The sequence below is a fragment of the Pelodiscus sinensis genome, chromosome 13 (genome assembly GCF_052426305.1).
Source record: "Pelodiscus sinensis isolate ZL-2025 chromosome 13, ASM5242630v1, whole genome shotgun sequence".
NCBI lineage: Eukaryota > Metazoa > Chordata > Testudines > Trionychidae > Pelodiscus > Pelodiscus sinensis.
The window spans coordinates 33,127,289-33,415,646 of NC_143064.1; the positions used below are offsets into that span (position 1 = coordinate 33,127,289).

The window sequence follows — 288,358 nt, forward strand, 5'->3', positions numbered from 1 at the left end:
TAGTGTTCCCACAATCTCTTTCAAATCTCACCAAACTATTTCCTTCACTGATTGGTATGATAGTGACTTCTATTGATTAATTATATGTTGGGTAGAAAAGTATTTCCTGTTTTAAATAAGTTACCTTTGTATTTCAATGGGTATCCTGAGCTGACTGGTGTTTTTCTGAGGGCCAATGAAATTTTTTCCCTTGCCAAATTTAACCTGTTTCAGTCATGCTCAGAAAACCTTGATTTCTCTTTTAGACACAACACTTATTCTGCTAAAACAGGTTTAATCAATAACATCCCTATATGGCTGCCCAGCCCTCCTCCTCCCCAAACAAAAACAATAATGCCACTGTATTACCCATCCATTCCCCCCTTTCATTGACACCTAAGGGGACTCCAGAAAGTCTACTAGGGACTTTGCTATTGGTTATTGATTTACATACAAGGTGATCAGATACTACAGTAAAAGGCAGCAGTATAAAACTATAATACAAATGAAAGATAGATGCCCAGAAACTCAGCAAAGGAGGCAGCTTATGTGCAAGCAGCTGGCTATGAGACAGGAAGGAGCTCGCTGTGGTCCAAATGCCATGAGAAGCCATTAGCATTCGTACCTGCTTTGAATAGCTTTGTGTGCTCTAAAAACAGAGCCACACCCCCAGTCATGCACTGAATGAGCCCCAGAGGTTAAAGGTGACATAGTGGTTTCACCAGAGGTGCCACAGAGCTAACCCATCATTTTTGAAAGAGAAAAATAAAAACCGATATGACTCTTGATAATTCGTAGAAATTAAAAATCAGAGATAATTGCAAGTTTTGTGGGTGAGGCTTTTGTTCTTGTATTAATAAAACAGGATAAGTATGCAGAAAGTTGACCTTTTCTACAATATTTTACATACTTCTTTAACATTTCCTCTTAGTCCTTTACAAACTGAACAGCTTTAGATATGTTGAAACAAACCCATTTGCATCCTTATCGCTCAGCATTTTTAATATCCTTCTCTGAAAATATGGATTATTTTGTTTCTAAAACTAGTTGTTGAACTGCTTCTACCTTAATAGACATGCAAGTACAGAAATTAAACTACTCCTTTTGAGAACCATCACTGACCTAGATGTATTTCCTCATCAGATTAACTAATTTCAGAGATTTGGAAGGGTAGACGTGTTAGTCTGTAACTTTAAAAAACAATGAGTAGTCCTGTGGCACCTTAGGGACTAATAGAAATGCATATAGTATCATGAGGTTTTGTGGGCAAAACCCACTTCATCAGATGAGCAAACGGAACTGACAGGAACCCAGAATTTACCACAGAATTTGCTAGGTACCTATTTTTTCCCCCTTCTTTTTCTGTAATAAAATCTGATGAAATGGGTTTTGCCAACAAAAGCTCATGATACTATGTGTATTTTTGTTAGCCTCTAAGGTACCACAGGACTAGTCGTTAATTTCAGAGAGTTAGTCTGATTCAGAAAAAACAACAAGGAGTCCTGTGGCACCTTAGAGTCTATCACATTTATTAGGTCATAAGCTTTCATGGGCTGGAGCTCACTTTGTCAGTTGCAACTGACAAAGAGGTAGCAAAGGTGATTGAGACTTGCACAAAGTACCAATGGAGTGTCAAAGAGGACCGGGGGGTGGCATTAGTCCATTCTAAAGTGGACAGTACCAGTATCCCAAAGAAGCATGACAATTGTGGGAAAATCAGGGAGCATGGGGGAAAGGTGTCAGGGCTGAAAATGATGAGAAGAGCCAGAAAGTTCATTAGAAATGGACAGGTGAGAAGATGGGAAGTTGGCAAGATAGTGAGAGGACCAGGAAGAGAACTCTAGGGTGGCACAAGGAACAGGTTGGAGAGCCAGGAAAGAATCACCATGGCCTATGTGCATGCATGAAGCAGCACTGGAAAGGATCGGTATAGACTGGGTGTTAGCAAGAGGTCACTGGGGCGTTACTGTGCCAAAACCCCTTGAATTGTAAAGTGTTACTCATAGCTAAGGGGTGTGGTGGTGGTGGGGGGGGGGAATAAAAAACCTTTATCCTCATCCCTTCCTTTCCCAAGCAAAGGCAGAAAACATCTCAATATCATACAGAGTGAACATCTAACAGCAAGGGCAAAGGATACACTACACCAAGATTTAGATTTAAATCACCAAAACATAGAATTTACACAAGTCAATTTACTCAGAGAACATTGGCTGTCAGCTAAGAAGTGGCTCTAACAGACCAGTGCTCCATCTATTGTTTACAATAGTTCCCAAAACCAGATGGTTCAGAAGATGGTACGAGAATGACCTTCTATGAAGAATGTGTCTTTCTAGCCCATTTCATATTTGGCTTATCCCTTCAAGCATGAAGTGTTTTATCCATGTATTTATTTGAAGTGTGTGTCTGACTCTTGTCTTTGAGTCATGTTGGATCCATTGCTGCTTCTGGATTCTCTGGTGACAGTGTGGCACACAAGGCCTTTTTTCCACATATAATTGGCTAGGAGCCTCCAAACATCCCTCTCTGATACAGAACTCACTATAGTTGGCCATTCCTTCTTAACTTGAAGACTGGATTATTGCAGTGTAGTGTAGGGCTACTGTATGCAGATTATGCACTAGTGTTCATCATTTAAATTGGGCAAGCTGTTACGAACATACAATAATAGCTCTCCATTATCTGCAGGGGCTACCTACTCATTTCCTAGTGCTGTTCAATGTGTTAATTACAATCTCTAATGCACTACCTGATCTGGAATCCAGTTACTTAATTGTCTCACTCTGTCTCTCTCACTGTGGATGTTAAGATTTACTGAGACCAGTTGTCAGGGTTTAAACTTTCCAAGTTCAGTGGAAGGGCATGCACATACGGAAGCTGCTTTTTTCCAGAACAAGGGGCTGAAAGAGAATTTGATCTGCTTTCTTATTATCATATTTTGAATTATTTTTATATTTCTGTTTTATTACAAAGAGAGCAAAACTTTGCTTCCCAAACAGCTAGAGTCTCCAGTCAGCTGTAGACTGAGTTCCAAATATTATCTTTCCTACATCTGCAGTATTCATTTTTAACCAAAGAGCCAACATTCATTCTCTGAAGGTCCTTTAACCTTGCAGTTTCAGATTCTATGGAGCAATAACGTTGAAAAAATGTACAGAATATACAATATTAAGAAAAAAGTCAACAATAAGTGATATCTAGTGCTTTTTTTTCTGATTACTCTGCAGAGAAAAAAAATCCTAAAATGCACTAAATGTCATAGTTCTGATCCTCTGAGACAAAAGTGAGTGAAATATTGTAACAGTGTGCATAAACACTCATTAGATTAAAAGCACAAATTTTCTTCAGCAAAACCCATAACCCTTTTTATTTGTTTATCTCAAATATTCACATGAGTGAGTTTTGTTCACAAGAATGTTTGCATAAATTAAATTATCATGAATACTCATCTGAATGTGTTTGCATGGAAACTGACACTCTAAGTAAGCATGTTGTAACTCTCCTAAAATCAATTGGATTTCCCTTCTCTTTATGAAAGTTGAAATCTTTCAATGAACTAGTGGAAATAACCACCATGTGATTTGTGTGATCACTCATATCCACTACAAATAACTTAAGAAACAACTGAAGCAAATGGTTCACCTACAAGTTATTGGCTAAAATATTTTCACAAAAATATTCTTTGAACAATTCCTAACAAATTCCTCCACAAACTTTCAGTTCACAGAAAATTTGCAAAACAGGAAAAAAGGTCAACATTAAAATAAATTATATATTTATCAAATAACTAGAAAATTACTCAATTTTTATTTTTACAACTACTTATGGTCTGACAACTTTTTAGTCTTGTAAAGAGGGCATAATTTAAAATGGCAGATATAAACCACTGAAAACTTCATGTTATTATAGAAACATTGATAGAAATTTATATTTATTATATTAGCATGAACTCATATTTGTTTCTACAGAGTATAAAGAACCATATGCATCACATATTATACTTGTCAAAAGATTAAAAGATGTAACATAGCCATGAAAAGAAAATCAATTCTGCTTATCTTTAAAACTATATATTGAAATTTAAATACTATGCTGTATCCAGATGGGACTAAGTGAGACATCTAGTCACTGAAAAACAACAGGACAGAAAGGATTATTTAATTAAATAAGAAGAGTGAAATGTCTTAAATAGGCCACTGGAGAAGCTGTGTATTTCATTTCACAAACATGTTATGAAAAGCAGACTTTTACAAATAAAGCACTACAAAATTTAAAAGGAAAGTTAACCTCATCACTCTCATACACCCTATATATTGTTGTGATTCCTCAAGCTGTGCTGAAGTACTGAGAAACAAATTAAATGCAGGTCTCCTCAGCATTGGACCCAAGTTCTGTGTGTCTCGGCTCTACGTGTGACATTTCACATCCAAGATGATCTCTCCCAGAGACCCCTACAACAATGGAACCTGGGGTGGGACAGGCAGACAATAATGCCGTGCACCTCTCACAGGGAACATCTACACAGCAGGGCTTAACTCAAAATAAGCTACGCAAATTGAGCTACGTCAGTTGCGTAGAGTATTTCGAAATAGCTTATTTCAAGTTTTGGTGCTGTCTACAGAGCATTTATCTCAAAATAGAGCACTCTTCCTTCGACTTCCCTTACTCCTCATACAAGCGTTACAGGAGTCAGAGTAAGAAGTCCTCCAGCTTGACAGTATTTCGACATTATGTCAAAATAACTGCCAACTGCATAAATGCAGACTATGTTATTTCGAAATAACCTACTTACTGCGAAATAATGTTGCTGTGTAGACATAGCCAGAATGGGGGAGAAGGCTTGAAGGGGTTAGGGGAATATAATGGGGGTGATTTCTCAGTAGGAGGGGCCACATGGAATTTAGCAGAGCCAGGTGAAAGTGTAGCTGGAAGGTGCGTGTTAGGTTTGGGTAAAAGACTTAGGGTGCATCTACACAGAACTCTACACGCATAAGATACTCAATTTGCTCTATGCAAATTGCGTATCTAATATAAAATCTATTTTGAAAGAGCTTATTTTGAAATTTTGCACATCTACACAGCACAAAGTTTCAAAATAACGCACTATTTCGAGCCATCCCTTAACCCTCATGCAATAAGGTTTATCGGGATGGCGAAATAGTGTGCCCATTATTTTGAAAAATATTTTGAAATAACGGGCAGCTTGTGTAGATGTGGGGTAGCTATTTCGGGATAGCTGTGCAATGTAGACATACCCTTGGGGATCTTACGTGAGCCTCCCTAGTGCTGCCAATGATGGTGTCCCTGTGCCTCCCTTCCCCTGCCACCAGCCTCTCTCCTTCCCCTGTCCAATCTTGTCCCACCCTTCAGACTATTCCCATTCATTCCTCACCTTTTCCAATCATCTGGACACAGCAACTGAGGAAAGTGGGCACCCTCTGCCTCCTCCTTTTTCTTCTGCCAGCTTCAAGCCACCTGGAGGGAAGGTAGAGAAGACACTGTAGTTATCTTCCATTCTGGCCCTATAGTAGCCCCTGAGCATCTGAAAGGGAAATTGCAGAAAATGGTACACAGTCCTTGCAGCCCTGCTAGAGATGTGAGATTACACCAGGGCTGCTGGCTTAGGGGGAAAGAAAAAGGGCTGAAGCAGCTCTGATTGGCTGCTCTGTCCAAGGAGGCAGGCAACTGGGACAAACAGGTGCATCAGTGTTTTTTGGTCTGACTCATGAGAGGTGAACTCCCCCTGCCCATTTCCCAGCACAGAGAGTCGCACTGAGCATTGCCCACTCCCACACACGCATGTACTGGTCGTGGTGATTGTGCATCCTCTGCAGAAGCTCTCACCCCACGGTTGCCTGTTCCCTGCCCAGCCATTCATTCTGGCCTCTAGCCTCCTAACTACGCTGTCATACCAGTTCTGCCACCCTGCCCCTTCTTCAGTTATGGCCCTCTCCCACTCCTCAGTGGTTTTGCTCTGCCTTGCCCTTCCCCACTGTAGTTCCACACCCATGCAGCCTCACCTCTGCTACTCTTGAAATTCCTTACCCTGTCTCCCAGGCCTGGGGTGGGAAAAAGGCTTGCACCAGGGTCCATAACCCCTTCACAAGCTGGGGGAGAACAGTGGCTCCAGAGCCTCTTCACCTCTCCCTGCCCTTCCTGGTGTTGCAAGGGAGAGGGGAAAGAGCAGATTTGACATCCTCTCCATATTGCTCAAGAGGGGAGGGAACAGAGACATCCTGAGTTGCGCCAGGAGGGAGGTGATAGGGGAAGACAAACAAAGAACTGAAATACTTAAGAGGGTTGGTGCTTCTGGCCATGTTGCCAGAGCAGACTCCAGCACCAGCCAGAATTGCCAGAGCTGGCAATGCTGAGGTGCAAAGAGTCAAACTCAGCACCTGACAGATTTGCTTCTGCTGAAGCACTGCTGGCTCTATGGTGCAGCTGGAGTTAAAAGCAGCAAATGATGTCTGGTTGGTTTTTTGGTCTCTTACACCAGATATGGCACCAAATAAACCCCCTAAACTGATCTGCTGAGTAAGACAGTGTCAGTATCACACACTAACTTCTCAGAATAATAGTTTTCTGCCTTCAGAAGCACACACAGGTTCCCGTTTTACAGGCCTTTGGTTTCCCATACTATCAACCCAGCAAATCCATCATCACTGAATTCACTTTCTGAAATGTAATTACTTCCTCGTTATAGACAAACCATCTTCTAAAATTTCATTAAGGTATATTTTTAAATAGAAACAAACTCTTCAAGCAGGAATACTTTTCAGTTCTTGTTAAAGGAAAGTACAATCTCTCCCTCCCCCCAAAAAAGCAACTGTTCTTGGTTTCAGATTTGGAGTTGAATTGACCACTGACTTGTATCATTCTGTTTGGAGATTATTGCTCTAATGTAAAACAATACTGACTTGCTGTGAGATGGTATTATAAAGCAGTATGATAAAGAGCATGCAATGTGATATTAACATGCAGGTGTCAGTTTGACTGGACAAGATTATGGTGAGGGGAAGGTACTTCCCTAATAGCATTTAACATCTATGCAATGTTTGTTAATAATATATTTGTGCAAATACCTGGTGTTTCAGTGGGAAAGTGTATCAAGGGAAAATATGATTGAATATATCAAGTCTCATAGATCTTCCATGTGAAATGCCTGGTTCCACAGCAAGTTCACATATTACTGCTCGCTCTCGCTGCTGATCTATTGATTTTGAGCTGCTCCAATTCCCCCAGTGTCTGACTGTGGATGCAGAAGAGATGAAGCAACTGGGAAATCTGCAAAGCAGCAAGCAGAGCAGTACAAATTGGCAAAAATTATTTAATACTGGGAAACTGATCTATTCCCCCCTCGGTAATACTGGTAATTAAATGTCTGAAATGAATATTAATTATGAATGATAAATTGTTTGTGGGTGAAATGACTATAAATATATCAGGCAAGACACAGGCAACATTTGTATAGTGTAAATATATTGTATTTGAAATATTTCTTATCTGGTGTATTGGAAATCAGATGCTCAACAGAGAGCTTTATTTATATTTACAATAGTTGTAAAATCAACTTACTCAGTTAATAAAGAAGAATAAATGCTCCAAAGACAAACATATTCTCCATAAGTAATATTTGATTCAAAAGTCTTTTAATATTTTTTTAAAAAAAGGAAAAAAACAGAAAAGGAACAATTCAGCTTTGTAAAGATGCAGTCAGCGAAAGCAACCACCTTTGAAATGGGTAAATCAGTGGCGAGATGCCAAGAAGAAAGAAATATCATGCAGCAAACAATCAGTTATAAATGTGCACTTGGCTGGAGATATTATCCTTAAGAAGCAAAGGAGCAAAGATGGGTGTGTGCAGCATATATTTTTAGGTATGGGAATAGGGAGAGGCAAAAGGCAGTGTTATACTACTTTGTCTCGTCCCATATTTGAGTCAGATGGGCTTCCAGTTAGAGCAACCAGAGAACATTCTTAAACCAATGCATTCTAGTCATATCTTGGACCATTCTCTGCCCTCCACCTCCATGATCCCTGTCTCCTTCCCGTCCTGTCCCACACACAGAGGGCTGAGTGCAGACATAGCATAGAGCCCTGATGCCGGTTATAAACTAATGGGAGACATGAGGAGATGGACACATTCACTCAATGATCCTTTATGCTGCCAAAGTGGCATAAAGAAGCCTAGTACAAGGCATCAGGTCCTTTGAACATAGACTGCAGTGTCATTTGCAATGGTTGGAGAATTCTTTGTTTTCTCCCAGGACAAGTTTGGAAAATACTCACCTGACAGTTTTTAATGGGTTGGATTGCACTAAGGCAAACAAAAAAGATTCAAAAAAATTGCACAAACCCAAAAATAAGACCTATCCAGCAGGGGAAATTTGGCAGCATTTTGAGAGACTAGGAGTTTAGACTTCCCTGGGGCAGAGTAATCAGCCAAACCCTTCTTTCAGTTTGGCAACACAGTTTTAATTGGGAGACTCCAGGTGTCTGAGACTTCCCTCCAGCACATCTCTAGGGGAACTGTTTAAATGGCCAAGTTTAGCTAGTCAACAAGACATAATTAGAGGTAACATGGCTGTAGTCCTTGGGCTCATCAATAAATATGTGGGAGCTCTAAATTGGAAGGGAGTGTTAATATGTCTATTTAAATAGCTCACTAAGCATTTCTAGCATGGTTGCAAGTGAGATGTTTTAGAGCAGGTTCTTGCTTTGCTTTAAAAAAATTATAAGAATTAATTTAGAGTAGCACAGATGGAAAATCATTCCCTGCTTAACTGGACATGAACATTTCTCTTGCATGCTTGTTTACAGGACCAGTCTGTAAGCAGACAATTGAAGCAGCAAGAAGACAGGGACAAGCTTAGGGTGAAACTCCAGACTGAGTGAATGTGGGAGAAGTAGGAAGCTGAAAGGAGACAGGGCCATGTGGGAGAAAGAACAGCAGCAGGGCAGAAGAGAAGCTGTATTGTTTTTTATCCAGGTGAGATAGGCATGGAGGAAGGGTGGCAAGGAATGGAGACTGTCTTAAATTCAGGAGCAGAAGTTGAAGGACAAGATATTTGGGAAGCTACTAGGCATTTTCTTTGTGCTAGCTAGTGACTGATTTTTTTTAAATCAGCCTTAAAATAAGTTGAACTTACAGCAGGTAGAATACAAAATAGGAAATTTCTCTATTAAGCTACAGTCTTTGATCACTACATGTGGAAATTCAGAGGTGTTATTTTAATCATTCAAGGGCTGTGCAGATTTGTGCTCATACTAGCTTTTGCTAAAGGAATTCAGTGTTAAGGCTGGGGTCAGGTAGATGAAACAGTTTTCAGTTAGATCAGGTCAGCAATATAAACAATCTCAAAGCCATGTAAACTCATGAAAAATCAGAATTAATTAATATGAGAGATTATTTATCCTGTCCAAAGCAGGACTGAGACACTATTTTACTAGGCGCTGCACAAATACACAGTCCTTGCTCTGAAGAACTTATGGTTAAGTTTACAAAACATAAGAATTGTAGTTAAGATTATCCCTTTTAATAAATTTTGCTCTTATTTATAGCTCAAGCAACGCCATGGTAGACAAGGGATAGAGGTTTGTGGCAATTCTTCTTGTTTAGGACCATTATGGGGTGGAGTTTTATTATAATATAGTTTACATACTGTACTGTATCTTGAACACACAGAGCAATGATTTAATTTCACTGCTTTATCACAAGCTGCACAGGCAGCAGTGTTCCATGTAAGGATTAACACAAACCTGAGCATGGAACTGTTGGGAGATATAGAATGGGTATCTGAAGCACATAGCAAAGGGTGACACCAAAGACCCTCTGTCTCCAGCGCTCACCCAGGGCATACATCTCCCAGCAACTGCGGGCTCTTGTGCATGCAACAGCCCTTCCAGACTTTGAAAGCAGTGCATTACACGGTGAATTGATTAGCTTAGTTTAGGTGTATACATATCATTGAGCAAAGTAGTAATGGTTAGTTTCCAGCAGAACCTGAATCAAAACTCCAGGCCCAGGCACACCAATTTTACACCTGGAAGCTCTTTGCATAATAGACCACACCTAGAAGCTGGATTCTCAGCCCTGATTTCGAAGGAAGTTTAAATCTGTTTCTGCAACTTGGGCCCCTCTCTAATTCAGGCATGTATGAAATCACGAAAGACCTAGATTCCAGACATTTTTTAAACTTTTGGTGCAGAGGCGAGTGTAGGGAGGGCACATGAGATCACACATGCCCCCGCCTCATATTTCTGTCTTCCACTGAGAGACAGCTAAAGGTTGGGGAGGGGCCCGTCCAGAGAGGCTGCTGCAGACTCTGCCCCATACGGCAGTAAGGGTGGGCAAGGTCTCAGGTAACAGTAAGGAGGCAGTGACTCCTCCTGGCAGCAGCATTCATCTTTTGTCCATGAAGCACAGGGAGGGAGGAAGAAGCAGGTCAGCCTGCTGGAGGCTGAGCCCCCTGCCTCTGCCCCACTGCTATATGGGTTGCTTCTCCACCTAACTCCAGTCCCAGTGCTTCCTGCTGCCTGCTTTGCAGATCACCCTGTGCCTATTCCCACCCAGGGGCCAGTCTGCTCTCCCATTCCTGTAGCAGGGCTCTCTCCAGGGGAAACTGCTCCCTGCACACTGCAGAAGGGCTTTCCCTGCTTTCCATTTAGCAATAGTATCCAAGCCAGTGAGTCAGGGGTGGAAGTGGAGCTTTTGCCCTGATCTCCACCCTGCGGGGGTGGCCCTTGCCAGCTGGCATCACTCCTCCACACCCTCTAGGGGCGCCACAGTTTATAAACCTCTGGTTTAGATCCAGAGGTAATGCACGGGGCAGTCACATGTCCCCTCCCAATCAATAGTTACGTTTTGCTGCCTTCACTGTAATTGGCAGGATTAATTGGAGTCATTCGACATCTGCTAAGTCAGCCTTTGTGGTTGGCACAGTTTAGGAGGAAGCTGCTACTCAAAAAACAAAACCATAGAAAAAATTCTCCTCACTCAGAGCAGTATAAAGGATGAATTGGTCCGAAAAGAGAGACAGCACCTCTTTATTCTTTAAGCAGTTGATTGAAATGAATCAAATTACCTAAAGCCTGACAGGATTTGGGAAATTCTTTCTGCCCCCCACCCACAAGTTTATAATGCCAGAGGTACGTCTGTGATTATTTGCCATTTTAAAAACTAACACAAGCGCTTCTGGTAAATGTAAAACCTGGATTGGCTGCTACTCGTAGCACATCCCTTCCTGTACACTGCCTGTTGTCAATCAAGAAAGACAATCCCACAGATGAACAGCAGCAAGCAGTTTCTGTCCCTTCACTTGGACAATCACAATTCTCTCCCTGTCTGTGACACCAGCTGGCATTACAGCCAGCACTGCAGACACAGGAGCATTTCTCTCCACACCTGGCAGAGGCAGTGTAATGCAGTTGCTAGGCTTGCGAGTACAGAGATGTGGGTTCTAAGCCTGGTCCTGCCACTGAGCTGCACTGAATGACGATTAGCAAATGAGCCAACCAGCTCGTGCTTCTCTTTCCCTTCCTGTAGATGAGAGAAACTTGTCAGAGCCCCTGCTTATGTAATAGCTGCCATCTTGGCCGCCACTGGTGATTGAACCAGGGACTTCTATAACTAAAACCATGCAGTTTGAGCTCCAGGCCCAAGCTCTCAAGCTGAGAGCTTTAATAGACTCTCCCATCTTCTGTGTATTGAGCTTACAGCTATTTATTAATTATTTATTATTATTATTTTCTAGCCATCTGCAGCATAGGTCAAATGCTTCATGAGCCAGCTAATTTAAGGACAATGGGAGGAGAATCTAGGAAAAGAAAAAGGCTATGAATCAAAACTGTTCAAAGCCATATTTGTGTTTAGTACAGATAAAACAGATATTTTATAAAGAAATGCAGGCACCTACTGCTTTCATTTTGCTACTGGTGACTTCAGACACAACAAATATATGAAATAATATTATTTTACATTTATTATTTAGCAACTTTCTTCCCAAAGTCCTTTGCAAACTTTTATATAAATCATTCCATCTTCTATTGAAATTCAGCTCTAATTGGATTAGAACATATCAGCTATTTGAAAAGCCAAAGCAACACTACTTAGCTTCCTGTCCTAAACTGTCAGGCTACGTCTATATTGGCAAGATTTTGAGCAAAACCGGCTGCTTTTGTGCAAAATCTTGCCTCTTGTCTACACTGGCTGCGAGTACTTGCGCAAGAATACTGACGTTTTAATGTATAAAATCAGGGCTTCTTGTGCAAATACTCCGACGCTCCCGCTCAGGGATAAGCCCTCTTGTGCAACTGTTCTTGCGCAAGAGGCCAGTGTAGACCGGCAACATCAATTTCTTGCGCAAGAAAGCCCAATGTTTAAAATGGCCATCTGAGCTTTCTTGCGCAAGAGACCGTATACACTGGCACGGACACTCTTGTGCAAAAGCACATCTTTTGTGCAAAGGTACATGCCAGTGTAGACGCTCTCTTACTCTCATACTCTAATGCAAAAACTCTTGCGTTAAAGAGTATTTGCGCAAAATCTTGCCACTATAGAGGCAGCCTTAAAGTAAATGCCATCTCCAGTTTACACTGCAAAGATAAACAGAATGCCATGCTGAAATTTGGCTAGGATACTTGGGGAAACACTTCTATTGTGAAAAGTATCACAGGATTTTTAATGACAAGTGGTCAAAGCCTCTATTTTATTACTCACCCTTCTGGCAGGATAGTGACCTCTAGCATTATGCTGGGTCATTGAATCAGTACTAGCAGAGGCAAGCATGCTACCTACTGAATTCCAGATGACGACTTGCAGCATCTTAGGCAGTCTCCTGGGTCGTCTGCCCCTCTGTATGCTGACCAGGTCTGACGTCCTCAGACTGCAAGTTGTGGTGAAATCACAGGAAATAGGGATATAACCAAGACAGAACCAAACCTTTCCCAGAAGTAGGACTCAGTCACAGGTAAGAGGTTTTTGCCTTTGTCTTTTCCCTTCATTTTCAGTCAACTTGTTTCATTCCTCTCCCCACTCTGCATCAGCTCCACATTTCTCTGTTTTCCCCCTTGGGGGACTATGGTCCAAAATGCTGATGTGATCCTACACATTGCAAGCACAAACAGCTATGGGATTTTTTTTTAATACTTATAACTTATCCTGAACTTTTTCCCATGCATACCACAACTGATTAGACTTGGCTCTTTTCTAATCATAGCTATTTCCAAATTAGAGTTACTGCAGGGGAGAATTTGGACATTCTACCAGTTGCTTTATATATTGTTGGAAAGGAATGCTATTAACGTGTATTTAGAATTCAACTTTTATTACTCACAATGCAAACAACAAAATGCAAGTGCTAATATAAAAACAGAAGAACTGTTTTGATTTCCTTATGCAATAGGTAGAAGCGTCAAGGAAGAGCTCACACACAATATTCCAATAGCACCCCCTACTGGCCATACAAGGGAAATAGGACAGAATTGGGAAATGCTAAAAAGAACAATAATCATTTCCACCCACCAGACAAGTACTAGCTTCACAGATATATAATGTGACAGCAGGTTTTGTTCATTATTTACTGAAAAATGTCAGCATTTAAAAATAAGAGCATTTGTATGAAAAATGTTAATCTGGGCTGAAAAATTAGGAATTCAATGCATTCTGAATGCATACACTTTTATTTTAATAGTCAGTTTTTACAGAATCCACACATTTCAAATAATCAGAAATCCTCTCAACAAATCCAGGTCACTGAGCCAGGTAACACTCACACTCCCTAGACATTTACACAAGGGAAAGGGAAAGAAATTCCAGATAATTTTGCCATTTTGACTTGCTTACAATAGATTCATTAAACTTTTTCATGGTTTGTTTTACAGCCATACAGGACATTTTTGACAGTTTGTACCCTGTGAAAAGAAAAACCGGGCAGATCGTCAGTTACCGGATGAAAAGAACAACTGCTTTTCTTTAAGGACAGGGGACGCCAGACTCTCAGACACAACTCGCCTCTTTTTTCTTGTTAAACAAATAACAGGATCACACTCCTGCTGTAGCTTGGAAGGGGAGAACCTTTGTCATAGGCTGTAAGATAAGGAGATCCCTTTCAAGGCTTGTGCTTGAAAAGGTGACTGAAGAGATGTTTAGATAAGGAAAAATCTCTCTGCCAGAATCCTCCACAATTCCAAGCTCTACCATAATGCTGACCTCACTGATCCACACCTAGAAAGGAGTGCAAATGAAAGATTAATTAACTTTGGCTTTGTCTACACTATGACTTCTTCTGCAAGAGGCAATGCAAATGAAGCATGGATTAGCATTTTCTCATGCTTCATTTGCATACTCTCTTTCGTTCCATTTTTGCTCTAGGGGTTTTTGCGCTAAAACAGGCAGTGTGGACGTGGCCGTTTTGTGCAAAACCCCCTTTTTCCACAAGATCCTTATACCTCTCTGGGACAGGCATAAGGATCTTGAGGAAAAAGGGTTTTTTATGCAAAACGGCCTCGGCCACGGCCACACTGCCTGTTTTAGTGCAAAAACCCCTAGAGCAAAAATGGAACGAAAGAGAGTATGCAAATGAAGCATGAGAAAATGCTAATCCATGCTTCATTTGCATTGCCTCTTGCGGAAAAAGTCATAGTGTAGACATAGCCCAAGTGTTATTCATTTAACAAGTGTGTCAACACTGCATGGTGAAGGGAAAACTGAAGAGAATCTATTTTTGTTTGTTCAATTTGTGTGAAAATTCATTTAACTAATGGGAGTGTCTATTGTTGTCTCATAGAGACCAATTATATAAAAGAAAAAACTAAAACTGGTATTCAAAGGCCTGTATAGTTGAGGGTCCTAGTTATAAGCAATCGGGCCTAATAATGATTGCACTTGCAGCAGGGGACAGAAGAAGCACTTTGATCTAAAAGAAGTACATAAAATGGGGGCACATAAATAAGAACTACAAATGCTTCTACAGCAGTGAGGGGAAGCTAAATGTTGGGATGCTGGGTGCTGCAAAGAGATCTAGGTATCTTCAGAGACTGTGGGATGAACATTGGTAGCATCCCACATAATTCTTTCCAGGCATGAGAAAGATAAGTTAGGTTGCAGGAACTGAGCACAAAAAAAAATAAAATTAAAAAAAGATACTAGCACTTTTTCTTTCTTCTGTATCTGGCCATTGTCTTACTCTGTGGGTCAGGGAATGTCTCCACTTCTCTGTGTCAATATCCCCAGTGGAATCTGGGAAATATTAAATGCTCCTGCCTTTCCCATAAAGCTGTTGTGAGGAGTCATTTTTTACTCAAAATAAATCCTAGCTCTTCTGTACCATTGTGCATCTGTAGATCTTGAAGCACTATGGAAAGGTGTAGTCAGCAAGAGTAAGTCTCAGGTCCGACACTGGGTTCCCAAAGTACAAAGGATGCCACACAGGTATCTGTCAAACACAAGTAGTTTACTTCTTGACAGCTAACAGATGTGCCCCATAAATGGAAGAACATAACAAAAGAAGTGGCATATCTTGCATCCCTTCCCACAAACCTGGGACTCTGGGTAGGCTGTGGACGAAGTGGGAGGTTGTCTCAGCTTCCAAGGCACCAGTACCCAAAGCCCATCAGTGAAGTCTGATTTGTTAGGCTCTGAGGCAGCCTTAAATACAGTTTTCCTGCCTTGTTTGGCAGTTTGGAAATTTCCAGGGCTTACTCATTACATGCTGATTGATGTAGGGCTTAGCTGTTAGTTATCGATCTGGTTCTGATCTGGATCTTCTTATTCTTTGGCCCTGTTTACGTGATCAGTACGTTAGGGTAAACAGAATTGTTTATGCGCTCTTGCCCTTTACCCTTATCTCATACTTGTTCTTACTATACTGGCAACAATGCTTCATATTAAGTGGCGTATGTTCCCAAAGACTTGCTTCTGGCTCACCAGATATAGGGAAAAGGGAAAAGAAGGGAAAGAATGCAGGCCTCACCACCCCTAAACTAACACGTACAAAGTAGTTGACCACTGCAAACGGATACAGTAATGAAACATTATCCTCATTTACAGATAGAAACAGACAGAAGTTAAACAAGTCAGAGCCAGAGACATGCATAGAGTCCATGGAACTCTTCTCTCCGGACTATCAGTCCACTGGACCAACTTTTCCAATAGTTAGCACTAATTCTTAAATATTTGTAAATTAATTAGTACATTTTTATACTGTGCTTTGACAATGTAAAATCACAATATCAGCAATAAGCCATCTACATGAGAGAGGGGAGTACTATCCCAAAAGGTGTGCTGCAGACTGTCTCTGGAGAACATCTCTGTTGAAGCTCTCTACCAAGCAAAATCCAGGTGGATGAAATCCCCACTCTGTACATAGACAACAACATAACAATGAGGTTGAAGCACCAAGCCTCCAGATCAGAACAATGGTGGCAAATGCAGACAATTGAGACTCACCTGGGAGGCGAAAAAAAGCTACTAGAACTGTACAATCATCACAGGTGATTTCAGTTAAACAAAAACTGGCAGGTCTTTTATATAACATTTCCACATGCCTGGCAGAAACAAATTCTTGATCCCAGAAGCAATTGTATGTTAAGACAGCTCACTCTGGAATACACAAGAGGAGAGGATATAGAGAGCTATAAGAATAGCCATTATAAAACTTGCTCAAAATTAGCCTTGGTTTAGGTTTCCTTCCTTCAACGCAAATGTAGCTGAGATGTGTGAAAAAAGTCCATCAACCCAAGTGATGTTTTAGGCCAGTTCCTCCTGCTGAGAGCCTCCCATCTCCCCATGAGCAAATCAATATTCCACCTCTAAAAAAGCCTCAAAGTTTCACCTCTTTTTCCTTTGGCATCAACTTGGTGTTGGCCAGCTGTTCATGCTCTTCTCACCATAATTTTCTTTTGGGTGTCATAGAATCATAGAGCTGGAAGAGACCTCAGAAGGTCATCAAGTCCAGTCCCCTGTCAAAGGCAGGACCAATCCCAACTAAATCAACCCAGCCAAGGATTTGTCAAGTTGAGAATTAAAAACCTCTAGGGATGGAAATTCTACCACCTCCCTAGGTAACCCATTCCAGTGCTTCACCACCCTCCTAGTGAAATAGTTTTTTTTAATATCCAACCTAGACCTCCCCCACCGTAACTTGAGACCATTGCTCCTTGTTCTGCAATCTGTCACTACTGTTAACAGCCTTTCTCCATCCTCTTTGTATGTTTGTATGGGATGAACATAGGTGGCATCCCATATAATTCTCTCTTTGGAATCTCCCTTCAGGAAGTTGAAGGCTGCTATCAAATCCCCCCTCACTCTTCGCTTCTGCAGACTAAAACCCAAATCCCTCACCCTCTCCTTGTAGGTCATATGCTCCAGCCCCCTAATCATTTTGGTCGCACTCCACTGGACCCTCTCCAATGTGTCCACATCCTTCCTGTAGTTGGGGACCAAGAATTGGGCACAATACTCCAGATGTGGCCTCACCAGAGCTGAATAAAGGGGAATAATCACATCACTGGATCTGCTGGCAATGCTCCTCTTAATGCAACCTAATATGCCATTAGCCTTCTTGGCAACAAGGGCACACTGTTGACTCATATCCAGCTTCTTGTCCACTGTAATCCCCGGATACTTTTCTGTTGAACTGCTACTTAGCCATTTGGTCCCCAGCCTGTAACAATGCTTGGGATTCTTCCATCTCAAATGCAAGACTCTACACTTGTCCTTCTTGAACCTCATCAGATTTCAGTTGGCCCAATCCTCCAATTTGTCTAAGTCACTCTGGACCCTATCCCTGCCCTCCAGCGTATCTACCTTTCTCCCTAACTTAGTGGAGCTAAGCTTCTCTCCTTCAGGACCCCTCGCAACTGGGTTTTACCTAGCAACTATTGGAAAAGCCTCTTATGCCTCAGTCACTAATATTTCTATCACAGAGTAATCAAAACGCCAAACTTTGCTCCAGGTTTCTTGCTATACAGGTATGACAAGGAAAGAGCAAGATGCATCTCTTACCTCAACCGCCTCCAAGAGTTGGAGGTGGTGGGAGGCAGAAAACAACATCCACTTGGCCCATTTTCCCACCATAACATCCCTGGAGGGGAATAATAATGAAGTAAAGTAGACGAGGTTGTTATGGCAAGGGACTTCAAGGGGATATTGATATTGGCGATGGAGGGTTCTTCTTGAATTTTTGAGCTGAAATTTAACCTGAAATTTCTTGCAAACCTGCAGGGGGTGGACAAAGTCAATGGAAATGAACCCTGCAGATTTAGAACAGCACCACTATGAAGAACACACAAGAGCTGGGTCTGAAAGCACAGGCAAGCTGTAACCATAGCTAAGTGTGACAGTCTCCCTGGGATGGGTGGATCAGGCCTAGAGGTAATGACAGATATTATATTTCAAGGAGGGAACTCTAACAACAATTAGGAAATTAAATAATGTAACTTACTAAGAACCGTAGTATAGTTAAATGACAGGGAACAAGAGACTATTCAAGCCCAAAATCTGAGCAATGGTAAATAAATATTTTGCTTTAAGAAGGTGATAGAAAAATAATACAGAAATATTGTCATAATTACCAGCCCAGTTTCACCACTGTTCCTTCTCAGGGTCTCCCTATGGGCATGTCTGCACCGCAATAGGCCCCCGTGGTCAGCCCAGGCTTGCAGGGATGGGGCTACTGGGCTGTTTAACTATGGTGGAGACAAGTTTCAGCCTGAACTCTGGAATCCCTCCTATCTAACAGGGTCCTAGAGCCTGGGCTCCAGGCCAAGCTCAACATCTACACCACAATGAAACAGCCCCTTAGCCCAGGCCCTGTGAGCTTGAGCCAGCTGGCTTGGGTGAGCCTTTGGCTACATCTACACAGCTTCCCTCTTCCACAAAAGCATATGCAAATGAAGCATATTGCTGCGCTTCATTTGCATAATTAATTAAGGGCCATTTTTGCGCAAAATCCCCTCTTGCACAAGAATCATTCTTCCTGAAAAAATGAGGAAGAACGACTCTTGCACAAGAGGGAGGTTTTGTGCATAAAGGTGCTATGTAAACTGTGCCTTTTTGCGCAAAAACCTCTTGCACAAAAATGGCTCCTAATTAATTATGCAAATAAATGAGGCAATATACTAATCTGCACTTCATTGGAATAGGCTTTTGCAGAACAGGGAAGCTGTGTAAATATAACCATAGTGTCTAATTGCAGTGGAGCCATACTCAAGTGTATGTACCCCGCACCGGACTTTCATTTCTCCTGGGGTGCAATTCCACAAGTCCCCCACTCATTCCTGGACATGGGTGACAGCCCCTGGATACTAACTCTGATACCAATCCAGCACATCCAAGTGACGCTGGATCCTGCTAGAGCTCCTGTTGGGGAGCCTGTAACAGTATATGCTTCCAGTAATAGAGAAACTGACTTCTGAATAAAGCCTGATTTATTTTGTCCAAGAGATTACACAGCACTTCGAGAAGTCAATGAATAGAACAGAATTCTACACCTGTATTTCCTGACCTAAGTTTAAACTTTCTATCCACAGCTCAGGGACTCTGGCTTATTCCCCGTCTTAGAGTTGGGAGAACTGCTTGCTGTCTTCTTCCTCTGTCTCAGTGTCGTTATGAGATGGTCAGCCTTTTCACTGACACAGCCTGGCCAGCAACTCTCAGTTCAACCCAAATACCCTTCCTTTCCGTCTGCAGCTATTCAGGAGAGATTCAAATGCTGCCCAATCAATTAGCAGAGAGCTCAGCTAGATTTTTTGTTTCTACTGGTGGTGCACATTTGCACATGCCTTGGTGCATATAAAATGTATTCTGCACATGGATGGAAAAGATTGGAGGGAACATTGCTGCCAGACCAACTTTTTTTAAATTAGTCAGCAGCCTTTTGATCTCCAGGTTAATTATGGGAAGAGTAAAACATATTAGTCTGGATAGATCTAGGTAAGTAAGCCCTGGGCTACACTAGGGAGTTATTTCAAAATAACTCTCCTAATTTTGAAATAACAAGCAGGGCACCCACACTACCAAAGTTATTTTGAAATAAGGGGCTGGTTATTTCGAAATAATTACTCCTGCTTTCCATGAGGAATAATGCTAATTTCAAAATAGTTATTTTGAAATAGTGGCAGTGTGGATGCTCCACTGCTGCTATTTCAAAATAAGTACTCCCCAGAATCATTCCAAGTAATTACTCCCCAGTACTTCCTGAGGCTCTAAGTTGAGGTAGCGCATTCATGTTCAGAGAGCCTACCTTGGACTAATTTTGAGGCTTCCCTGTAATGTGGACATGCTATTTCGGAATAGTTATTTTGGGAGTTATTTCAAAATATTTTGAAATAATTTCCTAGTGTAGACATGCCCTAAATTCTCCTCCCAGTTACCTGACTCTGAGAGTTGCAAGTAGCAGATGTTTCAGAGAAAAAGTCCAGAAATAGGCACAGTGGACATACAAGAAATAACCTGCTCATGAGGGAAGTTTCCTTCCTCCAGCCTCTATTAGGAAGTAAATAGCATATGCCCAGAAATCAGAGGGCTACTTAAAAACTAGCTTACCTAGTGTAACTGAGAATGTTCTCATGACATAGCACATAAATGTCCAATTCTATTGTGAATCCATTGCAGCAGTGAGCCCCACAGGTTAATGATCTATCATTTAAGGGTTTTCTTTTGTCACTTTAATATGTATCGTCTTTCAGCGTCATTGAATGCCCTTTTGTTGCTAAATCAGGAGAAAGGGTAAACATAAGTCCTAGTCATTATTTTGTATTTCAGCACCTAGCTAGTCTGATTTTTGGATGTGCTAATGAAGATGCAAGTGCTCAGAGCAAAAATCAGGTGACTAACGTAGTAGCAAAAATTCAGATTTAGGAACTTAAGTTTGAAATGGAATGGATCAGTTTTGTATTTTTGTGATGCCTTATTGAACACCCTTTGAATACGAGGTTTTGTTTTACCAAAAACAATGAGGAGTCCTGTGGTAACTAAAAGACTAACAAATTTATTTGGGAATAAGCTTCTGTGAGCTGGAACCCACTTTGTCAGATGTAAGATAGCTCACTACAAAAGTAATTTTCCCACTTATATTATTCACACTTTCTGATCCAATGTTGGGAGTGGATCACATCCACCTTGATTGAACTGGTCCACTGCTTAGCAGTGTATCACTAAAACCTTTGCATGCGTATATGTACCTTCCAATCTGAAGTTTCCACTCCATGCATCTGATAAAGTAGATTCCAGCCCACAAAAGTTTATGCCCAAATAAACTTAGGAGCCCCAAATTATATAACTAATTTGTTAGTCTTTAAGGTGCCAAGGACTCCTAATTGTTTCTCCTGAAACAGACAAACATGGCTACCCCTCTGTTGTTTGGTCAGTTGCTCCTGTTGCCCTTGGCACAAATTACTAGTGATTACATTTTAGCACAAATTTATAATTTACTAGTGCTGCTCACAGCCATAACACTGTCACACTCAGAACATGGGCTTTTTCCAGGCTTCCAGGGAAATGAATATTTAAGTGAACTGCACAGATTGGAGAAAAGATAGAAATAAATGCCCTTATTCTGAGTTTTGTTTATGTTCTGCTTAATACTGGAACAACGTGGGTGGGTCAAAGGTAGCTTTTAGCCACTTTATGCTTTTGTACATTCTTGGCCTGATTGGCCCCCTAGTTTAATGTAGAGCAGGCTCAAAACTGGTCTAATATATGCTTGGCTACAATAACCCCATCGGAACTGTTGTGACCTCCAAGAATAGCCGTGGTAAAGCAATGATCAGGGCATGCTACCCCTCCCTGGAATTTGACTCTAAACTGGCACTACAAAGTGGAAGAGGAAGGTAGCAGAGAGTCACTCTGCCAAGTCTGCACTACATGGGAAACTCTCCCCAATTAAATTGAGATCCCGTCCCCCCAGGATTCAGTTCTATTGGAGATATGTAAAGGGGGTGAAATGAAACTGGAAATTGGGCACTGAGTAGGAGATTGTGGTCCCCAAAGAGAAACTGGAGTAGGACTGTGCTAAATGTGAAGTGGCTAAGGTTTACAAAGACTCACCTTACAAAGAGTCCACAGCTACTTCTGTCTTTCTTTTCTTGTTTAAGTATTTCAAGAAGTTTAACATTAATGAAAGTGAAAGATTGGTCAATTTAGCTGGTGGCTATGAGTCAGGAAGTCAAAAGGAGTTCTGTAGGATTATGTTCCTGTCTCAGTGCACAAGTGTTTATGGTGGGGAAAATCTCCCAAATATACGTAGTATTAATAACATAAATATGCATCTAGCCAGGCACCACAGACCAATATTTTCCAAGATTTTCCATCATACATAATAATAGAAATTACAGATGGAAAAAACCTCACTTGGTCATTTAGTCCAATCCCTTGGCAATGCATGACTGAGCCCCCACAGTGTGTGTGTTCTAATTCTCACTTGGGCTGAAATTCATGCTGATACAGAGGCCCTGCACAATATCTGGACATAACTTAAGCCTCATTTATAGAATCATAGAACCATAGAGCTGGAAGAGACCTCAGAAGGTCATCAAGTCCAGTCCCCTGCCAAAGGCAGGACCAATCCCAACTAAATCAACCCAGCCAGGGCTTTGTCAAGCTGAGAATTAAAAACCTCTAGGGATGGAGATTCTACCACCTCCCTAGATAACCCATTCCAGTACTTCACCACCCTTCTAGTGAAATAGTTTTTCTTAATATCCAACCTAGAACGCCCCCACTATAACTTGAGACCATTGTTCCTTGTTCTGCCATCTGTCACTACTATGAACAGCCTTTCCCCAGCCTCTTTGGAACCTCCCTTCAAGAAGTTGAAGGCTGCTATCAAATCCCCCCTCACTCTTCACTTCTCCAGACTAAACAGACCCAATTCCCTCAGCCTCTTCTCGTAGGTCATATGCTCCAGCCCCCTAATCATTTTGGTTGCCTTCCACTGGACCCTCTCCAATGCGCCCACATCCTTTTTGTAGTGGGGGGCCCAGAACTGGACACAATACTCCAGATGTGGCCTCACCAGAGCTGAATAAAGGGGAATAATCACATCACTGGATCTGCTAGCAATGCTCCTCCTAATGCACCCTAATATGACATTAACCTTCTTGGCTACAAGGGCACATTGTTGACTCATAACTAGCTTGTCATCCACTGTAATCCCCAGGCCCTTTTCTGTAGAACTACTACTTAGCCATTTGGTCCCCAGCCTGTAACAATGCTTGGGATTCTTCCGTCCCAAGTGCACGACTCTGCACTTGTCTTTGTTGAACGTCATCAGATTTCTTGTGGCCCAATCCTCCAATTTGTCTAAGTCACTCTGGACCCTATCTCTGCCCTCAAGTGTATCTACCTCTCCCCTAGCTTAGTGTCATCTGCAAACTTGCTGAGGGTGCAATCCATCCCCTCACCCTGGTCATTAACAAAGATATTGAACCTAACCGGTCCTAGAACCAAACCTTGGGGCACTCTGCTAGAAACCAACTGCCATCCTGACATCGAGCCGTTGATCACTACCTGCTAGGCCCGGCCTTCTAGCCACCTTTCTATCCATCTTACCATCCATTTATCCAATCCACATTCCCGTAACTTGCTGGCAAAAATATTGTGGGAGACCGTATCAAAAGCCTTGCTAAAGTCAAGGTATATCACATCCACTGACTTGCCCATATCCACAGAGCCAGTTACCTCATCATAGAAGCTAATCAAATTGGTCAGGCACAACTTGCCCTTTGTGAATCCATGTTGACTATTCCTGATCACTTTCCCTTCTTCCAAGTGCTTCAAAATGGATTCCTTGAGGATCCCCTCCATGATTTTTCCAGGGACTGAGGTAAGGCTGACTGGTCTGTAGTTCCCTGGATTGTCCTTCTTCCCTTTTTTAAAGATGGGCATTACATTTTCCTTTTTCAAATCATCCGGGATATCTCCCGATCTCCAAAAGTTTTCAAAGATAATGGCCAAAGGCTCCGCAAAGACATTTGACAGCTCCCTCAGTACCTTCAGATACATTAAATCCAGGCCCATGGATTTGTGAATGTTTAGCTTTTCTAAATAGTTCCTAACTTGTTCTTTCCCCACCAAGGACTGTCCACCTCCTTCCCATACTGCGTTGCCTAGTGCATTAGTCTGGGACCTGACCTTGTCCGTGAAGACAGGCAAAGAAAGCATTGAGTACTTCAGCTTTCCCCACATCATCTGTCACTAGGTTACCTCCTTCATCCATTAGGGGCCGCACAGCCTCTCTGATCACCTTCTTCTTGTTAACATTCCTGTAGAAACCTTTCTTGCTATCCTTCACATCCTTAGCCAGTCGCAATTCCATTTGCGCTTTCGTCTTCCTGATAATCCCCCGGCATTCTCGAGCTATACATTTATAGCTCTCCCTAGTCATTTGTCCAAGTTTCCACTTTTTGTAAGCTCCCCTTTTATGCTTAAGTTCACCAAGGATTTTCCCTGTAAGCCAATCTGGTCTCCTACCATGTTTGCTTCTCTTGCTACACATCGGGATGATTTCTTTCTGTGCCTTCAATAAGGCTTCTTTAAAATACCACCAGCTCTCCTGGACTCTTTTCCCCTTCATGTAAACATCCCAGGGGATTCTGCCCATCAGGTCTCTGAGTCTGCTTTTCTGAAGTCCAGGGTGTGTATTTTACTACTCTCCTTTCTTCCTTTGGTCAGGATCCTGAAATCTACCATCTCACAATCACTGTTTCCGAGGTTGTCACCCACCTCAGCTTCCCCTATTAATTCCTCCCTGTTTGTGAGCAGAAGGTCAAGCTGTGCACAGCCCCCGGTCAGATCCTTCAGCACTTGTACCAAGAAGTTATCCCCAACATTTTCCAAAAACTTCCTGGATTGCCTGTGTACTGCTGTATTGGTCCCCCAACAGATGTCAAGGTGATTAAAGTCCCTCACAAGAACCAGGGTCTGCAATCTGGAAGCTTCTCTCAGTTGTCCGAAGAAAGCCTCGTCTACCTCATCCACCTGATTCGGTGGCCTGTAGTAGACATCAACCACAACATCACTGCTGCTGTTTGCACCTCTAAACTTAACCCATAGACTCTCAGCAGGCTTTTCTCCCCCTATATACTGGAGTTCCAAGCAATCATAGTGCTCTCCTACATATAGTGCAACTCCTCCTCCTTTTCTCCCCCACCTGTTCTTCCTGAACTGTTTATACCCTTCCATGACAGTGCTCCAGTCATGCGAGTCATCCCACCAAGTCTCTGTTATCCCAATTAAATCATATTTCTTGGACTAGGCCAGGGCCTCCAATTCTTCCTGTTTGTTGCCCAGGCTTCTTGCGTTGGTGTACAAACACCTCAGATAACCAGTTAATCGCCCTACCTTCTCCATTCGAATCAGGGATCCTCCTTTGTTGCTTGTTCCTCTTTGCATTTCTTCCTGGTATCTGACTTTCCCACTCGCCTCAGGGTTTTGGTCACCGTCCCCCAACAAATCTAGTTTAAAGCCCTCCTCACTAGGTTTGCAAGCCTGCCCGCGAAAATGCTCCTTCCTCTCTTTGTTAGGTGGATCCCATCTCTTCCTAACAATCCTTGTGCCCAGAACAGAATCCCATGGTCAAAGAAACCAAAGCCCTCTCTCCGACACCACCTACGCAACCACACGTTTACTTCCCCAATTCGATGATCCATGCTCAGTCCTTTCCCTTCAACAGGGAGGTTGGATGAGAAGACCACTTGAGCTCCAAATACTTTGATCCTTCTTCCCAGTGCTACATAATCTGCAGTAATCTGCTCAAGGTCATTCTTGGCTGTATCGTTAGTTCCCACATGGAGAAACAAGAAGGGGTAGTGATCGGATGGTTTGATCAGTTTTGTAAGCCTGTCAGTCACATCCTGAATTCAAGCTCCCAGTAAGCAGCACACCTCTCAAGATTCCAGGTCCAGTCAGCAGATGGATGGTTCAGTCCCTCTTAGGAGGGAGTCCCCGACCACCACCAGCCATTGTCTTCTTTTGAGTTATTTATGTCTCATCTGGAAGGCTTGCATGAGATTTCTGTGATGTATATGCATTGTGCCTGTCCTCTGCATAAGGATGAATTTTATACATAACATTTACTCATATACAATGTTTTACTCATTGACATTAAGATGTTCAATCAAACTAACCCAAATTATAAGTAGAAAGCTTGCTAAGTTTTGTCTGAGTTCTGAAAAAGAAAAAAACCCATATAATATGCAAATGTGGTCATGAGAAAAGCTTATATATTACTGATATTTCTCTGCAAAGGGTTATTATTGTTTGTGGATTTATGCAGAAATTTCTCATCCTCAGAATACTGAAAGTGATATGCTTGTATTGTTCATATGCAGAATTTTAATTTCCTGGATGTTTTCTGTGACATAAAATTTATTCTCCATTGTTTCACACCCCTGAAAATAGGCAAAAAGTGTGTCATTACAAATTAGATCCCATCAACAAAGGTTATGCACAACATTGTTTGGAAATAATGTCCAACCAGCAGCACAGTAGCTGGAATTTTCTCATTTTTAGTAATCCTAATTCCTCTGGAATTAACATCTTCCATTTACAGTGAGTTGGCACAAAGTGGAGTTTTTATTCACGTACTGTGTCACGGTGGAAAGGACAAGTGTCTGTGTGTGTGTGTGTGCGCGCGCGTGCGTGCACGCATAGGTTGAAAATTAGTTATGACACAACTTCTCTGTTTGAATAGCATTGTCTAAGCCCTTTTTTGGACTAAAGTAGCTGCCGTAGTGATATCTTCATTTCTTGGAGACAGTTGATCAGTCTCTTTTCTATACTGTATGTTCCACATTAAGTCATTATCTATGCTGTTCACTCCATTAATTCTGCTAGTTTTATTAGCAAAGTTCTGCTGCCTGGTCCTGTAGTAGTGACAAGCATTTCTAAAAGCTAATCTGACAGATAATGACTCCATTAAGTGTTGAATACTAATTGGTTTACATCAGGGGCCTGAAATTAATTGATGTAAATAAATTAGCACCTGAGCATGCATCACCCCAGCTTTGGATTTTCCTAAATACCAATGATTTTTAAAGCTTGTATCTTCAGCAGAATGCAATGGAATATAAACAGACAGGATGAGTAATTAAAATGTGGCAACAAAGTAAGACTATCAAGACGAGCTTAACAAAGATTGTTTACCAATTGGTATAAAAGGTAGCGCCTGCCTGTGCATTCTGTTTATATTGCGATGACTTGTACAAAAGATGCTTTTTATTTGACAGCCTCTAAGAGACACAATTATTATTGTTGCTGTTAATAGTGAAACCAACCTGTATACCTTTGTTAAGATTTAGTAAAGTTATGTGAATAAATGTGATTAATCATTACAAACTCCTTTATATGTGGAGTTCCCCTAAATGCCATGTCAAATATGCATGAAATTATAAAAGTTATTGTGTTTCCAAAAGGACAAAATCTTTTCACAAAGGAGTTTTGCTACTGTCATGGTGAAGATAAAGGCTTGTTTCTGAAGCTCAAAAATGCTAAAAGGTAAGTGTTTTTTCGGGGGTTTCAAAAGCAGTTGTTAGGTTAAAGATTGAACACCAGTATGTTGTGTTCTTATTTGTAGAGCTATTACTTTTCACTCATTTATTTTTATAAAGAAATTACAACCTGGAAAAATTGTATAATGACTTCAATAAAAAGCTATTCAAATGCTATACACACACTCAATCGGCTTGAAGTTAACTTGAGAAGGGATTGATCAGCCTCTAGGAAGAAAAAGAAGGCTTATTTAAGATCATTTGAAATGGAAACAATGGACTTCTCCCTAGAGGCACAGAACTTTGCCCTCTCAAAGATAATTTGTGATATGGTAAAATTAAGCTATAGACTAATTTTATGGCTATGGTTTTTTTCAGTTTACAAAGTGTATCAGGTGCATATCATATACTATTATTTTACTAGATCTGGCTATCAATACAGTAATCCACATAATCTCCCCAAGGCAAATAGATGGCAGGTCTACAAATCTAGCAAAGAACTCCCCATCTCTCAAATCATTGAAGTCAAATGGGATTAGAAGCAGCTGCCATTTGAATCTTTGAAAATCTCCCACACACAGGTGATGCCTGTTCAGATATTTCTTTTGAGGGAGAGGAATCCCAGTCCCTGTGTCCCCCCTACCCATGGCAGGGATCCTGTTCCAGTTTCTTCCCATCCCTCCATTATCTCCATCCTATTGTATGGACTCTGGGTCTCTCAACTGGGGAGTCTCCTCTGTCCTTAATCCACATGCATGAACCAATACTGCCAGGAGTCAATTTCTCAGCAGACACCCCTGCACGCCATTATTCCAGAATGGCAAGTTCATGGAGAAGAAAGTGGGTAGGAGAGTTTTCTGCCAACTTTACTGGAGATTGTAGGCTCCTCAGGGCAGAAAGAGTCATCAAGTTTAAGGCCAGAAAAGGCCAACAGATCATCTAAAATGTCAAATCTCATTATGTGTCTACAGTGCCAGGCCCACATGTGAGACTGACTAAAACTCCTAAGTCTTTGGCTACTCTTCTAAAATCATAGTGCTGCCATGGCAGTGCTGCTGCCGTGGTGCATTAAAGTGGAAGTGTGACCATGGCAGGAGTGCTAGGAACGAGATCGTCCAGCACTTCATGTAAACCATCTCTATGAATAGCTAACAGCCCCTTTACACTGGCGCTTTAACTTGCTGTGCTTGGGAGGGTGCTTTTTTACAACCCTGAGCCAGAATGATGCAGTATAGTCAAGTGGCACTGTAGACATAGCCCAAGTAAAATTTTTACATTAGAGAATAAATAGACACTCATTTTTGCTTTATAGTGTATAATAAAAATGGACTGTCCCAGAATACCTAATTCATATAATTCCCGAACTATGGTTGTGGTTAATATCCACCCCTGAAATTTGGTACAGGCAGTCCCCGGGTTATGTACAAGATAGGGACTGTAGGTTTGTTCTTAAGTTGAATTTGTATGTAAGTCGGAACTGGTACATATTGTAGGGGAAACTCTAGCCAAACATTTCTCCAGAGCTCAGTTTTATTCTCCCACACCTCACTTCCTTCAGTCCTTTATTCTCAAGATGAGGTGTCTGCTGAGAAAAGCCGCTCCGCGTCTCCCTGGTCTGCTGGGGGGGGGGGGGGGGCTAGCTTCGCGTCTCCCTGGTCTGCTGGGGGGGCGCAGCTAGTGCGTGGTTGCCTCACTCCGTTTGTAAGTAGGGATCCGATGTAAGTCGGATCCGTGTAACCCGGGGACTGCCTGTATCTGATTTTCCCCAAAAAATCCAGACCAAACCCAAACAATTTAATGTGGAGCCTAATTCTAATTTCTACTTCTTTATTCAGGGTTCAGTTTATATATAGCTGTTTACTATAGGCCTAGACATAGATACATTGGGTCTCTCTGTATACAGCCAATGAGAGTTTGATAATATCCAATGCTATTTTTTTAGGGCAGACAGGACTTTCGATCAGTCCAATGGAGGTTGACAGAAACATAGCATGACAAGAAGCTAAACTACTTGGTAGACAGAAAAACTGTAGAAAAACTTAAAGCTACAGATCCAGAGACTTTGCTGTAAGTTGCATCTCCACAGAATCTGTTACAATCAAAGGAAGTTTATCTGATTGTCTCATCTCATGCTGCCAAATACATGTGTAAGATGGTTAAAAAAAAAGACTTCCAGCAAGAAGACTTAAGTAGAGTTAAATGGTTTTTGATTGTAAGTCACAAAAATACCTTGTATTTTATGTATTGTAACTATTAAGTAATTTGACTGCTTATTTACATTAATTATAGCTAAATTATTATCAAGTGCAAAGTACTGCCTTTTCAGAAGGAAAATCCCTTTTGATGTGTATATCAACGTGATGTCCAAAATACAGCAGTGAGTGATTAGACAGTTTTTACAAGCATTTCCTATAAGCTAAAGGACAAGTCAGTAGCATTTAATAATACATGGCCTCATTCCACTGCTGCTGCTGACTGAAAAATTCCTTTAAGAATAATCTAGCCAGAAAGATAAAAGACAACACAAAGCATAACCTGTTGGACAGACTGAACTTCATCCCCCAGCATTCAATTCTCACATCACTGTGAAGAATAGTCACAAGATCATTAACGTTGCTTAGTTTTAAAACATGGTGGGTCAGATCCTTACTTTGTGTAAGCCATCACAGTGCCTTTGAAGTCAATATAGTTTTGTACTAGTTGCTCTATGTAGGTTTAATTAGAATTCAAAAAATGCAATTAATTAAAACTCTCTCACTGCATGCTTCTATATTAAATTCTAATGAAATGGCAAACAGTCTTGAGTATCTAGTTTGTTCATACTTATGTATATTGTCCTCTTCTTTTACTTCTGTTAGGGCACGTCTACCCTGTAATGCTAATTCGGGATACCAGAGGTATCTTTTGAACACGTCCACTATTGCGAAATATAGTGGACATGCTATTTCGGCATCCCTATAAACCTCATAGCACAAAGGATAAGGGATGTCTTGAAACAGTGTTTTATTTTGAAATTTGGTGCTGGGTAGATGCGCCAAATTTTAAAATAGCCTATTTTAAAAAAGAATCAAAATAAGATACGCAATTTGCATAGTGCAAATTGCGTATCTTATTTTGAGCTAAGGGTGCATCTACAATGCACTCTTAGAGACCAGCTTACAATGTTCTCCAAATTTTTACAATAAGGAATAACAAAACTATGCAGCAATAGTGTGTGTTTTTTTGGAACTGATGTATAAGCTATGCAAGAGTGCGACGCAAACTATATAAAATATGTGTTACCTTTGAAAGAGCAAGTGACTGTATTAAGGAACATACAGAACATACTGCCAGAGTGCAGTGTTGCTGCACTACAGTTGTTCCGTTTTGTTCTCAAGAAGTTGTGGAATGTGGGTGCAAAATGCAGAAGTGTATTTTATGAAAAGCAGAAAACAGCAGTAAGGGTACATCTAAACTACATCCCTTTTTCGATAAACGGATATAAATTAGACATATCGAAATTGTAAATGAAGCTGGGATTTGAATTTCCTGTGCTTCATTTACATAATGGCAGCCACAGCTTTTTTTTCGAAAAGCCACTTTACGGAAAAAAACGCAGTCAAGACAGGGATTGCTCGACGCATTACCTGGGTACAGGATTTAAAAAGAGCTGATGTGTTCATGCATTACCATGTGCTAATTAGCTCTGTCTGGGAAGAGGGACTCAGTGGGCGCATCTGAGGGTACCAGAGTTATCTCAAAATAGCTACCATGCATCCACACAAGCCACCTGTTATTTAAAAATATTTTTTGAAATAATAGGTGCACTATTTCACCATCCCAGTAAACCTCGTTGCACAAGGGACATGGGATGGCTCAAAATAGCACATTATTTCATAATTTGGCACTGTGTAGATGCGCAAAATTTCAAAATAAGCTATTCTGAAAGATTTGAGATAAGATACTCAATTTGCATAGTGCAAATTGCGTATCTTATTTCAAGTTTAAGGTATTGTATAGACACATCCTAATAGAGAAAGTTCCACTCTGTGCCTGTGTAACCCACACACATATTAGGTGTGGCTCACTGTCCCACGCAGTGACACTTAAACCACTTTCAGAGAGAAAGAATTACTTTACGGCTTTAGCTGAGAAGTCAGCTGGTTTTTAGCTCAAGCTTTAGAGGCTCACGCACTAAGCTCCAGAGGTCCCAGGTTCAGTTCCACCTGTTGATGTTACACCTGCCTTTGTATGGCTGTTTTTCTAAGGTGGGCCCAAAAGGTACAGAGGAAAAGACACTCATGTCATATTGGGAACTAGTTTTATTGTGATTCTAATGGGAGAGAGACCCCTAAAAAACTCCAAGGATCTGGGCTCTGGTTACTCAGCAATGGTGGGAAGGTGTTATGATGGGAAGAAATGAAGCAGTTATAAAAATCCTTTGTAGGTGTTAATTCATATGCCAATTGTTTCATAAAGGAGATAATTAGAGGAGGGAATTGTTCAGAGAAGAATGTGTACATAGCACCAAGGCAAAGGAGGAATATCTATTTATACACTAAATGCCATGGAAAATGCACTTTAATAGCAAGTGGCATAGAGATTGATAGGGGTTCTATAACCTACCAGCAAAATCACAGAAGAGTAACTGGAGAACCAATTCCGATCCCATTGAAATTAATGGCAAAACCCCTGAGGCTATGTCTACACTACCAGGATATTCCAAAATAAGTTATCATGAAATAATAACTCCCAAAATAACCATTTTGAAATAGTTCATCCACACTACAGGAAAGCCTCTAAATTAGTCCAAAGCAGGATCCCTACCTCAACTTAGAGCCCCAGGAAGCAATAGGGAGTAACTAGTCTGAATTACTCTGGGTGCAGTTATTTTGAAATAACAGCTGAGCATCCACACTAATCCTATTTCGAAATAGCAGTTTCAAAATAGTGTAGTGGGTTCACTCACTTTCCGCACGGCTTCTTCCCTCAGGGTGGCTTGTGGGGAAGTAACTGGCTGCTCCGACGCCAACGCACCCCCTTTGGGTGAGGTGTTCTCTTCTGGTCACTGCCCTCCGGCAGTGACCACCCCGGACTTGGTCCACTCCCCCTTCCGGGGGTGGGGGAAGGGGAAATCATTGTTGTTCTTCCGCTCCTCCTCCAGGGTCCTTCCTACTCCCTAGGACCCCCAGTTCTTCTCCCACTCTGCCTGCCCGGTTGCCTCCTGCAACCCTGCCTTGTGGACTTATGGTCCGGGTCTTCCCTGGCTCAAACTCCCCTAGCCTACCGCAGCTGCTTCCTTGCAAACTGTGGCTGCCTCCTTGCAGCCCGGCCTTTTAGGGCTGCTTCCATGCGAGCCCCGCCCTCCATGACTGCCTCTTTGCAGCCCCTAGAGCCTCAGGCTGGGTAGTCTGGGTTTACTAAACCAAAGCATCTCTCATTGCAGGTAGGTAGCTCCCACTCCTCCTCCCAGGAGCTGCTCTATATGGCCTCCTGCTGGGCCTTCATTAGCTGCCTCAGCTGGGCTTCCTTCTGACTCCAAGTCTCAGCCCCTTAAAGGGCCAGTACAGGGCAATGCCCTCCCACAATAGGTATTATCCCTCATAGAATGAGGGGTTAATATTTTGAAACAACAAGTCCGTTATTTTGAAATAATTAAAAAATAACGGACTTGGTGGTATGGATGCTCACTTTGTTGTTTCAAAATAAGAGGAGTTATTTTAAATAACTCCCTAGTGTAGACATGCCCTCCGTGGGAGAAGGGTAACACTCTACACCACACTGAGATGCAAAGCCATGATCCCTACCCAGTCTGTGAGCAATGAAGTCCTCAAAGCACCAGTTTTAAAATAAAATACAAACTCTCAGTTCTTGGGACTAGGCCACAGACCAGGAGATAGTCAAATATTTTTCATCAATGTCAAAATTTTTTGGTCAAGATATAGTCATGATCCAGACACTAAAAATAATAACTCCTCCTCCCCCTATAACAATCACAGGCATATAAAATGGTGTCAGGGTCTGTTCAAAAACCTCTGGTGCTCCCGATTTGGGCTGTGATCAGCGTGTCGCCAATAGCAGAGAAGAAACAGGGTACATTTGTAAGAAAAAGAAAAAGAATTGTTTATTGAAGCTGCTCGACAATGAAAGATTCTGTAGCTCCAAGACTAATTAACCACAATTTATGCTGCCTGTTGTCCCCATACTCAAGGGCCTACTTCTCATCTCACTCACACTGGTGTAAATTAGGCTACATCTACATTGTATCCCTCTTGCGCAAAAGCCTATGCAAATGAAGCGCAGATTAGCATATTGCACTTCATTTGCCTAATTAGGGGTTGTTTTTGCTCAAAAGGCTTTTGCGCAAAAAGGAGCCGTCTACACAGCTCCTTTCTGTGCAAAAAACGGCTCTTGCACGAGCCATTCTTCCTCATTTTTTCAGGAAGAATGGCTCTTGCGCAAGAGGGGTTTTTTTGTGCAAAAAGGAGCTGTGTAGACCGCTCCTTTTGGTGCAAAAGCCTCTTGTGCAAAAACGGCCCCTAATTTATTATGCAGATGAAGCCTGGTAATATGCTAATCCGAGCTTCATTTGCATAGGCTTTTGCACAAGAGGGATGCCATGTAGACATAGCCTTACAATAGTCACACAAGTCAGCAGAGTTACAGTGGAATAAAGCTAATGTAAATCAGAGGGGATTTAAGACAGGGTGACCAACTCATGGCCTGGCCTCAGTATTTTTATCTTGAAATGCATGCTCTTAGGCTCTTAGGCCATGTCTACACTTGGAAATTATTTCGAAATTACTAAATTTGACTTAATTCCTAATTTAACAAATTTGAAACAGCATGTCCACACTACAGGGAAGCCTCAAAATTAGTCTGAGGAAGGCTCCATTAATGTGGATCTGCTACCTTGGACTTCGAGCCCCAGGAAGCACAGGGAAGTAATTAGTTCAAATTACTGTGGCATTGGAGCATCCAAACTACTGTTATTTTGAAATAACTATTCTGGAATTACCATTACTCCTGATGAAAAACAGGAGTACAGAGTTCGAATTCCATGGCCCATTTTTTCAAAATAATAGGCTTGGTAGAGTGGATGCACCACTTTAAATTTGACCTTGGAAGGAGGTTATTTTGATATAAAGTCCTAGTGTGGACCAGGGCTTATAGCCCTGCCATGGTGACATTGACATGGAACCGAATACTCAGGCAAGGAATAACATATGCACCATATATGCATCACATAGAACCACCTTTTATTGTTCACTCTGATTTTTTCTCAACAAACTGTGGAAAGTTGAAATGATTGAAGAGTTGCTCCTGTAGGGTTTTTTAAGTAATGCTTTTCTGAGCTATTAGGGCTTCTCCCCTCCACAATTTAGCTAAAGGCCTGAGCAAAAAATAGTTTCAAAATGTAGGCTGAGCTATTTTAAGGTGACCCAGCACTTCCTTTCAGGCCCACTAGTGGGGGAAGGGAGACGCAGAAATTCAAGGTTTTTAGCTGCCACTGCAGCAGCCACAGCAGCTAGAGCCCCAGGCCCTTTAAATCACCACTAGAGCACTGCACAGCACATTGTGGGGGGTGCTGAGGGCTGCCTGGGAGGGGGCAGCACACTCTGGGCAGCGCTGAGATCTAGTTGCCCCCAGTCCCACCCATTCTGCCTAAGGCTTGCCCTTTCCAGGTGCACAGAACTGGGACCCCACACACATCTTGCCCAGTGGATCAGCAAGTCTGTCAACCCCCATTTCTTATTATAAGACCTTGTTTGCCATTGCTTATAAACTATGCCAAATGATAAGTTTTAGAGCTGAAATTTTCCATGCTGGGAATCTCCTCAAGATGAATTGTTCTGAAAAATGTCAGGGAAAAAAACTCCAACAATCATAACAACAACAACAAACAGTTAAGTCATTTTAAAGAACGTGACTGAAATATTTTTTTTTTTTTTGCCCATGTTAAAAAAATGGGTAATCATTTCTTTGAAAAACTCTATTGCTCCTGTGCTTTGGGACAGGCAGTTGGAATTCAGGAAGGGGTGAACTTTGTGTCTCAGGAATGTGCTTTTTGTTATCCTTGTGATGTGTGAAAATCTGTGGGAAATCAGTGGGAGTTTGTCATTGAAATATAGTTGAGGATCCAGTCCTGAGACCCATTCCCAGTGACTATCACAATAAAAGGCACAATCATCTGCAGAGTCCAGCTAGCACAATGCATTGCCGGATGAGTGAAGACTTCATTAGATGTACCAAATGTAAGACCAGAAATATTCTCTAAAACTCTTTCCCCCTTAAATTAAAAAAACAAAACCTTTTGTTGTGTTCATGCCCCTTTTCTTGAGTCAGTCTATGTCCTTTCCAAATTTGCAAAGGTTTGGTGGTATTGGCATGTTTACATTTGTCAAAAGACTGAGGGTACGTCTACACTGCATGGCTAATTCAGGATACCAAAGGTATCCCGAAATAGCTACACTGCATCTACACAAGCCACCCGTTATTTCAAAATATGTTTCAAAATAACTGCCGTGCTATTTCACCATCCCGGTAAACCTCGTTGCACGAGGTTAAGGGATAGCTCAAAATAGCATGTTATTTCAACATTGGCACTGTGTAGACATGCCAAATTTCAAAATAAGCTATTTGAAATAGATTCGAAATTAGCAAATTGAGTATCTTATTTCAAGCTTAGGATGATGTGTAGATACTCCCTGACTAATTCTAAAACATTTGAAACTGATATTATACTTGAAGTCAACATTTTGTTTTACTGTTTATTTCTACCTACTTCAGTTTTTACTCCTTCAGCAATATATTAAGATTGCTCTCCACAACTCTATGGCCATGTCTAGGAAACCTTTTCAAAATTAGTAAATACGACTTAACTCCTGATTTAAAAAAGTTTGAACTATCATTTCCACACTACAGGGAAGCCTCAAAATTAGTCCGAGGCAGCCCCAGGAAGCACTGGGGAGTACTTTGAATTACTTGGGGGAGTAATTATTTCAAAATGGCAGCACTGGAGCATCCACATTACCTTTTTTTTATATACCATTTTGAAATTAGCATTACTTCTGAGGAAAAGCAGGAGTCCAGATTTTGAATTCTGTGGCCCTTTATTTCAAATTAACAGGCTTGCTAACATAGATGCTCCACTTACAAAATCAACGTTGGAGGGACTTATTTCAAAATAAAGTCCTGGTGTAGACCTGGTCTTGAGAGCTCACAGCTAATCTATTTCCAACTAAAGTTAATCTGACAGTGCTGAGAAATAATTACTGAATACATAACTAGTCCTTGGTGCTCCTTTAGTTTGTGAAAAAAGATTTTTCCCAAATCATTTGCATCTTTCAATCACTAAGCAGCGTATAAATGTAGATAATACACAGAAGCATGCCTGTGACTCTTAAGAAATACTCTCTCTCTCTCTGCATCCTGCCTCTTGGCTGCTGCTTACTAATGACTTTTATTATATATGAATCTAGACCAGTCATCAAGATTTACTAAGAATTATGGTAATGTGTTAAGGAATAAACATCTAGATAAATTAGATTAGATAAAATAAAATAAAAAAATCAGACTGCTTTACACCTATAGCTATTCAGATATGCTGTATTGTCAGGAACAGATTAGGAGAAAATAGGAGAGGGGAAAATGGATGATGCAATGAAAATACATTGTCTTCGAATTACGTAATAGAACACTAGATTGTATTCATATGATACATTGAACAACAGAGGAAAGGAACAGAACTGGAGATAAGAGAGCTCATTCCCCAATACTTTTCTTATGTGCCCTTTATATTTTCCAAGCTCCTTTTTTAAATTAAAAAAATCAGTTTCCTATATTAAGGAACAGGCCTCTGTCTTTAAGCATTGAGAGTGATGGGAACCTGCAATGTGGTGCTGCTTCACTCTGCCAGATGAGCCACAGGGATCAAAATCACAGTCCACCTTTTATGGGCTAGTTAAAAATTAAAGATTAAAAAACAAGGGGTAAGGCAGAGTGAAATTTGGCATTTGTGTCTCAGCTGGGGCTCAATTAACTGGTTTTCGGTTTTGCTTCATAGTGTCGCACCTCTTTTCCACCGAGGGGTTGTCCAGCAAATCCTACTCAAAGTAATGCACAATCTGCAAGCTGTTCCCTCCCCAGTAGGCCAGCAATGGGACTGAGAAATGCTCCCTTTTGATCTGCTGCCATAGGCTGACAATAGCCCATACTCCATCAGAGACAGGGTTTGTCCTTAGCCAGTCTGGAACATTTATTTGCTTCATTTGGCAGTGTCTGTGGCTGCATTCATCACCTCAACTCAGCTGCCCATCTGCAGATGTCTCTGGTCTGCCCTTAGCTGCTCCTGTATAAAGACAGCCATCCAAGAGGGGAGAAGAGGAGAAAGTAAAATCTGGGCCTAAGATGACTAGTTGGCAAGGAAACCTACCCAACCCATCTAACTATATTGTGATGTTGGCTGTACAAACCCCAGCACCTCCTAAGATGTCATTACAAGTCATCACTTCCCACCTGCAATCAAAAGGATTGTAACATCCCATGTACTCGTTGGCTGCTAGTTGAATGAGGGGGACATTGGGTTACTATGTCAATTTTAGGGAGTGTAGAGAGAATAGCTGTCTATTAACTGGTTTACATTTATTTTGTTAATATTATTGCATTTGTTCAAATTCCTTTCTTGTTTAGATTTGTCTCTCTCTTCTTGCTTTACCCTTTTTAATTTCTGAACTGGATAAAATTCCCAAATAGGCGACTAATAATATTAAAAAGGGAGAAGGAAGCCTTTTGTGTGTTCAACATTCCACTTCATGACAATCTGTTACTGGAAAGATGGATTCTGAAGTGAGTCCTAAATACTCCTACAGAACAAAGAGCATCTGCAGAGAAGTATAGCACAGACTAACTGAGTGCAAACATTCTTCACCAGGGACCTGGAATAAGCACCTGTAGCTGGTCAGAAGGTATTTCAGGTTTCTGCCAGCAAGAGCCTTAATTAGTTCAACATGAGGACAGCTTTTATTATGTTGACCATTATCTAGTACAAATTGGACTGAACACCAGCTCCTTTTACATAGGCTACTGAACAGCCTTCAGATAGTAATGATTTATCCTCTCCTACCTGAAAGTTTATCCAGTTTGGGAAGAGAGTTGTAAACAGTTGACAAACTAGAGAATAATTAGATGATTTTTGCTCTGAATCTATATTGTGATATTTCCAAAACAAAATACAGTTTTTATACAATGATTAGCTAGCAAATGGGAATCTTCACAAATAGGCAATTTTGAAGAATTATTTTTCAGAGGCTAGGAAGGATAACATTTTTCTTTGTGAACACTGGCCAATTTTTTTAACTGCACATTAGGAATACTAATAATATTTTACAATCATTTAAGATTGAAGCATATTTAGTTTGTATATTTGCCAACATTTTGCAGTATCCGTCCCAAGCTCCTGTCCCTTTTTAAAGAGTCTCACGAGACTCCTTTGATGATCCACCCCCAAGAATGCAAGATATTGTCTGATTTGGAGATGTGCCCAGAGCAGGAAAGCTTGTTGAAGTGGGCTATTTAGGAGGAAATATAGTCTGGTCCACAGGATCCTACCTTGAGTAGCTTTTTCAAAAAATAATGTGCTAAGATCAATATTAAGCCTGTAGAATGAATCATGCCCCTTGTTCTTGTCAATAACATTCCTTTTGTAGCTCAGTAAACCTCTGCCTCATCTGTAGGTATGTGATGTTCCAGATTTTAACTGGGAACTAAAAATGTCTCAAAGCCAATAATACTACAAACACACCATCATGTACTAATGTTTTCCTTCAGCCCAGTAAGCTAATCATACATGTGCCCCCTTTTTGCTTTATTGCTTCCTGATCGTAAGCATGGAAAGTAAGAAGATGTAGGTGGGGGTGGGGTGGGGAGAGTGCTGCAGCATTCCAAGGTTTTGCACCTGGCTTCCCCACGCCCAGAGGCCAGCCCCACAGCTGATCTATCACCCTCTGGGGTCCCACTGCCTGCTGTCACCAGGGTCTAGGGCACTCAGGGTCCCACCACCAGCCCACACAGCTGTGGCTAGGTTGCCAGCTCACTCAGACCAGATGGACAGACAGATGCCATTTGTGGCAGGGGTCTCCTGACCAGGAGAGTTGACAATTCTAGATTTGACCCCAGCCTGGGGTGGTGAGGGGCAGACATCCTGTTGGGTTTTCCACCCAGGGCCCTGCACTTTAGGAGGGCAAATGACAACTGCTCCAATCATCTTGGGAACTCACAGGGCAGAGAGTGGCCTGGGAGATTTCTGGGGTGATAGCCGGTGTGGGACAGTAGTAGGGGCCAGGCCTCCCAGTACTCACTGCAACGCAACAGTGGGAGCCCACAAAGTGGAGAAACACATGAAGCAGCCTCTCTCGCTCTGCTTGCCATCTCCCAGCTGAGTCACTCTGCTTCACCTCCTTCCCCAGCCCCAGCCTGCTCCCCTCTTGTTCCCCCAAGCCCTGCATTATCCAAGGGATCCTACCCCCGTTCTGCTTCCCACTACCACAGTCAAGAGGAGAGACCCCTTTAGGAAATGGCTAGTGGAGTGCTGCAGGATGCTGTGTCCATTGCTTCACTTCCCCTGCCTCGAGGACTGTAGAACCCCAGAATGTGACTGAGGTGCTACAGGAGCATTCCAGGAAGACAAAGCCATTATGGAGAAGCTAAATGAACTCTCTGCAGAAGCGAGATTCCCAAACCTGAGCCATTATTTTTAGGTAACAAATCTGAGGACCTCTCCCCAGTTGAGGTGTTAACAAAAGTGGTTTGGGGACAAATCAATAAATTAAACTGTAGAAAGTCACCAGGACCAAATGGAATTCACCCAAGAGACCCAAAGGAACAGAAATAGGAATTTGCCAAACTACTGACCGTGAGATGTAACCTATTGTTCATAGAAACTTCTGTACCAGATAACAGGAGGATAGTTAATGTGATACCAATTATTTTAAAAGACTTCAGATCAGAAAGCTTCCCTGGCAATTACAGACCAGAAAGCCTATCTTCAGTATACAGGCAGTCCCCGAGTTACGCGGATCCGACTTACGAACGGGGCCCTTCCTCTCCCTGGTCTCCAGCAGACCAGGGAGAGGAAGCAAAGCGGCGGAACACGCGGGCAGCGGACAGGGCTGTCCGCTGCCCACGTGCTCCGCGGCTTGGCTCTGCTTTGCTCTGCCCCCCTCCCCGTCCCCCTGGTCTGCAGACTGGGGGGACGGGGCAAAGCAGAGCCAAGCCGCGGAGCACGTGGGCAGCGGACAGCCCAGACGCGTCTGGGCTGGCCGCTGCTCCGCAGCTTGGCTCTGCTTTGCCCCCCCCCCCATCCCCCTGGTCTGCAGACCAGGGGGACGGGGAGCAAAGCAGAGCAAAGCCACGGAGCCCGAGGGGAGCAGGACAGCCACGGCGTGTCTGGGCTGTCCCGCTGCCCCCGTGCTCCGCGGCTTTGCTCCTGACACCTGTGGTACAGCAGCTGGGGCGCTGCTAGTTGGTCCCGTAGCGCCGCTCTGGGCGCTACTGGACCAACCGGGCAGCACCCCAGCTGCTCTGCCCCAGGCGTCCTGATTCAGCCACTGCTGGTCAGTTTCAGCAGCGGCTGAATCAGGATGCCTGGGGCAGAGCAGCTTGGGTGCTGCTGGGTTGGTCCAGTAGCGCCGAGGAGCGGCGGCGCTACTGGACCAACCCAGCAGCACCCCAGCTGCTCTGCCCCAGGCGTCCCCAAGTCAGCCGCTGCTGAAACTGACCAGTGGCTGACTACAGGAAGCCCCTGCCCTGGGCTTCCTGGAATCAGCCGCTGATCAGTTTCAGCAGCAGCTGACTTGGGGATGCCTGGGGTTCTTAAGTTGAATCTGTATGTAGAGAACTGGCGTCCAGATTCAGCCGCTGTTGAAACTGATCAGTTTCAGCAGCGGCTGAATCTGGACCCAGTTCCGACTTACATACAGATTCAACTTAAGAACAAACCTACAATCTTGTACGTAACCCGGGGACTGCCTGTAGTAAAGAACAGAATTATCAGGCACATGAACATGATATGCTGGGGAAGAATCAAGATGGCTTTTGTGAAAGGAAACCATGCCTCACCAATGTACAATTATTTGAAGGAGTCAGGGGTGATCTTGTGAATAAAGTGTATTTGAACTTTCAGAAAGTCTTTGACCAAAGTAAGTGGTCATGGGTTCATAGGGAACATCCTCTCATGGATCAATAACTAGTTAAAAGACAGGAAACAAAGGTTAGTAATAGCTGGCCAGTTTTCTGACTGGTGAGAGAAATAGCAGTGCCACCCCAAAGTCTGTACTGGGACTACTTGTGATCAAATATGATTAATATATGATCTGGGAAAAGGGGTAAGAATGAGGCAGCAAAACTTCCAGACAATACAAAATTACTGAAGATTGTTAAGTCCAAAGCACACTGTGAAGAATTACAAATGGATCTCACAAAACTGAGCAGATGGGCAAAAAATGGCAGATTTAATTCAATGGTAAGCACTCTTCCATGATATTAATGGAGGAGATGAATAGTGTGGGACAGAAGTTGGGTGCAGAAGGGAGTTCAGGTAGAGCACCAAAGAATTCAGCACAATACATCACTCCAACTTCACACCAGTGCGACAAACCAGAATTTGCTCAATGATATCATATTTAATTTATAAGCAATTAGCGGTTGTGCCATTAGTAATGAAATGAATACACCAGAAGCAAAAGAAGCAATGATAATGTGATGTTTAGACATATTCCTTCCAGAATGATTATGATTTTACCATTAATACAAGAGGCTCCTTTTGAGTTCTGATTTTCAGTGATACTGTCTAATGCTGAGTGGCAAAAGCAGTGTAAGACTGCCATCTGCAGCACCCAAAGCAACACTACAGGATAAACATTTGGGGCCTGCTTCATCATTACTTTCCCCCTTGCTTAGTTATTTGCATCAGTAAAAGACAGAAGTAAAAGGAAAGCATTTGAGATTCACATTTGCACTGATGCAAGGCTATGTCTAGACTACATGCCTTTTTGAAAGAGGTTTTTTCGAAAGAATTTTTTGAAAAAGTCTCTTTCGAAAGAGAGCATCTTAACTGCAACCACTTCTTTCGAAAAAGCGGGCCGCTTTTTCAAAAGAGAGCACCCAGGCAGTCTGGATGCTCTCTTTCGAAAAAGCCCTGTTTGCATTCAAGAATGCCTTTTTCGAAAGAGCACTTTCGGAAAAAGGTGTTCTTCCTCGTAAAATGAGGTTTACCATAGTCGAAAAAACCACCACTTTTTTCAATTTAATTTTAAAAGAACGTGGCAGCAGTCTAGACTCAGGGACTTTTTTTTTTTTTTTAAAAAAAGGTCACTTTTTTCGGAAAAAACCCTGTAGTCTAGACACACCTTAAATGAATACACAAGGTACAGAACAATCTTAAGACAGATCCTTGACTTTATTTAAAGAGAAGAAAAAACATTGAGGTCAGATTTTGAGGATCATACTTGGTTTTCACTTGGTTCTTGCTCAGGCAACATTCCTCATTGTCCTAATTTTTCCTTGTCTCAGAGGGATAGCCACGTTAGTCTAACTGAAAAAAAAAATGTAAAAAACAAAAAGAGTGGTCCTATAGCACCTTAGAGACTAACAAAAAATACATATATATAGTATTGTGAGCTTTTCTGGGCACAACCCACTTTTTCAGATGAGTGGAACAAAATTGAATTAGAACCCAGGTTGTTGGGATTTTATTTGCTTTGGTTCAGGGTTTTTTGTTTTGTTTTGATTTGATTTGTTTGCTTAGTTAACTGCTGTTTCACACAAATCTGAAGAACATGTCAGAAAATTCTGCTGAGATTTTCACTCCATTCTTCGGAATATTGCAGATCATTAACTTTCCTTCAATCATTAAAGAGCTAGTGAATCAGCTTTTAAATTTCTTTTGAATGTGTACTTGGAAATGGGGACCTACTGTAACATTGCATGCTTGTGGGTCTAATATAAATGGCCAGAGACCAAAATGAGAGAACAAAGTTTGGTTCTTGACTCTAGTCTGAACTTGAATGTTTTTTCTACATTGGAGCTACTACTATGTCACTCTAACCAGTTTTAAATAGTTTCAAACTGGATCAAAATAAAAAACAAAAAAATTTGCTGGCCAAACTGTTTTAACCCAACCTTAGCCTGAACCAATTTTAAAACCTGGCTGGGGGTCACAGACCTGATTCTGCTCATATAAAATGGGTTTTACTTCATTGGCTTTAACAGAGTTAACCCAAGTCACATAGATATAATATTGGTTCAACCAATGGACAATCAAGTCTAGTATCCTGTCCCTAACAAGTACCAGGACCATCTCTTAGAAAAACAAATATCAAATATATGAGACATCAAAATCAGGCCCAATAGATAGATATTCAGCACCTAAAAACCACGAGAACTCCCTTGAAGTCAATGGAGGTATGACAATTTACAGCTAGCAAGGACCTGCCCCTATGTCTTTTGTGGCCAGTAAAGAGAAGTCTAAGAACCTGATCTACAATAATACATACATGTTGAGACAGTCAGACCAGAGGACTACAGAAGTGAAATATATTAGACCCAGATTAAATAGGTCTCTGTTCCCAGGGTAAACTAAGAAAGGCTAATCCATAACCAACCTGCAAGAATCTGAGAGCACTCTGGCCAATTAAAACACCAGGGGCCAATTAGGAGGCTTTGAGTCTCAAGTGAACCAGACTAACCAGAACACCTGGAGGCCAATTAAGAACCAGTCCAGACTGGTTTAAAAAGGCTCCCCTTGGGCTAGCTCAGTGTGCGAGGAAGGAGCGGAGAAGAGAAAGTGTGTGGAAAGTCTGGGAGGAGAAAGTGCATGTGGGTAACAGGAGGAAGAACCTGTGGTAGTAGGGAAGGTGCTTGGGAAAGCCATGGGGAAATGGCCCAGGGGAATGTAGCTGTCACACTACTGTTATTGGAGACATTTGTACATAACTGTTTTCACAGGGTCCCTGGGTTGGAACTTGGGATAGAGGGTGGGTCTGAGTCTGCCCTCCTCACTTCAGCATTAGAAAAGAACTGGCTTTGCAAAAGGGGTTTGTCAAGATGTGTAGCATTTAAAGGGGCCACAGTTCTAATATGGAGTTTAGTTCCCCCTCTTTTCCCCATGCTGGCCAATGATGAGAGCAGCTCAACAAATGGAAAGCTGGTGCCCTAGAGAAAGTGCCCAAACTGACAGCTGTTGTGAGCCTTCAAGGCAAACGTTTCACCTGAAAGCATGGGACCTAACCAAGGCTGAGGAGGAGCTTCATCACAATATATAAAAATGTGTTATCTCTTGCTTGTCTCATAGATTTGATTGTTGCCTATAAAGAGGTCTGAAGTCCCAGGCTGACAGACACCATAGAATGTAAAAGTCATTTGGAATCACACGAGCAACTTAGTTAATACTAATGGTCTTGAAATTATTTGAAAATACAAAGTTCTCTGTATGTTATTTCCAATACTATTCCCCAAAGGTGAGAAAACAAATGTTAATTCCACCCTTACTGCACTATATGTTGTCATCATAGGGTGATTAATACAAATGATTTTTAATGTCCTGTCAGGACATTGAGGGGAAAAGGTGAGCATTTTCCTTAATATATTGAACCTGAGTATTTTTATAGCTCAAAACATTCATAAGAGACAGTAGTGATCTGTCAAATGTTACCAAAGCGGAAGTCATCATCAAGAGCTAGTTTAGTGCCAAAAAACTACAACAACATGGAACCTTGTTTTATTGATGGATAAATATCATTTTTCATTCTTTTGACTCAAATTAGGTGTGGTATCACTGCCACTGATTGTGACATTCTATTATCTATGGGTGGCGTATCCAAGAGGACTTATTCACTGATATTTAGCTCACCTACCTTAAGCTGGAACAATGCTGCTTATGTATGTTATGTAACTGGGGAACTGTTTAAACCAATATTTGTAACTTCTCATAATCCAATCTTGATGCCAAATGTCTAGTGCCTTCCTTTTAAACTTGTATTGTGTGAATGTTTGTTTGAAACAGCAACTAATTTTTTTAAAAATCAGTATAATAGAGGATACATCTTCTAATATTGTACTATAGTTTGCCCTTGTATAAGGATAATCTATCTAGCACGTCTTTATTGTCTTTTGTGTCTTCATTTCTAAGGGATATTTTTAATTGGCAAGAACAATATTTCATAATTTTTTGCTTTTAAGTCACTGGAAACATTTTTTACATATCCCTTTAGACACGTAACTATATTATATTTTCCTTGGGGAATAAAAGTTTAGGAACACACAAATATGAAAGCTGCCTTGCATTAACAAGTTTTCAACATATTGTTTTACCTGATTGAGCATCTGAATGCATTAGAAAGTTGATGAAAACAGCCAGCAGGTTGCTGGAAGTTTTCCTCTAGAAAAACAAAAGCTATGAACAAGAAAAGTTACAGGGACAGCAATGTGAGAGGAGTTCCTTCTTAAGTCAGCCACTGGAGTCATCTGTATCCTTCACTGTATCCTACACCAAAGTTGGTACTGTAATACTGGAAGACTTTAGTGTCTCAATAGCAAAAATGAATTTGACCATTATGATCCCCACATGTAAGTCGCCATAGAGTTGGCTTTTATTCACATTAAGTAACTGTTTCATACTTCATAGTTAATACCATGTATTTATAGGTCACTAAACTCAACATTAAAAAATTATTCTTCGCATTTATAGCAATTAAATACAGTTTAATAATTAATAACTGAGAAATTGAGCTTCCCAATGTGAGAGACTGCTGCTGTAGAGCCAGTCTCTTGAGGAATTCCCCCAGCAAAAAAAAAAAAAAAAAATCCGACTTTTTATTGCTTTCTTTATTGCTAATAAAGTATGAAATCAGAATACAATAAGATTTCCATATCACATTAATAACCTTCAGAATGCAACCAGACGGTGCTCTTTGAACAATTTGCTAACATAATATAAAATTGTTAATAATGGTATGAAGGTCACTAACATGGTGTTAAAGTTGGTGTAATGACAGCGACAAGCCTCGTTCCTTCAGCAAGAGGACTGATTAACTCACTAAATTTCAGAAGAGTAGTCGAGTTAGTCTTGCAGCACCTTAAAGACTATTTGTTTAAGTTTTTACATTCCTTAGTATTTGCAACCTGGGTATCATGCACCTGTGTCAAGCATACCACCGCCATGCAAGTGACGCAGTGCCATTACAGATGGGGGAGCATGTCAAAATAAGTCTTGAGCTCTACCAGCTTCATGGACTGAAGAACTCAATGTTTCGAAAGTTCCCTCTTCTCATAACTCATCTCCTCTTAATGTTACTGAAGTGCTGAGATCCTACAAGTCAAAGTCTCAGGACAAAAAGGAAGGGGAATGGAGTGGGTGGAAGGAAGTGTTTGAAGCAAAGAACTCTAGAACGAAAGAAAAGCCGGGACTGGATGGGAGACAGAGGAAGACACAAGGCCTGGAAGCAGAAGGTTGATATCACAGGAACCAACAGGAGAAGACAAAAGAACTAATGGAGCCCTGGCAATTGATGGGAATATTTCTACTCATTAAAAGATGGAAATAGCAGCGAGAAATGACTGTGGCCATGTCTACGATAGCAGATGGAAAGCACTGGCAGTTACAGTGCTGCTCAAGGGGCTCAGCAGCAAAAATTTTGTTGGATGTCCACACTGTCAGCCACCAGCACAGTAGTGTGAGCACACTTGTGGCACTTGCTGCTGCTTTTAGAACAGTGCATTCTGGGCAGTTCTCTCAGAGAGCACTTCTTCCTTTTCTGCTGCTGAGGTTTATGAGAAGGCAGAGGGTAGGCATCCAGCATCCTGGGTCCTGTCCCAACACCCATCATGCATTGCTTTACATCCCTACAGCCCCTGAGCTTCTGTCCATATTTGGCACCATCTTTCAATAGCTTCTGTGATGCATGCTCTGCATCAGTTGAGCTACTCCTGAAGCTGCAAAGCGATGATGATGAGTCCATGCAGCATTCATATGACACAAGATTACTAGTGGCATTTTCATAGGTGCTGACCACAGTGGAACACCACTTTTGGGCTCAGGAAACAAGCACTGGATGATGGAATCCCATTATCACGCAAGCCTGGGATGACAAGCAGTGACTGCAGAACTTTCAGATGACAGCCACTTCTATGGGACACTGCAGAGCTTATCCCCACCCTGCAGTGCAAGGACACATGAATGAGAGCTGCCCTGCCAGCGAAGATGCACATGGTGATTGCACTATGGAAGCTGGCTACTCCAAACAGCTTTTGCTAAGTCATCAATCAGGTTGGAGTGGGAAAGTTGACCATTGTACTTGTGCTGATGGAAATGTGCTAGACCATCAATCACATCCTGCTCTGAAAGACCACGACTAAGCAACATGCATGAAATTGTGGATAGCTTTGCTTGGAGGGGCTTCCCCACTTGTGGTGGGGCAGTAGATGGTACACACATTCTAATTCTGGCACCAGCCCACCTAGCCTCTGAATACATTAACCAAAAGGGGCATTGCTCCATGGTTCTGCAGGTACTTGTGGATCACTGTGAGCATTTCATGGCCATTAACACTGGCTGGTCCAGAAAGGTGCATGGTGCACACATCTTTTGACAGACCTCTTCAGGAACCTGCAAATTGGGACTTTCTTCCTGGAGCAGAAGTATAGAGGAAGGGGAAATACCCAGTGTGATTCTTGGAGTCCATCATCATCAACTATGGGCTCAACTCCCATTGATGTCCAATGCCTCCCTCACTATTTCCTTCTATCTTTCCCTGTCCAGCGTGGAGTGGCTTAGTTTCTGTAGACTAGCTCTGCACCAATCTACTATATCATCTATCCATTCTCTGTGGGGTCCGCCTCTCCTTTTCGGACTATCCATTATGCCAAATACCAGGGTCTTAACTTTTCGCTCATTGTTCATTCTGCAGATATACCCGAATAGCTGTAACTTCCGTTGTATAACCTTCTTCAGTAGGTTCTCTTTTGTCTGTATCTTCCTCTATAAGTCCTAGTTGGTGACCTTCTGCATTCATCCTATTATCAGGATCTTTCTATAACAACTCCTATCAAATGCCAATATCCTACTCTTTGAATATTTTCTTATCACCCATGTCTCACATCTGTATAACATGCTACTAAATACACGTTTTCAAGACGCGCAGCTTCATTCCTAAGCTACTCGCTTTACTTTTCCAGATCTTATCCATTGCCTCACTCTTGCTTTCACTGTTCTAGTAGCTATTTCCTTCTTAGTCTAGATCATACCTCCTGTTGCTCCCCAAATACATGAACTTCTCTACATTCTCTAGTTCGATCCCATCTACACTGATCTTCCTTCCTATTTCCTTATCCTGAAATATCATTGTCTTCGTTTTATCAATATTCATAATCAGTTCATACCGCTTCCCTTTCTCATTTAGTACATGCACAGTTCTTGCTAGCGTCTCTTCATCTTCCTCTATAATAACTATATCATCCGCAAACCTCAGGTTGTGAATTCTTATCCCATGCACCGATATCCCTTCTACCTCTTCCTTGATCTTGTCCATCGCTCTCTAGGTGTGTGAAGAAGATACTCAGCGATATCGGATCTCCTTGTCTCATACCTCTATTTATTCTAAACCAACTTCCCAACTCTCCACACGTTCTCACCACTGCCTCCGCATTATCATTGATATCCTTTAACAACCGTATCAGTCCCTGCCTACCCCTTAATGCCATATCTAATGAAGCCATACACAAGGAGCCTTGACAGCAGCAACGAGTGATTCAATAACAGACTGAACAGGTGCAGAATGACTGACACTGCTTTTGGCTGTTGGAAAGCCCGCTGGTGGTGTTTATGCAGGAAGCTGGATATGACTGATAACATCCCTATGGTTATTGCTTTGTGCTTTACCCTCTATAATGTGTGACGGGGTGGTGAAAGTTTCACTCAGGGTTGGACCGCTGAGGCTCAGCGCCTGGAAGTTGAGTTTAAACAGCTCAAGACCCGGGGTATAAGAGGAGCATAGGGCAGGTATGCTTTGAAGCAGCAATTTGATGCTAAAAGTCAGTAAAACTTCTTGTCATGCATGGTTGCTGAGGGGGGAGGGGAGATGCATGGAAAAGAGTTGTGACACGGAGTGCAGTGGGGAGGGCGGGTGCACAGGAGCACCTGCAGTGTGTCTGTTTACTGCTCCATAGTGTTTAGGAGCTGCTCCATGCTCTCCTTACATTTCCTACAGTTGCTGACCCTCCACGCCTTCAATTTTTTGTGTTCAGCAGCAAGATGACTCAGGATGTGTCTCAAATTCCTCTCTAGGCTTTCTTGGGCACTTCCTGTTCCTTTTCAGAGGCTCAGCAGGTGTTAGGACTTCAGACCAGCATTCCAACGTTGGCTCTATTAAGGCACAATTCCAACATGCCACACAGGGTCCATTGTTAACATTAGACATAGCGCGGTCCGAACCCCTTTGGACCACTTCATTTTACATACTTAGCACTGCCTGACTGTCCCAGAGCAATTGTACATAACGTACAGGAACTTCACCCTGTGGGAAGGGGAAAGATTTGAGGGAGATTACCAAGATGTAAAAGATTGCATCAATGGTCTAACTGCCCCTGTGCTAGTAGTAGCATCACACAGAACCAAAAAGCCTCCTTTCTGTAACTTACCTGCTCCTAGGAAGTTGCTTGAGCACATCCTGGGATCCAACCCTCTTACCAGGCACATCATCCACCACCTCCATGTGCTGTGAGTGGCTTGCCACATCCGAGGGACAAAACAGCTCCTGACTACAAGCATCTGAGGGTGCTGTATCCTCCTCTGGCTCCTGATCCCCCTACCCCTCAACACACTCAACCACAACTCCCTCCTCCTGCCTTGGTCCACTAGTGGATGCCCCCTGAGATATCCATGGGGGAATTCAGAGTGGAGGTGGGGGACACTTCCAAGTACATCACCTAGCTCTTTGTAGAACCTGCAGGTCATGGATGCAACACCAGAGTGGTGATTTGCTTCCTGCGCCTTGTGCTAGGCATTTCACAGCTCCTTCACTTCGACATGTACTGCAGTGCATCCCTGTCATGGCCCCTTTTGGTCATACATCTTGATGTGCCTGTGGGCATCATAATTCCTATGGCTGGAGTGTAACTGGAACTGGACAGCCTCCTCTCCCCAAACACTGAGGTACAGCACGTCGGCATGTCTTGAAGCAGGGGGTCTTCTGGTGTGTAGAGCAAGCATGGCCAGCTGGAGAGATGCACCAAATAAACAGGAAGGGGACTTTCACATTTCATAAAGAACGCAAAGGGGGCCTTTGAGGGTTAGTCACCTGAGAACAGGGCAATAGAGTTTCAGATGACCAGAGCTGCCAGATCAGGCATTGTGGGAAGGATGCTGGTGGCCAGTCATGATGGAATACTATGCCACTGTGTCCATACTGGCACTCCAGCTCTGTATCTAGAGTGCAGCAAGCTCTATACTTCCCACCAAAGTGGTGTACCTAGAGCGCACTGAGGAGCTACCTTGCCAGTGTGGACACCTCAAAAGTTAGTGCCAGGGGCTAGACGTAGCCTGTTTGTGTGTAATCCTGACTCTAGCAATGACCTGCTGCAGGATCTGGAACAAGCTTCTTTGTCTTTTGGGCTTCACTTTGTCATCTGTAAAACTGAAATAATATGTATGTATTTCCCAGGGGTGGAGAGAGTCTAAAGTTAATTAATACTAGTGAAATACTTTGAAATATTTTGATTGAAGGTGCTGAAGAAATGCAAACTATCATTCTAAAGAGGAAGCTATCAAGCTTTGAAAGATCTGCATAGCCAGGGAAACTAATTTCCAAGGGTTTCTATTTTATGGAATAAGAAATTATATAAGCTCTTTAAGATAGAGCCCATCTTGTTGTTCTATGTATAGGAGTAGAGCATAGTGGGGACTTTTTCCATGCCCAGAGTGCTATCACAATATTAAAAAAAACCCACTAATACAGTTCATTTTTAAAAACTTTTAAAGTTGTATTAGGAATTATCTTGTATACTAGAATGATGCTTTCCAATTTTTAGAACATTAGCTTTATTTTGTAAAATATGAGAACTTCTGGAAGTTCCAGAGAACTTAAAATCTAGGCCATTCTAAAATGCGTCATTGCTCATAGTAAGATAAATTTGATTGTCCTCATCTTTGTTAAGGCGCTAGATAAAAGTGTCAAGTGACCAACTCAAAAAATACTTAGAAAAGTCTGTGAGAATGGGTCTCGTTAAAGTGAGTCTGCCAGTAGATTCATTATGACATGATAGAGACCTACATTTTCAAAACTGCCCATTAAGAGCTGTCAAGCTGGACACTTAAAATAGACACATGCCAAATAAGCAGCTACACCTGAATTTCAGCATTCGACTCTTAGCACCTTTAGTTTCACCATGTGTAAAATGGGGCTTATCATACTCATTGCTCACTTTTGCAAATGCTTTTAGATCTTTTGCTGAATGGTGCTAAGGACAAAGTATTGTTTTTAATATTCTGCTTTTGTATTAGCAAAGTCTGTCGGGATTTCAGAGGTTAATTCATTCTTTTTTCAAGAAGTCCCAATACTACCAAACAGCTTAATAGCGCCAAGTTAAAGAGTGATGTGTTATTCAGTTATTAATGTGTTTTAATTATGAAATGGCTATTTGTTCTATTTGGCCATTGGCCTAAACAACCAAATGGCTAGATAATCTATAGGAAGTAGTGTGTTCTTTCCCACCAAATATAGCATTTTAAATATACTTTTTCAATGTAAAATGCTGGAATTATCCAAGGATTATTTTCACATTCCCCATACAAGGAGGTTATTGATAATATGGGCAAAAAACCCAAGTCCCTTCAGTATGTGCAGCCGGATGACCTGAATTTAAAACAAGCTAAAGGACTTGGATTTTCAGCAGTTAAGACAAACGATTTCTTACCTATGTGGATGTGTTTCCTTAACTGTACAATTTGTAATACCTGTAAACTAGTTGCTTTGTTGGTTCCATCAAAATCCCTTAATATGTTTTGTATATAACAATCAATTGGTATTTAATTCCCCACAATTTCTGCCATAGCCAATCTTAATTACATACTTAAACATAAAATTTGAAGTGCCACCAGAATTACTGTAAGTGTACAAGGCAGTTTTGTGTTTTCCTTATTAATGACAACAAGCAATGAAGCAGATAAATGCTTGAAAGGGAAAATCTGTGGTTATTTGATGGGGACATCCCCTAACTACAGGAGATTTGAGAAGATATCCCTTCAGATATACACATTTTCTGAAGAGCAGATGTGAAAGTAAGGGGGTACAACCTCAGTGCACAGCTCTGGCCAGAGCCAGCTGCACTCCAGTAAGAACCACCCAGAGCACACTCTTTAAAAAGCCAGAGGGTGGGCTGTTTAAAGAGCCAGCTACAGGGGACTGGAGTGTGCTCTTTAAAAAGCCATCTGGGACTTCCAGGGTGCACTCTTTAAAAAGCACTGTGTGAAGAGTGGCAGGGATGTGCCATTCTCCCCGCTGGGCTCCTGCAGGCTGGTGATGGCGATGCGCACAGTCTGGTGAGTCAGCAGCACTGCAGGCAGATTGAAGAGGCTGGCTGCTGGGCACTGTAGGAGAGCTGTGCTCTGGGCAGTGTATGTGCAGTCCCTGGCGTGCACTGTTGCCAGAGGCCCCTGGGAAAAAGCCAGAGGGTGTCACACTGCTGCCAGTTTCCCTGCAGCAGTGCCCACACAGACAGACCACATTCCCTTGTGGCAGTAAGTAAGGTAGTTAACCCAACTGCAGGGCTCCCTCCATACCACCAGCCTCCCTCACCTCCAGCCCCTTGCCCTGACTCCTGGGACTTTGCCCACATATCCCCTGCCTCCTGCCCTTCCCCCACATTCCCATCTCCCACTCCTGCCACTCACCCACACCCTCAGCCATCTGCTCTTCCCCCACCCTCCCTAGCTCCCAGCCCTCCTTGACTCTTGCAGCTCACCACTCACTACCAGCCCTCTGCCCTATGCCTTCCCACACCACACCCACTCCAAAGGGAATAAATCTGCATTGATAACAGAAAATCAGAGTTACTGCTTTCATTACATATATTTTACATTACATTACAAATCCTTCAGGGTTCAGTTTTTACTTCTTGTCAGGTGGAAAAGGTTCACTTCTAGTCTGATGCGAAGTAACCGTACTGCCTGGGCCTCACTCAAATGGATGGTAAATGTGGATCTTCTTGTTGAAGCAAAGCATGTTTATACATGGAATAGAAAACTATTAGGACAACCTCTCCCACCCTTACTAAATTAGTCTGTGTCAGGTGCACAATTTACAGTAGAAAGTAATTGAAAAAAATGCCTCCTAAGATACACGCCCTCCCCCTAAGGAGTTAAAATAGTACGGTAGCTGTAAGAAATTTAAGTTACTTTCACCACTGCTGAAGAGTGAACTCTTGAGCGGTGCAAACTCTTTGAAGGAAGGAAAGTCTCTAACTCACATGATCTCTTTGAAACCCTCAAGGTGAAGAGTGGGTCTTTGAAGCAAGAACTCCAACAAGGAAGACCAAATGTGCATTATCAAAATCTTACTAATTTAAAGGAAAATTGCAGTGATTTACTCTAATGCCTTAATTAGCTAAATAAATATTTACCATACAAGTATACATTCCAAGAGGGGAAAAAATCTTCATTGGAATGAGTTGACTGTGAAAGACTATTTCAATGAAGCCACCTAATATCCCCAAGAAAAACATATTACACTCAAACAGAAACTTCACCACTTTGTAGAAAAACCCCAAACATTAAAAAGTATAAAATTAACAAGTAAGAAATTTCAGCTATTTCCCACTGCCATATAATCCTCATCACATGATCACACCACTTCATTTACACTGCCTAAGTCATCCTGAACTTTGCTCCCTGAAATACTTGCAACGGTCAAAATAACAAAAGCCAGAAACAAATCAGTAAACCTGAAAAGGGGGAGGGGGAACTTCAGCCCCATCACACAAATATCTGTCCACATCATGCACGTATCACACCATGGTCAGATTAGCAGTCTGGAACTTGGTTTAGCTCAGTGGCCTCTCCACAGTCTTGTGTTGTATAACATCAAGGAGGAGATCTGAGATCACTTCTCAGTCCCACCCTCATTTCTGACACAGGTTGCCAACAACATCTAGTCCACATTACCACCTCAGCTAGACAAGTAGTGGCTCCAGTGTTCTGTGAGTAGGAGAGGGAGTTATGTGATGCCAAAGGGTTCCAGCTGGGAGCAGCAGAACCTTGAGCTATCTACTCAGCATTTCCATGGCAACATAGCAATTATTTTTTTCTAGTGAGTGACAGCTCCCTAGTTTCTTTTCAGAGCTGGAAGCTAGACCAGGAGGTTTGAACTCACTGGGGAGGTATCGCCAGTGTTGCCAACTGTCATGCCTATATATGACACATCTCAAGGTATTGTTTATTTTCAAGCCCCAACTCTTGGAATCCTGTGATTAAATGATAATTCCAGTTTTCATTTTAACAAATCTAGTCCTCATGGTTGTGAAGAAAAGCATGAAAACATGGGCTGTCTGCAACCTAAAGGCTCAGAAAGCAGAAGGCACACTAAAACCTCTAATTTAAAAAAAATCTTATGATTTTTCAAGTCCGTCTCATGACTTAAGGGAGGCCCAACTCTTGATTTTTTTTAAAAGAAAAACTAAGTAGGGTTACATTGGAATTTTCCCACAGCCCAGTTCAGAGTTTTCACTTAAATCTCTCCACTTAAAACTTCATATGGAGAGACAATAAAGCAATGGCTATTGGACGTTCCCTCAAAAGTCTCATGAGATATCATGAGGTGGTCCCCTGCGTGATCTGATTCCTTGTGAGAGGAAAATATTGATGGGTTTGGATCTAAACATATGTATATGGTTAATCTCCTATATTATAACTCTAACCAATGTTTCTTGAATATTCTTAATTATACAAATGTATCTATTGTGAATTATACTAACCATGTACCCAGTGCTCCCCTTTTGCTCCCTGGAATACTAATGACAACTATTATTATCAATGGACTCTGATTATGATAATCACTTAATGATTTTAAATCAAATGTTCAAATTCCCATAGACTTAATGGATAATTTATAGCCTCAAGCAATTGCATACAAAATTTAATGGGACACATACAGTTTAAAATTGTATATTTAAAATGTATTTGCATTCCTATGTTACTAATATTTAAGATTTAACAAAATATTCAAATCTAATTTATTTTTCAAGGATAATGTTAGTTTATTGCATTGTACAATGAAAATCAGCTAATTAGTGTGTTAGCATAGTCTGGGATTGTAGTATTTAAAATATTATTTCCTTTAGAGGTCTCTTCTTGTTTTATTGTAAACATCTCTATTTGTTTTACAGCAGGGTTATTAAAATTGTTTTTACAATTATTCAGAGCACCAACTCTGAGCTGACAGCATCCTTCACCAGATATACTGTCTACATGTACAAAGCCTTATCACTGTTGCCCACTTAGATGCTAAATGAAAAAAGGCATCCTAGAAAACAACCAGAACTGCACAGTTATGGTCCTTTATCATAAAACTCAGAATAAAAAAAGGCCTATTAAGTTATCAGATCCACACATGCAGTCAGTCGTGGTACACATGACAAAGATACTGATAAAAAGTGAACCACAGAGACAGGTGGAAGTTTCCATTCATGCTCAGCATTCTATAACCACTTTGTATTCACCAGGTATAAAGTTTACAATAAAAGCAAAACAATCAGGGAAGGTACAGTACGCAACAGAATAATGTTATTTTACACGATTGTTTCCAAGAGCTCTCAGTATTTTTGCCTTGCTGATGCAGGGTTACAAAGCCTTTATGGAAAAGTTTGTCATAAAATACTGTTTCTATTGGTCAGCGGCACAAAAAATGAGAGTAAACAGGCTTTGCACAGATGAACAGAAGGGCTGCTAGACTAAAGGGAAAGACTCCCTCCAGATCAGTGAGGAGCAGCTCAGTAGTCATTCCACTGTCACACAGTTGCTAGCAGCAGTATTCGCTGCCTCTAAATTAAGCACATATAGAGGAACAGCAATTAGCCAATGGATCTGCAAAGTGGCAGGCTCACTGTACACTCCCAGCCTGCTTTGCCAAAAGTCCTAGAGCCCCTTCCATAATGCTATGTAGGGCTCACAGAAGAGGAGAAGAGCAACATAGAATGCAAAGGATATGGCAGCGGTCCCCAACCACTGGGCCATGGACCAGTGCCGGGCCACAGCACAATACTAGGCCACGCCTATGCCTTGATGATTGGCTCACCAAGAATGTCGTCACTTAGCCAATGACTGTGCTATTAGCACTTTAAATTGGACAGCGGTAACTGTGTCTAGTCACTTCCATTGAATACAACAGCTAAGAGTTGATCAAGCAAACTTCCATGGATGACTTTTTTAGAAAGAGTGTTTCTGCAAAAAAGACAATGACACTCCGAAGGATAAAGAGGAGAACATTGTAGACTGTGTACAATGTAGAGGATATACAATGCCATGAAAATGAGAAAAAACAAAGAAAAGAAACATTCAATCACAAGTATGGTTTTATTTCATGTGGCAATTCACAGGCTCCAAAAGCGTTGAGTGTTATATGTGCTCAAACACTGTTCAATGAAGCAATGAAACTTTCAAAGCTAATTTGGCACTAGGCTATGTCTAGACTATGCTGAAGTTTTGAAAGAGGACTTCCAATCTCACTTTTGAAAGCGGGATGAGGTTTACATGGCTTTTTGAAAAAGGGGGGCTTGCCGAAAAAACTGAGATAGGAAGAAGATATGCAAATTCCCTCTTTCAAAACTTCAGCATAGTCTAGACAAACCCTTAGAGTCTAAGCATCCTGCTCTCAAAGAAAAACTTTCTTTGAACAGAAAAAAGCTAATCTGAAGGACAAAAACAATTATTTTGCAATACCATGTTTGTGCCCTCAAAAATGGCTGCTTTGAAGGTGTCATTTCTAGTAATTCACTGAATTGCCAAAGCTAAAAAGCCTTTTACAATTGGTGAAGAGCTGATTCTTCCTGCTGCACAAGATATCTGCCATGAGCTGTTTGAGGGAAAACAGCAGCTTGAAAAGTAGGACAAGTTCCTCTTTCCAAAAACACTGTTGCCAGGAGGATTGACGAAATAGCTGAGGATATCGAGGAGAAGTAGCCGGAGAGGATGAATGGATCTCCGTGGTTTTCAATTCAGATGGATGAGTCAACAGATATTGAAAACAAGGCAATGCTGTTAGTGTATGTACATTATATTTTTAAGATGACTTGCAAGAAGATTTACTGTGTGCACTTCCCTGGCCTACCACCACAACAGGAGCAGAAATCTTCAGTGTTTTGGACAGTTACTTTTCAGGCAGGCTCAACTCAATTGTGTTAGAGTTTGTACTGATGGCACTATCTTGATTACTGGATGGCTTTCTGATTTCACAACCAGGGTAAAAAGTGAATGTGAGTCTACCCACTGGGTAAATTCATTGTGACATTACATACATTACATTGTGACATGTTTTGCATGACATGATCCGTACCATTAATTATATCAAAATGCAACTAACTCAGTATAACTAGCTTGTGGCAGGCAAAAAACCTGAATGATCCCACTGATGTGATCCCACTGATGTGATCTTATCAGTAAGTCATACATTTTCATGCTGTTTAGCTAGACTAGTAGCTAGTGATACCTTGTGCATGATTTTTAACAGTGGTGGAAAGAAAATACTTTGGGTTGCGAGGGATGTGTTATGTATGAATTTTTAAGGTGGAAAGTGAATACTTTGTGAGGGAATAATAGTTTAAAAAAATCTGTTACAATGACATGTATTGTGCATACAGATGCAATGTAAATCAATATGTAACCTCTTAAAATTAATTACCATGATGCATATACAAATAAAATGTTTCTATATTGGTCCACCAAAAGTTTTTGAATAAGTTTGCCAGTCTACGGTATAAAAAAGGTTGGAAATCACTGGGATATGGATTATCTCTGGACTCTCTCTCTATGCATTAGCTCACACCCCACACCTGTCACAATGGAATTATAGCACTTTGATTTTGCTCAGGTTCTTCTTCTGTGCCCAGAGAGATGGTAGGCAGCATCTCAATCATCATAAGCCGCCATCTCAAATTGGGGGAAAAAATGTTATCAGAAAAGTTGCTCATAACATCATAAAAAAGCACTGTGTCATCATATGGTGATGTAATAATGTTGCACGTGTCAGATAAACTGCCTACATTTTTTAAAACTTGACATGTATGTCACTAGATACTAGGCTATCGGCCAGGAAGAAACATATGAATAAATGGAGAACCCAGAAAAGTAAGTACGAACAAGAAATATTTTCCTTTTTCATATTAAATTAAGAAACACTTTATTTATTAGTGTTTTCATTTGCAGATTAAAGTTTCACTCTTTGCTACTAGGGAACATGGCAAAAGATAACGTGCACATGATGTATTCATTATCTCTGAAGAAGTTATGAATATTTCAATAGAAAAATATATGGTGTGTATTCATTAGAAGTACATATGCTTACAAACAGCCCATTATGTGAGTGCTGCACAAGGTTAATTAAAACATAGATTAGAACCATGAAATGTCCCTAATCAGATAGACCCATAAATTCCATTCTACTATTTCAAATTCCATTGAAGTCAATGGGAAAGGTAGGGTTAGAGCAGGATATATCTCACCAAAATTTAATGAAATTCCATGGTGCATTCTCAAGGAAAATTTCTAGAAGTATATATTCAAATACAAAAAAACCTCACGTCAGAGCCGAGGTTTCTCAAGTGTATTTCCCTTATAACTATGCACATACTAAAAAGCAAGGAAATTGCAAGTTAAGGCAACATTCCCACCCCACACAATACCATTTGCCAAGAATTAGCTCATTCCCACCTATACACTAACTCCCTTATCTAACAGACTCACTTTCAATTCTCCAATGTTACCACGCTCAACACTTCCCCTCGTTCCCCCGCAAAGAACTGGAAACCCCACTGTGATGAACCATCTTATTATTTAATCATTTAGGGCTCATCTGTGCCATTTAAGCATAGTCACACAAAGCTATCCCATCCCAGTGAAACCACCAGTAGGCATGTAATCTTAAGCAGGCAGACTTCTTCCTATCACTCCCAGGCTGGCAGTGGTTGCACAGTCATTAATACAACCCTTTGTAAGGAACAGCTTACTCTCCCCCTGCACACAGCCAGCCAACTGCACTAACAGGTGGATTCAGTGCTCAGAGCATTAGTGCCATTCTCTTCCCAAGCATTTAAGGGAGTCTGGAGGGTCAGATTCTGCCCATACAAGAGGGTGGAAGTGGAGGCCCTGTACACCTTCTCTTTTATTATGCACCTGCACATAGACCAGGAAGTCTCAGACCCCTAATGGCAATTTTAATATTGAAATTATAAGCCAAGCATCGTTATGTACTTCCATGGCCTTTGGATCAGGCCCTAAAATGTTCCCACTTCTTCTCTTGGTTTCTATAATGAACTTCTGTGATAAAAATTCCTAAGCAGACTCAATTTCATTCCGTCAGATACTATATGCATTTCAAATCAGAACCATGCCAGTGTTTAGCGAATCAACTGAAAAGGGAAGTATTCGAAATTTTTCAGTAATAAGGCCTTTTCTAAGAAAATGTAACAATCATTTCAAACTAAAGACTTTAGTCACACACTGTTCTTTTCCAGACACAATGATGAACTGTATGAAACTGACTTGGATGAAGAAATCCTTCCTGAAGGAATGATGTTAAAAATGAATGAAGACAGTGATTCTGGTGAAAGAGATAAATGTTTTGATAGATCTGATACTGCACATTCTGCAACCAAGTTTGATCCTTCTGAAAAGCCATCTGTTCACCAAGAAATGGCTGAGAAAGCATGTATGAAATCTATTAAGCTGTTCACTTATCACAGTCTAAGCTAAAATGTAATGTTAGAAAAAGGAAATGCTAGCAAATAAACTGAATTTTCCAAGTATTCACTATTCTGCTGTAAATTTCCCCATGAAATCAAAGAAGGTTTTGCTTGTGTGAAGACAGCAGGATAGAACACTATAGTCTGTATCCTAAGTAGTTAAGATTAGATGTTCTATAAAACATGCAAGTACAAACCTTGTAAATGTTGTTCATTGACATCTTTGGTCCACCTGGATCCCATTTATGATGCAGCCGCACATCTTGTATAAGAGTTCAGAAGTTCTTGCATAAGAGTTCAGCTAAGAGTCAATTTGAACATGGACTGCCGACTTGATCTTCTAAGTTTGGCATCTACTCTAGATGTCACACTAGTGGTAAATGGTTGCTCAATGTGCATACTGAGGACCACATGGACATTTTGTGGAGCACCAATGATTGGACTCTGCTGAAGCATGCTGCCAAAGTAGCTTGGGCCCTGGTAGGAGTAAAGAGTTACCTAGCTTGGTGGCAGAAATTATTGATGTAAGAAATCTTTATATACTCATTTTTTTGAGAAAAAATGGCTCTTGCTCAAAAAGGGTTTTTTGTACAAAAAGGAGCCATCTACACAGCTCTTTTTTTGCAAAAGGGATCCGAAGAGGAAAGGCAAATGAGTGTGACATATGCAAATGAGCATTATTTGCATTTCTGCTTGCAGAAGACGCTTGTAGTATAGACTCAGCCTATATGCTAAAGTGTGTGGCATCAGAAATGCCACTAATTGATAAATGAGGGAGGGAGCAAGAAGCCAGAGGTTCAAAAGGAGGCTCCATAAGTGAAGAAAGTCCCAAGAAGGTGGTATTTGTGGTATTTCCCTAATCCATGGATATGTACCTTTAAGAAATGAGTTGCATGAGAAATTCCAAAGAAGCTTGGAAAGGAGGATGAAAGGCTGAGATCACAGCTGAAGAGTTGTCTGAGTAGCCTTGATTCGGAGAGCAGCAGGAGTGCCTGACTACTCCAACAGTTGAGCTTGGAAGGTTTTGTTCTTCTTAGGGGAGTAAAGAGCTCTGCGTCACAAGAGCTCCCAACATTAGGTCAGGTAGGTCAGAGTCTGACTTGGGTCTTCTAGAGAGGACAAGGTAAGTGAGGTGATATCTTTGATGGACAAATGTCTATTGATGAGAAGGACAAGCTTTTGAACTACACAGAGCTCTTCCTCAGATCTAGGACAGGTACTTAGAGCATTAGAGCTAAATGCAGATTGTTTAGCACAGAGATGTGCAATAATTTTTGATTGGGGAGGGGTGGGTATTAAAAGTGTTTGGTAAGTGGTCAGGGGCTGCATTTTTCCATATTATTAATGAAGGCAGCGTGGGGTCTGGGAGGGAGGTTGGGTGTGAAGGGAGTTTGTGGTAGGGGACTGGAGTGGAAGAAATGGGTGCAAGAGATGATTGTGACCTGGAGAAGGGATGCAGGAGTGGGTGCAGGATCTGGGAGGGGATTGAGACCTGGGGTAGTAGTGCAGGGATTTGGGTTGTCGTTAGGAGAAGGGGATTGAGAGGGAGTATCGGTGCAGGAACAGAGGTGGAGAGAAGTTGGGCTGTGACCTGGGACAGAGATGCAGGAGGAAGGGGTTGAGGTTCCAGGTGCAGACTCTGGCCAGGAGATGCTTACTTCAGGCAGCTCCCAGCCAGCAGCCCAGTGGAACCCTGAAGCAGGCTCCCTGCTTTCCATACCCCTGCATACCAAACAAAGCAGCCAGCTCTGGGGATGAGGTGCCCAGAGGGGTTCTTTGCATGGTGCCTGCAGCACTGCAAACTTGGGCTGGGCAGCTCCCATTGGCCAGTTTCTTGTGGCTTTGTGGGAAAGATCCAGCCCGTTGGGCCATATTTTGCCCACCACTGGTTTAGCATAAGGTTAAGTAGCCTGTTAACACTCTTCAGTCATAGGACAAAAAAAAGAGATTAGCGGGCTACAGCTTGTTCACATGAGTCATAAATCCAATAAGTGCATTAAAACGATGATTTGTAGTATGTATAAAGTTAAGGGTGTAAGTTCCCCAAGGTCATCTTTTGAAGAAGTTGTCCAGGTTTCCTTTGAGGATGAGCACCATGCAGCTATAAAGTGATAATTTTATGAAGAACGTTCACCATCAAGTGATGTGCTGATTTTGTCTTTAAGCATTTTTCCATGTGAGCTCTCTCAAGAGTATAATTGCGGGTTTCACAAGACAGTTGTTAAGAAACTGGCTTCTGATTATGAGGTTGCTGAGTTTGGGAAATGCAGGTAAGATTTCTTTCAGGACATGGTCTATATTAAGCATAGTTTGTAATTGTTTAAGGATATCCCATATTGGTTCCAATGTGAAGAGGCAGTTGACAACTAAGATTGTGGAACTGAAATGTATTTATTTTCTGTATTGAAAAAGGTTCTCCTGAGTGTATTTGGATGGCTCATTCCAAAATGTGATCTCTCTGTATGGTGATGTGTCCTGGTTTGGTGAAGGCAGTTCTAAATATGTTAAGGTTTGTACCCTGAACATTTTCTTATGGTCATTTTCAATGGTGGCTGAATGCCTGGTGGTAGATAACAGATTTCTTGGAGTGTTTGAGGGGATTACTGGATCTATGAAGGTAGGTGTGGTGATCCATGGGTTTCTTGTATTTAGTTATAGAGATCCATTGCTGAAGCTGACCCTGATGCTCAGGAAATTGAGGTTGCTGTGGGAGTGTTCGAGAGTTTGGTGAATTGGGTGTTCAAGTTGTGGTGGAAGTGTAGGAGGGAGTTCAAGTTTCAGAGATTTTTCCATTAAAAAGAGTTAGTCTACGTCCTCTGGATCTGAGTGTACTTCTTAAAAGCACTGCAGACGGCACACTTTGAGACCACACGAGAATCCCTGAAACAAAAAAGCCAAGGATCGTATCCATCGGTAAAGGGAATGACTTTCCTGCAGGATGGTAACTGACTAGCCTCACTGAAGAAAGAAAAGGAAGGAAAAGAAATGAACATTTTGTTGCTTTTTAATTTCTTTATTTTTATTTTAAACTACGTATCTAAACTAAATAACCAAATAACAAGACTAATAATCAATAGCCAACCTCAATGACTGACTAAATGGGACACAATGTTCCACTGTCAAATTGTGTTAGAAGGGATTGAGGATGAAATAGGCCATATAGCAACCCGTTTATGCCAAATAGGCAGGTCTGCAGGCATAAAGAGTGCATGCACGACCCTTATTAGTTCACACTTTTGAACTCTTGTGCCAAGATGCTGCCACACCATGATTGGGTGCCTCAAATAGGAATGGAACTAAGGAGAAAAGTTGTTTGGTTGGTTACTTTTAAACAGATTTTAAAAAATTGCACCTCTTGCCTCCTCACTCCACAGTGAGACTTACCCCACTCATCAGTTCAATAATCTTCTGAAGCACAAACCTGGCAATGTTTTCAGAAACTGCCAATATAATTATAGGTTTCTCAGTCTCTTCATTTCAACAACACTGCACGACCATTTCTCCTGTGGTGATCACCTTGAGCTGAAAACTTGGTTGTAAGTTCTGTCTGATGGTAACAGAAACATTAATTTGTTAATTGCCTAATGAATTTGTTACTGGCTTTTAGTCCTAGATTCAGTTTTTGGTGAACTGCCTCCAAAATCACTCATCAAGACCAATCTTCTCTTCACAAAGCCTACACGTCCTAAACAAAGACCACAAACAAAGTGGTACCCATTTTTTATCAGCAAAAAGGTAAGCATCTGACAACTAAACTATGGAGTAAGTATAGGGAAAGAAATTTTGTTGGTTGTTTTTCCTTTATTTCTATAGCAAATTAGAAACCCAATGAAATGCAGACACAATTGTGGCCATTTTAAGCGACATTGTAAGCTTTTAAAATTGAAGATCAAACTTCTGGTTTTCAGAGAGCATTTCTTCCTGAAAAATCATACTCCTTTCAGGTGTCAAACTGGACTGTTAAGATTTAAAACCTTTGAAAATCTGAGTCTTTGAATGTAAATACAGCCCATGGGCCAGATCCAGTCTGCAGCCGAGCAGGAGCCTTGAGCAGGCTTCCTGCTTTCTGGGCTGTGCTTGTAGCACAAGCAGCGTGTGCAGGACACACACTTCCTCCTGCTCCCGGTGCCCATGGCACATAGAGAACACATGAGCCCCATAGAAGCTAAGAAACACCAAAAATGCCTTGTAGAATGTGTAACTTTGTAGAAGACTTAGTAGTTATTTGAAAGCCATTATATTTCATTACAAATATGCAGAAATGCTGTTAAGTGTTCTCACCGATGGAAAAAACGATGTCAATAACAGTAAAAATTGTCTTAAACAACTGAAGAGGTCAACAGAAGATGATTTCTTAGAACACGTCAGGTTTAACCTAACAGTGAACAAAAGCATACAGGAAATCCTAGAGATGTTTGAAAATGGTTGTCTAAGTTCAGACATTGGGGTTATCAACAGGTTCTTACTGCAGTTGTACATGTATATACTAATTGTAATTCAGCTGCTTTTGTTGTAGCCTTGCAAAACTCTACCTATCTTGTAGCAATTAACCCTTTTTGACTGACTAAACTATGGCATTTTTTTCAATTCGCATTAAAAGTGTGTGATTCTTTTGTGCCTGGTAAATAATCATAACAATTTTGCAAGAGCTAGGTCAGGTGCACTAACTACTTTTATAATTCCCAGCTAAGTCTTAGAACTACCCATTCAAGCTGGCACAGTAAAACCCTTGAAACTAGCTAATGCTGATCAGATATTTCACATAAAGGTCAATGAAACCCTGCTGTATGGCATTTCTACTGTAATCACAGGGTTCAGGTTAATATATATATAGTCCTTAACATAAATAAATAAATAAAGACAGCATACGAAGGACTTCCAAGAGCGCATGTAGGTATCGTCATATGCATTCAATTCTGGGTATATTTTGATATTTCTTTGCCCATGGGGGTGTGTGTGTGTGTGTGTGGTGGGATTAACCACTTGTATATTAAGCCTGTGATTTATGCCTATGATTATTGAATTAACAACAGTGGGTGCCTCTCAAGTGTGATTATATGTACTATATTCCTAATAGGCTTTTCTCTCTGGTAATTTAAGCCTGTTGCAACTGATGGAGGGACACATCAAGAAGTGAATGCTGATGACCTGGAAAAGAATGATCAACATAAAAATGTGAGAAAACGTTTTATGCGAATTGGTGGGCTGCTGGCAATGCCTGTGCCTGTGCCAGGCCCACTCTTCACCAATGAGGAACAGTTACTGTGAGCAAGACTCTCAGCAGTGCAGGCACACTTCACTCATTTAGGCTGCATTGGACTCTGCTTCAGCGTGGACAATAAACCCAAAATCCAAGTGGTGACTCTGAGGAACATTAACTTCATTGTGCGCCCTGCTTGGTTGCTATTTTCTAAGCACTGTTCTTCTGCAATGTTACCTGCTGTGGAACTCTGACAAGACCCCATTTAGTTGTGATATAAAGAAGCTGACAAATTCTTTTCCTTGTGGTAGTTTTATGTCACATTATTTGTTAAGCACTAGCATTGTATAGGAAGCTGTACAAGCCACAGAAGAGGACACAGAGTCCTTGTTCCCAAAAGATCTTATACTCTAAATAGACAAACAAAAACTCACTGGGAGATAACAGTATTTCTATCTCAAAAGATATTTTGTGTGGAAGACATCATTGTTACTAGCATGAGTTAGTTATTATTTAATGCCTTCATTTCACCTCCGCTGAAGAAATGTGTTATTGGAGCCCAATTTCCATAGGTGGACACGACAGGATGTCCAAATCCAATGTTTGGATGTTAAAACCAGCACATAGGTGCATAAATTCCTGTTTACAACCTCAGTGGTTATAGAACTAGGACAGGTTTGAGATTTGCACTCCCTTGTAAATGTACATATACTTGACAATGGGAATTTTGGGAACACAACACTAGAGGAAAATGGATCTCAAATATCCCTTCATTAATAGTAAGATTCGTTGAATAGAAGAATTTTAGTGTAAATCTAATATAACTATCTCCCTGAACACAATTTGTGGTGGACTGCATGTAGTATGTTTTCCCACTTCAGTATTAGACTTCATTCAACAGAACATTGGAAATTGTGACTTTCATTATGATCTCACATAGAAACTAGTTGCAAGAGGGGTAGATTGTCTTTGAAGAAAATGAGAAGATAAACCTTTTGGAGTCAGATTATATGGAGCTGGGGGTAGAAAAAGAAGTGAACTAAAAAGTAAATACAGTAGAACCTCAGCGTTACAAAACTGACTGGTCAACCATACACCTCATTTGGAACCACTATTATGTGGTTCATTATCAAAAAGTGTAACATTTTAATGCATGAATGATATAAGAACATCCCCAGATTTCTGCAAAAGACAAATTATGATGTTGTCAGTTGTTAACATTTGTAACAAACATTGAAATGAAAAATGCTGTTACCAGCCATCTTTCAGAATCATTGCAGCCTCCTTCAGGAGGTTCAGAAATGACTGACCTTATTAGTCCTATTTTAACTGTCTACACTGGGAGTTTTGTATGTAGAGGAGTTGGAGGACTACAACCATAGATTGTGTCTGATCCACAGTGGATGGAAAGGGACTTTTTTCCTTAACTATCAGCAAACTGAGCAGCACAAAATTCATTCACTTTGCTTTAATTAAGCAGTGACAGTTGAATGTCTCATGAAATCTCAAGCTTTCATGAAAGAAAATCTAACCTTGAATTGCTATACGGTAAAACAGCTCCATAGATTACATTTTCTCTTTTGAAATCATTATTCTTTCAATCCTGTAAGAGTCACTAGGTGTTTTCTATTCTCCCCCATACACACACCCTTTATCTGTATCCTGAAAAGATTACCTGCAATGGAAAAAACTTGTTAGTACTTTTTTTCTTCATTATGATGTCAAAAGAAAGGTCTTTTCAGAAGGGCTTTTAGGTGCATTTTTGCTTGGTTTTTACATTATAAATTGGATGAGCTTGAATTCATTATTTAGACAATGGTGGTGTTCAAATTATGCTAGGTTCTTCCCCAACTGGAGCAAGTCAGGAACTGGCATTTCTGTCCAGCAGAGCACTCCAATATTTTTATCATTTTTCATTCTGATCTGGAATGAAAAGTCAGCATTTTCAAATTACCCACACAATGAAAATTAAAAAAAAAATCAATTCAGGACCATTAGACATTCTACAATGCAATTAAAAAGTTCAAATGAAATTGACTTTTACCCCACCTTCACATGTTTTGTTAAAATCAGCGTACCACAAAATGCTTTGATTTCAACAAAAGTGCACTTTTCAGTGGAAAGCTGTTCCACTTACATTGCTTGACCAGCTGTAACCAAACACAGCTGAAGGCAGGCCCAAATCCAAAGAGCTTTCAGTTTAAAACTGGAGCCAGCAGGGCAAGGGGAGGACTGAGTGTGTGGGAGCTAGTAAGCCCCAGGCCTGCATGCAGGGTTTCCCCTGAGAACTGGCCTCTAGGGACCCTGACGGCAGGATCCCTTAGCTGGGTTTTATGTATCCACTGTTGATTCCCAGTTTGTGGAGTTTGCTGGGAGGCTTCCCCAGCCAGGCTGAGTTGGCTCTCCAGCTCCCTGGGTGAGACCAGTCACAGCATGGTCAGCTCTGCTCTAATGGCGAGTTCAGGGCTGCTGCCTGCTGTGTGGGTCTGAATGCTGGGCTAGGAGATTATAGTTTGAATTTTGGTGCAGTTGTGTGGCCTGCAACTTGAGCCCTGCACCCCTTCGCAGTGAGGGGAAATTCTGGGACTGAAGCAGCCTGGTTCCTGCCTGAAGAGGATCCCTGCCAGAAGAGACCAGCCCCTCTGCAGTGACTGAGTCATCTCTCAACCTGAGGCTCATTCATGGATTTATTTGGCGGTGCCTCCACCAGGGTTAAACTGGAATTACCTTCAAGGCAATGGTTGCAGACTGTACGTTTAGATTTTGCCTTCTTTATCTTTCCTTGGTGACTCATTGGAGCTCTTGCCTGATAAGATACAAGTGAATGGAGCCTGAGCAACAGGAGAAAGGGCTTGGGTCAGACTTAAACCTCTGAAAGTAGCTCATTTTTGTTCCCTACTAAAACACCTGACAAAACACTTTGAAAAAATACTTGAGGGAAAAGATATTCACAACCTCTAAAACTGAGAGCAGAGAAAGCTCCTTTTCTAGCTCTCTTGACAAGGGAAGGGGAAAAAACTGTCCTTCATTACAATTCTGTAATTAAAAAACCCTAAATCCTTTCAAGATTTCCTCTAGATTGTGAAATAAACTAAAAAGGGCACAATACCATTTGTTTGTTTTGCAGGCCGCCTTACTAAACCAAAGGAGTAACTACAGGTTTTGTGCAGTTAATTAACTAATAAATTATCTTAAAACTGTCACCTCTCATTTTTAACACATTCATTTTCAGAAAGTGTAATTTGCTGATGCATGAATAAATTATATCATTCCCCACAAATCTATGAATGGCACACCTTAACTAAACTTGGCCTTTTCTGAAATTTGGGACCAATGTCTTGACAGAAAAAAGACTTATGTACTTGCAGTAGATTTTCACTATTGCATATGTTCATTCAAAAACATTTCTCAGCTGTCTGTTGGGCAACTATTCAACACTTCTGATGATTTCAGTCCAGTGTACAAAGAAAATCAATATCAGGGTACACACTGTCAGTATGGAGAGCTGTTTAATCTATCCCATGGCAAAGAGATTCTAGTATCATGCCATTCTTAATAGAAATAATTACAATGAGATGTTCTCCATTGCCCATTTAGTTTCTCCAAATTAATGAAAACCTCTGGGATCTTCCATTAAGACAGTTGGACAGAAATTAATAGTCTATTTCATAATCTGTGCTTTTAAAAAATCTAAATAAAATATTTCACACTCATAAAGTGCCATATTTTAAAAAAAACCTTCATTTTAATATACTTTGAATACAATAATTCAAATTCCATAATGAAGTGAAAGTTACGGAGCAAAGAGTGCAGTATTTTCAAGGATACATGAATACAAACTGGAATTCATTTAGAAAAGTTCATCTATCAGTTATTTACTTCTAACTAACTCTCCGAATTGGACTACTCATTGCATGAATGATTTGTCTGCATTTCCCTTTAATAATATTCTCACTCTCTTTATGATGTCATCTACCAAGCTTTAACAGTCTAACACCATAAGATCCAGCTACAGGGGATATGGCCACAGCACGAGAGTAAGTTCTTGTGAATATTAGGTTGAGACAAAAATGTCCGAGTGATGAAACTTGTCTTGATTCAGGATTAATGTCTGGGATTTTTGAGGTGTTTTTCCTCACATAAAGTCAGAGATTTTAGATAAAACACATTTAAAACGTGTGTTGAAAATGGCAAGAAGAAATTACTCTGATGTTACTTACCCCTTTTGATCCAAGCAGTTAACCATTATTTGGGGTCTTCTAAGTTGTTCCATTTAGAAAAAGAAATTGATGATTGAGTCAAGTATTTTCTGGTACTAAGTACCTTTTAATTCATGACTGAAGGACAGTTAGAGTCCAATATTTTGATATATTCTGCAATTCACATCCCCATAGTCCTCATGATGATGCAGTGTAGACAGATCCTCAGTCTGTTTTGCCTCTTCCACACCCACCTCCAACCCAAAAAACAATGTCCAGGAAGAATGTCTGTCCAGGTCATTCACATTTCTGAGTAATATTTGTTTTGGCCATGGAGACAAGCCTGTGTTTTATGTTTGGAGACTGCTGATATTTCAGTTTCTTCTTTATATTCATCCTAAATGAAAGGCAACAGTTACACCCAACCCACAACAAGAAGATTAGACTTGCCTCACAACGATACTAATCTATACAGGCTTTCCTGATTTTGACAAACAAGTCAGTGCAGGTTCATATGATTTTTAGGTACATATTGAGATACTAAAAGCAAACCAAAAGGGTCGGGGTGCTTAAGCCAACCAGCCATTCAGAGTGGGGATTGCCAGCTTTATGACTGGCACCACACTACCCTTGCTAGGCCAGATACTTTATGATACCTAAACCTTGAGCTGGCCCCGGGCATGAATGTCACCAAGAGTGAGCAGGGATTAAGTCGAGCCAGTTAGCATGTGTTAACGCTAGCCACATACAGTATGTCAGCAGTACTGTAATCAAAGACTCTTGGCCTAGGTCACGTGACTTGAGTTTGGGCTCACATGGCCAAGAATTGCAGTGTAGACATTCATGCTCAGACTGTAGCCCAGGCTCTGAAACTCCATTTACGGAGGAGTAGGTCTCAGATGTCTGCCTGAGTTCAAATGTCTGCACTGCTATTTTTGGCCCCACAAGCCACAGTCAGTTGATCCAGGCTCTGAGACTTGGCAATGCAGGTTTTTTATTATAATATAGATGCATCCCATATATTCTAACTAGCTAAGGGGCTAGAAAATCCCTTCTTCAAGGTACAGTAACTATGCCTTACTCCCCCAGCCTCTCTAATGCAGACCAGTAGGAAGGTTTGGATCTTTTGTATTAAAAATACACTGACATGAGTACTACAGAAATATAGCAAGCAACTGTACTCACCTCCATCTCTCCCCTTGCATCGGGAAAAACTACATTGACTGTTTTGTTTATCACAAGTTAATTGGAATATCTAGCCAATATACTCTCCATATTATACTCTCTAAGGCAAGGGTGGGCAATACTTTTTGACCAGAAGCCACATCAAAAATTTCTGAAGTGGCCCCGGGCTGTCTTGGAAGGGACAGGGCCTCAGGTGGAAGGGGCAGGGCCAGGACACTTCTGCACTTCCCTTCCCACAGGTCCTGATTGGTCTGTGGAAGAAGGAGCATGTGAAGGCTTTGCCCCCCACCCCCACCCAAGAGAACCACCAGCTGTTCTGAATAGCTGGCAGTTTCCTCTAGGCGCCCATGCCCCTGGCAATGGGAGGAGACTTCGTGCACTCCTCCCTTGCCCCCAGGTCAATCAGAACCTGGGGGCAGAAAGATCACACAAAGTCTGCCCCCACCCTGAAAGCGAGCACCGCGCTTAGAGTCACCCGTCAGCTGAGAGGCAGCTGGTGGTTGACTCAGAGCCCCTTGCATGGTAGGAGGAGACTTCATGTACTTCAGGGTCTGGGGGCAGGGGGAGCACGAAGTCTTTCACTCCCTGCCCTCCAGTGCTCAGCACTTAGGGTCAACCACCAGAGTTGCTTCTAAGTGCCTCATGCTCCCCTGTCCCTAGGCCCTGATTGGCCTTGGGGTAAGGGAGTGGCAGAACCCCCTCAAGCTGGACCTGTGGAGGCCATTTTGCCCACCCCACTCTAAGATGTAAGAAACACAGCAAAAAAGGCTGCTAAAAGCCTAATAATTATAGTGATATGTTGAATTTTTTCCCATGAGGAAAAACATCTCACATACAATTCTTTCATTTCAAAGCCTGGCACACCTCTCCATTATCTGTGTTGGACAAAGATGGACAGTCTTTAGCCAAATCAGCTCATCCTGCTGTGGCTGTAGCTGTGAAGAGCTATAAAAATTATGTCACCATGCAGATCTGTGACGGGTCCATGATTTTCCTAGGCTTGGACAACACTACAGAGTTAGGTCGACGGAAGGCAGATAAAATAATAGTCTATTCTAAAATTTTGTTCCTGTTGATGCAACTGTCCTGCTACATCAGCTTAATAACTCCATCTCCATGGTAGTTGTAGAGCCAATGTTTACATAATTAGGTCAATACAGTATCAATGTAGACCAGGAGTGGGCAATAAGATGGAAGCCGTTTACCAGGGTTAGCTTCCCACAGCTCCCATTGGTGAGGAACTGTGATCCCACAGCCAAAAGGAGCTGCAAACATCTGTATCTGTAGATGTGCAGGTAAATAAAGCACCAGCAGAGCACCAGCGGTTAACCTTGGAGAACTGCATCTGGCCCAGGTCCGCTTTTGGCGTAGACACGGTATTGCTTACATCAACAGCTACTGGCATTAAGAAGATGTCCCACAATGTGCCACTCTGACAGAACAATTGATACAAGTGCACCTGGTGAAGATGTGCACATCCCACAAAAAGAATAAAGTGTAGACATGTACAAGTGATGTCACTATTATGGTAGCTGTATGCCGACCTAAGTTAGGTTGACTTAATTTTCTCTTTTTTTAAAAGAGTAGAAAAACTGCTGTCTAACCCAGCTATGTTCTGCACTCAGAACAAGGCTAATTTATATTTCCATATCAGCTTTTTGCTTCTTAGCAAGAAGGCATGCCAGTGAAGGAGGGAGTAACAGAAAGCATGAAGAATTAAATCAGAACAACAAAATGACAGCATGCCTGTCCATTATATTATCCAGAGGCCAGTAAAGATAACAACATACTGCAGAGGAAGAAACTGAAGGGCAAGTTGTTTAAAATGACCCAATACACACAGAACCAAAAATCCCACTAAACTCAATTGGACTTTAGGTATGCAAGAAATGTAGGATCAGCACACAAAATTCAAACTTCAGTGAACATACTCAAACTCTGGCAAACTCTGTGCACATTCAAAGGGCATGGGGTCCACACCTCTTCCCAGTAGTCAGTGGAAATGTTGCCATTGACCACAGTCAAAAGTGTGTCCGATAACAAGGTCATGCAGCTCTCACCCACTGTCTTGCCTAGGTATGGACTTCAGAATTTATGGACATTGTCATATCTGAGCATCTAACAATTATCTCCCCAAGTGTCCCGATTTTAAGAGGGTGAACTATGAGAAAGAAACTTTAGTAAGTGGCCTGCTCAAAGTCACACAGGAAGCCTGTGACTGGTTAGGAAACTGAACCTGGATCTCCCAACTCCCATGCTAGCATCCTAACTCCTGGATCACTCTGACTCCCCCACTATAGATGCTGCTGCTCACATACTTAATATTTTGGATCCTACAGTGGCTTTGGCCACTGTTGGAAGACAGGACCCTGGGCTAGATGGACCTCTGGTCTGAGCCAATTACAGCTGTTTATGTTTTTACTACATTTTTAACCTCTCTAGTTCAGCACCCTGGGGACCTAACCACTGCCAAACCAAAGAATTTGCCCAACCATGAGAGGTCATTATTGTCTATCAGTATTACCAACATTTCCATGGCTTACCAGGCTCTTAGAAGACATGTAGGGGGTAAATTAGAGCTAAATAATAGCACAGAACACAGTGCCAGGACTGGTAGCTGTAAACAAACTTTATGGGACAACGAGAAACTTGGCCACACCCAAGATAAGCAGACTAAAATCATGCCAGACCACATATGTTGCTGAACCAGATAGTGCCAGACTATAGAGGCTCCACTTGTAGTCCAGTACGACTATACACATTGTAAAAACAAACACTGTGGCCTGGTTTTTATTTACATTTGATGAGGGTGCTGTAACCTAGCAAACATAATATTCATACCATGGCTTAAAAAAAGCACAAATACAAACATTGATCCTCAACCAAATGAGCACTTCTCCTTTTTTCCTCTATTCTGCTTGCCTTAAGCCCAGCAGCACTAAAACAAGGATCATTTTCACCCCAAATAGCTTTCTCCAAGCTCTAGATTAAACTCCATCTGGCCTATATTCTGGTTACTGCCATCAGTGGTGAACTGAAATATAATTTAAAGGGGAAAAATTCAGCAGAAGCTAGATAAAACTGTACTTGTGGATGCAATTGTAATAGTCTAGTCATATAGCCATAGTTTCCATTTCCAACTGCATGTGGCTCAGACTGCTAGACATTAAGGAAGTAGACATAGTGCAGGGAGAACATTTTTCCAGCTCAGTTTTTCCTTTCTTTTTCAGACAAAATGCAAGACTGGCACTGTATGAAAAGTATGTTCCAGGTAAGAGTGTGGCTGAGGGTGGGGTGGTTTACACTCATTTCATCTGCAGTCGGTTGCCAGAGGAAATGGCTTGGTGACCTAAATACCTACTCCTGCTAGTTGCTGAATGTCTGTCTCAGAGGAGACATTCAGCAACATGTAGTGCTGGGTCTGAGGATTGCAATATTCTGAGTCTGAAGCACAGGTTCTCGTTCCAGCAGGCTGATCGTAGCCCTTCATGAATCCAAAGTAAATAGATGGAGTATGAGGTTTTAACTTCCACATGAGACCTACAAAGAGCTCTGTCCCACTCCCTGAGAATAGTCCATGAAGCTAATCTGAGACTGAGGCCAGACCTACACTAGAGGACAATGTCAAAACTAACATACTCAACTCCAGTTACCTGAATAGCGCAGCTGGAGCCAACATACCTTAGTTTGACTTACCACAGCATCCCCTTATTCTTCTCACTCTGGTGGTGCACCAGAGCCAATATGAGTGCAAATCAGCAGTCGATTTAATAGGTCGCTACTACACCTACTAAATTGACCCCCTGGGAGATTGAGTCTCACAGTTATAAGTAAGTATACACAAGGCCTGAGCCAATAAATGGACTTATGAACAGAGGAGACTAATACAAGAAGCAGAAGCAGTGCAGAAGGTTATGTTGAGGTTGGCAATGTTGTAATCAGCATGGTCAGTAATTAAAACTACTTGCCATGATGAGTACTTTTCTAATTTGATTTTTTAAAAATGAATGAGAGAGATAGAGAGAACTAACTTTTAACAAAAGATAGACGAATAATCCATTATTCACCAGTAGGAATAAAACTTGTGGGAAGGAAATGTTATTGCCCAGAATTTAAAAATTATCACATGAGCGTGGATTGAACAAGATCTGACTTGCATAAATTCCTAGTGATCAGTTAGCCTCTTCCATCCTAGGCACACACTAGTCCATCAAAATACTATAGTACCAAATTGTTCCCACAGATATTGTTTTAATCTGAGCATCTGGAAAATATGGTGAAAGTATGTGAGAAGAGTTAGCAGAAAATCAATTGAATGGAGGAAGGATTAAAGTGAGGAAATTACCAGAGGAAAACAAAAGGACACCCAGAGCTCTGCTGCTATTACTGGAAAACATGTTCTTGCCAGCCTCAGAGATGACAGTGCAGTTGAGCTCTGACAGACCAGTGCAGGAAATGGCTGTCACCAATCCAGTGCATGAGATACAAAGGAAACAAACCATCCGTAAAAGACAAATTGATGGCACACAGAAAGCTGTGGAACATACAAGTAAACAAGTTAATCAATAGAAATAAACAATTCTTTCCCACTAACTTTTAGATGTTGTCTATGTATTTTACCAATATAAAGCTTTTTTACGTAGAGGTTTGGGCGGTTTTATTCATATACAATCTCAATATACAATGAATGCAGTATATTGATATAAAGATACCTTATAGCCATATACAACTTATTCTCCTTTCTGTATGGAAATACACTGGGTAAGCACTTTTATACTGGCATAACTATGTCCACATGAAGGACATAAGATACTGTATTATACTGCTTTCTATCTGGATAGGTGAAGTAGTGTAACTTGTGTGTGTAGACAAGTTGTTCCTTGTATTAGGCATGGCAAAGCCCTGCTAGACAAAAATGTGACCATCAAGTTAATTGTATTTCATTAAAGGCTTTTATATTTATTATTTTTATTTATATTATATTTCAATTACATTTATTATTTATATTTACATTTATAAAAATTGATATTTACTCGTGATTAACTCAAAAATTAATCATGATTTTAAAAAATGCATTATGATTAATCAGTTTTAATCACTCTATTAAACAACAGAAAACCAATTGAAATTTATGAATTAGTTTTGGGTGTTTTTCTATATTTTCAAGTATATTGATTTCAATTCATCACAGAATGTGAAGGGTATAATGCTCTCTTTTTTAAAGTTTTTTTTTATTACAAATACTTGCAATTTTAAAATGATAAAAGAAATAGTATTTGAGTTCATGTCATACAAGTAGGGCAATCTCTTTATCCTGAAAGTGCAACAAGGGTAGATTTTTTGTTACATAACTGCACTCAAAACAAGACAATGTAAAACTTTAGAACCTAATTCTTGTTCAGCCAGTTGCCAAGACAAGTAGATTTGTTTACATTTATGGGAGATGATGCTGCCTGCTTCTTGTTCACATTGTCGCCTGAAAGTGACATTTGGAAGGCACTTTTGTAGCTGGCATTGTAAGGTATTTATGTGCCAGATATGCTAAACATTCGTATGCCTCTTCATGCTTCAGCCTCCATTCTAGAGGACATGCTTCCATGCCAGCAATGCTTGTTAAAAAAAATGCATTAATTAAATTTGTAACTGAACTCCTTGGGAGAGAATTGTATATCCGCTCTGTTTTGCCTACATTCTGCCATGACCCAACACATGTTCATTTTAATAACACAAAGTGTTTTTTTAAGATTGAAGATTTGACAAAACACAAAGAAAGTACCAGTGTGAAATTTCTGATAAACCTTGGGTCAAGTGCTATAGTTAAGAATCTGAAGTGCCTTCCAAAATTTGAGAGGGACAAAATGTGGAAATTACTTTTATCTTAAAAGCTCTTTTTCTTAAAAGAGCAATATTGTGATGCAGATACTACAGAACTGAACTATGAAAAAAGAGTATCAGCCTTCTTCTGGTGCCATCTGACACAGATGACGAACATGAACATGCTCTGCTTTGGATGATTATTGAGCAGAAGCCATCATCCACATGGCCACATGTCCTCTGGCAGGGTGATTGAAGAATTAAGGGACATATGAATCTTTAGCCTATTTGGCATGTAAATACCTTGTGACTGGCAACAGCTGTGCCATGTGAATGCCTGTTGTCAATTTCTGGTAAGGCTCTAAACAGGAAGTGGGCAATATCTCCTGCAAATATAAACAAACGTATTTGCCTGAGCAATTGCCTGAACGAGAAGTGTAACATAGTGGATTTGTAGACTCTAGAGTTTTACATTGCTTTATTTTTGATTTTTAGTACGTAATTCTACATTTTCAAGATCAGCTTTCATGAGAATGAGATTGAACTACAGTACTTGTATGAGAGAAATTTAAAAAATGCTATTTCTCTGGAGGGGTTGCACTGCAAATATTTGTGACCCCCAAAAAAGTGAGCACTCGACACTTTGTATTCTGTGTTGTGATATTTATCAATATATTTGAAATGTAGAAAACATCTAAAAATATTTAATTAAATGTTATTCCATTATTAAACCATGTGCTTAATTACATGGTTAATCACAACAATATTTGCTTAACATCTCTAATATTTATTTATAATATTGCCATATGTGCAATACATTAACTAATACAAAGGATTTAGCAAATACAAAAGGTGAATTTTTGTGAAGCTATTTTCTCTTAGTAGGTAGCATTTGAATTGTCTTCTTTTCTTTTCTTTTTTTTAAACACTGGTGTTTTTAAAATACTTTTTAAATTCATATGCATGGAATTTCTACTTCTTTCTTGACCAATTTATATTTTTCTTCCATCTAAATTTCAGATGTTGGAAGTTATAACTTAATACAAAGCTCATGGAATACACTTAGTTTTTCTCTGGACTTTCCAAAACCACCACGACCAGGTATAAAGGCAAGGTCAAAGCCTTCAGATTTACAAAGAAACAAAGTTACTGTAAGTGTTTAAAATTGCCATATAATTCTCCTGATTTAAATGCAGTGTCTTATATTATACATGGAACCAAATGATATAATTATAATCATATGTTCCAATTACACCTCCTGCTGATATCAGGTATCTGACAGTCACCCTATAAATCATTCTATAGCAGACTCTCCCACCTACTGCTGGTTAATTTGTATGAAGCCATAGAAGAAGTACCCTGAACTAGGCCTATATAACCTATCCATGAGAGTTAAGGAAGGCCCTTCTAAAGTCTACATTTCTATGACTTTACGATTGTGGATACTTTCGATATAGGCTTCCCAGACCTCCAGGACTGTCCCAAAGTCACCACAAATTAAAGATTAATCTTTAATTAAAGATTATGTTGTGGGCTGAAACCTCCAAGAATACATCCAACCAAAATTGGCAACCCTTTTTCCATGTAAGCTGACATACCTTTTTCCATGTGACCTTGAGGGCGGGGGGCTGGACTCGATGACCTCTTGAGGTCCCTTCCAGTCCTATGATTCTATGTACAGAACAAACATCCCTGGCTAATGGGAAACATAGTAAAAGTCTAGCTGAATAGCATAAACTCTCAGGTACAAAAAGAGGTAAAGCTAGAATTTATGGCATAAACATTAATAAAAGAAAAATGTAAGGCTGAATATCAGGAAAATGTCCCGATACCAAGATATTAGATCTGTGAAATAGTTTTTCAAGGGGAGTGATGGAAACCCCTATAGTTTGGGACAGTTAAAACTAAAACGGACAAAATAGTGGAAAATGTACACTTACGTTTGCCTCTTATAAGGTACTGTGTGAGGTGTGTGATGGGTTAGCCCTACATTCTCCCAGCTGCCATCTCTTGGAAAGAAATAAAATCATTATTAATGTGAAAACCAATTATCTTTCAGAAACAGGATAAACTGGAGTCCCTACCCTTTGAAGTAACCTCCGAACCCTCAGCATTTCAATTTTCAAATGCATCAAAGTCAGCTCCTGAAGAGCCCACCGAGGACCTTTCCGAAGGCCCTATCTCCTCTGGGTCTCCCCAGGAACCAATATTGGGAACCTCCCCGCAACTTTCCCAGGAGCCAATGCCAGGACCCATTATGGAGCCCTCCCCAGGGCCAGCAAAGTCACACAAAGGATTTTTTAGAATATTTTCACTCCTTAAAAGGAAAAAGCCATCTCCTACTTTGGTTACCAGTGCAGTTGCTGTTTCAACATCTCCCACAAAAAGCAATGAAACCAAATCACCCCCAGGCATTGTAGTTTCCTCTTCAGCTACCTCTAAGGAAAGTGATTTAATAATTTCCAAGAAACAGGATAAATCAAATTTTCCACTTGCTAAGATAAACTCTAAATCTTCACCATTACTTTTCACCCCACCACCAGAGTCTTCATCCAAGGCCCTGGCTCCAGAACTTCCTGAGATTCCCACCACCAGCCCATTAAAGTCACACAAAGCGTTTTTTAAATTACGTTTACTTTCCAGAACTAGAAAGCCATCTCCCATTTTGGCTTCTAAAGCTGTTTCCGTTTCAACATTTCCTTCAATGGCCAATGAAACCAAGTCACCTCCAGCTCTCATAGCTTCCTCTTCAACTACTCAGGCTACCGCTAAGGGAACGTCAACTCTAGTGAACACCAGCAATTCACCTTTGTCTGTGGAAGTCATAGCCCCACATCCAGCAACTTGTCAAACAGTGCTTCCCAAAGCAAGACAAGCCACTGTTTTGTTGTTTACCCCCTCTGTCAAATCAGCCACTGACAACCAAGCAAACCTCAGTATTAGTGACCCATCTGGAGCTGCTATGAGAAGTCCTGGAGAAACGATTAACTTAAACAGAGCTACATCTACACTGACTCCTGGGGCATCTCTGCAAAAGAAAGCAGTGTTGAGATCTGCACCACTGGTAAGCTTATCTCTGCTGTGACTCAGAAGTGTAGTATCATAGAATCACAGGGCTGGAAGAGACCCCAGGTGGTGATCAAGTCCAGCCTCCTGCCCAAAGCAGGACCAATCCCAACTAAAACTTTAAAAGCATCCCCTTCCAAGGGCATGTGATGGGTTCAGTCACTGGGACCACCTTGGTGTGTGGTATCACTGAGCCACTTTCCCACCCTCATTGTGCCCCTCAACTCTGTCTTACTGAGCCAGAGCCTCAAGCCTCCTCCAGCGCTGACTCAGAGATATGACCTCAGCTCTCTGAGGTATGATGCAGACACTGAGATCAGCTCAGCAAAGGGACCTGCCTCAGCCCCTAAATGCACAGCCTCAATGGGACCTGCGCCCTAGATAAAACCATTTTATTCTGTATAAAGTTCTATGCAGGGTATGCACATGTTGTTCTCCCCCCGCCTTCCTCCTTCTCAGGGAAAGAAAGGTATACATGGCTCCTCCAGGTAACAATTATTTACACTGGGTTTATTAATAAATAAAAGTGATTTTATAATGTAGAAAAAGTAAGGTTCAAGTGGTCATAAGATACCAGACAGAACAATATAGGCTACTTAACAAAATAAAAAGGAAAAACTCTTACACATTTTCAGGATGCAGTACTGTTCTGTCAGGCTAATCTCTGGTTATCGTTCCTTTTTCATTTCACCTTCCGGTGATTTTCTTATAGCAAGGCAGCTATTCTCTTCCTGGCTTTCAGCAGAAATGACTGAATTTTAAAAGATCCTCCAGCCTCCAGTTAAGGGTGGGGAATAGAGAAAAGACAATTCTGTGGATTTCTTAACAGCAGAGGCTACTTGCATTCTCTGGAAAGTTGAGTAAAGTAGACAACACTAAAATACATAACTCCAAATGCCTTTGTATGATGCTGTTTGATCATTCCTAATGCGTCACTGTTTTAATTTAGCCTAATATTGGTTTGCAAGCACAATAAAATTATCTGACTTTGCTTGACCAAATGGATCATCAAATCCCAGGATAATTTCATTGTTGCCTCAGAGTTCAGTCATGTGTATCTCTTTTCAGCACCTTCATTCAGCTCCTGATTAGGAAAAATATCTCTGGGTGTGAAAAGCAGTAAGTGATAAAAGTAGGCAACTGGCCACCAATCCTCACAGCTCTCTCACAGCTGGCTACAGAAGCCAGTGAAGGCTACAGTCCCAGATTATAATTAGTCTGGTATATGGATTTTCAATCTGGAGATCTGCAACATACAGAAGGTTGCAAAAGAGGCAGCAGAAAGGCTGTGACCACCCAGCCCCTCTCATATTGGTATGAGATGTGACAATGTCCTGATGGTGGGGGCTCCCCAGTATGAAAGAAGTGAGAGCCAGTGGTGTAGTCCATGCAGAGGAGCCTGAACCTAACCTCTGAGTCTCATAAGATCATTCGAAGAGGAACCCTAACATAATTTTAACCTCTAAAGTCTTTTTCCCTTGTTCTGTTTTGTGTGTCTTATTATTCCACAGCCTGGAGCAAAATGGGTCCAAAAACTCTTCTAAAGAAAGAAACCTTTTCCAGTGTCAGCAGCCTGTGTGCCTGTGGATAGCACATACAGATTGGTAGCAAGAAACGGTTCTTTCTAAATAAACTCTGTCATGAATATAATTATGTCGCACACAAAACCACTGTTTGCCACTGATTTATAGAGATAATTTGACTATTTGGATTGGCCTGAACTGTTGCAATTGTAAAGTCAACAGACCCAGGTCATTGGCAGAAGGAATTGAACCTCATGTGCCTCTACTGCATGAAATAAAAGTCAACTGGCACTTAGTTTAGGCTGTAGAGTAGACTTCACCCTGCCTTCTCCATGTCTCTGGGTTACACAGTGAAGGAAAGATGAGGTACAGGAGAAATGTATTGTTTTAAAATAGTATTCAGATGAGTGCACTCAAACTATTCAGATTAGTGCAGTTTCAATTAAAAAGCGAATCAGTTTTAGAGAGAGACGGAGCATGTCAAATTGAATGTGTTCCACGCTCTCCACTCAAATCAGATCAAAGGTGTCTACATGAAGCTGCAAGACCCTCTCAGGGCCAAAGCCTGGGAGGTGTTGAATGTCTTTCAACCCCTGTCGAAGTCAGTGGAAGTTGGAGGATGCTCTGTCCTTTGCAGGACTAGCCCTACTTGGTGTTAGCCAGGCTTAAGTAAGAATGATGGAGTGAAGAGATGAAATATAGGATTCCTCTTTGCCTTTCTGTAAGAAGTAGCTTCATGTTTACTGCTCTTGTGGACATGATTCATGGCAGCTAAACTACAGTTCAGTTCCATTCCTACACAAGCCACAACACAGCAAACGAGAAGATAAATGATCATGACAGGTTTGCTTGATCAGACCTTGAAACATGTCTCCCTTTGTCCTTTCTAAATGCAACTATTTTTCTGCTCACCATTTGTTCTTTTTATAATAATGGGGAAGAGGCTGGGAATTTAGCAGTTTTTCTACTAGACTGCTTTAAAAAAATGTGTTTGTCATCAAAATGACCAACTCAGGGGGAGTGAAGAAAAAATTCCATGCCTATTGGAACACCTGCTGTCTTTTCCCTAGCACTATTTCTCTAGGCAGTGATTTCAACTGTCTCCATTTCAGTACTTGCATCTGTATTTGTTTTAACAACAAAATCACCCATAGCAGATCACTCTTTTTCTAACCCATTTGGAAAACAGGTATGATAAATATTGATGCTGCTATAACCTAACCTACCTAAAGCCACAGTCTTGGGATATGCCTTGACTGCATAGTTAACTCAGGATTTTAATTTGGGTTTACAGGTGTTTTAGTCCTGGTCTCATGTATCCAACTGGGAATGGTGGTTAGTAACCAAATTCCAGTTTAATTCAGATTGGAACCCAGACACTTTTGGGGGAGAAGCCAAGAAAAACAATTACTTGAGTGCCAAAAATACTCCAAGGCCTTAAATATACTCAATAGCCCCCAAAGCACAAACAAGTTCGCTCCCAATTAATAGAACATCACAACACCCAGAAGCACAATTAACCTCATACAAGTCCACACAGTCCTACTTCTTGTTCAGTCACAGAGAAACAAGTTTATTTACATTTAACAGAGATAACAATGCCTGTTTTCTACTTGCAACATCATCTGAAAGTGAGAACAGATGCTCACATGGCACTGTTGTAGCTTGTGTTGGTATTTATGCGCCAGATATACTAAATGAGTTTATTCACCTTCATGCTTCAACTTGTAGGCTCTTATGTTTAACATGGTTTTTTTGAGTGCACTTTTAAAATAAATTGTTCTACATTTATAGGTTTCCCTTTCATGATAAAGAGAGCACAATGATACTTGAGAGGAGAATTGAAAAACAGATTTTTTGTTATTTTTATAGTGAAAATGTGTAATCAAAAATAGAAACTGAGCACTAGACACTTTGCATTTGGTGTTGTAAATGAAATCAATATATTTGAAAATGCAGAAAACTATTCAAAATTTCTACATTTCAATTGGTATTTTATTACAGGCAGTCCCCGTGTTACGCGGATCCGACTTATGTCGGATCCGCAGTTACGAACAGGACCCTTCCTCTCCCTGGTCTCCACAGGGTTGTCCACTGCCCACGCGCTCCGCGGCTTGGCTCTGCTTTGTCCCCCCCCCCCCTCCGTCCCTCTGGTCTGCAGACCAGGAGGACAGGGGGCAAAGCAGAGCAAAGCCACGGAGCCCGAGGGCAGCAGGACAGCCACGGCGCGTCTGGGCTGTCCCGCTGCCCCCGTGCTCCGCAGCTTTGCTCCTGACACCTGTGGTACAGCAGCTGGGGCGCTGCCAGTTGGTCCCGTAGCGCCGCTCTGGGCGCTACTGGACCAACCCGGCAGCACCCCAGCTGCTCTGCCCCAGGCGTCCTGATTCGGCCACTGCTGGTCAGTTTCAGCAGCGGCTGAATCAGGACGCCTGGGGCAGAGCAGCTTGGGTGCTGCTGGGTTGGTCCAGTAGCGCCGAGGAGCTGCGGCGCTATTGGACCAACCCAGCAGCACCCCAGCTGCTCTGCCCCAGGCGTCCCCAAGTCAGCCGCTGCTGAAACTGACCAGTGGCTGACTACAGGAAGCCCCTGCCCCGGGCTTCCTGGAATCAGCCACTGGTCAGTTTCAGCAGCAGCTGACTTGGGGATGCCTAGGGTTCTTAAGTTGAATCTGTATGTAAGTCAGAACTGGCGTCCAGATTCAGCCGCTGTTGAAACGCCAGTTCCGACTTACATACAGATTCAACTTAAGAACAAACCTACAGTCCCTATCTTGTACGTAACCCGGGGACTGCCTGTATTGTTTAATGGTGCAATTAAAACTGACAATTCACAACCAAGTTTTATTCATGATTAATAGCAATTTTTTAAGTGTTTGACAGTCCTACTCTACTCATAATGGAAGGGCATAACAAGTGAGTCATGCTGGAAACAGTCAGTGTGGGGATCAATTCTGTTCAATATCTTCATCAACAAGGTAGATATTGGCATAGAGAGTATGCTTATTAAGTTTGCAAATGATACCAAGCTGGGAGGGGCTGTAAGTACTATAAAGGATAGGTTCATAATTCAAAACAATCTGGACAAACTGGATAAATGGTTGACGTAAATAGGATGAAGTTTAATAAAGGACAAATGCAAAGTATTCTACTTAGGAAGGAATAATCACATATAGAATGGGCAGCAACTGTCTAGGAAGGAGTACTGAAGAAAGGGATCCAGGGGTCATAGAGGACCACAACCTATATATGAGTCAACAATGTGACACTTGCAAAAAACAGCAAACATGATTCTGGGATGCATTAACCAGAGTGTTGTGAGCAAGACACAAGAAGTGATTCTTCCTCTCTACTCTGCACTGATTAGGCCTCAATTGGAGTATTGTGTCCAGTTCTGGGCACCACATTTCAAGAAAGATGTGGAGAAATTGGAGTCTAGAGAAGAGCAACAAAAATGATTAAAGGTCAAGAAAACATGAGCCAAGAGGGAAGGCTGAAAGAACTGGGTTTGTTTAGTTTGGAAAAGAAAAAACAGAGGGGACATGATAGGAGTTTTCAAGTATCTACAAGTGTTACAAGGAGAAGGAAGAAAAATTGTTCTCCTAAGCCTCTGATGATAACCAGCAAAGGGCTTAAACTGCAGCAAGGGAGATTTAGGCTGGACATTAGGAAAACCTTTCTAACTGTCAGGGTGGTTAAACACTGGAATAAATTGCCTCGGGAGGCTGTGGAATCTCCCTGACTGGAGATATGTAAGAGCAGGTTAGACAGACACCTGTCAAGGATGATCTAAGATGGTGCTTGGCCCTGCACTGAGGGCAGGACACTGGACTTGACGACCTGTCAAGGTCCCTTCTAGTTCTAGTATTTTATGAGACCATTGTTCCTCATTATATATGTCACTACTGAGAACAGTCTCTCCATCCCCTTTGGAACTCCCCTTCAGGTAGTTAAAGGCTGCTATCAAATCCCCCTTAACTCTTCTCTTCTATAGACTTAAATAAACCCAAATCCCTCAGCCTCTCCTCACAGGTCATGTGCTCCACCTCCCTAATCATTTTGCTTGCCCTTCATAGGACTCTCTCAAATGCATCCACATGCTTTCGATTGGTCCCCAGCCTGTAGCAGTGCTTGCGAGTCTTCTGTTTCAAGTGCACAACTCTGCACTTCTTGATGATCCTCAGATTTTTTTTGGCCCAATCCTCTAATCTGTCTAGGTCACTCTGGACCCTATCCTTATCCTCCATCATATCTACCTCTCCCCCTAGTTTAGTGTCATCTGCAAACTTGCTGAGGGTGCAATCCATCCCCTCATCCAGGTCATTAATAAAGATGTTGAACAAAACTGGCCCTAGCACTGACCCTTGGGGCACTCCACTTGATACAAACTGCTAACCAGACATCAAGCCATTTACTGTTGAGCCTGATCATCTAGCCAGCTTCCTATCCACCTTACAGCCCATTTATCCAATCCATATTTCCTTAACTTTCTGGCAAGATTGCTGTAGGAAACCGTATCAAAAGCTTTGCTGAAGTCAAAGTATATCACATCCAACGCCTTCTCCATGTCCACAGAGCCACTTACCTCATCATAGAAGGCAATCAGGTTGGTCAGGCATGACTGGCCCTTGGTGAATCCATGTTGACTGTTTCAGATCACTTCCTCTCTTCCAAGTGCTTCAAAATGGATTCCTTGATGATCCCCTCCATGACTTTTTTGGAGACTGAGGTGAGGCTGACTGGTCTGTAGTACCCTGGATTGTCCTCCTTCCCTTTCTTAAAGATGGGCACTATATTTGCCTTTTTCCAATCATCTAGGACCTCTCTCAATCACCATCAGTTTTCAAAGATAATGGCCAACAGCTCTGCAATCACATCGGCCAATTCTCTGAGCACTCTCAAATGCATTAGATACGGCGCCATGGATTTGTGTATGTCCAACTTTTCTAAAATGGACACTAATCAGACATCAGGAATGGTAACACACATAAACCTGTATGTGTAGGGGGACACTTTAACCTCGCTGGACATTCAGTAATGGATTTAAAAGTTGGTATCCTTTCACCAGAAAAGTTCAAAACCAGATTACAAAGAGAGACATCTGAACTGCATTTTATTAGCAAATTCAATAAATCAAATTAGGATTGAATAAAGATTTAAACTAGTTAACACATTACAAAGGCAATTTTCCCCTCTTGCAATATTCACATCTCCCCCATCAACTGCTGTGAATGAGCCACATCCACCCTGACTTGATTAGCCTCATTAACACTAGTCCTACACTTAATATATAAAAAGAGAAATTATTTGTCATCCACACATACACACACACACACACACACACACTGCTGCTTCTGTAACTTCTACTCCAATTAAATGAAGTAGGTTTTATCCACAAAGGCCTGTCTCCTAATAAATCTGTTAGTCTCTAAGGTGCCACAGGACTCCTAGTTGTTTTTGCAGAATCAGACTAACACTGCCACTATATAAGACTTATATTAGGCAAAAGCCAAACAGTAAGTTTCCTAAGCAGTTCACTTTAGTGACAAAACTAGCTTCCCCAAGCTGCCTCTTCCCATGGAAGAGCAGAGTTTTCAGTCAAAATAAATTATGGATGACACCTCCTGAAGACAAATATTTCAATAACTGCATTTCCCAGGACAGTCAGAGAGGTTGAATTGCTCCTACCTGCCTGGTGCATAAATTAAAAAATTGCTCTGAATTTCAGTTTTGAAATTTCTTGATAAGACTAATTAAGCAACTCTTGTGCATTTTCTAAAATACAGACTTTTAAGCTACACTTGGAGCTTTTCTGCTCCTTCTTTCCTACTAAACATCTGCTCATTCAATAGCCTATATGCCACAATGAAACTGAATGCTTGGGCTAAGTGGTATTTGGTTTGATCTTTACAGGGACTGCAGTTCTTTCAAATTATAACAGTGATAAATATTAAATTAATTCACTTTAGTTGGTAAGCTTGATGCTGTTAGTATAACACCTTTCTCCTCCTTAAATCCCACTTCTTTGATAAAGCCTTCATGCACTGCTATCATCTCTTGTTTTTGCCCTATAATGTGGTGTATGTTGTCATCCTAGTAAGAACCGTAGTGGTACGTCTACACAGCAGGGCTAAACTCAAAATAAGCTATGTAGCTTGAACTATTCTAATTGCATAGCTAAAGTTGAAACAGCTTAGTCTGAATTTGGGCATGTCTACACAGCACTTATTTCCAAATAGAGCACTCTTTCTCTGACTTCCCTTAATCCTCATACAATGAAATTTACGGAAGTTATGTGTTATTCCAAAATAACGCTGCTGTGTAGACATACCCTAGGAAATTTTCTCTGGTAGTTTTATAAAGCAAAGACGTTTACTTCACACTCCCATGTTCTAACTTTTATTATACACTATAAAGAAGTGACTCCTTTTTGCAAAAAAATTGTTTACATGTAGGTTATTTTAAACAACGAATATATGAAGACCAGAAGAGAGTTAAAACACTTTAACTGGTAAAACATTAATAGGATAAAATCAGATGACAATTAAAAGGAATCACAATATAATCAACTCCAGGACACTTTCAAAAGTATGTGCATGACACACATTCAGAGATTAAAAACAAAGACAGGAGCTATGCTTCTCTGACCTTCGGATAAGCTATAAGGTGTCAGAAGCTCAATGCAATTATCCATTGAGAGGGTTTTAAATGTTAGAAACACCACCCTGAACAACTACAGACAGCCAGAACAAAACAGGAAGGTATGGGTAGGTTCATTCCCATGTGCAGATCTCATTACGGATGAGATCTGCAGAAGGCACCTACCCAGTTTTCTAGTTCTCCCAATAACAGAGTATACTGAAATTGATGCCACACATTGTTTCCCTAAAAGTGGTAAAAGTAATCAAGGAGTCCTGATCACACCAGACATCTATTTCTTAAATTAACTCATTGCCCTGACACTCCCTGTCTGAGCTCAAGAAGCCAAGGAAAATGTCACCTGCATGATACCATCATTAAAGGTTTGCTCATTTTTTCAGGAATATGGGTTCTTTTGAAAAAGATTTTTTCCCCTCCAAAAGAACCCCATCTAGACTGCAGTTTCTTTTTCGAAAAACCTTTTTTCAAAAAAGCACTCACATGTGATTATGCAAATGAAGCATGAGATTTGTAAAACCATGCTTCATTTGCATTTTCGATCAGGCTCATTTACATTCCTCTTTTGGAAGGGAAATGTTGGTTTGACATCAGTGATTTTCAGCCTGTTCCTAGAGAGGGGCAACAAAGGTGTGATAGGATTATAATGTGTAAGGTTATGCATTTAGGGATTAATAACAAGAATTTTAGTTATAAGCTTCCGCTGGAAGGAACGGAAGAGGAGAAGGACCTCGGAGTCCTGGTTGATCACAGGATGACTATGAGCCACCACTGTGACATGGCTGTGAAAAAGGCTAATACGGTCTTGGGATGCATTAGGCGAGGTATTTCCAGTAAGGATAAGGAGGTGTTAGTGCCATTACATAAGGCATTGCTGAGACCTCATTTGGAATATTGTGTGCAGTTCCGGTCTCCCATGTTTAAGAAGGATGAATTCAAACTGGAGCAGGTACAAAAAAGGGCCACTAGGATGATCCGAGGAATGGAAAACCTGTCTTATGAAAGGAGACTCAAGGAACTTGGCTTGTTTACCTTAACCAAAAGAAGGCTGAAGGGAGATATGATTGCTCTCTTTAAATATATTACAGGGATAAATGCCAGGGAGGGAGAGGAATTATTTAAGCTCAGTACCAAGGTGGACACAAGAACAAATGGATATAAGCTGGCTATTTGGAAGTTTAGACTCTAAATTAGGCAAAGGTTTCTAACCATCAGAGGAGTAAGTTCTGGAACAGCCTTCCAAGGGAAGTAGTGGGGGCAAAAGACCTATCTGGGTTCAAGATAAAGCTAGATGGGTTTATGAGGGGATGGTTTGATGAGGTAACATGATCTTGGCAATTAATTGACCTTTCACTATCAGTGGTAAATAGGCCAATGGTGGGAAGATAGGAGTTGCTAGAGAACTTTTTTCTGGGTGTCTGGTTGGTGAACCTTGCCCACATGCTCAGGGTTCAGCTGATTGCCATATTTGGGGTCGGGAAGGAATTTTCCTCCAGGGTATATTGGCAGAGGCCCTGGAGGTTTTTCACCTTCCTCTGTAGCATGGGGCATGGGTCATTTGCAGGAGGATTCTCTGCATCTTGGGGTCTTTGAACCATCCTTTCAAGGACTTCAAATCTGAGATATAGGTGAAAGGATTATTCTAGCAGTGGATGGGTGAGATTCTGTGGCCTGCGTTGTGCAGGGGGTGAGACTAGATGATCATAATGGTCCCTTCTGACCTTCAAGTCTATGAGTCTATAAAGTGGTGTGTTGTAATAATGGGAATGCGTGCGCCATCGATTGCCCCACCACAGTGCGGAAAGCCCATTTCTGCAAAGCCAGCCACTAGGTCATCCACATTTCCCAGAGTCACAGTCCTATACAGCAAAAGTGTGCCCTGCACACTTGCAGAACTGTGGCCTGATGGTAGATTTTCCTGCTCCCAACTGATTTGCAACTAAATGGTAGCAATAGGGAGTCACCAGCTGCCACAAAGCAATGGCCACACACTTCTTTACCAAGAAAGCAGCTCTCCTTTGGGTGTCCTTGCGCTGCAGTTAAGGGGCCAGCTCAGCGCACAGCTCTAGGAAGGTTGCTTTACGCAAAGTTTGATCTGAAAGTTCTGTAACCATTTGTCTTCATCCCACACCTGCATGACAATGTGATCACACCACTCAGTGTAGGTTTCCCACGCCCAAAAGTGATGGTCTATGGTGCACAGGTGACATGTGACTACCCAATGCAATGCCACTTCACTGCTGTCCCTGTCACTCACACTGTCGTCCACATCTGAGTCTTCTGCTATCAAGTGCACAAGTAGTTCTGCAGCAATATGCAATGTCCTGAGCAAACTGAACACAACATTGGAGAGAACTATAGGATCCATGATTTCTCACTGCAGATGCTGCAATGTGCATTCAAGTGGCAAACGTAAGCCGCAAGCTCTGGGAGGACTGGGAAGTAGAGGTGGCTGACAGGATAGGACGTTTCCCAAAGGCCTTGTGCTACGTTGCACACTTCCACAGTGCCTAGCAACTGAAGGTGATGCTAAGCACTATGGGATGCATACCCACATTGCTTTGCTTTTTCTGTTGATGGGGGACCTAACAATGTGGCCATATGTTGACAGAGGGTGGCACTGTAAACATGATTTGGTGATGTTCTTTTTGGTGACTTATGACTGTCAACAGCACTTTTGTTGCAAATCTTTCCAGGGTAGACATAGCCTTTAGACATAGGACCAGACGAAAAGTTAAACTAAATGAGCATACCTCCCCTCACACCAATGAAGCACACTACAGACTTGGTCCTGTTGCACCCATCTGGAGCCTTGTTGAAATATATGGAGATCTGTGCATGTGCAGAAGGCTGCCTGTGAGCTAGTACTTGCAGGATTAGGATCTAAGACTTCCATTGCCATTTAATTATTCATAGAGATTGCCAGTAATTCATCATCTATGGTCAGCTGTAAGACCATCATGAGCCAAGCTGAGGGGTCTTTTTCAAGAGTGCAGAAGACAACACAGAATCAGACTAGGAATTTGATTTGACTCAGAAAGACATTCCAATTTGAGGTCTTGAAATAGGATTTTCAATTAGTGTAACTAAAATTAGAGTCTATATATACAGTACACAGCATGCAGTATCAAGGTAGCATTTGATTCTTTGCTCACTGTCATAGCTGCTTCTCCACCAATATCAATGGACTTACTCCTGATTCACACCTATGTGAATGACATCTGGTTGAGGGCTAAGTATTTTTCTTCTAAGCCTCAGGAACAGGCAGTAGTTCATGCACAGTAAATAGATTTACAATAAAGTGTTGCTTAACCCTAACACAGCAACAAGAAGGGACTATTTCTAATCTCTCAACCAAAGATTTCAGTAGAATGGGGAAACAATTCGAGATTTAATAAATAAATCAAACTTCAGTTGAGCCACTTTACTCTTTTCTTTTACTTAAAGTATAGGGCAAATTTTGAATAAAATATAACAAAAAACTGTCTACATTTCAGAAAATTAATCACTTTTGGCATTTATTACATATTCACTTATTTGAAATATGCTTTATAACTCATTAAGCAACCTTAAAAATTAAATTCTTGTCTGCCTATAGTTCAAAATATGTTTAAGAAATAAAATTAAGTGCAGTAATAAATGTTGAAGAATTTTGAAACATTAATTTGGCCTGTAGCATTTAACGTATTTATTTGCATTAATCAATTTGAAATCAAGTTTATATTGCCTTTGTTAGTAGTTTGCTAGGAACTTTCAATTATGTAACTAATATTCCACAATGTGCCCTTCAGGTGGTATATTCCATCACTGACTGCTATTTCCAGTCTATTTAAATTAATTATTTTGGCCAGCTAAAAATATGTTCATTTTTATGAGATGCATGAAAATTTAACAAGATTGCTACAGGGTTTGTTTTCAGTTTGATGAGTGGGGAAATTAAAGAATGTGTGTTATTAATGGTGATTAACTTTTTTGCCTCTGCACAACATCCACCTCACAGTACTTGTACCAAACCCTCAGGTATCTTGCCTTACACATTGTGCAGTGCTTAAAATCCCGTGAACCAAGCATAGTGCTATAGTGAGGGAAAAAGCGAGTGAGAATTTTTTTTTAAAAGAACTGGGGAGAAAAAACCAGCAACTTAACTAAGAGGTAACTACTTATCCAACTAAAATAGGTAACGAAGGAGAAGAGATTTTGATCTGAAGAACACAGAGCTTTACCTCAGCCTGGGAATGGTAAAGCAGGATCTAGTGGGGAAGGCACACATGTGCAATATCAAAGCACTGAAGGTGTATGAACCAGGCACCTCACCTGCACGATGCAATGGCACAGGGGCACATTGACACCTACAGTGGAGCACCCACAGGGACATCTCTTGAAAAAAATAGCTATGGTAATTGAAATATCCATGACAAATCAGCTGGCCTCCTGATTTTCTGGGCTTACGCTAGATTGATATTATATCCTAGAAGCATGTTTAAAATAAAGAGGAATCACACAAACATACTAGAAATGGAAATATGGACTCATTCTTCCATATATCTATAAGTGGTCCCCAATGTTTTGGGGCTGCCGAGCGCCTGGGGGCAGGGCCGCTCACAGGCCACGTGCCTGGGGGCAGAGCCAAGCATGCGCCACGCGCCCGGGGCCAGCACCGGCATGTGCCGCAACCCCGGGGCACACCCGGGGGTGGGGCCAGCCCAGTTTGCTCCGCAGGCGCACATAAATGGCCCGGTGGGCACTGCATTGGGGACCACTGCTTAGAACCACAAAAGGTTCCATGCTATAGGAAGAAGCCTTCTGTCTAGATGACACATACTGCTCTGGCAACCTTTCCTAAAGCACAGGCTGAAGAAGCAGCTAGACATTAATTGCCCTATGAAGGACAAATGAGATACAGAGAAATCAGTGAAAAGTGCTAGGAAGATGACCTACAGAAAGAGAGAAATGATGAAAACCAGGAAACACACAAGAGATCCACTGTGATGATTCATGGAGGCTGACAAAAAGCAATTTGCTTGGTATGTCCAACGCTTCACAGCTATGTCCCAGCAGCATGCTTTGCCATGATTATAGACATAAAAGTTTGTCCACAAAATCGTTAGGGGGTAAATATGGAATAAAAATTTTTAATTTCAAATCCTCCCTATCAGTATTTAACCTTTAATTCTAATCTGACTTTCATTAAATAGATTTTAATAAGTAACTATTAAATAAAACGGTTTGTAAAATTGCAGTCTGATTACTCCAGGGTAAGGTTAACTGCATGAGTTTTCACTCTAGTAAATGAAGCATATCTTTTCTACTCATGCTGTGTACCACCACTTTGGTAGTATCCTATGTTTAATTTAGGTAATGGCGACATCTAATGGGCAAAAGGAGAAGTACGATGGGAGAGCAGTCAAGGAGGAGGCTTGCTAACAGTTTTAGAGGTGAAGCAAGAGTGCCCTTTGCCAGCATTCTCTGGCAACATGGCTCTGGCTGCCAAGTGGTAAATGAACTTGATTTCTGTAGCTAAAATCCATGCTTCAGATTTGAGCAGATTAAATTACAAGGGGTCTTTCAGGTCTCGGTTGCAGGGTCAAATCCTTGTAGGATTAACAGAACCCCAATGTTATTGTGAGAGCTATAGCCTATACAAAATGGGTTGATAGACTCAGACCAGTGTTTAGTGAACACTATCCACATCAGAGTCACATGCAGACTATTTGTGGGCATAATGAAATTTAGTTTACCAGCCATTTCCTGTAAGTGGGGCATCAGCAGAGCTTAAAGTGGCCTGAAAAGTATGCACACATGTGGAGCACGGGTCTGTCTTAGCTCAGCAATTCTGCCACAACCTCCAAATCTATCCTGCTCCTCAGCCCCATATCAATTCTGTCCTTTCCATTCTCACTCACCTCTGCTCCTCTTGCAGCTGCTAGGCTTCATCTCCCTCCCCCAAAGCCTGGACAGGGGCTACATCAGTGATCCTTTCCCCATTCCCAGGCTGGGTGTTGCACAGAGGGAGTGGAAAGGGAGAAAGGAGGAGTGGAGCCACCCTGAGCTGTCAAAGGTCTTTCTGTTCCCTTCCAACATCACTTTCAGTGAGAAGAGAGTGTTGGTTCCTGAAAGGACAGGAAAGGGCTTTGCCGGCTTCCTACTACAACCATGATTAGTTGCAGTCCCTCAAGTCAGGAGAAGCAAGTCACTCTAAGGGAATTTTCCCTCAGCTGCTAATAAAAACTTGCACCCCTCAGCACCCCAAACTTGCTTGTGATACACTTCATTTCCAGGGACGGTGACCTGGTGCACTGTAACCACTGGACACCAGAACAATGTTAACGAGTGAATGGACAGGATGGAAGGCTGTATTTTGCTACCCCCTACCCCAGATCCAGTTCTGTGGCCAGGAGGCCTTGGTCACCAAGGCTATCAAACTCAGACAATCCACTAGCATTAGTTTACCACACATGCACAAATATAGTGAATCTAGTGAAAGTGCATCACGTGGGTTCATTCTGCTCCCCAAAGGATGTTTGTTCATATCTGTTCTGCAAAAATCCATCAGGTGAGGTTCAGAAAGAATGGGATGCAGTTTCAAACAGAGCAGCATTGATAGAGCTGTGTCTGCCCCTTGTGTAGCTTGTGCCCTGATCAGCTGTATAGCCAGTATCAGATTATTGCATGGCCCATGTATATGTCCTCTGTGTAGGTTTCAGAGACCTCAAAAACCAGAACAACCTATTTAAGTAGCTAGGAACAATGGCAGCCACTATACAGCCAAGACCAGGACCAACACCTCTCCAAGTTCTCACTGTACCCCACTAGCAGTGACCACCACTAGAATTGGAAAGTACCATTTAGGACTAGGGGCTGGGACTGAACCTACTTGGGATAATCTGTACATTGGGAAGTGCACAAATCGTACCTTTTCTGGGGTATGTATGTCCACCTCCATCCTCAGTATATCCCCAATATTAAACAGTTTGTCTCTCTCTTCTCACAACTGTGTTATATTCTTGAGAATAGTACTTGTTCTTGAAGTTAATCTCTGCCCCCTGAACGCTCAGGGACAGGAGCCTGGGAGACAGGTGTTCTCAGGCTCATAAATAAGGATTTGGGAACTAATATTTAAAAACAGTAAATGGGATGACTCAGCTATAGGCATGACAGCCTGATACAGACCCTGAGCAAAAGGAGTAGATGGTAGGGACTCATATAAAAGGAGGGTAATATAATTACATAATGCTAAAATAACCACCCTGGGCTTATAGAAAATAGGGCCTATCAAAACTACCTCAGTAGCCTTTTTTGATATTACAAGTTTGGCTGATAAAGTGTTGATAACATTTGGGCATTTGACCTGGTACCACATATTTTTTTTAAAACCTACGATATTAAACCAAATGGCACATACTGAATGGATTAAATGTCTAATTGTAAATAGGAAATCATTATTGACCAGGTTTGTTACAGTCCTGCAGTAAATGGTTCTTGACCCTATACTATTACCATTTTGATCAATGACCTGGAAGAAAACAAAAATCACCACATAAAGTTTGTAGGTGACACAAAAATTGGGGAAGAGGTAAAGATTGATGGGTACATGTTGCTGATACAGAGAAAAGCAGATGATTTGAAAAGCAGGGCACAAATACATCATTTTAACATAGGCAGATAAATGTATATACCTAGGAACAAAGAATATAGACCATCCTTGATCGTAGTTTATTAATTCCTATTTGATATTTGATAATAGGCTGCTCAAGTTAGTAGTAACAAGACTCGGTGTCAAAGTTGAAACTAGATACATTCAGACTGGAAATAAGACATATATAAACAAATCACGGTAATTCAGCATTGGAACAAGTTACCAAAGATTGTGGTAGATTCTCTACCACTAGTAACTTTAAAATCAAGTCTTGATTCATTCTAGTCCAAAGAAGAATTAATTCAGGGAAGTCTTATGCTCTGTGCTATATAGGAGATCATACCAGATCATCTGGCCTTGGAACGGATAAGTAGCCAGCCACAAGTCCCCTCATGACAACAGCATAGAAGGTGAGCAGCCCAGCAAGTATCACTTGGGAGAGCACGACAATTGCCAAATGAACATCCTAAGGAGAAGGGCTGCTACATTTCAGAAAGCTCATCTGAGTATTTCAGGGTACTGCAAAATAAAAGATGTAACGATCATTCCTGTCTAAAGAATGGAGCATTCTTGCCAACTGTCACTTTGGCCAACATTGTTTAAATCCTGTCCTGGGTGTTTGCATTAATGGGTGGCTGCTTGATATGTCAAAAAAAAATAACCCTGACATCATGCAATTAAAGTTCACTGTGGAGAACAAAGCGACCTTATGTAGATCAACTTAGATTTTTATTGGATTGCTTATAAGTAATCCTTGCCTATGGAGGCGAGAACTAGAGCAGTAGTGGCTTTTTCTGGTATTTGAGCATCAGGAGCTCAGAGCTGCAATGCTGTAGGTGGCATAGGATGGGGAGAATTCTAAGTTGTTCCTGCTTGAATACTCATGATCCACAAACTAGAGGGATGTTAAGCACACACGGGCAATGAATAGGTTAATGGGCCTCAGAAGGTAATCGTGCCGGCTGGCTGAAACTGGAGTGGGGGGCCAGACTTTCAGCTGCGGAAGGACCTGGGTGGTTGCTTTAAAGCAGAAGTCTCCAGACTTTGTATGCACAAGATCACTTTTCTAATTCAAATGCAGTTCAGGATCTACCTCAAACCCAAACACGCTTTTGCCCAGTCTCCTTCCCCACCTCTTCTCCGAGACCCCACTTCTGCCCCATCCCTACTCCTAGGCCCTGATCTGCTCAGCACATCCATACTCAGGGGCGGATATAGGGCAGGGCGAAAGGGGTGGCCCGCCCCGGGCCCCGCACTTAAAAAAGCCCCACGCATGCGCTGTGGCAAAGGGGGAGCCCTGCGGAGTTATGCTGCCCGGTGCCTCACAAAATGGTCATCTGCCCCGTCCATACTTCTTCTCCCTCCGCACTTTCACGAGGCTGGGCATATAGGGGGGGGGGGGTCAGGGTTGGACAGGGCTCAGGATACGGGCTCCTACAGGAAACCACTTATCTCAGGCAGCTCTTGGGTGGTAATGCAGTGGGACTAAAGCAGACACCACTCCCAAAAGTTTCCAGCATGTCCACCAGTGTCTCCTGAGGGAGAGGGGCAGGTGGCTCCACTGTCCCCCTCTCTGCAGGCACTGCCTCCACACCTCCCATTAGCTGTAATTCCCCATTCCCAGACAATGGGAGTTGAAAGGATGGTGCCTGCAGGCAAAGGCAGCATTTGGAGACCCCCACCTTCCCCATTTGGAGACCCCCACAGGGACTGCCTTAGCCCCTCTGCACTGTTAGCAGCTGATCTCCTGATTTAGCTGCACGAGCCTCCAGGAGATCACACCTAATTAGAGGAGACTCCAGGCCACTGTTCCTCATGTGCATGGGAAACAATTAGATGGAATGAATTTTGTTACGTTCACCAATACCAAGGCAATGTGCAGTAGAAACCAAAACCCTAGATATTATATTTTAAAAAATTACCTGAGGGATAATGACTCCAGCCAGGACAGAGTAGGCATTTTAGAACTCACTACTCAAAGAATTAGATGTAAAGCATAGGAGAAGTAAAAACTATGAAATGCACAGACCAATCAAAAACCTAACAACACACTTCAAAAGAACTTAAAATAACACCACCACCACCACAAGTGTATGTTGGATCAGAACATGAGTGTGGAAGTGTGTATGTTTCTGAGTGAGACACACACACAGTGTGTGACAGTCACACTGCTCCTTTAAGAATGCAAAGCATGTTCAAACATAGGAGTAGCTGCCAGCAAGCTCCCTTTATCCCAAGACACAAGAACACAAGAATGGCCATAGTGGGTCAGACCAAAGGTCCATCTAGCCCAGTATCCTCTCTTCTGACAGCAGCCAATACTAGATGCCCTAGAAAGAGGGAACACAACAAGTAGTCATCGTGTGATACCTCTCCTGTTATCCATTTCCAGACAAACAGAGGCTAGAGATACTATTCCTACCCATCCTGAATAATAGATTCATGGAGGTTAGGTCCATCAATGGCTATCTAGCTCTTTTTTGAACCCTAGGGTATGTCTACACTTGCTCCCTAGTTCGAACAAGGGATGCAAATGTCGCCGACTGAAATTGCTAATGAAGCGGAGATTTAAATATCCCACGCTTCATTAGCAATTTCTGTCAGCTACATTTGCATCCCTAGTTCGAACTAGGGAGCAAGTGTAAATCAGTCATGATTGTTTAGACTTCTATCATATCCCCCCTTAGTCTCCTCTTTTCTAAGGTGAAAAGTCCAAGTCTTTTTAATCTCTTTTCATATGGGACCCGTTCCAAACCCCTAATCATTTTTGTTGCCCTTTTCTGAACCTTTTCCAATGCCAGTATATCTTTTTTGAAATGAGGCCACCACATCTGTACTCACTATTCCAGACATCATGATATTATAGAGAGGCAATAAGATATTGTCTTAATCTCTATCCCTTTTTTAATGATTCCTAACATTGTTTGCTTTTTTGACTGCCACTATACACTGAGTAGATGTTTTCAGAGAACTATCCACAATGACTCTGAGGACAATGTTTTCTTCCACAATTTCTCTAGATCATTTATAAATAAGTTGAATAAGATTGGTCCCAGGACAGACTCATTGGGAGACCCCACTAGTTACCTCTCTCCACTCTGAAAACTGATCATTTATTCCTACTCTTTGTTTCCTGTCTTTTAACTAGTTATCAATCCATGAAAGGAACTTCACTGTTATTCATGACAACTTACTTTACTTAAGAGCCTTTGGTGAGGGACCTTGTCAAAGGCTTTCTGGAAATCTAAGTATACTATATCCACTGGATACCCCATCCACATGTTTGTTGACTCCCTCAAAGAACTCTAGTAGATTAGCACAGCATGATTTCCCTTTACAGAAACCATGTTGACTTTCCCTCAAATTATGTTCATTTATGTGTCTGACAATTGTATTCTTTACTATAGTTTCAACTAATTTGCCCAGTACTGACATTAGACTTACCGGTCTATAATTGCCAGGCTCTCCTCTAGAGCCCCTTTAAAACATTAGCGTCACATTAGCCATCTTCCAGTCATTGGGTACAGAACCGGATTTAAAGGACAGGTTATAAACCACAGTTAATAGTTTTGCAATTTCACATTTAAGTTCTTTCATAACTCTTGGGTGAATGCCATCTGGCCCCGGTGACTTCTTACTGTTAAGTTTATCAATTTATTCCAAAACCTCCTCTAATGACACCTCAGTCTGGGACAATTCGTCAGATTTGTCACCTAACAAGAATGGCTTAGGTTTGGGGATCTCCCCAATATCCTGAGCCATGAGGACTGAAGCAAAGAATTCATTTAGCTTCTCTGCAATGACTATCATCTTTGAGCGCTCCTTTAGCATATCGATTGTTCAAGGGCCCCACTGGTTGTTTAGCAGGCTACCTGCTTCTGATGTACTTAAACATTTTAGTATTACTTTTTGACTTTTAGAACAGCTGTTTTTCAAAATCTTTTTTGGCTATTCTTATTATATTTTTACATTCAATTTGATAGTGTTACATTGAGTTTATGCTCTTCTCTATTTTCCTCACTATGATTTGACTTCCACTGTTTAAAAGATGCCTTTTTATCCCTCATTGCTTCTTTTACTTGGTTGTTAAGCCACCATCATGTCCCACCCCTCTGCGGACATGGTGTACAGGGTTGGGGGAAAATGGATGCCCTGAAATCAGATCCCCCTTCCTCTGCTCCAGGCACAGGAGAATTATGGCAGTAGGGAAAGGGCACCTAAAGTGCCAGCACTTGATAGTCTCCTGACCAATACAGTCAGGATCACCTATCAGGCTCCAGGACCTGCCAGTAGATACCAAACTACTGGTTGGTGACCACTGCTTTAAAGGCAGGTTGGGTGGAGCAGAATGAGCTTCAGCAGAGAAAGGGAAGGAGATCTAATCCCTCTCTTGGCATTGGAGAACTCAGAGCCAAGGAGGAAGGCCCAGGGACTCTCTCTGGAGTAGGGAAGTCTGATAAAAGGCCAGGACTAACCAAGAGCAGGCAATAAGATGGAGCAGGTGCTGATGGTGAGCCCTGATAAAAGTGCAGGAACTCCCTGGGAAAGAGACCTGAAAGGCAGCATTTAAGTATGTACGGGCAATTTGAATAGTAACTGGTCAAGCCTGAGGAGAGCAGAATTTAAATGTATGTATGGTCTGAGATTTATCAGGGTATTCCATTATTAATTTTATAAGTCCTGGCCTCCGGGGAAAAGGGAGAACTTAGAGAAGTAGTGGGGAAGTGGCCTGGTAAAAGGTGATGGTAAGAAGCACCCTCAGGAGGTAGTGAGGCCGATGGGAATACAGCTAGACTTTTCACCTTGAACTAAAATGGGGCCCTATATGTTCCTGTGACTGATCATCAGCTGGAGGAGTCTGCCCTCACTATTATGGGGGCCAGCCTGAGGAAGCTGCTTCTTCAGCAACCACCTCTAAGGTATCTGGAAGCTGTACTGAGATCTTACCAAGTGTGTAGGTGGTGAACAGGCCAATCAAATCACACTAGTGAGCTCTGCAAATATATTAAGTGAGAAAGGCCCTTTCTCCCTCCAGCAAAGGAAGACCATGCCTTGCAAGTGTCTCTTGGGAACCACAATCCAGTGAAAGCAGAGCTAAGTTGAGCCCTTAGTGGGAACAAGACAGAAGCATTAGAATAGGGTCTGGGAGCAGCATCTTTCTCTCAGCATTGGTTAAACCATTGCCCTTCTTGGCAGTGACTGAAGAAATACTTAGATATGCTTGGAGAATGAGGTACTAGGGAATATCACCGCAATCCAAAACCATTGCATTCTTGGACACGGTGCCCCTCAGAAAACCCAGCACCAGGGGTAGTGGGAAGGTTTTTCAGGGCAGTAGGCTGGCAGCTGTATAGGCACTTTGGGGGGGAATATGTACGTTACCTGTCATCACTTAGTGCCATGTGCTAGAGGGAATGGGAAGAAACATCTCTTCCCTGTCCAATTTTTGGGAACCTGGCAGCACTCACTCGAACACACTGACTTGCAGCAATCACAACTGTGCTAGAGAAACTAAAATCAGCAGAAATTGTTATTGTTTCATCTTATAATCAATCACTGATATGTCAAACTGAAATTTGGTTGCCAAAAGGTGTCCGAGCTGGCAAAAAGGGACTTTTATACAGCAAAATCATGTATATTAGCATTCGCAGGGGTCTGGAATATTTTAAAAAAATATATGGGACCTGCCTATGTGCCTCCTCCCCCAAATCCACAGGTTGGGTGGCCTGCTCAGGTGAGTGAGTTGAAGGTGGCGCTCCCTCTGCAAGCCCTGCTACGCAGACTGGCTTGAGCCATCTGGTGTTGCTGTAATGGACTGGAGTGCTGACCTGCACTGGGTGAGTAAGGGGTTAAACTCAGGTAGCTAGCAAAGGTGCTGGCCGGGGGATGAAATTTGAATTGGATATAGATGCCTTGCCAGCTTCCTTTGTGTGGGAGAGAAAAACCAGTTGTTGAAACACACAGAATGATTTAAACGCACACAGGACTACCATGTCTCCAAGGAATTCAGAGTGGACTGAACAAAGAATCCCAAGCATAGTTACAAGCTGGGGACCAACCAGTTAAGTAGTAGTTCTGCAGAAAAGAACCTGGGGTTACAGTGGATGAGAAGCTGGATATGAGTCAACAGCATGCCCTTGTAGCCAAGAAGGCTAATGGCATATTAGGTTGCATTAAGAGGAGCATTGCCAGCAGATCCAGGGATGTCATTATTCCCCTTTATTCGACTTTGGTGAGGCCACATCTGGAGTATTGTGTCCAGTTCTGGGCCCCCCACTACAAAAAGGATGTGGACGCATTGGAGAGGGTCCAGCGGAAGGCAACCAAAATGATTAGGGGGCTGGAGCATATGACTTATGAGGAGAGGCTGAGGGACTTGGGTCTGTTTAGTCTGCAGAAGCGAAGAGGGATTTGATAGAAGCCTTCAACTTACTGAAGGGAGGGTCCAAAGAGAATGGAGAGAGGCTGTTCTCAGTAGTGACAGATGGCAGAACAAGGAGCAATGGTCTCAAATTGTGATGGGAGAGGTCCAGGTTGGATATTAGGAAAAACTATTTCACTAGGAGAGTGGTGAAGCACTGGAATGGGTTACCTAGGGAAGTAGTGGAGTCTCCATCCCTAGAGGTGTTTAAGTCTCGGCTTGACAAAGCCCTGGCTGGGTTGATTCAGTTGGAATTGGTCCTGCCTAGAGCAGGGGGCTGGACTTGATGACCTTCTGAGGTCTCTTCCGGTTCTATGATTCTAAGAGAAAATTGGAAGAAGTGTCAAAAAATCTAGGCCTGTTCAAGGTAATTTTTATTTTGTGGTTTGAACTGTTCTGTGAGAATCTATTCCTCCCTTCCCCATTTACCATCTAACATTGTGCCCAGAGACTTTTCTCTGTTTTGTTTTCCTTAGTTGCTCTGTGTGACGACGCCTTGGGGTTTTCCCGTCTCCTGCACCCCCGTAATGGTACGGACAGACTCCACCAGCCAGTAGAATAGAGGGTGTTTATTGCTTCTCCAGGATACAGCACAGCACAGATGTAATCTGGTTCCAGGGCAGGCCTAGGATGCCTCAGCCCCCCTTGAGATGGGGGAGACTGGGCCCCTAAATTCCAGCCCCTTTTCCTAGGCTGTCTCCTTCATGCTCCCAGACAGAAACTAAAACACTCACTTCCAGCCCTGCCCCCAGCCAGAGCTCCACTCCCCTTCTTCCCATTGTTCCGCTCCCTGGGAGATCACTGGTCAGACAGGTTTGAAGCACCCTTGCATAATGACTCATCCCCTGCCCTGCTGGGCCGTGCTGCAGCCAGCAGCCAGTGGAGGTCACTCACAACCCAAGCCTAGCAACCAGCAAGGTACCCACACTAAGTAATATCCAGCAACCGAGTATGTTTTATCAAGTTTCTTTTATTTTGTAATTTAAAAAAAATCACTTTTAAGGTGATTATTTGAATCTTATGTTCCAGAAGGTCTGCCTGTCTGTGTATCTGCATGCCTCAGACTGAAGGGTCAGCTACCAGAGACTGCAGCTTGTTTTCCTCTTTTTTTAAAGCTCTTTTAGAGCAAGAGAGTTTGGAGTACCCATGGGGGTGAGTTCAGGTGTTCACCCCTAGTTTTTTAGGAATAGAAATCACTTGATGGTGGCAGCGATTCCACAAAATCTGTGTATTGTGATTCTGGGGTAAAGTTTTTGTAACCAGTGTCTGTAGAGGCAAAGTTTGGTTTTTTTTTTTGGACCTTTGCGGGTCCTCTTCTCCTGTACTTGGAGTGCTAGAGCAGGGAACAGCCTTGATAGCCCCCTTGAGGAGCACATCCCAGTTTGAAAACCGCTAGAGGCTGTTCCTAAACAGAAAGCTGCAATCTTTGGGGCAAATGGCAGCAGCACCATTGACTTAAAAGTGATTTCCATCATATGCAACATTTACTTATGCTCAAATGTTTTTCAGCGCCCTCATTATACAAATCGTTGCTACTGCATGCACCGGCATAGTCCCCCACGCTGCCTCTGGTATCTCAGATGAGGATATGAAGTAAGCTACATTATTTGAAAAAGGACAAAGCCTAAGAAGTTTGAAAACAACTGCAATAAGGTTACACTATGGTCTTTACAATAACACAGCTATAGGAATATAACTGTGCTGCTGTAAGAACTATGTAGCCACTCTTTGCTGGCAGGAGAGGACTCAGCTGCCTACAGAATTAAACCACCTCTGTCAATATAGCACTGTCCACTTTTGTGGGTGAAACATATGCTGGTCTGGGGGAGTGAAAAGGAACACAAATCTGATCAACAAAAATACCACCATAGAAAAAGCCTAACCTCCTCTATTTCCTACAGCTTGCAGCAATGTTAACAGGCCACTCTTGCTTTCCTTACAAAACTACTTAAGCTATCATCTAGTCCACCTTGCATTTAACAATGATGCTCAGAGTACCGTTCCCAGAACTGAAGCAGATCTCTGTGTGGCTCTCAACAATACAAGACGGTGTAGTGAGAGACAGAACCTCACCCACCTTGTATCTCTAATATCAAGGAACTGACATGGCTACAACTACATTGCACACAAGTCAAATATTTAAATATTCTTAATTTGATGTGAAATACTGTACACTGTGGTATTCAACATATCCATTACTATGTGAATATTTTAACTGTAATTGCTACTGCAATAATGGCCCTCTCATCTATGAGCCAGGCAAATTGTTCAAAGAGATTGCATTGGTAATCAGTTTAAAATAAGCATGGATTGCTATTTGAGCTCTAAGATCTTCATCTGGCAAACAATGATTTCCATAATTAACTTTCACACTTGACTAGATCCCACTAGTTTCAGCAGGGTTTCTCATGCCTGAATTAAGTATGTCCATGAGAATTTAGAGGATCAAAGCCTTTGGGAGAAAGTTAGTCAGAGCAGAGGTAGTCAATAGGTGCTCTGTGCAACAAATTTGGACCACCCAAACACTTGTGAATGGCCCTCCATATCTATTTAATTATTATTTTTTAAATGATTTTCTCTGGAGTCTAGACCCAGACATCTTGGCCTTGACAATTGAGTATCTTTGCTGTAGAGTATTAAAAGGATTTCTTGAACTACCAGGAAACTCACAATAAAAATACCAAAACCAAGTGAAATGAGGGCTTATCCCACCATAAGTTCACATTTCACTCAGATCTGTTGTGTAACTATGTTTTTAAAGTGTTTAATATACACATTAAAACACTGTGCTGTGATTACAAATATACAACGACGGGCCCTTGATTTGTGCTTGAAATATATAGCAAGGCAGGCTCAATAAACAGTGCAAGTCACAGCATAGATTGTTTTATGAAAGTTGGCTCACTTTTTTAAAATTAAAAATGGGCTGTGAAAGTTTCTGAATCACATATGATCACATTTGGTTAGTTATAAAATATAAATGTACACATTTTTTTAGTACCCAATGAACTGCCAGCTATTTAAATCCATCCCTTTATAATTATGCATAATCTTTTAATGAAAATAAATACAATTTCTAAGTCATCTTTGGCATGTTGTAATTCAACGTGAGAGTAATATTTAGCAGCATAGTGCAAAAGAAAAAATACATGCTGTATAATGCACTACTGGATTCAGCCTTACAAGGAGAAGAATGTAGTACAAGGCAAACTTTAATGTCAATATATACAGAGCTTTAAAGAAAACATCTTTTAAAAAATGAAATAAATACAATATGATACAAAATCCACAATATGTTTAGAGAAGGAAATGATAGTTACAATATCTGACAATGGGGACCTTTTGTATAGTTCCTCTTTGAAGTACCTCATATAGCATATAATTGAATTGCACACTTTGTTTTAGCTTTAATGCCCTTTCATATAGTGAGATTTATGCCCAGTTGCATGCCGAAACAGCTTTAGCTATAAACAGAGTATCAGTGCAAGAATGCCAAAGTGCTTGGGAAACTGTAACAATGCAATGCAATAGTTAGCAAAATGGTCATAACCCTAATGCAACATACATATTATAAGAACAATTTGCCCTGAAAAGGAATTTTTTCAGTATCCTAACAAAAACAGGTTAAATTAATGTCTGAAGGATTATTTCTGAAACATACTTAAGAATATTTGCCAATTATAGTTTTAAGATCCTCTACCTACAGCTTTCAAAACTTATTTTAAGGAATGGATTTGCTTTCCTTACACAGAAAAAACCCTCATAGAAACAAGGATTTGTATTATAAAAGGTTTTTTTAAAGGCTAGTTACTCTACTATTCAGTTTTAGCCATATAGCTGCATTTCCTCAATTTAATTTCCATATTATTCATATTCACACAAACATGCAGGTTCATCAACAGTCAGGAAAATATTATCGTTTGGGAGCAAATATTAAGATACGCTAGAAATAAGAACAGTTTATATTCAGAGTGCACTTAATTGAACAGTTGCTAATAAAGTGTGGTATATAACAAAGTACAATGTTTGTCTTCTCTATATACACACACTTGGTAACATGTATGAATGCTTTAAATAAGTCATTGTGGATCAACTATTCTGTCAAATATATTGTTCCTGTGGTATTGTGACTAAAGGATTTCCCTCTCACCCTCTAACTTTACCACTACAATCAAACAAAACAGGAGGTTAAACACACTAAAAATAACTTCAAAAATATTTTTAAACACATGCATGCCTTCATTTTTGGCTGGGACTAAAGAATGTTAACTGTCATTGTAGTGCATGTAACCCTGTTTGAGTGGTTATTTTAGCTGCATTCTGTTGACTAAGAGTGGATAATCACCACAATGCTGGTAAATTTATGCAATTAAGTCTTAATCTTTCCAGGCTCTCCGCCCCCCCGCCTCCAATTGCAACATCCAGAAAAAAAATTAAATTAAGTGCTCTGATGTTATAGCAACCTGTTGCAATGCACTGATGAACAGATATGCATACAATGAATTACGTTTCTACTGTTTGTTAAAATACCTCTTACAATTTGCTAGAAATAGTATTAATTATTGAATGTTTCAGTTCATTTATTTTTTTCAACTCTTACAATATACAGTGAGTGCATAAGTTTGTTTTAATAATTTTTTTCAATGCTAAAAAGACAAGGGTAAGGATAATTCAGCTCCGTAACTAGAAGTCTAAAGGTAAAAGCTGACTGGTGTAGAATTTGCTTTCATTTTCATATCCATGAGATGTTTGAGATGAGTTCTCTGCAAGCGCTCACTAAGCAGAACATTTAAGCTATAGAGCAGTGGTACCAGTATTTTGGCCACAATTGTGTGTGGCCAAAGGAATGCTCTCCCTTTGAGCACAAGGGAAACACATAATCCTGTATTCTGTAACAGATCCCAATAACCAAGACATGTTGTCTTAAGACAAATCTGCCCACGCTGAAAGCTCCTCCCTAAGATATCTGATTCTGCAAAATCTACTGTTGGTACCACCACAACTTCTGAGTAATGGGATCAGGAGCACATTGAAGAGTTTCACATTTTACAAACAATCAGTGCTTCACTGAAACAATCTCACCACGCAAGAGACATGACACCTTTTACTATATATAGATCTGCTGCTGTTCACACTGAAGTCAAAAGGAGTCTTGCCACTTCAGTGGATGCTGATCAGGCTCTGCGTGAATATCTATTTGAAAACAAAGGCTTTTATTACAAAAATACTACTGAGACTGTGTGTTGGCAGGCTTCTTACTGGAAAATGATATTTGATATATGTTGGATCATATTATATAGGATGGTAATTAGCACTACAGAAATCCCTATATAGAAGTAGTTCTCCATTCTGTATTTAAAAGGACTTAAGGATTAAAGTAAAAAATTCACTACATTATGGTCTCTTATTTTTAAGCCAGAACCCACAATAAAATGCTAACCAGTCTATAATCTTTGATTGTGTGGTAGCTATATGTATGTGACCCAAATTAAAACTTTTCAATAGCCCCTTCTAACAGACTCAAATAACTAATTATCTTCATTTTTAAACAAAGTACTCATGAATTCATGTTGTACACCCTTTTACATTCTTTTAAATTCCTTTTAAATTTTGCAAAACTGACATTTTCCTTTAAAGTGAGAAAAATCAGCTCAACCCCCCAAACAGCATTGTCTTGAAACACTGCAAATAAAAAGATGAAACTTTATTTTGGATTCCAGCAATACCCACAGATACGGAAAGACTGCTGACACAATGAAATGTAAGTACCTAGACAGGATTTTGTTTGCACTAGTTAAGATAAGGGTGCATTCTTCCCAAGAAAGTGGAAACAGACATGCCATGTATGCCTGATATTTATGTCAAATATAACTAAGATATTGTCTACACAGCTCGTCTCTATGAAAAGGTTATTCCTGTAATGGTGCAACCAGGGAAACATTTTTGTCATAGAAGTGCCACTTGCAGTAGAGCTTATAGATGTTCTTATCTAAACCACAGGACTGACTTACAAAGTGTTCTAAATTCCGTGTTCACCAATCAGTATATGTCTGCACATTTTCCTCTTTATAACTCTATCCTTCACACCAGAAAGATACCATTGCATGCTAAATATTTTGGTCTGCTTATTACTGATTTAGTACATAATTCTTATAAAATGCTTATTGCATGGTGGTTCTGAACAAATTAAATGAAAACACCAATGCAATGGAGACTAAATCACTCATGAATAAAGCCAAAAAAAGACCAGTTAACACTTTGAGGAAAAAAATTGAAGACAATTAAGCTTAGCATCTTAGATGTTCCCCCTCCCCCCCACACACACATTTTTATTACCAACATTAAAATCTGCATTATTTCTGGATCCTTGTTTTTAAATATGCTTTTTCTCTATCTCCATCCAGAGTCTGATCTTTTGTGATCTCAATTTTGATAAAAGTAATTTAACATTACAAATGAAAATACACTATTAGGTAGGAAATATGCAGAAGTGTACTTACTTGCAAGCAAAGGACTATAATAATAAAAATGCAAGATGCATGTAAGATGCAGAATTATTTCTGAGTAGTATGTTTTCCATATGGCAGCTACGTGCTTTCTTATTTTTTAAGCATTTCAAAACAGGCACCTCAAATTAGGTACAAACAGGCCCTAATGTTTCCAAGATGTATTATACCCAATAAATTGAGTAGTAGGCATGACTTGCATGATAAACTAGTATACACATTCTTCATATTCATTCAATCCCATACCTACAAGCATCCTAACTTAAAACACTTAATTGTTCAGTAAGAAAATTCCTACCTCTTGCACAATAAAAAGTAACTAGCAGCATACCTATAGTACTCCCAATGACTTCCTATGTATCAACAAAAAGTCCCCTCCACATTTTAGAATGTGTTACTGCTAACTTTTGTTATTCCAGAACTCCTCCCCTGAAAGGCCTCACACCAATGTACCATCCCAGTGTGCAAAGTCCCCCCACCCACCCTCTGGATTAACATTTTGTCATTTGCTATAAAAATGTTATGAGATCAAAAATTCAATGATAGATAAGTCAGGACAACAATTGAGTTTTAGTCATAATGAATCTCAGTATGTTCAAATTTAGCTGTAGGTCACTAGTTAACTTTCCTAATATTTAAAATGTTCATTATGCTACTATATTAGAACTATGTAGTAGTGTCTGAAGCTTCATAAAATGATGTATTTGATCACAATCACTACAGACTACACTAATTTCTGGTTCACCCCTAGGCACAATTCAAAGTATTGATTTTAATTTAGAAAATTTAGAAACCTACAATGATTTGGGACCTACCTGGCAGATCTAGATACTCTCACTGATATACCAAAGTAGTTCAGATCAGCTGAGGCACTTAGCTAAATGCCTAGGTTCAAACAGAGAGAGATGGCACCAGTGACGTCCACAATTGTGGAACCTATTCCTCCCTCTTTGGTCAAAGACCTGTACCTACTGACTTAAGGGCACACTAGAAGGCTTACATTTTTTCCTCAGGCTTCCCCTGTAGTTATTCAAAGTTTTTCAAAGGGTCATGAGTCTCTGCATTTATCTTTTCTAATAGTTGTACACGTGTAAAGGGATGTAGATAGGAACACTTACATATATTTAAATAAATAAAACTATTAAAAACCATGTGGCAAATATGCTACAATGAAATATCAGTTTACCTAACAATATAGGATAAGCTAACATTGAACATACTACTCTTCAACAGAAAAACTCAAAGAAACAGCAATATAATCCACATACAGCAGGAGAGCCATGTACTAAGGGACAGCCTTTGACATAGCGGCTAGAGCAGCTTTATGAAAGTTGCTATGGCCGCTATGAAATCCCTCAGAAATCTGTGATCACACAGAGCTTCTACAAAAATATGACTTGCCAAGTAATACGTAACAAAGAGCTAAGCCATTTGAGATTATTACCAGCAGCAGACAAGGATGCCTTATGACACCCATGATCTTTATACTGGTAGTGCATTGAGTAATGAGAAAGACCACAAAACAATCAAGCAGCATACAATGGACTTTCACACAAATTAGAAGATCTCAAATACAGATGACATCAACTTGCTATCTCATACCCAGAGACATGCAAGCTGAAACAAATGATCTTTGAGCCTATACACAATCAGTAAGGTTCAAAAGTAACACAAAAAACAACATCGACAACACTTTCTGGGCCTGACAGACTAGTTCCAATATTTCACATATCAAGTACAACAGGTAAAACAGACATTAAAGACAGAATTGCAAAAACTAGACATGCCTTCATAACTAATGCTGACTTGAAGAAAGAGTAATCTTGCCCTCCGAATGAAATTTTGAATAGTGAACAATTTTGTCAAGTCAGTTTTAAATGGTACTGACGCTTGGAGATTTAAGACCTTACTATCGTTTTCATTAAACAATTGCCTTCAACAAATTCTCTATATCGGAAGACCAGGGAAAAAATACAACTCTCAGGGATGATAAAACAAGGGCCAGGAAATTATGGAACAAAAATGAATAAAAGATGGCTACATGGAGGAAAAACCCAAACAACGTAAGACAGGAGTTGCATGGAATTCCCAAGGCAAGAGGAAACAAGATAGGCCAAGGATAACATGGAAACACCAATATAGAAAGCTATCAAAATTATATGGGAAGAGCTAAGATAGCAGCAACAGACTGTCTAAGATGGAAGGCAGTGGTAAAGTCCTATTCTTCATGGAACAGAGAGAGGCATAATTCAGTCAAGTGACAGAAGGATAAATAAGTAAAGCATATGGACTACTCGGAAATGTCGTATTATCTATAGTAGTATCAATACTATTCAGTCTCTCACTCTTAATGACTTATAAATATAATCATTTTCATAGCTCAGTACAGAACACAATAAGATCTTTTATGTTCAATGTAGGGGGTGTTTCCAAAAGCTTTTAACTTCAGATAGAAATACATACCAACATCAGATACACCCATTCCCTAAACAAGGTCACTTGTTATCCAGTTGCTAAGTCCACAAGTGACTATTTTAAATTTTATAGACCAAGTGTAATCTCTCAGGTGCACACCATTTTTTAATATTTGTACACAAACCTTCTCAATTCTTGACACCAGGCAAGTGTAGGTCTCCCATATTAGCACTAATGCATTTTGCACTGGCACAATAAGAGGGTCAGTCTTATCGTCTGGTATCAGTGAGTTAAATGGAGTCCATTGCTAAGCGCCCAATTACAAAGTAATTTAAATAAGAACTTGTTGATCTTTTAAAAATGGGGCTGATGGTAAAAATACTGACACTGACATTTTTAACACACAACTTTCTTATTGATAATGGTCCCCTAAACCATTTATTTATGAACACAGCAAAACTATACAGTATGTAAAGAATATCTGCAACAAATCTCTAAAAGGACCATGTACAGAAATTCCTTATGAGCTTTGTGATGTACCCTGATGTTTAACTTAAATAAAGATGAACACCGCCTGTAAAACAACACAGTGAGAATCCCCCTGAACATGTGGATTTTTTTTCTTTTAAAAAAAGGACTTTTACAGAATTCAAGTAGTGTAGCAGGAAACCATATATGCCTTTCGATCACAGGTCAGGCAGATATAGAGACACTTATTGGATTTTCCTTTGCTCTAGTTTGGCTAAAGATGCCCCAGTGGATCTATAAGTCTGTTGAAGTTAGCTTTTTCATGCTCCGTCGTTGAGCTAAACTTGAAGCTGCGACAGGCTCTAAGACTGGCTGAAATGTCTTGTGATTCAGTGCAGAATATGTGGCAGCCATAGCCCCCTGGAGAACAAGGAAATACACAAAGATTGTAAAAGTTATATGAAAACAAAAGCATTGAATGATAAATATTAAATTCTTTATGAACCCCTGAAAAGGAACATAGAAAGCTTATGTTAAAGCAGAATTAATTTTGTAAAAGTTTGTATTGATAATTTATAAAGGGATAGGTAATATTTATGACTGGGTCCCTCACGGCTTCTGGAATGGATTCTTCACAGACTTGAGGTCTGTTCATTCTTCCCAATAACATTTATTTCACTTTCTATTAAATTTCCTCTATGCAAATGAGGCACTAGTAGCCAACTTAACACTAAGCTGGATGGACAGAGCCCTTCAGACCAGTGTTAACGTTACTTATTAAGATCTCAGAAAGGAGGACTGGGGAAACAGTACTGTCATACAAATGCAACATTCCTGTAAGAGGAAGTTACTCACCTTGTACATTAACAATGGTTCTTTGAGACGTGTCCCTCTAGGTGCTTTACTTTAAGTGTATGTATGCCCTTGAGCCCCTATTCAGATTTTTGGTAGCAGTGTATGATGAGCCCATCTCTCGCTCCCTCGAGGCTATCTAGCACTTCGAGGGCAAAAGCCTCTCACTTGTAGAACTCCATGGCTGTGTCTACACTGCACCCCTTTTCCGCTTCATTTGTATAAACATGGCTTCCGCTTTTTTCCAGCTCAGTGCTTTGCCGGAAAACAGCACCTGTCTAGACGGGGATCTTTCGGAAAATAAAGCCTTTTCCTAAAGGTCCCTTATTCCTGATTTTAAGAGGAATAAGGGACCTTTCGGAAAAGGCTTTATTTTCCGAAAGATCCCCGTCTAGACTGGTGCTGTTTTCCGGCAAAGCCCCGAGTCAGAAAAAAGCGGCAGCCATGTTTATACAAATGAAGCGGGGGATATTTAAATCCCCGCTTCATTTGCAATTCCGACTTGTCTCATCTGCATCCCTTTTTCGGAAAAGGGGTGCAGTGTAGACACAGCCCATGTGAGGGGAGGTTGGGTTGAGGAGTACTCATAGGAACGAAGAACCACTGTTACTGCACAAGATGAGTAAGTTCCTCTTTGAGTAGTGTCCCTATGGGTGCTTCACTGTAGGTGACTCCAATTAGGAATTTCGGAGTGGAGTCTGTTACTACATAGAGTACTATGGAATCAAAGATGGCATGGGGGACTGAATCTTCAATGATCACAATATTCTGAGTGTGGGGGACAGAGACCCAAGTCTCTGCTCTACAGATTACTGAGATAGGAATATCTGTAAGGAATGTGACCAAGGCAGAAACTGACTTCGTGGAGTGCATATGGACTCTGGCTGGAAGCACGCTGTGTCCTTGATAATGATTAATGCAACCAGAGACCCATTTGGATAGTCTTTGAGCCCATATTTCAGAGCTTTAAGATCTTTCTGTGGATAAAAGGAAGTATTTAGGGGATTTCCTAATGCCCTTACTCTTCTGCAAGTAGAATACCAGTGTTTTTTTATAACACATAACGTGTGTGACAACAGGGGGACAATTCCGTAGAGTGGGTTTTGGGGGAAAAAAAAAACAGGGAAATTAATCGGTTGATTCATATAGAAAATGCAGAGACAGTAGGGAGAAACTTGAGATATGGTCTTAGAGTTAATGTCTCTTTAAAAAAACGAAGCGACCGTCTCTCATACATGTATCTTCATGTACACATGGACAAGGGAACAAGTTGCCAGGAACTCAAAGGGAGGTCTAGTCAAAGCCCGGAACTAGGTTAAGATTCCAAACAGGAGCAGGTGGTGTCACACTTATGAAGAGATTCCTTATCTGACACAGATGACTATGCCCTTAAGGAATCTACACATCAGCAAGTGAGCAAACACTGAGTATGTGTCTACCTGGTCTTGGAAGGCTGTTTTCACTGCAAGATGTACCTTAATGGAGCTGAGAGAGGTCTGACTGCTTGAGGTCTAAAATGTAGAGTAAAATCAGAGGAAGGGAAGATGAGATTGGGTTTATATGTTTAGATTAACAGCTTGGAATAGTTTTCATTTTGTGGGTATGTATGTTAAGTAGTCAACCATGGCTGTCTAGCAACACGTCTTTTAGCTCAGCAAATTCTGCCTCTTAAGTTTTGGAACTAAGACAGCGCCACACCTGCAGGTAAAGGACTTGAAGGTTGGGGTACAGGAGCAGGCCTTTGTTTTGAGAGATCAAGTGAGGAATCAGCCAAGGTAGAGCAGAAGGGCATAGAATCATCTGTGTCAGATAAGTGAGTCAGATTTATCTTGGCCAAAAAGTGCAAACCAGAATAACTCTTTGTTTAGCTGAATTTTCAATCGGGCCTTAAATAGAAAACTGGGAAAAGGCATACAAAAGGTTCCCATGCCATGGGAAGATGAGGGCCCCCATGAATGTTTCTCCAGGCCAGGCCTAGGGCAGTAATAAGGACATTTTTGGTTCCAGTAAGTAGCAACGAGATCTGTAAAACAGGGTTACCTAGAGGGTAAAAGCACCTCTGAGTTCAGTTTCCATTTGGGGTCATGACAAATTCTGACAGATTGTTGGCTGTCATATTCTGTACCCCGGCAGATAGATAGATAGGATGAGTATGCTGTGAAGGATGCACCAAATGTCTATTGATCAGCAACAATGGTTGATTTGATGCAGAGCACTCCCTAGATAAGAACTTTCTTGACCAAGGTACCGAAAGTTGTCCATGCTGCACTTTTAGAGTTGGTACAGTAACTTCCTTTCCCTGGGTACCCACGCCACAGGACTCCAGGATACCAGAACTCATGTGTTATGGGCTCACTTGGTACTGTAGAGGTGTTTTCATGGTACACTGTCAGTACCAATGCTTAGGAAGGTGCAGAGCACTCCCTAGATGGGAGTTCTGTCATACCTGGTACCAATGCTTTCACTGTGCCACTCTGTTAAAGAAACACAATTACCATGCTGTCTCTAACATTGCCTCAGAGATTGACGGCCCTTACTTCTCAGGTGATATGCAGCCTGTGTTGTGAGAAGCCCCCTCTGGCTGCCAATCACAGGGAGTTTGTTTTTACAAGCCTTTACAGGAAGAGCCTGCTGTGGATTTTTAAGCACTCTACCCTTTGATGAAGTTAAAGGCTCTGGGGATAATCCATCAGGAGTCTCCTGAAGACTGAAATGCCTTCTTCCTAAGGGGGACTTTGAAGCTTCAGCTCCCAGTTCCCAGGAGACTGCCATTTTAGTTGTGAGTCTGACCCAGTGAGAATGTCTGGCTGCTGTAGAAACTGCTTATAGGAGAGGCACCTCTCAGAGCCTGGAGCTAAGAATACCCCCGTGTTGGAGGGAGGAGAGACTGGGGCAAATCAATCTCTAGCAATGTGGAAAGAAGCAAAGAGTTCATCTTTACTCTTCTTTTTCGGTTCTTTTCTTTTACCAGAGCAGGGAGGGGCGAAGGGTAACTAGAGGAGGGGAGATGTCCCCAGATAGGATAAGCAGCAAAGTTGGGGGCGGGAGGGGGTTTAATCTCAAGTAACAGAGAGGTAGCGGTGTTAGTCTGATCTTGATAAACCAAAAGAAAAAAATATTCTGTAGCACACTTTAAAGACTAACAAGATAGTTTATTAGGTGATGAGCTTTTCTGGGGCAGACCAGAAGTGGGTCTGCTCCAAGAAAGCTCATCACCTAATAAATCATCTTTGTTAGTCTTTAAAGTGCTACATAATTTTTTCCCTTTAATCTCAAGGGAGGAAAAAAGGAAACACTATTGAGAGAACAAAAGAAACAAAAAGAGCTACTAATTATGCTAACAATACAGATAAGCAACTGACAACTGCTCTCCCCTGTGAGGCCAAAAGCAGTTGAGATCTGAGGAACTTTATAGCCTTGAGGCAGCTCTCCAGGGAGGAAGAGCACATGAGCGGACTCAATGGACACTGCTACCAAAAAGCTCTGATTAGAGATGCAGCAGCACACCCCCCCCCCTCCCCTACAGTAGAGCACCCATAGGGACACTATACGAAGAAGAATTAACAAGTAGGCCCTTGCTCTTGAACTTGGGTCTCCAGGCGGGCAATCTACATGCCTCTGAAGTTGGAGGAACTACACTCGGACATATCAGTCCAGAATTTAGACTCATTTTTATTTTTGCACTTTCAAAAGAACATATTCTATATCTTACAGATTATATTTAAATAATCTCAGTAAATAGAACAAAAGTTACATAATTCTGTTCTAATTTTTGAATTTTAATTGTTTCTAGGAAACATCTGAACATTTGCAACAACACCCACTATTTTATTTAAGTATGCCCAATAAAAGCACACTGGAAGAAAATATTGATCATAGGCTATGAAACGTAATTTGTCTATATACGGATGCTTAGGATACATTTCAAGTTAGCGATGTACATTCCAGCTTGAGGAGACATACCTTCACTAGTTCCAATTAAGCTAACATACTAAAAATAGGAACCTAGCTGCGGCAGCAGAAGCACTAGAAGGGGCTAACCAATCCTGTCTGAGATGCTAGGTACATATATTCAGAGTGTTAGCTCTTAGCCCTCATATTGCCATAACTACACTATTTTTAACACACTGGCTTGATCAAAGCTAACACAAGGCATTTCTTTTCACGCTGGAAGTGTAAATTCCAGCTTGAAGTATGGACATCTCCTTAGAAACTGGCCAAATTCTCCATCTGGGTACACATATTGCCCTTATTACTCTAGTATTTAAAAACAGAAAGAACATCAACAGTCTTTTCTCTCAGTCCCTAAGAAAAAAAACCTTGATTTGTCTGTCAATATTTTGTTCACATGTGTAGGAGTGAGTAGGTGCATTTTGTTAAGTCAGAACTGTAATTCTAAGAAAGGTGTTCAGTGTTTAGCTCTGAAAGTGGCCGGTTCCACAGTTTTGGAATTTAGGCTGATTATTAGTAGAGTCACAAAAAGGTTGCTTCTCTCTCAAATGTTATTCTCACAAGTATTGACATGGAAGACTCGTTTTACCTTAACTAGATGTGGTGCATCTTGTCTGTTTAGTTGATAATGAGGCAACTGGTCCCTACAGGCTATCCACGAGTGTTTTAATACTTGCTCTGCTGTATATCGTTGATGTGGATCTACATGAAGCATATGGGACAGCAAGTCCTAGATTAAAATAAAAAAATACAGATATAGTTGTTACATCCCAATATAAAGTGCTGGAAAGCTAGTATTAATAACTAACATGTTAAAAAAAATGTAATACGTCTGGAAGGATCTAATAAGAGACACTAAACAAGAAAATCAACAGCTGAAGTGGGGCATTCTGTATCTTGAGACTTCAAATGTCTGAATACAATGTGTGACAGTATATGCAGCTACTATGAAGTCTTTTAACAGAGTGAGCTTTCATTCTAAATAAAGCCTCACAAGAATTTCCATATTTGCTTATAAATCCAGTCATCTTTAAAAACAAAGGCAGAAATAGCTAGTACTAATCTAGAATAAGCAACCCATTTTCCTAGCATGCATTTTTTTTTCTACTGGCAGATGTGCCTTATTTCTACTATATAATGTTGTGGACTATCAGCTGCAAATCTAAAATTCAAATATGCATTGTGATATTCGCCTCTGAAGTACTTCTACCTCAAGGTATCAATTTGAAGAATGAAATCGACCAGAAATGTACATTTGGCTTTTCTTTGTTTTGAGTATTAGGAAAGAGCTACTTTAAATTAATACATAATTGCAATGTTCACCAGGGAACAGATTAATTAAGACATTAATAGGTGGAAGGAAAACAACAAAGAAGGATTACTGGCCAATAGGAGTAAGGACAATATAAGGCATTTAAAAATATATATATCAAGAACAAAAGATGCTGTATGATGCTTTCACACCTCTCAGTGATTAAATATTTTTCTTTTCCAGCAGTAACTAGGGTAATGTTAAACTGCTACTATAGTTCAATATTCTAAAACATAATTTTTACCTGAGTTTTAAAAGAACTGTCCAAAGATCTCTCTCAACCACTGATGTTGGTTTTTAATAAGTCCTGAATTACTAAGAAAGTTCCAGATGTCTGGGAAAAGGCTAATGTTGTGTCAAAATTTAAGAGTAAACTTAATGACTTGGATAATTATAGGACAACACTGATCCTTGCAAAAAATCAGGGACAGGCTAATAAAGGAGCATTCATTAAAGAATAACATAGTGGAATATTAGTGCCAGTCAGCAATATTTGATGGGAAATGGTGTCAAACAAATTTGATATAATTTTTGATTAAATTATAAATTGGATTGATAAAGGTAACCATGTTGACATAGTATACTTATACTTGTGTATTGTATTTGACTGTTTTATTCTCATGTAAAATAACATTTATTTCTAATCTGAGTTTGTCTATCTTCAACCTCCAGTCATATTTGTACTAAGTGAGGATAATGAGCTAATGGAATAGTCTTTAATCTAGATAAAGATATGCTATGAGCTATGGGCTTGATGTGGGCATTATGGGGGAAATGCTACCACTTAAATTAAGAAAGATTAACTCAATAATGGTCTCTTTCTAGCTTTAAAGTCTATTAACCTACTAAAGAGTCAGATTACTTATAACTATTACACTATCTCCATTTTAGTTTATTAAGAATGGAAGATTTACAAGATAGTCTACTTTTTACCTGAAACTGTGTGATTACTTTTGCTATCCACATAGCTAGGAGATTAAAAATAGATTACTGTAGTTCCTACTGTTGATTTTCACCCACTAGCACAATGGGAAACAGAGGAGATGTAAACACTGCAGTAGAATGTCTGCTCCAAACCAGAAACATGCAAGAGACAAATTCCATCTGCAGTATTCTATTATTCTATTTTAATTTTCTAGTTAAAATCCAGAAGGCAAGCAAGACCTAAATGCACACATTGTTTGAGTCAAATGTGAATTGCCATACAAAACTATATTACTTTTTATGAACCTTTATGGACTTACAAGAAACAAAGTTTTTAATTTATCTTGGAGTATTTTCCTCTTGGTTTTTCTATTGGGCTATGTCTAGACTGCAAGCCTCTTTCAAAAGAGGCTTTTTCGAAAAAGAGCATCTAGACTGCAAGCAGTACTTTCGAAAAAGCAAGCCGCTTTTTCGAAATAAAGCAGCAAGTGAGTCTGGATGCTCTCTTTCTAAAAAGCCCTGTTGGCATTCAAGAACGCCTTTTTTCGAAAGACCACTTTCGAAAAAAGGCGTTCTTCCTCGTGAAATGAGATTTACCGCTGTCGAAAGAAAAGCGGCAGTCTAGATGCAGGTGAAGTTTTTTCGAAAAAAGGCTACTTTTTTTGAAAAAACCTGTCTGGACACAGCCTTGGTTACTATCAGATGCAGTCTTCCCAACTTTTTATTGGAAAATATAACTCTTCAAAGAAACTGAACAGTCACATTTACAAGTCTGAGTCTGAAACCTGAGCTGCAATTATGTCAGTTGACTGACAGGCTTGGTGATGGTTAATTTTAGGGAACTACTTTAAAAATACTCAAATTTTTTTGCTCAATGTCCTGAAGATAGATTATGAGGAAATTCAAATACATGTACAACTAATCCTTTAAAGCACTCAATTCTTTTTAAACATTGCTTAACTTACAGTTTATAAGTTATATCTAGAAAGCATCCTGCGAAATTGCAAATACCATGGAACACAGCTTAGTAGTAAGTAGTAGTTAGTGTCCATATTGACAGAGTCAGGAATACCTTCTGTAAACTAGAAGGTGACATTATTCCCATAACGTAAGAACTAGGGATCACCAAATGAAATTAATAGGTAGCAGATTTAAAACAAACAAAAGATAGTTTTTCTTCATGCAGAGCACAGACAACCTGTGGAACTCCTTGCCAGAGGATGTATTAAAGACCAGGACTTTAACAGGGATCAAAAAAGAACTATACAAATTCATGGAAGTTAGGTCCATCAATACTTATTAACCAAAATGGGTAAGAATGGTGTTGATAGCCTCTGTCGGGCTGGAAATGGATGACAGGAGAGGGATCACTTCAGGAATACCTGTTCTGTTCACTCCCTCTAGGGCATCTGGCATTGGCCACTGTCGGCAGACAGGATACTGGGCTAGATGGACCTTTGGTCTGACTCAGTATGGCCATTCTTATGTTCTAAGGCTAGGGTGAATTTTAAAAATCAATTAAAAAAAACCTTATTTCTCTGCTGAAATTGGCTTTTCATCAGCCTTTTCAGCAAAAGCATCCTGTGTAGCAATCTTGGTTTAACATTTCTCATTTTGTAGTTTAATACAATAAAACATTTGGAATCCATGATAGTGTCAAGCAAGAATCAAGTAGCCGCAACTCAACAAGAACCAGATTTAATTTGTCTCTCAATAATCATCCCACATCAGCCGGGGCCTTAGGAAATACAACTCAGACTATAGCCCCGAATTATGATATTGTTATCCTTGTCCTCCAAAGACTGCAAAAAGTCTTCAAAAACAGAAGTTGTAGAACAGTTCTCAAACCATTGCATTTCCTCTCGTACACTGCACTTAAAAGTTTTAAATGTGGGCTTTCTGAAGCACTGTAAAATATTCTGCCCTTGTTAATGCAGTTCTTGCTATAGTCTTAGCACGGGGTGGGCAATAAAATGGCAGCAGTTCATCAGGGTTAGCCCCTGGTGGGCTACTGATGTTGTATTTACCAGCATCTCTGCAGGTATGGGCGATCACAGCTCTCATTGGCCAGGAATGATGATCTACAGCCAACGGGAGCTATGATCCCCATACTTGCAGAGGAGTAGGTTAATACAGTAGTGTGAGGGCCCATGAGGGGCTAACCCTGGCAGACCAAACGCAGCCTACAGGCCAGTATTTGCCCACACCATCAAAGATCAAACAATCATAAAATACACAGCTGATTCCATATAGACAAAATACCAAAATATAATGGCTAAGAGTTAAGTTATACCAGTCAACTGATCAAATTTAATATATTTGCTTGTATCCTAGATGCTACTATAGAAGATAAAATATATTTACACCTTTGCTGCATCTGAAACAGTGTCCCAGTTGCCTCCACTTAAAGAGAATTTTCCACTGCCTATTCGTAATAGGATTTCCTCAGGAGTATCATTGGGACCATTGGCAAAAGGAGTATAGCTATTTAAAAAAATTACAAGCAAAGAAAGGATTATGTACATATGAAATCTATAAAGAAACATGATGTTAGCAAATCTTAAAAAAGCAGTGTTATTCTGTCTAGATACTTATGAAACACTGCTGTGGTGCTACAATTATATTATGTGCTTACATTTTCATGTATTTTTAGTAAATATCTGAAATCTTTAAAAACTTATTTTTACTCATTTTAGTGGCTTATTCAGTGGATCAAACTAAGTGTGGATCAAAGACTCATAGCAGCTAAAGGTCAATAGCTGGCAGGCTATACATTCTTATCATAGAGAGCTCATCAATTAAATCGAAATGTTTCCCAAATAGAAATGACTACAAATATCCTCATGTAAGGTCACGACACTTTAACTGAATGGTAATGAAGTAACCAATAAATCTGAGTGAAGTCACTTAATGGTATCCACAAATATATCTACACCATTTATGAAGGACAAAACAATGTTCCTCACCCCCCCTCTCAAAAGTGACTGAGACTGTTTATAAGACTCTAGAAAATTCTTAATGTGGTTTTTCTGTAACAAATTTGGGAGGCTCTCATTTCAAATTACAGAAAAATATTTTTCAGAACCTTTTAGAAAGTTGTAATAGTCTCTGCGTGCAAAATCAAATCCTTTATTAACCATTAATCCAACTGTTCAGCACACAGAAAAAATAAAATTAATAATTATAAATCACATGTAGGTAGCCTAGTAAGTTCTTTTTGTAGCCCAGAGAATGTGAGGGACAGGGAGCCCCAGGAGCAGCTGCCACTACTCGGGGCTGGGGAACATTGGAAGCAGCTGGCAGCTCTCCCTGGGTCTTTCCAACCCCAGGTCACTGCCCCTGCAGGCTGCTGAAGACCAGACGGGATCAGCTCCCAGCTGCTCTCAACATCTGGGGTCCTGCCAGACCATGGATGCTACTGGACCAGAGAGTCTCGGAAGAGAGAGGTTCAACCTGTACCAGGACCACAAATACAAGTTAAAGAAGCAAATGGGAGCTACAGCATTTTATTTGTGCCAATAGAAGTCACTGGGCATTAAAGCTCTGACCACCAATTTATACTCTAAACGCATGTACAAAATTTACGCATCTCAAATTTCAGTAAAATACGGTGGGGACTTTTGTCCAGGAATGTTATGACAACATGTCAAAGCTTTTCTCTGTTCATTCTTGAAAGTTAGTGTCACTAATGATCCAGATCAGCTGTTTGTCGGCTCAGCGCGGCAGCCATGTAAATTTAAATGAAGCGGCGATTATTTAAATCGCCGCTTCATTTTACTATGTCCGGTAGCCTAATCTACATGCCTCTGTCGCCAGAGGCATGTAGTCTAGACGTACCCTTACATGCAAGACAGTAGGGATGTAAATTATTGTTTAATTAGTTAACCAGTTATACATTATTGGTTAACCACTTAAACACTAATGAAAGGGGGCACGAGAGGGGCTGAGGCTGAGCTGGAGCAACCCCACCTCGCCACTGCGGACAGAGGCTGCTCTGGATGCCAGGGAAGCCCATATCTGAGGGCACTTGTGCCTGCTACAAACAGCTGGAACAGCCCTTGGTCTGCGGCAACCCTCCTCCCCCATGGGGTTAAAAAGCAGCCCCCTGCCCAGAACCAGATTAAAGGGTTAACCTTTCACTTTCTACAAGGCAGACATTAAAAGACAGTAAGAAAGCCTGATCTGCAAAACTTCTAAGGCTGAAGCTAGATAAAATGTGTGCTAAATAGGATATGACTTCACAATTTCTAAAAATATTAATTACCCACATTGTCAGTAGGGTCACAATATAAACATTTATCTTTTTTAAATTCACATTAATGAATTAAGTAAAAATATGTATGGATACTAATTCAAAGAAATGATATGAATCTATAAATCAGAATTTGCTGCTAAAATTTAGTCAACTACCTGCTGTATTATATCCTTAATCTTTAGGACCATTATTTTCTGAAAGCCTTCCTTTAAATCTCAAACTTAATTTCTTATTTGATATGAAAAGGATACAATTTCTGTTGAAGTTTTTACATTTGGATGCTGCTAAAAAGAGCAAGTAAAAATTCATTTTATCCAGAATGTTATGACTTAAGAGTTCAAAATCCATCTAAGGCAGGGGTGGGCAATAAAATGGTGGTGGTTCTCCAGGATTTGTTCCTGGTGGGCCACTGCAACTATGTTTACCTGCACCTCTACAGGTATGGGTGATCTCAGCTCCCATTGGTCCGGATTAGTGATCTGCAGCCAACCTGAGCTGTGATATCCCATACCTGTGGAGATACAGGTAAATATGGCAGAGTGGGGGCCTGTCAGGGGCTAATGCTGGCCAATTTGATGAGGCCAGCGGGGTGTTACTTGCATACGCCTGATCTAAGGTAATGACCGACACCCCTGTAATATATGATTTTTGTATCAACATGAAAATCCTTAAAGGGACATCAGACACTTTCTGATCAGAAAAACAGTTATGTATGTGACCCTAGATATCACTGCCAAATTTAGTATTTTGCATTTTAAAAAACAACAGCTGTCCTTTCCTATATAAAAAGATACAGACCAGGCTAACTAGCTATACAGACTAGTTATAGTTATCTTGGATACTAGTTACAACAATAGTTGGTACAATTTTTCAGACAGGAGCATAATTACATTGATAGCAACTAATTGATTCTAGATTGAGAATTTCTATAAGTTATTTTAAATGTTAATATATGAAAAACACTATTGAATAATGAAAGAATTCTATTAAAATTATATGGATTGCAACCCAGGTATCTGAAGACTGCTATTCAGCATGCCACAATGCCTGATACTGTACAAAGTTTGTTTCATGTAGGGGGAAAAAAAAGGAGATTTTTCCTTCAAAGTGATAATAAAATCCAGAATTTCTCAATTCTTCATCATGTCTAGTCAATCTCAAGGCAGCTGGCATAGCACAGTGTGCGTATACACAAAATACTAATAATTCAAGGAAAAATGACACCTGAAAGGTGGAAAAAATCTTACCCTGCAAGCATTGTGTAAAGGAGTACTCCTAAGCTCCAGATGTCACAAGCAGCATCATATCCCTGTCTCATGAGAACCTATAAAATAAAGACCCATTAAAGTTTTATTTGCTGCATGTAGAACACTACAGTAGAGGGCAAGTCAATCCTAACATTATTGCTTAAGAGCAAATAAAACAGAAAAATGGCAAATACACAAATATAAATGTTTTGAAAACATTCTTGTGTTTTCCTACTAGGGCCACTGCCACCATTTTATTAGGTCTGAGTCATTCCTTGAGATCATCAGCACAAATATGTTGACCGTATTATACTGGAAACACAAAAACATAATTCTACTGTCCTTAATCATGGAAAACTCCAATGTAAAAAATGTCACAATTAAGATCTGCAGTACTGTATCCCAGTGAGCTTTAGGGACAGATATAAAAGGAAAATGTTTTACATTTCTTCTACTGTAACATTTTTCATTCTCTAAAAGACAGTGTTCTCTTTAAAATGCCACTGTGGTACTAGATGCTCTTGGCTCAGTCATGCAATCTTAACATGTACAATACAAGCAACACTGTCTCTAAAAAAACAAATGCAGAAAATGAGGGGGGAAAGACAAGTACTTTAAATGCTTCACAAATATTTACAAGAAAGATAAAAATACTGAAGTTGTAATTGGGAAGATATCAAGAGGAAATTTTAGTCTCTTGAATTTATTTGGAACCAATCCTTTTAAGACATAGTGCGGCAATATTCAAGATCACCACTCTGGAAACATAACTAGAACATTGTCAAGACAGGACGTTTCCTTTTTAAAAGTGTAAAAGCCATTTCAGGGAAACAATAACTTCTAAAGGTTTTGGCAAATTGCAATTAATACTAAAAGAAAGAAAGAAAGGAGTTCACAAATTAGCCCACAACATAGACAATATCAAACCAGTATCTCGTAGGACAAAAAAGGATCTAAATGTTGGTTATAAAACAAGGAGAGAATGTCTAGTTAATTTTAGCTCATTAAACTAGGAAACAAATTTGAGACAAATTCCTTTGGAATTTAAAAGCATGATTTCATTTGGAAGAGAACATATTATCTGTGTTAAATAAAAGCCATTGTGAAAACTTATTTACAGAGCATGAATGACATTTATAGCTAAATTTAGGGGAAACTAGTCCAAATAATGAAACATTTTTCTACTAAAAGGCATGAAAAACATGCCCATATGATGACAGAACATGGTTTCTTCATGAGTCAGAACAGTACAAATAAAATCAATATATTAAATGGCTGAAAATACCTCTGGTGCTACAAAGTTGGCAGTGTAGCAAGGGGTTAAAAGAAGTCCATTCTCTCCACGAAGTTGTTTTGCAAATCCAAAATCACAAATCCTGATAGAGTCAGCATTACTTGAGTCATCCATATATAAAATATTACTCGGTTTAAGGTCTCTATGCACTACCTTTAAAAAAAATGAAGAGGCTTCAAAATACTTAGAAATTATATGTTATAAGAGTAAAACAACAAATGGTATCTCCTACACTGATAACATTTGCCAAAATATACAACTTCCTAACTTTAACAGTTTTATGAAGATAGCACAATATGGATCCATATAATTAAATAACATATTATGTACCTGCAGAAATTCATTTTTTTTAAAAAAACATTACATGGGAGGTCTTAAATTATGATTCAGATGCAATTTTCTCTTTATTGACCCCCCACCTGAGAAATAAAACCTCCACATCAAAAGCTACAAGGGTTAATCAATTCACCCAAGTAGCAGGATTGTAACTACAATGTTAACTGATTATTTATTATGATATATTTTTTTCTATTTTAAATACTGTTTAAATTCATAACGTTAAAAGGTTATTATGTGACTACAATTAAATTAAACTTATTTTAAAATATATGAAAGGACAAATGAAAGAGCAACTTTTCTAAAGTTCTCTTTCCTGACCCTTGTTAACTGGGCTAAAATCTGGGGAAAATGTTTGAATGAAACTGCATAACCACTGGCATAAAATTATTGTTTTAATTGCTCCAAAAGATATATCTCCTATATTGGATAATATATTCCTTCTATGATGATGCTAGCAATCCTTGTAATAAAGTGACAATCTTCCAGATACAGTAAGAGAAAGAGCATAGGATTGAAATGGATTTTGAAAAAGTTACCAGTATTTTCCACAACATAAAAAGATCCTCTTCTTGTTTTGTTCATTGCCCTCACACATATGGTATTGTATTAGAAATGGTATTATTGTATGCAATAATTTAGTAGTTACTCTTTAGCATATTATCTCATCCTTTAAGATTTAGAAAAATGTATTTACTACAAAAAACAGAACTCGTAAACGGGCTTTCATTTTATCAAAAGTGCAGCCTGTAGCAAAAGCTACTCTAAATAGCAGGACGCCTATGTTAGTTACTAAATGTAGGTTTGTCTATATGGACTCAAAATCTCTCGCCTTAATCTCATGCTGCAGCTTGTGTTCAATTCAGAACTTCAAAAAAATGTGAGCATTTGTACATTAACGATTGCATTACTTGATAAGAGGATATTAGTGTTCACTTTGTCTTTACTGTTCGGGTGTTGGATATTTCGAGAGATAGCACCCCACCTATACAGGTCAATCTTGCAACAATTACTGATGTAAGTAGTTTTTGCTCATGCTCAGAATTCATAAATCAAGAAGAATATTCAGAAATAAGGGCTGAGAGAGAGAGAGGTACTATGACAGAGTCCTTATATAACTGGTGATATACCTCAACCTTTACGTGAATTTTAACAAGGTTCCATGGTTGCATGTGAACATTTTGGGTAAGACTAAGATAACCAAGCTCATCTGTGATCTAGACATCTCCAAAAAAAGAAATGCTAGTGCACTCAACTAGATTTTTGGACTTTTAAAAGTCACTTTGCAAGATGATTTTTATAACATACACCTATGGATGAACTCTTACTACTAAATATTCCTGCTAGTAACTGTAAAATTTAAAAAACCCTCTGGAATAAAAACATTTCTAGTACTAAACATGTGCTTAAAATATTTAATATGCTATTAAAATTGCAATGTATTATTATTATATATTCAAACATACATATGAAGATGAAGGGACTATAGATTGAACTTCCCAAATCCGGGACTCTCTGGTCCAGCAACATCTATAGTGCAGAAGGGCCACGGATGTTGCTTGACCAAAAAGCACTGAAGGTGGCAGTAGGAGAAAATGTGGGAGCTGGGAAGCTCAAACTGGACCAACAGCATCTGTGCCAGACAGCAGCTGGGGAGCCCGACCTGACCAGGGAATCCCCAACATCAACAGGGACAGGAGTGGTTGGGAAGCCCCTGCAGAGGAATCCTCAGCTTCAGCTGGACCAGGTAGCTGGGGAGTCCTGGTTCCAGCTGAGGAGCCCCCAGGTGCGGAAGCCTCAGCTGCAAAGGGGCTGATGGTGATGGGAGACCCTGCTGGGGAACCTCCAGCAGCAGGAGGAAACCCTGGTGGCAGCGGGGCTGGAGTGACTGGGCAGCGCCAGCCAAGAATGCCCTGGCTGAACCAGGGCTGGCAGAAGCAGGTGGCCCTGCTTGGGAACCCCAGGGAATCGTAGGCTGCAACAGGGCTAGCCCTAGCAGAGGGGGTAGGGTAGCTGTGTGGCCTCTTCCATGCTACCTTGGGGAACACGCTGCGGCAACGGGGCTGCAGTGGCTAGATGGTCCCAGTTGGGAACCCCGAGGGACTTGAGGCAGCCTGTGGGCAGCAGTGTGAGGAGCACCTGCCAGGCCACCATTAGAGAGGTCAGAGCAGGGAGCTCTAAGGAGAGGAGCCCAGAATCAGGCAACCAGAAGAGGAGCTCTGACCTCCTCTGGTCTGGCAAACTTCCTGGTTCAGGACAGCTCAGGTCCCAAAGGTGCCGGCCCAGAGAGGTCCAACCTGTGCCAGTATTACAGGATTAAAAGACGACAACAAACTAAGAAACTAGGACATTTCAGGTGAATAAATTTAATAGTATAGTTAAAATCTGGCTACATTTTATTCTGAGTTGATAGTCGCTTTGTATTAATATGTTTTAATTTATACTGCTGTTGATTATACAGATGTGTATAATTCAGAAAAAAATGAAATCAGACTTCCACAAAATGCCCACTTTCTGCCATGTGATGCACAATCATCATCTTCAGGGGAATAAGCATTATTTCATCATTAATCAGATTATGGCTGTGATATAACCCAATTGATATTTCCAGTTGGAAAGTTCTAATAATGCAAATCAATTTTACACAAAGTACCTGAGTAAACTGTTTGTATTCCTGAAGTTCACATAATACTTGAAGTTCACAATAAAATATTTGGTTGGAAAATTTACATACAGAACTTAGGTTTCAGTGGTTTAAGTACTACTTTATTTTACATAATTATCTTACAGAAATTCAATGTTTCATGTTAGAATAATTTTTTTATTGTAGCTTTACATGAGAACAGCAAAAAGATTTTTGTCTAACTGCATGAGTCAAAACTGAAATCTTAATATGAAATATAGAAAAATACTCCACTTCCCACTCTCCGTGGAAATGCAGGATAATTAAAGGTTATGTAATCTAGACATTTTTATAAATTATGCATAAAATTTGAATTATATTGTGTGCAAAGGAAGTCTTAACTCTCTCTTTAGAAGGTGTTCATGCACTAAGCGAACGAAAATTTGTAAGACACAAAGAAAATGTGATCGTATTTATATTTATAGAATACTAAAACTAGAAGGGACTTTGAGAGATCAAATCCAGTTCCCCGCCCTCACGGCAGTACCAAAAACCATCTAGATCATCCTTGATAAATGTCTGTCTAACCTGCGCTTAAATATCTCCAGTGATAGAGGTTCCCGCAACTGTTTAACTACCCTGACAGTTAGGAAGATTTTCCTAATGTCCAACCTAAACTTCTTTTGCTGCAGTTTAAGCCCATTGCTTCTTGTTCTATCATCAGAGGCCAAGGAGAACAATTCCCCGCCCTCCTTCCCTGACACCCTTCAGCCTTCCCTCTTGGTTGATGTTTTCTAGACCTTTAATCTTTTTTTTCCTCTTCTCTTCTTGTCCAATTTCTCCACATCTTTCTTAAAATGTGGTGCCCAGAACTGAACACAATACTCTAATTGAGGCCTAATCAGTGCAGGGTAGAGCAGAAAAATGACTTCTTGTATCTTGTTCACAACACTCCTTTTAAAGCAACCCAGAATCATGTTTGCTTTTTTTTGCAAGTGTCACATTGTTGACTCATATTTAGCTTGTGGTACTCTATGATCCCTAGATCTCTTTCTGCAGTACTCCTTTCTAGACAGTCACTTCCCATTCTGTATGTGTGAAATGGATTGTTCCTTCCTAAGTGGAGTACTTTGCATTTGTCCTTATTAAACTTCATCCTGTTTACCTCAGATCATTTCTCCAGTTTGTCCAGATCATTTTGAATTATGACCTTATCCTGCAAGGCAGTTGCAACCTCTCCCAGCTTGGTATCATCTGCAAACTTAATAAGCATACTCTCTATGCCAGTGGTCTCCAAACTTTGTACACCCAAGATCACTTTTTAAATGACAGAACAAGCCAAGACCCCACCCCTTCCTTGAAGCCCCACCCTCTCTATTCTCCTCCTCTCCATCACTTGCAATCCCCAACTCTTATACTGCTGCTTTCTTTTTTTTAAAATTCTTCTGTAGGAAGAGGTTTTTCCAACATTTGGCCTGTCTAGACTGGACCAAATGTCATAAAAACCCCTTCTTTTGTAAGCCCCCTTATTCATCATGGAAAGAGGAATACAGGGGTTACCAAAAGAGCATGTTTGTTCTTCTCTTTTTCTTAGTGAAGAGCAAACGCATCCCTGGATGCAGAAGAGTTTTTTCTTGGGATATCTCTGGTATCCTGAAAAACTCCTGCAGTCTAGCTGTACTCTCGCTACGTTGAGACAGGATGTGTAGGCTCTGGGGTGGGAATGAGGGATTTGGGGGTGGGAAGGGGTGAGAGCTCTGGGAGGAAATCTGGATGAAGGAAGAGGTGAAGAAGAGGATGCTAGCTCGGGGAGGGGACTCCAGGCTGGGCAGTGATGGGGTCAGATGGAGGGTTGGGGTACTAAGCAAGCCACGGGCTTGCGGGTGTGAGGGTGTAGGAATTTGGGTTGGGGTATGAGAGGGGCTCAAGGCAAGGGGTTCCAATGTATGATAGGCTCAGATCTAGGGTTTGGGGGAAAGAGGGGTGCAGGAGTGTTATGATGCTGTGGCCAAATGGGGGTTTGTTGGCCAGGCTTCATTTTTAAATAAAATACTATGTCAAACAGAAAAAGTTTCTGCATTGTCTTTATTTATGAGAAGGGCGGGGAACCTGTTTTGAGTCAGGGATCACTGACCCACAGAAAAGTAAGTTGGGGTTACATAAGTGAGATGTAAAAAAATAACTTCTCCAAAACCCGCCAAGCTTCACTAATGTTGCCCCAACTGTGGAGCAGGGGACATGGTACTGGGGAAAGGTGCTAGTGGGTGCTGGGGCAGGGTGACAGTGGGGGAAAGAGGACAGGGTGTCGGGGGGGAGGGAGAGCAGGAGACAGAGTCCCTTGCACCCGCCTCCTCCCAGGATGGACTCCCTCCCCCCTCCCCCCCCCACACACACAGAGGAGGGAAGCCCTGTCGCACGCCTCCTGCGGGGCTGACGCGTGCTTCCCATGGAGTACAGAAGCCCATGCACGTGCCCCCTCCGGAGCCAACCCCTCCTCCCACGGAGCAAGGAAGCCCCATCACACAAGTTCTCCAGGGCCGGCGTGAGCCTCCCGCAGAGCAGGGAAGCCCCCGTGCATGCACCCTCCAGGGCTGACTCCCTCCCGTCCTGCTGCAGAGAAGGGAAGTCCCAGAGCACACCTCTGGGGACTACCCCAGTAAGCTCCCGGCACGCCACAGAGCTGGGGCAAGGAAGCAGCCAGCGCATTTCCAGAATCCCCAGAAGTGACACACAGCTCAGGACTTCTGTCCACCCAGTGGGAAGCAGCCACTACCCTCCATTGCCACTGGAGGTAGGTAGTGGAGCTTCTTGGGGGTGAGGGGAAATGAGGACCAGGAACGCCACACGATCAATGGGCTGAAACTGTTTCGGTCCCCAAACTGTTTTTGGTCCCAAAACAGACCCCAGTGGAACCCCACTTGTTATGCCCTTCCAGCATGACTGTGAACCGTTAATAACCATTCTCAGAGAGTAGTTATCTGGCCAGTTATGCACCTACCTTATAGTAGCCCCATCTAAGTTGGATTTGCCTAGTCTATTGATAGGAAGGTCATGAGAGAAAGTATCAAATGCCTTCCTAAAGTCTAGGTATACCACATTCACCGCTTCTCCCTCATCCACAAGACTTGTTATCCTATCAAAGAAAGCTATCAGATTGGTTTGACATGATTTGTTCTTTACAATTCCATGCTGGCTGTTACCTATCACCTTATTATCTTCCAAGTGTTTGCAGAGGAATTCCTAATTATCTGCTTCATTATCTTTTCTGGCACAGACGTTAAACTGACTGGTCAGTAGTTTCCTGGGTTGTTCTTATTTCCCTTTTCATAGATGGGCACTATATTTGCCCTTTTCCAGTCTTCTGGAATCTCTCCCGACTTCCATGACTTTTCAAAGATGATAGCTAAAGGCTCAGATACGACTTCTATCAGCTCCTTGAAAATTCTAGGATGCATTTCAGCAGGCCCCGGCGACTTGCAGACATCTAAATTTTCTAAGTAATTTTTAACTTTATTTTATCTTCCAAAGCTACCCCATTTCCACTAGCATTCACTATGTTAGGCATCCCTTCATCATTAAACTTCCTATTAAAGACCGAAACAAAGAAGTCATTAAGCATTAACATAATGCATTGTAATTAATAATCATGTTGTAATATATATTACTTACTCCTTGACAATGAAGGTAGTCAACTGTTTTAGTTATAGTATACAATACAGCACTAGCCTCTCGTTCCGAGAAATACTTTTGTCGGAGAATCCGATCAAGCAGCTCTCCTCCCTTCATCAATTCAGTAACCAAGTAAATACATCTGCCATCATCATACACCTGCAGAAGTTTAAAAACAAATGCATACTCATCTGAATAATTCACAATAAAATACAGTTTAAGTATTTTTAAGGATAAACAAAAAAGTCCTCTCAATCTTCTAAGTGTATATGAATATGGAATTTTCAACTGAAAATTCATGCCTTGTGGCATGAGGATTAATAAAGCACATTCATCTCATTGTCATGTGGCAGTAGTAGGTCATTAAATGATGACTGTGGAATTCATTTTTTCCATCTATGAACCTGAGATGCCCTGCGAAGAAGCATTTTGATTCTCCCTATCCTTTACAGATGTGATTTTGAATTATAGCATTTTGTATACGGTCACGTAAGCAGTTTATTTCTACTTTAAGTCATCCACATGTTATGTGTTCAGTAGAAGTAACGACGGCAAAAACAAGCTTGCAGTATCGGACTTAGAAAGATGTATATATTAAAACTGTAGGACTCTTATTTTAAAAACCAAGTAAGTTCCCCAATGTACTAGTAAAACATGTCAATTATAGCTGGAGTTAGCCATTTTAGGGCAGCTAGTGATTCTGAACGTGAAGAACCCTGCATCCCACTACCACATGTTCTCCTCCCTTGATCAACTGGTGTTGTCCCAATCTACGCCATCAATACACCACCTATTGAAATAGGAGCATGGTGCACTTTGCTTCTTAATAGCAAATGATGAATGCCCAAATGAATTTGGTTTCTGTTCTATTTATGAATTTATTTTTAATCCTTAGTAATAGCAGGAATACTTGGTCCTTTTTAAGATTTCTGCTATAGAATTCTTTGGAAAACAAGAGCACTACAGTAGGAGCTTACTGAGCTATTAATTTAAAGTGTATGATGGTATGAGTGCTGAGTCTTTTAAAAGTAGATCTTTAAGTGCTTGTTAGGCATTTTGAGTTAAACAAAAACCAAATAATTTAAAGTATCTAAAAATCCCATCTCCTGTCACATATACAAGTTCCATTAAATAATTAATAGTATCATAATTCTACTAACTGTCTGTCTATACAATCTTCCAGTAGAAACATGAAAAACAAGATCTGAATTTCATATGGAAGGGAGAGTGGAGATTAACTCTTAAAAAAGTGAAGAATTCTTTGCTTCACCTGTAAAGCCTATCATTTTCTTTACTCTTTGACTGCTTTAAGGTAAGAATTGTAAAATTTAAAAAGAGTACATACATCTTTTAAAGTAATAATATTCGGGTGTTGTCCATAGCGCATCAAAATCTCAATTTCTTCTGAGGGATCTCTCTTACTTTTGTCAATTATCTGTGAAATAAACAGTGGAAATGGTCTCAATGTAAAGGCAAAATGGATGACTATACTAGATTTTGGATAAGAGACTGCAAAAGCTACAAGATTTTCAAACTGAGCAAGATAGCAGTTTTGACTATAAAAGACATGCATTATTGCCCTTTACTTTCATGATTCATCCGTAGGAGTAGTGAGCTTGATTTTAATAGCTACAAAGCAACTTAGGGCACATATTGAAAACTGAGGTAATAGAAAGATTTTAAGTGAATTTATCACACTATCCTAAATATTTTTACTTCTTTCCTACTCACCTACAGAGCCCATTGATCTTACCTACACTGCAGTGCTATTCTTTTGAGTGCAACCGTTATTTTGAAATGCAATGAGCTCACTATTCCGACATCCTTGTAACCTCATTCCATGAGATGTTAAGGAGCATTCTGGAATAACAATTTATTTCAAAATAAGTGCTATGTAGACAGCACCAAATTTTGAAATAAGCTATTTTGAAATTGACTCGAAATAAACGATGCAATTTGCCTAGCTGAAATTGTATAGATTATTTTGAGCTATGGGTGCAGTGCAGATGCACCCTTATTGCAAGGGCAAGAAAAAAAGGAAAAGTGAACATTTAACAATATGCTTTTTCAGTCTGTCTAAATATTTGATAATTGAAGTAATCTCAAAGCCAACAGATTTGTTTCAATTGATACATTTCTTCATGAGTCTTTTCCCAATGTTTGATAACCTTCCCTCTGAAAGGAAATGACAACTGTACTTACTAGTAGATGAAAAAAGATACATTACTCAACTGCCAAGTAAGAATTCAGATACCAAAAGAGAATTTACACCAAGTACCTTGACAGCAAACTCCATGTTGGTAGCTATATGCACACATCGTTTGCAAACAGAATAGGAGCCAACTCCAATATCCTCCTTCAGCTCATACACATCAGTGAACTGTGCACTGTTTCCATGAAGTTGCTTTAAATAAATATAAACTGAATTTTAAAACAATGAATTGTATTTAATCAAAACATAATTTTTACTTTCTCAAGCAGAACATATTTTCTTTGTTTGAAGTTTTCTCCTTTTGAAATGTGCATTTAAAAAGACATTCAACTTGATTTTTGACACTAAATTAGCTTAAATTGCTGCATGTTTTATTTACACACACACACACACACACACACACACACACACACACACACACACACACACACACACACAGGTTTTGCAGCTGCTCTGCTGACAGAGTATTTCCAACAGGAAAATGAAGGTTAATTATTAATACCCATGTCAGCTTTGAGCATTTCCGTAAATAAATAAATATACCAAGAAAAATAAATATTACCTGTACTATTGGCAATATATTGGTGAGGGGTGAGATTTTATGATCTTCTATAGCAGTAGTTGCAACAAAGCTAAATCCTTTGAACAGCTGATGTGCATTAGCACTTGGTGGAACTCCTGGAGAATCTAATTGTTAAACACACATGCTTTATTAGAATCTGAAGAGTATTATTGTACTACAGTATGTTCAAACTAAGTCATTCTCTGTGTGTACCATATGTTCTCAAAAGTATTTTACAGTAAATACAAGCAAAATTAGTTCTGAATTATAAGATGAAGCAGTACGCCAATACATCATCTTTTACTTAAATTCTCACTTTTGCTTATTTTAACAGTATCACATGCTAAAGGACGAAGCATGCTTTTTATTGTTTAACTATAAGACTTCAAGATGTTGCAGAAACTAGAATACATGCAATTTCATCTATTTGGCTGCCACACCAAAAAAAAAAAAAAAATCTATCCATGACTAGTCAGAAAGAAGAACTAAAGACTGATGTACTATTTCATTCATAGTTGTAAGCTCAGATATGAGGAGCTAAAAAGGGTGATGCAAAGAAGCTTCAACTGAAGCATCATTGATACAGGAATGGCAGAAGTACAAGGATCTTGGGAGATAATGCCTGAAGAACATAGTGATAGGTTTCAAATTCACAAAAGCCAAGGACTTCCCAATGCACAATGTGCAACTCTAACTTCACTGTGTTTAGACAATGCACAAATAAAGCTCAATTTGTCCTAGAAGTATTTTCATTCATATATGTAAACTCAGCAATTAAGTTGGATTACAAACTACTAATACCACCTCATGTGGCCAACAAGCCAGATAGCTGGTTTTAAAGTCAGGATGAAAGAGTCACAGGGAGACTGATAAATCGGACTCTTAAATGAACACACTATTTGTTGAACGATAATGATTAACTGAGGGACTGAACATATCAATGTGTGGCAATTTCTGAATGATATTTGAAAGATGACTTCTAGAAGTACTCAAATTCATCTGACAGCTCAAGTCAGGCAAAACATTAATGTATGATAATGTGTTAACTTCACCACACATCCAGTTTTATCAATGCACCTCAATCCTGACAAGGAAAAATCCCTGCTCTCTCTAATCTAGTTTTTACTTACTTTCACTTACATGTATTGGACAAAAACTTAACTGAGCCAAATTATTGCCAGCTATAGAAGATAGTGATCCTGAAATATACTCAAAAACATTCACTAAAAGGACTAGAATATTACAGTCATCTTCACTTAATTTTTGACTTAATAGATTTTTGATAAGACATGAAGAACTATGTATTAAAACATCTAAATTTACAAGCAACATCTAAGACTCAGACCTAGAAGGAATCTGCTCCATTAGCTGTGTTAACAGAGTCCCAATGAAGGGCACAGACTCCAAGTTTTTAATATAAAAATGGTTCCTAGCTCGTACATTTAGGAAAATAATCTCTTTTGATGTGAAACCAAATAAAATATTGTACTGCTGTCTTCCTGATCTATACACAGCCAGGTTCAAGATATTCATGAGCATGAACCCCTCTAATTCATTATAATACAATGCTAATTTTTAAACTAGCACATAATTATGAACATTAATCACAACAACACTAATAATTTTAGCAGGAATCTCAAATGTCCACTAGTAGATACAATCCCATTACCTGGATACGGATTACTTCAACAACAACGGTTTTTTCACTCCATAACTGTCTGGCATCTCTTATCCTCTAACATATATTGGTTAAAATGGTTTAAAAGAAATGCATTGCCGTTCAATTTCCTCACATCTTAGACATGAAGACACTTTGCCTTCTCCTCTAAGACAAAACATGTTTTCTCTGCAGTTTCTCTCGCCAGCAGGTAGAAGATGAATGGGAGAAGACAATTCACTGCCTAAGAATGCTCCTCTTTGGGGTGTGCAGTGAAATAAAGAAATGCAGCTTGATGGAGGAAACTATGAGGCACTCAGGAGAGAGGAGGGAGATTTGGATTTCAGGCCCCCTTCTACAATTTCAAGTCAATCTACCTCTAGAGAAAATGGACATAAAAAAACCAACCACAGGCTAAAACAGGAACAGAAGCAATGGAGAAAGGCATAAAATTGAGACACAAGAGGTTAAAAACACTTTTCCATCCACTAAATGACACTAATGCCACAGCTGATTTTACTATAGTTAGTATATAATCTGCCTTTCATGTTTGTGCAAACTCCCAAGATCAATGGTTCTAATTTTATAGCTCTGGCCCCCAGGCACCAAACAACAATGTAATGTAAGCCTCCTACAGAATCAGTTCATCATATTGACTCATTTCTAAACAGGCACATTACCTTTTGGGGTTTTTGCTGTGAATTCTGGATCAAAACAGAAAGTATCTTCTGGTTTACCAGAAGCAGGTTTAAATGGGGGCTGAATTTCTCTTCTGAACAGTTTCTGTAACAGGAAAACAACAAAAGAAGTTTAACTAAAATTCAGAATGAGTATACAGATATATATGTTCTGTTAAAAAAATCAAAGAAATGCAACTAGAATGTTTTTCATCTATTTCCAAAAGATGTAGTTTTCTGAAAGAGCGCACTTCAAAACAGCAGGCACAGAACACAAACATGTATCGCTCTTTTTTTTTCTTAAGACTTGTTCAGATTTTTCTGCTCTCCTGATTTGAACAGTATTAGCAAGAAAGAGTGTCAGAAAGCCCCAAGAATATATCAAAGCCTGCCCCACCTACTCCTCCTGCATGTGCCTTACCAAGAAACACTCTCCAATGGCAGGAGGAGGCTGAGAGAGGAGCTCTCTCATACTTTCCCCCATTACAGATCCCTGGGGCAGAAGATTCTGCTTAACCTTTTTCTTTTTTTCCCTGCCTTAGGGTATGAGAGTATTTGATAGTGAACAGTGAGGCACTGCAGCTCCTCTTCTGTCCTAATGAGTGGTGCAATGGTAAAGCATTACCCCAAACAAATATTCCACAGCAGTGCTCCCTCTAATTATGATGTCCATGTACAGAATGAATTATGTGTACCAATATGGAGACAATAGATGACACATCACCTCCATATTGGTGTAAACAAAAAAATTCGTTCTGCACGTGTAAGATCTGACAGGTGTGTGATGCCAAGGGATACCAAGTGTAGGAGAGGCCTCAGGAGTGAAAAGATGAGGGCTCTAGTTGGGGGTGCAGGCTTTGGGATGAGGCTGGGGATAAGGTGTTTAGTGTGGAGGGGATTCCAGGGAGCAAAAGGGTTTGGAATGCGGAAGCAGATTCAGGCGAGGAGATTGGGAAGAGCATGTGGTGTCTTGGCACAAGTTAGAGTGCAGGAGCGGGCTCAGGGTTGGGGAGGTGGTGTCTAAGAGGGAGCTAGGGTGCTGGAGGGCACTCAGAACTGGTGCAGGGTATTTGGCGGGTGGGAGAATATAGGTGACTCCATGCTGCTCTGTGCTCACCGTCAGGCCCTGCCCTCCACCACTCCCATTGGCTGCACTTCCCCGCCAATAGGAGCTGTGGGGACAGAGATTCCCAGCACTTGGAGAGACAGCTCCAACTGAGGGAAGGAACAGCAACGCATGGGGGTGCCTGCCCCCACCTCAGGAAGGGCAGCCCCAAAACACAGGGACTTTACAGGCTGCAGACCAGTGCCTTGTCATAAGAGGACCCCCTCAGCCAGGGGCCCTGGGCTACAGCCCTTAGAGCCCCTTTTTTAATTCAGCCTTGCTGCTGGGACTGGATGAGCATCCTCACCCCCAACTGCAACAGCTCTCTGCTGTGACCAGGGGAAAAGACATGCTCCTCCAGCCCCACCACAAAGATGCTGCAGCCAGGAGAAGAGACACATTCAGTGTGCTGCAGCCTTGAGCCCCTGTACAGGACTTATTAGGTAGCTGCACAGCCACACAGCTTCGAAGGAACCTTGTTCCTTAGCCCTATTCAGAGTTTGTGAAGAAAAAAGTCTCTGCTTTTATCCTTTTATGGTCAAAGTCTAAATTTCAGTGGATTATAGGGGCTGGATACGTGGTACTCCCTGACAATCACCAGACTTCTACTGTTCCCCGTCCTTGTGTACAAAAAAAATCCACTGAAGAGAAGTCACTCAAGGCTAGGGAAAATATGCATAGCTCATCAAGAACAATCCATGAAACAGAAAGTAAAAATAACCATTCCCAAACCAGAACTGATTTTACACAAAATGGTATCCAATACATGAAGTACACACTATAAAAAAAAAAAGTAATGAGGTAAAAGTGCAATTCTCTCTGTGACTTCCTATCTTTTTATTTGAAAACCCTGGAAAAATTCTGAATATGGATCCCTTTGGAAATTGGTGTCTGCAGACCACAGGTTGAAAGGTGCTCTAGACACTGCTTGTTTAGAGAGATCAGATCCTTAGAGAGAAATCTTCTTCCTAGTGTATCAATATATCATCCTACCATTAGGCATGTACAAATTGGATTTTCTTCTATTAATATTTATATTCCTATCCCACCTGCCAGACACAGGTGAGTACAGAAAAAAAGACACAAAACTCGTCAGCATGGTACACGGGTGGCCTCAGCACAATGGCTGACAGTTAAGATTTTTTAGGCATCACAGAAAAGGAGAGTTTTAAGGAGGGATTTGAAGGATGATAACATTTTGTGGTTCAAGGATACTCCTTCCAAGCATGAAGGGAAGCAAGGGAGGCAGGACAAAGGAGCTAGACTGAAAAGTTTAATAAGTGGACAATGGAGGATGGCCTCATGGGCCAACTGGAGATGGCAGTTGCCATCTTGATACAGATGAGCAGAGTTAAGAGAGCCTATGAAAGAACTTGAAAAAGTGAAGACAAGCAACTTATGATCGATGGCACAGAGAAAAGGGAGGCAACAGAGGGATGCAGAAAGGCATGAGGTGAGGAATGAATCAATTTATCAGGCTAGGAAAATGGTTTTTGCAAGAGCATTCTGAATAAATATAAGAAGGGCAAGATTGTATTTTTGAAGACAAAGGAAAAGGATGTTGTAATGAATTGAGATGTGAGCTGAGAGTTTAGCTGTGTGGATGGACTGGAAGAATTCACAGATAAGGCCAGAAGGGGTTATTGTGATCATTTAGTCTCAGTTCCAGTACAAGAAGCCATTAGGACTTCCACGCATTAATTCTTCTTTGATCTAAACTTTATCTTTTAGAAAAAAAACTGAATACTGATTTAAAAGGCTATATTTTAGAAATGTTATGCAGAAAGAATCAGTCAAGAATTAGAAAAAGCCTAGCTGTGAGGACTTCAGTCTAAATTGCAGAGAATACTTATGTTTTGGGTCAGAGACAGGCAGAATGGTGGCAGTGTCCACAATAATCAAGAAGGAAGGCAGCAGAGAGGGTTTTGGCGGCAGAAATTAAAAGCTCTGTTTTAGACATGTTGAGATGGTCTGATACCTAGACATCAACAAGAATGTGTCAGGAAGATGGAGACGTCTACTTTGCACAGACCAAAGGGGGAAGTGTGGGAGGAGAACAGGAGAGGACAGTCACAGAAGCCAAAATTTTAAAAAGTGCATGGCTACCAAATCAACAAAAATAAGGATGGAGTAATGGTTCTGAGCTTAGCTGACATACAAGTACAAATGTAAAATCCTCTTTAATTAACCAGTTAAACAAATTAAATAGCGGACAGATGGCTGGAGCAGCTGGGTTGGAGCAGCCCCTTGCCCGCAGCAAGCACCGCTCCAGCCACAGCCTCCATTGGTTAACGGTAACCGGTAAGCATCACCCACAAAGGGTGATGCTTAGCAATAAACCATTCACATTCCTACTTCCAAGCCAGACAGTCAGAGCTGAAAGCCACAGAAGACTGAAGCAAAGGATCAACAGAAGGGTTTACTCTGACACTTCCAAGTTGCAAAGCTGAAACCAGTGACCTGAATGTTGAGAACCATGTGGAAGGGCCTACCTACTGCCGTTTTAGATTGATCACAGAATAGGGGGACCAAGGGACACTGTTTTAATGAGAATGATTGCCCCCATTTTGTAATAGGGCAAGGGAGGGGAAACAGAATCATAGAGCTGGAAGAGATCTCAGGAGATCATCAAGTCCAGCCCCCTGCCCAAGCAGGACCAATCCCAACTTAATCAACACAGCCAGGGCTTTGTCAAGCCGAGACTTAAAAACCTCTAGGGATGGAGATTCTACCACCTCCCCAGGTAACCCATTCCAGTGCTTCACCACCCTCCTAGTGAAATAGTTTTTCCTAATATCCAATCTAGACCTCTCCCACTGTAACTTAAGACCACTGCTCCGTGTTCTGCCATCCATCACTACTGTGAACAACTTTTCTTCATCCTCTTTGGAACCTCCCTTCAGGAAGCTGAAGGCTGCTATCAAATCCCCCATCGCTCTTCTCTTCTGCAGACTAAACAAATCCAAAATCCTCAGTCTCTCTTCATAGCTCATGCACTCCATCCCCCTAATACTTTTTGTCGCCCTCCGCTTGGCCCTCTCCAATGTGTCCAAATCCTTTCTATAGTGGAGGCCCCAGAACTGGACACAATATTCCAGATGTGGCCTCACCAGACCCAAATAAAGGGAAATAATCACTTCTCTAGATCTGCTGGCAATGCTCCTCCTAATGCACCCTAATATGCCATTAGCCTTCTTGGCTACAAGGGCACACTGTTGACTCATATCCAGCTTCTCATCCACTGTAATCCCCAGGTCTTTTTCTGCAAAACTGCTACTTACCCAGTTGGTCCCCATCCTGTAACAATGCTTGGGATTCTTCCGTCTCAGGTGCAGAACTCTACATGTGTCCTTGTTGAACCTCATCAGATTTCTTTTGGCCCAATCCCCTAATCTGTCCAGGTCACTCTGGACCCTCTCCCTACCCTCCAGTGTATCTACCTCTCCCCTTAGCTTAGTGTCATCCGAAAACTTGCTTAGGATGCAATCCATCCCCTCATCCAGATCATTAATAAACGTGCTGAACAAAACTGATCCAAGAACAGATCCTTGGGCACTCCGCTAGAAACCAACTGCCAACCTGACATCAAGCCGCTGATCACTACCCGTTGCGCCCTACAGTCTAAGCCAGCTTTCTAGCCATCTTACAGTCCATTTATCCAATCCATATTCCCTTAACTTGCTGGCAAGAATATTGTGGGAGACCGTATCAAAAGCCTTGCTAAAGTCAAGGTATATCACATCCACAAGGGGAGAGGCAATTCTCGATTTAGTCCTGAGTGGAGCGCAGGATCAGGTCCAGGATATAACCGTTACAGGACCGCTTGGGAATAGTGACCATAATATAACAACATTCAACATTCCTGTGGTGGGAAGAACACCTCAGCAGTCCAGCACCCTGGCATTTAATTTCAAAAAGGGGAATTACACAAAAATGAGAAGGTTAGTTAAACAGAAATTAAAAGGCACAGTGACTAGAGCCAAATCCCTGAAAGCTGCATGGAAACTTTTTAAAGACACCATAATAGAGGCCCAACTTAAACGTATACCCCAAATTAAAAAACATAGCAAGAGACCTAAAAAACAGTCACCGTGGCTTAACCACCATGTAAAAGAAGCAGTGAGGGACAAAAAGGTATATTTTAAGAAGTGGAAGTCCAATCCTAGTGAGATAAATAGAAAAGAACATAAACACTGTCAAATCAAGTGTAAAAATGTAATAAGAAAAGCAAAAAAAGATTGAGGAACAGCTAGCCAAAAACTCAAAAAGAAATAACAATGTTTTTTAAGTACATTAGAAGCAGGAAGCCTGCTAAAAAACCTGTGGGTCCCCAAGATAATAGAGCTATAAAAGGAGCAATCAAGGACGATAAAGCCATTGCAGAAAAACTAAATGATTTCTTTGCTTCAGTCTTCACGGCTGAGGACGTTGGGGAGATTCCTGAATCTGCACCGTCCTTTGTGGGTGATGAATCTGACGAACTGTCCCGGATTGAAGTGTCATTAGAGGAGGTTTTTGGAACAAATAGAAAAACTTAATGTTAACAAATCTCCGGGACCGGATGGCATTCATCCAAGGGTTCTAAAAAGTCAAATGGGAAATTGCTGAGCTATTATCTGTGGTTTGTAACCTATCCTTTAAATCAGCTTCCGTACCTAATGACTGGAAGGTAGCCAACGTGACACCAATATTTAAAAAGGGCTGTAGAGGCGATCCTGGCAATTACAGACCGGTAAGTCTAACTTCAGTACCGGGCAATTAGTCAAAACAATAGTAAAGAATAAAATTGTGAAGCATGTAGAAGAACATAATTTGTTGGACAAAAGTCAACATGGTTTCTGTAAAGGGAAATCCTGTCTTACTAATCTGTTAGAGTTCTTTGAAGGGGTTAACAAACATGCGGACAAGGGGGATCCAGTAGATATAGTATACTTGGATTTTCAGAAAGCCTTTGACAAGGTCCCTCACCAAAGGCTCTTCTGTAAATTACATGGCCATGGGATAAGAGGGAAGGTCCTTTCTTGGACTGAGAACTGGTTAAAAGACCGGAAACAAAGGGTAGGAATAAATGGTAAATTTTCAGATTGGAGAGGGGTAACTAGTGGTGTACCCCAAGGGTCAGTCCTGGAACCGATCCTTTTCAACTTATTCATAAATGATCTGGAGAAAGGGGTAAGCAGTGAGGTAGTAAAGTCTGCGGATGATACCAAACTGTTTAGGATAGCAAGACAGAAGCAGATTGTGAGGGACTCCAAGAAGATCTCACCAAACTGAGTGATTGGGCAACAAAATGGCAAATGAAATTTAATGTGAATAAGTGTAAAGTAATGCACATCGGGAAAAATAACCCCAACTATATGTACAGTATGATGGGGGGTAATTTGGCTATGACAAATCAGGAAAGAGATCTTGGAGTTATTGTGGACAGTTTTCTGAAAACTTCCACACAGTGTGTAGCGGCGGTCAAAAAGGCAAATAGGATGCTAGGAATTATTAGGAAAGGGATAGAAAATAAGACCCAGAATATCTTACTGCCCCTGTATAAAACTATGGTACGCCCACATCTTGAATACTGTGTACAGATGTGGTCTCCTCACCTCAAAAAAGATATTTTGGCCTTGGAAAGGGTTCAGAAAAGGGCAACTAAAATGATTAGGGGTTTGGAACGGGTCCCATATGAGGAGAGGTTAAAGCGACTGGGACTTTTCAGTTTAGAAAAGAGGAGACTGAGGGGGGATATGATAAAGGTATATAAAATCATGAGTGGTGTGGAGAGGGCCGATAAAGAAAAGTTATGTATTAGTTCCCTAAATAGAAGAACTAGAGGACACCAAATGAAATTAATGGGGAGCAGGTTTAAAACTAATAAAAGAAAGTTCTTCTTCACACAGCGTGTAGTCAAACTGTGGAACTCCTTGCCAGAGGAGGCTGTGAAGGCTAGGACTATAATAGAGTTTAAAGAGAAGCTAGATAATTTCATGGAGGTTAGGTCCATAAAAGGCTATTAGCCAGGGGATAAAATGGTATCCTTGGCCTCTGTCTGTTAGAGGCTGGAGAGGGATGGCAGGAGACAAATCGCTTGATCGTTGTCTTCGGTCCACCCTCTCTGGGGCCCTGGTGCTGGCCACTGTCAGTAGACAGGATACTGGGCTAGATAGACCTTTGGTCTGACCCAGTACGGCCGTTCTCATGTTCACTGACTTGCCCATATCCACAGAGCCAGTTACCTCATCATAGAAGCTAATCAGATTGGTCAGGCACGACTTGCCCTTTGTGAATCCATGTTGACTATTCCTGGTCACTTTCCCTTCTTCCAAGTGCTTCAAAATGGATTCCTTGAGGATCCCCTCCATGACTTCTCTGGGGACTGACGTAAGGCTGACTGGTCTGTAGTTCCCTGGATTGTCCTTCTTCCATTTTTTAAAGATGGGCATTACATTTGCCTTTTTCAAATCATCCGGGATATCTCCCGATCTCCACAAGTTTTCAAAGATAATGGCCAAAGGCTCCGCAAAGACATTTGACAGCTCCCTCAGTACCCTCGGATACATTAAATCCAGGCCCACAGATTTGTGAATTTTTAGCTTTTCTAAATAGTTTCTAATTTGTTCTTTCCCCACCAAGGACTGTCCACCTCCTTCCCATACTGCGTTGCCTAATGCATTTGTCTGGGAGCTTACCTTGTCTGTGACGACAGAGGCAAGGAAAGCATTGAGTACTTCAGCTTTCCTCACATCATCTGTCACTAGGTTACCTCCTTCATCCTGTAGGGGCCCCACACCCTCTCTGATCACCCTCTTATTGCTCACTTGCCTGCAGAAACCTTTCTTGTTATCCTTCACATCTCTTGCTAGCTGTAATTCCCATTGCGCTTTCGCCTTCCTGATAACTCCCCTGCATTCTCAAGCAATATATTTATACTCCTCCTTAGTCACCAGTCCAAGTTTCTACTTCTTGTAAGCTTCCTTTCTGTGTTTAAGCTCACCAAGAATGTCCCCGGTAAGCCAATCTAGTCACCTACCATATTTGCTTTTCTTGATGCGCATTGGGATGGTTTCTTCCTGTGCCTTTAATAAGACTTCTTTAAAATACTACCAGCTCTCCTGGACTCCTTTCCCCTTCATGTAAGCATCCCAGGGAATCCTGCTCATCAGTTCTCTGAGGGAGTCAAAGTCTGCTTTTCTGAAGTCCAGGATCTGTATTTTGCTACTCTCCTTTCTTCATTTGGCCAGGATCCTGAAATCTACCATCTCATGTTCACTGCTTCCCAGGTTGTCACCACCTCTACTTCCTTTACTAGTTGCTCCCTATTTGTGAGTAGCTGGTCAAGCTGCGCATGGCCCCTAGTCGGTTCCTTCAGCACTTGTACCAAGAAGTTATCCCCGACATTCTCCAAAAACTTCCTGGATTGTCTGTGTACTGCTGTATTGTTCTCCCAACAGATGTCAGGGTGATTAAAGTCCCCCATGAGAACCAGGGCCTGCAATTTGGAAGCTTCTCTCAGTTGTCCAAAGAAAGCCTCATCTACCTCATCCACTTGATCCAGCAGTCTATAGCAGATAACCACAACATTACCCCTGTTGCTTCCACCTCTAAACTTAACCCATAGACTCTCAACAGTCTTTTCTTCCTCTAAATACTGGAGCTCCGAGCAATCATACTACTCTTTTACATACAATGCAACTCCTCCTCCTGTTCAGGAAGAACAGGAAGGGGAGAAAAGTTTACACCCTTCCATGGCAGTGCTCCAGTCACACGAGTCATCCCACCAAGTCTCCGTTATTCAAATCCAATCACAGTTCTTTGACTGGGCAGGGCTTCTAATTCTTCCTGTTTGTTTCCCAGGCTTCTCGCATTTGTGTACAAACACCTTAGATAACCAATTAATCACTCTACCTTCTCCATCTGAATCAGGGGTCCCCCTTTGTGGCTCGTTCCTCGTGATTCTTCCTGGTGTCCAACTTCCTCACTCACCTAGTTTAAAGCCCTCCTCACTAGGTTTGCAAGCCTGCCCGCGAAGATGCTCTTTTTTCTTTTGGTTAGGTGGATGCCGTTTCTTCCTAACAATCCTTGTGCCCGGAACAGAGTCCCATGGTCGAAGAAACCAAAGCCCTCTCTTCGACATCACCTGCACAACCATGCATTTACTTCCTCAATTCGATGATCCCTACCCAGACCTTTTCCTTCAACTGGAAGGACTGACAAGAACACCACTTGCGCTTCAAATTCCTTGATCCTTCTTCCTAGCGCTATATAATCTGCTGTGACCCGGTCAAGGTCATTCTTGGCTGTATTGTTAGTTGCTACATGGAGAAGCAAGAAGGGGTAGCAACCCGAAGGTTTAATCACTTTTGGAAGTCTCTTGGTCACATCCTGAATGTGAGCTCCTGGTAAGCATCACACTTCTCGAAATTGCAGGTCTGGACGGTAGATGGATGACTCAGTCCCTCGTAGGAGGGAGTCCCCGACCACCACCACACGTCATCTTCTTTTGGGGGGGGGGGTCCTGGAACCCCCATCCCTAGGACTACACATTCCATGCCTTTCGGTAGTTGGTGTTCCCTTTGGATTTCTTCCCTGAGAGATCCCTGCCAAAGCATTCTCCACTGCAGTGCTTGTGGAGAGAGCCTGATAGTGGTTACTTGCCTCTATGGGAATGGGGGATACCTGAGTTGGCCTTCTTCTTCTTTTAGAGGTTACATGCTGCCAGTTTTCTTCCTTGTCCTGTACTGCCCTGACTGGCTCTTCAGCCTGCTGCGCCTGAAGGATTAAATGCTGCCTGAGAAGAGCTGGGCTGTGGTCCAGCTCAAAGGGCTGTCATGGCAAAAGGATAGGAGAAGACCAAAGATGACACCAGATGTGGTGGAAGGATGTAGTATATGAACTTTTGATGGATTAAATGGTGAGAAGTTAAGGATTGTATGCACTGGGATGATAAATGTACACGCTTTGGGGACTTTTGGTTATAGAATCATAGGACTGGAAGGAACTTTGAGAGGTCATCAAATCAGTCCCTTGCACTCATGGCAGGAATAAGCATTATCTAGATTTTCCCTGTCAGGGAGTTTGTCTAACCTGTTCTTAACCTCCAGTGATGAAGATTCCACAACATCCCTAGCCAATTTATTTGAGAGCTTAACTACTCTTACAGGAACTTTTTCCTGATCTTCAATATAAACCTCCCTTGCTGCAATTTAAGACCCTTACTTCTTGTTCTATCCTCAGAGGTGAAGAACAATTCCCCGCACCCCCTTCCTTGAAACACCCTTTTAGGTACTTCAAAGCTGTTATATTTCTTCTACCTGACCCCTCCTCCCGTGTCTTCTCTTTTCCAGAATAAACAAACTTTTCTTTCAATCTTGCCTCACAGTTAATGTTCTCTAGATCTTTAATCATTTTTGTTGGTCTTCCCTGCACTCTCTTCAATTTGTCCATGCTTTCTGTAACAGTGTTACATTGTTGACTCATTTAGCTTGTGGTCAACTATGACCCCCAGATCCCTTTCCACAGTACTTCATTTTGTAAATGTGCGACTGTTTGTTCCTTCCTAAATGGACTACTTTGCATGTATCCTTATTTAGTGTCATGCTAGTTACTTCACACCATTTCTCCAGAACACTGAGTCTTAATCCTATCCTCCACAGCACGTGTAAACCCTCCCAGCTTGGTATCATTCACAAACTTTATAAGTGTACTCTTTGCTGTCATCTAAATTACTGATGAAGATACTGAACACAATTGGACCCAGAACTGATTCCTGCAGGACCTTGCTCATTATGTTTTTCTAGCAAGACTGGGAACCACTGATAACTGCTCTGGGAGTGGTTTGCCAACCAGTTTTGCCCCCATTTTGCAGTAGCTCCCTCTAGGTTGCATTTCCCTAGTTTATTTATGAGAATGTCAAGCTTTACTAAAGATATACCTCATGTACTGCTTCCCCCTTATCCACAAGGCTTTGATTGGTTAGGCTAAACTGACCACCAACAAGAAGTATTACTGACAGGAGAGCATGTTGTGGAGTCTGCACCATCCTAACAAGGCAAACAGGACTGAAACCACAGCATAAAGGACAGCCTGCCACAAGGGTAGAGGCGTAATTGTCCACTGCTATAAATGATTTCCTACCCTCATTTCCTCTCCCATCCATTCCCCTTCTAATATTGATATTGATGAAAAAAGATTTTTGTAAATGACATTTTCACAAAGCTCATTAAAGAACAGGTACTTATAATTGTGGTTCTTAGATATTAATAGTGTACAGCCCAATTTAGATGCATGCACTCCTCATGAGCACAAGTCTTTTGAATAGCTGTATCCACTTGGTCAGACAGGGTCTTATAGGCACCCCACTCCTCACTATTAGGGCACAAAGAGCACTACATCTGCAACTTCCCCTCAATTTCCTTTCAATCTGAGGCTAGCATTATCTGAGGATACCCACAGCTCAGATAAAACGTGGGTTGTAGAATTCACAGTGACAGCATCTCAAAGAACCAGCTACAAAAGAGTTCATTTTTGGCTTTGTTGTCAGTGTGGATTCTCTGTGGGTGACTGGCATGAAGCATCTCCCTCTTCCCCACCAAGATGGTGAGAATGAAGAGTTCCGGCAGCACCAGTAGAATATAGACTGACTCGTCTATACAGGCAGTCCCCAGGTTACGTACAAGATAGGGACTGTAGGTTTGTTCTTAAGTTGAATTTGTATGTAAGTCGAAACTGGTACATATTGTAGGGGAAACTCTAGCCAAACATTTCTCCAGAGCTCAGTTTTATTCTCCCACACCTCACTTCCCTCAGTCCTTTATTCTCAAGCTGAGGTGTCTGCTGAGAAAAGCCGCTCCGCGTCTCCCTGGTCTGCTGGGGGGAAGCAGCTAGTGCGGGGTTGCCTCACCCTGTTTGTAAGTAGGGATCCGATGTAAGTCGGATCCATGTAACCCGGGGACTGCCTGTACTTCAAAGTTATATCACCACAGCAATGTGAGCTGGGGGATGAAATACTACAACAGATCTCATAGACTCATAGACTTTAAGGTCAGAAGGGACCATTATGATCATCTAGTCTGACCCCCTGCACAGTGCAGGCCACAGAATCTCACCCACCCCTCCTAGAATAATCCTTTCACCTATATCTCAGATATTGAAGCCTTCAAATACTTTGAAGACCCCAAGATGCAGAGAATCCTCCAGCTGTGATCTGTACCCCATGCTACAGAGGAAGGCGAAAAACCTCCAGGGACTCTGCCAATCTACCCTGGAGGAAAATTCCTTCCTAACCCCAAATATGGCAATCAGCTAAACCCTGAGCATGTGGGCAAGACTCATCAGCCAGACGCCAGAAAGGTCTCTATAGTAACTCCTATCATCCCTCCATTGACCTATTTCCCACTGATAATGGTCAATTAGTTACCAAGATCATGTTATCTCACCAAACCATCTCCTTCATAAACCCATCTAGTTTAATCTTGAAACCAGATAGATCTTTTGCCCCCACTACTTCCCTTGGAAGGCTGTTCCAGAACCTCACTCCTCTAATGGTTAGAAACCTTCGTCTAATCTCAAGTCTAAACTTCCTACTAGCCAGCTTATATCCATTTGTTCTTGTGTCCACATTGGTATTAAGCTTAAATAATTCCTCTCCCTCCCTGGTATTTATCCCTCTAATATATTTTAAAAGTGCAATCATATCTCCCCTCAGCCTTCTTTTGGTTAAGGTAAACAAGCCAAACTCCTTGAGTCTCCTTTCATAAGACACGTTTTCCATTCCTCGGATCATCCTAGTGGCCCTTCTTTGTACCTGTTCCAGTTTGAATTCATCCTTCTTAAACATGGGACACCGGAACTGCACACAATATTCCAAATAGGGTCTCACCAATGCCTTGTATAATGGCACTAACACCTCCTTATCCCTACTGGAAATACCTTGCCTAATACATCCCAAGACCGTATTAGCCTTTTTCACAGCCATGTCACAGTGATGGCTCATAGTCATCCTATAATCAACCAGTACTCCGAGGTCCTTCTCCTCCTCCATTACTTCCAACTGATGTGTCCCCAGCTTATAACTAAAATTCTTGTTATTAATCCCTAAATGCATAACTTTACACTTCTCACTATTAAATTTCATCCTACTGCTATCACTCCAATTTACAAGATCATCCAGATCTTCCTGTATGATATCCCGATCCTTTCTGAATTGGCAGAATCAAGGAGTAAATGCAACTGTGCCAATGGAACAAGGCTTCTGTTGTTTTCGCTAACCTCATTTGAGGAGGTTCTGTTCATACCTCAAAAGAAAAATCCCTTCTGTCAGTGCAAACACACCTTGTAGCACTGTTCTTCCAAACTTCGCATCTGCTCTTGCAGCTAAGTCTAAGGTATAGTGTTTGCCAGAATCTGCAGGTTACTTTGCACTGCCACTTTGCAAACCTTTGGACACTGGTACATTTCTGAAGCAGGAAAAGGATAAGCAAATGAGGCTTGACGTTCAGCAGAAGAGCTGCACCAACCACTGGTAATACAGAGAGACATACCGCATTATCGATTTAAATATTATTTGTGTTGAAATGTCCTGACCTTTGAGGTGGCCAAGTCCATCCAAAAATAGAGAGAGAGACAAGCTGACATTTGTAGCATGTCTGTTAACCAAAACTGCCTCAACTAACAGGAAAAGATAAGATCTTTATTTTGGACTTCACCCCAAACATCAGGAGAAAAAGAGATCTGGATTTCAATGCAGAAAGAACACATCTGACTACATGCCCTGGCACATGTCTCCTGTGGAGCAGAAATTCTGACACTTACATAGTCCCTGGTTGCACAACAGTTCTACCGATGCCTTTCCGTAACAATGGAATATCTTCTTAACAATGGATCTTTGCAGAGGATTCTACTGACTGGTTATGATTTGTTTCCTCAAGAAGCCAACAAATCACTGTTAACTCCTGAAAGGTGAAGAACCGTCAGTTATGTTGGTAGCATTGTGTCCAGAGTCTGATGACTGCCAGCAGGAAAGCAATAAACTACTCATCCTGCTTGCACATGCAGTGGATTGTAGATGTGCTGTCAGTCAGAATCTGCACTATGAAATCTCAAAGGACAGGTAGGAATGCCATAAAAGCTAACCTGACAACTCTGAGTTCCAGGACTTATATCAAGTCCCATATTTTCTGGAAACCAGGTGCCTTGCATTTGCATGTCATCCAGGTGGGTTCTCCAACCTATCCATAACACATTCATGATTACATTTTTTTTTTGAGGAAAGGAATGTGAACAATATTCCTCTCATGATTACATGTTTTAGGTTCCACAAGTCTACAAGTGCATGAAGTGGCACAGTGACTTCCTTGTCTGTCCATCTGCTGTTTTGCAGAAGGCACAACGCTCCTGAACCAAAGCTGTAAGGGCCTCAGGTAAAGTCTGAGAAGCAGACTTATACTGTCACATTTGACTTCTCTCAAAAGCAATGCTTGCAAAACAGGATTTTGACCTAAAAATGTACAGAGTCTTATACAGAGTTGATCCTAGCTTCTCTTAACACTCCTCTAAAAGATTTTCCATTCTTCACTAGAAGGCCCAAACAGGGAAACAGCATGTTTTTGATTAGCCACCTTTCTTCTACTGAGACCTGTCTCTTTACCCTTTATTTCCAGATAAGAGTAAATGCGAATGACACTATCACCACCAATCATTTTGTGAAAATTCTCACTGCCACAAACTAACTTTCAGAGACAAATGGCAGTACTTTGTGTGAAAATTTGAGGAATGTGTGTTGAACTTAATGAAATTCTGGATGACGTTATGAAATTGTTACTGTGAAAACTGCGGGGTATGTGGATTCCACCTTTGCTGACAAGTGGTGTATCACATCACTTGCAAACCAGGTACACTTTAAAGAGGGTCATTAGAACTCAGTGACTGTTAACTTGAGCCCAAGAGAAACATTTCTCAAGGAACCTGGTAATTGGAAAATACAGGACAAAGAAATCAAGGTGCTGATGCTAGTCTTTAAATACCACAGAAACTGGGTGGGTCAACAGAAGATGGGTGTGCTTTCATAGCAGGGGGGGGCTAACTTGTAGACTAACCAAGTCAAAGCAAGGTGACCTGGTCTGAGAGGGGCTCTCTGGTTAAGAAGCAAATCAATGAGCCGGAACAGAAGATTACCCAGATACCTCCAGAGGAGTCAAGACCCATTCTCAAAAAGTACAGGAGAGTGACAAGGAACCCAAGTCAGGGAAAAGTGTTTCTTATTTTTGTATAGATCAGTGTGGTCAATGAACTTTATTCAGATGGTCTGTGGATAGTTCCCTCTATCTTTAGCTTGTTCCCTCTAGCAAGTCTTGTGTTATTAAAGATGGAGTAGTGGTTGTTTAGAATTTTGTGCAAGGTCTGTCTGCCACTGTGTTGTTTTATACCTAACATGTCCCCTTAACAGATAATTTATGTACTCAGAACATTCATGTGCCTGGAGTTCTGGAAGGGTGTTTAAGCTACAGGAGAGATTAAGATATTAGCACTGGTCCCAGAGGTGAAGCAATTGCACCAGGAGATCTTAACTCAGGAGAGTATGCTAAACATAGGCTCTATACACCAACTATGTATTCAGAGACCACACAGCCAGGGGAGTGCCTGGATAGTTCTAACTTCAGATGTGGAAAGCACCAGTGATACAGTGAGATAAACTCCCACAGCATAAGTGACCAAGAGCAGATGCTTAACTAGATCCAACACTTGGTACTGACAATGTTTTAGACCACTCAGCTATTTACTATGGGCCAGATTGATGGCTATGTGAAAGTATAAGTCCTGCAAGTTGAGAGCCAGAAACTGCAGGAATGAAATGACAAATGACTCATTCAGGATGAGTCAGCATCCTGAATATGAGGCAGCACTGTAGGTATTTGCTCAGTCTCCTTAAGTGTAGAATATGACAAAGACCCCTTCTCTTCTTCAGGATAAGGAAATATTCTGAGTAGAAGCCTTTTCCCCTGTATTCCTAGAATACCTCTTCTATAGCTTCTAAATAAAGTAACAAGGACACACACCTTTGTGGCAAACTCTATAAATAAGCCCTCTGAATAGGGTCAGGGAAGGTATCAGTCAACATTCAGGAACAAGGAACACTTAGGAGCTATGTCCTGGTTTGGTTGTGGGCATTAACACAAGTATTGGGGTTCCTGCACCTTATGCTGCTCCTACCAAGATGGGAGAACAGAGGCTTCATTCTTGGAGAAGCGATGGCTTATGTCCTCATGGGATTGCTCCAAGTATTGTTTGGAGATGCATTTATGCTCTATATGAAGTTATGTCTCAGCTTCTCTTTTTTCAGCAATGCATGCATGTAAGCAGCAATGCAGAAGTTGCTAGCTCCAATTTCAACAATGTCCTCTTTCTCGCCTTTCTATATCAACTCAATTCCTACATGATGGGAAGATAGTCAGTGCAGCTTCGACACTCCATCCTGATGGTAATTGTTTCTTCTAGGTTTGAAGAATCCTGGTCAAGCAGATGTAACTAGAGCTGTGTGCCTCTGGATTTGTGGGACTTGGAGGGACGCAATCAGCACACTGACCAGAACATTGTCTGGGATATGGCTCTCCTCTAGGACTAGGCAAAAAAGGCACTAAGTCAGTCAGCAAGTGGATAAAAGGCCATGCTAAGGCAGGTGGGAACTGAGCCATGACTAGACTCTGTATTGGTGTGAAGCACCTCCCCATGCTGTAAGAGGTGGACGGGGGAATCTTTTTTTAATGAAATATCCAAATTAAAGAAAATGGGATAAGAAGTGCGAAGATCAATTTCCCTCACTAAATTAGCTGGGAAAAGGATGAATTTGACATTCAGTGGATGTAGTGGGATGGACACCCACTGGATTCAGCCCTTACTGCCATAAACAGTAATAGGGAACAAAGAGAATTATGACTAGGGATGTTAAAACGTGTTTACCCTGGTAAACATGTGACTGCTGACATTTTCAATGGTTACACGTTTACACACGAGGCAGTCAGTGCATGTGGGGGGCAGGCTTTTAAGACAGCTTCCCGTGCAAACAGGCTCCCAAGGAGCTGCCTCCCCTCCTCCTGCCCCGCCCCTTCCCCCAGCCCCATGCCGAAGAGGAGAGAGACGGGAACCAATGCTCATGGGAGCAGCATTGCAAGGGGAGGGGGCAGGTGGATCTGTGGAAGACAGCGTTCATGGAAAGCCATCTTAAAAGCCAGCTCCAGCCTGCTTCCTCCACATGCTGCTGCCTCTATATTTGAGGCAGTAGTGTGAAGAGAGAGGGGGAAGCAGGCAACTCCTTCCTGGGAACCAATACGTACGCTCCCCGGGAGCACTGGTCCCCACCTGTCCTCCTCATCCCAACCCTGCTGCCTCTGATGAGGACCAAGCTCATTGGTTAACCATTTACACTTCCACATCCCTAACTATGACCACACTGCCTTTTAGAGCTTTACACGTGAGAACAAGGAGGCACAGAATGCATGCACAAGTCTGACAAATACTGCATTCAAACAAATCCAATCTCTTGCACATGAGCATCTATAGGGGGCTCTACGCTGACAGACACAAAGAATGAATTTCTGTATCTCTCCCCCCTCTAAGTCATTTTGAAGGCATTTAATTTGGTATTTTAGGATTAGAATGTTGCAATTCTAATCACTATTAAAATGTACGTCAGTGAAGAGAAATAGTCTCAGAACAAACAATCAGAAGTCTTACTTGTCTAGTATAGCCTGTTTAAATTATCCTGCAATTTAGAGATGTTGCAAAACACTGTAGCAAAACTAGAAATGGCTTTCAATTATAGACCTGTTTTCTACTTACATTCCAATCAACTGTTGAAAAAAAAGGATGTCTCTTGATTTCTTCAACTCCATCTGAACCTGCTCCTGTAATTATAGGGAACAAAAGTGAGTAAATCAAAACCAGCTTCAGTGTAAAACAATATTGCACTAAAAGTTAAACACTTGGTTTCTTGGAAAATTGCATGGAGTACTGCCTAGGTTTAGGACTTACAAACAAGAAAGCTATTTGACAAAGAACAGACTGAAGTATAGGTGGGAGGAGTCACAATAGTTGAAGAAAACGATCACATTTAAAAGGAACTTAGAAAAAGGAAAAAAATGGGCTTGTTTCTTGTTTACTTCTTTTGGGTATATAAAGAAACTCTCCTCAAAGGGCAACTTCACATGTATCAGTTTACAAAGAATCAGGAGTACCGCCCTGCAAGACACTAATTAATCAAATATTAAACCTTCTAACAAATAGCTGGAGACGATGGCTGGGGAATATGTTCCCCCCCCATCAGCTGCTTGATTTTTTTGGCACCTTAGTTCAGGATAACAGCCATATGGATGGTCTAATAAGTCACTGTTCCGTGTACCTATGGAGAAGGGGCTGCCGGCAAAAACAGTAAAATGGGATGCTATATTAAGCCACAGACAGTCATGCTGAGAGAGGTAATAGAAAGACTCCTTTTTTTCCCTTGAATGATGGCCTGCTGACTAAGGATGTAAGTGAGTAGTCGAGTAGTCAAGCTGACCACTCGCCTCCACCCCCTTGCTGCCTCCGTAACAGAAGCAGCAGCCACTACTAGTGGGAGTCGGCTTAAAAGCTGGTTCCCCCCAGCATCGTCTCCATGATGCTACTTCCCCCACCCCACCCCACGCTGCTGCCTTGGGGAGACAGGGGAGGCTGCCGCAAAGCGGTTTCTGCCCGCAGCTAGCCCAGGTTTGCCGCAAGCAGAGGCTGCTGCTGCGAAGCAATCCCTGTTCGCGGCGGCCCGGATTGGCCTTTGCAGAGGCTACTCTGGCAGAAGCTCCTGTTCGCAACTTACCCCCGCTGCACCTCTGTAGTTTAAATGTAGAAGAAGCCATGCTGCCTGCATATCCAGTTCTTACTACATTTAAGTGGCAGAGCCACAGCAGGGGTAGCTCCTGGACTGAGGAAGCCTTTCCTTATCAACTAATTGTGTAGTCAATACAATTTTTATTGACAACACGATTAGTGAATTACCCACCTCTTAACATCCTTACTGCTGACATTTTTAAGACTTGCAAAATGGGCTTCATTGCTGAGCGAATCCAACATAAAATGTCAGGGCTACTCGACTCTGGAAGCGCTGGGGGCCACAAAGATACTCAAAGTACATGCCAAGGGCTGCAACTTAATTATAGTTGCATATACATGCAAATGTATGCAAACAGCTTTTTTCACACTGATGGGCATGAATACAAAGATTAAGGCAAGACTACTCAACACACAGGCCCCATTTAAGTCAGTTGTGCTGATATTAATAAAATGCAATATTTACCCCATTTCCACCCATATGACAGCACTTTTAATGAGCAATGACAGTCCAGGAATTTAACTACTAAAAAGCATATCAACAGAAGACCATTCTATTGACTACTTTTTTGTTTTGGCTCCCACCCACGGGCCGCGTGTTGAGCCCCACATAAACCCAAATCGCATTACAGGCAGCAAACAAATGGGCCGCGTGTTGAGTAGCCCCGTAATATGTGATAAAGTTTAGTAAAACACTACGGCTATGATGTACATCATATTAAAATTGATTAGAATACAGATTCAGAGTGCAAAGTCTTTAGGTGACTAAGAGGAGGATAAACTGGTTCTAATTCCTGCAAATCCAATTTATTTGGTGTATCCAGTTAGCAAAAGTTCATGTACTCCAAAGCTCCCTTTATAGGCAGCATGGCAGCTTTATTGGCAGCTGCTTAAAAGGAGATATTGAATTGGAACTCTACAGAATGCTGCACCCAAAATCTAGGTGAACAACTGGTCCAAGGAACTCATTTTCAGTCTACCTTCCTCTATCATTTGCTCAGGTGAGCCAAACTTAGAACAATCATACTGAAAACTTGTAGAAATATGAGAAAATTAAATCTGTTAAATAACCAAGAACTAATATGGCTATTCAATTAAGTTTCACTTCACAATTAAATTGCTCATAAATTACATTGTAGATGGGCCAAAAGAACCAACCAAAACAAGAGCATGTTACCTAATCTATTTGATGGATTCCTTTTAAACAACATCCTTAGAAGGCTTTGAGCTTCAGGGCTAAGGAATTGTGGCATTCCAAGTTTTGCTCTGGAGAAAGAGAACAGGGAAATTATGACTAAAAAAAAAGAGCATATTTTGCTAAAAGTGCTCTAGTTGGGCTTATTTACTGAAGGTAAAACACTATCATCAGATCTGTCAATTAATGTCACAAAGGCAGTGAAATTCTATGAACAAGATTTCAAATTTAATATTAAAAAAGCTACTAGTTTATTTGTAGAAAAAACACATAGGCAGGTGTAGTGCTTTCAAACAAATAAGTGGCTTCAAACTAAACATGCATAAAGCCCTTAAAGTTAGAGTTCAAGTATACATAAATCTATCCAAACATGCTAAAATATGACAAAAAGAAAGCATTCATCTTTTCCTATCAGAACCAACTTTGGAAGGCACTTGGAAATAGCCAACACTGGAATGAACAACACCCCCCCCCTCCCCCCAACTACATAAGTCACCTGTTTGTTTCTCTGCCCAGCACTGGAATGTACCTTCATGTCACCTGTTTTTTCCTCCACCCAGAAAAAGTCTCAAGAATTAGATCATTAAAGTTGTTAGATAAGGCCAAATGGGTCAACTTCACTGAGATTTTGTAAGCACAATTACTAATTTTAAACAACTTAAGTGATTTGAACAATAATCTTAATAATCAAAGCATCAAATTCAGCCTGGAATTTATCAGAATTGTAACATTATGCTACACACACATTCATTATGCTACAAATCTTGAAAAAGGTAGTTAAGTATTCAGTCTTCTGCATCAATGCTGTTATACATTAACCACAGGCACTCCCTTCTACCATGCATCCAGGACAAAACCCCACCTCAGAAAGTCCCAAAAAACCAAGGGTGGGCAATAATTTTTGATAGGGGGACACTCCAAGATTTTGGTAAGTAGTTGAGAGCTGCACTCTTCCATTATATTAATGGTGGAGGTTGGGTGCAGAAGGAAGGTTGGAGTAAGGGATGGGGAGAGTTTGTGTAAAAGAGGAGATTGTGACCTGGGGCATGAGACTGGGATTCAGGAGTGGGGGTGCACAATCTGGTAGGGGACTGGGACCTGGAATATGGGTGCAGGGATTTGGGATGCAGGATCTGGGAAGGAGTATGGTTGCAGGAGAGTATGCTGGCCTAAGGGAAGAGTCCATAAGAGGAGAGAATACAGGATTTCGGAGGGAGTTCTGACCTGGGTCAGGCATGCAGGACGGGGTGCATGGTCTGGAAAAGTATATAGGGGCTGGAACAGGAGTGCAGAAAGTTTGGGTTACATGGAGTGGGGTGCAGGATGGGGGCAGAGGACTAGGGGAGGGAGAGGTTAGGGTGCCAGGGGCTCTGGCTGGGAGACCTTACCTGGACAGCTCAGAGTCAGTTACACAGCAGGTTCCTTAGTCAGGGCCCCTGCCTTCCTCACCTCTGTACGTGCTCAGAGTAGGTTTGCCACTCTGAACTCAACACTGTGAGCCTGGGAGATGGGGGGGGGGGGGAAGCACTTCGCATGCTGCCTGTCCAACAAACAGGCAGCTGCTACTGGCTGGAAACCGGCCAAAGGGAACTACTAGACATGGGGCAGCATGAGAAATCTCTCACCAGGCTCTCAGAATCAAAGATGCCCACATGGCCCTGCAGCTGGCTTTTCCGAGTGCTGAGCAGGGGTGGGGCAGGCAAGGAGCCAGCTGAGGTTCCTGTGGGCCAGCTCTGGCCCGTGGACCATAGTTTGCCCAGCCCTGCACAAGACTTACCATTTAAGCTGCAGAGAACCCTTCTCTGACCACTCACAAAAGCAGTACACTCTCTCTCCTTCATTTAAACAATGGCAATAGTGTACAGCTAGGACTCATTTACAGTCACAACTATAATCTTGTCTCACTTATTACAACATAGTTGAATCTATTCTATTCAGGAAGTGTGCATACGCACAGAGAGTATAGCGCATAAACAATCTATATAAAAGAGATTCTTTTACATTTTAAAATAAGCGATGTTGCAACATCAGATAACCAGCATATAGACAGGTGCTTGGTAAATGAAGTCTCTAGTGTGCTTTACTATACCTATTTTTAATACTGGTTGTACCTCTTTGGGATCTGACTAGTCCTGGATGAGGGATTTTGCTGGATCAGGGAAGGTCATTTCTGGGCTCACCTCATCACTGCCCTCACCGCCTGCCACCTCCACCCCCGAGCCACGGAATCGCTGCCAGCCTCCCAGCCAGCTTCCCTCTGCTGCCAGCTTCTCCGCAAGCAGGGCTCCTGACCCCACTGTGGCAGCACCGCAACCAGCATGCACAGCCCACTGCCTGGCTCCATCCCCGCGAGGCAGCCCTCCTTGCTGCGGTACAGTTGTGCCATCGGGCGACATGCCCCGCTTAGGCTTCTGCCAGGCTCCTGGTTGTGCTGCCGGGTGGCCCAGCTGACTCCCAGTCTCGCGAAGCAGTTACACTGCTTGGCTCCAGCCCTGCTGCCTCCCGTACCACAACCCCCTCAGCATCAGCACCAGGCATCAGCCCTACTGGTGGGCTCCTGGTTTCGCAGCCTCGCTACTGGGTTCTAGCACCACTGCAGGGCTCCCAGCCACCAGCCCTCCATTGAGACATCTGTGGTCCTGCCGGACCAGGGATGTTGCTCGACCAGAGTACTAACTTTACACAAGCACATAAATTTATGCTAACAGTTTTAATCAGGGGTGGGTAAAATCAGGCCATGGGGCCGAATACAGCCTGCCAAGCATTTCTCTCCATCCCGCCCAGGTGATTAGCAGCGTGTGCATACTTATAGCTAGCAGCTTATGTTCAGATGCCCCTCTCCCCACCTTGCTCCATCCTGCACCTATGCAGAACAGGGGGAGGGGAGAGTGGTAAAGTCAGGGTGTCCCCTGGCCCTATACCCCATCTCTGCAGAGCTGGGGACACACAGCAGAGGTGTTCCAATGTAAAGCATGGATAGTAAGTGACTCAGAGGGGTGCCTGTTTAAGAGGCAGTGCCCTGTTTCTATGATTTCAGTGCTTGTGCATGTGAGCTCTCTCTCTCTCCCCCCACCCATACCCCATCTCAGCAGAGCAGGGGAGGGGGAGACAACAGAGCAGGACAGTTTTCCCTATCTTAAAGAGACAGCATGTGCCTTCTCTCAGATGCTTGCCCGCACATGCACTGTGTCACTGTCTCACACAGCCAGTCTGTGCCACACACTCTCCCATATCTGGGCCACACAAACACAATCTATGTCACAGTGTCTCACACACAGAGTCTCTCTCTCTCTCTCTCCTTCACACTCTGTAGCCTCCAACCCCACCCGTTCTGCTCAAGTCCCCTTCTGGGGGGCCTGAAAGAGAGCAAATTACAATACACAAACTACAGTATATCTACATTTTCTGTTATTTTCCAAAAACAAAAATAATTCTATTAAAAGAAAAATACTTACTTCAGTATCATATTCATAGTTTCATTTCGATCTTTACCTTGAAATGGTAGTGTACCAGTAAGCATTTCAAACTGAAAAGCACAAACATTTAATCAACATCAAGTTTTTTTTTTAAAGTACTCTTACAAGATTTTAATTAACATGGTATTGCACTTGGAGTACACACACAAAGATCTGAGAATTCTTCAAGGCGATTAGCAAATGCATATTAATTTTAACTTTAAAAATATCAAAAAAGTTCTCATTTTCTTTTCAAAGGCAAACTACACAACAATCAATATTTCCTGTACATGGGATAAAAAGATGGCAACGCATCCTGGAGGGCTGTACTGATCAATGGAGGATCATGGATCACAATTCAAAAGCTATCTGAGAAGTTAAATTGATTTCTGCCTGAAGCTATATACTGCTAGACCACAAAAAAAGCAGCCAAAAAGTTTGTTTGCCTTGATTTTTCCTCCTCAGTACAAATGCTAATGATATAACAATTTCCTGTCAACTCTGGCATACATTACTGGTGTATTCCACTTTTCCATGCTGTTACTTCAACGGACTTATCGTCAAACATTATTAAATGAATGCTTTGCCAAATTCAGGGGTTTTTTTGTTTTGTATTTTCTTTTTAGCTAAGAAGCAAAGTGTCAAAGAAACATTTAAATCAAAGACTAACAACAACCTAAAGTGATTGAATAAAATTGTTCAAAATCACATGTTAATAATTCTTAAAGGTATGTATTTCCTGATGGTCTAAACATGTCAAGATTCAATTTATTTCCAAACTATTGTTTCTTTAGTAGTAATCCAGTTACCTGCTTCTTCTTAATCTAAAGAAGTTCTAATTCAGTTTGAGCAAGTTTATTCTAAATAAATTTAACATTACTCTGGAGAGGCATGCAAAGTATTTGACTGGAAACAACATTATGCAATTAATTATACAGTACCATGAGAACACCAAATGACCACCAATCAGCACTCTGGTTGTGGCCTCGCCTGTTTACTACTTCAGGTGCCATGTATTCTACAGTACCACAGAAAGAGTAGGCCTTCTTTTCTTGATCTACTGATTCTTTGCTGAGTCCGAAGTCTACAACAACAGCATTACAAAGATATATCTAGTAAAGAACTTTAAAAACAATATTCTAAACAATCTTTTCATATTTTGGCTTCAAACATTGAAAGACTGTTTATGAATGAAGAACCATTATTCTAAAGCTTACTGGAGAACAACAGTTTAATAATATATTACTCAATCTATTTTAGAGTGCCAGGAAAATTTGAAAGCGAACTGAAAGTCTCAGCAACCATTATTGTTGCTTAGTACACATACAATTAGGTATTTAAAACCTTAAAATTATGAAAAGGGTATGCTTTTATTTTTCTTATTTGCTGAGAGCTTGCTGCTTGCTTTAAAGGATTCTCTCAAGAATGTTTCATCACAGAAAACATGCACTGAAGCCATGTCTACACTTACAAGCTTACAGCAGCACAGCTGAACAATACAGCTGTGCACCTGCAAGAGTTTTCCCAAAATAACTGCTGGGGCAGATAGCCTTAAATTACAGAAAGAAGCTTTTGTAAAATCAGAATATGTCTACACTTAAAATACAGGCAGTCCCCGGGTTACGTACAAGATAGGGACTGTAGGTTTGTTCTTAAGTTGAATTTGTATGTAAGTCGAAACTGGTACATATTGTAGGGGAAACTCTAGCCAAACATTTCTCCAGAGCTCAGTTTTATTCTCCCACACCTCACTTCCCTCAGTCCTTTATTCTCAAGCTGAGGTGTCTGCTGAGAAAAGCCGCTCCGTGTCTCCCTGGTCTGCGGGGGAAAGCAGCTAGTGCGGGGTTGCCTCACCCCGTTTGTAAGTAGGGATCCGATGTAAGTCGGATCCATGTAACCCGGGGACTGCCTGTACTACAAAGGTACAACTACACCACTGCAGCATTACAATGTAAACACTACCTATGCTGACAAGAACGATCATAGAATCAAAGAGCTGGAAGAGACCTCAGGAGGTCAACAAGTCCAGCCCCCTGCCCAAGGCAGGACCAATCCCAACTAAATCAATACAGCCAGGGATTTGTCAAGCCGAGACTTAAAAATCTCTAGGGATGGAGATTCCACCACCTCCCTAGGTAACCCATTCCAGTATTTCACCACGCTCTTAGTGAAATATTTTTTTCCTAATATCCAACCTAGACCTCCCCCACTGTAACTTGAGACCATTGTTCCTTGTTCTGCCATCCCTCACTACCATGAATAGTGATAGAAATGTAGCCGTATTAGTCTGGTGTAGCTGAAACAAAATACAGGACTATGTAGCACTTTAAAGACTAACAAGATGGTTTATTAGATGATGAGCTTTCGTGGGCCAGACACACTTCCTCAGATCAAATAGTGGAAGAAAATAGTCACAGCCATATATACCAAAGGATAGCCTTTCTCCAGCCTCAAATCCCTCTCTCTCTCCACATAGGTAATGTGCTCCAGCCCTCTAATCATTTTGGTTGCCCTCCGCTGGATCCACTCCAATGCGTCCACATCCTTACTATAGTATAGTAGTAGAAGTAAGAAAAACTTCCTTTTGTTTGTTTTAAACCTGCTGTCTATTAATTTAATTTGGTGATTCCTAGTTATATTGTGGGAATAACTTTTCCTTATTCATTTTTTCCACGCCAGTCATAATTTTATAGGCCTCTATCATATACCCGCTTAGTCTCCTCTTTTCTAACCTGAAAAGTCAAAATCTTTTTAATTTCTCTTCTTATGGGACCCATTCCAAACCCCTAAAGATTTTTGTTGCCCTTTTCTGAACCTTTTCCAATGCCAATATATATTTTTTGAGATGAGACGACCACATCTATATGCAGTATTCAAGTCAGTATAGCTAAGTCTCTCAAATGTAAGGATTCACACCCCTGAGAGATGCAGCTATACCACATTATATTCCTAGTGTAGATGAGGCCTCTTCCTGTTTGAGGCAGATCATATGTCTCCTGCAGACAGTGTCATAAGTTGATTAATAAAGATAGTTAAAAATGAGTAGAGGTACAAAAAGATGATCTCCACAAAAGATACTTTTTTCCTAGTTTGTATCATCACCACTAATTTTATCTGTGATTCTTGATGTTAGCCCAATTGCAGAGTGAGCTTCCTGAGAAAAGAAACCTTTTCCATAAAAAAGAACAACCGCAGTGGCCAGATTTTCAGAAGAGTTCAGAACTCATTTAAGTGTTAAAAGTATCCAGGCTCTCTAGGAAACATGGTATGATTTAGCCTCAAAAACAGCTTTTCATTCATTTATCATTAAAATAATGAGTTGCTGATCTCTCCTGAAATCTAGCCCTACAGGCTTTTAAGCAGGCAACCAGAACTACAGGCAGTCCCCGAGTTACGCGGATCCGACTTATGTCGGATCCGCAGTTACAAACGGGGCCCTTCCTCTCCCTGGTCTCCAGCAGACCGGGGGGGGAAGCAAAGCGGCGGAACACGCGGGCAGCGGACAGGGCTGTCCGCTACCCACGTGCTCCGCGGCTTGGCTCTGCTTTGCTCTGCGCCCCCCCCTCCCCTGTTCCCCTGGTCTGCAGACCAGGGGGACGGGGCAAAGCAGAGCCAAGCCGCGGAGTGCGCGGTCAGCTGACAGCCCAGACGCGTCTGGGCTGTCAGCTGACCGCGCACTCCGCGGCTTGGCTCTGCTTTGCTCTGCTTTGCCTCCGTCCCCCCGGTCTGCAGACCAGGGGAACGGGGGGGCAAAGCAGAGCAAAGCCGCGGAGTGCGCGGGCAGCTGACAGCCCAGACGCGTCTGGGCTGTCCGCTGCCCGCGTGTTCCGCCGCTTTGCTCCCCGTCCCCCTGGTCTGCAGACCAGGGGGATGGGGAGCAAAGCAGAGCAAAGCCACGGAGCCCGAGGGCAGCAGGACAGCCACGGCGCGTCTTTGCTCCGGACACCTGTGGTACAGCAGCTGGGGCGCTGCCAGTTGGTCCCGTAGCGCCGCTCTGGGCGCTACGGGACTAACCGGGCAGCACCCCAGCTGCTCTGCCCCAGCCGTCCTGATTCAGCCACTGCTGGTCAGTTTCAGCAGCGGCTGAATCAGGACGCCTGGGGCAGAGCAGCTTGGGTGCTGCTGGGTTGGTCCAGTAGCGCCGAGGAGCGGCGGCGCTACTGGACCAACCCAGCAGCACCCCAGCTGCTCTGCCCCAGGCGTCCCCAAGTCAGCCGCTGCTGAAACTGACCAGTGGCTGACTACAGGAAGCCCCTGCCCCAGGCTTCCTGGAATCAGCCGCTGATCAGTTTCAGCAGCAGCTGACTTGGGGATGCCTGGGGTTCTTAAGTTGAATCTGTATGTAAGTCAGAACTGGCGTCCAGATTCAGCCACTGTTGAAACTGATCAGTTTCAGCAGCGGCTGAATCTGGACGCCAGTTCCGACTTACATACAGATTCAACTTAAGAAGAAACCTACAGTCCCTATCTTGTACGTAACCCGGGGACTGCCTGTAGTGTAAAAACGTAAACAAATGGTCCTGTAGCACCTTAGAGACTCACAAAAACTGTAGTCTCTAAGGTGCTGCAGGACCATTTGTTGTTTTTTTTAAGTTTTTTCAGTTAGGGTACATCTATACAGCAGAGTTATTTTGGAATAACTGCAGTTATTTTGAAGTAACAAAATGTGTCTGCCCACAGCAAGTGAGACATTTATTTTAAATAATGTTAAAATGGAGGACTTCTTACTCTGACTCCTGTAGCCTTCATTCCACAAGGAGTAAGGGAAGTCAAAGGAAGAGTGTTCGTCCTTCAACTTCCTGCTGTTGAGACAGTGCCAAAAGCCAAATTAAGCTATTTCAAACTTATCCGATGTAGCTGAAGTCGCATATCTTAATTCAACTTTTGCCCTGTTGTGTAGATGTACCCTTACAGACTAACACAGCTACCCCTTTGAGACAGAAGTAGTGTGTCTGACTTATCTAAAAGATTTAGTGCATCTAAATGTTGAAAGAATATAAGGCTCAAAACAATCTAATAAAAGCATGAAAATGACTGCACTGCAATTAAAGTAGAGCAAACTTTGGCTGAAGGTTATGCTTTATGGCAGGGAAATGAAGTCAGAAACTGCTGCAAAAGGTAGATGGTGATAAGTGTTGTGGCACTGACTTATCCCCACAGGAATCAGAGGTCTGAAGGGCATAAAAGTACAAGCCCCAGGCTGGGAAAACCTCCTTGTTGGCAACACCCATCCTCCTCCTTTCCTTCTTGGAGGCAAATATCAGGTTGGGTTAGTTACTCCTTTTCAAGAGAGGCTGGGAAGGAATTTTTCCCCACACCACCAGATAGGCTTTCGTGAAGTGAGGGTTTGGTTTTTTGCCTTCCTATCAGCAGGTGTCAGGGAGCATCTCTTCTGGTACAAAGAGGCTGGGGGTGAGCTATATGCTGCAACTTGTTTTGTAACTAGAAGATTCACCCAGTATTACTTGTGACCTTACTCAATTTTTGGTTTTGCTTCACATAAATCATTGTTCTGGGGTGGGGTTGGGAATGAGGGGTTCAGTACACAGCCTATCACAGGCCCCTCACTGCAGCAGCTTGGGGCCAGGTGAGGAGCACCTCTGCATGGCTGCCACAGCTCCAGCAAGCTGGGGGAGGGGTGCATGTCCCCCAGCTGAGGCAAGTATAGGTTTGTCTGCCCCGTGCCCTCCCCAGCCAGATTTAGGAATGGAGCAAACTTTGCATTTTCCCCTCGCTCCCTGACAAAAGGGAACAGTCAGCAATGTTCCTATATGAATGTATGGTGGGGCAGCTGCGTTCCCCCCTCCCCAATTTCCCTAAAAGACACCTGGGCGTTAGGATGCTCAGGGCTGGGGCAATACTGTACTGGGGACATGCCCCTAGCCAGCCCCTTTTATTTGCCTGGTGATTTTGTCTGCTTTCTATATGGTTATGCATATACACATGGTGGAAGGGGGGAAAAGAGCTTCACCCTCCTCCACACAACTAAACCCTTAACTTGCTTTTAGTTATGATAAGAGGAAGATAAATACCAAATTTGGCAGCCCCTAGCTCATACCATTTGGGAAGAGTCCTTGAACAAACAGACTCACTCACTCACTCACAGACAAACTCGATATATAATAGATTGTTGGAGCAGATGCCCAGTGCAGGTACTCCATAAGGCAGGCATCCAGTGACCAGGTAAAAGGCCTGGTAAAGGATTTAAAGAAGTTGCTGGATAAAGGAACAGAAAGGGGGAAGGAGGGTTGAGGACTCCTGATTGGTACGTCAGGGAGCCAAAAAAAAGCGCAATATCAGAGCCTACATTAATCCTCTTACGAGGGTGGTAGAAAGTAAAGTCCAAGATATGGGTTGGCTAGAAATGGAAAGCCCTGGGTAATTATTTGAATAAACATGGATTTGTCTGCACTGTACACTTTATCTGATGGGCACTCTCAGAAATCTTGTGGCCTGATTAAAATCCATATCAAATATCCTCTGCCCTTCTTTCAGTATACCCAGACAATGCACACCTACATGAAAAGACACCTGGTTTCTTCTAATATGTGAACACACAGGAGCATATTGAAATTTGAAAGCAATGTTGCTCTTTGCTGTACTTCCTCTTATGTGCGGATAGAAGGACAGAACCAGCTAATTACATATGCTCCATATGCTGTTGTAAAAATATTTATTTCGGAAGTTGGCATTTAGTTCCATTTAGAGTCCCAGACCCAACTGTCACAACTATCACATCAAGCTTGCTCAGCTTGCAAGATATCAGCTCACTCACCTTCTCTCCTTTTCTACTCTAGATACACACAAACTTGCCAAAGTCAGATATCAAGTACATATTTCAGTTTTCTTTTCCATTGTAAAATGGAAAATGGAATTTTATAAGTATTTTTAACTCAAAAAGCTTCTTTATAAGCAGCTTCTGAATGCTGATAGGAAAAAGCTCTTGTAATTCTTTGGAGACTTTTCTTTCCCTTAGAACCCAATTAACACTAAATTTAAAGTACTGATGTATCCTGTGAAAAAATATAATCTTGTAGTCTTTATTTCTTACCACTTCCACCCTTTTGATCCTACTTCCACTAGTCTCTGAAGTGTGAAAGCCCCAAATGGCAAAGGTGTTTGAATATGGTCAGGAAAAAGGACAATCTAAATTAAATGCCTCAATTTTTATTTTTGGCATTTCAAGTAAGAGAAACAGAAAGCAAAAGAGAGAAGTGCTCAGAGCTGAAGAAGTCTGAGAGATTGGTATCCAGAAATCAATAATACTGAATAGGGATTCAAATCCCTGATGTTTCCTAAGAGTCTAAAGCAAGTGTGAAGCAAAAACCATATCCTGTAGCGCTTTTAAATAAGGAATATCCAGTAATTCTGCAATTTAGGAAAGAATAAAAGGTTACAGGAAAAACTATTGTATGTATTTAAACTCTCATCCATTTAATACAATATATAATGAATCTTTAACCTGGCAAGGTGGTTCTATTGGTTGTTAATATTTATCCAGAATAATATAAAATGGTCTTTATGTTATCAGTGGCAATATTATTTTCTTGTTGTAATATAATTTATAAATAAACTAATTTACATAAGTACAAGGTGTTGTGAGTCTTGTTGGCAAGCTTTATTTTCAAGCACCACTTTTTTGGGGTAAGAATTTTTCTGCATCTTTGTTTTTAAGCTCATTACACTATAATTTCTGAACTCCCATTTTATGTTTTTGTAAAGAACATTTTCTATTTTAGCAATCATGTAGTCTGTACTAAATCTTTTTCTTTCCTTTCTTGACTGAGTCAGCATTATTGGCATTTTAGTTTTGCTCACATTATCTGCTGATTTTCAGATACAGACAATTTATTAATCAACCTGTATATAAGTCACTTCAACCTGAACAGTGATTTTTGTTATTGATGAAATATCATCTGAATTTATCTTATTTTTAAAAATGAATTAGCTTTCAATGTCTATTTTATAAACATGTTTAACCACTTTACCAACAGAAATTAACCTTTGTGGCGGTTCTTTTTATTTTTTGGTGGTAGGTGTAATACAAATATCATGGCTCCAATCTTTCTGTGTAACCCATGAGGGCAGATTACATTCATGTGGAGTCACACTAATTTCAATGAGATTCTGCATAGGCTTGATAGTCTGCTAATGGAGATCAGATAAAACAATCCGAGGCTATATAATTTATTTTAAAAACGTAAGTACTGGCATATGAGATTGTCATACAAGAAATTATGCAACTCTACACTAAAATGCCTTAAGCAAACAAAACCACAAGCCGATATAAAAACAGTCTGGCTATATAATATTTTATTAAAATATTTAAGAGCTATACTATTAAATTTTACCTACCTGTTAACTTGATATGTCCTGCTTCATCAAGCAAAATGCTGAAAATTAAAATTCACATTCACCAATACACATAACAGGAATATTTATATAAAGCATTTTAAATATAATAAAGCAAAAAAATCAACCAACTTTCCAAAATTCTAATTTAATAAATTTGCACATTATATTTCAATAAATGCATATATTTAACCACTAAATCCAATATGGATATCTTATAAAAAATCTTTTATTCTACTTTTATATCATTCTAAATATGTATAATAAAAATGCAAAGAAACAAACAATACAGATATAGTGGATAAAATATATTTTACTTTACTTTTCTGGCTTCAGATCCCTGTATACGATCCCCAAGCTGTGTAGATGATCCAAAGCAAGGGCCAGTTCTGCGAGGTAGAATTTCACATCTTCCTCTGTAAACATAACCTAATAAGAACTGTATAGATTTACCTTCAGATCTTGTCAGTTTCTAATACTGCAATCTAAAAAACAGACAGTTCTTCTGCTTTCCTAAATTTTTTCTCATAACTACTATGTATTATAAATTCAAGAGGCAGTTTCACTAAATACAGGTGATATGCAAGAATAAACAAACTGTCAACCACAAATTTTTCTGTAGATCTAAACCTGAAAGTTATTTAATAGACTTCCTCACAACCCAGCTCTTACAAAATTAAAAGTAACTAGGAGGCACTGCCTCCTGCTCGCTATGTTCGCCAAGCCTCCTCTCTGGGGGGAGGCTTTCCCAGCTGTCCTCCGGCCCCCCTGGCCACCAGGGTAGGCCAGGCCAAGTCATGGCAGCCCTACCCTACCCCAACTCTCTCCCTCTGGCTGCCAGGTCTGCCCAAGGCCAGACCAACCCCAGCTCTACCCTCACCCCATTGGCCACCAGGGGGTTGGGCCAGGCTGAGGCTAGCCCAGTTCTCTCCCTCCATTCGCCAGGGTTGGGCTGGGTCGAAGCTGGCCTGGTTCTCTCCCCCGGCTGCTGGAGGGTTGAGCAACGCCTGAGGCTCTGCTCTCCTGGGAGGGTTCGAGGCCCCACCGGCCCTGGCTCTTCCCCACCCCCACCCTCAGCTCCAAGATCTTCCTGGGCTCATGCCCCACCCACTCCTGCTCTTCCCTCCTGCTTCCCTCCACCTCCAGCTCCTTCCACCCCCATCCTGGCTCTTTCCTTCCCCTGGCTGTCAAGGAGGGGGACCAGGGCAAGGCTGGCTTGGCCCCAACCCTGACCTTGAGAGAGTGCCAGGGTGTGGGGAGGGGGCCGCTTCCAGCCCCCCGGATCATTGGCGAGGAAGAAGGCAAAGGGGCCCTGGTGGCACAGCCAAAGCCCAGTCCTCCCTGGTGGCTAGGGGGAGAGCTGGGGTTGCCTACCCCTCCACAACAGGGGTGGGGGGGTGGGGAGGGTGAGCACAGCAAGTAGGAGGCACAACCCCCTAGTTTCCTATTATACTGGGATTTCTTAAAGGAGACATCCCAGATCAAATGGAAGTAGAGATTGAGCACTTTCCTGCTTTATGCTACATTTATTCTTATAACTGCTTACTCTTAGAAATAGACAACTATCAATATTTTTATAGCACAGCCACAGGGTATTTCTGTTGAGTTTTGTTGTGCAATACTATTGCAAGCTAATAAAAAGAGTTTAATGTAATTTTAGGGCATATACTAGTTAAGCTCACTTTATTTCCTGACCTAGCCCCAATATGTAACTTGACTTTAGGGAAACAGATTCACTGAGAAAATCTAGTTCATTGGTTCTTAAAGATAAAGGATGCTAATTTGAAACAACTACTGACAATGTATTCCTTATCAAAGTCAGTCAGTCAGCTAGTTTGTCCACTAGTAATGTCTTCTATTAGACATGATCAAGAGGAATGTTTCAATCTTATGGAAGCAGTTCCAAAATGAGAAATACACTTGTGAAATCTATAAAGTACTAAACTCTAATTATGAAGGTATCTTCAAAAATTTAATTCAACATCTAGAATTTTTATAGAAAAGTTTTGAAAAATATTTATTAGCTTGACATATTAGAAATACCATTCTAGTCCACATGTAATTTCACAAATTAACCAAGAAACACTATTAAGACTCCTTACCCCCAAACAATGGTGAGCTATCAACCAGGGTTAAGATTTCTCGCAAATTGGAGAAAAAAATCCTAGATCTTTTGACTCATATTAGTATTTAGTTTTCTGAATTAGGAAAAATTTTCCAAATTAAATACTAATATGATTCAAAAGATCTCAGAGGCAGCTAAACTAACTTCAAAGTCTAATCATGCTTCTGTTATATATCTTATAAACCTGATCTACCTCAATTAGTTCTCTATGTAACAAGACCATTTTAGAGAATTTGGTACGGGAAGGTACATAAAAGGAATTTAGGTCAATTATTAGAAGTCTGAAATGGAGCTTTCTTAAGCTATGGAACATTGTCCCAAGAGACAGAATGACAGTTCAACTGTGTTCCTAATAATGAATGGGAGAAAAATTAGAGAAAAAAGAAATAAGGAACAATCTGATATTGGTAGTGGGTTAAATAAGGATGACATTTTCCAGATTTAATTTCTGCGCATCTTTGACTTTTTACACTATTGTATTTGGTTAAAATGTCAGTACTTACCTCTTTGGATAATCGTGTGAACACATCTCCTCCCCTGAGAAAATCCAATATTAAATATAGCTTCCCTTCAGTCTGAAAGGCTGATTTTAAAAACACAAAACTTAATGGATAATTTTATGTGACAATGTCGAAATTAGACAACACAGGCTTTTTTACAACTTTTTTATAATGCTTTTTTACAACTTTACTAAAGTAGAGCACAGTTCCTTCTTCAAAAATTTAATTCAACATCTAGAATTTGTATAGAAAAGTTTTGAAAAATATTTATTAGCTTGACATTTTAGAAATACCATTCTAGTCCACATGTAATTTCACAAATTAACCAAGAAGCACTATTAAGACTCCTCACCCCCAAACAATGGTGAGCTATCAACCAGGATTGTGATTTCTCTAAAATTGGAGAAAAAATTCCTAGATCTTTTGACTCATTAGTATTTAGTTTTCTGAATTTGGAAAAAATTTCCAATCTAAATACTTATATGATTCAAAAGATCTCAGAGGCAGCTAAACTAACTTCAAAGTCTAATCACACCTGAACTGAAGTAATTCAATTAGGCATGCCAGTTTCATATAAACCACTGAAATTTGTGAACTACATGAATACTGAACCAAAATGTACTATATTCATGTATTTGAGAAAAGATCTCACAGAAGAACCGCTACTCTATTGCATCTTTGCTATGCACAAGGAGACCCCTAATATTTGTACCCCAATTATATTCTGAATTATTGATATGGCAATTAAGGTTCCACAATAATAAAATTTGTTCACAAGTTGTTAGGACCCAACATAACAATATGAAAATTTAAAAGATTAATCATTTAAACAGGTCATCCATGTACCTCCATACCCCAGACTGTGCTAGTCTGTTTTTGTATGAGATTAATATTATTGTACCTAAAATTGCTGCAAAGTGCTGGCTTTAAAAACTGAAAAGCTAAATCCATGGGAAGTCTTTGGGGAGCTTAATATTAGTGGTTTATGTTATAGGGCTATAATTGAGTGTATTCCTCATACTGGGCTCTGAGAAGGCTGAATTAGGCCAAGAGGACCCCAACCAACCAATTAAGCAGCAAGTGTCCAGGAGGCTGCAGTTCCTGTAGCCAGAGGGGCCTACAAAGTGAAAAAGGGTGACTGATAAGGACACCACCACCAGACGAAGGCAGAACTAATCCCTAGGACTGCCAAGAGAGGGAGCCACTAGCAGTAAGCGGACCCCATGACAAAGACACAGTATTGAAAAATGAGCAAGGGATCAAATTCTGTGTGACTTGCTCATATATACATATAGGGAATGGGAGAAGCACACAGAGCTTCTTACTCCAACCCCTTGCACTGAAAGTTAAGTAATTACATTTTGACCTTTGCAATACATTTAAAACAGGTCATGCCAATCACATTTTAAAAGGACATTCTTTTTTAACTTCTGGTAAAAAGCTTTTTACCTACAGTTGGTTTTTAAAAGGTTACCATAAATGAAATATAAAAGCTAAAAGATTCCTCCTCCCCATTTGTTGCAGAGTCAGATTCAGTTTTCTCCCATAAAGTCAGTCAACTTCCACTTTTGTCTGGTACAGCAACAAGGGAGAAAAATATTTTAAGTGAGAAAACCTCTCCAGCACTCTGTCCAGCAACATTTGTAGTCCCGCATGATTTCAGTTAGTCAGATGTCCTCTTATGATTGTGGCCAAATTTCCCACAGTCCTACAAAGTATGTTTACAGCCACCAGTCATGGTACTCAGCATTCTGTGTTATTTAGCTGGAAGTTACACCTAAATGCTTTCTAAGAGCCCAGTAAGCAATGGAAGTGTTGGTAATACTGCTAGATAATATGACCTCCAATGGTTTGGCAAATTCTCTGGTTTTGCACTGGTCAGGTCTTGAGGGTGCTGGATTAAAGAGGTTCAACTTGTACTATAAAAATCTACTGGGGCAAGTATAGTAGCTGAAACCAGGCTTAATTTATTTTAAATTGGGTGGATTTCAAGTTGATCGTGTCCTTTCCTATAAATAAAACTAGTTGGAAGTAAAGCTAGATATGAGTCAACAGTGTGCCCTTGTAGCCAAGAAGGCTAATGGCATATTAGGTTGCATTAAGAGGAGCATTGCCAGCAGATCCAGAGATGTCATCATTCCCTTTTATTCGACTTTGGTGAGGCCGCATCTGGAGTATTGTGTCCAGTTCTGGGCCCCCCACTACAAAAAGGATGTGGACGCATTGGAGAGGGTCCAGCGGAGGGCAACCAAAATGATTAGGGGTCTGGAGCATACGACTTATGAGGAGAGGCTGAGGGACTTGGGTCTGTTTAGTCTGCAGAAGCGAAGAGTGAGGGGGGATTTGATAGCAGCCTTCAACTTCCTGAAGGGAGGGTCCAAAGAGGATGGAGAGAGGCTGTTCTCAGTAGTGACAGATGGTAGAACAAGGAGCCATGGTTGTGGTGGGAGAGGTCCAGGTTGGATATTAGGAAAAACTATTTCACTAGGAGGGTGGTGAAGCACTGGAATGGGTTACCTAGGGAAGTAGTGGAGTCTCCATCCCTAGAAGTGTTTAAGTCTCGGCTTGACAAAGCCCTGGCTGGGTTGATTTAGTTGGAATTGGTCCTGCCTAGAGCAGGGGGCTGGACTTGATGACCTTCTGAGGTCTCTTCCAGTTCTATGATTCTATGATGGGGGGGGGGGGGGAGGAGAGAGTTTTTAATACTCCGGTCATCTGAAGAAGTGGGTTTTGCCCATGAAAGCTCATGATACCATCTACAAATGTTGTTAGTCTTTAAGGTGCTACTAGACTCTTTATTGTTTAAGCCATTCCATATAGGTGACTCAAAAGCAGAAACCCAAGGAGGTGAAATCAAATTTTAACCTTCAACCAATCGGAGGACAACCCTCCCCAGGGCTGATCCTCCTCAGGCTCCCTTGCCTGATGACCCAGCACATAATGATTGGCGAAAGTGTCGAGAGAAGACCATGAATGCTATAGAGGAGGCCTGAGCCCTTGTGGAGTGGGCTTTGAGGGGAAGGGCTGGCACCCCAGCCAGCCCGTAACACTCCTTGATACAGGACGTGATCCATGAAGAGATCCTCTGTGCAGAGACAGGCTGTCCCTGCAGACTCTCCCCACAGCTCTTTGTAGCAACTGTGTACTTACGGAATGGCTTTGTTCTTTCCAAATAGAAGGCTAAAGCGCTCTCCTAACATCTAAAGTGTGGTACACTTGTTCCTTACCCGAAGCATGGGGCTTGGGATAAAAAAAACTAGGAGGAAAATACCCTGGAGACACGAAAATGAGATACCACCTTCAGAAGGAAGGCAGGATGGGGGAGTAATCTGACTTTATCCTTAAAGAAAACTGTGTACAGAGGGTCCAAGGTGAGGGCCCTCAGCTCGGACACACAGCTGGCTGACATGATAGCCACCAGGAAAGACATCTTCCAAGAAAGGTGCAGCAGCGAACATGTCACCAGGGGCTTGAAAGGAGGCCCTCAGGTGCTTGGACAGGACCAGGTCAAGATCCCATTGTGGGATAGGCTGATGAACATGCGCATAAAGTCTGTCCAACTCTTTCAGGAGCCTGTGTACCATGGGATCCGCAAAGAGGGTTTTGTCCCGGGAGCCTGGGTGGAAAGTGGAGATGGCCACCAGGTGTACCCTCACTGAGGAGGAGGATGACACCTGTAATTTAAGATCCAGGAGACAGTCCAGGACGACCAGAATCTGGACCTCCATGAGTAATACCCATTCCTGGACAGCCCAGATAGAGAAGCGCTTCCACTTGGCCACGTCAGGTGCTCTAGTGGAAGGTTTCCTACTTCCAAGTAAGACCTCCTGCACCCTCTCTGAGCAGCTCTGCCGCTGTTAGCCATGGAGTTTCCATGCCATTAGGTGCAGGGACTGCAGGTTTGTGATAAGGTCCAGGACCAACGGGAGGGCAATTGGTCTCTCACAGGACCAGTGCTGTCTTGGCCATGCTGGCACAATGAGGATCAGGGATGCTCCGAGTTCCTAAACCCACAGGAATACCTTGTGGACCAGCGAGAAAGACGGGAAGGCATAAAGAATACCTCAGGCCAGGGGGTAAGGAGTGTATCTCCCAGGGAATGCGCCCCAGCCCCATGAGGGAACAGAAAGGGCACTTCCTGTTCTGCCTCGAAACAAACAAGTCCAGAAGGAGAAAGCCCCACTTGCAGAAGACTTGGAGCGCCATGTCCCCTCTGAGGGACCACTTGTATCTGGCAAAGGACCTGTTCAGCTGATCCACCAGAATGTTCTGGGACCCTGTGTGACGTAGTGGGGGTACTTGCTGGGCTGTGGTGACCCCTGCTGTCTGGAGCAAGACCCAGCAGGGAAAACCTCACTATGCAAAGGTAATGCCAAACTTGTTGAACCAGACACCCCCCATGGAGAGGAACAAAGGAAGGTGGAGGCTGCCCTGGCTGGGGGGCAGGGCTGGAAGAGGGTGAGTTTAGTTGGTGTCTGCGAGCATGGAGGAGACAGACTAGGGAAAGGGGCTGGATTTTAGGGGCCCAGTCTCCCCCCATCTCAAGGGGGCCTGAGGCATCCTAGCCCAGCTCTGTGACCAGATTACATCTGTGCTGTGCTGTATCCTGGAGAGGCAATAAACTTCCTCTATTCCACCGGCTGGTGCAGTCTGTTTGTGCCATTTCGGGGTGCAGGAGACGGAGGACCCCCAACGCGCCGTCACACTGGTGTCAGAAGTGGGATGCACTGCACCCCGTGGATGGAGCTGCCAGCGGCGAGCGACAAGGCGCTGTAGAAGCAAGAGCCCTGGAGCCAGGCGTGCTGGAGACAGAGCAAAGCGGTTCCTGGGAATCGTGGGACGCTGCAGCACTAGACTGGTGAGTCTGCACCGAGGGGCCCAGCGGGCAGATGGCCTACGCCCGACTCTTGAAAGCAGAGCTGGTGGGGCTGTGCAGAGAGAGGGGCTTGCCTGTGCGGAGAGCAACCAAGGCCCAGCTGATTGCCCAGCTGGAAGAGAATGACCAGCCACAGGGCCAGGATCTTGTCCCCAGGGGAAGCAGCCAGACCCCCCCCTGAGAGTGTGTCAGGCTCAGAGAGGGGGAGGAGCGCTGGAACCCACCGGAGAGATGAGACAGCGTCTCCTGGGAGGCCTGCAAACCGTAGCCCATCTAGGGCAGGGACCAGGCCAGCGGAGCTGCGGCGGCTGGAGATCCAGCTGCGGATAAACGAATTGGAAGCAGAGGACCGAGAAAGGGACCGCCAGGACCGAGAGAGGCAGCGACAGCATGAGCTGGCCATGGCAGAGCGGAGAACAGGTGGGGCACCGGCTGCGCCAAGTGCGGATGGGTTCCAGGGTCCCAGGACTGCCAGACGCTTGGAGAGGCTCGTGGTGGCCCAATTGAAAGACATGGGCGACATAGACGGGTTCCTCAGTGCCTTTGAGAGGGCCTGTGGACTGCAGCAGGTCCCCCCAGCTGATTGGCTGCAGGAGCTCATCCCCGCACTGAACCAGGAGGCGGCCGGAGTGCTCAGTCAGCTGGAGGACCTACAGCCAGGGGATTACAACCGAGTCAAGGAGGCCCTGCTGCACAAGTTCGGGCTGACCCCCGAGATGTACAGGAAGAGGTTCCAGGGGGTGCAGAAAGGGCCACGGGAGACCTATGTGGACCTGGCCTCCCGCCTGGCGCAATACTGCCGCAAGTGGGTGTCTGGAGTCAGAGCCCAGACCCCAGAGGAGCTACTCCAGCTGGTCATGATGGAGCAGTTCTATGAAGCGTGCCCACCCAAACTGAGGCTGTGGCTCAAGGACCAGAGACCAGAGAACCCCCAGGAGGCCGGGAGACTGGCGGATGAGTTCACGGAGAGCCGGTCCGGGTGTGAACGGGAGTCCCGGAGAGATAGAGAATCGCGCAGAGACTGGTTCTCGGCTGAGCAACGGAGAGACACACCTCCGAAGCGAGCCCCAGGGACCAGGACCAGTCACCGATACCCCAGAAAACCAGCCAGGGCCCGGGCACAGCCGACCCGAATGGGCCCACAGAACCTAACTTGCCATCGCTGTGGGCAACGAGGCCACAAGAGGGCTCAATGCACCAGGCACAAGAACTGGTCCCATGACCTGGGACTTTCCAGGGTTAACTGGCTGGGGCGGGAGGAAGGGCAGGCTGCCCCAGAGGCAGGGGCTGGCAGGCAAACCTCCGCTCGGGGAGGGGGGAAGGATGCTCAGTGCCCCTCCCCTGGGAGGTCTGACACTCGGGAGACAGATTTATCTGTGCACCGGGTGGGGACAGGGCGGCCCCTGCGAAGGGACTGCCTCATACCCCTGGAGGTGGATGGCAGGAAGGTGACGGGTTTCTGGGACACGGGGGCAGAGGTGACACTGGCCCGACCCAACATAGTGGCCCCAGACCATAAGCTACCCGACACTCGGCTGACACTGAGGGGCATAGGCGGCACCCCCTTTAAGGTACCCGTAGCCAGGGTGCATCTGAAATGGGAGGCCAAGGAGGGCTCCAAGGAAGTGGGGGTGCACCCGCACTTGCCCACCGACGTGCTGATGGGGAGTGACCTAGAGGAGTGGCCAGACGGACCCCACAGGACGCTGGTCACCACCGGTAGCCAGAGCAAGCGAGGGGCTGGCGGCCCGGAACTCGAGGAGGTTCCCCAACAGGGGGCCCAGGGCCCCGTCCCAGCAGACCTAGAGTTGGACCTAGGCAGTGGGGGGAAACCACAGCCCTGTCCCAGCCCCAGCCGCTGAATTCCAGGCGGAGGTGCGGGCGGATCCCTCCCTGCAGGCCCTGAGGGACCGGGCTGACCTGGGTGCAGCTCAACCCCTAGGAGGAGATTGCCAGGAGAAGTTCCGGTGAGAGAGGGGATTTCTGTACCAGGAATGGCTTTCCCCCGGGACGGTAGGGAAGTGGGGGCTTCAGCGGCAGCTGGTGCTTCCCCAAAGGTATCGCCGGAAGCTGCTACACCTGGCCCATGACATCCCGTTCTCGGGACACCAGGGGATCCGGCGTACGCGGCTGAGGCTGCTCCAAAACTTCTACTGGCCAGGGATGTTTGCAGCTGTACAGCGGTACTGCTGGTCCTGCGACTCCTGCCAACGAGTGGGGAAGGCCCAAGACAGGAGGAAAGCTGCATTGAGACCTCTGCCCATCATAGAGGAGCCTTTCCAGAAGGTGGCGAAGGATATTGTGGGGCCCTTCAACAGAGCGACCCGGACAGGGAAGAAATACATCCTGGTGGTGGTGGACTTTGCTACCCGCTACCCCGAGGCCGTGGCCCTGCCCTCTATCGAGGCAGACACGGTGGCAGATGCCCTGCTGACCATTTTCAGCAGGGTGGGGTTTCCCCAGGAGGTTCTTACGGACCAGGGATCCAACTTCATGTCGGCCCTGCTCCGGTGCTTGTGGGAGAAGAGTGGGGTGCAACACACCTGGGCCTCGGCGTATCACCCCCAGACCAACGGGCTGATGGAGAGGTTCAATGGGACTCTGAAGCAGATGCTACGGACCTTTATGCACACACACCCGCAGGACTGGGACAAGTACCTACCCCACCTGCTGTTTGCATACAGGGAAGTGCCCCAGGAGTCCACGGGGTTCTCGCCGTTCGAGCTGTTATATGGGAGGCTAGTGAGGGGCCCCCTGGACTTACTGAAAGACGAGTGGGAGGGGAAGGTCTCCCCAGAGGGTGAGCCGGTCGTGGAATACGTCCTGACATTCCGGGAAAGACTTGCCGAGCTCATGGGCCTGGCCAGAGAGAACCTGAGCAGGGCCCAGAGGAAGCAGAAGGTCTGGTACGACCGCAATGCACGGGCACCGCGCCTACGCTACCGGGGACCAGGTGATGGTCCTGATCCCCGTGCGGAAGAACAAGCTGCAAGCCGCCTGGGACGGCCCCTTCAAGGTGGTTAAGCAGCTGAACGAGGTGAACTATGTGGTGGAGCTGACGGGCCGGACGCGCGGCCAGCGGGTGTATCATGTTAACATGATGAAGCCGTACTGGGACAGGGAGAACTTGGTGCTGGCCGTGTGTAAGCCGTGGGAGGAGCAGGGGGAGGATCCCCTGGTGGGCCTGTTCCCTGGGACCGGAGAGGACTCTTCGCTGGAGTCAATTTCCCTCTCGGACCAGCTCACCCCGGCCCAGCAGGCCGAGATCCGAGAGGTGCTGCGCCAGCAGCTGTTCTCCGACAAGCCTGGTCTCACCAACCTGGCTGTCCACCGGGTGCAGACGGGCACTCACCCCCCGGTGCGCTGCTCCTCTTTCAGAGTCACGGGGAAGACAGCCCAGGACCTGGAGAGAGAGGTCCAGGACATGTTGGCCCTGGGGGTGATCCAGCCGTCCTCCAGCCCCTGGGCCTCGCCCGTGGTGCTGGTCCCGAAGAAGGACGGGTCAATCCGGTTCTGCGTGGACTACCGGAAGCTCAACGCCATCACGGTGTCCGACGCCTACCCGATGCCAAGGCCCGACGAGCTCCTGGACAAGCTGGGGGGAGCTCACTACCTCACCACCCTGGACCTCACCAAGGGCTACTGGCAGGTGCCGCTAGACCAGGAGGCCAGATTGAAATTGGCTTTCATCACGCCGCTGGGGCTCTATGAGTTCCTAGTCCTGCCCTTCGGCCTCAAAGGGGTGCCGGCCACCTTCCAGCACCTGGTGGACCAGCTGCTGCGGGGAATGGAGAACTGTGCCCTAGCGTACATAGATGACATCTGCATCTTCAGCCAGTCCTGGGAGGAACACGTGGCCCAGGTCAGCCAGGTACTGGATCAGCTGAGGGAGGGTGGGCTGACCCTAAAGGCTGGGAAGTGCAAGGTTGGAATGGCCAAAGTGTCCTACCTGGGCCATAAGGTGGGAAGCGGCTGCTTGAAGCCAGAGCCGGCCAAAGTGGGAGCCATCCGAGACTGGCCTGTGCCTCAGACCAAGAAGCAGGTCCAGGCCTTCATTGGGATGGCAGGGTACTACCGGAGGTTTGTGCCCAACTTCAGCTCCATCGCTGCCCCGATCAGAGAGCTGTGCAGGAAGGGGAGGCCAGACAGGGTAGTCTGGACGGAGCAGTGCCAGAGGGCTCTCTGTGCACTGAAGGAAGCCCTGGCCAAGGCTCCAGTGTTGGTAAACCCGGACTTTGACAAGCCCTTTATCGTGTTTACGGACGCCTCGGACACCGGGCTGGTGGCGGTGCTGATGCAGGCGGACAAGAAAGGGGAACGTCACCCCATCGTGTACCTGAGCAGGAAGCTGCTGCCCCGGGAGCGGAGCTACGCGACCGTAGAGAGGGAATGCCTGGCCATGGTGTGGGCCCTGCAAAAGCTGCAGCCATACCTGTTTGGCCGGCGTTTCATGGTGTACACCGACCACTGCCCCCTGACCTGGCTGCACCAGATGAAGGGGACCAACGCCAAGCTGCTGCGGTGGAGCCTCCTCCTGCAGGACTACGACATGGAAGTGATCCACGTCAAGGGGAGCGCCAACATCATCGCCGACGCGCTGTCCCGTGGCGAGGGGCCAGAACTTCCCTAGGTCACGAGCAGAGTGACCCTGATCAGTTCACTCGCAGAGGGGGGAGAACTGTGACGTAGTGGGGGTACTTGCTGGGCTGTGGTGATCCCTGCTGTCTGGAGCAAGACCCAGCAGGGAAAACCTCACTATGCAAAGGTAATGCCAAACTTGTTGAACCAAACACCCCCCATGGAGAGGAACAAAGGAAGGTGGAGGCTGCCCTGGCTGGGGGGCAGGGCTGGAAGAGGGTGAGTTTAGTTGGTGTCTGGGAGCATGGAGGAGACAGACTAGGGAAAGGGGCTGGATTTTAGGGGCCCAGTCTCCCCCCATCTCAAGGGGGCCTGAGGCATCCTAGTCCAGCTCTGTGACCAGATTACATCTGTGCTGTATCCTGGAGAGGCAATAAACTTCCTCTATTCCACCGGCTGGTGCAGTCTGTTTGTGCCATTTCGGGGTGCAGGAGACGGGGGACCCCCAACGCGCCGTCACACCCTGGGAGACAGAAGGCAATCGGTTGAATATCTGCCCCGATGCATAGCTCCCAGAGCTGAAGGGCTTCCCAACACAGGGGAGAGGAGTGGGCCCTTCCCTGCCTATGGATATAGATGACTGCTGACGTATCGTCAGAGAACATAAGGACCATTGTGCCTGGAGCCAACAGAGAAAGGCTGCACTGGTGAGGCGGACTGCCCGGAGCTCCCTGACACTGATATGCAGGGAGAGGTTATCCCTTGACCACATACCTTGAATCTGCATATCTCCAACGTGCATCCCCCAGCTGGTGTTGGATGCGTCCGTCACTAACCTGAGGATTGGCAGAGGTCTGGAGAACGGGATTCTGGCTCAGACGATCTCCTACTGAGTCTATCAGTCCAGAGAGAACATGACATTGGGAGGAATGATCACCACTCTGTCCCAAGGGTGCAGGGATGGATTGTGAACTTGTGCAAGCCACATCTGCAGAGGGTGCTTGCAAAGCCTGGTGAGTTGAATGACGAAGATGCATGCAGCCATCAGTCCCAGAAGGCACATGCAAGACCTGGCCATGGTCATCGGAAACTCCCGCATGCCTTGGATGGCCACTTTGATCACCATGAAGCGGGATCTAGGAAGGGAGGCCATGTCCAACTCTGAGTCCAGGTGGGCCCCCACAAACTCTATGACCTGGGTGGAAACTAGGGTCAACTTGGCCATGTTCAGGAGCAGCCCCAGCTTGCAAAAAAGGTCTTGCACTAGAGTGATATGGGCTAGCAGCTAATCCAGCGAAGAGCCCTGAAGGAGCCAGTCAGCCATGTAGGGAAACACCTGGACACCCCCCTCTCAGTGCAGTGGCCACAATGGCCATACACATCATGAACACTTGAGGGGCCACAGAAAGGCCAAAAGGAAGGGCTATAAACGGATAGTGGTCCTGGCCCACCATAAAGTGAAGGAATCGCCCGTGGTGCAGTGCAATGGAAATATGGAAATAGGCATATTTTAGATCGAGGGCAGTGTACCAGACTCTGATGTAGGGAGGGAATGATAGACGCCAGAGTAGCCATCTGAATTTGGCTGTGATGATAAAGGAATAGTTCTTTTATGAGTTCCCTGAATTCTAGGATAGGCCAAAACCCTCCCTTGGCCTTGGGAGACCAGGAAGTATCAGGAGTAGAAACCCTTGTCCTGGAAATGCTGGTCAACTGCTTCGGGTGCCCCCAGGGATAAGAGCTGCTAGACCTCCTCCAGAAGGAGATGCTCATGAGAGGGGTCACTGAAAATGGATGGGGCAAGAGGGGTCAAAGGAATGGGGTGGTATAACTACCCTCTACCATTTCCAAGACCCAACAGTTCAAAGTAATGGATTCCCAGGCCAGGCAGAAAGGGAATAAGCGAACCCTGAACGGAAAAGGTGTGGCTGATAAGATGTCCTCGAGCATACCTTCAAAACTCTCGACGAGGACGTAGGGGCTTGCTGGTCCAGGGCTGGGCGAGACTATCATCTGCTGTTCCCCTCATTGCCATTTCTCCCTATGCAGCAGGAGAAATTGGGGCAGGTGCCCTTCTAAGAGGGCCAAAGGGCATTCCTGTCCGAAAGGGAATGCCGTTGATTAACCAGGGTATGAATTCCCAGGTACTTCAAGGTAGCCCAGGAGCATGCAGGTGTTGGTCGGTCTGTTTGGAGAAGAGGGATGAACCCTCAAACAGAAGGTCTTAAATAGCGTTCTGGAGTTCGGCGGGCATTCCAGACACCAGCAGCCAAGAGCTGCAATGCAGAACCAGTCCCATGGCCATAGCACAGGCAGCTGTACCAGCCGTGTCCAGGGCAGCTTGCAGGGCCGCCCAGGAGACCACCCTGCCCTTTTCCATTTAGGGTTCCAAACTCTGGCCGAGATTCCCTAGGACTAGCTCGGCAAACTTGCCCATGTTCGACCAGGTGTTCTAGGAATAGCGACTCAGCAGAACCTGATGGTTCACTAAGTTGAAGACCCCCAAACACATAGGCCTTTCTGCCCAAAAGGTCCATTTGCTCGGCATCCCTGCTATTGGGAGTGGTGCCTGGCTGGCCCTGCTTCTCCCTCTGGTTCACTGCCTGAGCAACCAGGGATCCTGGAGGCAGGTAAGAAAAAAAAAAAAACTTTGTTCCTCCCCGTGGAACAAAATACTTCATCTGTCGGCCGGATAGAGGCCAGGGTCTGCCAGAGTGTCTATGTGATCTTGTTTACAATCTTATTAATCAGCAGGGACACTCTGGTAGGGGTGTTGGCCTGCAGGATGTTGACCATAGGGTCCGAATCCTCCGACATCCTCTCCGCCTGGACTACCAAACTCTGAGCCAGTTAGCAAAGAAGTCCCTCATGGGACTTCTAGTCCACAGATGGGAAAGAGCCGGCAAGTGCCTCATCAGGTGAGGACGACAAGGACCTCTTCATGCCCACCACCTCTGGATCCAAAGCTGGCAAGGGGGCTTGTGAAACCACAGAAGAGGCCACAGTAACGGGCTGAGTGGTGGGAGGCCCCCTTTTCCTGGTGATGCTCCGGGGACGTTGGGGAGGGGGAGAACCCTTGGCCCTGAGAAGACCGACTCTGGTCTGGATGGGCCCATACCCCGGTTCTGATGGTAGGCCCAGGGGGTCCAAAAAGGCCACTGGGTCAGAGCCTGCACCTGAGATGGCCAATGCTACTGTAACACTGGCACCGGGGTAGGCTGAGGCCACTGCTACTGCATCTGGTGCTGCAGTCTGCTGCAGGGGCTATTGTCACAGTGCCGAGGGTGGAGCCAGTGTTGCACCCTGAACCGGGGATGAGGTTATCAGCACTGCACAGGACAATGGGACCCTCTAGCATCTGGGGCCAGAGCGCTGGGTGCCAAGGCCACAGGACAGTACTGTCTAGATGCTCGTTTCTTGGCTGGGTCCAGTACGTGGTTCGGGGCTCTCTTGCTGCCTCAAAAGTATCAGGAATGGAGGGTTCTGGAAAGACCCAACCATGCTGACATCAAGGCACAGACTTGAGCAGAGCCGATCCAACCATGAAGGTCCTGGTGTCATGCCCCACTTGAGTGTGCATGGAAGGCACATACCTCAAGAGAGACCTGCCCCTGCTAGGTCTTCTCTTCTTCTGAGGCATGGGATACTGCAACCTGTGTCGAGGCCTGCACAATGCCGGGGAAGTGCAAGAGTGGCTAGGTGCCTCACGTACCAATGCCACTGCACTCTGGGTTGCCGGTGCTGAATCAGATGCCGGTGCCAGATGTAAGGCCAATTCCATCAAGATAATCTTCAAGTGAGACTCACTTTCCCGCTTGGTACACAGCTTGAAGGCCTTGCAGCTCTTACAGGGCTCAGACAACTGGGCCTCTCCCAGGCACTTAAGACAGGCTGTGTGAGGGCATAAGCTATGGGCACTTTCCACAGGGATTGAAAGTGGGGTCAGGGAGCATGGGGGAAGCCCTGTGCCTGAGTACTTAAAACTAAGAACAATACCTAACAGCTAATAAAACATTAGATAAGAACAATGAACTGAGAACTATTTAACTACTACTGAATCAACTAGAAGAACTGCTAAGATGCACTTGCAACTTCAAGAGGGGTAAGAAGGAACTGAGGGGGTGGAGGGCCAGCAGGAATATATATATCAGCTGATATAGCAGTGCCACTCTAGGGGACTGCCCTGTTGCCCAACAGGTACTGTTAAGGGAAAAAGCTTCCGATGATGCATGCACACCTACGTGGAATGTACATGAGCAATCACTCGAAGAACTACGATTTCTTGATTAAGTGCTTAGGAATTGTTTTAAGTATGCTAAATTGATCATGTGCATGTTTTATTTAATGAACTCTTTAGCCTCTTGGAAAAAGCACTATCCTGATCTGAACTACACTGGCACAATAAGCTTATACTTATGAGAAATATATCCCTGAGAAGATTACATTCAAGATGTATTCATATTGTGCAGAAGAAAACTGACACACAAGGCCTAAATGACAAGCCTCTATAGTACAGGCACAGGCCATCTACACAGAGTGGACCGGGCACATGCTCTGAGACAACATGAGATGTAGACTAGAATAGTGAAAACTGAGATAAGCTCAGTAATTATAAAAGGTATGCTTATATAACTGTGTATATTCAAACCTCTCAAAGGCATAAAATACTGGTTTATTTAACTCTGTGTAGGTTAATGCTTCAGAAAGGCTGGATTGATATTCGTCTATTAATGTCACTTTCTGTAGGTAAAGCATCATCATGGCAAGAAACTTTTTTTTTCCCCTTACTGTCCTTAGTTAATACATACTGGAAGGTAGTAATTTCTAGTCATCTATGCCTGGCTTTCACATCATCTGTACTTGGTTACAATAATTTAACATAAATAAGGCAGAATAAGATTAGATCAAATGCACTCCCACTATTAAAGGGCATTAGTCATTTGTTTCTTAACACATTAAACCTGCCAAAATATATAGGCAATAAAACAAAAATACCAACCATAGTGCAGTTTGACGATAAATGGATGATTTACTTCTACTAATATATCTCTCTCCATCTTTGTACGAACTCTATCTCGTACTGAAAAAAAACATCAGAATAATATTAAATAACTCTATTTCAGTAAAGTTGAAGGTAGGGTAGGAAGGAACAGACAGTAAATTCTAAATATCCAGAGAAATACAAAATCATCTTTATTTCTCCTTTAAATCACTGCTTTTATTTTCATTTATTTTATTTTTCCCCTCCTACCGCCATATATTTTATCCTTCTAAATTCTGCAACAAATCCTGCTATGTTTAAGTGACCAAGCAAGTTTCAGTTCAAGAATTGCAAAAAAGCGGGGGAAAACTGGGTTGCTTGTTTTTTGGGGAGAAGGAATTTCAATTAACTGCAACTTCTGAACTTTGCCCCTTATGGTTGTTTTTGTGTATTAAAACCATATTTTGGATTTTCAACCAGTGTAACTTAATGGCCAAACCTAATCCAAAGTGGAATAGAGTCCAGTGAGGTGTCTGTCTTTGCCTTCCAAAATAAACCAAGGTTGACTCAAAATTGGACAAAGGAACAATTTTGATCAAAGAAGAACCATGGAAAATACAGGAATACTATAATTCTCTTGCTGTAACAACAAAAATTCTAAATGGACATACAGAAAGTTAATGCACAAAAAAAAATTAAGTAATCTGGCTGGACAGGTTTGAAATAATTATTAATAGGCATTAATAAGTAACACCTCAAAATGTTCAATAAAAAACTAATGCCAAAGAAAGGATGATGATTTCACAGAAGGAACAGCTAATTTAAGACAGAAGGCTATTTAATGTAGAAATATTTACAATACTGACCAACACATGAAGTAACAAAAATATTTTCCAAGATCTTTATAAAAGAAAAAACACACTTACCTTTTAGAGAAGCTTTTTTCAACACTTTCATTGCATAAAGCTGCCCAGCATCAGGACCAATTATTTTCCTCACAAGAAAAACCTGACCCAAAAAATATTTAATATTTCAAATTATTGCTAAAATTGTTATTTGTAAACAGTGATTTAGTTTGAATTAGAGATGCAAAAATCCCATTTAATCAGTTAAACGGTTAAACTTAATGTTTAACCAGTTAACTAATTAAACAAGGGCTGGCAGGAGGAGCTGTTCAAGCCCACACAGGCTAGGAGTTGTCAGCCTCGTGTAAGGTCAAAGTGGTAATGGCTGGAGCGGTGAGGAGGGGCGGGGGGGGGGGAGAGAAGATTGCTGCTTGGTTGCTTCTGGCTCTGTGCAGGGGCTTTCTGCCCTCAGTGCTGCCACCCCACGTGAGCCTGCCAACTCCCAGCCCATGAGCCTGCCTCCCAGCCTGGCTCCTCCTGGTTCAGACACTGGCCTCCTTGCGGATTCCTCCTTGCTGCCGGCCTGCTGCCCTAGAAGTCCCCCCTGGGCCTGCCAGCAATCTGCTGCAATGTCAGGTTCCCTGCCCTGCTGCAACAGCACTCAATCCTACTGCCATGGCTTCCAGCCCTATCACTGGGGCTCCTGAACCTGCCAGTGGCTGAGCAGGAGCCCGCCACTGGGGCTCCTGACCCCTGACGGCAGATCACTGCCCCTCTGCAGTCCGCTGGTGCTCTGGTCGCCCTGGGGCCAGCTCAGCACACTCCTGCGGCCACAGGACCACAGATGTTGCTGCACCAGAGAGTCCCAGTTCAGAGAGGTTCAACCTATACCTTCCCCTAAGCCCCACACAGGTAGGGATAAAATACATTGAATAAAAAACACTTAGATGTCTGGAGAAACTGAGTTAGGAGAAAAGAACAACAAATCAGGTGGTACATATGGCAGGCCATACATATATAAAAAGGGTGTTTTTACAATCATAGAAAGGGTGTAATTAGGAGTTACAGAATAAAAGAAGGGATCATTTATGCTGAAGTTCAGAGGAAGCTTACTGACAGATCTATTAGGCTGTAAAGTACTTTCCTTGGAAAAATCTCAATGAACAGATCAATTAAAGTTAGACTGGACAAAGCATTAGTAAATGCACAACAGGGAATAATCCTATATTAGCAGAGACTGAGTAGATAAAAGACCTTTTCTGTCTCCCACTTGTGAGAAAATATGTACTCCACATTCAGAGACAGTAAGTGTGGAAAAGATTAAACTAAACTTACCACAAGTATCAAGTAATACTACCTACCCTTCCACAAGATTTTTATCCTCCTCTTATGCTAAGTAAACAAAGCTGACTATACATCTCTTATGCAAGAAACTGACAACTGATCTCAGCACGGACAACAGGAAGACTGGAGGGATAATACTGGTCCTAATTAGACTGAGTTATATCAACAAAAAAGGTAAAAATGTTTAAAGGACAAGAAACAGTTGTTTTGTGGTTCATGGGACTACTGGACACAAGGTTTACGTTTTCTAATTCTGACACCTCCACACAAGAATTTGCAAGACAGAATATCTTCCTCAAAACAAACTAGTTTTCACAGGAAAAACTTTAAAAACAAATAATCTCACAGTACAATAAAGACTTAACAAAACACGTAGATGGTATCCTGAGCTTTCATGAGCACAACCCACTTCTTCAGATGAATGGAATTATTAAAAGTCCAGTTTCTAAATAAAGAGGGAATCATCTGAGTGCAGATCACAGCCAGCCAGGCCGCTCTGCACAGGCATCAAGCGCCTGCTCACAGTTGGCCACTATACTCACACCACCCCAGCACCTTAGGGAGAAGTGCGTGGCAGCGACATGGCGACGGCAGCTCCGGGACCCAGGCATCCGGGACCCAGTGCCTGGCTCTAGGGGAGGAGGGAGGCATTAGATTGGGGATGACTGAGGGGTGCCTGGTTCTGGGGGAGAGGGAATACATTAGGTTGGGGGTGCCCCGCTCTGGGGAGAGGAGTGAGGCATTAGATTAGGGGGGCGTGGGGATCCTGGCTCTCAGGCAGGGGGGAGGCATTGGACCACTGCCCTTTAGCTCTTCCCCTTGTACAAGCATACAATTCAGTGTTAATTGCATGGTGTCACATACTATTTCTCAAATAATATAGCATACAGTTTTTTCCCACCAAATGGAACGGAATCATGAGTACTGTAATATATACACACACACACACACACACACACACACGGGGCTGATTTGTGGTTCCCAGTTTAATTTTCATATGTCCTGAGTTTTAAATATCTAACTGTACTGTGTTAATATTTTTCATATGATTTCCTTGGAATGTAGGCATTGCCAAATCAGCCAATGGGACCCTCTAGTCTAGTCCAGTATTGTAGAAAAAATGGCCAACACAAGATGTGTCATAGGATGGGGTGTGAGTGTGCTCGCACATGTCCACAAGAAACTATAGTGGACAGTTATCTCCCGATAGGAAATGTTTCTTCTTCACTCCCATCAGTTTGTGGCTGGCCTGAAACATGAGTAGGTTTTAATCTGTTTTTATCCTACCTATGGTATTTTAGATGTTTTCATTATCAATAAGCATTCATCCTTTTAAAAATTTTACAAACTTTTCACCTGACTGCTTTTTAATGGCAGTGAGTTCCACAGATGAGTTGGGTAAAAAAAAAAAAAAGTTTCCTTTTATCCATTTCTTTTGTCATGTTTTGGCTGTTTGCTCATCAATTCCTACTTTGTACACCTGATATCTATCTTACATTTTACCTATCATTTCATTTTCTGCTCTATAGACTTAACTTGGGAGGGATTTCCAGTTTCTGAAGGATACCCATTTGGCTCAAACAACATCTGCTTTAAAGATAAAAAGGAAAAGGAAACTATCCAGTTTTATATCTAAGAAGAACCAGACAATATTGCTAATAAATATGCACTTGTACATCAGCCAGCCAAAGGGCAATTAACTTGTTAGTCTTGCATGGATTATCTGTGTAAGAATATTACATGTACCTTTGAAAGTGCAAAGTTTAAGAAATCCTAAGGATAGCATAAAGGCCAGCTTTGCAAGCCACTTGATTCGTTTTGGTAATCCTTCTGGGAACAAACAGACATTTAGAGCAGGCAGGGGAGGAGGGTATGGATGCAGAATAAGGCAGCCAATATAGATGTCATATTTAAATTCCAAGGCAAAAAAAGAATCAGCATGTACCTGGTTTACCCTGTGTTTCTTTAAAAAAAATTCAAAGGCTACTGTTTGCCAGGCTGAAGCAATTACTCTGAACTATGAGACTCTCCCTTATTGTTTTAGTCTATATTTGTTTGTATTTCAACAAAACAAGTCATGTATCATAAAAATAATTAAGTACTTTACATTTTATATTTAAAAATTATAAAAATAAATTTTACATATCAAATTATTGTATTATATTCAAACAAGACCTGAAAAAAATTATACAACATACCTAAAACATAATCTATAATAAATAATTAAGACTTTCCGATAGAAGTACATTGGTGGCCCTGAAAGCTATCAGTTTTTGTTTGTGTGGCCCTCAATAGGCTTCGAGTTTGACATGCCTGTCTTAGAACTTAACTTCATTGACAAGTTTGATTCCTATCAAAAGGTATGAATAAAGACATTGGCTGGATGCCCCCATTAACTTCCACATCCTAATGATATAAAAGTGAAACAATGAGTACTTAAGAACAATTTGCACCTTCTCTATCAGCTTCATGTAGCATGGACACTGTAATTGACTATTTCTTTCCTTTTTCCCCCCTTCTTTCTTCTCCCCCATCCCCCCTATTTAGAAACTGGACTTTTAAGAACTCTATTCATCTGAAGAAGTGGGTTGTGCCCACGAAAGCTCATGATACCATCTATGTTTTGTTAGTCTGTAACTGGAAAAACATATAAAACAATGAATAGTCTTGCAGCACCTTAAAAACTAACTCAGCTACCCCTCTGAAGGGGTAGTTTTCACAGGATAGGCCTCTAAAATCTGTCTCCCCCTTCTCTGACATTCTCAAACTGTTGAGAGTTTCATTAGGATTAAGAATGTTTCTGTATTATTCTGCACCCAACACTGCAGTCCTGTTACTTATAGGAAAACTACCCTTCACTTTAATAAGCTTCAGGGAGTAGCTGAATTAGTCTGTACAGGATAAACTTAAAACAACAAATAGACTGGTAGCACTTTAAAGACTAATAAAACATGCAGATGGTATCATGAGCTTTTGTAGGCACAGCCCACTTTTGAAGGGTCATCTGAAGAAGTGGGCTGTGCCCACAAAAGCTCATGATACCATCTACATCAGTGGTCTCCAACCTTTTTACACCCAAGATCACTTTTTAAATCTCCGAACAGGCGAAGATCTACCACCCCACCCCTTTCTTGAAGCCCCACCCCTTTCTTGAAGCCCCGCCCTCTCTATTCTCCTCCTGTCCATCATTTGCTATCCCCCGTCCTTACTTACACACTCTGATAAACAGTTTATTTTTAAATTGTGCGATGTATAAAGTTAAAATCACGTGTTTATAGTTATGAAATAAATGGTCTGGTTTTTATTCATTCTATTTAGATCTAAAATGAAGCATTTATAATTATACATTTTGTGGGGACAGAGTTCTGTGGCTGGGGGCAGGGGAGAGGGAACAGGGTGCTGGGAGGGCAGAGGACAGGGTTCTGCAGCAGGGGACAGAGTGCCAGTGGGGACAGGTTTCTGCAGCAGGGGACAGAGTGCCAGTGGAGACAGGAATAGGAACAGAGTTCTGTGGCTGGGGACAGGAGAGTGGGGACAGAGTTCTGTGGCTGGAGACAGGGGAGTGGGGACAGAGTTCGGCTAGTGGGGACAGGGGAGTGGAGACAGAGTTCTGTGGCTGGGGACAGGGGAGTGGGGACAGAGTTCGGGGAGTGGGGACAGGAGAGTAGGGACAGAGTTCTGTGGCTGGGGAGTGGGGTGCCAGTGGAGGCAGAGAGTCCCCAGTATCTACCTCCTCTCAGGATTCCCAGGAAACCAGCGCGTACCTGCCCTGGGGCCGACTCCCCCCGCGGCGCAGGGAAGGCCTGCGTGTGCGCGCGTGCGCCTGCCCCGGGGACGACCCCGCACAGGGAAGCCCCCAGCGCGCGCGCCTGCACCTCAGCTTCTGTCCATCCCTGGGAAGCCTACACTACCTCCATTTTCACTTGAGGTAGGTAGTGGGGCTTCTCGAGGGTGGGAGGGAAATGGGGGCGGGGCGGACAGGACACCTCGTGATCGACCAGTCGATTGCAATCGACCTGTTGGTGACCACGGATCTACATGTTCTGTTAGTCTTTAAAGTGCTACAAGACTGTTTGGGTTTTTTTAAGTTTATCTTCACTTTAATGAGAGTTTTGCCCACAGGAGTACAGCAGGATTGTGTTTCTAATGCTAAGGATAAACAATGTGTTGATCAAAGTGAGATATGCACGTCACAGGCAGAGTACTAATGCACAAAGGCCTACGGAATCCATCAGTATCCTGGGACACTAAGCTCTACAACAAATGAGAAAGATATTCAGCATTTAGGAGGATTCAGAAGCTATAAAAGCAACTTTAACGGAGACATTCATTAATGTTAACAAGTAGGACTAAGTAGATCTCTATTAGAAGTAGAGAGTTAGAAAAGGGAAGTTTATATCTTACCTTTCCAAATGATCCCTGACCAAGAACCTTAAGTAATTCAAATTGTGCAGGATCTGCTTTCTCACACCCTTCTTTCACATGGTGGGTAATAGGAATTTCTTTCACGTTTCCTTCATCCTGTTTAAAAAAAATGAGGGGGAAAATCAATACAGCATTGAAAAGTATTGAAACAGTTATCTCTCACAAGATGTACACATTACAAATACTTCTTGTATTTTGCATATATTGTTGAAAGGGTATTTGTGTTATTTTTCATAATTTTAAAAAATTGTTTTTGTTACTGTTTATATATATTCTCATTTAGGAATCTTGAACCTAAAGTCTGTTTCCTCACCAGATTCCTCTCCACTAAGATAATACTTTTATTGGAGGTTTGTAAGTAGATGATAGACTGCAACCATTACAAGTTTTCTCAGATGAAAAGAATTACAGTATCACAATAGAGATATTCTAGAATGAGATGACACTTCCATTCTAAACCCCTGGCTTCAGTTTTTTTAGCTCTCTCAAAATCATTTGGGGATGAAATGTATGCTTGACCTTGGCTGAAGTATTGTTAATGAAAACTTACTGATAATTCCTTCATCCTTTTAAGTTAGCTGAGAGTAAAAGCAAGAGTAGGAATAAACAAAAATGAGGTTACTGACCTAAGTAATATGAGGATGTGCATATTCTTGGCAACTGTCAACAGGATATGAATCGTCAAACAAAACCTAAAAAATTCTTCATCCAATGGAAAGGCCACCACTGTGATATGTAAAACTGTTCACAGAAAGATCAAGATTTGCTGTGATTGATTCATTCTTTTCAAAGTGTAATACAAACCTGAGCTGAGGTAGGGTAGGAGATTAGATGGGGTCTTCAACTACCCTAATTGCTTTTTACAGGGATGGCACCTTATTTTATAAGCAGTGCAGTTAACAGTACGGAAATCTGTGTGTGCAGTATGAAAGCAGCCACTATTCAGAAAACCCTGGGAGCCAAGGTTAAACCAAACGAGATGATGTATTGCAGACATATTTAACCCAAGGCAAATGAGAAACTTCTGGTAAGCCACACAGAATATAAAATAAGCATCCTTTAAATCAAGTTAAGTGCTTGGGTCTACCACAATAATAGGAAAGGTCATTTGTGCCTTGAAAAATTTGAAGCTAGAGGAGATCAGATGTAACAAGAAAAAATGTTGATTCATTTCTTGAGCACAGCAAGCAGAAGTGAATAGACTCTAATGAATCTAGCATTGGACTCACTACCTTCAAGCTAGAGGTGCCCAATTCTACTCAATACCTCCATATTACTGTTTTCTATGCTCAAGCTAGATCTAGAGGGAAGATAACAAACTTGATGCATGCACTATGGTGTTACGGCTCAGATACAGGAGGACAAGAAGGGGGAAAATAGCCCTGCCCCATGTGGGAGGACTGATTTTCTGACATCACATTTTTACTATGGCTACTTTGAGGAAAAGAGAAAGCTACTGCTTAGGAACATGGATGAAAGCTTCTAATGTCAGATCTAAAGAGATGCTTAAGGCAACAACAGATATGGAAAAATCTCAGATAAATCTGTGAAAGTTCTGCTGATCCTGAGAGTAACCTGGAAAAGAACAGTTTCTCCCCCTAAGGTCTTGACTCAAGTTGTTCTGGATTTGGTTTTAACAAATAGGGAGGAACTAGTTGAGAACTTGAAAGTGGAAGACAGTATAGGGGACAGTGATCATGAAATAGAGTTCATGATCTTAAGGAAAGGTAGAAGGGAGACCAGCACAATTGAGGTAATGGATTTCAGGAAGGCAGATTTTGATAAGCTCAGAGAACTTGTAGGTAAGGTCCCATGGGAAGCAAGACTGAAGGGAAAAACAACTGAGGAGAGTTGGAAGTATTTCAAAGGGACGTTGTTAAGGGCCCAAAAGCAAACAATTCCGCTGTGTAGGAAAGATAGAAAATATGGCAAAAGACCAGCTTGGCTTAACAAGGAGATCTTGCATGATCTCAAAATAAAAAAGGAGTCATATAAAAAATGGAAACTAGGACAAATAACAAAGGATGAATATAGGCAAGCAACACGGGAATGCAGGGGCAAGATTAGAAAGGCAAAGGCACAAAATAAGATCAAACTAGCTACAGGCATAAAGGGAAACAAGAAGACCTTTTCTAAATACATTAGAAGCAAGAGGAAGACCAAGGACAGGGTAGGCCCACTGCTCAGTGAGGAGGGAGAAGCAGTAACAGGAAACTTGGAAATGGCAGAGATGCTCAATGACTTTTTTGTTTCGGTCTTCACCGAGAAGTCTGGAGGTGTGCCTAACGTAGTGAATACAAGCAGAGAGAGGGTAAGTTTAGAAGATAGGATACACAAAGAACAAGTTAAAAATCACTTAGGAAAGTTAGATGTCAGCAAGTCACCAGGTCCTGATGAAATGCATCCCAGGATACTCAAGGATCTGATAGAGGAGGTATCTGAGCCTTTAGCTATGATTTTTGAAAAATCATGGCAGACAGGGGAGATTCCAGAAGACTGGAAAAGGGCAAATATTGTGCCCATCTATAAAAAGGGGAATAAGAACAACCCAGGAAACTAGAGACCGGTCAGTTTAACGTCTGTCCCAGGGAAGATAATGGAGCAGGTAATTAAGGAAATCATATGCAAACACTTGGAAGGTAATAAAGTGATAGGGAATAGCCAGCATGGGTTTGTGAAGAACAAGTCATGCCAAACTAATCTGATAGCTTTCTTTGATAGGATAACGAGCCTTGTGGATAAGGGAGAAGCGGTGGATGTCGTATACCTAGACTTTAGTAAGGCATTTGATACGGTCTCGCATGATATTCTTATTGATAAACTAGGCAAATATAACTTAGATAGGGCCACGATAAGGTGGGTGCATAATTGGCTGGATAACCGCAGTCAGAGAGTTGTTGTTAATGGTGCTAAATCCTGCTGGAAAGGGATAACAAGTGGAGTTCCGCAAGGGTCTGTTTTGGGACCCGTACTGTTCAATATCTTCATCAATGATGTAGATATTGGGATAGAGAGTACACTTATTAAGTTTGCAGATGATACCAAACTGGGTGGGGTTGCAACTTCTTTGGAGGATAGGGACATAATTCAAAATGACCTTAGCAAGTTAGAGAAATGGTCAGAGGTAAACAGGATGAGGTTTAATAAAGAGAAATGCAAAGTGCTCCACTTAGGAAGGAACAATTAGTTCCATACATACAAGATGGGACGCGACTGTCTAGGAAGGAGCATGGCGGAAAGGGATCTAGGGGTCATAGTGGACCACAAGTTGAATATGAGTCAACAGTGTGATGCTGTTGCAAAAAAAGCAAATATGATTCTAGGTTGTATCAACAGGTGTGTTGTAAGCAAAACTCGTGAAGTCATTCTGCCGCTCTACTCTGCACTAGTTAGGCCTCAGCTGGAGTACTGTGTCCAGTTCTGGGCGCCACATTTCAAGAAAGATGTGGAGAAATTGGAAAGGGTACAGAGAAGAGCGACAAGAATGATTAAAGGTTTAGAGAACATGACCTATGAAGCCAGGCTTCATGAACTGGGCTTGTTTAGTTTGGAAAAAAGAAGATTAAGGGGGGACATGATAGCGGTTTTCAAATATCTAAAAGGGTGTCACAAGGAGGAAAGAGAAAATTTGTTCCTCTTGGTTTCTGAGGACAGGACAAGGAGTAATGGGCTTAAAGTGCAGCAGGGGAGGTTTAGATTGGACATTAGGAAAAAATTCCTAACTGTCAGGGTGGTCAAATATTGGAATAAATTGCCAAGAGAGGTGGTGGAATCTCCCTCTCTGGAGATATTTAAGAACAGGTTAGACAGACATCTGTCAGGGATGGTGTAGACGGAGCTTGGTCCTGCCTTGAGGGCGGGGGGCTGGACTCGATGACCTCTGGAGGTCCCTTCCAGTCCTATTATTCTATGATTCTATGATTCAAGGCATCCCACCAAAATCCTCTCCTTTGACAGAAATAGCACGAAGGTGGTGGTGTTTTCTGGAACCCTGATAGCCACATTCACAGCCAGAGGGTCTTTCTACTCAAATTAACAGGCAGGAGTAAAAACAGCGTGCAGGCTTCTGTGACAACAAAACCCAAGATTAAACATTAACTCATTAAACTCTATGCCCAAGCAAACAGGTTAATTTTCTCCTTCAATTCCTGAAACTACAACTGTAACATTAACTATATCTTCTATAACAAGATAATTCTTCCTTGAATTAGATTAAATGTACATAGACTTCATTAATTCAGAGGTATGGTTGTCTGCTAGTTTCTTGTACCCTTCCAGAATAAGAGAGGCAGCTAAACTTAAATCTCAAAGCTAGAAAATGTAGTATACGTGCCACCCCAGAACACAGCTTCATTCTGCTTCTCCTGGAGCTGACAACAACCATTGGAAATGGTCTAGTAAGTATGCTGCAAATATTAAACAAAGAAATTGATAGATTGTCCATCTCTGAATGTCACGAAATCAAGACCAGATGACTTCATTTTATTTCTTTCACCATTAAGCAAGATTTCATGCACAGAATAACTATGATACATGATGTATGAAATAAGTGAATTGAAAGATCTCTTCCCAATGTAAATCACCAATATGCTGCAATTGTCTGGGTACAAGAATCTTCCAGCTTGCAGAGAGTAACAGAAGAGAAAGAGGGATACAAAAAGAAAAATAAATAAATTTTAGAGAAGAACCATCATCACCCACTCACAGTTGTGTGACAGCACCTCTTTTCCCCTTTTACAGAAGTGAACAGGGTAGTCAAAGCTACTCAAGTTTTCTGAACAGCTGAGATGGTATCTTCATTGCCCGCAAACAGTTGGAAAATTTAAGTATGGGAACAAGTGTGGGAACTCAGACTCCTTGGGTTAGGGATCCATCACTCCTAGCCCCTCAGCCCCGGCTGTTCCCTTCATGTTTCTCCACCAGCAACTCCCTTTCCCCCGAATACTGACTTCCTTAGTTCCAATTCGTCTGACTTGTTGGGTCTGTGTCTACATGACTTAGGCAGCCCACCTCCTGGGCAGCGCTCCCGGGCAGAGGCCAGTAGGGGTCATCCACAGCCCACCGCCCAAGCACAGCAACCAGCAAGGTACTGATACCACATCACAACATGTGGGTGAGTCAGTGGGAATCACACATCACAAGGCAGGGAGACCCTGGGTTACAGAGCAGACAGCACCTCCACTACACCACATCAGCCCTCAAAAGTTACCACAAAATGGAACTGCTCTACTGCATCAGCTATACTGCTTAGCATTTCCGCATAGGAAATATTAATATACAAAGTCTGAGGCCATTTTAATAGGAGAAACTTTCCCACAGAAGAATCAGTGCTCAATTCTTTTCTTTTCACCTGTTGAGCTAACGAAGAAAAGCACAACTTACTATATTTCTCTAGCCTTCTCTTCCATATTCTTCGGTGTGTTATGCTGGCAGCAGTGGCAAAACCACTTCATTTTAAAAAGAATTCCGGTTCTATCAGCACAAGGAAACAACCACAGGTGACTGCAGGACAAGGGGTGCAGAGAGGGCCATACATTGGGACAGGGAGGTAGCATAAAAGACACCCCATTTTGCAATTAAAATTTTGGTGGAAGCCCCTCCCAAGACCGATCATGAATCACCTTTGGAAATAGCAGTTGAACCCCCATGGTGCAAAAATGTAGGGAAGTTCTTACATTCAGGCCTCATTCCACCCAATACAAGAACCAACACACCTTTCCAACTGGTTTTCATTCTACATACATTAGGAATTCAAGGTTACATCTACATTAGCAAGCTTACAGTGGCACAGATGTATCAATGAAGCTGTGTCGCTATAAGATTGCTCATGAAGCCACTCCCGGCTGACAAGAAAGTACTCTTCCACTGAATAATTAAATAATTAAACCACTCCCAGTGTTGCCTGGAAAGTGTCTCCCGTCAACTAGCAAGCACTTCTAGTCAGCATAACTTATGTCACTCAAATAAGTATTTTTTTCACACCCTTGAACAACATAAATTATACCAGCAGAAGTGCTAGTGTAGTCATAGCATAACTTTGTCTTTAAGAAATACTAGTATTCAAGTTGCCTGGTGACAGCAAGAATTTCCTTAGTTATAAATTCAACTGCCTAATGAAGTCTTAAATAGCTGTTGATGCTTCATATTAAAGACAGAAACATTTTACTGAGAAACCTTTCTATTTCAACATCACTATCTTCATTTTTGTTCCTTAATACTTAGAAAATTTGCATAAAACAGATTTCTTAAGAATTCATCTGCTCTTATGTTTATCACCCACCTTGAATCATTATCCTCTGACATCACAATTGGTTGCTGTGGAAACTGACAGTTATTAAATGGGAATGGAGAAGAAATTTTTGTTTTTCATGCGATTGTCGATGAAAATAAAGAATAAATTGATATAAAGATGCCCTTCATAAAGGTAAAACATTTATTTTAAAAAGCAGGTTATTTTATACTTGGTATGCTATTTAGTTAACTACTATTAGAGTGTTGCAACTTGGCACCTTTGCAGCATGCACAGACCTCCGCAACACCTGCATCAAAAAATAAATGTCAAAAAACATAATGCTCAGTTTTACTTGTGTGCATAAAACATTTATGTAAGTTCCAATAATGCTTTTATAAATTTCAATTGGGTGAAGCAGCTACCAAAGTGCGGTACATTTGCAGTGTATTTGGCTCTGGGCATATCTACATGGTCAGCGCATGGAAAGCCAAAGTTTGAATCACTAGTTGCCATGCAGATGCTCCTATCAGACGCTACAAGTTCTGTAGTGCACTTTGACTTTTGGGAGCAGTTTCGGTGAGTAAGCTTGCAGGAAGACGGTGTGCTCTAGATTCACACTCTGGCTTGCACCACTAACTTGCCCTTTGCAAATACTTTTCTCAATTATAATTCCACATAATCTGACCCTCATCATAAAAAAAAAGTTTTTCATTTTAATATTTTTCCCCAATGGGTCAGTCAAATTACAGTATTTCCCCAACAAACATGATACTATAACAGAACATTTCTAAATGCTACTTTTTAACATTCTTGTTACATTCATTCAACTTGAGCAGTAAAAATATATTTAAACAGTTTCTTTTTTATTCCTGGTCTAGTTTCCCTGGATTACAATACTGGGTAAATGCTTTTGCACTTTGCTACCAGGGCAACAACATCCATTTCCAGGCTTAGCGTGTGCCAAGCCTCACTGACTCACTTGCTTGCAAAAGAGGTAGTTAATTTCAGCTGCTTAAACTGGAGGTTATCCAGCACCTACAGCATGACCACTATCAGTTTTGGCTTGTCACCCAATAATTTAATTACAGCGTTAGAGGTGTGTGGCGCCAAGCACCTCACAATCAAATCTAGCAAGCTCTGCGAGATTCCTTCAGTTCAAGTAAAGTATTTCCATTTACCATACGGCACAGATTTTTACCAAGTTAGAGTCTAATAAATTTTCATTTTCCAAAAAACAAAAGTTAATTGAGTCACGGACCTGAGCAACACATGGTAAATATTCTATTTGATACCTCTTCTTCAGGAGCCTATCCAGAAGATTCGGATATTTGCTGAGAAACAACTTTTCCCATTATAAATTTAAGCTTTTTACTGTGGAGAATTACTTAGTTTGAGATTGATTCTAATATCCATTCAGCATAGAAAGTATCAATATTAAACATGTTTTGGAGCTGTAACTTGGCAAAATGTGGGAAGGATCTGTCATCAGTACAGTATATCTAAAAAAGCTATTTTCACAGAAAGGTCAAAATGACTATATTTTTTATTTAAATAGGTAGATTACACTACTTAGTATTTTCTCTTATAGAACACTTCAGAAGCCATATAGCCAAACTACCAAAACAACAACAGTGAAAGGGGGACTGAAGTCAAAACAGTAATGCACTAAGCTCTGTCACCCAGCATAAGGTCTGTCATAACCAAAGTTGACTTTAAGCTGCACAGCCATGCAGGTGCTCAGGGCTTCCTGCATGCAGCTATCGCAGCCGGGGGAGATGCGCTTCTACCTCTGCCACCCTCTTCCCCCCCGGCCCTAGGGCTGAGAACAGGTGAGAGGGAGCTTTGGCTAGCAGTGAGCTTCTGTGGCCAGACGAGAGGCACTTTCTCAAAGTTTTCACTCTGCCATCCCCAGGAGCACAGGACTGCGGCAGCCAGGAAAGAGGCGCCCCTCCTCCATCCCACTAAGTCTCACTGGATCTGCCCTGACAGCAGAGGGCCACATTTCACCTGGCCAGCAGCTGCTGTAATGAGAGAAGACTGGAGGTCAGCACTCTTTCTCGCAAAAGCTTGTACCCAAAACACCTCAGCCCCAGCCCTGATCTCACATGCCAAGTCACAGCCTCCACCCCTGCACTTCAACTCTCTGTCCCAGCCCTGCATCCCCATTCCAAATGCTTCGGTCTCACCTCGTCACAGATCATCCGTGTGAGGAATGAATTTTGTTAAGTGCACCAATATGGATGTGTGTGTCATATCCTCATATTGATGTGATATCTCCACATTGGTACACACAAGATACATGTACCAATATGAACATTAAAAATTAAAGGGAACACCAGCTATAAACTGACCAAACCATCTCTCACAAACACACTCTGGTCTAATTAAAGATATTACTTCCCCCACTTTATCTATCAAACAATCCACAAAAGTTGAGAAACCCTGTTCTAGCATGTAATGTTTCAGAGGGTATTGATCACCACTTCACTGATCACCTCAGTTGGAGTATTGTGTCCAGTTCTGGGCATCACATTTCAAGAAAGCTGTGGAGAAATTGCAGAAGATCCAGAGAAGAGCAACAAAAATTACTAAAAGTCTAGAAAACATGACTTATTACGGAAGACTGAAAGAACTGGGATTGTTTAGTTTAGAAGAGACAAGACTGAGAGGGGACAGGATAGCTGTTTTCAAGTATCTAAAAGAGTGTTACAAGGAGGAAAAAGAAAAAAAATGTTCTCCTTGGTCTCTAATAATAGGACAAGAAGCAATGGCTTTAAATGCAACAAAGGAGATTTAGGTTGGACATTAGGAAAAGCTTCCTAACTGTCAGGATGTTTAAACACTGGAATAAATTGCCTAAGGAGGTTGTGGAATCTCCATCACCGGAGTTATTTAAAAGCAGGTTGGATAGACATCTATCAGGTATGATCTATCTAGATGGTGCTTGGTCCTGCCGTGAAGGCAGGGAACTGGAGTTTAAGACCTCTTTTAGTATGAATCTTTTTTTTAATGTAGTATAGAGTAAGACAAAGTTCTTCCCTAATCCTAATCAGTGCCCTCATGCCCTGAAGTTTGACAAGTTTTCTCCCTTACAACTCACACTAAATTGACTCAAAACATAGGCTACATGAATCTAATATTTAAATTAAGTGGGTTTAGGAAGTTTAACAGAAAATTTTAAGAATTCTTAGCTAGCAGCCAAACAGCCCAATAAAAAAAAAAAACAGGCCAAGATTTTTTTTGAAGTGATAGACTGCCAATTTTGTGGCACCCCAACTTTAGACTCATATAAGAATCCTAATTTACAGAAGGAGCTGAGAATCTTCCTCCAAATCTTGAAAAGCAATGAGGCACAGAGAAATAATTGTGAACGAGCCCTGTCCCCAATAAAAAAAAGCATCTATCAAACATCAGATACTTGCTTTGAAATAAAACACCAGACATTCAGCTTTCATGCTTGTGGCCAAGCAATTCACTCAGTGAATCTTCCAGAATTGCACCTATACATATTCAATAGCAGAGTCAAGCTCAGTATGGGACTTTTCCTCTTCAGTCCCAACAAACTGAAAAGAGAATATACCACCTTGACGGAGATTTTATGAGGCAATCAGCTTGGCAAGGTTATGCATTTCTTAAGATAAGGATGGTCAGTCACTATCATCAGATATTAACTAAACAACTTCATGGAGAGCAGAAAGCAACAGAAATGGCTATTGCTCGCTTTAAATCTGATACACATCCTATGCATTCTCCTGATCAACATTGGGAAGTAAGATGTATACTTTTTCTTGACTTGATCAAGAGAATGCCTGGAAGAAGGAATGATTAAACAGAGGGCCATAATCCAATCTGCTAAAATGGAGAAGGAATAATGGTTTCCAGAAAAAAAAATCCATTAAACTTCATCTTTCTGAAATGTTTAATCAACTTTCGAAAGTCAAGAATGGGATGCAGACCTACTTTTTTCGCTTGGGGTGTGTGTGTGTGTGTGTGTGTTTTTTAATGAGAAAAATCAGAATTAATCTCTTTGCTCCATTATATCTTTACAGCAAAATCAACAGTTGATATTACCCCCTCCCCCAGAAATAAAAGATTAGAAATGAGGTTGGGTTTTGACCTGGCCTCCAAGTAGAAGGAAGCCTCATTCAGTCATCTCCAATTGTTTATATTGCTTGCTTTGTGGCTCATAAACCAAGGCGCACAACTCCTAAAAGTGGGTACATTTATTAAAAAGACTTCTCCTCTGGCTCTATGCAAGCCATAGGCATCCAATACTACATTCATCAAAATATACTTACATTATAAGAATATGGTTCTCCTTCTTCCATGGGTTCATCCACCATTTTAAGACCATTCAGCTGGAAAGGGAAAAAAGATTAACCATAAGCAATATGAGAGAGAGGGGAGCAAGTTAGACTAGCATTACAACACAATTTCAACAGAAGCACATTCACTGCTAATCTGATTAATATTATAAAGCAAGCACAAATGAAAGTTGGTTTCTTGTTGGACTGGCAACTGCAATTTTAAACATAGGTCAGACGACGAAGAGTAACTTGCAGTGCATATTCATTTAACCTACTGCTTTGTAAATTTTAGGATGTTGTGCTGATTGACCAAGGATTAATTTAAAACAGAAGTCTACATAACACTCATGTCAAACTGTATACAGAGCATTCCCCTTCACACATACAGAACGGGAAGTGACTGTCTAGGAAGGAATACTGCACAACGGCATCTAGGGGTCATCTAGGGGACCACAAGATAAATGAGTCATTGCTTCTATGATTCTGGGAAATATCTGCCATATACAGTTTAAGAAACTGTACTTTTCCAATGAGCTATTTTAGAGTTTCAATGAGTAAAGACTATGAACAGATCTCTAAGAAAACATGGAAATATTTATCAAGAAGTTAAATTCAAGTTTAAATTCTTTGTGTACGAGAATATTTTGAAATATATATTGAAATTCCTTAACTATATTTCCTTAAAATAATTTTGAAAATTCCATTATTTTCTCTAGCTTGGCAAATAGAGTATCTCTCAAACTTGGTGAAGTACAGGTTGAACCGCTGTAAACCGAGACTCCCTAGTCTAGCAACATAGGTGGTCTGGCAGGTCCACAGATGTTCCAGAACAAGAGAATCCCAGTGGAGGGCTGGTGGCTGGGCTTCTTGCCAGAGCCAGGAGACCAGCGCTTAGAGCTGAGCTGGAACTGGGCTGCCTGGTACAGCAAACAAGGGGATGGGGGGACTGGCAGAGCAGCAAGGCCAGAAGAACAGGAGGAGCCAGCCAGGAAGCTGGTGACCAGCCCAGGGTTGGAGGACCAGAAGTAAGGGGGTCAGATATGACCTCCCTTTGTTCAGCAAAATTGCTTATCTAGGACCAGTCAGGTCCTGAGGGTGCCAGAGCAGGAAGGTTCAACCTGTACTACCATTTTTAGTGGAGGTCAACATGATTTTAAAAAATTGCAAGTAGAGAATTATAGATGGCATAGAAAAGGAAATCGGTCTGAACAGATCATTTCTAGAAACTAGTATGTAAAAGGAAAAATAGAAGCAATATTGCATAAATTCAATAGTATCAATTTGGAAGAAAATGAACCTAGTTTAATTAAACTACCAAGCCTGCAAGATTCAGTTTTTCAGCTTCTCAACCAACCAAAAATACATTAAGTTAACATACTAAATCAATTTAATTTATAAAATTAGAAACGTGGATGTCTTGTAGTTAAGCTTTTTCCTCTCACTAACAAATAACTAAAATTTGCTTAACAGCTGAAAGTCAAAAAACACAAAAAGAAAAAGATATGCTCTGCTTCAACATGCAATGTATTAATTTCAAATCCGGAAAAACCTGGTGAAAAGGGCGAGGCCAATTATTCATTTTCCTACAGTAATTACTATGCAATTAAAAAACTAGTAATTATCACACCATCTCCACCCTCATGTGGCACACACATTCTGTAGGAAAATATTTTTTAAATAATTATGAAAAACATACATTAATATTTTGTTTCTGGAAATGAATGTTAAGGAAATAAACTAGGTTACACAACTCAATACAAGCCAGATTTTAAATTTTTGGCCTATTTAAAATACCAAGAGAAAAATTAGTATGTTTATATCATTTCCACCACTGTTGTGATTTTTTAGAAGTTTAATTCTTGAATCAGTGAAATTTAATGCAAGCTAAATCTAAAGTCTGGTTAGCAAGATGCAACCCATAAAAAAGAAGTGGTAATAGCCTTGCTTTTGGGTTGTTTTTAATATCCTCAAGATGCTGTTTATAGCAAAACTTCAGGTTTTGGTTAACTTCACACACTTCCCTCTTTTGTACTTTAAATATCTTTTTATCAGAATTAGACGGTTTGTTTGTTTTTTCATTAAACAAATCTTTATTTAGTCACTGGTTAATCAGATGCTAGTCAGTTCTGTTCCCTCTTCCTAACAATATGCACAAACTCCACTTCCTCAAGACTTAAGCGAGAAATTTAAGAGGGGAAGTCAACATGCTACCTGGAGCTGTGCTCATACACATACACGTTGTACAACTTCTCTCATGCATTCTGTCACTTGAGATTTGCCAAATTTATCACTATTTTATTACTGTACTTAAGTAAATTTCATGTTCATGAAAACTGCCATAACAATGACTATGAAAAATGAGCCCTGTTTATCCACAATGAAAGTACAGTAAATAGACAGAAGCTTCTCCACACTATACTGTTCTGGAGAGGCTACTGAAAACATCAGGTGTTATTATCAATCTTGACTGGAAAGTAAAAGGCCTGAATCAACAAACTTCATGTTTTAGAGATTTTAAATAGAGAGGTAAATATTATTCGATCCAGTAAAGACTTTTCCTTTTTAGACAACATTTTGTACACAAGCCATCCCTGCAACTAATGGATTACTGATCTTGTTATTGATAAATGGAGGTTCAATAGGGCCTTCGGACCCAACAGTGTAGCCAAATTTCAAAGCTTGTTATCTAAGATTAAACTCCTGAATCTGTATTTAAGCACCTACATTTTAGTGACCAGATTTCCAGGCAAGTAGGTATGAAAACTTTGGTGAACACCTAAATTTTTTTCCCCAAAAAAACTCATAATGTTTGTTCGGTGAGCTTTCCATACACTCTGCATACCAATTTTTTACATTCCTATCAACTTATTATACAGCAGATTATTTGATTTAATGGTAAATTATCAAGTTACCTTAATTAGCAGTTTCCTGTTAAATATATTTTCTCTCTCTCTATACATATACAGGCAATCCCCGGGTTACGTACAAGATAGGGACCATAGGTTTGTTCTTAAGTTGAATTTGCATGTAAGTCGGAACTGGCGTCTAGATTCAGCCGCTGTTGAAACTGACCAGCAGCGGCTGAATTGGACACGCCTGGGGCACAGCAGCTGGAGTGCTGCTGGGTTGGTCTGGTAGCGCCGCACCTTGGCGCTGTGGGACCAACCTGGCAGCCCCCCAGCTGCTCTACCCCTGGCATTGGCGAGAAAAGCCTGGTCTGCTGGGGGGGGCGGGCACTAGCTGCACCTCCCCCCCCGCCCTCCCCCCCAGCAGACCAGGGAGATGTGGAGCGGCTTTTCTCGCCGCGGAGGACACGGGCGGCGGGACCGCGGTGCGTCTCGGTGGTCCCGCTGTCTGCGTCCTCCGCGGCGAGAAAAGCCGCTCCGCGTCTCCCTAGTCTGCTGGGGGGAAGCGCCCCCCACGCCAATGGAGGCGGCGACAATGGGGGAAGCACCCCGCACTAGCTGCGCCCTCCCCCCCAGTTCATAACTAGGGGTCCGACTTAAGTCAGACTGACATAACCCGGGAACTGCCTGTACATATACATATACATCCCGGATTGTTGCTACTGAACTAAGTTTCACCCACTGAACTCTGGCAACGTGGCTGAATACACAGACTTCTGAAAAATAAGCATATGGCTCACCAAAAATTGACTCACCTGCAATGTGCACTTTTAAAATAAAGTGTAGCTCTAATGTTTATCAGAGAAGCTTTCAATCCACATTACTCATAATTGAAAAACTAAAGACTAAAATGTTGCTAACATTCTTCTAACATCCTCAAATACCATCATTCCGCAAACCACTATCCAGTAGTTTTTAAAAAGGGCACATAAACCTTCCGAAAGTCAAAATAATGATGAATGAGTTACTAGATTTTTAATATTCAGCTGAATGAATTACATTTAGCAAAAGTGTAATATTCAGCATTATCCGTTGCCTTACATATGTGATACATAAAACACTTAACGCCCACCCTTGAAGAAAAACAAAAATACTAATTTGAATTCTGGCTTTTCAGATAATTTCTGTTGAAAAATGTAATTTCTGTCAAGTAGCTATCCACTGAACTATCATTGTATATAACAATCCAACACTATGAAAATAGCTAAGGTATGAAAGAATTATTCTAGCCCACTAAGTAAATACAAATGTATCTATTTAGAAAACCACAAAAATAAGTTTAGTACATCTAGATCCTTGGGTGCAATTTATCTTCAGAAAAAAATAATTATGCGAACTAGAAAACGTAGCTAGTGAGAACCAGCAAGTGCCATCAGAATGAGAGACTGGAATCACTCAGCTTTCCAGTATTTAACTTATCTGTAATCATTAAAGGGCTAAAAATATTAAACCAACACCTCAAAAACTAATTTCAGCACTAATTTTCTTCAACTTGTATACACTTAAAAAGACTCTCAAGGTTACCAATTAATACAGTTTAAAAGAAATCCCTGCATACAAAAAGACCAGACCAAAATCATATCATATATATATATATAACCCCAGACAACACTAATGATCCAAACTTACTCTTTGGATGAACAGCACTGTCAAGTCAACCAACCTTTCAATGCCAAACTTCCTGTCAGTATGAAGTTAAAGTCTTTCTAATTTAAATATACTGCTTCAGCAGATCTCGTGACTGGTTTGGGAGTTCACTGCATTTGTTTGTGAGAATACATTAATTTTTTTTTTCCTTTCCTTGAAATCAAGTCTTTTGGCTAAGTAGGGTTTAAGTCAACAGGTTGAAATATGTCTTCTGGAGTAAAATATACATACAACACAACAGCCTCTACTCCAAAATACCTGCAAAAAGGGAAATTCTGAATGTCATTACAGACCCCATACAACTACTAGAATGATTTTTTAATGCCACTAAAGGTGTGTCATCTGCTTGTTCAGTAAGTTTGTTTTGCTTTAATATGCCTGTAGGTTTTAGCTAGAAGAACAGAAAAGGACAAGTGGGGCACATTAAATAGGGATGTGAGTAGTCGAGTACTCAATTATCCGATAAGGCTAAGCTTACCAGTAAAGTACTCGACTACCCTCTTTCCCCCTCTTGTTGCCATCTGTATAAGAGGCAGCAATGGGCGGGGGGGGGGGGGGCGGAAGCTGGGGACACAGGACCTGGTGCTGGGGGGGAACCACTTTAAAACCACTTCCCACAAGCACCATCTCTGCGGTGCCACCTGTTCCCTTCCCCCAGCTCTGATAGAGGCAGCGGGGGGAGGGTGAAGGGAGGGAAGGGGAGAGAGAGGGAAGACTGCTCCAGCAGCAACCCCTGTTTGCAGGGGTCCCAGCAGGGAGCTGAGTTCCCCCCTCCCCTCTCTGGGACAGGGGCTGCTACTGTGAAACGTCCCTGTTCGCAGCCAGCCCTGGTCACCATGAGATGGGGCTGCTAGACCCAGCACAAGCAGGAACTAAGTAGTCCCAGCTCTCGCCAGTCCCAGAGCCAGCACCAGCCAGGACTGCTCAGTCCTGGCTCACACCAGCTCCCAAAGCCACCTGCACTGCAGCTCTGCAGAGCAGCCCCCCTTATCAACTAATCGTGTAGTTGATACAAACTGTATCAAATACACAATTAGCCAAATAATTGCTTTTTAACATCCTTAACACTAAGTGGCTGACAACAATTTCAAACCGCAAGAGAACGCAATTCTCAAAGATCAGAAACTAGTTGGATTACACTGCCATTTAAAATTCCTCATTTTGACTATCCAACAGAATTAAAGAATAAAAGAAAAACACTATACTTCCATGAAGATGATCTTCACTCTTGTAATACTCCTGCCCATGCTATTACTTTGTATTTACAGCTTCCCTAACATTCTCTCAAAGGGACACAGGACAATCCAGGGATGTTAAATATCAATTAACTAATCGAATAGGGATGTTAAATATCAATTAACTAATCGACTATTCAATTAGTCAATAGGGCAGATCCGCCTCTGAAGTGTAGCAACAGCCCTAGAGGTACTGCTACACTTCAAAGGCAAAGGGGTTAGCTGAGGACTCTCCTGCTGATCTGGGCTCCATGTGGCACTACCGCTTTGAAATGCTGTGGGGCGCCCAGCGTTAGGGTCCTCACGGCATTTCCCAGTGGCAGCACTGATCCTGGGCTCTACATGGCACTGCCACTTTGAAATACTGCTTGCAGCCTGGGGATAGTCGCGTGGAGCCTGGGGCCAGCTGGGGATTTCAAAGTGGCAGCGCTGCATAGAGCCCAGGGTCTGGCCCCAGGCTCCATGTGGCACTGCTGCTTTGAAGTATTCCTCCTCTTCCTCTCCCCCTCCCCCCCCATGCTGCCTTTTTCTGATAGAGGCAGCAAGGGGGAGGGGAAAGCAACTCATCGACTAGCCTGTCAACTATCCTATAAGCATTTACTTATCGGATAGTTGACTAGTCCTTCACATCCCTAGGACAATCCAGTCCTTTATGTTTTAAATAAAATGCATTTTTTTTGAAACACCAGGTTTTTCAAAAGATTTTTCAAAACAAAAGTATATCAGAAAAACATGCCTCCATATCTTATTAAATAATGTTTGTGCAAAACTTGACACATTAGCAAGATTCTAAAGACAACAATCTTGCCAATTAAGTCAGAGTTCCTGAGATTTGTTTGGAAAATTACACATTTCTGTACAACACACAGAGTACTCCCCCCCCCCCTTAACTACCAAGAAGTTTATTTCAGCTACTAGAGTTTTCTTTTATATTACAGTGATTTGTCCTTATTATCTGTACCCCTGCCTGAAAAGTCATCTCTGATCTGATTACCTAAACTGCAAACAATACCTATTTTATAGTAAAGGTTTTGCATCCTTCCAGAAGGGGATATAGGTATAACGTAACTCCCACATGATTCTGTTAAGTAGGACTGGCTATGAACAGGAATACCATTTATCAAAACATTGAAATGTTGACATTTGTTTTCATTCAGATGTGGAACAAAAACAGACCTTTCAAAATTTGTAGATCAAAAAACCCCCGGAAGCACCCCAGAACAACCATCAGTCCAGTGACTAGGTCATTCTCATAGTACAGGCAGTCCCCAGGTTACGTACAAGATAGGGACTGTAGGTTTGTTCTTAAGTTGAATTTGTATGTAAGTCGGAACTGGTACATACTGTAAGGGAAACTCTAGCCAATCATTTCTCCAGAGCTCAGTTTTATTCTCCCACACCTCACTCCCCTCAGTCCTTTATTCTCAAGCTGAGGTGTCTGCTGAGAAAAGCCGCTCCGTGTCTCCCTGGTCTGCTGGGGGGAGGACGGGGCGCTAGCTTCATGTCTCCCTGGTCTGCTGGGGGGAAGCAGCTAGTGCGGGGTTGCCTCACCCCGTTTGTAAGTAGGGATCCGATGTAAGTCGGATCCATGTAACCCGGGGACTGCCTGTATGTGGGAAACCCTAGTTCAAATCCTGTTCTGCTTAATCATTGACTATAAAAATCTTCTTTTAGTCCAAATGTAACAATGTCAAGGTATGGACAATTACACAATTAACATTTTATCCTGTCAACTACACGCATTTCCCCCTCCTCCCCTCCACTCCCGGCTGCTGTATCAGAGGTTGCAAGGGGAGAGGGAGAAGCAGTAGCTGGTGCCAGTGGGGAGCGGGCTTTAAGTTGGCTCCCCACGAGCACCAGAGCCACCTGCCCCCAACCCTACCCCTGTGCTGCTGCCTCTGATAGAGGACAGGGGCTGCTGCAACCCCACACTGCTGCCACTGTATCAGAGGCTGCAGGCTGATCCGCGAGGGGAGCTGGTTTTTAAAATGGATCCCTTGCAGACCAGTTCTCGCCTGGCACCCCACGCCGCTGCCTCTGATAAAGCAGCAGCAGCACAAGGTGACAGGGAGCTCCCCGGGAGTGGGGCTGGAGCGAATAATTCATGTGGTTTATCAACTACTCTATTACCCACTATCTAACATCACTGCATTAGAGATATAAAATATTTAACTAACTAGGGGTCTCCAACTTTTTTAAGCATGAGATCACTTTAATTTAAGTGCAATCTAGGATCTACCTCAAACCCAAACAACCTTGCCCCACCTCTTTCCTGCCCCTTCTCCAAGGTCCCACTCCTGCTCTCTCCATCCTCCCTTCCTCTCCCATCCTCACTCCCATTTATCAGGCTGGGGGCAAGGGTTGGTGTGTGGGGGTGGGAGATGAAGACACTGATCTTGGGCTAAAGGATTTGGAGTGTGGGAGGAGTTCTGAGCTGAGCCTGGGGCAGGGAGTTGATGTACAGGAGGGGGTTCATTGTGCAGGCTTGGGAGAGAGTTTAGGTGCAGGGGGATTCAGGGCTAGGGCAGAGTTTTAAGGTGCAGGAGGGTTCAGGACTGGGCTGGGGTTCAGAATGCAGGCTCCAGCTGGGAACCGCTTACCACAGGTGGCTTCTGGGTGGTAGTGCAGGGACCTAAGGCAGGCTCATCCTGACCCTGACCCTGGCCCTGGCCCTGGCCCTGCACCACTCTCAACAGCAACCAGCAAATTCCCTCCATCCCTGACCCACCTCTGCTCTGTGGAAATGGGGTGCAGGGTGAGCGGATGGGCACCCTGACATCAGCACCCCCCTTCTTCCTGTGCACTGCATAGCAAGCAGGAGGCTCCCACGGGTGGGGAGCATCTCCAAGGCAGAGAACAGGAGCAGCACTGAGAGGGGCAGATGAACTGCCAGCAATTGAGGGCCACCCGGCCAAGCCTCTCAGGATCACCTCTCAAAGGTTCCAAGATCTACCAGTAGATCCCAATCTACTGGTTGGTAATCACTGCTCTAATGTATTTCCAAAAAAAGTTTTCTTTCCAAAAAAATCAACACTTTTCACCAAGACAAAAAATTCATAACCAGCTCTAATAGTAAGTGACTAAATAAGGAAATTAATTATGGAGGGCACCACAAAAGGAATCAAACCCTAACTAGAGATGTTAAAATGCATGTATGTGTAAACATTTTTCAATGCTTACATGTTTACATGCAGGGGAGGGGAGGAGGCAGCGGGAGCTGGAGCTGTTGCTCACAGGGAGCCAGCTTTAAAGCCGGTTCCCAATTCTCACCCCACCTCCCACTAGCTGCTGCCTCTGTATCAGAGGCAGCTCCGCATGAGCCTTTGCTTGCAGGGAGCTGATTTTCAGCGCACTTTCCACGCACACAGGCTCCTGCCTGTCCCTCCCCCACACTGCTGCTTCTAACAGAGACAACAACATGGGGAGGGGGGGAAGAAGCAGTTGGCTAGGTGGTAGCCAGTATGTGGGGGGTGCCAGTTTGAAAGCTCCCTCTATATCTCAGCTCCCGCCTGTCCCTCCTCCCCCACGCTGCTGCCAAGGCAGCACATGGGGTGGCAGGCAGTTCCTGCCTCCCGCACTCCCCAATGCCTCTGATACATGGGTTAACCGTGTACTTCAGCAGACATTAACATCTATAATCCTAATCTTGAACAGAACATCTGAAATAACTTGAGGATAGATAAGTCCAGTAGCTAAGATACCAACCTGGGACTGATTAAATCTTCTACTCCATCAGGACTGTGCAACTATGGGCAAGTCATTTAGTGTCTCTTCTTCAGTGCTCCACCTATAAAAATGGGGACAAGAGTTCTTCCCCTCATTTCATGTCTAATAGATAAACACATGTGATTCAGAGCAGTTCAACAATGTTCCTTCTAATTTTTCCATCCATATGCAGAATACATTTTTTTACATGCATCAAGGTACATGTGCATGTATACCACCAGTAAAAACACATGCTCTTGCTGTGGACACAATGAGCACTCTGCTAATAGGCTGGGCAGCATTTGAACCGCTCCTGGTTGGCTGGCCAGCCAAGCACTCAGCTTGCAAGGAACACTGATGCTCAACACTACAGTAACCTTACGTAGGGAGGGAAGATTGGGCTGTCACTCCCAGCAGTTTAAAGTAGCTACATGATGTTAACATTTTTAAGTCCTTTGTATACCACACATACGACTAAGTTAGACATGTTACAAAGTGACCCGAGCCAATTCACCTGTATGAAGTATGGATGGGATCTCATCATGCCAAACAAATGGATTAAAGCCTTGACTAGTCCAAGACCAAAGTCTTCCTCAGTTGTAAGCAGGGACGTTAACAAGCAGTTAATTAGGTAACTGTTAAAAAAAACGTTAGCAGTTTCACACTGAAGACTCTGAAGTATAAAGTGTATACTACAGAGCCCACAGTGCAGCCTGCTCCCCAGTAGTGGGACTGGCAGCCAGGGTACACTGGGAGCTAGCTCCCAGACACACTCCTGGGGAGCCAGGTGCACTATGGGCTCTTCAACATAAGCTTTATACTACAGAGCCTGCAGCGCAGGCAGGACGGCAGCCAGCTTCCCAGAAGCCAGTGCACACCAGATGTGGGTTTTTAAACCAGCTCCCAGTGTGTACCAGCTCCCACCTACCACCCTATTCTCTGATACAGAAGCAGCAGCCGGTGGCAGCCAGCTCCCCAGGAGTCAGTGCATGATGGGAGGCAGCTTTTAAGCTGGCTACCGGCCCAACCCGGCCCAGCAGCTAACATCCCCGCCTCCCCCCCCCCCCCCCCGCAGTTCTGCCTTTTAAATGTATAAAAGCCTGTCCACTAATACATTTAAAAGGCCAAAGCGCAGCAGGAGGGACCCAGCTCAAGCCGGGACAACTGATTTCCCAGCTTGCGCAGGGTCCCCCACACTGCACACCAGCCTTTAATGTATTTAAAAGGCTTGTGAACAACAGGGGGAACCCTGCCTGAGCCAGGAATCAGTTGTACCAGCTCATGCCAGGTCCCCCCCACTGCACTTCTGATTTTTAAATATATTAAGAACCAGCACGCTCTCAATACATTTCAAAAGCAGAGGCGCAGTGTCCAGGGCTAGGTCTGAGCCAGAAATCAGCTGATTCCCGACTCATGCCTGGTCCCCACTACCTCCCTGCCTCCCCTGCAGAGACGGTGCTGGAGGAAAGCGACTTTAAGAGGGCTCCTGCTCCGCCCAGTGCTGCCTCTGCTAGAGGCAGTGGGGGGGGAGGGGGGGGAGCAACGAGTCGACTAACCAACTAGTCGCTTACATCGCTAGTCCCTTCCACACTGTAAGTTTTAACTAAATTGGGACAGCTACATGATAAATTCAACAAGGAGTTCTGTGGCACCTTAAAGACTAACAGATCTAACAAAGTAATAGAGAGGCAGCCGTGTTAGTCTTTAAAGTTTACCAAGATAAACTATCTTGTTAGTCTGATTAGGTGATGAGCTTTTGTGGGGCAGTCCCACTTCTTCAGATCTAACGGTCTTTTCCCATGAAAGCTTATGCCCAAACAAATCTGTTAGTCTTTAGGGTGCCATAGAAATGCTCATGATTTTTACAAATACACACGAACACAGCTATCCCTCTGATACTTGATCCCTCTGTATACATGTCCCATACCAGTTACAACTGGGACCCTGAATAAATTGTGATTTTACTGAAGGCACAGATGTTTGTGATTATGCATATTTAAAAATAAAATTAAAAAGTCTTTAATACCCAAAAAAAAATACCCAGTTTAGCTAGTCAATATCCAGGACAGAATAAATTTCACAATTAACTCAGTTTACTAGTAAAACTCTTTCCATCCTCAAAACTGGCTCAGTTTAAATTGCAAAATATACTATCAATTTGATGATGGAAAGATAGGAGTTTGTAGAAACAGTATTTAATGTACAGGCAGTCCCCGGGTTACGTACAAGATAGGGACTATAGGTTTGTTCTTAAGTTGAATTTGTATGTAAGTCGGAACTGGCGTCCAGATTCAGCCGCTGCTGAAACTGACCGCCAGTTCCGACTTACATACAGAATCAACTTAAGAACCCCAAGCGTCCCCAAGTCAGCTGCTGCTGAAACTGATCAGCGGCTGATTCCAGGAAGCCCGGGGCAGAGCAACCAGGGGCCCCAGCTGCTCTGCCACAGGCGACGTAGAAAAGCCTAGTCTGCTGGGGAGGGAGGGTGTACTAGCTGCGCATTCCCCCCCCCCCCAGCAGACCAGGAAGACGCGGGCGGCGTACCGAGACGCACCTCGGTCCACCGCCCGGGTCCTCCGCGGCTTTGCTCCCAGTCTCCCTAGTCTGCTGCAGACCAGCAGACCAGGGAGACAGGGAGCAAAGCCTCTGAGGACGCCGGCAGCGGGACAGCCGCAGCCCGCCTGGGCTCCCCCCCTGCCGGCTTCCCCCGCGGCTTTGTAAAGGTGCGGAGGGGCTCCGCTGCGCGAGACCCTCCCCCCCGCAGCTTTGCAAAGCCGCGGGGGAAGCCGGCAGGGGGGCAGCCCAGGCGCGCCCCTTTGCTCCGCGTCTTCCTGGTCTGCAGACCAGGGAGACGCGGAGCAGCTTTTCTTGCCCGGGAGTACACGGGTGGCGGGACCACACGGTCCCGCAGTCCGTGTTCGTAACTGCGGATCCGACATAAGTCGGATCCGCGTAAGTCGGGGACTGCCTGTACTGAAAGAAACTGTGGTCCATAATGGAAATGCAGAATAGAGGGAGGTTAGCATCTGGATAGATTTTGTTTCCTGACATTATTGGAAAATGGAGGATAGATAATGAAATAGGTAACATACAATTGATGGGAATGTGTTTAACTTGTTCCTTAACCTAATGAAGAGGTTTAAACATGTAAATAGTTGGTAATACTTAACTGGGATAACAAGCATGTAATATTCCTTCAGCTAGAACTGAGGCAAAATTTCTTGCAATCTATAACAGTGGAGTATTTTTGAGTCATTTAACTGAGAAGACCAGCACTGGACTTTTCAGAGGTTCATATCCCATAAAAAACAATCCCAAGATAAGCTACCTTAATTTCAAAAGTAGTGAACAAAAACATTAATGCCCATTATTATTACGGTATGGCAGCACAAATTTTCAGATACTGTTAAATGTATTTGTGTTCTTAGATTTTTTTTAAAATCTGTTCTCTTAGCTCAGTTTCACAGTTTGCCAACATTCTGGTACCTGAACACTCACACCGCAGGATTCTGTTGAGGATACAAAATTTTGTATCCGTGTCTGCATTTGCATAATAAAAAATGAGTTACAGATATCCACATCCCCTTCTGCAGATGTGAATACTTGAGGAATAAGTGAAATAGGTAAGATTTGCAGAGCTCTACACTTCAAGTCACAAGTAATATACTATTACTTCTCAATTCTTACATCTTTCAAGACAGGTTATAAGTCTTGTAAACTTTTAGCCAAACACTCTCCCAGACTGACAATATTCATATTAGTTGTATGCCTAGTATCTAGATACTCAGCCAATAGCATATACTTTATGTGGTTCAGTATTTCAGAGACTATGAAAAGAACATATTTAAACGGATGTATAGTTTGGATCTACCTGGTCCCACTCTCCCAGAACCTGACCAGTCCCAGAGGAGGGATTTTGCCAGACCAGGAAAGATAATTTCTGGACCCCTATCACCACACACTCCCCTCCCTGCCCCCAGGCTTCCTGGCTGTTCCAGGCAGCCTGCAACCCTGATGGCCCTCAGGGCTTCCAGCCACCAGCCTTTCACCTGGACTCTGGTCCTAGAACATCCAAAAGTTGCCAGACCCAAAAGTTACGATTTAGAGAGGTTCAACCTGTATTAGAGACAGCATCCAAAAACAGAGTAACAGATACTTGTTTCAAACAATTATCATAGGGAAAAAAAATATGCACAGATGTGGCACCACAACAAAAGTATAAGGCTTAACTCATACACATAACAATATTTGTCTTCTTTAAAACTAATGGCATTATCCTAGACAAATATCACTTCTGCTATGCCCGAGTCATTTAATTTCTGGGCCTACTTATGCCAATCATTTATTTTCCTATGGATTTTAACCAATGAATTTATGGTTTTTAACCAACTTATCCATTCTTCAAAAAGCACAGAGAATGGGCAAAATAATTTACAAAACTAATACATGTTAACTGAAGAGACTAACAGATGTGACAAACCCAATTAAGACACAGGATTTTGAAGTCATCTAATATTCATTCTAATTTTGCACATTACTACCTTTATTTGATTAAAGGTTCATTAATATAAAATTTAGCTCTTTGTATTTTAACTCGTGTGACATTTTCAAACACAAATAGAAATTTTCAGTTTCCCCTTACTCTTTTCAAAATAAAATGTTAAGTGCTACAAGATTTCTGGCAAAACACAAAAAGGCAATTAGTACAAGTAAATTATTGATTTTAATGGCATTTTAAAGATTTGCCTTGAAAACTGAATGTATGTTGTAAACAAACAAGTTTATTTATGTTTTTTGGTGCTAGAATTCTTTTGTCTTCTATATGTATCTGGCTGCCTTCCTCAGAATCCACTAATTGTTCGAAAGGATAGAATTATTCAAAAAAAACTTCACATCTAAAAGATCCAACCCACACAATTTCTTGAAGACTTACAGTTGTGTGTGTGTGTGTGCGCGCGCGCACCCGCGCGCGAGCTACAAGGAATTCTTGCCCTTGTAGATAAAACGGAATTGTCTTTACAATTAGCTCTGAGGTTCTAAATGCATCTGTGGGTATAAGGTACGATATTCGTTTTGATTAAATTGCTCTAGCTATTAGTGACTGTGATAAGTTTGCTACTTTAAACAACCAAATTATTTGCTGAATGGCAAAAAGTTCAAGGCATCTTCTAATCTTACAGGAACTTTAGATCCTCAGCTATATTTGGAATGGACCCTTGACCAGAAGGGGCTCATACTCAGCAGGATTTCTGAGTTTTTAAATTGATTTCTTAAAAATAAAACTTGTTTTAGTCTGTTTCAGTATAAAACAAACATTTATTAATAATGCTTTAAAAGATTATTAGAAATGCAGAGTGAAATAGATTTCCTAGGGTTATCTTGCAGCATTTCTCTATGGAAATACACACAAAAAATAAAAGGCATCCTACAGATGTAATTAACCTTTAAAAATAGAAGCAGCTTTTGGTATGAGTAATGATGAAATTCACTTGTGACTTATCATGAAAGAAAAAATGACCATAGATTCTACAGCCACTATAAAAGTTCCCTGAAAAAGTTGTGTTCTGTCCTTTTTCCCTTTCTTTAAGATGTATAAATAAGATTAGAAAGACTTCCTACCTCTCCCCTCACAATAATGTCCACTTTTTTTTTTAACTATAAGTTCAAACATAGAAAGTTTTTCCAAGGGACAAAGGAAGTGATATATCAAGATAACATGTGAAATGGAATAGGAAAGAAAACGTTATTTTTATTTAATATGTTTGTTGTTCCACATGTAAGTAAATCTCCTCAATACACACTTTGATAAAAAGCAGCTTATTTTTTGTTTGGTTTTGGTCAAAATTTGACACCAAGCCTCTTTCAGTAAGACCTTCAAAAAGTTCACAATGTGCACATAAAGAGCTCTCCCATACTACGGGCTAATTCAACCTAGATATTCATACTATTTCTAAGGTTAAAAAAACAGGAAAGTTAGAAGACCACCTTTCAAGCCTTTTGTATGTCATAAAGAAGCAACTACAGGGTACAACCTCCCATTCAGATTCCTCCTAAATTGGTTGTAGACCCAACAAAAATGAATGGAAAAGACACGTAGTTGAAGTGGACCAACAAGTCAAATCAGGAAGGCATGAATCAAACGGAGAACCTGGCTCCAATTTTACAATGATATCTGTGCAAGCAGATCCTTGCATTCACATGGAGCTTCACTAGCTTCGATGGGAACTTGGCCAAACAGATCAAACTGTAGGATCGGGGCCAAATTCTCAAAGTTCCATTAATGTTCTCACAATGGGAGAGAGATTACATTTGTAGAGCTATTAAAAAGGACATGGCCAACAAAACACTTTAAAGAGTATCTTGTCACTTTCAAGTTTCCACATAGTATACTGCTATTATAAGCAAAAAGTATGATTTTCATCTATTTAATATCATTAAAACATTTGTGTATAGTGGTGGTTGTAAAAATATTTCATTTACCATACATTTGAAGCCAAAACTACTTGATAGAGATCCTTAAGATTCTTAAGTCACTCATTAAAAAAAGGGAAGTTTATAGGAAACAATGTCAGTGAATACTAAGTGACTTTTCATTTTTGTCATAGTAACACAAGAATCACACCACCAGTTGAGACCAGAAAGGAAAAGTGCAGAAAAGTTATGAAGTAGGTAATTGCAAAATAATTTATCCATAGGGAAAACTTATTTCTAATTACTTAGAAGATGCTTTTCCACCTTGAAACAATACTTCACATATTAAATATTTTATTTTCCCCACCTAGATTGTCAGTTTAAAATAATAAAATAATTACCTACCTTAAGACAAGACATAAATGTAGTCCACAAGTACATCCACAAAGATAGTTTAAGGTTAATATTCAAAAATTGATACTAGAGTAAGTGCAATGTCCTGCAAAATATACACTATTGAAAAAAAATAACTAACAACTCCTTTTAATTCCATTAAGTCCATGGTCACAGACCCTAAATCATAAATAGGAAGTGGCATGAGGCAGTATGAACAAAGATTTAAATCCTACAGCTACGTCTAGACTGGCATGATTTTCCACAAATACTTTTAACGAAAAAGATTTTTCTGTTAAAAGTATTTGTGCAAAAGCTCGTCTAGATTGGCACGGAGTTATCGTTATAACGATGCGTTTTTGCGCAAAACCGCGTCTACATTGGCAGCACGCTTTTGCGCAAAAGCAGAAGCCCGGAACCATTTTGAAGAGGGCAAAAGGGCACCAGCCCTTTCTGGGGGCGGGGGCAGGAGCTCCTCTGAGGATGCACAGGAGACTGCTCGAGGGGGCCTGCAGGGTGGCTTTTGCGCAAAATCTTGCCAGTCTAGACAAAGCCTACAAGTATGAAAAGCTGTAACTCAAAATAAACTAGCTTGGTAATAGAGGTGTAGCTATGTTAGTCTAGTCTAGCTGAAACAAAAAACAGGACTATGTAGCACTTTAAAGACTAACAAGATGGTTTATTAGGTGATGAGCTTTCGTGGGCCAGACCCACTTCCTCAGATCAAACTGTGGAAGAAAATAGGCATGACCATATATATGGTATATATATATGTTCATGCCTATTTTCTTCCACAATTTGATCTGAGGAAGTGGGTCTGGCCCACGAAAGCTCATCACCTAATAAACAACCCCCTTCTGTTCTGAAATTTGATTTGTCCTTTTCATATGTGTTCATTTTTTTAATTGTATCCTTTGGTACAAGCTCATCACCTAAGAAGCCATCTTGTTAGTCTTTAAAGTGCTACATAGTCCTGTTTTTTGTTTAAACTACCTTAAACACAGTAACTGAGTAAATAGAGACTTTCTAAAAGGAACTTAAAAATACTACTGTATATGTGAGATCTAATACATATACAACAGTATATTGCAAAATGGAAAATATTTTCATTTTAGTTTACAAAAATGCAGCTACAAGGAAAAGTCCTTTTATGTTTTACATGCATGAAGAGCATAAAATAAAAGACTTAAGAAAACACAATTTGGTTTTAACAAACTTCTGATCTTAAATTACAATTCATCCAAAAATAATCCAATAGACAGCCGCGTGAATTCATAACAATTCATTAGTCTTACTATTTGTGATTAACCATAAGACATTTATGATTTCTCAAGTTTATTCTTTACAAAAATTATTCACTGACTCACTTCTTATAGTTACCAGTCTTTCAACTGTATAAACGGTTCATTATCAATATTCAAAATCAGAAACCTGAGTTGTTTTGGATGGACATCGGTCATATGGAACATTGGTTTCAAGAGTGTAACTCTTGGAATCAGTTTTCTAACAAGGTTCACTACCAATTTCACATTTCTTTCTGTTTAGTTCCAACGCAGCAGACCACTTTAGCACAGTGTAGCCCTGCTGAAATCAGTATGAGCACTTAGACTAAAACCTGTCTTATGTGCTCAAACAGTTTCTCAACCTTTTTTATAAAGTACCCCTTTGTGTGGGGGGAGGGGAGCGGGGAATATTAAAAAGAGTACCCCTAAGTACTTACAATGTTCACACACTCAAAATGCCCTTTCCCTCCCCCAGAGACAGGCGCCCCCATACCCCTGCTCTAACCCAATGTCCTTTCCCTCCCACAGACTGATATGTATTTACACTAAAAATTTAAATTATCTAGCAACAGTAACTGATATGGGCACAATACTATCAGACCAAAAATGCTGCATGTATTCAAAACTTGGTTACCCAAAATTTTGCATACCTCAAACTAGCCCAAGCTTGGGGACACAAACTGGAATCCTGACAGTGACCCAGAGACATCTGCAGGTAAGGAGCGGAGCAGTTGGGTGCACAGAGGGGCTCTGCATATGGGTAGGGGCTCCAGGTCCTTGAGGAACTAGTCCCCAGGCTGGGCAGTGCTTTGCAGGTTGTTTCCCCCATGCCACCTGGAGCTGGGGTCCCTGGCCCCGTCTTGCACCTGCTGTTCCATTGAGCCGCTCAGCCCTGCTCCAATGAGCGGTGAGAGTAGCACTTAGGTGTAGTGGGCAGGGGCCGGTGGCTGTCCCAAACCATACGCTTGATAGAGGGGCACGGGGAGCTTGCCGGGGGCACCGCCGGCACCATATGGGGCAGTAGCCGGCCAGCCCCCACCCTGCCCTCCACACCCTGGAACCTAGCATGGCGCCCAGGGGCAACTGCCCCCCCAACCTCCCTCGTTACACTCCTGAGGCAGAGCCAGGAACCCCCAGCCCTCCTCCCTCAACCCAATGCCTGGGTCTCACCAGAGCTGTCGCCGCCGCTGCAGCCACACACTTTTGCCTCCAGGCGCTGGAGCGCCTGCGCAGAGCAGCTGTCAACGTCCGGGCTTGAACATTCAATTTGACGGGCAATTGTTGACGTACCTCCCCCCAGACTTCTCACACGTACCCCTAAGGCAGTGTTTCCCAATTTTATTTGGCCACGGAACCCTTTTAAACTTGAAAGAATTTTGTGGAACCCCTAACAACAGTCTTAGGGTATGTCTACACTGCTATCCTAGTTCAAACTAGGGTGGCTAATGTAGGCATTTGAACTTGCGAATGAAGCCGCCATTTTTAAATGCCCCGTAGTTTGAACTACCTGCCCATGGCTACACGGACTAGGTAGTTCGAATTAAGCTCCTAATTCGAACTACTGTTACTCCTCATTGCAATGAGGAGTAACAGTAGTTCGAATTAGGAGCTTAATTCGAACTACCTAGTCCATGCCGCGTGTAGCCGCGGGCAGGTAGTTTGAACTACGGGGCATTTAAAAATGGCGGCGCCCGGGAACATGCAAATAAAGCCCGGGATATTTAAATCCTGGGCTTCATTCGCAAGTTCAAATGCCTACATTAGCCACCCTAGTTCAAACTACCCTTGTATATGGAGTAGTGTAGAAATACCCTTATAGATGGAGCTGAAAAAATAGACCACAAAAAAGTAAAGATAGCAGTGTTGTCTTCAAGTCATCATTGTCAAGTCCAAGTTGAGTCTCAAGTCACTACAGTTCAAGTCCCAAGTCGAGTCTCAAGTCTTAATTTAAAAAAATTTCAAGTCACTTTTGTACAAGCCATCAATATCAGCATTTTCAGACAATTTTTTCACCAAGTCGAGACTTGCTAATTTTGTGAAATCAAGTCGAGTCTCAAGTCACAAACAATGAACCCGAGTCGTTTCAAGTAGAGTCACCTAGGTGAATTAAGTAGGACTCAGTTCAAGCCATGGGACTCGAGTCAACAACTCTGGAAGATAGTAATAAACAAATGCTAAACAAGGTCATGAGATCAACATTTAGTTTAATGGCACATATTTAAAAACAATAATCACATTTAATGTGCACAAATAATAAAGCTCAAAAACGAATATGCATTAAATATTAATGATTAATTTTTAAAAACCATAAAACGTGATTGTAATGGAATTTTCTCACGGAACCCTTATTTTCACTTCACAGAACCGTGGGGTTCCGTGGAACCCCATTTGGGAAACACTGCCCTAAGGGTACACGTACCACAGGTTAAAAAAACACTGTGCTAGAATGTTTGTAGAAAACTAAAACTGAACACAGAAACACAGTCAAAGAATGTCTACTTAAAAAACCCAGCAATATTTGTCAAATTGTAAGAGACTACACCAAGTGAATGTACAAGATTTGCAAGTTTATGTAATAGCGACGAGGAGTCCTGTGGCACCTAATAGACTAACTGAAGTGTAGGAGCATAAGCGGGTCTTTGCCCACGAAAGCTTATGCTCCTACACTTCAGTTAGTCTATAAGGTGCCACAGGACTCCTCGTCGCTTTTGCAGATTCAGACTAACATGGCTACCCCTCTGATACTTGACAAGTTTATGTAATGTTATCTATAACATCCAAATTTCACTTTTCTTAAACATGTTGACATTATAGTATTAGTTGAAGACACATGAATGATAGCATGAAAAATTTACATGCTATCATGAAGAATAAGAAAGATATACTGCTTGAGATGCAATTATTATTTTAACAAACTAGTGGAAACAATCTTTATGCAGCAGGTAATGGAATGTGTTTATCTAGACATCCATTGTAGTTATCATAACAGTATTTTCTAAATTACTAAAGATACATAGACCATGATTAAGTATTGAAAATCACAACAATATTTAAGCATTTGTACAGCTATGTATGGTAATTACAATGCTTAGAAACACTACTCTGTAGAGACACAACTAACAGAGAAAGAATAAAATACAATTGAGATACAGGGAACCCACAAGTTACAAGAGCCCGAGTTGCGACCCCCCGCACTTACAAAAATGGTTGCAAGTGAGGAAGGGGCCAAAACCCTCCGACTTACATCCTCGGCCCACATTTACGACTGCACATGGCACCTATCACAAATGTGGGTTTGAGTTACGATGCCCCCGACTTGTGGCGCTTCCCCAGGAACCGATCGCATCACAAGTCGGGGGCCATCTGTAAAGGCTCCCTCTGGTTTTCTTGCCAAAATAAAGTATCATACTGTAGCCAGACATGAACCCCATCTTGTTCCCCCCCCCCCCTGAGAGAAAGACAAAGGCAGTCAGCCTTTGATGCCCTGGGAACGCAGGTGTGCTGCCTGTCCCTGACTCTACCATAAACAGAAACCAGACAGTAAATGGGCTAGCTGATGACCCGGAGCCTCCCGGAGCCCTGATGGCTAGTATCAGTAATTGACATGCCTGCACTGTCCCAGAAGAGGAATCTTCGCCCATCACATACCAGAGGTGCCCATTGTCTGCATTTTCCCAGGTGTGAATTATGCTTTGCACCCTTCGTGGGAAACTTGGCATTCAAAGCCATTTTTCCTAATTGGCCACTTGAGACCAGGAAGAAGCCTATGTGACCCGAGGGGTATAAAGAGAGTTTAGTAGCCCACCCCATTTGAGCTCCAATCATCTATACCTGCTGGCAGGTACTGATTGTCTCCCGAGGTCTGTGGGACGCCCAACCTCGCCCTACTTCTTCCCGAGAGATTGAGAGAAAGACGCTGGTCACGCCAAGTCTGGAACGCAGGAGTGAGAATATATACCTGCTAGGTGTCTATTTTGCATGCATTTAATAAGAGCTCAGAGAACCAAAAGGGTTTCATGGTACTTATTAGTGACTTATTAGTGTAATTTCTGTCCTGTCCTTTGTAGTGACTGTGTTATCTGTAACACAGTAGTAGCATTTAACAAGTTTACCCTGTAACAATAAAATAGTAACTGTTTAAGCTTTAACCTGACTCCTTCAGTTGCTGTAACAGAACCAAGCACAATTTAAAAGAACTTCAGCAAGTCATAAGGGACAGGTATAGGGAGAGCTTGGGCGTTTGGATGTGTGTCACTCCCAGGTGACAGATCCATTGGGGCATCTCTCAGTCTTTCCCTAAGGCTGCCCGCTGGGAAGGAATCTTGGATTCTAGCAGCTAAAATCTGAGGTGTTATAAGCTCTCCCTGTAAACTTATTGGGGCACCCATCAACCTCCTCCAGGTTGCCCGTTGCAAGGGATCCCGGTCTCAGCAGTTGAAGTCTCGGGTGTATAGCACGTGCGCACACACACACACACACACACCACTCACTGCCCTGACCGTCGGTTGGCAGAATTGGGGCGCCCGTCAACCTCCTCCAGGTTGCCCGCTGCAAGGGACCCCAGTCTCAGCAGTTGAAGTCTCGGGTGTATAACACACACCCCACTCACTGCCCTGACCGTTGGCTGACACATACCTTTTCAAGTATAAATGTGAATTATCAGATAATACCATTTATGCAAAGTCCCAGAAATGAAATAGTTCCACATTCTCTCCAAACTAATATCCAAGGCCTATTTTATGAATGTTAGTAGTACATCCACACATACAGTCTCACTAAGAACAGCCTGCTGTGCTCACAAAAGCTCATGATACCATCTTTATGTTTTGTTAGTCTTTAAGGCACTGCTACACAATTCGTTGTTTTTTAAGTTTTTCCAGTTACAGACTAACACAGCTACCCCTCTGAAGCATATGTAGTGAGTTAGACCTGCTGTTAGAAGCTTTACTTAGAAAACATTTTCAACATATAAATTTTCTTCAACATTAAATCAATCCCTCTGACATATATCATTCAGTTCAACTGCATTACCTGACAACTTTGGAAAATCCAGGCCCCAATACACTTCTGATATTTCACATTTAAGTGTATAAAATTAATAACACTGAGCTGTCACATACTACAAGATACAATACTAAAATAAATTTAAAGATTTCACAGTGCAGCTCAAACACATTTTGTGCTCCCTTCTGGCCTGGCTCCTGTTTAAGAGGAAATATTTCAATTCCTCTAGCAAGAGCTTATTTGATTTTTCTGTGAAACTACTTACTTCACCTCAGATTTCCCCATAAATCACTAATTGGTATGTACTATATGGTTTTTTAATGAGAAATGTGATAGTAGCACCTGCCAGAATGCTGACACAAAAATACAGGCTAATAAGTAAAATTGTGCCATCAGAACAGCCCAAATAAATTTCTAACAAAATGGTAACAGCAAGAGTATTTAAATTATCAGGATACCTTATAGAAAGCCCAATACCAATCAACATTTTCTCCACCACAAGCTAATACAGGCTGCACTTCTAAAATCCAGGATTATCTGGTTTGGCAACATCCATGATCTGGCATGTCCATGGATATCCCAGGGCCAGAAAGTCCCGGCACGCTGCAAGAGGGTGGGGGCCCAGGAGCCTGCGGGCCCAGGAGCCTGCGCAGGGCTCAGTTGGGCTGCTAGGGGAGGGCAGGGCAGGAAGTGTGCACAGCTCAGTTGTGCTGCGGGACAGCGTCAGGAGCCAGCATGCACAGCTGAGCTAGGCTGCTGGGGTAGGGTGGCAGGAAGAGTGCGCAGCTCAGCTGTGCTGCGGGAGAGTACCAGGAGCCAGTGCACGGCTCATCTGGGTTGCAGGGAGAGCCAGGAAACGGGTGAAGAGACCTGAGGTGGGAGGCCTGAAATGACCTCCCTTATTCCAGAAAAATCCCTCATCCAGAACCATTCTGGTCCAGGGGGGGCGTAGCCCAGGGAGGTCCAACCTGTAGCGTGGCAATTGTTGAATTAAATACACACAGAACTCTGCACCACACCAAATTAACATCTCTCACTCAATGACCATTAATTCATCTGAAGAGAAGCTAACACTGCTATAACTTTGCACATGTTACAGGTAGCATAAATACATGAAAGAAGAGACTTGTCACTCCCGCTGAGCCTAGAAACAGTAACCAAGAGAGTTCTAGGTATAAGGAGGTGACAGTTAACTGAAGGAGATGGAAAGAGTTCAAGGTGGTGGTTTAGGAAATGACAGGCCTCCGGGTAGTAATATAAGGGATGTGTTGGTGGGCACTTTGAGCACTCAGAAATGGAGGATTCAGGGTAATGACCGCAGAGGTAACTTACGGTAAGTAGGTTCAAACAGACTGTAGCTGAGATGTAGGTTTGGCTAAGGATGGCAGCATCAGGATGAGGACTCAGTAGGTTCTAGGTCCGTGGTGTCCAACACACTAGCCACTAGCACATGTGGCTATATGGTTGGTTGAGTGTGGCTATTTTGCTTCAGAACTAGTTGGACACCATGGTTTTAGGCGGTATGGCAGAAGGCAACAGAATTAAGATGAAGAAGAGATGGACATTAGAGGATGTCTGGGGGTAGGAGAACTGGGATAAGGGACAAGAGGGACTTGGCTGGGTTGTTTCAGGCAGCAGGATTGAGGTGAGATGTTATCTCTGGGGGGGCCAGAAGTATAAGGGAAACAGTCACAGCCAGATCTAGGGGTGAAGGCAGATAGACTCTTAGGGGGACAGCAGCTGGGAAAGGCAAGACCAGCATGGGACAGGCAGTCTTCAGAGAATGGCAGCTGGACCAAGGGGAGAGAGATACATGGGCTGGGACAGCATCCGAATGAGTTGCAAGTAGGCTCTCCGAGAGACTAAAGGGAGCGTGCACAGAAGGATTCTGAGGGAAGACTGATAGACTTTGACTGGGAACAGCAGGATCTAGCAGGGAAGATCAGGAAGGCTCTCAGGGGAGCAGGTAGGGGCCGACAGTCTCTTGGTGGGGGTGCAGTGAGTTGGGGGGAGATGTGGACAGACAGGAGTGGACATTCTTTGGGCTAGGCACGATTGGGATGAGGAGCGATTCTTCGAGTAGGGAGAGATTTCTGGCACCGGATCAGGATGGAACTAGTGGGCTCGCTGAGAGGTGTGTGGTGGGGGAGGAGGGGCGCAGGTGAGGGCGGAGTCTCAGAGCAGGGGCAAATGGGAACTGCCTCGGGGTGGGTGGGGGCCGGGTGGGTTCTCGGGGGCAAATGGGGGCTGCTAGACTCGGGCAACTCCAGGCTCTCGGCTCCGCCGCCCCTCCCCCCCAGCAGCTAGACCCACGCGTGGGAGCGGACAGAGGCAGCAGGTGCCCGCCCGGCGTCCCGATCCCCACTGCGCGGCTCCCAACCCCCGCCGAGCGGCCCCGCACTGACCTCGCCGCCGCTCACGCACAGCTCCATTTTGTGGCAAGGCTCCGGCTCCTCCGCGTCCTCCAGCGGGGCGAACGGTACCATGACCCCGCGCCCGCTAGCCGGGGAGCCGCTGCCGCTCGCAACCGCTGCTCATGTCCCGGCTCCGCGGCGGCTACTGCTCCGGCGGCCTCAGGGGCAGCGCGCTGCCGAGCCCGCTGGCCCCCTCCGCCGGCCCATAGAGCGCGACGGCGGCGCAGGAACTGGCTCTGCTACTGCGGCGGCCGGCCGGCGGGGGCGGCTCGGCTCTGCGCGCACCGCGCCCCCACCCCCAACATGGCGGCCGGAGAGGGGGCGGCGCCGATGCAGCATGGGAATGACGTCAGGCCGGACTGGAGAATCCCCGGCATGGGCAGTGGGGGATGGGAGGCGCACGTGGAGCGAGCCGTGCGGGGGAGGCGGGGGATGACGTGAGCCATGGCGTGGGTGTGATGCACGTCCTGTGCTGCGTCCCCTGGGGCTGCGCGCGGTGGGAGCCGGGCCGCCCTGCCCCCTTCCCTCCTGGCTAGCGGGAGCGGGGACCCGGCTCCAGCCCGGCTTCCGCCCGTCGGGGGGCGGGATGCCCGCTGCGTGGTCCGTGCTGAGAGCCTCTCGCTGTGCTTGCGGGGCGCCCCTTGCCGGTCCAACCGTACCTTTGCCCCGGGGGTGCAGTCCTGCCTCGTGGCGGGTACCGTGCTGCAGCCGCCGGCCGGCCGTGGGGGTTGTTTTGTAGAGTCAACTGCTTCCCTCTGCTCCCCTGCCGGAAGCAACGGGCCCTCGGGGGTGCCGGGCCCGATCCTGCCCTGCAGTTAAACCGCATATGCACAACTTTGAATTTCTCGGGTAGTAAGTCATGACTAGACTCATAGAGCCCAAGGTCGGAAGGGACCATTGTGGTGATTTCATCTCACCTACAAGAAGCATCGGTAGGCGGGAGGTAGCTGAGTTACCAGTGCTACACTCGTTTGTAGAGATCCTTTCATATTTGCAGTAAACACCTTCTGTATCACTTGTTCAAATGACAGCAAAAATAGTGATTCACTTGTTACATTTATTGAAGGGGAATAAGGAAAAATATACTCAGGTCCAGAAACTGCAAGATAAAAGTAAGACCCTGTGGGGGTCTTACAACTATTAGAGCCAGAAACTGCATAAAAGCATTATGAATGTGTATTTATGAGAAGGCATCTGTTTCACCTTGGTTACAAGCACCAAGAGATTTATTCCTCCATTTCCAAGTACGTAATGAGAAAGAACATTGCATTGTTTCCAATTCTGAAGGAGTTTGCACTGTAGTTAATTTGCTATTTGCCAGATAAATTGTCTCAGATTCTCTAAGTGAAAGGATTTTTAATTTTTTCCTACATCATTATTTGATCTTAGAAGGATATATATATATATATATATATATATATATGATTCATTGCACATGGTTAAGAATGTGTTTGGAAATTATTACCTAAGACAAAAATATTCTGAGAACTTTTTAGACTTATTTAAACCTTTCACAAAGGAGCATAATACAAAATCAGAAAGCACCCTTGCAACAAGAGACAGTTGTTGATCACTAAATAATATTGTACACAGTTAGTAGGAATCAGGAAGCAAGTAAATAACATTACATGGTTCAGAACTACTCTGCCTTTCTTATTTCTTTTTATTAATTGCACACAATAAGGTGTTGTGGTGCTGTATTCCTTGCAGCATGTCTCTCAGAACTAGCCATCATCATTATAACTGGGTTGTGCTACTACAAAAGGTAATTGGATATTGTGAACATGACATTATAACAATATCCAGTTATCTTGTCAGCGTTTCCATTATAAACATATTTTTAAAGGTTTACAACTCAGTCATAGAAGACCAAAAAATGTTTTGGCCTGAAACTAACCATTTGTGCCCAGAAACAATTTTTTCTGCAGAAAATGTAGTTCAAAAGTATAGTTGCAAAATATTTAGGTCCCAAAGTAAACATGTTCTACACTATATTTGAATATTTATGGATAACTCATTTTGATTCAAAATATATAACTGCTTCTATTATATTAAAGGCTACTCAGGGAGCTCTCAGTTAAAAAAAATCCTTGTTGGCTTGCAGTAGTGCTGTGGATGTTTTAGAGTGGTCAGATGACAGGACAGGAAATAAACTTCAGAGATTCTATAAACAGCTGTAGCCAGGAGACACTGCCAAGTTTTTGTGCCTTTAGTTCACACCCGGGGTGCTTCCTACTCTTACGCCTCTGTTTGCACACAGACATTATTAATGTTTTTGCTGTGCATCCACAGAAAGCCAAAAGACCAGACCTCTTTTGTGTGGTTAAATACATAGGCAAAGAAGTACCACTGTGCTGCTATTAATTTACATCAGAAGGATGGAAGTGAAACTTTTTTTTTTTTTTTGCTGGTGATATTTGAGCCCTCAGCAAAATTTGCCCCTTCAGCCTGCATTCCAGTCATTTATTTTGAAAGCTGTTGAGGCAGTTCCTACTTCCCGAAAGGGTGGCAAGTTACAGATACATATTCAATGGCATAGAATATTGCAGAATTAGACAGGGTTCTGAAAAGAGCAATGGAAAATTATTAGGGTTATAGCAAAACTTTCATGTGAAAAGAGATTGCAAAAATTACTAATTAACCTTGGAAACAAGATGAATAAGGTAGGACATGATATATGTGAAGAATGAATGGTGTAGAAATCAGGAGCTTTGCTTTTCCCTTTTTCATAAAAAATGACTAAGAAGTTATTGAATGAAATAAAAAAGTCAAAACAAAGTCAAAACAAATAAAAGGAAATAGTCTTTACAAACAATGAATAATTAAATTGTGGATTTCATTGTTATGAGGTGTCATTAAGGCAAAATACTCTGCAAGACTAAAAAAGATTGGACATTCATATAGAGATTAAAAAAACCCAGAGTTATAAATGCTAATGCTAACAAAATTAAAAAGCAATATTAAACCGAATGTTTCAGGGTTCATGATTGAAGAGGAAATGCAGGACTAGATAGACCACTGGTTTGATCTAGTATGTAATTCCTGTGTTCCCATGTTAACTTTTATGCATAATGGAGCCTTAGTTTGATGCAAATCCCATCTGTTATGGATGAAATAAAAACATGTCTCGTGTCAGCATCAAAATTTTAGCTGATATTTTCTGTCAGCTACTGATAGACAAAAATGTAAAGTTAATGTTATTAAAAATATTTGGAAGCTGGTAGCTTTGAAATGACTGGTATGCATTGAATACCTTAATGGAGTTCAGATAGCAAAGTCAAACAAATTTTCAGTATAATTTGCATATTTTTGAACAATGAGATTTGATTACACATAGACTGCTTTTGAGAGTGGCTTAGGGAAGGGAATCCCAAACTTTTTGACACGGGGACCAGTAAATCCAGCTTTTGGAGGACTGGTAACAATCATTTGAATATTTACATATCATTAAGCAAATTATGAATATTCAAATAAGATGTTTCTGGTCCTCCCAAAGCCCCCAGTGCCAGCTTTAGCAAAGCTTTTGATACGGTCACCCACAATATTCTTGCCAGCAAGTTAAGGGAATATGGATTGGATAAATGGACTGTAAGATGGATAGAAAGCTGGCTAGACCAGGGTTTCCCAAACTTTTTACTTTAGTTGGAACCCATTTTTTTTCCATTACTGTTTTTTGCAGCCCAAAAATATAAATGCATATAAAAAAATTAAAAATGAATAAATTTTCAGTGTTTCACTCAGCTGCATCCTCCCCAGCCTGTGCCAGGGCTTGGGAGACCCGGGGCCGCATGGGTTTCCTGAAGCAGATTGGGGGTAGGTTATCTGGCTAAAGGAAGGATGCAAGGAGGGCTAGGGCTGCCAGGTGTCCAGTTTTGTACCAGACAGTCCGGTATTTGAGGTTCTGTCCAGGAAACAAATTGAGAAAATACCAGACTTATAAAATGTCCAGTATTTTCTAATTAGGTAAGTTTTATTATTATTAGGTGTATCAGTCCGTAGCTGTGAACTGCCTGGCTGGTAGATGTGCTCATGATGCGTGAGTGTGTCTACCAGGCAGGCAGTTCGCAACTACTCAAGGGTATGTCTACACTACAAAGTTAATTCGAACTAACAGACGTTAGTTCGAATTAACTTTGATAGGCGCTACACATGCAAATTGCTAGTTCGAACTTAATTCGAACTAGCGGTGAACTTAATTCGAACTAGGTAAACCTCATTCTACGAGGACTAACACCTAGTTCAAATTAACTAGTTCGAATTAAGGGCTGTGTAGCCACTTAATTCGAACTAGTGGGAGGCTAGCCCTCCCCAGCTTTCCCTGGTGGCCACTCTGGGCACCACCAGGAAAACTCTTCCACCCCCCTCCCGGCCCTAGAGCCCTTAAAGGGGCACGGGCTGGCTACGGTGCCTATGCCAGATGCAAGCCTGCCAGCACCCAGCCAGCAGAACCTGCACCTGGCATGGCTCGAGCCAGCCACCCGCTGCCACCCAGCCCTCCGCCTCTTCCCGGGACCAGGCTGCACAAGAGGGCCAGTGTAGACAGACAGGTTAATATCTTGAAGCAAAATGCAGGACAATGTAGCACTTTAAAGACTAACAAGATGGTTTATTAGATGATGAGCTTTCGTGGGCCAGACCCACTTCCTCAGATCAAATAGTGGAAGAAAGTAGTCACAACCATATATACCAAAGGATACAATTAAAAAAAATGAACAAATATGAAAAGGACAAATCACATTGCAGAACAGAAGGGGGATGCGGGGGGGTGGGAAGGGGGAGGAAGGAAGGTAAGTGTCTGTGAATTCAGCAATTCACAGACACTTACCTTCCTTCCTCCCCCTTCCCACCCCCCCACATCCCCCTTCTGTTCTGCAATGTGATTTGTCCTTTTCATATTTGTTCCTTTTTTTTAATTGTATCCTTTGGTATATATGGTTGTGACTACTTTCTTCCACTATTTGATCTGAGGAAGTGGGTCTGGCCCACGAAAGCTCATCATCTAATAAACCATCTTGTTAGTCTTTAAAGTGCTACATTGTCCTGCATTTTGCTTCAACTACCCCAGACTAACATGGCTACATTTCTATCACTATTCTACAGGTTAATATCTTGTGCAAGAACTCCTGATGGCTAAAATGGCCATCGGAGCTTTCTTGTGCAAGAGAGTGTCTACACTGGGCACGGATGCTTTTGCGCAAAAGCAAATCTTTTGCACAAAGGCACATGCCAGTATAGACGCTCTCTTGCGCAAATACTTTTAACGGAAAAACTTTTCCGTTAAAAGTATTTGTGAAAAATCATGCCAGTCTAGACACAGCCCCAAGTGTATAGGCTGGATTTGGCCCACTTGAAAGATTTAGATTCTGCAAATGCCAAGGGTTTTTTTTAAGTAAGTTCCCTTACAGATGCTGAAAACAATAAAACATTTTCTAACCATGAACTGTGTATGAATGGATGTAAAACCTGTGCAGAGTTGTCTTTCTGAGTCCTTACACAAAAGTTGCATTAGTTCAGCTAAAATCTGTTTTTAAATAATTCAAAGTGATGTGAAGCCTCAAGGTCCTGTTTGACTCCTCACTAAGCTTAGACTAGTAGGTAACATTAGGGAACAGGAACTGTCTCACGGTCTCTGATTCATGCATTTGTTACCTAAAGAAATGATTATAGCAGCTTGCTGTCTTTAGGTCTTAAAATCGAAGTAGTATAGAGGCTAGGGTTGCCAGATGTCCGGTTTTGAACCGGACAGTCCAGTATTTGAGCTTTAGGTTCAGGAAACGAATTGAGAAAATATAAATGTCCGGTATTTTCTAAATAAGATGTGATGTAGATTGTGATGTAATGTCAAGTGTGTCCGGTATTTTTGTTGAAACCATCTGGCAACCCTAATAGAGGCTCCAGTTTGTGCAAAATGGTTCCAGTTCTGTGAGCATATTGCCCTTGTGATCTGATTTCAACACTGGCTGCAGTCTACTGTCAGTGTCAGTTCAAGTCTTTGCTCCTAATCTGCAAAGCCATCAAGTCTGAAGATGCAACTACACCAGGATCACATCTTCATCCATGACATACCAAGACAACTTCCCTTCTCCGGGAAAATGTATCTGACAATGTAACTGAGGATGAAACATGTAAAATGTATCTGAGGATGAAACATGAAAACAGAAAAAGCTTGAAGAGATTTCAACTGTGGCATAACATTCCCCAGGAGATAAAGCAAATCCAGAATCTGACTGCCTTGAGAACATTTTGCAAGATTCTCTTCTTTAATAAAGCTTTCCCACAATTGCTATCAGGATGTATTAAATCATACTGCGTAATACTACTACCCACCTTCTAATTTTTAGCCCACTGATTAAAGCACTCATATAGATTGTGGCAGATCAAGGTTCAGTTCTCCCTCCTGCTTAATGGGAAGAAAGAATTTGAGCAGGGCTCTAGCCACTGAGCTAAAAGATATTCATAGATCAGGCTCCCCCAGTCTCTCCTGTTGAAGGTGTTCCACTGTGGATAAATTATAAAAGAGTCATTGGAGCAAGCACACCACAACCTGGGATTCCAGCCTCCCAGGCAGATGCCTTCCCCACCAGGCAACAGAGCCATTCTGAATCTGTTTCTGGCCCAATGACTACATAAGTGTAACCCTTCTGCCAGGTAGCACCAGCAGCATCCAAGGCCAGGTTCAATATGTAGGTGTTCCTTTTCATCCATCCCACACAGAATTGGCTCAAGCCCCCACCCAGTAGCCTGAGAAATTCACACCCCCCCGCCCCCCGGGTTCCTCTGGGAGGCAATGCTTCCCCACTTGCAAGCACAGAGTCTGAGCGAAGAAAAGAAACTTTTAATGACAGAGAGAGGGTATGTCTACACTACAAAGTTAATTAGAACTAACAGCCGTTAGTTCGAATTAACTTTGATAGGTGCTACACAGGCAAACCGCTAGTTCAAACTTAGAGCGCTTAAACTTAGAGCGTGTAAACCTCATTCTACGAGGACTAACGCCTAGTTCGAATTAAGTAGTTCGAATTAAGGGCTGTGTGGCCACTTAATTTGAACTAGTGGGAGGCTAGCCCTCCCCAGCGTGCCTTGGTGGCCACTCTGGGCACCACCAGGGAAACTTGTCTGTCCCCCTCCCATCCCTGGAGCCCTTAAAGGGGCATGGTCTGGCTACGGTGCACGTGCCAGGTGCAAGCCTGCCAGCACCCAGCCAGCAGACCCTGCACCTGGCATGGCACGAGCCAGCCACCCGCTGCCACCCAGCCCTCCGCCTCTTCCCGGGAGCAGGCTGGCGTCTCCCTGGAGCCTGCCCAGGTCCGCAAGAGGCAGGCTCCCACCTGGTCTAGTGCTGAGATCGTGGACCTCATTTATGACCTCCACACTAGACACAGGAAAGTAGCCGTCTAGGGCAGGATAGTTGCCAGCCTGGCCACCCAGGAGCAGGTTTCCATGAAAATCAGGGTGGTCCAGTGAAACCCCCGACCCTGAGCCCTGAGCTTAGAACATACGAACATAAGAATGGCTGTACTGGGTCAGACCAAAGATCCATCTAGCCCAGTAGCCTGTCTGCCGACAGCAGCCAACACTAGGTACCCTGGAGGGGATGGACTGAAGACAATGACCAAGCCATTTGTCTCGTGCCATCCATCTCCAGCTTTCCACAAACAGAGGCCAGGGACACCATTTCTACCCCCTGGCTAATACCACTCTATGGACCCAACCTCCATGAATTTATCTAACTTCTCTTTAAACTCTGTTCTAGTTCTAGCCTTCACAGCCTCCTGCAGCAAGGAGTTCCACAGGTTGACTATTTGCTTTGTGAAGAAGAACTTTTTGTTATTAGTTTGAAGCCTGCTACCCATTCCTTTCCTTTGGTGTCCTCTAGTCCTTCTTTATGGGAACTAATGAAGAACTTTTCTGTATGCACCCTCTCCACCCAACTCCTGCTTTTAGAGACCTCTATCCTGTCCCCCCTCCGTCTCCTCTTTTCTAAGCTGAAAAGTCCAAGTCTCTTTAGCCTCTCTTCATATGGGACCTGTTCCAAACCCCTGATCATTTTAGTTGCCCTCCCCTCTCCCACCCTCTCTCGTCCCCTCTCCCACCTCCTTTTCCCAGTCTCCCCAGAGGTTAATCCCCCCACCCCGAGTTTTGTTAAATAAAGAGCGCTTCTATTTTTAAACACGTGTCCTTTATTTTGTACATCAGGAAGGGGGGCTAGGGAAGGGTAAGTGGAAGGAGGTGAGGGAGGAATGGGGTACGAGCCCCCGATGGGGAGGACTGGGGTGGCTCTGCAGGCTCCTCAGGGTGGAAGCTCTCCTGCAGCCCCCCGATTGACCTCCCCCCCAGATGGCAGCCAGTGGCAAGTGCAGCCGAGCTGATGGCCGAGTGCTGTGATGTGCCGAGTGTGGGTATTCAGGGCACTCCAAGCCAGGACTGCTTTGCTGTCCCTCATCAAGTTAGACAAGCGAGCGGGGAACCCCTGAGAACTGTCTGTCCGGGGAGGGGGTTGGGTCCCTTTACGCACAGCCCTCGGCTAGCCTGAGACAGCAGCTTCACACTCTAAGTCTTAATCTGATGCCCTGCCGGCACTGCTTCCGGCCATCCTTAACCTCCGTTCAGGGTCCACTCAATGTGGACATGCTAGTTCGAATTAGCAAAATGCTAATTCAAACTAGTTTTTAGGTCTAGATGCACTAGTTCGAATGAGCTTAGTTCGAATTAACTAATTCGAATTAAGTTAGTTCGAATTAGTGCTGTAGTGTTGACATACCCGGAGAGAGGTAACATGGCATTAACTTGGGAAAACACCACAAACAGAGTTCATAACCAAACCACGAGTAAACTTCCCAGTTCAAGTGGGTTGAGCAATGTCCTTTGTCTCTCAGGCTCACAAGTCAAGCAAGGTAAGTGTCCCATTCACATGCCCAACCTTTCTCTGAACCCCATTCACAGTTGCTACCCTTGGTCAGGGCAGACCAGAGCTCAGAGGTGATTTTCAGAGCTCATCCCTCACCCTTGGGAGGGTTAGGACACATTTCACTCTCTCCATTTGCCACTCACTGCTGCTCCCACCGGCTACCAGTAGGCTGCCTGTCAGCCACTTGCTCCTGCCAGCTGCCCTGCTGACCGTCCGCTCCCGCCAATTACCCCCTCCAGCTACCCTGCTAGATGTCTGCTCCTGCCAGCCACCCTGCTTTACCACCTGCTGCTGCTTCCGCAATGGGTCTGTCTGTGGGCCAAACCTAGTGATTTCAGCTCTTTGTCAGTTTCTCATTGATTTCAGCTCTTGGCCACTGCCTAGGCTTGCCAAAAGATTCCAGCTTACACTGGAATAATATTTAAAAATAATAAAGAGACTTCTTATGGAGTCTGTTTTAGGTCTATCCCTAGAACTGGGAGAGGGGGAGATAGGTTTAACCAGTGTTACAGCTCACACCTGGAGAGCATGTAGCCTGCTAGTTCAAGCTCCTTTCCTCTTCCCCACCCCATCCAGTCCACTGGAGTGTGGAAGAGGGAGGCTTGTCCATCTGAGACTCTTTACAATGACAGTGTCTTTCCTGCGAGCACTGGTGGTCATATTTTACAATTCCTACATTGAGGGTTAACATGATTTGTGACCCCACAACAGCCAAATTAGTTACAATACACAACATTCCATTCTAACAATTGACCGTCCATCAGGCCTATAGCACTGGCTGTACTGGACTTATATAACCACACCTAGCATCTCTTTCCCATTCCAGCATGAGCTGTATTTACATATCAACAGTTGATTATCTTGCAGGGCTAAACAACTGAGTGAGCATAACAACACCCAGAACTTTCCCCTTCCAGCTGGCTGCTTTGGAAGCAGTGGTTCAGACCCTGCTTACATAAGCATTTACTTGCAGCTTGAGAAGAGCAAAAGAAAAGAGACATTGAAGTGGAACCCCAATTTCTGCAAAGAAGGGCTGATGACTCCCTACCTAAAAGGGGAGAGAACTGAACTAGGGCAGGTGTTTGGAGGGCCAGCATATAAGGATTGAATAAATTGGAAACATTCCCTTGAAAAGGGGAAGAGGCAGCGTGCTGCAGAGTTATTTCTGGCCCCAAGGGAATGCTAAGATGGCAAACAACTCTGTTACTCTCCCCTTGTGGTTTTTACAAGGACAAAGTTGAAAAGTCTAGAGGACACCAAATGAAATTAATGGGGAGCAGGTTTAAAACTAATAAAAGGAAGTTCTTCTTCACACAGCGCGTAGTCAACCTGTGGAACTCCTTGCCAGAGGAGGCTGGGAAGGTTGGGACTATAATAGAGTTTAAAGAGAAGCTAGATAATTTCATGGAGGTTAGGTCCATAAAAGGCTATTAGCCAGGGGATAAAATAGTGTCCTTGGCCTCTGTTTGTCAGAGGCTGGAGAGGGATGGCAGGAGACAAATCGCTTGATCATTGTCTTCAGTCCACCCTCTCTGGGGCACCTGGTGCTGGCCACTGTCAGCAGACAGGATACTGGGCTAGATGGACCTTTGGTCTGACCCAGTACTGCCATTCTTATGTTCTTATGTAAAGTTGGTTCGTGTCTGCACCCCAAATTTCTTGCCAAGGTAATTTATAATTTCCACATAACTTAGTTTACACACTTGCTAACCTTTTTTACAACACTCACGCTCACAAAGATGAGGAAAAATATTTTGGACACTCACGGTGTCAGCATTATATCGGGACAGGACTAAGGCATTTTCATTATTCCTTCAACTATTTGTCTTTTCTTTTTCTGATAGAATGAAGGGAAAGCCTGTCACCTTTCAAATGATACTTTCCTGGATCTCCTCCTTCATTAGATTGTGCTATGACATTTCTTAGGATCCTCTACCTCAGAGTTTAAGTGCATCCTACAAGGGCACAAGCACCTTCAGCAGGTTTCCTGGATCATGTTCCTATTGCTGACATTTGCAGAGTTGTCACCTGGTCTTTGGCTTGTACATTCAGCACTTGTTATGCAGTCTCCCAGGACACTAGGGATGATGCTAAATTTAGAAGAGAAGTACTAGAGGCCTTGTTTACACAAACTCTAATCCTGTCTCCATATGAGACCCCTTACGAGTTAGCTAAAGTGGAATGCACATGTGCAACACATCTCAAAGAAACGTTACTGAACAGGTATCAGTTTTTTCTTCTGTGAGTGCTTTGGAGTCAGGAGTGTGCACAGTAAGGCTGTGTCTACACTGCACCCCTTTTCCGGAAAAGGGATGCAGATTAGACACTTTGGAATAGGCAAATCTGCGGGGGATTTAAATATCCCCTGCGGTATTTGCATTAATATGGCTGCTGCTTTTTTCCGGCTTGGGGATAAGCCGGAGAAAAGCGCCAGTCTGGACATGATTCTCTGGAAAATAAACCCTTTTCTGGAGGATCTTTTATTCCTACTTTCAAGTAGGAATAGGAGATCCTCCGGAAAAGGGTTTATTTTCCAGAGAATCACGTCTAGACTGGCGCTTTTCTCCGGCTTATCCCCAAGCCGGAAAAAAGCGGCAGCCATGTTAATGCAAATGCCGCGGGGGATATTTAAATCCCCCGCGGATTTGCCTATTCCAAAGTGTCTAATCTGCGTCCCTTTTCCAGAAAAGGGGTGCAGTGTAGACACAGCCTAATAAAAATGTGGCCACTTCATAGGCGGGGGGGGGGGGCATTTTGTGTGCTCCCATGGTCAAAGGAGCTGGCTCTCCCCCTCTCCCTTGGCAACTGTGGGGCCAGAAGAGCTTGCTCTCCCCCAGCAGCTGAAGAGCTAGTCCTCCCCGCTCCCGCCCTCGGGGCCAGAGGAACCACCTCACTCCTTCTGACCCAAGGCCAGGAGAAACTGGCCCTCCCCACCCCAAATGAGTTAGTGTCCTCCACTAGGTGGCCCCACGCTCCTGCTTGTCCTCTAAAGAGCACACTTCCAATTGCAGTCAAAGCATCTCTGCCTATTTGTACTTTCAGATGGTGGCAAAAGTTCTCTGGCTCTGGAGAACAGACACCTACCACTGAATGGACATATTCAACATATCTTGAGGAATAACAATTACTGAACAGATATGTAATCCTTTTATAGATATGAAGACTTCTTTATGAATTGCCCTTTCAGAACATTGAGCAGAGAAGGTTCTTGGTGTGTAGGAATTGCGCTCAGTAGGAGAAAAATTTATCATGATGAAACAACATGTTCTTATGTGAGCTCTCTTTTAAAAGAAAGTTCTCCAAGGAAACTGCCGTATTTCCTTGATCCTTTATCATTTTGGGCACTGACAAAGATATGTAAACTGTTAACAATTACTGTTTTTATAAGGTGCCCTGGACTGTTAAACAAAAATATATATACACTTACCTTCTGATAAAACAAAGGCAGCTGAAAGAGTGGGATCAAATCATACTTGCCACCGAAACAATTTTTCAAAACCTAAATTAGCTACGTTCAAGAAAGTGTCTTAATTGATGTACTTGCCATTTTTCAGATAATGATTAGAGTACTTACTTTAGACTTGGAGAACACCCACTCCTTGAGAAACAGAAGGCAACTTGTCTCTTCCATCCAATACTATTACATAGCTTTCACCATAACTTGAATCATTTACTATTTCTTCTTCAGTATCAAAATTCAAGATACTTTCAAACCACCTTGTCTTCTGTCTAAACTGGGCTACACCTTGATCCATCATTTATTTATTTGGAATGCACATCACATTTCTTCCTTTTGTCAATTTTCTTCCCAGTGATATCATTGTTTTATGGCCAGTCAGTCCGTTCCTCATGTTCTGACTTCTTAACTGTTAACTAGTATCAAGAATCTTCCTTAAGGTCACAATTCAGCAAAGTATCCATAATCAGGAAAGCATTTAGGCACATGCATTACTGTATGTGTGTAGTTATGCCCCACTGGGACCAATAAAAATTAAGCATACACTTAAAGTTAAGGACATGTTTAAGCTCTTTTCCTGAATTAAGGCCTAAGGATATGATCCTGTTTCCTGTTAAATCAATGCCAGAATTCCTAATAATATTAATGGGGTAGGATCATAAGTAAGTCATTGCTATCAGGAATGTTATTAAATCTCATGTGATTGACATTTCTTGTTTGGAAGGTTTCTATTTCAGTAAAAGTGTCTTGCTAAAATCTCTTCATCTTAGTCATGACGGATAACAGATTAATCACCCCAACTTCTTTTCACTTTTTTTAATGTGAATTTTTACACATAAAATAAACATACAGGGCAAGAGTATGGCTATCCCCATAATCAATTATTATGTCATGGCATTTCTAGTGTTCTTTTGTGGCTATATAGTCTGATTTGCAAGTATGTAGATCACAAACAGATGTCACATGGGAATGTGTAGGCTCCCACTAAAGACCTGTCATGACACTTGACCCTTTTTAAATTAGTGTTTTGCACCTGTCTTGTGCAAAGTGTTTGCAAACTTAACTGAGAGTTGCTCTCCATTCAGGTCTGACTTTGGCTGTGTCTTTGAAGTTATCAATATTTATGGCAAAGGAATTGAAAGTCTGTGTAAGGACATCTTTGAAGCATTTACATTGACTACCCTTCGTGCATTTTAGCTCACTGCAGAGGACTTTTCTTAGGAATCTGTTATTGCCCAGTCTGAGAACATGACCTGTCCATCTAAGCTGGGCATTGATAGTCATTGCCTTGATGCTGATTGTGTTTACTTTTTCAGGGATGTTAGTTTTTGACATTTTGTCATCCTATTGGAACTTCAAAATAGTGTGAAGATAGTGCAGATGTAATTTTTCAAGCTGCCAAATCTTGTCTGTGATAAAATATCCATGTTTCACACCTGTATAATTGGGATCTTATTGCTGCTACATTGTATATTATCAGTTTCATTGACAGTTTAATAGTATGCTAGTTGAGTATCCCATAGTGAAGTCTTCCAGAAGACTGGCTTGCCTTTCATATTCAGTTAGATATTTCTTGATCTAGTGAACCATCATCTGAGTGCTATCATCAAGATGTGTAAAGTGATTTGACACTCTTTAATTTTGTAATGGTGATGTTTTGTTCAGTAGCAGTGGTTGAGAGGGCTGTTTGGAAAAAGACTTCAGTTTTGTCCAGGCTGAAGATAAGACAAACCTATTCATCGCCTTGGGGAACCTCTCAAGGCTAAGCTGTGGGTCACTTTCACTCTGAGGCTGTGTCTAGACTACACCTCTCTGCCAACAGAGAGATGTAGATTAGGTACGTCGAAATTGCTATTGAAGCAGGGATTTAAATATCCTGCGCTTCATTAGCATATACATGGCCACCGCTTTTTTTAGAAATGGAGATTTTTCGGGAAAAAACGGCAGTCTAGATGGGGATCTGTCAAAAAATAAACCCTTTTTCAAAAGATCCTGTATTTCTCAAAAAATGAGGTTTACAGGATCTTTCGAAAAAGGGTTTATTTTTCGACAGATCCCCGTCTAGACTGCTATTTTTTTCCAAAAAAGCTCCATTTAAAAAAAAAAAGCAGTGGCCATGTTTATGCTAATGAAGTACTGGATATTTAAATCCCTGCTTCATTAGCAATTTCAACGTGCCTAATCTACATCTCTCTGTCAGCAGAGAGGTGTAGTCTAGACATAGTCTGAGAGGAGCACAGTCATTCACAAAAGGGGTTTCACATATGAGTTCTTCAACGACTTTCGTGTGGACCAATGCCAACACATTGCTGGGCTTCAACCCATTAGCTATGAGGAATTATTTAGAAAGGCCCCCACCTGAGTGTTTTACCAGACATGTCTTTGTAGACTGGACATGCAGTTATAAACCTTGTGGGGAAGCCAAACTTTTACAGAATTTTCCAGAGGCCAGTTCTGATCACAGTGTTGAATGTTTGGGTTTTTTTGGAGGGTTTTTAATCGATGAAAGCATATGGTTCCATGATTTGTTCAATGCATTTTTTCTGAATCTGTCTCAATGAAAAACATGTTTATGAGTGTTGATAGAAACCTCTCTGATACTGTTTTGACAAGCTAACTGAGCAAAATAGAAGTAAGGATTTTATTGCCTGCAGGTAGCAAACAGATTCAGGGATACTTGCCACTATCAGACTTGTTGCCTTTATTTTTGTATAGGGTAGCTATGATTGCATCTTAGCCCTGGTCTACACTAGTGAATTCTTCTAAAATAACACCCCTTATTTCAAAATAACAAGTGGAGCATCCACACTACCAAGCACGTTATTTCAAAATGACAGACTTGTTATGTTGAAATAATAACGCCTCCCTGTCATGAAGAATAACACCTATTTTGAAATTGTTGTTTTGAAATAGTGGTAGTGTGGATATTCAGCTGCTGTTATTTCTAAATAATTAGCCTCCAGAGGCCTCTTGGCAGCTGCACTTCTGGCCCATCTGGCCACACATCTGATAACTCCAGTGCTCCTCCTCTACTGCAGACTTTAAAGCTGCAGGCAGAAGGGAAAGGGCTTGTGGCACCAGGAGAGCCCTGCTAGCCCCGGGCCACACAGGACCCTTTAGTGAAGTCATGGCTGACCCCAGCGCTCCCTTTGTGTTCCACAGGTGCCAGCACACTCACAGCAACCTCTAATGCCCCTGGCCAGGGGCAAAGGAGGGCACCAGCCTGGAGAGATGCGGAGATCCTGGATCTCATCGAGGTCTGGAGGAGGAGATGAACATTCAGGATTCCCGCATTAAGAGGCACAATGCTGAGGTCTATGGCCGGATAGCTGTCAGCCTGGCCAAGAAGGGGGACAGCAGGACCCAGGACCAGTTGCGAATGAAAATCAAGGAGCTCCAGCAGTCCTGCACCAAGGTCAGGGAGCAAAGTTTCCATTCTGGGGCAGCTTTTCATACCTGCTGCTTTCATGAGCAGCTGGAAGCCATCCTGGCAGGGAGGAGGTGGTTATCCCTGCCCCGTCATTGTTGACTCTGGCCACAAAATAAATGGAGTCAGCCTCCACAAGAGTGGGGATGTGAAGGAAGACGAGGAGTAAGCTAGCTAGGATACCATGCCTGCCAGCCAAGATCTGATCCTTAACCTGGAGCCGGTCCCCCCATTCCAGGATGTCTCCCAGGGCTCAGACACTCCTGGCTAAGGTACTTCAGGTGAATTCCATCACTTTCCCTGTACACACGTGGGGACAGTCGACAAGTTGCAAGGGGCTGCATGCTCCTTAGAATCATAGAATCATAGAGCTGGAAGAGACCTCAGGAGGTCATCAAGTCCAGCCCCCTGCCCAAGCAGGACCAATTCCAACTAAATCAACTCAGCCAGGGCTTTGTCAAGCCAAGACGTAAACACCTCTAGGGATGGAGATTCCACCACATCCCTAGGTAACCCATTCCACTTTTTGTAAGCTCCCCTTTTGTGCTTAAGTTCACCAAGGATTTCCCCTGTAAGCCAAGCCGGTCTCCTACCATGTTTGCCTCTCTTGCTGCACATTGGGATAGTTTCTTTCTGTGCCTTCAATAAGGCTTCTTTAAAATACTGCCAGCTGTCCTGGACTCCTTTCCTCTTCATGTAAGCATCCCAGGGGATTCTGCCCATCAGGTCTCTGAGGGTATATCTACACTACCCCCCTAGTTCGAACTAGGGGGGGTAATGTAGTCATACAGAGTTGCAAATGAAGCCCGGGATTTGAATTTCCCGGGCTTCATTTGCATAAAGCCGGCCAGCGCCATTTTTAAATGCCAGCTAGGTCGTGGAACAAGGTGTACAGCTAGTTCGGATTAGGAAGCCTAATCCGAACTAGTTAGTCCATGCCACGTGTAGCCACACGGCACGGGGTCCGACCTAGCCGGCATTTAAAAATGGCGCCGGCCGGCTTTATGCAAATGAAGCCCAGGAAATTCAAATCCCGGGCTTCATTTGCAACTCTATATGACTACATTACCCCCCCTAGTTCGAACTAGGGGGGTAGTGTAGACATACCCTGAGGGAGTGGAAGTCTGCTTTTCTGAAGTCCAAGGTGTGTATTTTACTACTCTCTTTTCTTCCTTTGGTCAGGATCCTGAAATCTACCATCTCATGATCACTGCTTCTGAGGTTGTCACCCACCTCTACTTCTCCTATTAGTTCCTCCCTGTTTGTGAGCAGAAGGTCAAGCTGTGCACGGCCCCTAGTCGGATCCTTCAGAACTTGTGCCAAGAAGTTATCCCCAACATTCTCCAAAAACTTCCTGGATTGCCTGTGTACTGCCGTATTGGTCTTCCAACAGATGTCAGGGTGATTAAATTCCCCCACGAGAATCAGGGCCTTCAATCTGGAAGCTTCTAGTGTAGACGTGCCCTTTGATAGCAATGGGAATTGCATATATCACAAGGAGAAAAGTCTCCAGTTACTGAACAGCTGCACTGTAAAGAACAATAGCAGAGAGTAAGAGAGTGTACAGTAATTTAGGAATCTAAGTAGCAAAATCAAAACCAAGAAGCAGTCATATAAGGCATGAATTAGGACAGGGCATTCCATTAATGTAAAAATTACTTCTCATCTGTGTGCGGATCAGCACAGAGTTTATGAACCTACTCTGCATCACTTCTTCCCCATGATTCTCTTTTCCTGTGCTTTAATTTTTTATCTCATTTTAATCTTTAGTCCTTTGATCAAATCATATGTGACTTGAAAGGAGATCTGACGAGGCAAAGACAACATACTAACTGAAATCTTGAAACCTGCAGGCCCCCAAATTATTAAGATAGCTGAGAAATGGGAAGAATTCCTCAGGATTTCAAAGGGCATGTCTACATTAGGAAGTTATTTCGAAGTAAGTTATTTCCAAATAATATCTCCCAAAATAACTATTTTGAAATAAACTTAAAAACAACACTGACTGGAGCCTGCATTGCATTTAAAACCCCTGGAAGCACTCAGGAGAGGGCACCAGGAGAATAGCCACTTCCTGTAACTGCTTGCTGAGGCTAACTGAGACTCATGCTTAAAGGGGCTTCTCTCTACGGCCGCGTCTCACATGTCACTTCTCCACTGCCCTCCTCCCATGTGGGACACCAAACTCATACCACGTGCTCTGGTTGCCTTTGTGGATGCCACAGTACTGACTACGTGGAGCTGGAGCTGCTGCAGAGCAGTGTCAGGCTCACGGGTCTCGTGCTGCACCTCATGATGCAGTTTATTCACGCTGCCCGTGTTGTGATTCAGGACCACAATGACCAGCCTAAACCAGAGGACTTCTTCACCCAGGTCCTGGTGCTCCTGATACACCAAATTCCCCTCCGTCCTCTGCACACCGTGGAATGCTACTTCTGGTGACAAAAGACCAGTTCCAACTGGTGGGACCGCAACATCATGCAGCAATGGGATGACCAGCAGTGGATGCAGAACTTCCGCATGCAGAAGGCCACCTTCCTAGAGCTCTGTGAGTGACTCGCCCCTGCCCTCAGGCAACAGGACACCCAGATGAGACCCACCATTCCCCTCCAGAAGTGCATCGCCATTGCCCTGGGGAAGCTTGCTACACCAGACAGCTACCATTGTGTCAGGTACCAATTCAGTGTTGGGAAATCCATAATTGGGCTGTGCTCATGCAGGTTTGATTGTTTTACTAGGAGGGTGGTGAAGCACTGGAATGGGATACCGAGGGGTGGTCAAGGCCATCAACACCATTCTGCTGCAGAGGATCATCCACCCTGAGGAATTTCGACCTCATCATCGCTGGGTTTGCTGTCATGGGCTTCCCCAAATGCGGGCAGGCCATAGATGGCACTCACATCCCCATCCTGGCCCCCGACCACTATGCCTCCAGCTACAAAAACAGGAAGGGGTACTTTTTGATGGTGCTGCAGGCCCTCGTGGACCACAAGGGATGGTTCATGGACATTTACTTTGGTTGGTCAGGGAAAGCGCACGATGCCCACGTATTCCAGAACAGAAGCCTTTCCAGAGGATGCATGCCAGCACTTTTTTCCCTGGTTCAGGGACATTGACATGCCCATGTGCATCCTGGGCAATGCAGCCTACCCTTTTCTCCCCTATGAAAATCTACATGGGCAACCTAGACCCCACCAAGGAGCATTTCAATTAAGGATGTTAAAGAGTGGTTATTTGGCTAATCGTGTAGGCGATACAATCTATATCAACTACACCATTAGTTGATAAGGGGGGGCTGCTCTGCAGAGTGGCAGCAGGGGGAGCTCCTGGGGCTGGCATAAACCAGGACTGAGCAGTTCTGGCTTGCGCTGGCTCTGTACCACTGCAGCTCTGCATGTTAAATGAAGTAAAAGCCACCAGCAGAGGTAGCTGGAGGGGTAAGAGGAACAGGTGGCACTGCGGAGGCAGTGCTGGGGGGGGACCGACTTGGGGGAACTCGCCTCATATAGAGGCAGCAAGGGAGGGGAGGAAGGGAGTAGTCAAGTACACAACTCGACTACCCAATAAGCTTAGCCTTATCAGGTACTTGAATACATGACTACTCACTTACATCCCTAATTTCAATGCCAGGGTCAGCAAGTGCCACATGGTGATGGAGTGTGCCTTCAGCTGCCTAAAGGGGAGGTTCAGAAGTCTCCTCACCCACCTGGATCTCAGCAATAGGAACATCCCCTATGTGATGGCAGCCTGCTGTGTTCTCCACAACATCTGTGAGAGCAAGGGGGAGACTTTCCTGCCAGGGTGCAGGAAAGAAGCTGATAGGCTGCCCAGGGCATTGAGCAGCCAGATGCCAGTGCCATCAAGAGAGCACATCAGGGGGCTGTGCTCATCTGGGAGGCCCTGAGGGAGAGTTTGAGGCAAGGCCACCGGTGAGACTTTCCCTGGGCCTCTCCAAAAGGGGCCTCTGCATTGCCGCTGTGTGTCTTTCCTCCATCACCTCTCTCTTCTCCTGCCCTCCTTTCCCACCTTCCCCCACCCCTGCAGACCTAATAACAAATCTATTTGTTTTGAAAAAATAACTTCCATTTTTTATTTGAGGGTTATACAACAGGGAAGGGGCTGGGGAAAGAAGCTGGGAGGAGGGAGGGGGAAAGAAGTGGAGAGAGGGCCTTAGGAATGGGGCTGGGACTTGCAGCTGACTAGGGAACCTCGGGAGGCCTTGGCTGCCCAGGAGGTCCCACTGCCACATGTTTGGGGGCCCCAGCGGCCCCCTGGGAGGGCTAGGAAGAGAAGCTAGGGGACAGGTGCGGGTGCAAGGCTAGGTGCAGGTGCAGGTACAGGGAGTTGGGGGAGCATGTGCAAGGAGTTGGGCAGGAAATTTGGGGGCTAGGGGAGGTGGCTAGTGGCCCACTCCATACACGCAGCCATTTGCTCAATAACAGATGTAATTGAAGAGCACACGGCCTTGTGCTGGTGTGACACTGCTCCCACATGGTCTTCCTCAGCTCCCAGTCAGCCCGACGTTCCTCGTAGTCAGCAGCCCACTCCTGGTGCTCCTCATCAAAGCTACAGATGAGGGAACGAAGGCAGTCCATGTGCTCCCGCAGCAGGTCCTCGCGGATTCACTTCTGCCTGTGGCTCTCGTGGAGTCATGCTGATAGCACGGAAGGTGGTGGATGTGCCATGCTTGCAGCTGACCCAATAGTGAAGAAAAGTAACAAGGGCAGTCACTGTGCATGAAGCCTAGCCTGAATCTGTGAGCCAACACTGAGGTCTCAGTTCAGACAATGGCAATCTGCTTTGAGTAAGGCAATCTGTTGCCTAGATAGTGGCACTTTCCAGCAGGGACATGGATGTCCCAGGGCAGCCTCACTACATGGTGGTAGTGAGGCTGCCCTGGGACATCCATGTCCCTGCTGGAAAGTGCCACTATCTAGGCAACAGATTGCCTTGCTCAATCTGCAGGCATAAGAAAGTGCTAGCCAGGCCAGGAACCTGTGGGCAGGAGGGAGGGAAGGGGTGGCTCCAGCACTGGTGGCATCCTGCAGAGAGAGAACTTCTATCCCTACCCACTGGAAGTGGGGGGGTTGTTGGAGGAGGTGTGTGTGAGTGGCAGAGGAGAGAGTGCTACCTCTGGGGTCCCCTTCTCTTCCTCCCCCCGACAGGTTCCCATGCAGGGGATTGGTCTCCTCCACATTGCCATGCTTGATTGGGAGCAGATGTTGCCCAAGGGCAGGCATGAGCCTGTGCCGTGTGTGGCACAGCCATGGGTACATGCATGGCCCCACAGTATGCTAACATCTTTATGGCTGACCTAGAACAACGTTTCCTCAATTCCCGTCCCCTTGCACCCCTTCTCTACCTACGGTACATCGATGACATCTTTATGATCTGGACGCATGGCCAAGAAACACTGGAGATATTCCACAGAGATTTCAACAACCTACACCCCACCATCAACCTCAGCCTGGACCATTCTACACGAGAGATCCACTTCCTGGACACCACAGTACAAATCAACAATGGAAAATTAGACACCACTCTCTACAGAAAACCCACCGACTCATACAGTTACCTACATGCTTCCAGCTCCCATCCATAACACACCACACGATCCATCGTCTATAGCCAAGCCCTTCGATACAACCGCATCTACTCTAATCCCACTGACAGAGACCAGAAGCTTCAGGATCTCTATCAAGCATTTATAAACCTCAACTACCCACCCGGAGAAATAAAAAAGCAAATTGAAAGAGCCAATGGGGAGACAAACCCATAGTCTCCTGTAGACAACCACCTAACCTCAAGATGATTCTTACCAACAACCACAGGACATACCACACTAATACCAACCCTGGTACCTTCCCTTGCAACAAACCCCGTTGCCAGCTTTGTCCACATATTCATTCTGCTGATACCATTATTGAACCTAACCAAGTGAGTTATAAGATCAAGAACACATATTCCTGCGCATCCAGAAATATAATTTATGCTATCATGTGCCGAAAAGTGTCCGTCTGCTATGTACATTGGACAAACATCTCAGACACTTCGCCAAAGGATTAATGCCCACAAAACAGATATCAGACAAGATCACAAAGAAAAACCAGTTTCTTGCCATTTTAACCAGAAAGGACACTCTCTCAATGACTTAATCACCTGCATTCTGCTACAAAGACCTTTTACATCTGCACTTGAAAGAGAATCCTCTGAACTGTCATTCATGTTAAAATTCGACACTCTCCGGGAAGGAATGAACAAATACGCAAACTATCTTACCCATTACCAAGATAGCTTCCCCAATTATCACCTCTAATACCATTAGCTCACAGACGTCCCACTCTCCCCACCTCTAATATCAATTCACAGACACTTACCTTCCTTCCTCCCCCCCCCCCACATCCCCCTCCTGTTCTGAAATGTGATTTGTCCTTTTCATATGTGTTCATTTTTTTTAATTGTATCCTTTGGTATATATGGTTGTGACTATTTTCTTCCACTATTTGATCTGAGGAAGTGGGTCTGGCCCACGAAAGCTCATCATCTAATAAACCATCTTGTTAGTCTTTAAAGTGCTACATTGTCCTGCATTTTGCTTCAGCTCCCCCAGACTAACACGGCTACATTTCTATCACTATGGCACTGCAGTGTGTTTCTATGACCCCAGCCTCCTTAGTGGTGGCCTGTCATGGGAAGGTGTTCCATCACAGAGTCTGGAGAAAGGCGGGCCTCTCCAGGAACTTTGTGAGAAGGAGTGAGTGGTTCCTATGTGAGAGCAGCATGGGGCTAAGCACCCTGGGCTCGTGAACCATGTGCACAGGCTGTTGTGCAATACCCATGCTGAGAAGGCCAAGCATGGAGCTTGCGAACAGGAGCCGTTAACAGGGAGTTTGGAGAGTAAGTTCTCCAGATAAAGGAGGAAGCTAATACAGGACCGTTGAGGGAAGTGGCTGTCTGTAGTGTGTGTTTGTGTTTGGGGTTTTCTTGCTGTGTGCTGAGCTTGTGTTTGGCTGTTTGGGTTTTTTTTTCTTTTTTCCCTCCCCCCTGCCCCCACCCACGGAGTGTGTGCTGTCGCTGGCAGGTGGAAGCTGTGAGCTTCTAATCAGGGTTTGAAATCTAGAAGCCTCTGCTCACTGATTGAGCCTTAATCGGGGGAGGGGCTATGAGGCAGTCCAGGGTTTTATAAAGGAGTGAGTCAGCGACCAGGGAGCTTGCAAACAGGGGCTGTTAACAGGGAGTTAGGAAGGGGAGTGGGAAGGGGGTGAGATACACTCGCCATTCTTTAAATCTTTTCACTACACTCCTGCCCTTCAAGGAGGCATTTAATAACAATTGAAGAATCTCTCAGAAGGAAGGCAATTATGGATGGTGATAGGTCAAAAATGATTGCCCACCGCTGCTTTAGAAATTACTGCTTGAGATTTCCAAGACCTCATGCTAAAGCTGTTACTCAATCCATTCTCAGGCAGAACTGCCAATGAAGTTAATGGAAATGAGACTGAGCAGGGCCACCATAAAAAAAATAAAAATAGGAGCTCAGGACCTAGCCCCTAGTGACTAATGAGGCACAGATATATGCCACAGTCTCTGTTTTAATGATTATACTCTTCTGCTCCATCCTCAAACTTGATTTTTCATTGATAAATATGAGAAAGTCTAAGGTTGAAGTTCAGAGATTACTATCTTTTTGGACTTGTGTCTATTGATGATACAGTTTCTGCTTTCTAAGTTGCAATAGGCAAAATGTGGGCTAATTTTACAAAAAGGTCTGAGCCTGTGTAGAAGCAAAATGCAGGACAATGTAGCACTTTAAAGACTAACAAGATGGTTTATTAGATGATGAGCTTTCGTGGGCCAGACCCACTTCCTCAGATCAAATAGTGGAAGAAAGTAGTCACAACCATATATACCAAAGGATACAATTAAAAAAATGAACAAATATGAAAAGGACAAATCACATTGCAGAACAGAAGGGGGATGCGGGGGGGGGGGGGGAAGGAAGGAAGGTATTCTGAGAATATAGACTGTGTCGTACATGGTTTAAAAGAATCTTCTTTGTCCTTATTTAACGTTTGTATTTAAATGAACAGTTGCCCAAACCTTGTCATGAGCCACTTCGTTTCTGGTTTTTAAAGTATGCTTTGAAGCCGTATTCTTAGCATTCAGGTAGACGGGAAGATCTATTGCTGCAGTAGAGAAAATGGTAATGCACATATGAGTAATGCCTTGGTGCTCAAAGCTGTGTGGTAGCTGAAGCTTAGTTGAATCACTTACTGATGCATGTACTGATTAAAATCCTAACATCTCCTTTTAAAATTAGCAACATAGTATTTCCATGGACTATTTCTGCTATGAAGGTGAATGTTATTGTCTTACTTGTAGAAAGACATCAATAGGTTGAATATCCTTTAAACACCTTCTTTATAAGTATCCAATAGTTAAATGTCTATTTGACAGATATATTACTAGCACAAACAAATTAGTGGACAAAAATCTACCATTTTCAAAGATGCAAGTACATAACTAACATACAAGCCAACATTATCTGAGTCTTGGCTAAAGAACTAAATTTGATCTATTCTGATTTCAAAGCAAGGTAGAGCAAAGTGCTCTAAGAAACTGTAAATGCAGCTCCACAGTATCCATACAGACAGTTAGTGCATACGAGATTAGTGCAGCTTGGTGCGAACTAAATATTCGTGTAGACAAGCACTCGGAGTTTCCTCTCAATCAAAACATTTTTGAGACAGTTGCATTTGAATTTCCTCCTATAATCAGAAGTATTTTGCTTTTAGTACTAGTAATTATTTGTGCTTAGAATGTATCTATTTGATTTTTTAGTATATAATATGCTAAATGCACTAAATCCTGTCTTTCGTGCTTTATGAGAGACAGAAGATGAAAATAGATGTGTGGCTCCATGATTAGTAATACTGATCCATATCTTCCCTTGCGGATCACTGCAGTAATCCTGAGCATCACTGCTCTTCCCCATGCTGGATGTTTTCTCAGCACATCTCCAAGACTCCTGACCTTCCCACCCCCCATTAACAGTGGATCTGGAAGCCACCTTCCTTGTGTGAATCAGAAAAGCTGGAGAGGAAAAATCTCCACAAAGTTTTCTCTGTGCTCTGTCTACAAGAACCATACTAACACCTCAGAGGTGAGAGGGAGCAATCTCATTCCTACCACCCAACAAGGTGGTATTGGAAAACCCCTTCCTTTCCAGGAGAACCTTACAGCATTTCCTACTCCCTCTGTGGGGAGTGTTCCCATACTGGACGTCCTTCCCTTATTGATCAGATGGAGTCAGCCACCCCTAAGTGAAACATGGCAACACACTATTTCAGGTGAGGAAATGACAAGGAATCGAAACTGCAGGTGGATTGCAATGCCGGTGCTGGAATTTGGTCACAATACTGATTCTCTTGTGAAAGAGTCTAAGGGCTTGTTAATGACCACAAGTATTCAGGCCTTTGATTTTAAATGTTCTCCAAGCCAGTACTTCATTCAATACAGTAACCTCTAATACCACATTCAGATATTGATTCAGCACTGACTCAGAGGGAAAAGTGTCACCCAATGAATCATCAGAAGCTCATTTGGATTACATGCAGGGCACATGCACACCCTTTCCTTTCCGTGTATGCATTTGGAATGCACAAAGAAACCAGAGTGTGTAGCTACATTAAATAATCAGACATTTATACATGTAATGTGCTGTCAGGGTTATGATTTTAGCCATTTGGCTGATGTGCTAGCTGGGAAAGTCAGTTGTATTCTAATAGCGCCCAGATGCACAAATCAATTACACACCAATTCAAGGTATTGCTTTGCCGTGACAGGCGCATGCAATCAATGACGTCAGCAATCTTTCACTGCCACGCAGGCTTGAAGCCCAGCACTTATTGTCTCCCATGTGAAGGAAAGCTACACCAAGAAGCCTTGGGGCTTTGACCAAGCAGCTAAAGTAAATGATTTTTATTTCAGTGGATTGGTGCTCAAGCCAAAACTGTATGAGATTTAAAGAGAGACCATGTGTTTAATTCCCACAATATATACAGAGTTGAATGAACTCTTTATTACAAATAATAATGGTGTAAATTTAGCAAATTGTGTGTGGACCAACCCCTATTTTCTGATAACATTCACTTTTTCTATGTACTCCCAGAGAAGTCAGTGTGATGAAGCAACCAGCGCTCTGCAAAATAAATTATATGTTGTTTCTGCTCCCTGAAAGGGGGGTTAATCCTGCAAGGAGTGAGTGTGTGCAACACTCACTGAGGTCAGTAAAAATGGAGGGTGTGCTGCAGCTCACAGAAGCACACAGGATCTTACATGAACAAACCCTAGACGAATGAATTTTTTTAAAGAGTGTTAAAATGGGGCGAGGATCAAATTTTAGGGTGTATTATTGGACAAATCATTGTTTATATCACGATTTGTGAAACTTTTCTAAATAACCACTGATTTGTCCTTTCTACATAAATAAGGCACATGACCCCATGAGTCAAAGCAAACCGAGCCTTTTGTTCACAACAGTACTCATAGATTTACCATTCAAACTGCTCTGTGAATACAGTAGTGTGCTGGCATGTTAAAACAGGGCCACAGGTGTGATTACATAGCTAAGGGTATATCTACACTACAGAGTTAATTCGAAATAGCTGATGTTATTTCAAATTAACTGTAATAGCTGTCTACACATACAAACCGCTAGTTCGAAATTAATTCGAAATAGCGGAGCCCTTATTTCGAATTAGGAAAACCTCATTCTACGAGGAATAATGCCTAATTCGAAATAGCTAATTCGAAATAAGCGCTGTGTAGACACTCATTTCAAATTAGCCTCCAGCCTTCCCAGGGAACCCTGGTGGCCACTCTGGGCACAAGCAGGAGAACTTGTCTGCTCCCCCTCCAGCCCGGGACCCCTTAAAGGGGCAGACTCTGGCCACAGTGCCTGTGCCAGTTACCAGCCTGCAAGCACCCAGCCAGCAGACCCTGCACCTGGTACTGGATGAGCCAGCCACCCGCTGCCACCCAGCCCTCCACGGCTCCCCAGGACCAGGCTGGTGGCTCCCAGGAGCCTGCCAGGGGCCTCTAAAGGCAAGCGCCTTCCTGGTCAAGTGCGGCGATCGTGGGCCTCATTGAGATTTGGGGGGAGGCCTCCAATGCCCACGATCTCTGCACTAGGCACAGGAATGCGGCCGTCTACAGCTGCATGGCTGCCAGCCTGGCCACCAGAGGCCACATGCGCAGCCAGGAGCAGGTGCGCAGCAAAATAAAAGAAATGTGGCAGGCCTATGCCAGGGCCTCCCAACCAGGGACTGACCCGGAGGCCTGCCCTAGTACGGCCCTAGACCACATCCTGGGGGGTCAGACAGTCCATGACCCCCTGGTCGTCACTGACCCTGGGGCAGAGGGCCCTGCCCCTGACACAGGGGAAGAGGAGGAGGAGGACGACGGCAGCCAGGAGCCTGCAGGGAGCCTGCCCTGCACCCAGGAACCCCGAGCCATCCCAGAAAGCCCATCAGCAGCCTCATCTGAGGCCGGGGAGGCCTCCACATGTGAGTGACATCACGGTCCCCTTATGCAGGCCCAGGGAGGGGAGGGGGAGCCTAGGGACCTTACCCTGGGGAGAGACACTGCACACTGCCCTCCCTCCAGACGCCCCCTCTATACAGAGGCAGGGCACATCTCCCCTCCCCCCTACACACTATAGGCAACACAGGGCCTCGGGTGCAGTCCTGGGCCAGCTCACACTCCTGGGGATAGCAGGACATGATGGTGTGGAGACCTGCCGTCCTCGCCATGCAGAGGGGGGCTGGGTTTCACTCACTGTGTCCCCAGGGAGAACTGACCACTTCTCTTGTTTCACCACAGCCACAGCACCTGTGAGTGCAGGACGCACCACCCCGCCTGGACCTTCCACCCGCACCCGGGCCAGCAGTGGCACCCGCAACCAAGAGGAGTTCCAGAGGCAGCAGCTGTGGTTGCAGGGACGGCAGGTCCACAGCCAGGAGCAGCGGGTGCAAGAGGACCTGCAGTTGCGGCAGGAGAGCCTGAGGGAGCTCCGGGAGCAGGGCTGTGCCCTTTGCGAGCACCTGCAGGCCCTGGCGGACCGATTGCTGCCTCCTGCTGCTCCAGCCCCTGCGGCTGCCCCAGCTATCGCTCCTCCTCCCACCTCTGCTCCCCCTCCTGCTTCTTCCGCACCCCCTGTCCCTCCTGCCCCACCCCCCACACCCAATTCCCCTCCGACACCCCCGCACCCGCAGTGCTGCAAGACGGGAGAGCCAGCAAGACCCTCAAACCTGAGCTTCCCCTCCCCCTTCATCCCCTTGCCTCCCGCTTCCAGCTCCCTCCTCCCAGGTTTCCCCCCTCCTCTCTCCCGCCCTCATTCCTACCCTCCCCCCACCCCAGTTATGTGAAATAAAGACATTGTTTTGTGGCAACACAGGTGTTTTTATTGTAGATCAGGAAGGGGGGCTAGGGAGGGGAAAGGGGAAGGAGGCGAGGGAGGAATGTAAGGCTCCAGGCCCCAGTGGGGCACTCCAGGGGGACTTCAGTCCTTGTCCACCTGGAAGCTCTCCCACAGGGCTTCCCGGATGTGGCCAGCCCCCCGAAGGGCCTCCCGGCTGGCAGCCATGCGGGGCTGTGCGTATTGGCCAGCCATGGTGTCAGCCTCTGCCATCCAGCCTGGTAGGAAAGCCTCCCCCTTCCTCTCGCACAAATTGTGGAACACACAGCACGCTGCCACCACATGCGGAATATTGTGCTGGGAGAGGTTGAGGCGGGTGAGGAGTCACCTAAACCGTGCTTTCAGTCGGCCGAAGGCCCCCTCAACCATGATGCGGGCCCTGCTGAGCCTGGCATTGAAGGCCTGCTGGGAGGGCCTGAAGTGTCCCATGTAGGGCTTCATGAGCCAGGGCTGTAGGGAGTAGGCCACATCCCCCAGCAGGCACACTGGCATGTCCACGTCCCTGACCCTGATGTGGTGGTCGGAGAAGAAGGTCCCGCTGTGCAGCCTCTGGCACATGGAGGAGTTGCGGTACACCCGCGTGTCGTGTGCCTTGCTGGACTAGCCCACATTGATGTCTGTGAACTGGCCCCAGTGGTCAGACATGGCCTGCAGGATTACCGAGAAGTACCCCTTCCTGTTGATGAAGACGGAGGCCTGGTGGTCCAGGGCACGGATGGGGGGGATGTGCGTCCCGTCGATTGCCTCCCCCCTCCACATTTGGGGAAGCCCGGGGCACTGAATCCCTGGATGACCGCGTCCAGGTTGTCCAGAGGTGGATGACTCTGTGGAGCAGCACCCTGTTGATGGCTTTGACCAGCTGCAGAGAGACACACAAAACCGAGGGTCACTGGGGTACCCGGGTGGCTAGGAGTGTTGTTTCCCCACCACTGCCCTGTGCCCCACTCCCAGGAGCAACCCCCGCTGCAATCCTGGCCACTGCGGGCGGTCTGTAGCGTGGATGGGACAAACTGACCCCTTCTGGGGAGGGCACTTACACCACCTCTCCCCCGTTTTCCTTGGGGCAGCCCATGCCCTCCTTGCAGCCCCCTGTCCTGGCCCAGTGGCCAGTGAGTGCCATACCTGCATAAGCACCATTCCGACGGTGGATCTCCCCACGCCGAAGTGGTTCCCGACGGATCGGTAGCTGTCCGGTGTGGAGAGCTTCCAGAGGGTGATGGCCACCCGCTTGAGGAGGGGGATGGCGGACCTCATGCGTGTGACCCGTCACCACAGAGCAGGGGCGAGCCACTCGCAGAGCTCCAGGAAGGTGTCCTTCTTCTTCCTGAAGTTCTGGGTCCATTGTTGGTCTCCCCAGCTCTCCAAGACAATGTGGTCCCACCCATCGCTGCTGGTGTCCAGACGCCAGATGCGGTGGGACACGCTGGCGTCTGGATGCTGCTCCTCCAAGGCCCCCAGGGGGGGCAGGGAGAGGGCCAGGGGGCTGGCCTGCAGCAGAAGGTGCCAGGCAGCCTCTAGCAATTGCTGCCAGGCTTGCAGCAACACGTTCAGCATGAGCACCAGAATGCCCAGGGGCGGCTCTGGCTCCATGATGCTGACTGTAGCGATGTCCCAAAGGAGAGCGACTGAAGCAGGCAGAGAGGAAAACACTTTGCTGTCCCTCGGTGAGGTAGGCAAGCAAGCAGGAAAGCTGAGAACCGGCTGTCTAGGGGGGTCCCTTTAAGCACGAGCCTCAGATAGCCTCAGACAGCAGCCACACAAAGCAACTACTCACCCGATGCCCTGCTGGAACTGGTTTCAGCTGCCCTTAAATACGATCCAGCATCCGATCAGTGTGGATGTGCTATTTTGAAATAGCAAAATGCTATTTTGAATTAGTTTTTGGGTCTAGATGCATTATTTCGAATTAGCTTATTTCGAATTAACTAATTCGAAATAAGTTAATTCGAAATAATGCTGCAGTGTAGACATACCCTAAGAGAGTACAGATCACTAAGAAAAATGATTGTTGAACTGAATATTTGGCAGAATTAAGACTATTGGGAGAGAACTGTAAAGAGGGAGATTAAAAAATAATGCTGAATATTGGGTAGAATTCCTAAAATCAGTTTACAACACAGATGGGAATGTGGGTCTGCTCCATTCACTGAGCACGTCACTTGTTTCCCATTATAGCAAATAATGCCCATTGTTAAGGGGCTTTTGCTTATGATGGCACGGTCAATATTATACAGTAAAAGAGTTCTTACAGTCACCCTAGATGTTTGAAAATAGTTAATGAGCTTGGTCAGAAAGGGAATAATTTATAAGTTGTTTTGGAGGTTTTATTTGTTTTTATCTTTTGTTCTGAGTCTTACGGGATTCTTTGCCCTTCTTCTGATACTGATTTTGATCACCTCCTCCTTCTCAGTATTTCTTTTTCCTTATTTTGTACCTAATAATAATTTTATTATCATTCAAGTGTATTACTAGTGCCTAAGGGTTAACCAAGAATTGTGCTAGGCATTGCATGAACACATCACAGTAGACAGTTTCTGTTTTCTATTCTTCAATGTACATTCTCTTTCCACTTAGCCTTTGCCCTCACATGCCTTCTTCTTTATCAACTAATCCTTTCTCACTTGTTATTTGCACCCCCCTCACATCCTTATCAGGCTGGGCAGGCAGCCTGGGAATAGCCCACTGTCTGCCTTTGAATTGTAATAGAGATGTAGCTGTGTTAGTCTAGTCTAGCTGAAACAAAATACAGGGCTATGTAGCACTTTAAAAACTAACAAGATGGTTTATTAGGTGATGAGCTTTCGTGGGCCAGACCATGAAAGCTCATCACCTAATAAAGCATCTTGTTAGTCTTTAAAGTGCTACATAGTCCTGTTTTTTGCCTTTGAATTGTGAGAGATAAGGTGTCTTCTATACCTGGGGGATATGTGGTAACATAAGCAGTCCCAATGGCCTGTCATGGGAGACTCAGGCTATGTCTAGACTGCAGGCTTCTTTCGGAAGAAGCTTTTTATAGAAGAGATCTTCCGAAAAATCTTCCGAAAGAGAGCGTCCACGCACAAAAGCGCATCAAAATAGTGATCTTTTTCGAAAGAGCGTCCAGACTGATTGGATGCTCTCTCACATAAAAAGGCACCTGGAACCACTTCAGGCAGGGCTTGATGTCACCAGTTGCTTCCAAGTGCTGTTGCCGGAGCCTTGTAGAGACATGAGCTTAAAGGGACCCCCTGGACAGCCATTTCTCTGCTTCTGCTGTGTGTTTGCCTACCTCTTCGAGAGACAGCAAAGCTCTCGCAGGGCCTGCTGTGCTTGCCCAGCTTTTTTGGATGCCACAGCTTTTCTCTTGGTGCCATGGAGCTGGAGCTGCCCCGGTCATGCGATGTCCCCACACAGCCATGCTGCAGTTTTTACAGCACTTTGTGCCAACTGACTTCCTGGTCCTGACCAAGCTCGACCCAAGCTCATTCTGGGGACTCTCTCCCTGGGTGCGGGAGCTGCTCTCTGGCAACCACAACCCACTGTGGAGAGGCGTTTCTGGAGGCTCAACACCAGTTTAGACTGGTGGGACCAGCTAGTCATGGAGCGGTGGGACAACCAGCAGAGGCTCCATAATTTTTGCATGTGGAAGGCCACCTATTTGGAGCTGTGTGCCTGGCTTGCCCCTGCCCTCTGGAGATAAAACACCCACCTGTGGCCCGCCATTCCCCTGGAGAAGTGGGTAGCAATCACACTCTGGAAGCTCACCACCCCCGTCAGCTACCCCTTGGTGGGCATCCAGTTTGGCATGGGGAAGTCTACCGTCTGGGCCCTCATGGAGGTAAGGCACTCTGGGGCTGCAGTCTCTATGGGGGAGGGGGAGTCCTGGAAAAGGGGGTCTCTTGGGAAAGGGGGTTTGGGAGTTGTGGGGGGTTCAGTGGGGGTGGGGGAAGCCCCGTACCCTGGGAGTTGTGCCTTCCTGCCTTCACACAGCCTTGCTGCTGGGGTGGGGGGGTGGTGGTTCCTGTGGTGTTTGGGGGGGAGGGGAGAGAGGCGGGCACCTCCCAACGGCTCAGGCACTCCCTCTCTAATTCTCTGGTTTTTGTGTTTGTTTGTCTCCTTCTGAAAGTGGTGAGGGCCATCAACTTGATCCTGCTGTGGAGGGTCATCCACCTGGGAGACCTGGTCCTGATCGTGGCTGGATTTGCTGCCCTGGGATTCCTAAACTGCTGGAGCCATCGATGGGACCCACATACCAATTTGAGCACCAGAACATCAAGCATCCCAGTATATTCATGGGAAGGGCTACTTTTCTATGGTGCTGCAGGCCCTGGTCAACCCTGGACAGTTCATGGACATTTTTGTTGAGTGGTCGGGCAGGGCACATGATGCCCATGTGTTCCGGAACTCTAGTCTGTACAGAAAGCTGGAGGCGGGCACATTCTTGCCCTGCCGGGACTTTGCAGTTGGGGACATGCAGATGCCATTGTGCATCGTGGGGAACGTGGCCTACCCCTGATGCCGTGGCTCATGATGCCATATACAAGACACTTGGACACCAGAAGGGACTAATTTAATGCCCACCTGAACAGGGCCTGGATCCAGGTGGAGTGCGCCTTCAGCCACAGCAAGGCACAGTTCAGGTGTCTGCTGACCTGCCTTGATGTGGGGGAGCACAACATCCCCAAGGTGGTCGTGGCATGTTGTGTCCTCCACAGCATTGTGGAGAGGAAGGGGGAGGCCTTCCTCCCAGGGTGGGGAGATGATGATTGTCACAAGGGGGTGAGCCTTCCAGCATCTGAGGACAGCTGCCATCCAATAGTTCCATCAGGCTGGGGTACACATCTGGGAGACCCTGAGGGAGAGGTTCTCTCAAGCACCCCAGTAACTGTCCCCAGAGCCTCCCCACTGGGGCTTCTGGCTTGCAGCTCTATCCCTTCCCCAAAACAACCCCTCCTTTTGCCCCTTCCCTGACCTCAGAATAAAGACACCTGTTTGGTTTTAAACAAAACAAAGTCTGTATTTATCTTACGTTCAAAAAAGGTGGACGGGGGAAGAGGGCTCATAATCTGGAGGGGAGTGGCTAGATGTGCCACCTCAGGTGCAGGAACCTCATCACAGTTGGGGTTGGCTGGGTCTGGAGACCACAGGTGGGTGGGCAGGAGGGGGGGGCTGGAGCAGAGTCAGGGATGGCATGGGGGGCAGGTGGAGGGGGAATGGGCATAGCAGGGGGGACAGGAGGGTGGAAGCCAGGAGTAACGACAGCAAGGAGTTGTGCCATCATGCACGACATGATGGCACATATACTATCACACCACTGCATGAATTGGTCCTGTGCATAGTTCTGCCACTCTGAGTTCCCACAGACCTTCTGTGCCAGGATCTGCTGCATGTCACACAGGATGCTGACATGCTGGCGCATGAAGTCTTCCTGGCCCCTAGTGCACTTTTGGGTCCCCCAGGCTGGCATCTGGCTGTGGTGGCATGGCTTGCCCTTCAGTCCCGGCTGTGGAGAACACAAAGGGGGAGAGCTGGTCAGTCATCCATGCAGACAGTGTCCCTGAGGCCGTGCCCTCTGTGAGCAGCGACCAACAGTTCTCGGGGCAGAGGAGGGGGATGTCCTGTGAGTAAGGCTATGTGTGGCCTGCACAGCAGGCCATGCCTCACAAGGGCCCCAAGATGCCCAGGGGACCATGCTGCCCACTCCCCCCCTCCCAGTCCACTGACAGGCAGGCAAGGGAAATGTCCGGCTGCAATGGGCTCCCCTCATGGGCATCAGAGGAGCTAGGAACAGCCTGGCCCTCCCTGGTGTCCACACACACACACCTGCACCTTGCAGCGCACCTCACCCGTACAGGCATGCCCACATGCTGTGTGCAGCACGCCTCGGTGTGTTTGGGGTCATGCCTGCACCCTTGTGGTTAGCCTGCTTCCAGCTGTTGCAGGTGCTGGGAGGGCCCCCCCCCTTTGTGGGAAGGCCCCCCCTTGTGTGAGGGGCCCTGCCTATGGTCTCCCCTGAGCCTGGCAGCAGGATACCACCCATGCTCAGGGGCTGCCTGCTGCATCTGCGTGCTGCACACTAACGCTGCATGTGGTTCCACATGTGCGGACCACAGCACAACGTCCAGCCCACGCAGCCCAAGTGACACTCGCACCCTGCCCCCTGTCGCCAGCTTCCCCCGCCCTGTGTGTGTGACAAACTAAGACCACTCACCTGAAGATCCCTCCCCGGCATCCGACAAGGCCTGGGAAATGTCCTGTCTCACAGGCACCAGGGACAGGGTGACGGTGTCCATCTCCTCCTCCTCCTCTGGCTGGCCCTGGTCCTCATGCTCCTACTCTGCCGTGACCTTTGGTCAGGCAACGACAGGGGTCTGGAGGCCAGAGTCCACCTCAGAGCGCATTGCACACTTGGCATGCTACCAAGGATCTAACAGGATTTGGTGTGCCACAGCACTTACAGCACTGTACAGAGACTGATTCCAGCTCATATCCTATACTGATGGAGTCATCTCTCTCATTTACTGTTACAGCTCTGCAGTGAAAGCTGACACCAGTAACAAGGATTCAGGGACAAAGAAACGTTATTTATAGAACACAATTTTATAATGTTTTGATAAACATAGGACGGATTTTGGAACAACATACTATAAGTTCTTGGCGCTAATAAACTATTAATATGTGCAGTACAGTTGTCATCATCTTTGTTTATGTCTGACTTCTTATTTGTGTACCATCTTTCCTCAGACATGTCAAATGCTCTCACTAAGGCTTAAGTTCAAATCAAGTGTGAGTAAAGAACTAAACTTCTTTAACTTTTCTGGGTACAAAAAGGCAACCTTTTTTAAAGGGACTCTTCTTCCAAGTTGACACAAAATAAAAATAGCTCAACTGACTTTGCTAAAATTCTCTTTAAAAAAATGTAACGACTGAGAGAAAGCAAGAGAACAAAGCAGTAAGAATATTAATAGACAATGTCTTATATTTATATAGGATCATTCATTCTGCAGGATCTCAAATTTTAATAGCACACAATGCAACAACAATTTAGGAGCCTCATTCAGGAATGCCCTTAAACATGTGCTTAACTTCATTGAGTTAAATAGGCCTTCAGCACATGTTTAAAGTTAAATACATATTTGAATGAATTTCTGAATCAGGTTGTAGAATGAGAAGTGAAGAGTACCTTATCCAGTTTAAAATGTAGCATGTTACCCATGCTGGAATGTGCACTGGACATTCGTATAATTTCTGTACAAATGTAATTTCTGGCTCAAGAGACAAAGTCATGCTAGCTCTAGTCAGGCTAGTGCTATACAAATAGCAGTGTATCAGGGCAAGGTGAGTGACAGAAGGGGTTAGCTTCCTGAATACATTCCTAGAGTTTCAGACAGGATTGTAATTGGGATGGCTAGCCCCTACCCGACACTTGCCCTGCCATGGTTACACTTCTGTTTGTAGCCTGCTAGCTCTATCAAAGTTGGCAAACGTGTTTCTGCCTCCGTGAGAACCAGCTCCATTGCAGACGTAACATCAGACTCACACTTCCCCAACAGCTGGATCAGTTGTAGAGCCTAAGGTCACATTTCCTCTTCATTGTGGTACATTGCTCCTGTCCTCTCAATCACTGTCAGGGCTGAGTAAACCTAGACTGTTTTAGGGGAGCTTGAGGTATTTAAAACTTATACATCACTGAAGAGATGGTAAGGAAAAATAGGGAAACAGACATGGTGAAAGAAAACAACAGAGGCAGAAACCTGATCCTGCTTGTGTCACATGTGCACTGTGGCATGTCATTGCTTTTTTAGTGACACTAAGGGAATGAAGAGTCAGCAGTGGAAGAAAGCTTGTTTAGTTTGTTTGATTCACATGGGAACAATAGAGGAAATCTAGAATTTCCAGTCACAGAGGAAGGTCAGCTTGAAGAGGAGTGACCTATTATTTTGCAAGCTAGAGTTTATACTCATTTCCATTCCACCCAGAAAATACCAGCTCCCTTCAAAGCCAGGCAGGTGATATAAATGGCCCCAGCCCCAAATAATAACACAGCATTTTTATTTTTATGAACCTCCAAATGCAGAAGAGTTGGTTCAAGCAAGTTTCAGAATGTGACCTTTCTCCACTCTCCTGTTCCCCGAGACGATGGGTGTAAGTGTTTTTACAATGAACTCAAGGAGTAGTTGATGAAGGCTTATTACTAAAGAGGAGAAAAGAGCAACAGATGACAAAAGGACTAGGACTGTTTGGAATTTTTCTGTCAAAACATTTTTTCCACTAAAACCAGCCTTTAAAAAAAATGAAAATGTTACTGGAAATATTTAGAGAAAGTTTTTAAATTAAAAAATAAAAATTGGAAAAACAAAATTAACCAAACCTTGAAAGGGGGTTAACTTTCAAAAACCAAAACTGAAATATTGATGGTTTTTGGTTGGTTAGGATTTTGAAGCTTAAAAGTTTGGGGATTTCTCTTCTAACAAAACATCAGCTTATCAGAAAAAGCAGTTTCAGAAAAGATTATTTTTCATTTCTAAGTTTTACACAGCAAAAATCTTATCATTTCCTACAATCTTTGTGATGGACACAACAAAGGGGAAAATATTAAAGGTCAGGAGCAGAGGTACCACTAAATACACTGTGCAATGGCCCCCAACAACAGGGGTGTCCCCAAAATGCAGCTGTGCAGAAGATTCAGACAGGCTGCCTGCATGTTATGGTCAGTCGTCCAATGCTGCTCCTGGAGGCAGTCAGCTGCTGACTCATCTCAGTGCTCCCCAGGCAAGGGGGAGGTGGCCCCACATGTTGACACCCCTCTAGCAGAGCTGCTGCCACCCTCCCCAAGGGATGCATAGAAATATGCCAGCAGCAGTGCCACAGGGCTAAGGAAGCTCCCTGCTTGCTCTATCTCCCTTCCTCCATGCTGTGCAACTCCTGGAAGCAGCTGGAATGTCCTGGGGAGGGGCTATCTTTCCACATTACCCCTGCCCCAGATGCTGACTCCGCAGCTCCCATTGGTCGGGAACTGTGGCCAATGGGAGCTGTGGGGGCAGCACGGCAGGCAGCAACACCCGGTGATTTCCTGCCTCCCCACCTAGGAGCTGCTGCCATTGTGCTGGTCACTCTGGGAGCTGCATCACCAGAGGTAAGTGCTGCCCTCTGACTTCTTCCCACACCTCAACCCTTGGCCCCAGCCCAGCACTCACCTCCCAGAGCACACACGTCTCACCCTTCCCATACCTCAATCCCCTGTCCCTACCCAGAATCTGCACTCAATCCCCACACTCGCCTCAGAGCTCTCCATTCTCCCACACCCACAGCCCAGAGCCTGACCCCCACAGTCCCTTGTGCACCTCAACCCTCTGGCCCACCCCAGAGTAGGCACCCACACCCACACTCTCTCCCAGATCCCAACCCCTGCATTCCCTTCCCCCACACCAATCATAATACCTCATTTTAGTCATTTACTTCCTATTACTTATAACAGAGGAGGAGGAGGGAAAAAAAGAATGAAGTATGGGGGAGGGGCCCTAAGAGAGATTGTTTTCTTGGCAGGGTCCTGTGGGGGTGGGAAATGAAGCTGCGCACAGGTTCCCAGCATAGGCGTGCACACAGGGTGTGCCGGGTGTGCCCAGGCACACCTTAATGTCTCCGGCCCCCTAGCGGCTGCTGGAGGAGGAGAGGGATTTGTGACAGGGCACTGCAAATCCTCACTTTAAATTCCCCACAGCCATCTACGGGGCACTGTGGGGCAGAGAGAGTACATGCACAGCATGCTGAAACGCTGGGCAACAGGTGAGAGGGGAGAGGCCCAGCCGTGGCGTGACGTCACAGCTTGGGACTTTCAAACCATGCGGCCCAGCTCCACAAGCAGCTGAGGCCTGACTATAAAAGCCGGCTAGCCTGAGCCATTTTTGCGCTCCGGACCCCGCAGCACCACCCCTTATGCACACTGAGGTGCCCCTGTCCGGCCCAGCAGCACTGTGCGGCCCACCTGAGGCCCCCCCAACCTGGCAGTACCACGTGGCACCCCTAAGGTGCCCCTCCCCCAGCCCAGCAGCACTGCACAGCCCCCCTGAGGCGCCCTTGCCCGGCCCGGCAGCACCGCGCAGCCCTCTCTGAGGCCCCCCCCCCAGCCAGCAGCACTGCACAACCCTCCTGAGGTGCCTCCCCCAGCCCGGCAGCACCATGCGGCACCCCAGGGACACCCCCACCTGGCATGGCAGCACCTCGGGGTGCCCCGGCTAGGGCCTGGCTGCTCTGTAGCTTGGGCCAGCTCTGACTCCAGCCCCACGAATTGGAAGGCAGAAACCGAAGGGAAGGGAATGGGGTGGGAGGGGGGAAAATAAGAGAAAGGGGTGGGAGAGGAAGGGGCTTGTGCTGAGGGGAGGGGGGTAGGTCAGGAGAAGAAAGGGGGAGGCACCAAGGGACAGGGTGGAGGAGAGACAAATGCCAGGGGGCCAAGTGGAGACAATGCGGAAAAGGGCAGGAGGGGAGGTGTCAGTGGGAGGGGGGACAGGCTGATGCTGGGAGAGGAGAGGGGAAGGGCATTGAGGGTTAGAGGGGGAGGGGGAGGTGCTGGGAGAAGGCTTGAAAGAAGGGGTGAGCATGAGGAAGGCAGGGATGGAGCAAGGCATGTGTGAGAGCACAGGGGCATGAGGGGAATGGGGGCAGAGGGTGGTGAGGGGGTGGGCATCAGGGAAAAAGGGAGCAGGGGCAGTAAGGGAAGGGGGAAGGACCAGGAGGGTGCAGGGCTAAGGGAAGGTGCAGGTGCCAAGGAATTCTGGGGGTGAAGCAGAAGGGCAGACACCTACAGGGGAGGTACCAGCACCAGAGGAGAGAGGCAGGGCAGGTGTGTAGAGGGAGGTGTTAGGAGAGGGGATGAGGAGGGATAGCTCACATGATCAGAATGGGGCTACTGGAGGAGTGGGCACAGGGGGGAGAGAAAAGCTAGTGGAGGGGGGCAGGTCTGAGGAAGGCTGAGGGCAGTGAGAAGGGCAGGAGTCAGGACAGCAGAGGAGGATGAGGGGTTGGGGGCAGCAGGCACCAGTGGAGCTGATGGAGCAAGGGGAGGAGACATGGCAGCAGAGGGAAAAGGTAGAGGTTTATGAGATATTTATTAATAACTTGGGTGCCACAGTGACACATCCAAACAAGTCACATGAACTCAGTACTGGTGCACAACACAAAATTCATTCTGCTCATGGGAGGAAACTCTTAGCGAGAACACTTCCCCCAGCCTCTCTGCCCCTGAGTTAATGTCACACACATTGGGGTAACGCAACTACAGGATAGTTGCATGAGGAGCTTTGGGGAGGGGGGGCAAACTAATCCCTATTGGTAGGAGGATAGTGGGAAAAGTCCTTGGGGAGGAGGGTGTCACATAACACCTTTTGGTCATGTGTCCATCTTGCCCAGGAAGTGTTACCTCCAGAGGTGCGGCCAATGGGGGTCAGGGGCGTGGTTAACAGGGTCAGGGGTGTGGCTGATGGGGGTCAAAGTACACTTTTTAAAAATTCTTTGGGTGCACACCCTAATGAAATGTGCTGCGCACGCCTATGGTTCCCGGTAACTGTAAGTCTGCCACTGTCTCCATTGGTCTCATGTTGCTGTGTCCTCAGAGCTCAAGGTACAACTGAAAACAGTAAAAATGACATTGCTATTTCAGCTTGTCCCTCTTGGGCTGGGATCTGTGAGAGGGTGAGAAGATTTGGCACTGTTCTGGGAGCCAGGCCTGTCCAAAGCACTGCACAACATGAACACCTCACAACCACTCCTCCCTCAAACTATATATTCATAGACAAGTGGTCAGATGGGGGAAGGAGAGGGCAACTTTAACCATGATTCCAGGGACAATTTAGGCACTTGAAAACTCTAGTTTTCTGGCAGATAATTTAGCAGTTAGCTGACAAGAGCCCTGTATCTAATTATTACATAAAAGACAAGTATTAGACCCACTCAGCTCTAATAATAACGTGTTCTGACATCTTATAGCAAGTCAATTAAGGGACACTGTAAGATTTAAAATTTTAATAAATATTCTTACTGTGTTAGAGAGAGAGAGAGAGCCCATCAGAACGTCTGGGTTCCAACTCAACTCTGGGAAGGAAGAGGGGGTCCAGTGAGTTACATCAGGGGCAGATACATCTGAGTTCTATGTAAGAACATCAGTAGGGCCATACTGGGTCCAACCAAAAGTCCATCTAGTCCAGTACTGTGTATTCTGACAGTGGCCAATGCCAGGTGCTGCAAAGGGAATGAACAGGACAGGTAGTCATCAAGTGATCCATTCCCTGTCACCCATTCCCAGCTTCTGACAAACAGAGATGTGGGATACTATCTCTGCCCATCATTAATTGTCATAGAATGTATGTAGCTCTTTTTTTTTAACTCTTTTAGACTACGTCTACACTGACATGATTTTCCGGAAATGCTTTTAACGGAAAAGTTTTCCGTTAAAAGCAATTTCGGAAAAGCGCGTCTAGATTGGCAGGACACTTTTCCAGAAAAGCACTTTTTTCGGAAAAGCGTCCGTGACCAATCTAGACGCACTTTTCCACAAAAAAGCCCCAATCGTCATTTTCGCGATTGGGGCTTTTTTGCAGAAAACACTACTGTGCTAACTACACTGGCCCTTTTCTGGAACAGTTTTCCGGAAAAAGACTTTTGCCCGAACAGGAGCAGCATAGTTTTTCCGGAAAAGCACTGATGATTTTACATTAAATCGTCAGTGCTTTTCCGGAAATTCAAGCGGCCAGTGAAGACAGCTGGGAAGTTTTTCCGGAAAAGTGGCTGATTTTCCGGAATAACTTGCCAGTGTAGACACAGCCTTATAGTCTTGCCCTTCATGACATCCTCTGGCAAGGAGTTCCACAGATTGACTGTATGTTGTATGAAGTACTTCCTTTGTTTGTTTTAAAGCTGATTTAAGGATAGGTTATAAACCACATTTAGTAGTTCCTAAATTTTATATTTGAGTTCTTTCAGAACTCTTGGGTGAATACCATCAAGTCCTAGTGACTTATTACTGTTTAATTTATCAATTTGTTCCAAAAATACCTCTAATGACACCTCTGTCTGGGACAGTTTGTCAGATTTGTCACTTATAAAAAGGACTGAGGTCTGGGAATCTCTCTCACATCCTCAGCCATGAACACTAATGTAAGGAATTCATTTAGTTTCTCTACAATGACCTTATCTTCCTTGAGTGCTCTTGTAGCATTTTGATCAACCTTTTAATTTCTGTTTAGCCAACTTAGTGTAGTCTCTTTTTCTGCAATTAAATGACACAATGATGGGTTGTTGTGGTGTTTTTCCCACCACAGGGATGATAAATGTATTATATTATGGTCACTATTTCCACGTGGTCCAGCTATATTCAGCTCTGGGTCAGATCCTGTGCTCCAAATATGACTCATTCAAGATCTGTCTCTCCTCTTCTGTGTTCCAGAACTACCTACTCCAAGAAACTTCATCTCTGCACTCTGTCCTGAGGTGACATGTGCCCAGTCAATATGGGTGCATCTACACAGAAACTGTGTTATTTTGAAAGAAATTCAAAATAACAGAGGGTTTTTTCTGACATTGGTAAACCTCATTCCATGAGGAATAATGTCTCTTCCAAAATAGCTATTCCAGAAAAGGGCATGTGTGGGTGCAGCAGAGGGAGCTTTTTCAGAAAAAGGAAATCCCAGAGGTGCCCTCCTGGCCACTCTTTCTACACTCCTCAGGACTCAGTAGTTCCTCTCCCCTGCAGCTCTTAAAGCTGCAGATGCAGAGGAAAGGGCTTGTGGCAGGAAGCTGGCCCTCACAGACTCCAGCCACATCATAGCTACTAGTGCCTGACATCTGGCCATCATGGCAGACCCTGGCAAGGCTGGAGATGCCTGTTGTTGCCCACCCGGGGGTACCAGCCAAGGCAAAGGAGGATGAAGCCAGCACGGTGACCACCATCTCCCTGTAGCTGGTACCCTATGGCCTGGATGTGTCCCAGGCATCCTCCAATGCCAGGTAAGGATCATTAGGTGAGTACTCTTAGTTTTCTCACACACACAGGGTGGGGATGGCAGATTCCGAGAGGTGGTTGTGCGATCGTCACTCGGCCTTCTTGGCCTGGCCATTGTGCTGCAGTCTGTGCACCTGTCTGCACCACGCAGCCCCAGGAGGCAGCACCGGAGCATCCCTGGCAGAGGCGTAGCAAGGGTGTTTTGCGCCCGGGAGTGATGGCAAAATTTGTGCCCCTCCCCCGCTGCTGCTGTGTGCCCCGACGCATGGCGGAGCTGGACCCTGGGGGAGGGGGAGAGCTTGTACCACATCTTACCCCACTCTCTCCAGTTTGGGCCAGGCCCCACATGCACTAACCCTTTGACAGAGGTGGAGAAGGGTCAGGCTGGGGGCAAAGAGGCGGGAAGGAGGTGCTCCAGCCGGCAGTGGTGGGCAGAGGAGGAGCAGGCAAGCAGAGGGATAACAGGGAGTGGAGGGACACTAAATTAGCTCCCCACTAGCTTGGGACCTGGGGGCAACCCCTCCCCCCCCGCGCTCTCCTCACTACACCACTGTAAAAAATCCATTGTTTAATGAATTACTTATTTTACTAACTACAGACGAATATAAATTATAAAATTTTGGGGGTTTACATTCTGTTAAATCATTTTTTCCTCTTTAATTTGTTCATATCCTGGTCTCATTAGGTTCACGTTTTTTACATAAAAAAGGACAAATTCTTAATATATGTAAGCATTATAAAACACGAGAGAAATAAATGTTATACAACCTAAATATGCATCCTGGAGGTGAATGCCTGGCTGCGAGGATGGTGTCGCCAGGAGGGCTTCGGCTTTCTTGACCACGGAGTGCTCTTCCAGGAAGGACTGCTTGGCAGAGATGGAGTTCACCTTTCCAGGAGCTGGAAGGCCTTGTTTGGACACAGACTGGCTAACCTTGTGAGGAGGGCTTTAAACTAGGTTCGACGGGGACAGGTGAGCAAAGCCCACAGGTAAGTGCTGAATGTGTGGCACTGGGAGATGGGTTGGAAATGGGGGGACTACGGCCTATAATGGCAAGGAGAAAGGAGGGTCAGGGCACAACAAGGAGGCAAGATCAAATCAGTATCTTAGATGCCTATATACAAATGCGAGAAGTATGGGTAATAAGCAGGAAGAACTGGAATTGCTAACAAATAAATACAACTATGATATCATTGGTATTACAGAAACCTGGTGGGATGGGACGCACGATTGGAATGTTGGTATGGAAGGGTACAGCTTGCTCAGGAAGGACAGACAGGGAAAAAAGGGAGGAGGGGTTGCCTTGTATATTAAAAATGTACACACTTGGACTGAAGTGGAGATGAACGTAGGAGACAGCTGTGTAGAGAGTCTCTGGCTTAAGCTAAAAGGGGTAAAAAATGAGGGTGATGTCATGCTAGGAGTCTACTACAGGCCACCTAGCCAGGTGGAAGAGGTGGATGAGGCCTTTTTTAAACAATTAACAAAACTATCCAAAGCCCAAGATTTGGTGGTGATGGGGGACTTTAACTATCCAGACATATGTTGGGAAACTAACACAGCGGGGCACAGGCTATCCAATAAGTTTCTGGACTGCATTGGAGACAACTTTCTGTTTAAGAAGGTTGAAAAAGCTACCAGAGGAGAAGCTGTTCTGGATTTGATTTTAACAAATAGGGAGGAACTAGTTGAGAACTTGAAAGTGGAAGACAGTATGGGGGACAGTGATCATGAAATAATAGAGTTCATGATCTTAAGGAAAGGTAGAAGGGAGACCAGCACAATTGAGGTAATGGATTTCAGGAAGGCAGATTTTGATAAGCTCAGAGAACTTGTAGGTAAGGTCCCATGGGAAGCAAGACTGAAGGGAAAAACAACTGAGGAGAGTTGGAAGTATTTCAAAGGGATGTTGTTAAGGGCCCAAAAGCAAACAATTCCGCTGTGTAGGAAAGATAGAAAATATGGCAAAAGACCAGCTTGGCTTAACAAGGAGATCTTGCATGATCTCAAAATAAAAAAGGAGTCATATAAAAAATGGAAACTAGGACAAATAACAAAGGATGAATATAGGCAAGCAACACGGGAATGCAGGGGCAAGATTAGAAAGGCAAAGGCACAAAATGAGATCAAACTAGCTACAGGCATAAAGGGAAACAAGAAGACCTTTTATAAATACATTAGAAGCAAGAGGAAGACCAAGGACAGGGTAGGCCCACTGCTCAGTGAGGAGGGAGAAGCAGTAACAGGAAACTTGGAAATGGCGGAGATGCTCAATGACTTCTTTGTTTCGGTCTTCACCGAGAAGTCTGGAGGTGTGCCTAACGTAGTGAATACAAGCAGAGAGAGGGTAAGTTTAGAAGATAGGATACACAAAGAACAAGTTAAAAATCACTTAGGAAAGTTAGATGTCAGCAAGTCACCAGGTCCTGATGAAATGCATCCCAGGATACTCAAGGAGCTGATAGAGGAGGTATCTGAGCCTTTAGCTATGATTTTTGAAAAATCATGGCAGACAGGGGAGATTCCAGAAGACTGGAAAAGGGCAAATATTGTACCCATCTATAAAAAGGGGAATAAGAACAACCCAGGAAACTAGAGACCGGTCAGTTTAACGTCCGTCCCAGGGAAGATAATGGAGCAGGTAATTAAGGAAATCATATGCAAACACTTGGAAGGTAATAAAGTGATAGGGAATAGCCAGCATGGGTTTGTGAAGAACAAGTCATGCCAAACTAATCTGATAGCTTTCTTTGATAGGATAACGAGCCTTGTGGATAAGGGAGAAGCGGTGGATGTCATATACCTAGACTTTAGTAAGGCATTTGATACGGTCTCGCATGATATTCTTATTGATAAACTAGGCAAGTATAACTTAGATAGGGCCACGATAAGGTGGGTGCATAATTGGCTGGATAATCATAGTCAGAGAGTTGTTGTTAACGGTGCTAAATCCTGCTGGAAAGGGATAGATAACAAGTGGAGTTCCACAAGGGTCTGTTTTGGGACCCGTACTGTTCAATATCTTCATCAATGATGTAGATATTGGGATAGAGAGTACGCTTATTAAGTTTGCAGATGATACCAAACTGGGTGGGGTTGCAACTTCATTGGAGGATAGGGACATAATTCAAAATGACCTTAGCAAGTTAGAGAAATGGTCAGAGGTAAAGAGGATGAGGTTTAATAAAGAGAAATGCAAAGTGCTCCACTTAGGAAGGAACAATCAGTTCCATACACACAAGATGGGAAGCGACTGTCTAGGAAGGAGCATGGCGGAAAGGGATCTAGGGGTCATAGTGGACCACAAGTTGAATATGAGTCAACAGTGTGATGCTGTTGCAAAAAAAGCTAATATGATTCTAGGTTGTATCAACAGGTGTGTTGTAAGCAAAACTCGTGAAGTCATTCTGCCGCTCTACTCTGCACTAGTTAGGCCTCAGCTGGAGTACTGTGTCCAGTTCTGGGCGCCACATTTCAAGAAAGATGTGGAGAAATTGGAAAGGGTACAGAGAAGAGCGACAAGAATGATTAAAGGGCTAGAGAACATGACCTATGAAGCCAGGCTTTGCAAAGCTACGGGGGGGCTTGGGCAGCGAGGCAGCCCAGGCGTGCCTGGACTGCTCCGCTGCCGGCTTCCCCGCGGCTTTGCGAAGCTGCGGGGGGGCTCGGGCAACGGGGCACCCCAGGCGCGCCTGGGCTGCTCCGCTGCCGGCTTCCCCGAGGCTTTGCAAAGCCTCGGGGGAAGCCGGCAGCGGGACAGCCCAGACGCCCTGCGGCTGTCCCGCTGCCGGCGTCCTCGTCTCCCTGGTCTGCTGGTCTCCAGCAGACCAGGGAGACTGGGAGCAAAGCCGCGGAGGACCCAGGCGGCGGTACTGTGGTGCGTTTCGGTCCACCGCCCGTGTCTTCCTGGTCTGCTGGGGTGGGGGGGGGGGCGCAGCTAGTACGCACCCCCCCCCAGCAGACTAGGCTTTTCTCCGGACGCCTGTGGCAGTGCAGCTGGGGTGCTGCCGGTTGGCCCCGCAGTGCCGCTCTGGGCGCTACTGGTCCAAACCAGGAGCACCCCAGCTGCTCTGGTCCTGATTCAGCCGCTGCTGGTCAGTTTCAGCAGCGGCTGAATCAGGACGCCTGGGGCAGAGCAGCTGGGGTGCTGCTGGGTTGGTCCAGTAGCGCCAAGGAGCGAGGAGCGGCGCTACTGGAGCAACCTAGCAGCACCCCAGCTGCTCTGCCCCAGGCGTCCTGATTTAGCCGCTGCTGAAACTGACCAGCGCTGACTACAGGAAGCCCGAGGCAGAGTTGCTCTGCCCCGGGCTTCCTGGAATCAGCTGCTGATCAGTTTCAGCAGCAGCTGACTTGGGGACGCTTGGGGTTCTTAAAGTTGATTCTGTATGTAAGTCAGAACTGGCGGTCAGTTTCAGCAGTGTCTGAATCTGGACGCCAGTTCCGACTTACATACAGATTCAACTTAAGAACAAACCTACAGTCCCTATCTTGTACGTAACCCGGGGACTGCCTGTATCTGAAATTTTCACAGAAGCGTGTTCTATTTGATTGACCATGATCTATACTTGTTTTTATTTCAACAAAACAAGTTATGTATCATATACAAAGTAACTTAAATTTATATTTAAATTAAAAATTATTTTATATGAGTAAATAACAATTTTATGTATAAGATTATTGTATTATATTAAAACAAGACCTGAAAAATTATAAAATATACCTAAAACATAATCTATAATAATAAATAATTATGATTTAACTTGTTCCTTTTATTATAAAGTATCTTTTATTTAAAAAAAATTATAAGTAACCGCAATGCATTCACCCCCTCCCCCGCTTCCAGCCAGGTCCTTCAGTACTCACAATCCCAATGCACTCACTCCTGCCCCAGAGCCAGGCACCCCACCCCTTCCCATTTCAATGCAACCAGCCTTTCCCCAGAGCAGGCACCCAAGCCCCCTCCATACCAATGCAACTGTAGGTAAACCTCATTAATCTCTGTATTAATCATTTGCTCATAGAAATGTTTTTATTTTAATTTGTATGAAGTCCTTTTAAGCATTGTAATAAGTATTTAGTTTGTTGTATTAAGTCCTTTTATAGACTCTTTGTATACTTTTATAGAACATAGAAACTTTGTATTAAGCCTTTTTACATAGAAACCTCATATCTTGTAGACTTTGTACCCCCTTTTGCTAAATTGATTGTCCTGTTGAGTGAATGAGGTGTGAATGGATAAGGCATGAAAGAAAAGCATCTCTGGGCACTTGCAATGGTTAGAGAAAGGTGGAAGCCAGATTCAAGAACAATAAGAACAATGGGACCTGTGAAGTGGGCTCATTGAAAGAAGACTGGACCTATGAATGCCTTGGGATTAAGCAGCACACACCTGCTTTTGGAAGCTCCCTCTTTGAAGGTGAATGGGGCAGCATAAAGACAAGACCCAGAAGAAGGTGCCATAGATGAATAACTGCATATGCATATGATGACTCTCTGCATGAGGGGGAAGACACTATACATCTAAGGCATCTTGCAGTCAACATGGGAACATTGATCGAGCTCCAGTCCTCCCCCACCTAACTCATCTGACCAGTGCAGTTAGGTGGAACAACTATTGGTAAAAACAAAACCTGGTGTGTGTGTGCATGTGTGTACTGTATTATATGCATATGATAAGTGTTGACTGCTATATGCGTGTATTACCAATAAATGTTAGAGAAAGGTGGCCTGAAAAGATCTCATGTAGTACTTTATGTACAAAACAAACACCCCTGCCCCAGAGCCAGGTCCCCCCAGCACACCCCATCCCAATGCACTCACCCCTGCCCCAGAGCCAGGCTCCCCCAGTACCTCCCGTCCCAGTACACTCACCCCTACCCCTGAGCCAGCTTCCCACAGCGCCCCCCCATCCCAATGCATCCCCAGTGCCGGGAGTGCCCCCTTCCCATCAAATCCTCCTCCCCCCCCCTGCAGAGCCAAGCACCAGAGGAACGGGTTGGGGTAAGGATAGGAAATCTTATATTTTAAGTCACTGCTGCTCCTCCCACCTAGCTTGGCTGCCTCCACTCACAGTGTGTAGAAGGAGGCAGCATGTAGCCAGCTCCAAGTCCCGGGTTTCTGCTCAAAGCATCATGTGGGCCAGAGAAACGTCACTCTGGTCCCACCTGAGCCCAGCACCCCCCTAGCGTAGCGCCCGGGGGCAACTTCCTCCCCACCCCCTCTTTGCTACGCCTCTGACCCCTGGGCTCCTGCTCACAGGCTCTAGGGAGGCTGGCCACACTTCTGACCCCTGGTTGGGGGGACACCCTCCCAATCATGAGCCACTGCTGGAAGGAGGCTGGGGAGAAGGACACACGCCTACACCCTCACCCCTCTTCCCCAGTGGCCAGAGATACAAGGTCTCTCCCCTTGGGATGCCGCCACTGCCATAGCTGGTGTGGGTGCATGACCGATTGAAGGCCAGGGAGCTTGAGACCTCCCTCCCACCCATTGTATCCCAGTGTGGCTGGCAATTTCCCATGTCTGCTCATTCCCGGGCTGTGTGTGTGGGGGGGGGGGGAGAGGGAAGCATGTAAGGAAGAGCCCAGTGGTCAGGGCCCAGATGGGGATGTGGGTGCCATCAATAGCCTCTCCCCACACACAGTTGGGGAATCCATGGGGGTCCATGTCGCTGAGGTGGATGACCCTGCACAGCAGGACTGTATTGATGGCCCTCACCACCTGCAGGAGACAAACAAGCAAACAAACAAACAAAACAGAGAATCACAGGGGTGCCAGAGTCCATGGGAGGTCCCCAAACTCTCCCCCCACTTTCCTCCCACTAACCCCTAGGAGTCACCCTAGGCTGTGTGAGGGTGGGACTGCAGAACCACCCAGGGACAGGGGTTTCCCCCCACCACTTCTACCCCACCCTCAGCACCCCCAACTCCCCTCTTTACTTAGGGTCCCCCTTTCCAGTACTCTTCCTCCTCCCAGGGACTGCAGCCCAAGAGCACCATACCTGCATGAAGAGGGCCCCGATGGTTGACTTCCCCATGCCAAACTGGTTCCCAACAGATCAGTAACTGTTGGGTGTGGCGAGCTTCCAGAGCGTGATAGCAACCTACTTCTCCAGGGGCATGGTGGGTCTTATCTGTGTGTCCCATCAAGTGAGGGCAGGGGCAAGCCAGGCATACAGCTCCATGAAGGTCTTCTTCCTCATTCGGAAGTTCTGGAGCCACTGCCGGTCGTCCCACCGCTCCATGACAAGCCAATCCCAGCAGTTAGAACTGGTGTCCAGCCGCCAGAAGTGATGCTCCACAGTGGGGCGCATCTGAAAGAGCTGTGCTCGCACACACATGCTGAGGGTCTCTTCAAGCAGCTCGGGGTCATGTTCCTGCAGGGCCTGGAGGGCAGTCTGCAGAAACTGCAGCACAACAGTGAGGGGCTGTCGCATGCCCAGAGGCAGCTCCGGCTCCATTGCAGGATGTGCTGTGGTGTCCAAAAGCAGGGAAACCAAAGTTCACAGTGGAAATGCTTTGCTGTTCCTCGGAGAGGTAGGCAAGCAGAAGAACCTGAGAAAGGGCTGTACAGGGGGGTCCCCTTAAGCACACATCTCAGATCACTTCAGGCAGCAGTTCCAGGAAACAACTGCTGACCTAATATCCTGCCTGAACTAATTCCGGGTGGTCTTAAATGCGAGAGAGCATCCAATCAATGTGGACACTCTATTTCAAAATAGCAAATCACTATTTCACTGCATTTTTTGTATGTAGATGCTCTATTTCGAAATAAGCTGTTCCAGAAGATATCTTCTGGAATAGCTTGGGGGTATGTCTACACTAGCTCGTTAATTTGAGCTAGGTAGGCAAATCAGGGAACCGGGGTTGCAAATGAAGCCTGGGATTTAAATATCCCGGGCTTTATTTGCATGTTCCCATCCGGCCGCCATTTTTAAATCCCCCTTAGTCCGAACGAACTGCCCGTGGCTACATGCGGCAGTTTAAAGTTAATCCGAACTAAGTCTTTAGTTCGGATTAACTGTTACTCTTCATAACAGTTAATCCAAACCTCGTAACAGTTAAACTCGTAACTCCGGAGTAACAGTTAATCCGAACTAAGGACTTAGTTCGGATTAACTTTAAACTGCCGCATGTAGCCTTTAAACTTTAAACTGAGCGTAAGCCTGGAAGTTCTGACAGAGTCTGTCTCCACAGTTAGTAGCAAAGTAAGAATACATATTAAAATTAAGTAACTTGCCACAAGATGTCAGATTATGTTAGTGTTAGAGCTGAGTGGATCTAATATTTATTTAATTTCCTTTATTTTATATAGGAATTAGATACAGTACTCCTGTCAGATAACTGCTAAGTTGTCTGCTAAAAAAAGCAGAGTTTTCCAATGCCTTAGTAGCCCCTGGACAGAGATGATGTGTGTGGGGGGGAGGGAGGAGAAGAAGGTGGATAGGGTTGGTTCCTTCTCTCTCCATTTGGTGCTTGGTTACTGAGCATGTTCAGTAACATTGGTGAAGCCCCTGTCCTCAGTCCATCCCCCATAAATTCACTCTCTGCCCCCATCACAGCACGCACAAGACACTCTCCCAATCTGAAATGGCACCCCTGCCTACATGTACCATGACCACTGTCTCCCCCCCAGCACTACACATAGATCTATTTGTCTCGAAAGATCCTGACCCTTTGCACCAAGCAGGCACGTCACCATGTGGTTCTCATGGTCATTGCAAACCCAGCGGTCTCTCTTTCTAATGATCGAACTCCCCACTACTACTGCCTGTCTCTTCCTACTAACTGGAGTTCCCTTGCCTGAAGAGGTAGCCTCAAGACTGGAGTGCTAGTACCATCTTCCTGCAATGAGGGGAGAAAAAGCACTGTGCGTCCCCACCGGATCCAGCTTTTGGGGAAGAAGCTGGAGCCGGAAATAGCTGCGCCTTGCTGCTTCCCTTCCCCCAGCTCAGGGAACAGCAGCATGTGAACGCACTTCCTAGAGGCTTTTCCCGCTGCTCCAGTTGGCCAAAATCCAGCCAATAAGAGGAGTGGGAAGCCATGCCTGGGAGCAGTATCGGTTGTGAAAGCAAGTGAATGCCCCCCTTCCCCTCATGCCCAGACCCACATACACCCCTTATTCACCCTCTCCACTGAGACTCCACACACCCATCCTGCTCCTGCCCCTGCCTGGCTCCTCCCCCCCCGGCCAGACACCTACCCCAAGTCTGCTCCTGCATCCTCCCCCTTAGCCAAACACCCTACCTACAGCCTGCTCCTGCAGACTCCCTCCTGGCCAGACTCTGCACCCTTCCTTGCTCTTGCCCCTACAACCTACACCCAGCCTGCTCCTGTACTCTACCTCCCACACAGACCTTGCAACCTCAACCCTTCCTGCATCCCACTTCCTACCCATACCCTGCATCTTCATCCCTAGTTCTAGCCCTCACTGGCAGCCTTGTCCAGCACACTTAACCCCTCATTTTTGGCCCCATTCCAGAGCTTGGGGGTGGGAGATGGGGGTGGGGTTGCTGATTTTAATTTATTTAAAATGAAGCCTGGCCAACAAGGCCCCAATTGGCCCAGCCCCCATTGGGCCACAGTGTCCTGTCCCCAATCCCAATTCTGGGGCAGGCTCACGGTCTGGCCCACATCTGGCTGCAGGAAGGACTGTTGAGGGCCCCTCGTACTGTGGCAGTGGTAGGAGGGGAGGCCATGATCTGTCTGCAGCAATCCTGGCCTGGCCACTTGTCCAGCCACTGCTGCCTGGGTGCAGCAGGCCAGCCCCAGCCAGGCAAACTAGTTTGGCCCCTGTCTTCCCTCCACATACTCTATTTCCCACCCCCAGCATCCTACCCTGTCTCCTGCACCTCCTATACACCCCAGCCCCCTGCCCTGAGCCCCTCATACAACCCAACCCTAACTCCTGCACCCCCACATCCACAAACTGCACCTCCAGCAGCAGTAGTAGTCCCATTAAATAAAGTCTGAGTGCAATGTTTCATTTATGCTATTATTAATCATGTCAATTATCAATAATATTAAGTTGTATATTTTCAGTCATGCAAATGGGCATTTTTATACGGCTCTTTGTTGACCACCTGTTCTGAATTTTGATGTCGTTTGGCTCTTTGGTTTGAAAAGGTTGCCGACCCCTGTCCACAAGGGACTTTTATCTTTCCCCTTCTCTGTGTAGTCAAAAAACATGCTGTGTAGATGCCTTGAGGCATCCAGGATTCTGGCCTCCAGGAAGTGGCCCACAATTCCCAATCAGCTGCTTTGATGAGCAGTTTGAACGCTGCTGCTCTGCATCCAGGTGACCTTTTCCTGCTGCCTGAGCACCTGAAACCTCCGCCCCTCTCCCGCACGTGCTGGCTCAGCATGCATTGGTCTTATGGCATCTTCCCAGGTGCCCATCTCTGCCCATCGCACTGAACACTCCCCCCACTTGAACTGTTGGATCTGATCAGTGCAGGGAGAGAGGAGTCTGTCCAGTCCCAGCCGCGAGTGACCTATAAGAATTAAGACATGTACAGGCATATTTCTTGAGCCTGGAGTGAAAAGGGATATTAGGGGGACACGGTGCAGTACAGAGTGAAGATTAAAAACCTCTGGCAACCCTATCCTAAGGCCGGTGATAGAAACCTACACTCTGGTGCTTGGCCAAAGACCTGTCATTTCTACAAGGAGCTGGATGCTAACCATGGAGGAGAACCTACCTCTATGGCTAACAGTCCTATGGATATTTAGGAGGGCACAACGGCAGTACAGAGGACCTAACCCAGAGGATGAAATTGTAGATAAAGAGATCAAGGCAGACAAGGACCAGGGGCTCCTCCTGGGGTCGCTGATTGTGTCTCACAGCTGGGAACTGTTCTCCACTGCTGACAGACAGAGCCAGTCTGACCAGACACTTGCTAGGGACCAGGAAAGGGGGCTGAGATGCAGCGTAAGTGGCCGTGGCTTGTGGAGTGCAGTACTAAGGCCATGGAAAAGTGGGAGGCTGGCTGAGTTTCTGTGAGGGACATGTGTTGCTGTGTAGTTAACCCATATGGCCAAACAGCATGCTGCTACTGGCCGGGGTCTGAATGGAATCTTTCAGAAAGAGGCTATAGACACTTTTGGGGGAGTATTTGTAGAATTTTCTGCTTAAGATTCAATGGCCGTGCTGCTTTGCTTTGTAGGAGATTTTCTGGTACCATTCATTAATCACTTGTGCAGAAACCAAAGCAAAACACAGGTGGGCTACAAGGAGCAGGGGAAAAGCCACAAGCCTGGAGAAGCTGTGCCCTTGTTTCCTTGCTTACTCTGAACAAGGAGATGTTACCACCACAAGGTTACCTGCCAGTAGAGAAGTGGGACATAATTAGGACTATGGTTGTTACTGCAAAGGGGATTTTCTAGTCGTGGCTGCTGTTTATGCTGTCCAGATGCATAGATTACACCACTCCCTTCATGTCCTTCCCCGGGATTCAGGTGCTTAGTGAGAGGCGTTCCTTTCGAGGGTCAGCAGGACAGTGAAAATGGCGGGACAGAGGCTTGTAGAAGTGAAATGTTACAATGTGGGACTCGATGGTAACAGTCTCTTTACTTTGTGTCTAATAGAAGAGACCTGGGCAGCCCTGTTGTGCACTGCCTCTGAACACTTGCTACAGATGAGGTGACACCCTCCCTGAAATAGATAGGGTTTGCTTCACGAGGTGCTAAATCAGTCATCGAGTGAGTGCAGATGTTGGGAACAGTCCTTGGAAAGGGAGCTGAGGAATCTCAGGAACAACCAGGCCTTCGCCAGCAGGCCACAGAACACGTGATCAGGGTCATGGAGAAACAGACCGAGAGCCTAACGTGCTTGGTGAAGCAGCACAACAAGCTAACACGGGTTCCCTCCCCTGCCCCTGTCGCAGATTCAAAATTCCCTATGCAGCAAACACCTCCTCTCATGCCCTCACATTCCTTTCCCCCCTCCAGGAGTCCATGTTTTCCCATCCCCCGTCTCCCTCCCAACTGTGATTACAATGCCTGGACCTACACACAATGGTGATCTGTGACTCTTTGCCAGCACCGCCCTTGCCATGCTGGTGGGGGAGGCTGCTGTGTGTTTCAGAGCTCTTCTTTCTAGTGAATGAAGGCACTATCAGAATGATTCGGTGCTTTTATTTGTTGCCTATCACTGTGACACACCAGTCACACTCATCCCAGGTGCAGGCATTAAAGGCATGTTACCAATTATGTGTTGCATTGAAGGGGGGGAGGGGATGTAGAAGCAATTGTTACAGAGGTTTATGTCACTGCCCCTCATTTTCAAAGTGCATCCCTCAAAGCCCCTGATGTTGACAGCAGCCCTTTGAGCACCTCTGAGAGCTCTAGCATGTGGTCGCTCAAACTCTGCAGCCAAGCGCTGTGCCTCACTGGTCCACCCCTGAACAAACAATTCCCTCTTATTTACATACACATTATGCAAAGTGCAACAAACTGCAATAGCCATGGGAATATTGTCCTCAGTGAGGCCCAGCCTACCATAGAGACACCTCCATCTTTTCTTCGAGTCTCCCATGCAGCACCTGCTCAGCCAGTTCCATTGCTTGTTACTGCTGTCCCACGTATGGTTCATGAGTAAGGAGTAAGCTGGGTCTCCTAGGATCACAGTGGGCATTTCCACATCGCTACTGTAACCTGGTGGTCCCTGCAGCTCCCGTACAGACCAGTGTTCTTGAAGATGTGTGCATCATGCACCTTTCCAGACCATCATATGCTGATGTCTGAGAAACACCCATGGGGTACGTCTACACTTGCTCCCTAGTTCGAATTAGGGATGCAAATGTAGCCAATCGAAATTGCTAATGAAGCAGGGATTTAAATATCACGCGCTTCATGAGCATAATCACGCCCACGCACTTGTCTGCTCGCCAGCTGCTTTGAACTCCTCATTTTTTGAGGAGCAACGTTAGTTCGAACCAAGGGGTTTGATTCGAACTAACGCATCCCAGTACACACTTCCTGGTTCAAATCAGCTGGCGAGCAGAATATCACGCGGGCAAGATTAAGCTAATGAAGCACAGGATATTTAAATCCCCGCTTCATTAGCAATTTTGGTCGGATACATTTGTGTCCCTAGTTCGAACTATGGAGCAAGTGTAGACATACCCCTGGTCATCCACAAGTGCCTGCAGCACCATCAGGAAGTATCCCTTCCTGTGGATGTGCTCAGTGGCAAGGTGGATTGGAATATGTGTGCTATCTATCGGCCCCCACAGAAGTCTGCAGAGCCAGCCACTATGTCATACACATTTCTCAGGTCACAGTCCTCCACAGCAGACTGTGATTTATTGCCCTGCACGCTTTCAGCAGGGCAGCTCTAATGGTAGATTCCCCCACTCCAAATTAGTTTGCAACAGACCAATAGTAAGCAGGAGTCACCAGTTTCCAAACAGCAAATGCCACATTATTGCATCATTTAAAAGCGGTGTTCCTAATTGGTAGCTGCTGGTAATTAGCAGGCAAATAGTAGAACGAAATGGGGAAGAAAAGAAAGTGTGAGAAAGAAGCGACAGAGAATGGGTCAGGTACAGGATAATAACAGAGATAACTTGAAAATGATGGAGCAGAAAAAAATCTGAAAAGTATAAACACAAATCATTATTAAGGCAAGAGACAAGAATTAAGCTGAACAAAACCAAAAGCAAGCATGCAAAACTGATTTTTAATTTATGATTATCTCTTCATACAACAAGGAAAACAAATCATCTCCATTCATTTTAGGACATTTTAGGTAGCAAGGGCACAGAGATGATTTCTTCAGTGAGATATTAGGGCAGCTTTCAACATGGTTAGTTTGATGAATATCCTAATGCAGCTACAAAACATTGCACAGAACTAGACATTCAGCTCCCAGCTGGGTTGTGGGATAGAAGAACTTCATCAGAGATGAGGCTAAGTGCAGCAATCATTGTTCTGATGGGAAATAAAGGATTCAGCCTCTGACTGAGAGCAGGGCTACATTACCCTTATGATAATATACCGTACCTTGCTCAGGGGTGTGAAAAAGCCATTGCCTGAATAACACAAGTAACAGCAACCTACGCGCTGTCTATGCCAGCTCTGTGTTGGTGGGAAGATGCTCTCTTGCCAACATAGTTTATGTCTCTTACTGAAGTGCAGTAATTATGCTGACAGGAGAGCTCTCTCCCACTGATACAGAGCATCTTCACCAGACAACTACAGAGGTGCAGCTACAGCTGCATGGTGCTTCTTCTGTAGACTAGCCCTGAAACATCATTCCTGTCTATGCTGACTGGCCAAAGTTAGTGAAAGGAACTTTCTTTACCTGTGTTTTGGAGGGAGTAAGTGGGATCCGAGTATTAAGGATTTTCATGCATTACATCTGTTGCATTGCATGTGTTACTCAGCCTGTTAGAGAATTACATTGACTAATAACAACATCCTCAGGCAGATAGTCAAAGAAATGAAAGATTAGCCAATGATAAGTTTAGCTTCTGATGAATCTGTCAGTGCAATTAAAACCACACAGAAGAGAAGCTTAGAGAAGATAATGGGGGAAGACAGCTTCCATTTTACATGTGGGGATATTTTCCCTAAAGTTGCTGACGGCCTAAGACATTCTTGTTAGAAACATAAGACAATGCTTGCTTCCTACCACCTATTCAAGAGGGGTGAGTAGAATGCGCTGCTGATATATTTCGCAGGTTTTTAATTAAAATCTTCGAGTCCACAGAACAAGCTCAGCAATTCAACAAATGTCATACACAGATCCTTGTCAAAATGCTTTATGCCTAACTTGGGATGACTGGGATGTAAGGCAGAGGTTAGGTCAGATTCCATGCCCATTCAGCCAATTATCTTTGACAAGGCTACAAGTAAGGGTGCACTTCCTCTGATGTTTTCCCCAACTCCGCTTACTGCTCTGCCTTTCCTGACATTCAGAAACTGGATTTCTTTAGACAGTTCCTAGCTCTAAGACTTTCATAATGGTTGTTGTACACAGATGTCTTGTTCTCAGCTCCTCCAGAGGCAATGTGTAGTTTGGTAACACTCCTTCAGTAGCCACCTGGTGCAAGCATTAGCCCATCAGTGACTCACAGGTGCACTCAGGAGACACACCACCCTCTTACAAACCCAATAAAATTTTAATTGCTAAATGGGGTGCCCCCATATGCCCCCCTTTAACCTTTAAGTGGCCCTCCCTGCATTCACTTTCCCAATAAGCACCAATCACCCCTGCCTTAGTATTACCCTCAAAGGGTATGTCTACATTGCAGAGTTTTTTCAGAAAAACTTCACTTACATTTACACTGCAATTGTGTTCTTTCAAAAAAAAAAAAAATAGAAAGAACAAAGGGTTTTTCCAACATTGGTAAAACTCCTTCTATGAGGAAGAAGCCTTTTTCTGAAAGAGCTTTTTAGCAAAAAGGCATGTGTGGATGGGGAAGAGGGAGTTCTTTAGAAAGAAGAAGAAAAAGGAAGAAGCACAGGTGCCCTGGTGGCCACTCCATCCATAGTAATCACAGCTTACATGCGAAATAGGGTGTACTCAGAATGGATGCTCTCCATTCTGATCGCTTTTTTCAATGCACTTTTGCTGTGTAGACACACATTTTCGGAAGAAGATTTTTCAGAAAATTTCTGCCGGAAAACCTTCTTCTGAAAGAAGCCTACAATCTAGAGATAGTCTAAGAGCTAAATTCAGAGCCTGAGCTTGGTGGAGTCTGCAAGCTTGCCTCTTTTACCAGTGGAAGTTTGTCTGATAAAAGCTATTACCTCACCCACTTTGTCTCTCCTATCCTGGCTACAACAACACTGCAAACAATAGAAAGGTTGATATTTAACAAGAAAAAAGGGAGGATGCAAGCCAAAATTGGGAAAGCAGGTTGAAGAATATTTAAAAGGCATGTTTGATGTATGCAAGTAAACAGAAACTAGTGAAATTCATCCTAGCATACTTAAGGCATCTGAGAACTGTTAGCAATTATATTAGAGGTGCATGCAGAACTAGCTGAAAGACTGTACTCAGCAAGTAATTATCAGTGGTTCATTGTCAAGCTCAGAAGACGTAGCTAATGGGGCCTAACAGGGGTCAAGCCTGCATCTGGCACTATTCAATATTTTCATTATTGACTTGGAAGGCTATACAAATTGTGGATGAGGCCAGACTGGAAGGGGTTGCAAGCACTTTAGGGACCAGATTGGAACTCAAAATGATCTTGACAAATTAGAAATTTGGGCTTAAATCAACAAGATGAAATTCTATAAAGACAAATACAAAGATCTTCATTTAAGAAGGAAAAAAATCAAATGCACAAGTTACAGAATGGAGAACTGATCATAATACTGCTGAAGAGGATCTGGAGATTGTAGCAGATCACAAACTGAATATTAGTCAATGTGATGCAGTTGTAAAGAAGGCTAATACCGTATATTCCGGCGTACAAGTCGACCTCTGAAGTTAAAAAACATCCCCCAAAAATCGGGGGTCGTCTTGTACGCCGGATGCCCCGCCGCCGGAGCCCCTCCGCGGCTTTGAAAGCCTCGGGGGAAGCCGGCGGCGGGGCATCCCAGGCGCGCATGGGCTGCCCCCCCGCCGGCTTCCCCCGAGGCTTTCAAAGCCGCGGAGGGGCTCCGGCGGGCGGGCAGCCCATGCGCGCCTGGGATGCCCCCCCGCCGGCTTCCCCCGAGGCTTTCAAAGCCGCGGAGGGGCTCCGGCGGGCGGGCAGCCCATGCGCGCCTGGGATGCCCCCCCGCCGGCTTCCCCCGAGGCTTTCAAAGCCACGGAGGGGCTCCGGCGGGGGGAGCCCAGGCGCTCCTGGCGGCTTTGCTCCCGGTGCCTCTGGTCTGCTGGGGACCATCTCCAGCAGACCAGGGACACCGGGAGCAAAGGAGGCGGAAGGGCGCTGGGGTATAAGATGAAACCCTATCTTTTAATTAAAAAGATAGGGGGTCGTCATACGCCCAGTCGCCCTATACGCCGGAAAATACGGTAATTCCTTCTGTCCTTAAATGCTATGAACCATTTTAGATTGTTTTAGCAGCAGTGTCATAGGCAAGACATGAAAGGGAATTGTCCTGCTCTACTTAGCACTGGAGGTCTCCACTGGAGTACTGGGTAACACAGGTGAGGAAAGATGTAGACAAATTGGACAGAGTCCATAGGAGAGCAACAAAAAAATGATAAAAAGTTTAGAAAATTTGGCCTATGAAAAAACCTTAAAAGTGTGGGAGGGGGGAGGAAAAAAGGTATGTTTAGTCACAGAAAAGAAGGATGAAGGGTTATCTCTTAATGATCTTCAAATATATTAAAGGGCTATTACAAAAATGATAGTGATCCTTTATGTCTTTATGTTCTTTATGTCCACTAAAGGGAAGACAGGAAATCATGGGTTTAATTTGCAGCAATGGAGGTTTGGGTTAGATATTAGGAAAAAAATCTTAATTATATGGATTTTAAGAACAGGTTAGACGAACACCTATCAGGGATGGTCTAGGTTTACTTGACCCTACCGCTGGACAAGAGGCTGGACACTGCTTCCACCCCTACATTTCTATGATTCTGGGTGTATTATATGGTTAGTGAGGTTGGCTCCACTACAAAACACAGCTGATTGTGTCTTGCTTACAGTGATTTTTGAGTGCCATGTTATTGGCTACTGGTACATGATCAAAAATTAATTAATGGCAGATTTTAAATTAAGAAATTCTTGGGGTACAGTTAATGAGGTTTTTTTCTAGTGTTCATTTGTATCCCTTGAGACTTTAATCAAATGTATCCTAAAAGCACTTTCTTCTAAACTGATCAGTTCCTGAAAAGGTTGATATGTGAGAAAAATGCTTTTAGTCATTTACTGAATCTTATAC

At 43.4% G+C, this 288,358-nt stretch overlaps 2 protein-coding genes and 1 long non-coding RNA gene across 8 annotated transcripts; 2 read left to right on the forward strand and 1 right to left on the reverse strand.

Annotated features, from left to right (window-relative positions):
- Window positions 1-54,821: 54,821 nt before the first annotated feature.
- LOC149523661 (uncharacterized) lies at window positions 54,822-65,945 on the forward strand. 2 transcript variants are annotated; one of them, XM_089781652.1, is made up of 4 exons: window positions 54,822-54,919; window positions 60,217-60,410; window positions 64,052-64,179; window positions 65,545-65,945. In XM_089781652.1, the coding sequence occupies exons 2-4, from the start codon at window positions 60,272-60,274 to the stop codon at window positions 65,710-65,712; spliced, it is 435 nt and encodes a 144-aa protein (XP_089637778.1). In that variant the 5' UTR covers window positions 54,822-54,919; window positions 60,217-60,271; the 3' UTR covers window positions 65,713-65,945. The 2 variants fall into 2 exon arrangements, with proteins under 2 accessions (XP_089637778.1, XP_089637777.1); XM_089781651.1 differs by lacking the exon at window positions 54,822-54,919 and adding an exon at window positions 58,636-58,831.
- A 13,821-nt stretch (window positions 65,946-79,766) lies between these two features.
- LOC112546987 (uncharacterized) lies at window positions 79,767-81,575 on the forward strand. The gene is made up of 2 exons (XR_012906858.1): window positions 79,767-79,906; window positions 81,420-81,575. It is a non-coding gene; the product is annotated as an uncharacterized LOC112546987 (long non-coding RNA).
- Window positions 81,576-105,335: 23,760 nt separating this feature from the next.
- Window positions 105,336-228,593, reverse strand: RPS6KA6 (ribosomal protein S6 kinase A6). Of its 5 annotated transcripts, none has more exons than XM_075940766.2 (22): window positions 228,258-228,589; window positions 203,260-203,319; window positions 192,709-192,825; window positions 187,042-187,123; window positions 186,134-186,214; window positions 171,684-171,763; window positions 169,378-169,484; window positions 169,059-169,096; window positions 161,645-161,787; window positions 160,704-160,774; window positions 157,231-157,319; window positions 155,031-155,095; window positions 137,105-137,207; window positions 134,768-134,892; window positions 134,272-134,397; window positions 133,339-133,428; window positions 131,994-132,152; window positions 125,357-125,518; window positions 124,072-124,148; window positions 120,936-121,053; window positions 116,923-117,063; window positions 105,336-111,950 (listed from the first exon to the last, which is right to left on the reverse strand). In XM_075940766.2, the coding sequence occupies exons 1-22, from the start codon at window positions 228,336-228,338 to the stop codon at window positions 111,825-111,827; spliced, it is 2,241 nt and encodes a 746-aa protein (XP_075796881.1). In that variant the 5' UTR covers window positions 228,339-228,589; the 3' UTR covers window positions 105,336-111,824. The 5 variants fall into 5 exon arrangements, 4 of the variants coding, with proteins under 4 accessions (XP_075796881.1, XP_089637779.1, XP_075796883.1 ...); XM_089781653.1 differs by lacking the exon at window positions 228,258-228,589 and adding an exon at window positions 212,762-212,780; XM_075940768.2 differs by lacking the exon at window positions 228,258-228,589 and adding an exon at window positions 207,804-207,876.
- Between the last annotated feature and the right edge of the window lie 59,765 nt (window positions 228,594-288,358).

Coding starts and splice junctions, on each gene's coding strand:
- RPS6KA6 (XM_075940766.2), bottom strand. CDS start 228,338: ATGGTACCGTTCGCCCCGCTGGAGGACGCGGAGGAGCCGGAGCCTTGC. Junction 169,485..171,683: donor TCACACGATTATCCAAAGAG/GTAAGTACTGAC, acceptor AGTTCTTATTAG/GTTATGTTTACAGAGGAAGA. Junction 160,775..161,644: donor GGTCATTTGGTGTTCTCATG/GTACTGTATAAT, acceptor TGTGCTTTTCAG/TTTGAAATGCTTACTGGTAC.
- LOC149523661 (XM_089781651.1), top strand. Junction 60,411..64,051: donor AGAAATGGCTGAGAAAGCAT/GTATGAAATCTA, acceptor ACTGGCTTTTAG/TCCTAGATTCAGTTTTTGGT. Junction 64,180..65,544: donor CATTTTTTATCAGCAAAAAG/GTAAGCATCTGA, acceptor TGGTAATTTAAG/CCTGTTGCAACTGATGGAGG.